Source organism: Ischnura elegans, chromosome 12, assembly GCF_921293095.1.
Source record: "Ischnura elegans chromosome 12, ioIscEleg1.1, whole genome shotgun sequence".
Lineage (NCBI taxonomy): Eukaryota > Metazoa > Arthropoda > Insecta > Odonata > Coenagrionidae > Ischnura > Ischnura elegans.
This window is the reverse complement of record NC_060257.1, coordinates 84,644,530-84,932,887: the sequence shown is the minus strand read 5'-3', so window position 1 is coordinate 84,932,887 and position 288,358 is coordinate 84,644,530. Positions and strand designations below refer to the sequence as shown.

The 288,358-nt window shown below is 38.6% G+C and overlaps 1 protein-coding gene across 1 annotated transcript; it reads left to right on the top strand.

The window, feature by feature from the left end:
• The first annotated feature begins 123,850 nt into the window (after positions 1-123,850).
• On the top strand, positions 123,851-249,530 carry LOC124168743 (barH-like 1 homeobox protein). The gene is made up of 3 exons (XM_046547011.1): positions 123,851-126,501; positions 213,884-214,265; positions 248,906-249,530. The coding sequence occupies exons 1-3, from the start codon at positions 125,871-125,873 to the stop codon at positions 249,528-249,530; spliced, it is 1,638 nt and encodes a 545-aa protein (XP_046402967.1). The 5' UTR covers positions 123,851-125,870.
• Positions 249,531-288,358: the final 38,828 nt, after the last annotated feature.

Genomic DNA, 288,358 nt, shown 5'->3' with positions numbered 1-288,358 from the left:
ATTCAGGTATTGAGAACTATATATTTTGGCTATGTACAGTCACTTCTCAATTATGGTATTCCCTTTTAGGGCTCCTCTATCTTCCGTCCAAAATTATTTAAAATGCAAAAAAAAAAAGATTATTCGCATAATAACTAACTCTAATAAAGTGCTCCCTGCATACCTACATTTGAAAAACTAGAAATCTTACCTCTTCCTTGCATGTATATTCTTGAAACAGTGTCTCTTACTAACAAAAACAAGACATGTTTATTGAAAATTGTGACCTTCATAGTTATAATACGAGAAGCCAAAATGCATTCCATGTAAGTCAGCACAGAGTAAATAAAACGATTTAAGGGATAGATCATCAGGGAATACTTATGTACAGTAAATTGCCTACTTATATTAAAAATTTCAAAAGTTTCTTTAAATTCAAGTGTGCCGTGAAAAAACTACTTTTATGTAAATAATTCTATGGTGTAGATTATTATATAAAGCAAACTAATTTAAATGTATAATTGAAATGTGTTAATCCAAACAAATTGTAAATTGCATGTATTTGTATTTTTCATATTGTTTTGATATTGTGGATAATGTTTTTCTTTATTCATATGAATCGTAAAACATGAAATATATTGACAAGGTCATGCATAATTCATATGCTTATGGTGATTGAAGAAATTGAATTGAATTGAATATGAGCTGCATTTGGTGGTTTGGGTTTGAAATAAATAAATAAAAATCGGGCTAACACTGTTGAGCTCCTACGCACCTCTGTCTGCCACGCAGACGTTCTGATTCCTACCTTTTTTTCCGCTTCTGCGCTTTTTCCATGGCCCTTGTGCTAACATCCCCTGCCCTTATCCTCATGGCATCCAGTAGCATAGGAGGAGGGTGGTAAGGGGAAGGGGTGGGGGTGGAGGGTGCCTGAACAAAAGAGGAAGTCCTTCTTCCCCCCGCCCCCTCTCCGTTAATTGGGAGCACGGGGCGTGTATTCACATGCGGCAATGTATATGCGTATAAATACATTGTGAGCGTTCGCGTGACTGCGTGATCTAGATACTGCGCGGCTAGGAAGTGGGTAAGCGGAAGTTATGTGGGAGGGGATGAAGAAAAAAAAGAGGCGCGTAAAGCGGGAGAGGAGAGGTATGGACGAGAAAAGAGCCCGTCGCTCGCCGCTCGCGGGAAAATACATGATGATAATAAAAAAATCCACTCATTTCATTTATACGTCCGCGGAGGTTTCGAAAGGTGAGTTTGCGATTCGTTCATGTTATGAGTGGGGCGAATTTATTTCAGCCGTGGTTTGAATGAGTTCTGAGAGCGCTTGGTTAAAACTAGAATGACGAGAAATTTTCTATGACGTCGGTACGCAAAAGCTTGTTGCTCGATATAATACGTGCCTTGATATTAAGGGAAATTGAGTTGAAAAGTAGTTTTAAAATGTCGACTTAAAATATAAATAAAATCATTAAAAAATTTTACTGTTTTTTTAATAAATATATAGGTTGACTGTTTGAGGCGTAACTTGGTGAAAGCGATTCATAATTAACATTAAAATGAAGAACTTTGTGCTTAAACATTGATAAATATATAGGTATTTTAAAACGGTAATTACTTAAAATTAAAAGGACCCGGCATTATGACGGGTAACCTCTACTCTCTTAAAGATATTTCTTTGAATGTTTTAATAAATTTACAAATAATACAACACAATTATGCCAGAAATATTAAAACACATTTATTTTCCTTCACAAAAAAATATTGATAGATCATAAATTTGCAAAATACTTCTTAAAAATAAATTTAATTTAATTTAATTTCTTTAAATAAATTTTTCGATTAGGAAAATAGTTAAATTAGTTAAAAACCTATTCTTAGACCTCTGTTTTTCAAAAATTTTCTCCACAGGTTTCGGACGAAATTCTTGGCTACGCCACCGACAGGAAGTGTTTGGGATGTGAGTGTGGAGAAGGGTGGAGAAAGTGAAGTGAAAGGAGAGGAAGAGGAACGACGAAGTGCTGGACATGGTGGGTGAGGAGAGGCAGCTTCTAGATGAGATACGGAGGAGACAGAAGGTATGGATGGAGCGTGGAGGGCATAAATCAGAGTGAAAACTTGAAAAACGTAACGCATATCGTTCTCACTATCGCCTTCGAGGTGTTACAGATCATGAAATATCACACCAGCTATGATTGAGATCGAAGTTGGACGTCGCGTCATAGCAGTTATGAAGTTGTTCCAGCATTCTGTCATTGTTATGATCCGGAGGTAGGCTTTAAATGCGATTCGATCTAGATCAGGAAATTGATCGGTGCTATTTATTACCCAAATAAGAGAGAAATTCTTTACTCTTGACCTACGATGATTTTTCACAGTCATAAAATTAAGCATCAAGGTCATTAAGCTGAGTGGCTTCACATGGTTTCAAACCCAATGCAACTCTAAGGAGCTTAGGAGAGGCCCGTTATGTAGTAATGTATATAAAAGGTAAGCAGAGTGTCTGATCTAGAGATAACGATCTGATCGTTGGATTATTCTTCCTCATAGAATGATCCTCCAAGTTCGTTAGAACATTAATGGCTTGCCGGGTTTCGCTTATAGTAGTAGGGCCCTCTTCGCTTCCATATCGTTGAGGTGTTTTTCCCCGTCCCTTCCGAACCTATCCCTTCCCAGATGCTTCGTCGGGTTCCTATCGCGGCGGCGCCTCTTTCCTTTTCCCTTCCTTTCCAAACCCCTCCCCGGGTGATCGGGCGTATGAGCCACTGGCTTGGTTCCCGGCCCCGGTGCGTTGTATCCTCGAAGGGCTCCCCTGAGCCCTCACACGTTGTCTGATGTAGAGTACAGCTCTTCACAATGCGAAAACGTGGACACTTAGGAAGGAGGACGAGAGAAGACCGGAGGTGTTCGAGATGTGGGTGTGGAGAAGAATGGAGAAGGTGAAATGGACGAAGAGGAAAAGGAACGACGAAATGCTAGGCATGGTGGGTGAGTAGAGGTGCTTTTAGATGATATACGGAATAGACATAAGATATGGATGGACCGAGTACTGTACGGGAGGGGATGTTGAAAACTGTTAGAGGGTAGAATGACAGTTTAACGAGGAATAGGAAGGAAAATAATAGGATTTTTTAGGATAATATATTTGTAATATGATAGAATTATAGAGATTAGGTTGTACAGTCTACAGTGACTTAAAGACGGAAGTTCAATTTGAGGAGGGTGAACAGGCAGATTTGTAAGCAATATTCTCCATGTAAACCTCCATAAGTCGGTAAATTATTCTTCCACAAAATAGAAAAAATATCATGTGGATGTTTTTTTCCCTGGCATCACACGGCGAGTCACGACCACTAATTATCTATATCGCACTTACTCAGTGATTCAACCCGAAGTTGGTTTCGCTAGGTGAGGGTAGAGCTCACCACGGACAAGCTCGCAAGCGTGTGAATAGCACGTATGCAGGATATGGGGGCCAGTCCTTTCCCTAGACTTCGAAGATTTTTGTATAGGAGAGTCCGACAGCTAAACCCCACTTTTGAACCAGGGAATGTGAAATAAGCAGCGAAGTACTTTACCCACTAGGTTGTCATGCCCATATTCAATATACCTACGTCAATTGTAAATAGTTAAACATTATACTATCATCTTAACCTTATGTATGATATTAGGTTTTCCCGGCGTATCAGGTGCATAAATGTTTCTCGGGTTTTCCACCAGTTGATGTTTTCCATGTATTCGTTTTGAAGAACGGAATTCAGAAGATCCCCTGAGGATGATCAGCAAGTCGCTGCTCGAAACGTCGGGAGACATGGAGAAAATCAACCGGTGGAAACCTGAGAAACTTTTCTGCACCTTAACCTTAGGTTATCATATTAATCGTAACCTTTGGTTATCTTCTAAATGCTAGACAACCTTTAGATCTCGAAAGTATTCACTAAATCATTGATTTTATTTATAATTAGTGTTTTACCAGACCTATTAAACACACATAAATATACTGCATGTAAATAAAGCATGGCATCCGATTTTGTGGAGCTACATCATCTAAAAGAAGCAATCGATTTCAATGCAGCAAATAGCATACTAAAGTGAATGTATTTCTACGTTGGATAATTTAGTTTAAAAAATCTACGGCACCATAGTATTTCCTGTACTTATTTTTTCTCAGAAAAGTAACCTTTTTTTGCGCGTAGAATCAAGTTGCCCAAACTTGAGCGCTTGGCATTCCGGTAGTTATTGTTCCATTAACTTGCGATTATGATATAAGAAAGACATATCTAATATTAACAGTTTGCCGAAAACAAACGTCACATAATCTTCAACGTAATTCCTTCCTTGAATGAAAGTCATTCCATAATTCGCTCATGTCACGCGGTAAAGCAGCTAATTTAAGTGTCGGATCTAATCGGCCCAGGGAGCGCTTGGGTAAGCGATATGACTGTATCCTTCCTGTTAGTTCTCTCCTTTTAAAGAGTCCGAATACGTTTATCTGATCGCCAAATCTTTGGCAGTAGAGCCGCCGAAAGCGATCAAGATTCAGCAAATTCCTTTTCGACCCCTTAATCAGAAAATAATTTGTACAATTCTGGGTTCGTTTACTTAATCGCGTTTATCAAGAACGAAAACTTCTGAGCTACCATTCTGATGGAGCCCAGGAGATTATTTCGAGTTGCTGGTGGATTGTGTGGATAACGAGTAGAGAAAACGAATTCCAGGAAAATACATCTGGTATGTATTTCTATTAAAAGCGTTTTAACTTTAAAAACATTCTTTCTCGCAATAATTGAAATATTTTTTGCCAAATAACTATAAATTTTCAAAAGTATTATGCTTGTCCAATTCAATAATTAATTAAATGTGGAGAACACATTTACGTCATATCTGCATCTAATCTTGAACAATATATCCTGGGTTTTTAAAAATCATCGAAGAGTATACCTATTAAATATGTATCCCTCCTAGTTTCACCGACACTAATAAGCAATGAGAAATTCATTGGCATTTCTGATGGGTAGAGGTCTTCAAAATGCAGTGCTACAAAAGAATAATGTGGATTAAATCTATTGACCGAGTTAGTAATGAGGAAGTCCTAAGAAGAGCAAGAGAGAAGATAAACCTCATGGAAACCTTGACAAGAAGTAGGTACAGCCTTATTGGCAACATCTTGATACTTGATGGCTTGATGAAGACAATCGTCGAGGGACAAGTGGATGGCAAGAACGGAAAAGTAAGGCCTGGAATGAAGTAAATAGAATAGATGAAGAAGGATGAGAAAGAGAAGAAATACGTAGGTGTGAAAAGATTAGATGATAGGAGAATTGCGTGAAAACCTATGTCAAACCAATACTAGGATTGCTTGCCAGTGATCATTATTTCTGATATTTATGCACATATTAAGTGATATTCAGATTATTATACCCGACTTTAGATCTCTCAATATCTATGTAACATTGAGTAATTTAAATTACAGATCACGTTACAAAGCCTTGCGCATATATAACTTCAACGATGTGAAAAAATTCCATCATTCACCCATAGGAATCAATAATATTTTTAAGCTATGTTTTAAATGGACGTTGGGCCACTTGATTAAGCACCTTTGATTCAATTTTGTTGATAATCTGTTTAGTTTCGTCACTCAGGAGCGCATGAAAAACGGTCAACAATCGATAAAGCCCGTTTAAATTCCGAGTTCTAAAAATATAATATATTCTATACTTCTGAGTTAACCTAAACGTCGTTATCGGAAAATAAAAATTCCAAGCCGTAGCCCACGAAGTAATTTTACACACATATACGGGGACATATTGGATTAAAAAAGAGGGAGAGATACTAAATCTAAAAGGGAATATACTACCTAAGTGTAACTTCATTAGCACGCTTTTAATCATTAAATAAAAGGCATACCTTTAGAATCTCGAAATGAATCATTTATCCAAAACACACAAGTTAAAATTAACGTACCTTAAAATCAAGAATTTATTCATCATGGAGAGCAGCCGTCCACTAAACTAATTAATTTGGAAAAGTATTAGGAGCTTGTTTTAGCAAATGTAAAAAAAACTGCCCATAGGATTCACAACGTGTGCTGTCGAGGTATTTCTGATAGATGATCACCTAAATATTACATTCAATTGCTATTTTCTAATCTGGGAGCAGCCAGAAAGCAATTCAGTTTCGGAAAATTCCTTTTATTTCCATTATTCTAATAATATAAAGGAGGAGTTCGCACAATATGTTAAGGGGTTTTATAGCACATAGATACTCTTAAATTCTGAGAGTTCAGCTTTTAACGCGAATATCAAGAAAGAGAGCCTGTAAGCAAACATCCAGATTTAGCCCATGAATGTAGAAAGCGCTATCAGTTAAGTAGTAAGATGATATAAATTTTGGAACGAAAGTTCTAATTTCACGATAAATCTGTTTGAACGCAATTCTACTACTATCGCTTCCATTTGTAGAAAAAAATCTATTTTATGGGGAGTAATAAAACATTTTATCCTTCTATATCGCCAAGTTATTTATAGATTACTAAAATATTATATATCGGATTCTAGTTCAAGAATAACATATAGGGGTAAATATTTCTTTAAATATGAAACTACTATTGAACTTTCACTATTTTTGTGAATAAATATGATTTCTAAACTTTAGTTAGTTTACAGTTATTTTTTTGAATTACTTGTGCTTAAAAAATATATCAAATGACATAAATTTGTGAGTAAACCAGCATTTAACTTGTCGTATTAAAACTGCGACAAGACATCTTAATACAATAACTACGTCATCGTCGGTAACATCATTGCATGATGGAATATATCCAATGCCATAACTTTGTGAGTAAATCAGCAATTAACTCGTCGTATTAAAACTGCGACAGTATATCTTAATACAATACCTACGTCACCGTCGGTAACATCATTGCATGATGGTGGCAGTACCTATTAACATACCAAACAAAATCAAGGATAGGTTATCCAGCGGCTGTCTCTTCTTTGACATTAAATGTTTCTAGAATTCTAAGTTTGCTACTTTGAATACGATTAGCAGAAACGAGAACTTCCTGTATAATATTCAGATGTGGTTCACGAGATAATGGCCAGCTCAGAATGGTGGGCGTTACGCATTCATAACGAGGAGAGATTATTTAGACTTTAATTTTCAGAACGGAACTGCCTGGATGTCATTTTAATCACATCTTGTCAGCTTATGAAATGAGAGCCCTCTGCATCACATGCGACGAAAATACCTCTCTGGGATATAAAGATATGTTCTAAGAGTTTAAAAATGGAATCAGCAAATGAGTGCTTTACTTCAACTGCAGCATAACATCTACTCGCGTTATCGCATTAATGGCGTTCCCGGAACCAACGAATTATATTTTACGAATGAATTACTTTATAATTTAATGATTTTAAACGAAGCATTTTCCATGCAAATAGAGTAAGTACTACTAAATACGAGTGCACTTAAATTATTCAGACTGTGAAATTATTGCGCATGAATCAGATATGCACTTAAATTATGTAATGTATAATAAACAATATATTGTGGTATTATTTAATACCACAATATGTTGTTATTGACTCCATTATCGGAGTCAATTGCAGTGACCAAGCAATACTGAGAGAAGTATTATCCTTATAGATTGTAAGTGGCCAACTGCTATTAATACTACTTCAATTGTTTTGTAGAACGTATAAACAAGTTATTGGATGAAATACAATGGTTGTAGTAAAAAATACGAATAGAAATATTTCTCCTTTTCGGCGTTCGTGAACTTACTGACGCGGAAGATCATCAAAGGCCATTTGGGTAGGGAAAATTTGGAGAATCGTATCATATCACGTGCCCAGTATGAACACGAAGGAAATTCAATTTAAATGTCGTGATTCCTTTCGCAAAAGATGACCAAATTCGAAATGAAAACACAGCACACGATCAGGATGTTGTCCCTATAGGTTGCACAGTTATATTATAGCAAATTAGAATTCAAGAATAATATATATCGCGAATTTTTTTAATTCATTAAAATATCATTGAAATTTTGCTATTGTTGAGAAGATATATGAATAATTAACTTGTAAATAGGTTATCATTCCTTTTATTCCTGCAAACTTGGAAATATTTTTTATTAATTTTCCGTAAAACTACGTCCTATCACATAACTTTGTGCAGTCAGCAGCAATTAACATGTCTTTTTCAAACTCCGACATGATATCTAAAGACAATTCCAACGTCAGTGTCGGTAATATCATTGCATGACTTCAACAGTATTAGCAAACGTAATCTATGTATAGCACTAAATATAATATATAGGGGTATAAAAGAGGATATGACTCTTTGAATTGAAATACATTCATTGAGGCGGCCAAAATTTGGACAATATATTCGTGGATTTCGGCGCTGCAAGAAGTGTTTTAGAATGTTCACATTCCTGGGTAAACTCTAGGGATTAATATAAACATGGCTCGTCCAAATGCTCCTCCGTAAGCTAATTCTCAACACATTTGCTGAGGAGCCTCTTTTAATTTATAGAAAATTGCATCTTATTTCAACACTATAAATTCAATTAACTCAGATCACCTTGCATTCCTTGCGATTGGAAACAGATAAAATTCATTTGACCGATTTAAACCATCCCTACAGCTTTCAGAAATGAATTGATTTAGCCTAAAGTCATCAATTTTGTAGAAATATTCCCTTTGAAATGTAAACGGGCTTCATAAGATCAAGGCACGGTGTGCAGTAAAAGATAAACGAAAGACTTCAAAGCCATTAAAAACAGCATTCTTTTGCGCTTAACTTAAAGGTCATCCAGTCATTATTGTTGAACCGACCATACCTTTTATGTCAATCACGGAGATTAATTGATGTATTTAGCCCACATTGTGTAAACTTCCTTTTAATTTTAATGACCGAGTGCTACACCTCAAGATGGTCACGATGAAAGTAGCAGATTTCGAGTGGGTTCAAGCACGTAAAGATATTTCATTGTTTGCAGATAATTAAGGCACGATTTTTGTACTGCAATTAATTTCAACGAAATTGATTTTTTTAGCTACAATTAATGCAAGAAGCCGAAAATTCGATTTTTCTTAAAACTTGGATCATTGGAAAATTCAAGCAGCTTTCATGAGTCGCATACATCACAAGATTCCCCGATATATTGGCTTCATCAGGAGATTCCATAAAATGCTTAACGTTCATTTTATATATAAAACGAACTTCTGTTACGGTTTACTTTTGTGCACTGAATGTCAGAGAGAAAAGGTACATGATTGGCAGGGGTAGGCAAAATACAAGCCGAGAAGTATTTGAAATACAAAATGCCGCTACGAACGTACTTGAAATGCAAAATAACTTTGACTTTGGTATTCGAAAAAAAAACTACAAAATAGTATTTTAAATACCTTTTAAAATCCAAAATAAAATTGTATGGCAGTTAAGAAAACTGAAAAAATATAGCAGGAATAGAAGGATCAACAACTTTGCTATTTCCACATAGTAATTTGTTGACACCAACCATGGTTTTGTTACAGGGTAACATTATCAAGGTGAAAAATGCAGGTAAATTGACAGTAAATATAGCTGAAGCATAATGCTACAGAAGTGTTATCAGAGATAGGTACTTCAGATGTATTTACTAATGTCAATTTACCTGCATTTTTCACCTTGATAATGTTACTCTGTAACGAAACCGCGGTCGGTGTCAATAAATTACTACGTGGAAATAGCAAAGTTGTTGATCCTACTATTCCTGTTATTATGGATTTCCACCAAGTTACGCCCGCTACTATTAATTATGAAAAAATATAGCCTGCCTCGGCACATTACGAGTAGTTGCAAAAATGAAGGAAACGATTCTAACGAAAACAAAGCATCTCTAAAGCATAATGTTTCAGAAGTGTTATCAGGCATACTTCAGATGTATTTACAAATGCATTTATTAATTTTATAATGGGAAAACACCAGCTATCTGTATTTGAAAGGCAAAATAAAAGATACATTCAGGTTATGTATTTCAAATACCAAATGAAAATTACAAATATATTTTAAATAGGTACGTATTATATAATGCTTGTTTTTGAAATACTGCCGAACCCCGATCACTGGCCAATCAAAGAGTCTTGCTCGCAATCGAAAACTGTAATAGCAGGAAAGTTTTTAAAGACCATTTAGCGTCATTGAATTGTGCCATTTTATAAGAATGCTGTTTTTGATTGCTTTGTAGTCTTCCCTTTATCTTTTACCGTAATCTTATGAGGCTCAGTTACATTTTGAAGAAAATATTTCTGCAAAACGGATGACTTTAGGATAAATTAATTCACTGTTCCAACCTGAAGGGATGGTTTGAATCGATTTAATGAATTTTTCCCGTGTCCAAGGAAGGTAAGAGGATATGACTTGATTGAATTTATAGTGCAAAAATAAGAAACTGTTTTCCTTTAATTTAAATAGATTCCATCGCCAAATGTATTGAAAATTAGCTTAATAAGTAGCAGTTTGATGGGTCATGTTTATAATAATGCCTAAAGTTTACCCAAGATTGTGAACATTCTAAAAATGATTACAGCTTTGAAATCCAGGAGAATATTGTCCGAATTTTTGCTACATCAATGTATCTATATCAAGGTTTATGGGCGTAGAGGAGAGATATTACAGAACTTGAAATGAAATGTCGTTCGGAAATTAGAAAGACCCACTGGACAGGACGCAAGGTATCCCTGCTTCCTTCCCTCTAATGTACGTAAGTACCTTCACCTCAACCTCCTTTATGTGAGATAAAATTTTAAGCTTGGGATAAAAATATAAAATATAACTAGTTTTTGATGCATAAATAAATTATTTAACGGAAATAATTCTAAGATCATATTGGACGAATCTCAAGATCGAATTTTTTTTGCTGATAGACTCTTTATTTGTGGAAATACACGGACGTGAAAAAACATGCGTACCCAGCAGTCCCTCGTGAAAGGGTTCATCTACAAATACATATTACCCCGCGAGCCACCTCAAAAATACGTATGGCAGGGGCTGTTAGGACTCCGGCCGTCCACATATAAAAAGCAAATGCTCAAACAAAATTTCGACTACATTTATTAAAGTCCTCTATGGTTCAGGGCCAGAACGAATTCCCATATATATCCGTTCGGCAAAACATCTCTCTTAACTTATCGCTTCTGTCGGACCTGGAAATATAGTGGGGGGATCAAATATTTTGTTCTCTGTGTCGCTCTTAAAGATATCCATTCTCAATCGTTCAAGAAATCTAAGCCTAGCGTGCATTCTTCAAGTCTATAGCGGATAATCTATAATCGGTAGTATCGTACCTTTGGCGGAAAGAGATCAGGTTGGTGTCGTGGCTAGAGTGTTGGCTTCCCATTCTGTGGGCTCGGTTCAAATCCCGGCGGTGGCAGAGAATTTTCATGTCCAATCCCCGCTTGAATGCTGCATGGAGGAAAATTCATGCGCAACACTCGGGTCATCAGATTAGGGGCGTTAAGTCGTGGTCCCTTTGGAGCCTTTCGTCAAGATCAGACTAATGCCAACGCCGGGTTTCTATCCACCCTTCCTTGCCTATCCTTCCTTCATGACGCAAATGACCTCAGCTGTCGGTCGACTCCTCCAAATACCATACCATCTTCTGTTTTCCGATTTACAGTAGGCGGGCTGTTTCCTCTCTCTTGCCAGCATGAATTTCATCATCCCATTAGCTTGCCTTTTCGTGAATTACATTTTCTATAAACATATTTCTCTCCAAGCACATATCTTGCCAGCCTAGTTTCATCGTTTGTCCCATGAGCTTGACTAAACGAGAGCTTTGAGTAGGTAAATACAATATGATTGTGCAATCTCACTCATTTTTAGATTATTCCAGGCAATTATAAACGCACATTTTCGTCCACCCTTAATTATTTTATGTGATTACAAATCCAGAGTATTGATCGAAATGTTGAAATGGGTATCCAAGAAAAGCCGTGTCCCTGGGAACTGCTAAGTTCATCCGAAAAATGTTTGCGTTACCGTAAGTCAGTAGCTAAGGCGTTGAGACCACAAGTTTATGGACAGCAATGCTTAAAATTGTCTCCCCTACCACCTATCGCAGATTCCTGACATCTAAAGACGAGCCCTGATAAGTGACGGTTCAAGGGACCTGAATTTTTTACTCTTTTTACAAAGATTCACTTATAGGGATAGGTACAAATGAAGAGGTGAAGGGAACTTGCATTAAGTCCCAATCATAGAGATATCTCTATCATCCAGTGTTTACTTATAGAGGTTTGACTGTAAACTTATATGTATGTAAAGTAGGATGTCTCTTTGTCTGTACGCTGCGCATTTCCATATGACTCTACGGATTACAACCAAAGTTAGTACTTACATGCATCTCATACTCTCAAACCCCCGTACTGCTACTTTCTTTTGCGTCCAACGCAACCTTCGCGTCGTTTTCTCGTTACCATTCGTTACGTCACATCATACAACTTCTGTGATTGGAAATCCTGCGAAGTAGGATTGCCTCCTGATACGTTCAAAGGGACAACATAACTCAAGAGATTCTACACTCGCCAGTTAATTCTCTCTGTGCAAACCTTCTTACTAGATTATGCCTTCACACGAAGTTTTGGCCTACGAATGTACCCGCACATAATGATGAATGTTGTGGAGTGGGGTATAAGCTGATCCCATGCGCGGTTTATTTAGGGAAATCATTTTTATTTTTCATTGTTTGTTGTTCAGCGCCTTCCGCTCACCGAAGCACTTCAATTTTGTGTACGTATTATAATAAAACAATAATAGTAATATAACAGTAGCAATATAATAATAATACTAATAATTGATGTCTTTATTCGGGCGAAGTTGAGACTAATAAGTTCCCTCTTCCACCGAACTCCTAGATATCGCCAATGCAAACATATAAAAAAAGGTAAATAAACGTTTAAAATGCAAAAAATATACAACATACACTATAAGTGAAATTTAAAATAAGATAAGCAAGTATATGTGAAAATTTTGTATAAGAAAAATGATTTCTGTTTGTGGGAAAAAACATGAGGATAAGGGTAAAGTATCATTCAGAGAAAAAAAACCCACTGCAGGGAAACGCCCGCACAAGAAGGGGGGCGTGAAAAACCTGCGAAAACCTACTGATTGTGAGTGGAAACTAAAGTCCTGTTACATGCAAGATACAAGATAGAGGGGGTGGGTTTCAAGTTTCCCACTTTTCTGGGTACTATACTTCCCGAGCAAAGCCGAGTGACCTGCTAGTTATCTAAATTCGCGGCTAAAAAAAGAAAAATATACAACCAATCCTAGACATTCAGGCTCATGGAAGACATAGGAATCACTCGAGTAACAGGCTTCAGAAATGCAGATTACTGTATCGAAATATTTTTCATTGTATGAGCGAACATTATTTTCTTCAATATAAACTCCTCCCCCTTCTATTAATGGAATATCACACTTATAGCGGACGATTGGGGTCGGAAAATTAACTTCATGGGCCGACGCCCCCGGAAATTTGACCTTCGTCTCCGTCGGGGGAAATGAAATTGATTACATGAATATTCTGTCGTAATCAATCATCCGGGGACAAATTCATCCGGGGAGGCGGTTGTTAAGTGTCGCGCGCCCAAACTTTCCTTGCAGAGCATCTAAAGGCGGGATATTGAGTTTCAAAAGCCCTTGCTCCGAAAATGTCGGAATATCAATGCCGAATCCTTCTTTATACTCGCCGACTCGGAGATTTCGACTTCCAACGCGTCAATTTTGAATTTAAAGGGTGATTACTTCATTCAATGAGTAAGTTAATCGCTACTACGCTGAGGGCCTAAACTCGGTAACTTTCTTTCGACACGTTCTTTTTAATGGAATGGGGGTGTTGTGAGAACCCTTTAGCAAAAAACATATCACAAAAAGTTTCCAATGACGATTGAAGTAAATATAAAACCTATGTAAATACGAGGGAGCTGATAACTTCAGGCTTTACTTTGTGAAACCTCTCCATAATGGGTACGAACGTGGTTACGAAACCTGACGATGTAACCACGTTAAAAAACCCGGGTCGTACCCATATTACAATAATAGTGAACCTTCCAAAGTTTTATTTCTTTTTTTCCAATACGAGGGAGGTTTTCTTTCGACCACCGATAGCTTAGCTAAAACACCATACAAGCGACAGGCGCGTACTGCGCAGGTAGGGCAACTGCACGTCCTCCGTACCACATGCTGGGGTCGTATCTAACCATATGTTGTCATTTTAAGGTAATTTAATAATTTTGCCTCAATTGATTCTCCCGCCAGGTGTGCACTTCGGAGAGACAGCCAGAAAACTCGCCGAATAACCTCAACATTGAAATGTCTTGACATTTATGCTGATAAAAGAGAAGTTTTCTTTAATGCAATGTGGGTAGATTGCGAAACAGTGTGAAACATTAAGTGCATTCCCATTCATAACAAAAGAAGAGACATGCTGACTTCTGAAAGTGTTCTGATCCATGACAACGCCCGTCATCACAGCGCTGGTGCAGCCCAACTGCTCCTTGAGCATTTTCAGTGGAACATTTTCGATCATCTGCTGTGCAATGCCAACCTAATGCCGGGGGACTTCCATCTTTACGCTGTGATGAAAATGTGGCTAGAAGGGAAGCAATTTTCAAACGGGCTATGAGCTTCAGGGCTAAGACAAAATTCATTGGAAGTCATTGGCGGCAACATCATATGAAGAAGGTACAGTAATGACTGCACATATGCACGATCAACTTCTCATTCACCGAGGCGATTCTGCCAAAAGAACACTGCAAGTGTGCTCAACGTTTAGTGATGAAATAATTTTTAATCAATGACTTCGTCATCTGATCATGACCCATCGGACGTTGAAAAAAATTTCTAATTTTTATATAGGATCGTGAAGAACATTGGGTCATTTTGGTTTTTGTAGAATATCATTGACCAAACCTCCATACCAAATGAGGGACTAAAAGATACTCATATTTCTCCTCCCCCGAGCATTTCCACGAAAAAAGTCTAGAAGCAAAAAAAAACATTGGCGTGGTCCAATGTGTTCTTAAAATTGTTCTTTAAAAATATAATCATTCATCGAAAAACAGTGAAACTGTTTTAATACTTTATGCAAATACAAATGCTTCCCTTTTACGAAGGAAGGTGAGATGCGGGAAAAATGAACTACGCAGAGTTTTTGCTCCAACTGAAACAGACTTTGAGTGTAATTTTAAAACATTTTTTCTTCAATTTATTTAAGTATGTCTATTATTATCCGCTTATGTTTCCTTTGAAATTTAATAATTCCATTATGACTTCCGCACACATTACACAGCGGTTTTGGTGAAAGGTTTAAAATTCATAGTAACGCTTACTTGCGGTCTTATTGGTGACAAAAACTGTCCTCTAACATGTGAGTAAACGATCATTTGTAATTAACAACTGACAGAGTTTATTGGAAGCATTTATAGAACAGAAATATAATCCTAGGATTTTGAAATATGTATTTATGTGGAGTAGGTAAATATCAAATGTATGCGTATATTGCGTTAGGGTTCAACCGATGAAAATGTAAAATTGAACAATGGATTAAAACAAGACCATATGCTGAAGACAAAAGGTAAAAGCATTGTTAACAGCAAAAAGAATTCCAATAGAGATGAGGAAGAGGTTTATGAAATGTTTTGTGTGGAGTGTAGTGTTGTACGGATGTGAATCATGGACTGTTAAAAAGAAGGAGGAGAGGTATTTAGAAAGTTTTGAAATGTGGGTATGGAGACGAATGTTGAAAGTGAAGTGGACTGACAGAGTGAAGAATGAGGAAGTTCTAAGAAGAATAGGCGAGGAAAGAAAATTAATACATATGATTCATAAGAGGAAGGCAAGTTGGTTAGGGCATATATTAAGAAGGAATTGTTTGGAACGGAGAATAATAGAAGGGAAGATAGAAGGAAAGAGAGGAAGAGGAAGAAGGAGGATGGGAATGTTGGATGATATAAGAAGAGGAAGAAAATACAAAGACCTAAAGGAGGATGCTCAGGATAGAGAAAGATGGAGAGAAGTCCAGTGGAAACCTGTCTAAGGACAGTAATCACTAATGATGATGATGCTGAAGACATGGCTATTGAGGAGAATTGATAATGTCATTTATAATTTTAACTAATGTTTGACAGATATTACTGGAAGTATTTATGAGCATAAATATAATGCTGACATTTTGAAATAATTAGTTTTTTAAAATAGTCAATAGCTGAGTTAATTAACTCAGGGTTCTACCAATGAAAATGCAAAGTTAAACCGCGGATAAAAGAATATCAAGTGCTCAAGATGTGGGTATTGAGAATGATAGGGAAAGATATGAGAAAGATGAGGTGAGAAATGAACGATGAAAAATGAACTTGATAAAAAAATCGTGCCCCTGTGTATGGAGAGTGCCTTCTAAAACGCTTCTTCTTGCTGTCTCACCTTCGCTCGTCCTCCTTCAACTGTTTCCTCCCGGCATGCCCCGCTCCGTCACCGCGTCCAACCTCGGCATTTAAGATGGCGCCGCCGCGTCCGTCGCTCTCAATTATCTCCGCAGCCACGGCCGTCATCATCTCCGCGTCCGTCAGGCGCGAATCAAAAGGTTTTTACGCCCCGCGAGGATTTTAATGCTTCAGAAATTTTCATTTATTGCCACCACATAATTGCTACCGGACCACTAAAAGTTTCCGACTATAATGGTGATATGGCGTCCCTCTAAATGCTCGGGTATTCATACCCGATTGCCCCTTCTGTTAGCATTAAATTAACTCATTGGGTTCTTTCGAAAATACACCCGTCATTAACAAACACTTTTTTAAAAGCGTTAACATTCTTCCTTCCTCCCTTCCTTCCTCGTATCTGGCATCGCGCGTGCTGACAACGAATATGGTGCTGCATGTGTTACAATGTTTCAACTTTTCCCATTGTCACTATTGTGATCCGGCGATATTTTTTATTGCTTTTTTGTTCGCTTTTCTAACTTGAATATTTGTAAGCTCGCTCATTGAATGAAGGAAATGATGTTCCTTTCATCTGTGGAGTAGTTTCACCTACATATCAAGATGGGATGATAATTAAAGACAGTGGTATATTTTCCACAGAATTTGTAAGGGCGAAAATTCCTGTTTTGGACACTTTGTGTCATTGTCAGGGCACAAAGTGTCTAAACCTGGCCGGTCATCTTTAAAATTGTCAGATAAATTTAATACTGTATTTCATTCCCATCCTATAGTTATTCAAATACGCCTTTAGTCAGGGGTGGTCGGCTGGTCGGCGATCGCCAAGGGCCCGGACCTTATTAAAATAAACGTTGGGGCCCCCCACAACACTTGCGTTTATCTTGAAGCATGTATGAAATGTGAAATAAAGAAGATTCAGATAACTGGAACCAAAGTTATTTTGCGATTTTAATTCAAAGTTTTCATCAATAATTAATTAACCCAAATAAATTAAATGAAGGAGTCAGAAGAATAAAGAGAACCTGATGTTTTTTTTTACAGGGTTATTCGAAAAGCTAAGAGAAAAGCCTTTAGAGTTTTTTTTTTTACTTTAATAAACTGTGAATTCCTCACTTTTCACAGTATTTATTCTGGCGAAATAGGTATTTCCATTAACTCTTACCTAATGTTTAAGTGCCAGGATAGTGTCAAAATCCATTTTCGGGCATACAATTTCAAATGCGAAAAACCCACAGGGAAAAAGTCATTCGCCTTGACCAGGATTCGAACCCGATTTCCGGTCAAGTGCTTCAGCCAGTTAAGCTACCGAGGCGTGATTAATCCCTGTGGGTATTTGAGGGCTATACCGGACAATATGAGGAATATATGCTCTTGTATAAAAATCGAGGTTGGCTCAATAAAATTTAGCTCAGAACTAGAGGCGTAGCCAGAAATTTCGTTCGGGGGAGGGTACAAAGCCAAGGGGGGAAAATTTTTGAAAAACAGGGTACTAAGTAGAGGGTTTTAAACTAATTTTAACTCTTTTCATAATAAAAAAACTTCATATTTAAAGTTATAATTTTTAAATTCATGATTTTTCAATATTTTGTTTTCTTTTACGAAGGAAAATAATTGTGTTTTTATATTTCGGAGGGGGAGTTCGGAACCCCAGGATCCCCCGCTGCAGCGCGCTGTCTACGCCACTGCTCAGCACCATTTGTGCTTACTGCTGTGCATGCATTTTTCGCTCGCAACTTCTCCTCGTAAAAAATTCCACTCACCTCCTATGAATAAGTTAAGTATATTAAGTTATTTATTAATTTTGTAGAAGACAATGGCATGACTATCCGGCAATTTTTAAATTTTAATTGGATGTATTGATTTCTTTTCAGGGGTACGGGTGGAGCAATACTGGAGGCCAAGGGAGAGACGAGGGGCGGTCTGGCAGGGCCGGCTGGTCGGCAATCGCCGAGCTTAGGGGACCCCCTAAACGGTCGTGCCTATCCCGAAGCGTATTCGAAAGGTGTAATTAATAAAGAATCAGATCACTTCAACCAAAGGTTTTTTTTGTTGCAATTATAGAGTTTACGCTTTCGTTAGCTACTTTTTTACAACAGTCTCAGTCTAAAAATATTGTATAAAAAACTAAAATAAAGTCATCAAAAAATGAAAAAGAACCTAATGGTTTTATGAAAGGGTTATTAGAAAACGTTATTTCAGAGGTTTTTTTATTTCTGTACAATTTGAAAGTACAAACTCACTAAATAGGTAATAGAAGCATAATGCAGTATTAAATTTTATAAGCTGTAAAACTCTCTCTTTAAATAGTTTATTATTAAAAAATTGCTATTTCTTTTAATTTTTACCTGATACCAAACAAATTAAACGACACTCAGCAGCCATAAGGATGAGCCCCGAGTCGGAGCTTGAAACGTTGGCCGATGTGGAGAAATTAACCCGGTGGAAATCCCAAAAAGAGTTAACCAAATTTTTATCTAGTTCTTAAGAGTCAGAATAGCGTCAAAATCTATTCACGGGCAAGCAATTTCCTGCAATTTTCCGAAAGAGGAACCCCGAATCCGCCGGTAAAGAGGGCTCCATCATAAGTCCCAGCCGAGGGCGGGAGATACCGAAAGATACCGAAGATACCAAAAAGCAGGGAAACATTTTCAAAATTCAGGCATTTTCTCCTAAGTATAAACCAAAATTTCATTCACTTTGGATTTATTTAAAATAAATTGTGCATTGATGAGCAAATGGTTCCATATTTCGGGCTACACTCAGCTAAAATATTCATCCATGAGAAAAAATTATAATACTTGGTTATAAATTGTAGTGTCTAGCCTCATCTACAGACTATCTCCATCAGTTTTTGCCATAAGGAGGCGCCGAGCCAGGAAGAGATAGTTCATTACCACTTGGAGAAAGGGTTGCTCTAAATCTGAATTTTTGTAAATGTCCGAAACACCATGCCGTGTATTTTGATAATTTCTTCACCAGTTTGTCTATTAGCCACTCAAAGTAGCAATGGTGTTTTTGCGATGGGAACAGATAAAGAAAATGGAACCGGACACTCCACACTCAAGTCTCCGAGGGATTTGAGAAAAACCTAAAGGATTTAGACTATTTCTTTGACAAGTCAAAAAATATTATATTAGTGCGATGGTGTGATAATTCTGTAGACACCTTTGCTTCAACTTACGAGAATATTGAACCCATAGTAAGGACGAAAAGGTACAAACGGAGGCTGAATAAGAGTGATCTGATTCCGCAATTAAATGTCATCAACGATTACATTTAAGGAATGGTCGGGGTACACGATAACTCTGTAGCATGTTACCTTATCCAGATTAGGGGCAATGGTTTTGGACTCTATTCATAAATGGGCTAGATAGAGCAATGGTGAATGCGTCACGATTTTACACATTAGTCGCGGGTAAAGCAATTCCTTAGTTAGACTTCCGATCTGAGATCGTAAGAATTTTACTGGGGCAGAAAGAGGTCTCCAAAATAAAGACTGATGAAGTTTGGCATAAAAATCGGTGCGCACATGCGGGACGCCCTATTACAAAGGACAAACACCAGCATGTTCGTCAAGACAGAATAAAGCATTTTACTAAAGGAATACTGATAACTCCCGGCGAAGATGTTGAGTATGCAAATCAAGATAAAAAATAAAAGATAAAACGTAAGTTTTAAAAACCTGTTTTTTAATTTTTTTACCGGAGTTTTCCCAGCGTTGCGTAAACGCAACATTATGAAAATCATATATTACGGTGAAAATAATTTTTTTAAATGAAAACATATCTTAATTAGGCCAAAATAAACTGGAAAATACGAAAAAACCAAAGTTAAAACCGCTACATACAGTCTAGGGAATAATGGGTTAAACTTTAGAGGAGTATACAACTCAGTGTATCTTTTATTGTGTATTCTGTCACCAAGTTCCAGCAAATATCGCCATCCAGCCTTAAGTTGATCATACTTCACAACCATACCTTCAGGGTGGATTTTTAATATGAGTGGAAGGAATAAGATGAGTAAAGGATTGAATGGATCGACCGAATAAATGTTGAGGAAATCTTAAGAAGTTTTGGAGAGAAGATAAGACTCATAAAAACCACCATGAGAGCACGGAATAAACTTATCAGACATTTCTCGAGTTTCACGTTACATCACGCGTACGTAACATTTTAATAGAGGTACTCAACATCAGAATAGACTGTGATTTAGAGAAAAAGAAAAAAAAAGAAAATGGAACTTGTACTTACATTAGTGTTGAGGCACATACTGGTGACATCATATCTGGTCCACACACGAGATGACAAGAAAGATTTGCTGCCAGCTCACTGTAGTCGGTGGTTTAGTACTCAGGATAATCTGCAAAATGAATGTTAAAAGTACTAATGATCAAATCATTTAAATGTATGGCATGTTTATATTATTTATATCATGATGCCATGGCGGAGAGTATTAAGTAAATATTTCAGCTGCGAAGTAAATCCGAGTCGCTTGGTAGGATGATTTAACTAATCAAGCTACCTCAAACTATAGACAAAAGACTTAAGATTGAAAAATAACGAGATTTTATCACTTAATTCTTGATCACGGCCAGAACTGCGGAGTGTTTTAAATTCTCTTTCATTCGTATTGCTGCACTGTGTGAGAAAATTACCGTAAGAAGTCCCATAATTTTCAAAATCATAATGTCTCAACTTGTAACTAACCATGTTAAGAGTTAATATACTATAGCTTCATAAAATGCAAAAAAAAGAAACTTGTATTCTGTTTTTGATCACAAACTGGCATAAATAAAGTGGTCCTTATGTGTGTGTATATACATATAGTCCACATATCGATGGCTAAGTTCTGACAACTATCTCAAATTCGGCCGGTTTGAGACAGGTATCTTAAAAAAGTGTAATGACATTTTAAAAATGAAATACAAGCGAAAAACAACTCTTTGTTTTCAAAGGAATGATTCTTTTTCAGTTTTGTGAACTTTTGGTTTTTTTATTTCAGTTTACAAGTAAAAAAATCATCGTTTTTTTGCACTCCTGAAAAGTTGCTATTTTTGAAATACGTGTTTTTAGAACTTATGTGAGTCCGAACTTTGTTGTTAGAACTCGATATGTAAGTTGCATTTCTGTTGGTAAATTATCAGATTTTGTATGACAACACCAGCAAAGGCATGTAATTAATTTTAAAAGGCACTCTCGATACAAATGCTTGGTCCTATAAGGCTACCTAAAGTTCCGAGTTATTTGTACTTAAATAATGTATTGTTGAATTAAAACTTTTGGGCTATGTCGCCGCGTCAGATTTTGGGTGGCCCCAACGTTTCCCGACCGATGCTGGTCGCTTTCTCAAGGGAATCTGAAGAGGTGGGATTTAAAATTGGTATATATAGGTATACGTGTCAGGTGGTGGGGGGAGGGGAGTGAGAGGTTGGAGGAGCAGGTTGTCGATTGTTTTTGCCGATTACGGGTTGCCAAGTACGGCTGATTTTAAGGCCAGTGTCTCTGTTAAAGTTGTTTTTCTCCTCTTTAGATATTTCTATTGCTTCTCTTACGAGTCTCTGTTTAAAGCCTTTCACTCTCGCCACAATTTTTGCTTCCTTAAGGTCGATTGTGTGGCCCAGCGCTGCGTGTTCGGCTACTGCGGACTTCGTTGACTGCCCCAGTCGAATTGCTCTCTCGTGCTCCTCTAGACGTGTTTTAACCGATCTGCCTGTTTCGCCGATGTAGTTCTTCCCACAGGTCTGGCAAGGAATTCGGTATACCCCTTCGACTTGTAATGGAGTTCTATCCTTGACGGTTTTCAATAGATGCTTTATCTGTACGTGAGGCGAGAATATTGTCCTTATCTGGAATTTGCGTAGGATATTTCCTATTCTGTCAGTCGTCCCCTTAATGTATGGCAGGAAGGCTTTCTTCTGGTCGCTGAGGTCATTAACAGAGGAGTTCGCTGCTTCTGCGGTGTTGATTTTGATCTCGTTGTTCTTTCTGATAACTTTATTAAATGTTCGAGAGATAACTCTGTCGTCGAATCCATTTGCCCGTAGAATGGCCTCTAGCTTCTTCCTCTCTTCGGCAAAGTTGTTCTGGTCGCTTATTTTGTAGGAGCGGTGAATTAACGTGTTGACCACTCCATTTATTTGCGCTGGATGATGGTGAGATAAGGCGTGCAGGTACCGATTTGTTGCTGTAGGTTTTCGATACACTGCATGCCCCAATGTTCCGTCCTTCTTCTTTTCCGTCTTTCTGAGGCATGGACAATGACAGCAGCGGAGATATCAAGGATTGAGGCTATCGAAACGAGGTATAACAAGAGAATGATGAAAAAATCAAATGGGTCGACCGAATAACTAATGAGGAGGTCCTAAGATAAGTAGGTGAGAAGAGAAGCCACGTGAAAACCTTAATGAGAATATAGAATAACCTTATTGGCGATATCTTGAGACATGACGGCCTGATGAAGGCAATCGTCGATGGACAAGTAGACGAAAAGAGCGAAAAAGGAAGACCTCAAAGGAAATGTATAAAACAGGCAAAGAAAGACGTGAAAGAGAAGAAATGCGTAGGTGTGAAAAGATTAGCTGATAGGAGAATTGAGTGGAGAGCTTCATTGAAAGAATCTTAGGATTATTCACCAATTATGATGGGAAAAGTTAAGACTCCATGGTTCATTTTTTGAGAATAAAAGCAAAAATGCGCATTTAAGGCTCGTTTTTCGACTGTTTTCGAATAGTAGAGTAAACGAGGATCTCCATAAAAAGTTAAATAACCTCTACTATTAACTGATACAAATTGTGTCATAACATTAGAGTCAGAATAAAAATAAAACCATGCAACCTCACCGTATCACTTTCTGTGCAATTTATTGCTCTCTCAAGAGTCAAAATGTCTACTTTAACTGAATAATTATCTCTGCAATCAGCTTATAGAAGTAGTTGTGTGTTTATTTCAAAATTAGCATTGTTAAAATATCTAATGATAATTTCTTTCATGCACATCAAAGAATCTATTCAACGAAAGTAGTATGTCAGATGATGTTATGAAAATTCTATGAATTTCATTTCAATTTATCTTTAAAATACCTGCTATAAAAAAGGGTAGAATGTATAGAAAGTGAAAATTTGTCTCGCTTTTTTCTAAGAAGATGCTGAAATGGCTGAAAAAAATTAAAAAGGTCGCAAAAGTAAATTCCATGGGGAAAATGGAAACGGCTAAATTTTCATTATTCGGATCACATTAACCGCAGAATTTACATGCTACAGCTGATAGTTTTTTTCGTGCCAGACTAAATGTAACCCGTTTCGACTTTAATAATTTAATTCGGGGACATTTTTTATTTCATTTACCTTCATCAAGTTCGAAAGTTATTCCGCATCTAGTAGAGGTAGCAATTATCTGATGACTAAATTATAACAATACCTAAAACTAAATGAACACTTACTACGGCAAGAGGTGCAATTAAAAAGTAAGTAAGACACTAATATATCATCGTCTTGGCCATAATCAATATTCCAATCCCAAAAATACATTGCCCAAAAGAAGTAATAAACCTTAAGATTAACAAATGTGGCTTTGTTGTGACGTAAAGAAGCAGAGTGGCTCCTTGACCTGAAGAACCTTCTACTTCCTTAGTCAAGAACAGTCAGAAACCCCCTCAGGTAACATCGTCAAACAGCCCAGATCATTGCTATACAACAGAACGATGTGTGACCGAAAAGCGCTCCTCATTGCACAATAATAGCCGAAACATTTTGATTAATATACCTGGAATCATAAACAATATCAAAATTAACTTGTTAATCCATTGGAAGAAAGCACTGACGACCTACTACGTGAAATAGAGAAAAAAAATAAGTAAAATAATTGAAATATTTTTAATTCAGTTAATTAAAAACGTTATTGAAAATGTAATTTGTCTAGAAATGTATGTGAATTGAAATTAATAATAATTTATTGGAAAATTATATTAACGTAGTACAGACATTGTAAAACAATAGGATCCCCTTTTTATAATACATAATAAACACGATATAGGCATTAAAATCCATTGCTTTCTCCACCACCGCTTACAACTTCTCGTGAAGAGTAAAATAAGCGTTCAAAAGAGGTAGGAGATCTCACATAGCGGTATTCCGATAACACCTCTACAATTCAAGGGTAGATCCGCACATAATCATCCGCGATTTGTGTGTACATCTACATACTATCCCGCCAGCTACCTCCATAGACGTATGGCAGATGGTGTCAGGAAATGCTCAAAAGAAGTTCCGCCTCGCCTTTATGTCTATCTAGTCATAAGTCCTTTATGTATCCATAAAATTTTTTGCCATTATTGGGCACTAATTTTGACATTTTTGTTATAATGAACAATTTTCTGTGCATAAAATTGCCTTGATGTTTTTTTCGTCCTTGCTGTCACACGTATCAAATTGAAATGCCCCCACCAAAATAATACTCTTCTGGAGTATCTAATTCCATTCTATTATACTTAATGATTATTGTAAGCTACCAATTATGTGCGTGAATAATAAAAAGCCACATTTTATAGCTATTAAAGTATTCCACTTTTTTTCAATAATTTCATTGATGTTTGTTTTCGTTCATATAATATTTTGCGTTTCCAAAACTGAGTTATATACCTACTGTTGTTTTCCTTGGACCGTTGAATAAAAATGTTTAAACCAGGAAAATAAGGTATGATGATTAAAAATTACCTCAAAGTGGCAAAAAATAAAGTATTTTGGGTAAATGCAAATATATATATGCCGTATCAAGCAATAAAAATAAGAATTATGACGGTATAAGCGATTTTTCTGCTGATTGCAGACCGGCGCGCCGGCTGCGGCGGCTGGAACGGCTAGCGTTCCCATATGGGCACACCCCCTCAAGCAAAACGAAGCAACAGAGTTTTAAAACTAAGCGTTTATTTGAAAGCTAAGGCAGTAATTAAATACTTATTTGTTAAAGAAAAAATGAAAAAACTCCGCTGACCTAGAGTTAAGGTTGGTATCCATGTAAGTATTCAAGAAGCATTCTTGAAGTCTCTCCTTCCTCCATGTACTTCCCTTAATATAAACATGAGTGGAGGAAAAGAGAAACATATTTTGATCTTCGCACCACCTCGAACTCAATGACCTAGTGGAAAAGTTGTAAAACACCCTCTGCCAAACACCTGATAGAGGGCATCAAAGTGGAGAGGACTGAATAGCCTTCGAGGGAGGGATTCCCTAATCGGGGTTTGCTTTTGACGCAGGCCCCTGGCTGAAAGGACTTCGTAATTTATTACTGCCTAGTTTTCAATGTTACTACATCGTAATCTTGAATAACATGTAGTAAAATCTCCGGCCGTGGTGACGGCGGGGTATAGTCCTCGCCTGCCAAAGCAAGGGTCGCGGGTTCGAGTCAGAGTTAGTTACCATGCCCTGCATAAGGGGAAGTTACCCTTAACCAGGGCATGGATGTTTGTGAACGCCTGATTGTTACATGTTATCAACCCCGATGTAAAGACCGAACAGTGCTGTTTTCGGTGTTGCGTGGAATAAACAAATTTGGTAATAATTTTTATAATCGTGAAGAATTCTCGTTGGCCTACCTCTGAACTTAAATACCGAATGTGATATCAGCAATCAACATACGTAAAGAAAAAGAGGAACATGCCACCACTTTCGCCGCCTCAATGGTCTTGTGGCGGAGTTGTAAAACAACCTCTGCCACACATCTGAAAGAGGGCATCAAAGACGAGAAATGAATAGTCTTCCGTGATCGGGGTTTCCCTTTTTCCTCAGACCATTGCCATCTCCGGAGGCCGAAAGGTCTTCGGAAGTCAGAACTTCCCAACCGGTGACTTCACCACACACAATGAGATCCCCTTTTCTCAACAATAACCACCACCTCCCTAAAACCATTACCACTCCTCCTTCAGGTCCCTCGCCCCCAGCAGAAAAAAGAGTGGCCAAAAGAGGCCCCCCCTATCTCTCTGCGGAGCCCCCCCCCCCCCACTCTTTAACACTGAGTGTGTCCCACCCCCCCTTCCTCCCCCTTGAGCGCCCCCTCCAGCGGCGGGGGCCAATTTCCCCTTAAGCGACTCCTGATGACCGCCAACTAAAACTAATGAAACGGCATTTTCAAAGGAGCATGGCGCCAGGCGGCTGAGTGCCGAGGGGCCAAAGGAGACCGCCGAAGAGAGCCCAGGCCAACACCAACGCACCCGCCGACACCACCACCCCAACCTTCAACCGCTCCTCCACTTCGCCAACACCGATTACCACCGCCAACACACCGAGGGGGAGGAGGAGGCGGTTTGTGGAGGCGAGCTCTTTTGAGTCACAATCCGCTTCGAGGAACGCCAGGCGTGCGTACGCAAAGTTACACCAAGTGACGAATGAATGTCGTTTTCGTGAAAACTTTTAACGCAACCAAGCGGGCATGTATGACAACTAGGGATGGTCGGAGCGGATACCTCAGATCCAAATTATTATTATTATTATAGTATTCTACCGATTAAGGTAGGTTGCCATGGAGTGTTCAAGAAGAGATCTGGAAGCCACCCTTTCCTTCCAGCACTGCCTTCTTTAATTCACTGTAAGACCCTTTCAATCTATCTAAAAAGCCTATTCTTTTCCTTCCCCTCCCTCGTTTCCCTAACATTCTACCCCCTAACTCCATTTTCAACATCCCCTCCCCGCTAAGCACTAACTCCATCCATACCTTCTGTCTCCTGCGTATCTCATCTAAAAGCTGCCTCTCCTCACCCACCATGTCCAGCACTTCGTCGTTCCTTTTCCTCACCGTCCATTTCACCCTCTCCATTCTTCTACATACCCACATCTCGAATGCCTTCAATCTTCTCTAGTCTTCTTTCCTCAGTGTCCACGTTTCCGCACCGTAGAGAGCTGCACTCCAAATCAAACTCTTCACTAACCTTTTCTTTAAACTCTTACATAACGATCCTCTCAGAAGCTCCTTCCTGTTCATGAACGCCTCCTTTGCTAGTGCAATTCGCTTCCCGATGTCCTTGCTACTGTGTCCATTTTACTCTAATGTGCTGCCCTAATAGTTAAACTGCTATACATGTTCAAGTTTTACCCCACCTACTTTTATCTTGAGTCTCACTATCCTCGCTCGCGATACTTACCATTCCGCGGATATTGCCCTTCATCGGATCCAAAGTCGCGGAAGACATTGGATTTGGATCCGAATTTTTTAATCATAGCTTCAGTGAATGCAATAAGGGTGGAAAGAGTTCCGATTCTCTCTTCCAATACGCCGTCGCATGCGATTCTTGTCCTACGCTACTGGTCAATGGTTTATCTGAAGATTTTTCCTATTTTCATTTTCACACCCGAGCGTAACAGTTAAGGTCCAGATCATGTACAAGTCTTTAAAAAAACAACATGAAAGCTTATAAAAATGATTTTTAATTTATAAAAATATTAAAATGTGTATGAAAATCTGAAAAGCATTCCTTCGATTGCATGTACCCAGAATAAATCGAATAATTGCTTAGTTTAATGGCAGGAATTTGAAAATGCATTTGTATCCGAAAATATCCGATCCGGCTCCGAAAATCAAGGATCCTATCCGAATCCGGATCCGAACAAAATCCTGGATTCGTCCATCCCTTATGAGAACGAAAAAATTGTCCACTATTTCGGGTGTGAATTAAAATTGAGGAAGAGATTGGTGAAATGCTATGTGTGGAGTGTGCTTATGTATGGATGTGAGAGTTGGACGATGAGAAAGAGAGACAGGGACAGGATTGGGGCGTTTGAGATGTGGGTTTGGAGGAAGATGGAGGGAATACGGTGGACGGATCGAGTTAGGAATGAGCAAGTGTTAAATAGGATAGGTGAGAAAAGAACGTTGATGGGCAAAATAAATCATAGGAAGGGTAACTGGCTTCTGTAACTAGTAATTTCTGGTAACTGTCCAACCGGCGGAAATTTATTGCCAGGAAAAATTTTACGCTATAAGATGGGCCCATTACTCGGAGAGGACTTTTGACCGAGCAAATTTCAGTACAGTCAAACCTCCAAGTAGCGGATATGCATGGGACCGGAAAAAGTTTCCACTACTATAGGTGTCCGCTATTCAGAGGCGGCTGCTGTCCGAGCAAACTTTTAATGTTTAACTTTAACCGCAAGCGTGGATGGGACCGGAAAAAATTTTCCACTATAATAGGTATCCCCTATTTCCTGGACAAAAAACATTTGATAAACTCAAACCTCCATATAGCGGGTGTGCGTGGGGCCAAAAAAATGCCCGCTGTCACAAGTTTCCTCAATTCGGAGGTTCTGTTGGCCGAGAAAACTATTAATACAGCAAAACCTCCATATAGTGGACATGCAATTGCCGGTAAAACTGTCCGCCATTACAAATGTCCGCTTCAAAGGATGCTGTTATGCGGGAAATATCCAGCCAATTTCGTTGGCTGTAACTTCGTATTTAAACAATAATATAAGATTTAACATAATTTCCATTACGTTTTTCATTTTATTTGAACTGAAATAATAATAAATACCCTTCAAGAATATATATTCTTAATGGAAAAAATGTTCCATTTTTCCAGGGTAAGTACTTTGCCAGCATTGGGCTGTTAAAATATGGCTCTTCTTGGCCTTTGAGGAAATCAGAATTTTGAGTGGAGTCGGGTAGTTTCCATCATCAAAGAAAACGAAAGGCATTGATAGCGATTCGTTACCCATCATTAATATATATTCATAATTTACGAATTATTTGGTTTTAGAATCCCCAGTTTAGACGAATTTCAATGGTCAATTTTAACCTCATTCGAAAAAGGCCAGATTGGCGCCCATGCAATGCCACTCCACGTGACGTCACAGGGACCTAGTTTCTATACGAATAGATAGGAGTCTGCCTATGGTCGGAAAGTTTCCTTCGTTTGATAAGGTATTAATAATCCTTATTTTAGGCAAGCGCTACCTGCTAGCAGGGTACTCTGTCACCTGCTAGTAGCCTGCATCGTATCAGCGCTAAAAGCCTCGCCCAAGGTCACCTCACTTGGGTGCAGCGGGAACCAGAATGACGTCACAAGGGGTTTTCCCAGCATTCATACTTAGCCGTCGCGTTTTCGCGCGCTTGAAAATTTTCACTTTTGATTCGATCGCAAAAAATAGATATCGTCATTAAAAAATCTAAAAGCGTGAAATACCTACTCCAGGAGTAATAATCTTTCGATTTAGGCAATAAAAAAAAGGAAACAACCCTGTTAGAAGAATTTCACAAGCTGCTTATTTTATAGGGAACGAATGCTCACATAGTATTTTTTTACAAAGCCTCCCTTTCTTCTATGTTCCTGCTACACTCCACATTTCAGACCACCATGGCTTAGTGCCCACGATGACCGCAGGGTACTGTAGTGGCGCAGCTGTCTGCACGATGAGTATCCTGCCCCTCTACCCTGGGGCCAAATTGAGGGCCCTTGACGTGAGGCTGGCAAAAGAAGGGGCTCTTTCCCCCGCAGGGAAGCTTCAATGAATCTAACTCCACTCTCCCCATTGACTCCGGCCTCACGAACTGAAGAGTCCACTCACACAAGGTACTCAAGTGGTCGCCAGCGGAAGAATCGCCACACTTAGCACTGTCTCATTTGCCCGGACCGTTTTCGAGTACTTTCCATGAAATCGTATCCGTTACAATACGCACGCAACAATGTGGGGCTTTTAAAACTCATTTCATCAAATTAGTTTTCAGAATTTTATGCGAGAGAAAAAAATATAATTTACTTCCCCAAATTCTCAAACCACACGCATTACACACATGGTTTAACGTAATCATTGGGAACAAAATGGAATTTTAAAAATATTCAGAATGTGCGCAACGCTGAAGTGCATTTAAAACTTATTTCACCACATTTGTATTAAAAATTTGATTCAAGAAAAAAAAAACGTTCGGAAAAATTTTTCAGCCTTCACTTAGTCGCGAAAAATAATTATCGTCGTTTTAAAATCTAAAAGCGTGAAATGCGTACTCCGGGAGTAATAATCTTTCGATTTAAGCAATGAAAAAATAGGAAATCACCCTATTCCTGAACCTTAGATTTGTTGATTAATGATGATGATGAATACTTGGATAAGAAAACAGGGAAAGTTTATCTCTTCAATGGTAACACCACGCGGGTTAGATGGATAGAGGGATTTACAAACAATTACATTTCTACCGCGGACTCAACCGAAAAGGAGAGGTTATATCGGTCGGTGTTTAAAAGCGCCGCTGGGGTCGTTCGGTTTCCCCCACCCCACCAAACACCATCCGCCGGGTCCTTCCCCCCCCTACTCGCAACAACCTTTCAAACCCTCCCACCCTTAATATCCTCACGAGTAACTCCAGGAGCCATGTCGTTTTTTTCCCACACTCAATTTCCTTCCCGTGCAACCGGTTGAGTGTGTTGGAAAGTGTTTTTCGGATTAAAAAGGGGACCCCCTCTGCTTGAATTCCGCGATTTACTCCCTTCATGGCGTATCTCCGAATCTTTTTTATTAACTGACCCATCTAAGTAGAACGAACACGAATCTTCGTCATCGACTGATAATGCGACTACAATGGACTCATTGGATACCATTGATTATTATGTATCAGTATAATTTAATCATAGAGTACAGAACTCGGAAGCTAAGCGCTAGCCTTAGATAGTTCGAGGCAGTGGCGGATCTAAGGGGGCTATAGAACCGCCCCTTGGGTACACAATTTACACTAGATAGAATAGTAATTTTTTCTGACCCCCACTACTGCTGGAATTTTAACCCTCACTTAGCCCCCTGTCGCTATCCTGGATCCGCCATCGGTTCGAGGAATTGAGAATCATTATATTTATAGAAACATCTTTCAAATCAACACGGAGAACATCATAATAGAACCCGACTATATTTCAAAGTCCGGCAGAAACGATAAACTAAGAGAGATTTTTATCCGAAAAGATCGGTTTAGGAATTCTATTTTCCCCCGAACGAGAAAGGACTTTTTATTAATTCTATGCAAAACTTCGTTAAGTAGATAGTTTCCGTTTCATTTTTAAAAGCCGGTGTCCTAAAACCCTCTGCCACACGCCTATTTAGGCGGATTGCGGGATATTATGTAGATGTGGATGTAGAACTAAACTCACGTCTGATTAGCAGGATCCCTTGAAACACAATTTTTTCACTTGGACAATTAAAGCAATTCTTTGGTGATAATTTGACGTGAGGCAGGCCAAAAGAAGGGGCTCTTTACCCAGAGCGGACCGTATTTGGCTTTGGTGGGGAGAAATAACTTCGAATATATTATTTACAAATAATGTAAATTCTTAGTAGGACCAAGGACAATAAAAATATTTCCTTGATTCTACTACGAATTCCTACTCTGTAAACTAATCGTCTAGAGTAAACTCAAAGACCCGATGAAATACCTTAGAATGGTGCAGTCAATCTTTCCTGAATATTTTTTTCGATGGGCCATTGTAAATAGGAAATATTGCTATATGAAATAGAATGTAAATGATGAAACATTTTCCGTAAAAAAAATAAAATGAAAATGATTGTGAGTCATTAGTAATGAAAGGAAGAATAACACTAAATTTCCTCTGATATGTAGAATTTAATTACACTTGATTTGATAACGGCGCTATACTTTGACAACATTTTGGTTACAAATGGAGGGATAGCGCAGGAGGTTGTGTGCCCCATACTCCCTGCCCCTTGTGCCGGAAAAAGCACCCTCTTGACACCCTGCCCCACTCCACGCCAGGGTCCCATTTCCGTGGACACTCAAGAGTGCGGAAATAATCAAGGGTCGCACGGTTCCGGAGACACGCCAGCGCAGCGGGTCCCCCCTTCACCCCTCCCCCTACTCCATCCGTCAGACATCACGCAAAAGCTAAAAGCTAAAACGCTTACCATGGAGTACGCGCCCCAGTTCAGACATAAAAATGGGTAAAATACGAAAGAAGGTACATTTAAAAAAAATACTTTTACTCATCATTAGAGATACGTGAAAATCGCACTTCCATTTTTATTTTATCGCACTTTCAATAACATTTTATCGCATTTTGTAGCGTCTATTTTTTTTATTTTCATAATTTGATAGATGACGATAAAATGTAGTGAAATACAGTTATAGGACAAAATACAGAATATTTTAAATAATTATGTTGTGGTACAATAATAAATCAAGGAATAAGACATATAGTGGAGGAGGTGTAGCTTGCCCGTGCCCACTTGTAGTTCGCGGCCACGTAGAGTTCCAACCTACTAGCAGCTGGCCAGTTGCTCACATGCTTTAAGCGGTAAGTGTCGACGGAGCATTGTTTTATCGGGGCACATTTTTGACAACTCATAAGCTCCTTCCTATTCATGAACTCCTTTGCTAACGCAATTTTCTTCCTGATGTCCCTACTTCTGTATACGTTTGCCTCTAATAGGCTTTCTAAATAGTTGAATTGATCTACCACTGCAATTGCTAAGTTTTTCCAGTCTACTTTTACATTGAGTGTCGCATGCCTAGCTCGCGATGTTGCGCAAAACCGCATAACATTGGTCTTCTTGTGAATTATAATCATGCAATACTCATGATATAGTGTAACGCTTTAGGCTGTGGAAACGTGGACACTTGGGAAGGAGGACGAGAGAAGACTGGAGGCGTTCGAGATTTGGGTGTGGCGAAGAATGGAGAAGGTGAAGTGGACGGAGAGGAGGAGAAACGACGAAGTGCTGGATATGGTTGGCGAGGAGAGGCAGCTTCTAGATGAGTTACGAAGGAGATGGAAGGTTTGGATAGAGCGGGTACTTATCGGGGAGCAGGGGCGCCGACTTATAAAAAATATTGGGGGGGCCCATATCGGAGGTCTTGCCCCGGGAAAAGGTTAAATTCAAAGTGTGTCGCAGCACCGAAACACTATCATGATTCACACCACTTGATTCAGTTTTGCTTAACCTTATAATTATTTGTTTTAACACATTGTTGAATTTATTTTAAAAGGTAACTATCGTCAAACATGGGAAATAAAAATTACCAATATATTTTTGTGATTTCACAAAGCATAATATAACTTAATTATTTTATTGAATCTTTGAGGGGGCTCGGGCCCCCTCAGGCCCCATGGAGTCGGCGCCACTGTCGGGGAGGGGATGTTGAAGACAGTGTTGGAGGGTATGTTAGGTTCACAAGGGAGACGAAGGAAGAGAATAGGATTTTTAGATAGAATGAAATAGAGTTGGCCTTATTGTAAATTGAAGAGGGAAGTGCATGAAGGAAGGGGAGGCTCACAGAATACTTCATAAACACTCCATGGAAACATACCTTAATCGGTAGAATACTTAAATAATAAAAAAATAACTGATTACTCGGAAATAGGTCATTTTTTCGAAAGCAATTTCAACCGTTCAGCAAAGGCGTTGTAACAATCACCGTTTCAGTCGCTAGGCATCTGACACATAATGTACTATTTAATCGATTCCACGTTCATTTATAAGTTTCCTAAGGATAGCTTGCATATGATTTGCTAATTCATTTTACTCACAACTAACTAACGAAAATTTTTAAACATTATCTAGAGCTACAGTTTACCCCGAAATAAAAAAATAAAACTGATGGAAACACTTTTTAATTAGTAATAGTAGTGATAATAGTGGTAGTGTAGCGGCGGGGAGTATCATATCTGACACACTGTGCGTTAGGAAGAATTTTTCCCTTCAGAAAGACACCGCACTGACAATCAGATAACCATAATTATTCGCATTATTATTAAAAATTATCATTGCACTCATATCAATCATCCGAATAAATATGATATGTCCAGTATAATACGGAAATTACCGTATTGCCTCGATAAAAAGACAAATTAAATAACTAAAAGTGAATGTAATGAAGGAAAATTATCGGAACATTTAAAAATTAGATATATCGTACAAAATATGGAGAAAACCGCTACGTACTTCTATGGCAACAATAATTTTGAGGATCATTATCAAATCAGACGCACATAATCGCGAAGCCATGAAATGGATCACTTCAAAACATACTATTGTATTATGTATTATGTCTTCGGACCTGTGTAACAAATGAGCATCGAATTACTCCGCCGCCAATGTGATGGACGGGATGAAAATTTTTCCTTGGTCCCATTTCCGAACGTCTAACACGCCCACCAAAGGATCAAGGGGACCGCTGTGAAAGAAGATCATCTCATATTTTCCCTCGTTACCAACGGACACCCGGACAGCCTCACTCATGGACAATGACGGTCCATCATCTTCCCGCTTTCCTTTCGGCGTCCACCCTTCCAACACCATATCATAAATTATTATTGAAGCGTCCTAGACTAGAGAAAAGATAGACCATGATGAGAGTTACTTTGATGCATGTAGTATTAAAAACTGTTTCCACCATTGTAAAAATGTTACATGATAGCACCTTCAGTTGGCAGATTTCTGAACTTCCTGGCCTAGACAGTCTGTCCGAAACTACTCGACTGGACATTCGTAATGCTACTTGAATACTTCGAGTAGAGTACCTACTACTCAACTCGACTCGAATATTCTAGTACTCGCATATCCGTAGCCCGTATTTGCATCAGCGATGTAGGTTTAAAATTTCGTGAAAGAATTTTAATGCACTGTATAATGGACTAAGGTCTACACTTGATAAATCAGCGCAATTCTTGACAAAAAAAAACTGAAATTTGAAGATAAGAGTATCACTCCCACTGAAAACAGTCACATTTCATTGCAGGGAATAACTACTTCAATAGCTATATTGTTACTTTATTTATCTGGTGTGTACATGGAAGACCTTATATCTCAAGGAAATACACGTGTAATACCTACATTGCCATCAATGATCTTAGGTTCTTGGAGTTTAAGCCAAATAATTCAAAGTGATTTGCCTACGTTTCGGTTTATTTTTAACCAACCTCAGGGCTCATGAAAAAATGATTGTAAAATATTGATACATAAATAAAACGTTACAAGCGATATATTTTTTTTATATTGCCATCTTGATTTATCAAGTGTAGACCTTTGTCCATTATACAGTGCAGGGAAAAATTCTTTCACGAAATTTTAAACCTACATCGCTGATGCAAATACGGGCTACGGATATGCGAGTACTAGGATATTCGAGTCGAGTTGAGTAGTAGGTACTCTACTTGAAGTATTCAAGTAGCATTACGAATGTCGAGTCGAGTAGTTTCGGATACAGACTGTCTAGGCCAGTAAGTTCATAAATCTGCCGACTGGAGGTGCTATCATGAAACATTTTTACAATGATGCAAATGGTATTACTCAGGACTCTTTCCATCAATATATATTAGTTAAATTTATCACATATTACTAAAGAATAATTAATTTCAATTTTCCTTATGGAACTGTTCAAGACACATTGATTTTCATTCATCATCTAATTTTGACAGAGTGACCATCAAAATTGCTCATTATTTCCAACTTTTTAAATCAAGCTAAGCACTCAGAATGGAGAATTGGCAAGGGAATTGGAAAAATGAGAATATGTTGGTGTAAACATTATCACCATGTCACATTTCGAAATGAACAAACTCGAATCGACTAGATACTAGCGAGTAATTTTCAACTCGACTCGATACTCGATACTCGTATCGAGATCAAAGAGCACTACTTGCACATCCCTGATATGAACCATAATCACTAATGGTGTTTACGTCGAAACTCATAATTTTTAAACTAGAGTAACCATCAGCAAAGTGCTCCGATAGGCCGCGAGTTTGCCCTGTTGTCGGATGGTCTGGACAACTCATGACTTCGAATGCTCTGCCTACCTTAGATTGCGATGCATCCAAGACCTCCGGTTACAGGGCAGCTCATAGCCAATTGGATCGCTTGGTCTAAAGCTTCTTAGCTTAAAAATGGTGCATTTTCGGCCTACACATCATTGGTAATTTCTGTTCTTACTGGCATCAGCTATCCATCTAACGATTTGATCGTTGAATTATTCTTCCTCATAGGATAATCCTCCAAAATTGTTAGCAATAGCAATGGCTGTTGCCTGGTTTCGCTAGTGGTAGGATCCGCCCGCCTTTGTGACGGTGCGAGATTCCTCGTTCCATCCCTTCCTTCCCTATCCCGTCCCAGGAGGCGTCGTCGGGCTCCTATCGCGGCGGCGCCTCCTTCCTTTCTCCTTCCTGCCCTCCCCCTTCCGCGGTGCAGAAGTAAAAAGCTTCGGCTTATAGGCCCTGGCCCAGGAGTATATCCTTGCGAGCCCGCCCTAGCAGTTTCGTTCCAACTGGCATCAGCTATCCAGGGTTAAAATTTCGTGTCACATATTTTCTCCATCCTGTATACACCGCTGTGAAATTCGCCGTAAAAAATTATTTCACCAAGCCGGAATTCGATCCCTAATCTCAAAATTTCTGGTTTGGTATGTTATCAGATACATAGCCAAGCCATCGTCTTTCAAGACGAATCTCCGGCTGTGTTTTACCGAACAAGGTGCTGACCTTTATCATCATTTGCCTGCATCTCAAATATGAAGTATTCCAGCTGAGAAAAAAACGAGGGAAATTTCCAAATTTAAGGTGAAGGCAATTTTGAGAAAGATTCCAATCTATATATTCAAAAAATCGTGTTAAACGAGTGATAATTCATGAAAAAATACGATTGAGAAGGAACGATGCATTCTCTTATCTCTGAAATGCCGACACCCTGACCCACTTTTGGGACTTTATAAGCTCTTTAGTCATTTAAAATTTCTTCATCAAAACTCGCAGATACACTTTTCAATATCTTTTATTACAATAACATATGGAATGGTATTAAACACAGGCCTTCAAATACTAATATTCATTTCACACAACTGTCTGTATCAGATATTAAATTGAGCTGTATTTCTAACTTAAGGAAATTATTAATGTATTAATTATTAATGTGTGAGAAAGATAGATTGGGGATATCGTCCCACTAGGATAGGATGGGATAGCTTTTTTTCTGGAGCAATTTGGAAGATTGAATATAGTATCCTAGTTGAAGAAGTAGACATTTTACTTTTGGGTGCCTTATCTCCTTAACAGACAGCAGTTTTGGTATATCAAAACTTATTCACTAGAATATCCACAAAATTCACCCTTATGTTTTTAGCACTTAAATGAAACGAAATTGGATAGTTTCCTTCACCAAAGAAAACGAAAGGCATTGATTGCGATTCGTTACCCACCAATAGTGTATTCATAATATATTTTTTTAAATATTTTAGAAATCCCAGTTTAGACGAATGTTAATGGTCAATTTTAACCGCATTTGAAAAAGGCCAGATTGGCGCCCATACGATTCCACTCCCCGTGACAGGGACACAGGGGCCTATTTTCTATACGAGTAGATAGGAGTTTTACATCGTCTGAGATTACCAATGCATGCATGAGGCACAGAGCTCAGGGGAACGTCTCTTAAGAATCACCTATTAACACTGCTTAAGATCGGAAAGTTTCCTTCGTTTGATAAGTATTAAAAATCCTTATTTTAGGCAAGCGCTACCTGCTAGCAGGGTACTCTACTACCTGCTGTCAGCATGCATCGCAGTGGCGCTCATAGTTTCGCTCCAAGTTGGCCTCACACAGGGGCAGCCGGTACCAGAATGGCGTCACACGGGCTTTTCCCAGCATTCAAACTTAGCCGTCGCGTTTTCGCGCGCTTGAAAATGTTCACTTTTCGTTTAATCGCGAAAAATAGATATCGTCATTTAAAAATCTGAAAGCGTTAAATGCGTACTCCAGGAGTAATAATCTTTCGATTTAGGTAGCAAAAAAATAATAGGAAACCACCCTATTGTTCAAGAGATCTAACCCGGTTGATCATTCACGGTGTTTATGGAGGAGCATTCTCAATATTGTCCGCCACGCCGTCCGATTAGTCACCTGCACGATTGAGTGCGTCTTGTAACAAGCCTTCACGGTCACTTGGGCTTGCGTCTCGTCATCTCTTCAAAAGGAGCCGCTACTTCCGAGTGTTCGTGATGTGAATGAGCATTGTTGGTGGTGTTGATGGTGACGCCTGCCAAGAGCTGGGAACGAGGAGATATGTGCTTGAGCTGATGGAATAAGAGATGTGGTAACTAGGCAAGTCTGGGCGTCCGTTCGCAATTACTTTAACTTATAGCGATTGCTGTTAGCTATATATTGCCGATGGCGATTAAGGAGGCATTCATTAAATATATGAGGCATTTAGGGGGGGGGGGTGAGGGGTCAAGGCGATTCTCACCCAATCTCTCGTTGGGGAGAGAATTAGGGATCCTGGCAAGCATCACGTAATTTTTGTCCGCAAGAAACCATGTCATTACGAGAAAACTGGGTTGAATTGAGCAAAACGTGCTTCTCTATTAAAATATGAATAAAGTTCACACCATAAAATCCTACAAATTATTTTCTTTTCAATAAATCCAGGGCAGTGAAACTTAGATTAATATATTTACACTGAAAATACGCATTTTGAATAATCTCACGTGGGATTACCATAATAATGAATATAATGAATCGACTTCAATTGGCGAGATTGGGACTGGAATGAACCCATCTTCCGTCGAACCCCTGAAGAGGGTGAGGGAGGGGGTCCAGCCAAATCTCACGAAGTAGGGAGGGGGCGTCCAAAAATCGCGAAAAGCACCTCATTTAATTAATTCACCCCCTTATTTACAACTTAGCACCCGTGCACATGGCTCCGAATAACTTTACTTGTTCTTTGCAGTGATTTACGATTAATTTTTTAATATAATATAGCGAACAATTTGAACTATAGGGTGGTTTCCTATTTTTATTGCCTAAATCGAAAGATTATTATTCCTGGTGTACGTATTTCTCGCTTTTAGATTTTTTTATGACGATATTTTTCGCGATTAAATTAAAAGTGAAAATTTTCAAGCGCGCGAAAACGCGACGGCTAAGTATGAATCCTGGGAAAAGCCCGAGTGACGTCATTCTGGTTCCCGCTGCCGCCGTGTGAGGCCACCTTGGAGTGAGGCTATGAGCACCGATACGATGCAGGCTGCTAGCAGGTAGCAGAGTACCCTACTAGCATGTAGCGCTTGGCTTAAATGAGGATTATTAATACCCTATCATACGAAGGAAACTTGGTCAGTGCTGATTTTCGGGTTCCTCAGCCGCGTTGGTTGTTTTTGGATGACAACAGTTTCGGGAGCCATCCTGCTCCCGTCTTCAGGTCGAAGGTGAGAAGTTCTCGTTTTTGGCCGCCTTATATGGCTCTGTCCCGCTGCCTGCCGGACGCTGATTGGTCTTACTTATTGGTCGGGAAGGAAACTTACCGACCACAGGAAATTTTAATACGTGATTTACGGGTTTCCCTCTTCTAAAAACTTACCACTTACAGACGGCCGGATAAATGAAGAAAATGAAAGCGGGAATCGCTTCGGGTCCCTTCAATTCTTCCATTTCCCATTTTTTTGAATGCCGTCAGATTTTCGACTCATGAATCTGGGCCCGGGTTTCCATCCTTGAAACCCCTACCATTTACAGGTGGATGGGGGAAATGAAAAAAAGAAACGAGAGCGGAACTTGCTTCTCGTCTCTCCAATTCACTCATTTCCAATCATCGACGAATGCCGTCAAGTTTTCACTTCATGAAATGGGCACCGGGTTTCCCCAGAATATTTAATCTCCATTAAATGTGGACGGAAAATAGGAGAGGAAAACGTAAGCGGGATTAGCCTCATATCCCGCCATATTTCCGGAAAAAACAGAGCCAACAGATTTTCACGTCATGAACCTAGTTTTCTAGGTTCTAGCGCCGGGTTTCCCTCCTTTAAATCCTTACCTCTGATATGTGGTCAGGGAAATTAAAAGAATATGAGAGCGGGACTCGCTTCGGGATCCTCCAATTCACCCATTTCCCATTAGAGACGAGTCCCGTCACATTTTCACTTCATCATTTCCCACGGGCTGTGGGCCGAAAAACACATTAAGAAAAGTCTCCTCACCCCCCACCCTTCCCTCTGTCCCATACCTCCCCTTACACCTCCCCTCCTTTTGTCTACCCCACCCCCCATCTACCCTCTCCTCCTTATCCCCCCTCCTCCCAGCCTATCTCGTCTCCATCAAAACGCCATCTGTTTTTTTACACGCCTTCATCTCCTGCTTCCATAATTGTTTCGAATCCTTCCCTTTATGCCCTCCCCTACCTTCCCCCACCCCTCCTCCATCCTCTCCCCCTTACCTCCCCTCACTTCCCCCAACCCACTTACCCACACACTGATGATGAGAGCATAATGAGACCACTTTTACCGCTCCGACGCCGCCAATGTACGACCCCCTCCATTCTCCTCCTCCCCTTCCCCTGCCTACCCCTTCAACCCCCGACCTCTCCACCAGAGCACCCCTCCACCCCCTTCTCGCCCCACCCATCCCCCCGAAAATTCACCGATATCGTTTTGATACACGTATCCACATTGAGAAACGACAATAATGTTTTTCGCGCTACTCATACAAAATGTCTCCATGCTTCTCAGTTTCACCGTGTGGATTTTCTTTGCCCACCGACTTCGTCAACCTGCAGACGCCGGTTGGAATACCGGAGAAACTGTCGTCGCAAAGAAAATCCACGCGGTGAAACCCAGAAGCATGGAGACATCATCTAGACAACGCCGCGGAAAACTCCGCATCAACTCACACAAAATCTTTTTCGCGTTAGACATTATTATTTCAGCCACTCAAAGCTTAAACCCAAAGGCTAGTTAAATGAGGGTAGCATTAGGTGAGTGTAGAGCTCACCGCGGAATAATTCACACTGTCTCCTCTCTCTATCCGCACCCTTTCCGGAAATAAAATTTTGATACACGTATGTACGTTGAGATGCAGCGATAACAGTTATAGCGTTGAAATGCGCAGTTTATTTGATTATTATTATTCAGCACCAGTGGTCTATAAGTTTAGTTTTATAGTTTGGGGTGCGTTAAGACAGGGTTATTACTCCTTCGCTGTGCGGGCAGCCGAAATGTGACAACGATCGGAGCCCAAGAATAGGGTGGTTTCCTATTATTTTTTATTGCCTAAATCGGAAGATTATTACTCCTCAGGTACGTATTTCACGCTTTTAGATTTTTAAATGAAGATATCTATCTTTCGCGATTAAATTAAAAGTGAAAAATTTTAAGCGCGCGAAAACGCGACGGCTAAGTATGAACGCTGCGAAAACCCCGTGTGACGTCGTTCTGATTCCCGCTGTCGCCGTGTGAGGTGACCATGGGGCGAGGCTTCGAGCGCTGCGGTTAAAATTGACCATTGCCATTCGTCTAAACCGGTATTTTGAAAACCAAATAATTTGTATATTATGAATACACTAACGGTGGGTAACGAATCGCAATCAATGCCTTTCGTATTCTTTGATGGAGGAAATTACCCTATTCGAGTGAGAACGGTTGGAGAAGCGGTGAACGAGAGTTGAGGGGAAGGACAAAAACTTCTCCATAGGCAACACGTGAGGATGGGGACGAAATGAAGTGGAGGTGGTGTCCTTTAATCTCAATGTCCCCCAAACTTCAACCTCATCCTTCCCAAACCCCACCAGACAGACAACAACCCCTACACTCTTCCGAGCCGGTGAAATCGTCGCCGGGGATAATACACTTTAAAAACATTTGGCCGAAGGAGAAAAAAACCGGAGACAAACTCGTAATTGCTTTTTATAAAAGACGGGGTAATTCGTGCTTTGCTATGGCTATTCATTTTTTTCCCAGAGCTGGTTCTGTTGGCCTCCCATTCCACCCTTACCTCACACACAATTCCAGACCTCTTCCTCCAACTCCAACTCCTTTCTACTTCTCTCACAGGGCGTGTAATGACACCTAATTTAATGGGAGTCAACCCGACTGTCTCTCTTCCCCTATTCCTACCTTTACCCCCACCTCCAAAGCCCCCCGCCTATCCCTCCCCTATTCTTCCCCTCTCCAACAGAGAGACCTCAACCTCCGTAACAACCCACCTCAAGTCCACAAAGGCCGACAAAACGACGACCATTTCCCCTCCGTTCCCCGCCCCTTTTTGCTTTCCTCCGCCGATTATCATTTATACTCCCATTCCTTACTCCCCCCGCCCCTCCCCTCTCCTCACAATCTCCCCCGCTCAATCTCATTCCCTCCCCTCAAACACCTCCACCTCCTACTCTCCCTCGCCTCATCCCCTGGAGGGTCTCCTCTTTTGCGTTGATGTCGGTGTATGGCAGGGGTCTCCAAATGTTTCAATAATAATTTTTCCCTGGGAAAATATATCTGAGGCATAGCTTCACGAAGCCTACCAATGAAGTAAGAAAAAAAGGTTTACATTTTGCGTTCCATAGTTAATTTTAATTTATTAACGAGTTATGGCCAAAAATTTCACTAAATAGTAAGCATCGGCCCTCATGGGATTGTCAATGTTTTGGTCAAAGTGGGCGTGGCTTTTCCTACCCAAGCACCCCCATTTCGGCCACACTGCGCTCAACGCTCGAAACCAGTAGTGCCCCCCCCCCCCAGATATTTACAACCTCCTTGATAGCGCCCGACGGAAGGTTAAAAAAATAACCAATGACAACTACGAAACGTCGAGCGACAAACGGAATAAGTACGCAGGGCACAACCGGAAGAACATCACCAACGGCTACAATGATCCGTGAGACCTTCAAACGAGAATAATATACCTCGCTTATACCAGCGTCGATATTACCGGATCATCATTAATACCGGATTATGGTTAAATGCTCAATATTTTTCCTATAGCTAACACAGAGGCTTCTCCAAAGGAAAAGTTATAAATCCGAGCTATAGATGAGCATCATACATAATTGTAAACGTAAACAGTATAAAATAAATTACTTGGTTCTATTACACACTTAATACTTTTATCTTATGCTATCATCACCTGATTATAACAAAAGATGCTGAAACCCGGGTCGTGCTATTTAAAATAAAGTGTGAAATAGAACCAAGTAATTTTTTTATTTTATTTTATGAAGGAGCAGTTCCACAAAGTAACGCCTGAGACCGTGTCTTATAGTAAACAGTATGCTTTTTTCATGGTTAGCAAACAGTTTTGTTTCAATGAAAATTTGTAAAGGCAAGACATAGACGAATATCTAGCCCAATTTTAAAACGTGAACAGCATGAAGAATAATCACAGGTTTTCCCGGTGTATAGATTTGTGGAAGGTTATTCGGGAATTCCTCCGGGTCAGGTTTTCCAACTCCTACTCGGCCAACGTTTCGATGTAAGAGTTTTCCATCTATTGTTGCATCATGTCCTGATGACGGTTGATAACTCGTTCATCGAAACGTCGGCCGAGATTTAGTTGGAGGACCTGACCCGTTGGGATTCCCGAATAACCTTCCACGTAAACAGAATGAATTGCCGACAAAATTCTCAAATAATTTGTGAAAAATGTTTTCCGCCAAATATATAAGTCAATATGCTCTGTTTCACTTGATTTTCTCCATTATGGAAAAATAAACATGAGTAAATTTACAAATTTCCACGCTAAATAACATCTTAAAATAATTTCACAGATAAAACTCAATTCTGATGGAAGTCGCTTATAATATCTCCGCAGATTGTGTCTCAAAATAAAACACGTACTAATGTGAATACAGCTCATAAAATTTTTATTTCTCATTAATTTAAGGTTTCTTTTAAAATCTTTTCAGGCTTAATTTTGTGGATGATTAAAATACAAATGGTAATTTCCACACGATTCCATTTAACACTTAACAACCGACCATGGTGTCGAGACTTCGTGTCATTTTCAAGGATTGAGCAAGGATAAGGTTCTTTTACTACAAAGATCGTTTTCATTCATCGTCTTTTAACCCTGTTAAATTATGTGTGAATGCATCCCTTGGTAGATTTTAAATGACAAGCTTCGGTTACAAGCATTACAAGCATGAGTCATGCAAATCACGTTCACGCGACCAAAACTATGTGATTAAATCGAAAGCCATATCACACACATATTAGGTCTGCTCCACCAGTTCACTAATATCACCAGCACAAAGGCACTCCAATCATAGTTTAAGTATATTCATTGCTCTTACGATAATCACCTATTGCTCCACAATGCGGCCAACCTCTGCTTCCACTAATATTGCCACCCTCAATAGTATTACGACTTTTTTCGCGAATGTTGAGAAACACAAAAATCTCCGCGAAGCAACTACATTTGCAGATTTATCCTCTTTACCCGTCTCTAGTCTCTCCCGTCTCCGGCTTCAATCGCAGATAAAACTCATTTACATTGCCCTCCACTCCCGCTTCGACACTCCTGATATTGCTTCCTTCATCAAAATTCTTAGTACCTTCCCGCCACAATCGTTCGAATTTCCAAATGCCAATACCCAGGATATTAATAATTAAACGTCTTGTTTTCTACCCTATTTCCGCCCTAATAAATGCCCTTCCGACTAATATTGAGCCCCATTCTCTATCAACTTAAAATTTTACTCCCTTAGGATCATTTCAGTCAATGCAAAATAACTGAATAACTTGTTAAATACGCTAAATATAATTAAAACTGAAGATGTAGCCAACGCATAGGTTTGCTGTTTTGTTTTGTTACTTTTAGATTTTTGACGCTGTTAGCTTCTTTGTTTCAGTTTTAGTACACTTTAAATTGGCAATGTTGCTGTGTGTGCACCGTATTCTTGAAAACAAAAATTAAAACTCCGATAGATCGGTCTCGTGTTTAATCCCAAGTAAAAATGTTCGCTTATTTTGAGAAAGTTTCACTTTTAGCTGGAGATCGTACGAATGTTTATTTTTCCTCATAAAATGGCATAACTTCTGCAGCATTTAGTGTTCCATAAAAATTATTATATTACATAATATTATCAAATACACAATTATAAGCGTACATAGCCTTTAACTTTGTGAGAGTGACAAGGAAAATGGCCGTAAGAGCGTAAGGGTTAAGAATATCATAGTAGTATTTAGTAAATAAACTTGAAGTACCTAATTAAATAAAGTATGATACTCTAGAAACAGGCAAACGTTCAATGAAAAATATTTCGATGAACTAGTCTGCCGAATATGAGCAATAACTTTGATTTTTATCGCAGGGTTATTCATCCGAACTCCGTACCGGATGGCTTTGGGTTTCAATTCAGATGAAAAAAAGCGGATACGCCCATATTCTCATCCTTTCTTTCCGTTCATCTTAGCTTAACCTTCTTTCCGTAAGCGTATATATTTATTAATTAATTTATTTATTTAATCCAGTCCAAAAACAGCACGAGGCCAATTACAGAGGACTACAATAACAGGAGAAACAATTTGATAATATTAAGCAACGTAACCAATGATGAAAAAAATATTCAACAGTATTCACAAATAAAGGACAAAGAATAGTAAATTTCATCGGGTGGTGCGGGGAATAGGGGGGAAATAACGATGGTGATAGTGCAAGATGGATTAGGGATGAAAAAAAGGATCAAAATCTGGAACACATTTGGCATAGGAGTTAATGGAAGAAGGAAGTCTAAATGGAAAAGAACGTTTAGAGACAGAAAGGCGGGGGGTGAAACAATGAAATAGGTCACTCGACCTCGTCGTCCGCGAAGGAACACGAAGCGGAAAAAAAGAAAGGTCAGATGATCTGTATTTGCCATTAATGACATTTAAGAAGAGTCTCCGGTCATTTAGGATACGGCGATCAGCTAAAGTAGCAATCTAATCCTGCAATGACCTTCTAGAAATACACAGCTCATCTCGTTTATTTTAAACTGACGTTAAATACTGTGGACTTGTGAACTCCCAATTCGTCTGTTGCCTCTATGTAAATACCACCCTCAGTATAATCAGGATAGTAGTCGAGCGACTTCCGCAAGGAATGTACCTCGGTGAATTTACTTGGATTAAGTTTTTTTATTTCAGTATTCCTGCGCTAACATATCGTTTACAACTGGGATGAATTACTTCAAATTTGAATGATTTTCGCATCACCGCAAACACATAACTTTTAGCCCCGTGATTTCAGGAGAATTCAGGGAACCGCAGGCAGCATAAAGACGTGAGATTGAGCTCTTTTTACGTGAAGTTTACACCCCGTTGATCACGCTGGTAGTCCTGTTCCCTCACCCAGCAAACCGAACCTCCTCGGCTCGAGGGTGCGGTTATTTTTTACGCATCAGCCGCATTGTGTTCTTCACCTCAAGTAAATCATAGACGTGTGTAAACTATGAATACCAAAGATGCCACACAGACAATAGGAGGGCGTTGATCCGAGGAAGAAAACCTCCACCATGGAATCCCAGAGAACGGCCTGCATCGGGCTGCATTCTTACTCATGCCGGTCATAATTAATGGATTTACGCAATACTCTAATGTATCTACTTATAGACAACAAACGTGAAATTCGCCATGAAGCAATATTTAAGACTAGATTTAAGATTAGAAATTTAGAAAAAATAAACAAACGTTAAGCTTTAAAAATATTTACATTCGAACCCAGATCTTGTGTGATTAATCCATGATTAAAGCACAAATGGTAATATCCACACGATATTATTACTTAACCGACCATGGTTACATTGTATTGACAAAGGGCTTAAATTAGATTTTATGGAAAAATTTGTAATTGCCAACAGCCCGGACGGACTTCGTTATGATGTTTTATTTTGTACTGACTCACCTTTGTTAAAGTTAAGCTTCCCGATGGCGTCAAAACCCTGACCTTCACTCACGCTCCTCTTGTTGTATGTCTTGAGGTTTCGGCCTTCACTCATTTGTTCACCTAAACTGTTTACCCCTCCCACTCCCCTCACTCCAATTCCACATTCCCCCCACCTCCTAACTTGACCTGGGTATATATACCTAGAGTTTTTTGCTGGATTACCTTGAAAATAACACCATGTGTCGAAACCATGGTCGGTTAGTGATAAATAAAATAGTGTGGATATTACCATTTGTGATTTAATAATGGATATATCATTATTCCACAAAATTAAGCCGCAAACGATTTTATACGTCCAGATCTTCCGATCCAAGCCGTAAGTTACTCGATGAAGCCAAGGCGAATATCAGGCTGGCTTCAGCCAAACAATACATTAAAGAATATGGTTTGGTGGTGCTAGTGATTAGCATACCTGACCAGCAATCGGGAGCTCTAAGTTCGAATTCCTGGTAAGAAAAATATTTTTTCATGGTAAACTTTGGTGTACATAACTTTGCATCTGTGCGCGTGACTGCGTACAAAGTCACTTGTTTCATGCTTTGTATCTACTGATAGATTTAGGGATGCATCTACTCAATTTCTTGATGTTCACTCATTAAAGGCAATGCCATTTAACGAATGAGTCAGAAAAAATTGAGTTGAAGAGACATTGTTATCATTAATGCAATAGCTAAACTAAAAGTCCATGATACGAAAAACACATATGAAAAACCATACGGCAGGAAATTTAACACTAGATCATTTAAAAAGTACTATCAAATCACGAGTAGAATTGTGAGTACCATTTACAAGAATCGCCCTCGATGTATGGACCTAATTAATATTATAGTTTTCTCATCGCCCTCAACAACTCTATATATAATGGTGGCCGAAAATGCGAAATTTATTGCCTGTACTATTACCTGATTATACCATTAGGTCCTTAAAAAATCATTGCCTATCTGTGACGCTGCAGTCAAAACAAACGGCTGCAATAAGTGTGAATTTAACCTATAATTCATATATTTGAATCATATTTCATACAGCCGAATGCCAATTGAAAGTGAAAATTTGAACAAAAATAATTAAATTAGACAAAATAAAAATATAAAAACTGACAAAGATTAAACGAGATGGGAGAGGAAAACAATATAGATTTTAATTATGATTTTATCTTCTAATCCGCAATAATTAGCATATCCTAATTTACACTTTCAAAACTGTAAGTATGCTGTCTGTGAAAGCATTATTATTTCTAAAATAGTTGCATACGAAGAGTGGAAATTTTGTTTCTTTTAGAATATCGAAGTCACAGCGGAACTTTTTGAAGGAAGAAACCATCAACAAAATAAAACTAGAATTTTCCAAAAAAATCGTCGTCCTCTACAAAATTTCGCACTCACAGTATCACTTAAACGTATTAACTCCCACAAACATGGACCGGAAGAGAGAAGTTAAGGGATCCAGATAACAGGAAAAGTGAACGAAAGGCTCCGAAAAGCCCAAAACTCTTCGCTAATGTCTCGTTCAAAATAGGTCTGGGTCCCTTTCCCCGAGGCTGTCAATGGCAGACCCCATCATCAGGACCGCTTCGCCATTCTGAACCGAGAAGTCGCAAAAGCGAGCGTTTCATTTTCTCAATGGGCTCTCCCCCCTATAGGAGCAACGCAAGCAACCGATGACCTTGCATTGGCTACGCCCCTTGTGCCGGAACCATTCATGTTCACTCGAAGACAGGCGCCGTTTCTCAGCCAATTACGAGTAAAGATTTGAAATAACTACGTATTGGAGCACGGAAAGGTTGAGCCTGAATATGAGTAAGCTCTTCTTGGGATTCCCACCGGGTTAAATTCTCCATATTAGCCAACGTTTCAAGCTCCGACTAAAGCCTGAATCACACGATCATTTTTTTTCGTCGCGAAAGTGATCACTATCGCGATCACTTTTCCCGTCGCGAAAAGCGATCGCTCTAGTGATCATTTTTCTGAATCACACGGTCCCTCCCCCACCGTCGCTTTTCGCATCATTTCCGATATCACAGGTCGTTCTCATAGGACCCGCATCACGAAAATATATAGCGTGTTTGTTTATCTATTTCGTTCCCACAATTGTCAAACGTTGCGCTGCAATCGCTCCATACGGGCATGCGTTCCGATTGGCTGGTATGGGGTTTTAGTGACAGTTTTAGCGACGGAAAAAGCGACCGGACTAGTGCTGAAAAATCGCGATGGGAATCCTCATCGCGAACGCGAGAAACAATTGCCGGCGACGATCATTTCGCCTAGTGATCGCGATAGTGATCACTTTCGCGACGAAAAAAAAATTATCGTGTGATTCAGGCTTAAGGGCTCATCTTCAAGGCTGCTTAAACAATAAATTTAGTTTATAGACCCATAGAGAAAAACAAATAAAAAGTATGTTGCCAGTTCCTCCATTGCAGCTATATGCATTTTATAAAAACAGATCTATTTCCCTATGCGACCTTTCGTAAAATTACGTTCTTTACCTGTAACGACGTGGAAATTCGTTCAAATGCATAATGATTGCCTAGCTCTGTGACGCTAGATGGAGTTAGTTCCGGATTTTCGTACGCGGGCCTCTTTTTTTCAACCTCCGATGGATCACTAGCATCAGACGAAGTGATTGATTAAAAATTATTTCATGGTTACACATTAAGCACATTTGTGGTGTCCTTTCGACATAATCGCCTCGGCGATTCAGGAATTGGTCGTGCCTGTGGACAAGCTGTAGTATACCTTCCTCATGGAATGTTGCTCCCAAGGACTTTCAATGAATTATGCGTTTGTCCTGAAGATCATCGACCGTTTGAAACCGCCTCCCTTCCTAGCCACTTCTTCATTTCAGCGTAAAGATGGAAGTCCCCCGGTATTAAGGTGACGTTGCAGAGCGGATGATCGAAAATGTCCGTTTGAAATTGCTCAGACAGCAGTTGGGCTGCATCAGCGCTGAGATGATGGGCGTTGTCATGGATCAGAATACTTCCAGAATTCAGCATGTCTTTTCTTTTGTTTTGAAAGGGAATGGACATAATTTTTCACACTGTTTCACATTCCAGCCACATTGCATCTAAGAAAAATTCTCTTTTACCGGCATAAATGTCAAGACATTTCAATGTTGAAGCCATTCGGTGAATTTTCTGGCTGTCGCTCCGCAGTGCACACATGGTGGGAGAATCAGTTGAGGCAGATTAGTCAATGAAATTGCTACTAGTCAAACTTCGGTAGCTTTCTTCGTTAAAACTACACGGGATTAAATGAACACGCCATGACTTCTTGAGGCCACAAGAAGAACCGCTTCACTTTCAACACCGTTTGGATCTACATACACGTACGTTCCAAAACCTTGAACTGCCTCCCAACATCCCATCTTCATTAAGAGAGCTTCCATACGAACGGCCCATACCTCGTAATTATCGGTGTTTAATGTTGGAAGATACTTCTTCTCTACCGCCATTTCCACTCACGAACAAGTACTTGGATTCAACGTTTTTTACCCCACGCACAGTCAAAAAAAAACTTCCTTTTTTCTTAAGCGTATATACTTCTCTATCTCCCGTAGCGTTTTTTCAGTGATTAAGTCTCATAATATGTCAAACTCCGGTAACTTTCTCCGTTAAAACTACTCGGGATTAAATGAACACGCCAAGACTTCGTGAGGCCACAAGAAGAACCGCTTCACTTTATTCATAGGCGGCAGCACAATACATAAAGCGAAATACTCACTGAATGCCATTTGAACTGAATATTTGAATTACTAACACTGCTAACCTTAAACAAACAACTTAAGGTCAGAAATGACTTGAGCGTGTGGTGCGGAGGGCGCGCAATTGCCCTACCTGCGCAGTAGATGCCCGCCTGTCGCTTGTATGGTGTAATTGCTGAGCTGTCGGAGGTTGAAAAAAACCTCCCTCGGTTTCCAGATATTACTGACCGATTACCAAGAATCTCGATTGATATGTTCACTCTTGCCGCTTTCTTGTCGAGCGGTAGAGTAACGAGAAAGACCACAGAAAGGGAATCAGGAAATTACGGCAGCATTGATTAGCACAAATACTTTTTGCGTACATATTAGAAGTGCTTTGATTTCTCAGATAGCAAGAGTTTATAGGAGAAAGGAAGATACTATGCCTAACCAGGGTGGGTAGTGATATCCATTTTTAAATTTTGTGGAATTTAAAAAAATAGTCGCAGCTTTCTGTAATAATTACCATATTTTTCGATTCGAGTAAGTCATTTATGGTAGCAAACAGACCTAAGTTCATATTATATAAACGCTGTTTTCTTTACATGGGGCCAAAGTTATTTCATTTACCCCCGCTAGAATAAAAAAAATAAATTTAATAAATAAAAAAATATAAAAAAATAAATGTAATGTTAAGACTGGCTTTTCTCGCAAGAAATAATTGAGAATTTATTTTGATGTTAGCTATTTAAAACACTATTATTATTAGTATTTACTTAACTTTTCGGCAATTACTATTATTTTCTTTATATTTAATCTTTTTATCACATCTTTATAATCTGTATTTACATTGCTGTATTAGTATTTTCCACTATTAGTAACCCTTTTATATCAATATGTAGAACTTAAACTTTATCACGCCTAAATAGGTTATTTTCTCTGATTATTCTCATAAGTTTTCCTGAAAAATTACCATGTCCATGACCAATCACCAAAAAAATCACCTATGGTGAAATATTTTATTTTCCCTTAATAAAATTTTCGTCAAATTCAGAACATGTTGGAATGGATTTCGGTTCTTAGAGCTATCTTTCTCTGCGTCTAGGTTCCATATTTCCCCCCCCCCCTGTAATGAAGAGTTTAATAGCTTCTTATTGGTGGTACGTTTAAATGCCGAGATACGCAATTATAATAGTCATGATTAACATAAGATTTTTTCACAAATTGATGAGTATTATTTCACATATTCCATTTATGGAAGCGAAGAAAACTAGTGTTAACTGTAGGAATAAAGATAGAACAAGACTGATACTTTAATTCTTCGGAATTTCAACAAGGATGATTCCTTATCCAAGTTTCTCCCTGGCTTTTCCAGATTTTCTAAATTCCCTGATAATTCCAGGTTTTCACTGACGCTCGAGAACATACGCACTCATTGATAAATTATCTATCATCTTAATAGAAAGGTATTTCACATTGGAATTTAGTTTTCGTTTGGGGAAAGAGTGGTGTAGTATTTTGCTAACGCTCATCAAAAAACGGATGAATGCTCTTTAAGTTTCTGACTCAATCAAAATCATAAGAAATACAAATATTGTGCTAGCCCATTGTTTGCGCACTGAGCTTACTTCAATTATTTTGGAGTAAAATACCCTCTGAAAGGCTGGGCTTTGTTGGGGTTAGGTCCAGTTCATGGCATAGAGGCAAGATAACGGAACCCCCTAGTATGAGTGGTATCAAAATCTTTCAACGCCGTTTCTGTGAGGCGAAAAGAGCTGTAAGTATTTTCTACCAAAAAGTCTAGTCCAGAAAAGATTTAAATATCATGATTGCGGAGAGAAATGTTTTTGGGGCATCACGGTTTTTAGAATGTTCGATAAATTGGGCTTGTGCCGGGTCTACACTAGTAACTTAAGTGACTACTTAAGTCGGCTCTCTATTTAAGGTGGTAGTGTAGGTGTCACCAGCTTCCTTCAAATACACCTCCACTTAAGTCACTTAGCACCCATACTTAAATTGCGTAGGGAACTGTTTCCGCACGGTTGAAGATCTTCGAGTGTTGTAAATGGCACATGATAATACCCATCCCACCCCTGAATCATCCCGTTGATTATGGTCTAAGTTGTGCTGTATTCCATGATGTGGTTATTGAGGGTTCTATTTCGTTAGTTCACTTCTAGTGTTGGAGTTATGAAAGAGACGAATTTATTTTGTGGAGTTTCTCTTCTTGTTGTTGGTTTTATTTCCATGAAAAGTAATTGCTATGCCTGTTGCTCACGGTGAAACCCTTTTTATAAAACTTTTGAGGAATTTTAAGACTGACTATGAGACGACGGCAGAGGATCCGGTGAAACAGTTAATTTTCCATGGTGTCATAATCGAAAATAGCGTAAACGAATGCAATCAGTAACATCCCACACACTGCTATTGAAACAATTGCATAGGGCTTCAATTTTAGTCCTAGGGATGCCGAGAGGATAAGATATGGTGATTTTATTGGACATGGGAGGAATTAAATGTTAAAATTTAATATCAACGGTTTTAATAAAGGAGTGGAATTTGACTAACAATAAGTGTTTTCGTTTACGTTATGAGTATGTCATTCCACGAAGTCAAGCTTAGTAATTTTTAAATTCCTCTGGCTCTATCACCTCTCGCCAAATAGCGTTTCCTCAGGGACCAAAATCGGTCTTTTCTTTTAACCTTGTAAATCCAAAATGGTTAATTCACGGAGTTTGGAAGTTTATTTCAAATAACCGTGGCTTTGGAACACAGAGTCACTAATTGCTCTCCCAGATCTTCATCTGTCAACATAACTGTTTCCCGATATAGACAATCACGGTGCTGAAGTCGACTTAAATCTCAAGTGTAGCTACCGCACTACATTCAAGATAATATTTATGTGAAATCACTTAAGTTAAGTCTGTAGTGTAGACAAGGCATTGGACCAAATGTTACCCTATCGGTTGGGGTTCAAAGGAAAATTTTATCCATATATTAGACGTAAAAATGCGAATATTTCAAAATACCGTTTTAGTGACCTCGTTGGAGCACTACGTTTTCCAATTTAATGAGGCGTGAGGTAACCTCCACTTATTATGTTATGTTCCAGCACTAGCTGTCATCATATCTGCTTAAAAAATTTAAAAATTATTATCCCCTATATCCCAATTCCCCTATAATTGATCATTGTCTTAATATAAATCAATAGAATGTTATATCACAGTCCAATTTCGTCTCCATTAGGGGAAAATTAGTTTTGTATCTTGCTAGTGCTTAGCAAAAAATTTGTATCTTTCTGACTTCACCACAAACATCGCAGAAACAAATATTGTGTAATTGATAATTTCAGGCCTAACTTTGTGAAATCCTTCCATTGTAGAAAATGAAAGAATTATGTTTCTAAGGTTAACAAATATGCTTGAAAAAGCACGACCCGGGTTTTGTAACATTTTTACATCTTCAGGTGCACCGATCATGAATGTATCTCCTTAACCGTGCTTGATATTTAAGGAGATGCATGCATTACCGATGCTCCTGAAGATGTAGCCATGCTTTTTAAAAACGAGACGTTTTTTTAAATATAAAAGTACCGTTTTTAAATATAAAATAAAACAGCAAACTTTATTTAAGAAATTTTAACAACCACTATACCACATAATTTCCGTTCATATTAAGACACTCACCATATCGAACAACAAGCATTTATATTCCGTCGTCATAGACAATTCCCGTCTCAGTTGGTAGCCACTGCAAAACTGTCGATTTTACGCTTTCATCGTCATCATGGCGTTGATCTACTAGATTTTTCTTCGGGTGAAAAAAAAACGCGGCAGTCATTATGCGTCAGGTTGATGTATGAAGGATGATCCAATTGTTCCTAGCCAAATGATTCAATGAGATCTTGAGTTCCATTGGCTACTTATAGATGGGCATTGCCATGCATGTTTTGACATTCATCCAACGTTATAATGCTGACGGCCAGGATTTTTTAAAAAGCCAAATTGTCACAGGCAGTGAAATATTGGTAGCCTACGTTACAGCCAAGACATTGCGCAAGAGAGTTTAAAAACGACTGTTTTGCAGTGGTTGTCAACTCACGCGGGTATTGTCTAATACGAGGTATACGAAAGCTTGTTGTCCGATACGATAAGTGCCTTAATATTGACGGGAATTATGTGGAAAATAAGCTTAAAGTGTAGACTTTTATGTAAATATAACATTGTCACAAGATGTTTGCTAGGTTTTTAAATTTTTCAAAACGTTACTTATTTTAGAAAACGCGCCTAGTGCGGTAAGTGGTATTAGTGAACCTTACAAAGTTTTTTCTTTCGTTTTCTACAAATACTGTGTTTGCCCATCATATTAAAGTCTATCAACAAGGTGGTCATCATGAGGAAGAAAAACTACGTCAATAAACCCACTATGCGGTGGAATAAAGGCGTGTTTTAGAGTTAGGGAAGCCAGTCTCACGATGAAAATTCTCACGCATAAAAAGAGCAAAAACTATTCAGGAACGAGAAGAGTAGTTTTGGTGAGTTTCGGTGAGTGGCAATAAGAGAGAGCCACCCAACTACGGGATGCGGTTAAGGGGTTTGAGGTGAGCTGAGGAGAGGAGGATTGTGGGTAGACAGAGGAGGCAGGGTGCGTGTCTAGGAGTAGGATAAAAGGCAAGCAGCGGACCACAGAATAGACGTGGGCGCCACACTGCCGTGAAGTCCCGAATGTCAATGTCGACCTGATGTAGCCCTAGCAGCCACAAATTTGATACATTCGCTTGTAAGCAATACTCGTCACGCACTGCGAGAAAATAGATAAGTCTTAATAGATTACCAACTCATATAACCAAGCATTGATAAATGTATTTCTGGAGTAAGCATCTCATTATCAGTGCAGTAGGTTGTGATTTCATGTTTTGCTGCCAGTAGAATCCTTGAACTACAGCCTAAGTCTGAGATAACAATAAAATTAGTTAAAAATTTATCTCTGCCGCAAATGCATAGAGAATATTATTCATAATCCGGTTACTTACGGGTGCCTAGTGAATAAACAGTAACAAATTGCCTGGAGCTGTTTAACACCCTGATATTTGTAACTCAGGAAATTAGGAAATTAGGAGAGTTTGATGGCGTTGTGAAAGAGGCTTTTATGACAAAGGATGATTCGAGGAATGGATAATTGCGGGATGTGTACAGAAAAGGCTAGGGAAGAGTCTGGTGTGGAGCATGGCGAAAAAGGCTTATGCAATACATACGTAGACATTGATCGTGTAATCTATGGCAGAAAATCTAATATCGTGTGAGTGTGAATTATTATGGTGGACATATATCTTCCTCATATAAATTTCACATCGGGCGTTTAAGTCTCCAACTCTACCTACATATCATATGTGTGTGAAACTCATGGTAGAAATGTATTATCTATTCTTCCTAATATGAACACGGCGCCATAAATTACTGCCTGCATCACGCGTTGAAGTCTCCCGTTCTAAATGCATTAATGCATTAAGTATCCGGGGATAGAATTGAAAACTTAAAATATTTATTTGCAGGAATCTTTAAAACCCAGTATACCTAATCAAATAAATTAGTATTTTTTTGGAAATCAATTGCCGAAAATGGTTTTTTCTCGATAAACAAGTCTATTCATCACTGTTATATAATATATTGACGTCCAGACTAGGATTTTATCCAAATTCACATTCCTAAATTCCCTTTGTTACATTAAATAAGCTCTACAGCAACATCGAATGACAGTTAGTATAGTTTCAAATAAATTTATAATTTTTCAATTATTCAATAAAATAATTCAAAATGTTTCAACATCAACGCTGTTTGAATTTTTATTTCTTTGAAATTTGGATAGTTGGTGAAAAGGGCAACTAAAGCTGGATTGCACACAATGTTGTTTGATAAATAGAGCGCGCTCTTGAAACTTCCATGCAAAATGCCATATGTAGGTACCTACGGGTGGAGACAAGTCTTGCAGGAAATATTTCAACCAATATTATTCACCTTATACGTCTCCGTATGTTCAGGTCTTTAACGAGACCGAGGTGTGGGGATTGTGGAAGGAAGATGATAAAATTCTCGAGGCGTTCGAGATGTGGGTAAATTAGAGATTGAAAAGAACACAGTGCACAGTGAGCAGACGAATGAAGTCGTCCAAAACATAGTATCATCATCATCATCATTACTGGTCAACAATCCTAGGATGGGTTTGACGAAGCTCTCTCCTCAGTTCTCATATCAGCTCCTAGGAAACCATGTATGTGAAAACAGTATGGGAGGGAAAAAATCTTCAAGATGAGATAGAAAGACAGCAAGAGTGGTTGAAGCGTATGGCTATTAAGGAAGAGGAGATGCCGAGAAATATGGAAAGGATTTTGGTCAAGCAAAGATTTGAGATAAACGAATAAGGCTTCATGAGAATTAAGGACTGTTTACCGATTGAAAAAGGGGAAAATAAACCTTAGGACGGGAAAAATCTTTAATAATTGGTAATACGTTCCATTAAAACCTAAGGTTAATTAATGCATGACTTTATCACCCTTAAAAAATGGCTGTTTACGCAGAAAACTACACCCTCAACCAAACTAAACTACACAACTACACCCTGGATCGTGGATCAAAATCACGCAAAATGAACGGTTTGTTGTATTAGGAACATCTCTATGAATCTGACTATTGAAGGGAGATAAGTAGTTTGGCTCGGAGTGGAAACAGATAAAAGACTATATAACGAATTTAAGTAAAATAATTTCACACGAAAAACATCTCTTGTGAATAAATAATCAAGACCTTGTAGCGAAGGGTGGCTTACTCCAGTAGGTGGAACAAATTTGCCAAAAAATATTAGTCTTGAATTTTTAATCCTAACATTTTATTCCTAGAAAATGCAAATAATACTTGAATTACATCTAAAAAATTAGGAATTACACACCTTTTGAGAATTTTGCCTCGCTTTAGGTTTGCCGACTATAAATAATACCGGTCAATTGTAAATTTACATATAAATTTAAAATTGGCCTGTGCTGCATTCATTTTATTTCCCTTGGACTTAACTGCTGGAGTTTAAAATCATGTAAGAAAAAAAATAAGAAAAATGAGTACGACATTGGGCTCTCAGAAATGACACGCTGATTTAGTAGTGATCAACCCTTACACCATTTTTCCGTTAGTTTTTTCACGCTAGGCGCGGACATTAACATGAATTTATCCATCATTCACCTTGGAGCAATATAATGTCATTCCAGCTGCTCCGTACGGTGAATGCAGCGTAATAATGTTAAAATACGAGTTGGTTAAAATTCACCGCACAAGTTTTAATTATTTTATGGCGTTTGGATTATTTGATCGCGTCTTCATTTGCACCGCTCATCAAAATACTATTACAAAACATACAATTTTCTACTTGCGAGAACTTGTTGCTATTATAAATTTTTAAGTCAAATTTTATCAGGTTTGTGTAATTGTTGATCTTGATAGGCTTCCAAGTTGTTTTTTTTATATCTTTTCGTAACCAGGGCCTAGACTGTTACGCTTGGGTTTGGAAATGAAAATAGGAAAAAATCTTCGGATAAACTACTGACCAGTGGCGTAGGACAAGAATAGGATGCGACGGCGCATTAGAAGATAGAATCGGAACTCTTTCCACCCTTATTGGGGCGTTGCATTCACTGAAGCTATTATTTAAAATTTCGGATCCAGATCCGATGTCTTCCGCGACTTTGGATCCGATGTATCCGATGAAGGGCAATATCCGCCGATATTTGGATCCGAGGTATCCCATCCGACCATTCCTAATAAAAACTAATAAAGATTAAACGAGATGGGAGGGGAAAGCAATATAGATTTTAAGTATGCTTTTATATTTTAATCCGCATTAAGGAGTATATCCTTATTTACGCTTTCAAAACTGTAAGTATGCTGTCTGCGAAAGCATTATTATTAATGATTCCTCTGCTGCTTAATGATTTTTTTCTGTCCATTCGTCAAATTTTGAACCAGCAAATTGATATAAGTACCTACGAATTAAAAATATATTTTTATCGGTGACGAAATAAATTACTATTAATCGCTACCTTTCTATAAACCTGCCTTATTGTATTATCGTATCCATGAATTTGACGATCGAAAGGTGCATGGCAGGGGCTGGGAGAGAAGGGAAAGGGGATTGACCATCAGGCAGGCCGAGCGGTAGGCACGAATTCTGAATCGTTCGAGAGCGGCGGGCCAATTTGCTCTCCCCGGTCCCAAAAGCAAACATCCCCAATTTTCATACCGACTCTCGATGATATTCTCCCCTCTTGCGAGGCAAGCACTTCCCCCCTCTCCCACACTCCCTGGCTGGGATAGTCGGGACAAGAGAGAGAGAGGTAACCGACCCACCCCCTACCCCGTCCCTAAACCTCCATTTCATCTCCAATCTCCGAGATTATACGTGGCGAGGAAAGATCGCCTAGAGGGGTCGCTACACCCCCCCCAAACCCCCTCCGCAGCACGCCAATCTAAAATCTCTCTTTCTCTCATTCCGATTACCACCCCCTCAACCCTCTCCTGCCCCGTCGTCGATTCCATATTATAACTTCGATTTGATTCCACCCTATCCATCTCCTCATTCCTATTCCTCTCCGGCGAACAATCTGGCAAACCATTCCTCCCACCACCACCTTAACGCCACCCCATCGAACATTTCGATGACATCTATAACGGAGTGGTGGATACCTCGTCGGGAACGATCGAGGTGTCGTCTAGATGCCAACAATGATAATAAAGTGGATTTTTTTTGCTGTCTATATCGAAAGATTATTGCTCTTCGAGTACGTATTTCACGCTTTTAGATTTTTTAATGGCGATATCTATTTTTCGCGATTAAATGAAAAGTGAAAATTTTCAAGCGCGCGAAAACGCGGCGGCTGAGTACGAATGCTGGGAAAAGCCCGTGTGACGTCATTCCGGTTCCCGCTGTCGCAGTGTGAGGTGACCTTGGGGCGAGGCTTTGAGCACTGATACGATGCAGGCTGCTAGCAGGTAGCAGAGTACCCTAAACTGAAGTATTTGAATGTGTTTTTGGTTATTTTTCGTTTAAAGATAAAGATGTTGTGTATACTGTGTGAGCATATACACCTCCTAAACTAAGAGTGAAAGATTTTATGGAAAAGGTGGTCAGTGGCAAAAAAAAGTGTGAGTTTTTTTATTGGGTACATCAACATAAATACGATGGATAAATGAAACCCTGATGTTATCTACTATAAAGATAAATTGGCTAAAAATGGGCTTTGCATTATAATAAATGGTGGAACTAGAGAATGTTTAAATAATGACGTTGTGTAAAACTTGAATTAATCATACTTTCTATCAAGTTTAAAACTAAGTAGAAGATCTAATTATTATATGAATCAACATATCTGACCACTTTATTACATTTGGAGGGATAGATATTAATGATAATAATATCGAATCTAAGGGAGGAAGGAATTCTTCTGAATATAAGACGATCACTGTATCGGCATCAATAGGGTTATTAAGTTTATCAATAGATACAACTGGAGAAAATCTATTAAGAGATCTCTCCTAATTTATCCCATGGCACTAATCACATAAACTATTGGTGGTATTCATGAATCCATATCATATTTCTTGCTGTACGACTGCATAAAGATCACTCAAAAGCAGCCAATATTCTGTAAAACTAATCTATGAAGCGTGTTTGTAAAATACATTTTTCACACCATTTGATCTCCCGCTATAGGCGACGTCCTCTATTTGCAACCGTCACATGCTCTATTTCTTCCTTCCACAGTTAGATATTTGACATTTTTATAAGACGAAGGAATAAAAAATCTTCTTTATCGGTGAGAGAAAATCATCGCTTTTGAGCTGATCAGATATTCTCCAAGTGATACGACACTGCCACCACGAGGAACCAATCTAGATTCGAACCATAGCACTTGATATTCTTTGAGGCCGCTAATGCTCTCTCCGAGCCCAATTTTTTTTCTGAAGCGTTTCCGAAATCAAAAATTGGGAGAAAAAATAACTTCATCGGTATGAGAAGCCTCCAGAAGTAGAGAGAAACGAGAAATTCCAGCAGCGTATTCCGCTTTCAAATCTTCTCTTCTTTCATCACATTGAGTTCGTAGTCAGTTCGAAAAATGGATGACGTTTTGATGGGTTGAACTACAGTGATAATGTGGGTAGATTTTAGCAACGATGATCTACATCGGTCAAGCGCCTGAAAAAATAAGACTACTCACTAAAACATTTTGAGTACTACTATAAAAACACATGAAAATCCCATAAAATACTAATAAACTTAAGGAAAACAAAATCGACACAATTGGTGTTTAAGTAAATGCTGATATTTTTCAAACACGCAACTGCTCCTGTCATTTCCTCATTGGTTTGAAAATATAAGCGTTGTACCTATGCTCAAACAGTTGAAAATAATTACTTTGAAATATTTCAATTACATTTTCACAAATATCCCAGTTTTTACTACCCAAAAATCCTGTGAAAATCCACTCGAAACATCCATGCCCTTCAAAGAAAATTTATCGGAATAAAAAAATATTCTGTAGCCGTAAATGTACTAATAATTTATCCACCAAATGAGTATGAGAAGTAATTACTTACGATTAAAATTTATCGCTTACGTACGCATATATTTACTATTCTAAAAAACAATTAGCTGCTTGATGATGAGTTGCCGGTCCATAAAGTATAAACTGTGTTGCTGCATACAAGTACGAATTTTACTCTCCTGGCTAAGTTTAGTGTCGGGTTTGAGGATAAAGAGTAGGGATTTGCGAGTCCATTTTCTCTAATACTACGAAGGATATTTCGCCAAGATTGTAGAATTCAATATTTTAATCCCTGATGGCTTAAAAAATGTACGTTGTCAAATATTACGTTACATTTTCCTTTGCAGCATCGGAGGCTAGTGAGGCAAACTGTGTCGTCGGGATCCCTCAAATAATATAAACTTCCTTGAAATCTCAATTTCACATTGGACCTCCTTATTATACGTCTTCTCTCTGAATCTTCTTATTAACAATCCCTTTCTTTTAAAAAAAAAATAAATAGTTACCATAAACATTCCATTAAACAAAGAAAAAATAATTAATCAAAAACATCAACGTAGCAAAATTACATCAACATGTAAATTAATACAATCAAAAATCCAAATTACGAACGAAATTAAATAAATAGAGTTAAATTAAATAAACAAATATGGATTTGGACAAGGCACTACATTACAAACATATTATACATTCATTGAAAATAACTAATTGAAAATTCATAGTAAAAAAGTTTTAAACATTTACTTTATACCTACCCCCATTTCTAGGCGAGATATAGTCAATTTTTGGTACAAAAAATATCATGATTCCCCATTATAGAAAAAGTAAAAATGACGCCCTCTACATTTCGACAGTTTATAAATGCCCTCCGCTGATCTTCCATCGCGTGGAGTGCCAAGCTTTCCTTTTCATTTCCATCTATCGAAGTCAGTTCACTTTGTCATGGAGTCCTCAGTTTCAAATACGTGATCACAAATTTAATCCCTCCGAGAGAGAAATATAAGGTCTCTGAGCTGATAAGAAATTCTTGGAGCGTCATCCGAGTGTCAACTCGAAGACACCATCTTGATTTGAACCGCCACCGCTCTTGATACCCTCCTATTGGCAGTTAATGCTTCGATGCCCATTTTTTTCGAATCGTTCCCCAAATCGAAAGAGAGAAGAGAAAATAACTTTGCTCGCCGTGGGAAAATTCCAGCAGTCAAAAAAATTAGAAAATTTTGAAGATATGCTACGAAAAAAGGGAATCCTGCAACGATTCAACGGCATAGTGGCGTAACTATAGGGGTGGATGAGAGGATAGATGCCCCCCAAAGACTCAGAGAAATTAAAAAAATAATGTAAAACTTTTGTCTAGTTTTGACACATGAGTGGGTTGGAAACCAATGGGTACAAATGATTTCTTTTTTCTATACACAGTTAGGTATAGAAATTAAGTATAGATTAAAATTTCGTGAAACAAGTTTTCTCCACCAACTCCAGGGCATAAGGTAATGGTATACACTGCTCTAATAAGACCGCTCCGGAAGAGGTATACAAAACAGCAAAGTTTTAGCTAGGTTGCTAATAGGTTATAGTATCTGCAGACAAGAATGGTAACAGAAGGGTCTCTCCGTTGTCTGGCTGGGTCTACATCACCTTTCACTTAGCAACATAAGCACTAGCTTTCCTGATTCATGGTTCTTTGGCGTACATCCCCGTTTCAAATCGATCCTTGAGACACATAAATAAAGTCAATTCGTTTCGGGGGTCCGGCCTTCTTTTCAAATTTCCACTAGCCTCCTCCCCTTACAGCCCACCCCCTCAACCCCTATTATGCCACCCTCTCACAAATCGCCTTTCCCCCCCATGGAACCCTGGGATGCACCCCTCCACGATGACATTTCTGACTGATTGAGACTTTCAATTCGACCCCCCCCCCCCTACTTCTTGCCAAAGGAACCCCTTAAAATCGATTCCTGCGATAGAGTCGGCCACCCTCTTCCCCTGTATAGTATCACTTCAGCACGTGCAACATTCTTCAAAACGGAGAATCCTTTAATTGCCTGCAGCATGACTAGAAAAGTGTTTGCGCAGCTAAAACATTATCGTAGAAGAAGCTGGCTCTAAAGCATCGAAAAATTGAAAATATTTAACTGAAAACAGTAAAAACTATTAATTTTTGGTTAATGGTTCTGCAAGAGAGGAGATAAAGTTCAACAAATACATTAATGCGTCAGAACTCAGTTGCCATGCAACATCCTCTGGACCTCCAGATAGGTTTTGCGAAGTTTAAAGATCAGAAAAATATCCACAATGTGTGTGTAGCATCAGTGGCGCCAAATCCATGGGGCCTGAGGGGGGGCCCGAGCCCCCTCAAAAATGGCCCCCGTTATGGGCGTGAGGAAAAAATGTGTCAGGTTTGTCGATTTTCCCCGGAGCGTCCAGATATCGAGATTCGAGTTATCAGGGTTCTAATTTTGATCATATGACTCTTATAGAATGCTTAATAAACTTAAAACTCACTACTTATAAAATTTCTCGGGGCAAGATCCCCGGTTTTAGCCCCCCGATATTTTTTGCAAGTCGGCATCCCTGTGTAGCATCAAATCATCCGTCACTGAGACTTGATCAGTGGAACCTCTGATTCGTAGCATTATATACTATATTCACTATACAACTGGAACGTTTTGTGTCCTAAGGCAGGTTAAATACCCAATATGTTGGCTGTATTTATAGATGTCCCGAAAAAGGAAACTCCATTCTAAGTAAGTCGTGGGCGAAGCATGCTTCGGAGAATATGGGAAATAATTCGCAGCTAGATATTTTGCGTGTTGTCATAATGAAATGGATATGATTACTTCCCCGGTATAAGGTGTATATTGCTTTTAAAATTTTTTGAGTATTGCGACGCCAAAATTTTGGAAGAGAAGTAGTTCCTGAACTGGCCGCTTTCAGACGCCAATGGGCTGTGCGTTAATTTTCTTAACTTAAACTCTTAAGCATCGAAAAATTAGGGTGTTTGAAAATATCTGAATGTATTCTTAATGATTAACTTATAATTTTTCCTTTTCAAATTCCAACATCATTCAGCACACGCCAAAATTCCACCAAACGTATGAGTAATTCGAGACGACGACTTAAGTTATTTCTGAAGGATTATCGAAATCTTTCAAATAAAATTTTAATTCTAGGATACATGTTAATATGAAACAAACTGAGGCCCACTTATGTGAGCAAAATAAGAAGGCATGGCGTGTAATCACTGTTCCCAGTCCCCCTCTGATAATCCAAATACGTCAAATAATATTTCTCCGATTTAAAAGAAGGATGTACAATTTCTGAGGTTCATCTCCGGCGTTCGTTACCTTTAAAAATGTATGCTACTAATTATGATTTCTACGAAAGTATTATACGAACCTATTTTTCACTAAATACGACTATGACTAGAATTTTGGTGAGTGGGATAAAAATGTTATGACATTTTATGCCAATTCCGTTCGCACTCATAGCGATGAGTGAAAGATGTTAAAATGGATTACATAATAATATTCTAACTTCTATTTATCGGAGAGAAAATTAAATTCGATTCTGTTTTACTATGAGTTTACCGGAATTAGCCACGGTGATAACTTTACGGAGTTACCCGCAGTGCCACTTAGTTCGCTATAGCCCTCAAATTTCCACAAAGGAGAATGACCAATTGGTAGCCTGACTGGCTAAAGCACTTGGCCAAAAATCGAGGGATCCGAGTTCTAATCCAGGTCAAGCAAATGACTTTATGGATTTTTTGCTTCTGATCATGGCCATAAATGCTTTTATAACATTTGAGTAGTGTACCTGCCTACCTACAGAGCAAAATACTTATAATACCATGGTCAGAATTTATATGAAGAAACTTATCGTTGAACTGTGCAGTTCTGTCTGCATCTGAATTGCGTTTTGATCGCCCTGAGTAACAAAGATAACGCCCTGAGTAACAATCTTCACCTCGAAAGCTTGACTGAATAAAGCACCAGGCCGAAAAATAAGGGATCCGGGTTCGAATCCCGGTCGAAACTATTTCGGAAGATCCCCTGATGATGAACAGCAAGTCGCTGCTCGAAAATTCGGGAGACATGGAAAACATCAACCGGTGGAAAACTCGAGAAATTTTTCTGCACAAAAAATAACTATTCTTCATATACTCAGGTAAGTAAATAAACATATACTGGAAGGACAACTTCTGCCTGGTTTTGCAAGTAAAATATATTCATGAATTAAAATAAGGTCTTGAAATATGTCATCACATTTCCGCTCCACTGATTACATAACCGAAAAATAGTTATCTTTTCTTTTCCGGCTGTTCTTCCAATTCAAACAGTGGCGCTGCGAGTAGGGGGATTGGGGGATAAATCTCCCCCCACCCAGAGCTCAGAGAAAGTTTAATCCATTTTAGTTAGATGATGTCTCCATGCTTCTGGGTTTCACCGCGTGGATTTTCTTTGCGACGACAGTTTATCCGGTATTCCAACCGGCGTCTTCAGGTCGATGCCGGGATTCAATTTTTGGTGACTTAAATAGTGCATTATTGGCGCCAATTATTCATGCTGGAGGTTGATTGGTCCACCTCTTTTTTTCTCGTATGACCCTCTTCCACGAGTTGTGGAGAGGGTAGCCGTCTTTTCTACTCATGTTTTCAGGTGTCTTGAATATTTCGATAGCCTCCTTTATTAGCCTGGGATAATATCTATTTTCCTTTGTAACAACTGCTGCTTCATCAAACAGTATCTGGTGTCCGGGTTCACTCCAAGCATGCAGGCATGAAATGGCGGAGAGCTGAAATTGCTTATTTCTTGTGGCTCTTCTGTGCCCCTGCTGTGACGGCTACCCTCTCCACAACTCGTGGAAGAGGGTCATACGAGAAAAAAGGAGGTGGACCAATCAGCCTCCAGGGTTTGAAATGGGGTTTTTTAAATATTAGGTTCGGTAGTAGGATGTTTGAACTGCACAACGGTGTACATATTTCACAGGTTGGTAAGTGTGGACCTGCACGTAGAAATGAGTGTCGAAGTGAGAGAAAAGCGAGGTACTGGTCTCGTTGACGCAGACACCAAAATAGACGGTCGATTTTAAACTATAATTACAGTACACTGGTCCTTTTGATTTTATTTTTTTAACTTCCAATCAATTGGAATAAGTATATAAAATATAAATTTACTTTTCATATTCATATTTTGGAGAAAATATATGTGGAGAAATTAATTATCATGAATGGAACGTCATTGGTTTTTCGCCATGAAAAGTTTTATTTAATTAGAGAAAAGTTATATAATCGGACGGAATCGTAAGGTGATTTTTAGATATATTATTCATTGAAGAATGAGGTAAATAATGTAAAAGAAATCAACTGCCATCGAGTTGCAAAAAGAGTTCTACGATGAAAGATTAGCTATGCATGGCGAGCCGAAAGGGAATCCATCCGGCCGCTATGGCCGCATAGCAACGGGTAAACCGTAATATAAACCGTGTCCATTAAAATATTATTATTTTGTAATGAATCAAATTTGCATGCATTATATATTTTGTCTGCTCATAGATACAAGTGACGAAGTTTTCTACACAAGGGCTGAGATTTTTGAAATGTAGAGAGGCCATTCCCGAGGCTCAAACCCTGTCGTGCATGAAGTGCTCGAAAAGGTTATTTCCGTTCAATTTAGGTGTACTTAATCGATTCCGGAATGCCAATATAGTACTTTTTCACTCTCTACGCGCAATGCACCATATTCTTTGCATTTTATTTTTGAAAGTTAAAAATACCTACTCAATGCGGTACTCAATGCTCAATGCGGTATAAATGGTACATGCAAACTTAAGAGAAAATCTTTATTTTTCTATTTAGCATGAAGGTTTTTGCAAAGATATTGCTAAAGTAATTTTTCAAATTTTATATCAGATTTTTTCCGACCAATAGAATTATTGAAAAGAATTTTCTACTTTTATTAATTCAACTTTTTATATCATATCTATTTTTATAACTAATCGAGTTACTTTTACAATTATAAAAGTAATAAAATTGAAAAAAAAAATCAAAAACTCAAAACTATTGAAAACTTAATGCTGGATTTCATTAAAGCGGTCTCTAAAACATATATGTGAATATATTAGGGCTGTTAGTAAAAGTTTTGGACTTTTGTTCGTCTAAAGTGGGGTTTGGCCCCACTGTGCGCCGGTTGGAATATCGGAGAAACTGTCATCGCAAAGAAAATACACGCGGAGAAAACCCAGAAGCATGGAGACATCATCTAGACAACGAAAGCTACGCATAAACTCCATTTTACTTAGTTGGATTAATATAACTTATAGAATAGTGTGCGGATTAATAGAACATCCCTCAGTAAGCCGTGTGACTCACCATTTACCTCAAACATTCTGGGGGAGAGCCCTAGCACCTCCTGATTACCCAGGTGGGCATTCCATACCCACCAGACACCCAGAGTTAATTGCGCCTAAAACTCTCCCTATCCTTAACTGCGCCCCTGAATTCAAACGCACACAAAATTACCGTTAAACGATACATTTCTTAATACCTTAGGATCAAAGGACATAAGAGACACCTTAGGCTCTGAAAAACGAAAAAATTCGCGTTTGTAGAACACGCCATTGAATCCGACCATAGGATGAAGTGGGACCACGTGAAAATTCTATGCCGTGAGACTAAATTCTGGGAAAGACTGGTTAAGGTATCCATCAAGATCCGGCTGACAAGTAACACCCTCAACCGTGACGCCGGGTATTCACAAAGTAATGCATGGAAACCGGCACTGAGTAAAATAAGATTGGCTACCTCCCGGCCAATCACGGAGCCCTTACGGAGCCCGGTAGACCTTACAACCAATTGAAGACTATATAAGCTGGCAAACTTCATCCACTCACCATTAGCCCTGAGGATGGAACCCGACTCGAGTTCCGAAACGTCGGCAGAATGGAGGGAGACCACCCGGCTGGAAGCCCGAATAGCCTTTTTTGGATACATTTCTTCATTTAACTTGTGGTTATGGCAATAAATTCTACTCTCGAGTGTGTACTCTACTTAAATATAATAAAATCATCGATTGACATGAACAGAAGCGAGTTAAATATTCTCCGTAACTTAACGACGAAAATTATTAAAAGCGATTAAGCATGTTTTTGCAAGGTGCTGAAATCAATTTGGCAATTTCTGATAAGTAATCCTAATATTCGAGGGTATATTATTATACTTAATTCTCCTTATGATTAAAAGTTCGTATCAAACGTTTGGTTCAATAAAACAATCTTGCGGGAAGGAAACCACTAAAAGGTGAAACATGCCCTAAAATATTTTTTGCTCAAATTAAGCCACATGATTTGTATATAAATGGGGCGATATAATTGCTTTGATTGATATCCCATCTTGCCATCTTTATCTATCCATACTTCTTAATCGCCTTGGTTGGATATTTCCTCGAACGCGCCATTTACTCGAGCCGGATGAAGAAGAAATGTTTGGAAACCATTTCTTCTTCATAAATTGCTCCATTAGAAATAATGCGGCTAAAGTTGAAACAGTTGTTGGTATTCACACAGGAAAATTAAAAACCAACAAACAGAGAATCTATGATGGAGAGGAATAGAGAAAAATACAATAAAATGAAGGCTGTGAATGTGTAGTATAATTATGTACTCTATGTAATATTTAATGATGTAGTATAAGCCGAAAAATTCTTCAACGGCATAATATTTACGTAATTTCCTGACAACACTATTATAAAACGAATTTTTTACTCGTAATATGATTATTTCTCCGACACCAGGCTGATTGAAACGCCCAGGGTTGAATTGGAGGGTAAAGTCTGATCGACTTACAGTTATCTCAAGTTACTATAGAAAAATACCCATTGATTACAGCACAGACCCTTTTGGGAAGTGTCAGACGTCTATGTAAGTATACAATGAATTTTATACAGTGACAAGATCATAGTGGAATGTATATCAGGTAAAATATTACGTAGAATATGATGTTATTCTTTTACAGCGAATTATTTGCGTGAAGTCTTCTCAATATTTCCACCGAACAAAGGAAGTTTGACTGACAAAAATGACAGAACTCCTTTTAATCCGAATTACGTATATCTTTCCGGCCGATGAGAAGTAACATTATTGTTCTGACTATTTATACTTATATTTCAGCGTTATTTTTTCATTCAAAATTATTCATTCACCTTGATGAAGACGAAGTAATCGTCTGCTGAAACGTTGGTGAGTTTTAGATAGATTGAAATGGAGTAGGCCTTACAGTGAATTGAAGAAAGTAGTACTGGAAGGAAAGGGAGGCTGCCAGATTACTTCTTTATGACTCCATGGAAACCTACATTAATCGGTAGAATACTATAATAATGATTATTCACAAGTGGATGCACAAACTTATCCCAAAAAGGCTATCTGCACCGACACAATCAAATACCTATGCAGTACCATCCACCAGAAATCAGCTCTTGTATAAAGTCATAGAATTTGCAATTCCTTGTTATAAATACACACCTAAAACCATCCTTGAAAACCTCTGTGCTATTATGACCGATCAATTATCACCGATAAAACAGTCCATAGCAATAGACCTGATCTAGTAATGCAAGATAAAATTCACAATGAAACGTACTTGATAGACATTGCCGTACCTGATTCGCATAACATCACGACAGCCTACACCAACAAAATAGAAAAGTATGAAGAACTTAAAGATGAAATTAAGAGATTATGGAAATCAGATAAAGTACACATAATACCGATCGTTATCTCTGCCACAGGAATAGTGCCTCATTCAATCCATCAAGGTCTTCAAACTATTGTACTGCCGAAAAACTTGTTCATTACAATACAAAAAGCAGCAATTTTAAATATATGTCTGACTGTCAGAAAATTTTTAACACAGAGTAAAAGACGAGAGTGCTTGGTGATAACCGTACCTCGCCTAAAATCAGTAAAAATGCTGTGAAAAAAATTAAAAACAAACAATAATAATTCCTGTGCGCTTCTTTACAGCTGTTAGGAGGCGTCCGAAACTTTCCAGAAGAGTCACTGCTGTATTCAAAGCGTATTCTACTTTAGAAACTAAAGACAACTATGATTAGAGCGGTCATTTTCCTGAAATATTTTTCATATTATCCATGACTTGACCAAAAAATAAAATAATTTGGACTTTTAATAACAGGGGCGAGTCATTCAGCCTGGTTTCGGCGAAATAACTATATTGCAAGCACAACATTCGTTTAAGAACGATGTCGCCAGGAAATCTTTACAAAGGATTTGTGGGCGATAGAAGCAAGTAAATAATTTGAGAGTGAAATCAGAAATGAGGGACTTTACTGTATTTTTTTCATCATTCCATCACTTAGATGACAATCAGAAAAGAGTATTTTCTAAAGAAGCCACTAAAATCTCTAAAATTTTCGCCAGACATATTATGATCGAAAGTTTGGTAAAAGACGTAAAACGGCATGAGTTTTTTTTTATTTAATTTCTTTCACCGCCTTAACAAGAACCGGCAATCTTGAGCCAAATAAACTATGAGAAGCATCTAGCAATTGGAACAAAGGGACTTATAAGTGAATTTCTATTTTCAATTAAATTTTATAGTTTAAAAATCCGTTTTCCACTATATGTTCCAATCCCTTTCTTTCCTTACCTCTGAATTTATTTTTATATTAAAAAAAAACTATATTTCAGCCAAAATATATTAGCAATATTAAATATCCATTATAAAAATGTGGCGATGACTAAATATTTATCTCCCATTACAGCTAGACGCCATTTTATCTTATACGTTTCGCGAAGAGAGCCGATAGACACGCCACAGCGAGCCTCTGTGGTAAAATTTTGAAATTGGAGAACTTAGGAATGCAATTCGCAGAGCACAAATGAACCGCACACAAATATTTAAGTGATGATAGAGATTGGAATCCCTCGTGATATTGATGAGAAAAAATCGGCGCTCACCTTTGGAATTCGGCAAGTTCCTCAGACTCTTCAAAATGGCCTGGTCCTGGAACCGCTTCGTACGGCAGGCAATGCATCCGGTTTTTTCGTCTGCTTCTGGTTAAGGAGGGCTCAAAACCGCAGGATCTCCTCCACTCCATCAACCGCAAAAGCACCGAGACCCCTTCGAGTTGCTTCAAGGTAATCTCGGGAGCCGCCATCTAAGAGGAACAAATGGAGGAACATAGGGACTCCTTTAGCGCCACCAACCATGAAAATTGAATATGGACGATCATCGTAGCTGCCGAAAAGCTCCACGAATTTCATCCTAAACTCAATATTTTACGCCACGTGGTGATCACTATTGGCAACGGAGCACATAATTACAGTAAATTCAGTATTATATTCATGTACAGTGGTTTCCAAAAGTTTCTTGGCAAATTGAGCGGCGCCAATTCTGCTTCACAGAGAAATTGAGCTTCACTTAAAGAAGAACGCACGCACGCGTTCACGCACAGAAGTAATCATATGCTTAAATTTACAAATGGCATCCATACATATGAGGTTACATTGAAACAATAATCGTAATTGTAGGTTCGAAGATTTTCGCGGCGTTGATCAGATGATCTCTGCATTCTCTTCGGGTTTTCACCGCGTCCGTTGGGTTTTGGCGACAACAGTTTCGCTGACATTGCATTCAGCGTCTTTGGGTCGAACAAAACCATAGCCTCCTTAAATACAGGCCGGAACATGGAATTTTGGCACGCTGTGCCGGGGTGCTATCGTGTTTGTTTGAGAGTATGGCGACTTATGCGTGAAGAGTATCCGTGTAACCAAAGAAGCATTAAATCTCTTGTTAAAAAGGCAGAACTGGACTTCTTTTGTGGATATCATATTGACTAAAGGTACGTACAATAGTTTAAAGATAATTTTTGGGAGCTGAAGGAAGAAAATCACGTTTATTACTTCAAAAGTGTTGCGATCACATGCCGGCCGGCCATTAATGGAGGGGAATTGAGAGTGCAACATTACTGGTTTAAAATGGGGAACAAGAATTATTTTTCTGCACTGTGTTTTGCCTTACGGTAAGTAAAATAGTTTGAAGATATTCTCAGTGTATTGTGAGTGGATATTCAGCAGTATTTCATCCAAACCATTGCGTCTCTTGGCGGCCGGTCACGAAGGAACATTAAGAGTACACAAATGAAACGAAGTGTATTTGTCGGGTATTTAAATGCTGCGTTGTTTTTTATAATATTATTATTCTTGGGTTAACAGTGATTGCTATATTTGGTTGCCTTATGAATAACTATGTGTAGTTGTGTTTATAATAACGTCGTATATTATTTAAGGAAGAATGGCTACTCATTAACTCTATTAATGTTTTTAGGTACTAATGTTATCCATATTTTCCAAACTAATCATGAATGCACTACTTTTTTTCTGTGATCAGCGAAACTATTTTTATTCATGCAACGTTCCATTGTTTTCATTTTAGGTGCCCAAGCGCTGTTGTGTGCCATATTGCAGAAGCAACTACCTATCCACCAAGAACAAGGGGTATGTGACTGTGTTCTAGTTCACCAAAGATGAACGCAGAAGACGGAAGTGGCTGAAGAATATCTCTCGGAAGAATTGGAATCCTTCTTCAAGCGCAATAGTTTGCGTCAAGCATTTTGCTGAGCGGGATATCCTACACCGTGTAACTTACATGAATAAGAACGTTGAAGTGAGAAGTTACGAGTTAGATCGCCCAAAGTTGTCCCCTGGTGCTACTCCCACAGTGTTTCAGGCCCTCTCCTCCTCTTAAAACTTCTCATTGTGATCAGTGAACCATGAAAATCTGTGAGCATAAGTAGATGAGTTGTACTTCTAAGAAATGAAATCAGGAAATATTGTATGAATCAGTGGGACATGAAAATATTGCTGATGAAATGATAATATATATCTTTATTTCCGAAAGACATGCTAATTTGACATCTGGCCGCCTTCTAATACTGAAGGTACATTGCAAAATCAATTGCTACTAAGTGATATGGAATATATAAGTGGTATTTTGAACTAATTCATCTTTCCCTTCCAGGTAAAACTTCTTGTTGTGATCAGTGAACTATGAAAACCTGTGAACATAAGTAGATGTAAATCTTGGAAATGAGATCAACAAATATTTTATGAATCAGTGGAACATGAAAGAACATCTGATGAAATGTCAATATTTGTTCTCGTATCGATAAGGGCACCTTAATTCATAATTATCCGCCTTACAATACTCCAGGTATATTGAAAATCCAAGGGTACTGAGTGATATCATATCTATACGTGGTATTTTTGAACAAATCCATCTTTCTCTTGCAGGTTAAACTCCTTAATGTGATCAATGAAGCATTAAAATCAGTGGAAATAATTAAAGATGAAATGAACGAATATTGTATGAATTAGTGGAACATGAAAGAACTACTGAGGAAATGACGATATAAGTTCTCATATTGAAAATACTTAGTAAATTGACGTCTAGCCGCCTTCCAATACAGTAGGTATATTGGAAAATCCATGAGTGCTGAGTGAAATTACATATATGTATGTGGTATTTAGAACAATATAATAATTTTCTCTGCAGCTAAAACTCCCTTTTGAGTGAACGTTTGTTAGTGAACCTTGAAAATTTGGCCATATAATCAATTATGAAGAACCTGTGTTGGCTACCATTATCGAGATTAATTCAATAATTTCCTCTCGTTTGTAAAATTTGATTTTCTTTTAATATGTATTGAGTTATATGTATATAATATTATTTGTTGAGACATTTCTCCAATTCGGAAGTCGTTAATATTTCATTATACTGATCTTGGTGTTTAGAAGTATTAGATTGAATATACATATATTTATCTTCCTTGTGGCTTCATATTTTTTAAACGTTGTTGTCCAATTTATATAATGCCAAGACTAGTTTTTTTTTAATATCACATAAAGTTTTCTAATTAGCCCTTACATTTGTACTGATCATGTTTTTTTCCATCAAAATTTTCCATCAGGTAATGTGGTGCATGTGAAACTGATAGCTGTTGCTGGTGATGGTTCATCGGTGAACTTCATATGGCAAGATCTATGGAAGTTGTTTCCGGCTGAAATTTAAATTAAAAACCTGTGGCAACTTTTATTTATTCCACTTTCTGGAGTAATATTTATGCTTTGATGGCCATGTCTTGTGACATTGTGAGGTTGTTTGACCTCTTCAATATGAAATGTTTACCGGAAAATGTATATATATCTGATTTTTATTTTAAATAAATGCTGTTAAACTTCATAATTTTTTTCTCCCCTGAAATACCGCGACGAAAGGTGCTAGAAAATAACGCATTACTTTTTAACATGTTAATTTTTTTAGGTTATTCAAAGAGGTGCATTCAGGGAGGTGAAATGATGTTTATTTAAAAGCCGCTCTTTATTTCTAAGTCAATAAATTTTATAGGGTGTGTTTCCATATAAACAACCAATGGGTTAAGTAGTAAACTAAACGGTATTTCCTTCTTGGTCTGAACTTCTGGGTCGTCGATCGCAGTACTTAAATATATTTCCGTGCATAATCTCTCGTACCCCTTGGCTTGTTATTAGTTCTCACGATTACTTTTAATAAATAGCTGTTAAAATACGAAATATAACTACTCAAATAACTCAACCCTACCGTAGTTTTTAGCTTAACTTTAGGGAAGGTGAACGGAGGTCCAACCGCATTAACGTCAACAGCTGAGAGGGCGATCCACCGGACCCCAGGCGATGTGCAGAGTAGCACCCCTGACGTCACGAAAAGCGCTGTCGCCAAATTGCATGTTCCGGCCTGTATTAAAGTTGGCCATGGCAAAACACAACGGACGCGGTGAAAACCCGAATAGAATGCAGAGATCAATAATCGTAATTATTAAACACGAATATTTCCATGCAGTGCAAGGCTTAAAATTCCCAAAATACAAACCGAAAGGAACTCTGGGAGTCAGAAAGTTCTTAGAGCTCACGAAAAATCATTGTCAACATAAATAATCAATGTAAGAAAGATAAATATGCCATAACACGGTATACTCTACGCTCTTACCTTCGAGAACAACATATATTTACAAGCAAACTAAATATTTGTGGCGCGTAACCAAGGATAATATTAGCAGTAAGTGAAGCTCAATTTCGAGCAGCAGAAGTGGCGCGGCTCAATTTGTCAAGAAACTTTTGGAAACCACTGTACCTACATATATCAGGGATAGTCGATTAAACTTCTTTTCTATTCCAATTCCACTGATTTTTATTCATACTAACAGCTAGGATATTGATTTTTCAGAAGCATTGCTGTCATTAACTTAAAAAATTGAAAGGAATAAAATAACAAAGGCAGTATCCCACCATGAAAATTGAATATTGGCAATCATGAAGCAGCTGAAAACCTACGCGAACATCAAGCAAAACTCCATTTTTCGACACTGCTTGCCACGGACCACTATAAGGAGGATGGACCACTGCGGGACGGTTTTATCATATCTAGTTAGCGTTAACCGGAACATGTTACTGTCGCTACCTTACTGAATGAGCCGATAGTGACCCGTTACCGATGTTTGTACGACTGTTGTAAATTTACACCCTTCTAAGTGTAGCTACTCGGAAAACTTTTTCCGGCTCCTACCTGGTCACGACGGTTTTGTTTGCATTACTTGCCTAAGACGAAATTCCCTCCAAAGGTTCCAACTGTTTCACGAAGCGGTAGGAAAAGCGTGAACGATACGATTTTTTTCTCCAAAAGTGGCTTCCAAAGCAAATTGCGCTCATCAGCAGTGCGCGCCCATATGGTTTACAGCCAGGCGCCATGTGGGTGAAATGGTGTAAGAACCACCTGCCACCAGAGCAATTATGGTTAGGGGAATAAACATGAAATAAATGCATTAGGCACTGCAAAGCGAATCAGGCACGAGTCATCCGGCTAAATCCTTAGCTTTGCAACATTTGTAGATGATGCATGGTATGCTAATGGTGCTTGGTATGGTATGTTAGTGGAGCTTTTTCTACCTAAACATCATTGGTAATTTTGGTTCCTACTGGAATCAGCTATTCAGGATTAAAATTTCGTATCACAATCTATTCTGAATTGCTCAAGTGGTCTAAAACTAGCCAGCAATCTCGGAGTTCTTAGCGACTTTCATCCGTCTCCAAGGTTACTAGTAATGTTATCCATCGCAATATCTTAGATCTGTGTGTGCACCGTACTATGCATCGATATGTCAATGAATAATACTCCAATGTTGTTTCTAACATACAAGAAGATATCGATGAGGAGGAAGTTTTATATCAGGCAAGAGGCGAAGAATGTGTGAACATAAGCCAAGAGTTGCTGAGAAGTTTTGAGAACCCGGAAAACCTGCAAGCGATACTTTTGATATGCTCAAAGGAGAGGATTACGCTGACAAATTATATGAAGAGTGCAAGAGATTGGGATATGAATTGGGTCATGCCAAGAAATTTTGACGGAAAAATCAAAGATACACCGCGTTGCTGCGAAATTTGCTCCACATCAGACGACGGGAGACTAGAAGGCCCATCGCGTTCACGCAACTAGTAACTCAGGACAATTCCACAACGGAGAATGACCCCTTGGTAGCTAAACTGGCTAAAGCACTCGGCCAGATATCGAGGGATCTGGGCTCGAATCCCGGTCAAGGTGAATGATTTTTCCTTTGTGAATTTTTCGCACAATTTGTGCATTGCAGGTGACTCCGTAAAAGTTGTCACCGTGGCTACTCTCGGTATACTTAAACAATTAACTCAAGAGTTGATGGAATGTTCAGAGGAAGACGAAACTTTCTTATCAAGAATCATAATTTGTGATAAATCTTGGGAGTCACTTCTTCTTGCTATCCCAAATGAAAACCCATTAATAAGGATGAAAATCTGAGAAGATTCCAGAGATGTAGGCAAATGCGACGACACGGCTGAAGAGTATCACAAAAGAAGCCTTCCACGATTGTTTACAAAAGTTTAAAACCTGTTGGGATTAAGTGCGTCCATCGGGGAGGGGATCGCTTTGAAGGAGACAGAGTGGTTTAACTTGTAAATTGACAAAATAAACCATCAATTACTGCTCTTCAAATTAGAGAATCGGTATAATTCCCATGGCAGTTTTCTTTCTATCTTATCATATTTCCCTCGGAACCGGCAACAACACACTATTGTAAATGGGTCGCGTTCTTTAATGGCACCGGTTACATCTGGAGTTCCACAAGGGAGTGTCCTCGGACCTTTACTGTATGTTTTATACATAGATGATCTGGTTAACATCAACTCCTCCACCAATTGTGAAATATTATTATACGCAGATGACTGCAAAATTTTTAAACAGATTGATTCCCCGAGAGACTGCCTTGCTCTGTAAAAGGCTCTTGATTCCATAGACCAATGGTCTGAGATTTGGAGTCTGAAAATTAATCCAGCCAAGTCTACCATCCAACGATTCACCCTACCCAAGTCTATCCTGAGTAAATATTACCGATTATCCGGACATCATATTCCTTCAGTCACCTCTCAGAAGGATTTAGGGGCTATTTTTGACTCCAAACTGCTCTTTCGTGAGCAAATTAAATCCATTTCCACCCGCGCTATGTCTTTGGTGGGTATGATGTATCGCCACAGTGAGGTGTTGTATTTCATTGCTCTACGCACCTGCTTCCTTTCGTGTGTCTCTCCGGTCCTAGAATACTGCAGCCAAATCTAGTATACGGCCCCACCTTCTTCATTAAAGCTCCTAGAACGCCCATTGAATTTTTTTCCTTTCTATTGTGCGCTACCGCCACTTGCCTTTCCGTAACTTCTCCCTCAATAAGATTAGATCCTCTTTTGGCATTGCTACTTTAGTTGATCACCGTATCCTCAATGACCGGAGACTCTTCCTTAATATTATTAATGGCAAATACAGATCATCTGACCTTCTTTATTTTTTCCGCTTCGTGTTCCTTCGCGCACGACGAGGTCGAGTGACCTATTTCATTGTTTCACCCCCCGCCTTTCTGTCTCTAAACGTTCTTTTCTATTCATACTTCCTTCTTCCATTAACTCCTACGCCAAATGTGTCCCAAATTTTGATCCATTTTTCAACCCTCTTCCATCTTGCACTATCACCATCGTAATTTCCCCCCTATTCCCTGCACCACCCGATGAAATTTACTATTTTTAGTTATTTATTTGTAAATACTGTTGAATATTTTTTGTTCATTATTGGTTACGTCGATTAGTGATTGCGTCGATTGGTTACGTTATTATATTGCTTCTCCTGTTATTGTATTCCTCTGTAATTGGCCTCGTGCTGTTTTTGGACAGGATTAAATTAATAAAGTAATTATATTTAGTTTTATGATATCAGTCTACGGAGTTTTTAACAGATCTCGTATTAGATAAAATCAGTCCTTTCAGGGGCTTTGTCTTGCGTTTCAAGGGGAGCCACTGAAGACTCTCAAATGCAGATGGGGCAGCGAACGATACGGCTGCTGGGTCGGGAACCTAATATGCCTAACTCACCACAGGAATGCCGAGAGTCAACAGAAGGGCTTCCTGCGGGCAGTTCGCAAATTGACCTTGCGGGTAATTGCCGAATGATCATGCGAATGGATGGAGGTTAGGGTCCACGGAGAAGACAACGCGCTAAAAGGAAATGCATGTATCCTGGACCGGATCTTCAACAGAAAGAGGCAGTGGCGTAACAATGATTTTCCATTTGTCGCATCCGCCAATGCTGCAGGATACTGCAATACGTTTTTAATCGCGTCCAATCTTCCGGTAAGCGCATTGGATCAAGAGCGTACCCAGGATTCAAACTAGAGGGGGTAAGTCGTGGTCGTTCAATTTGTAACAAAGAAAAGGTCAAAGAAAATAAAATTTCTAGAGAATTATAATAGCGCTACATAACTTTGTAATAAGAATTTCTCAAAAATGAAATATTTTTATTTTAAATACATGTTTTATACTAATATCAATTTTCTTGGTTTTAAAGAAAAAATGTACAAGGTTTACGTCATGAACTACATTTACTTTTGCTTCTAGGGGGGGGGGGGAACTGCCTTCCTCCTGCCCCCCGCTGGGTACGCCCATGTATTCGAGGCTGCGATGATTGGCCCCCGGCGAGAACTCTCTTTTGCAAGCAGATAAAAGAAAACCCCTCAGCCCTATCAACTTGTTACGTTACATAGGACAGGTTATGGGGGGTGTAAAAGAGAAGACATACGTCATTGTTGCTGTTGACTTATGATAATAATTAGGGATGGTCGGATCGGATACCTCGGATCCAAATATCCGCGAATATTGCCCTTCATTGGATACATCGGATCCAAACTCGCGGAAGACATCGAATCTGGATCCGAAATTTTAAATAATAGCTTCAGTGAATGCAACGCCACGAATGCAAAAAACCTGGATCCGTCCATCCCTAATAATAATGAATAGCTGACTTTACCAATATACCCCAAATCCACCAAATTAACCTTGCCTTAAGCCTGAAACCACTTTTACACTCAGGTTACCCCTTCAATATTCTGTATACTTGTTTATTACTTTATTTAATTATTCAAAAGAGCCGATGTGGTCTTTAAATTCCTAATATGATTCATTCCTGTAGTCGAATAAACCATGAGTAAAACGATACGACGACACGACCCTATGGAGCTTCGTCAGAATTTCATACAAATGCTTAAAGTTCTGGGTTCTAACTTTTTTTGCGTCGATATTGTTTGTCGGCGATCCGTTTGAAATCGCGTCCAATCATCCGGTGAGCGCATTGGAGGCTGCGCTGATTGGCCCCCTGCGAGAAGGGACTCCTCTCTTTTGCGGCATGGCACCCCCCTCCACCCACCCCTCCACCCCCGGGGGCTTGAGTCGGAGGCGATTTTCAATCGGTCGAATTCCTCAACGCACGTCTCCCGTCCCTAACCAAACCAAATCACTCATGCCACCGCCTTCATCTCCCCGTTTCCAAGTAAATTATATTTCCGCCTCCAATCCCTTGATTGTGGTTTTCTCAATTTGCAACAGCAGTAAAAAAAATGTGTTCGTGTAATAGGATTGGGAGATTGGAGAGAGGAAAAAATCTAATTATTCCTCCTCTCTCCTGTATGTATTTTCTCTGTCCCCTGATCGTTTCTGAGATTGTTTTTCCTCACCCGAATGTTGTACTGATTGGAATTACCCTCCTTCAGAGACAAAATGGTTCTATTTATCCATTTTTATAAACTTAACACTTTGCGTGCCATGGACGTAATATTGCGTCTATCTATTTTATTGACTTTGTTTGCGAGAAGATGTAATATTTCGCCCATTGTGCTTTTCCAGTTTACTGGTTACTGATTCCGTTATTTCAAAAATGGATTTTCAATTCAATTTTCAATGGAAAAAGAGTTCTTTTAATGTCTTGAGGACGAAAAGTCCTCTGTAGATACCGGCACCCTTATCTCAGACTACTTTGTGTGAAAATTCTTTGGAGGAAAGAACCGTTCGTTGACGGTGCAGTGACCCTTTTTGTCATCCGGTATTTTGAATAATTTGCTTGGAACAAAGCTTTTGCATGATTTCCATGGTTTAAATAGTTAAAAAATATTATGCATTTTATGGCGGTACATCATTTGTTGCAACTTTTTTATTTAAAAATAATAGTAGTAGTAACAAGATGGAAGTCCCTCGGCATTTGGTCGACATTGCACGGCGGGTGATCGAAAATGTCCCAATGAAATTGCTCAAGGAGCAGATGGGCTGCATCAGCGCTGAGATGATGGGCGTTGTCATAGATCAGTACACTCCAGAAGTCAGCATAGCTCTTCTTTTGTTTTGAATGGAAATGGGCATAACGTTTCACACTTTTTTACACTCTGGCCAAAGCGCATTTTAAAAAATTCTCTTTTATCGGCATAAAGGTCAAGACATGTCAATGCTGAAGACGTTCGCTAGTTTAGTGGCTGTCGCTCCGCAAAGCACGCTGGGCGGGAGAATCACTTGAGGCAGTGTAGTTACTGACATTGCCACTAACCTTAAACAAACAACTTACGGTCAGAAATTACTTGAGCGTGTGGTGCGGAGGACGCGCAGTTGCCCAATCTGTGCAGTACCCTCCTGTCGCTTTTATGGTGTTTTTGCTTAGGTATCTGAGATTGAAAAAAACGTCCCTCGTACGTAATGAAATATGAATGAAAGGTATCTGTGATACTTCACACAGTCGTTCGCGTAAGCTTTCTGGGAACAGTCACGGAGGGGTTAGGGGCTCTGCTGATGGAATCTGCCGTTGAGTGGGAGCCTTTAATGGGACTCATCGCTAGGAGACAAAGGAACGACGGATCTGGTGAAGCGGTGTTTATCCTAACTGCAGAGGAAGAAAGCAAAGGGATGGTTTCCACTAAAACGAGACTTATTTCAAGATCGCGTGAGGGTCGTCTTTCCCCTGAGGGTGTCCCTTCAAAGTCCTTAAGGATGGGCTCGCCCCCAGACTTGACTGTCGCGCCCAGAAGACGATTTCAAAAGTTCGGAGATGATACTCTAATGTCTGAGAGTAGAATGAGGCCTTTTTTATTTGAGTGCGAGGAATAAGGATGAGGAAATCGTTGAGGGTTGGGAAAAATGATGATAATCGTTCAGAAGTAGCCAGAATACGAGTTTTTATGTGTATACATGACAACCCGCGAGCCAGCTCAAGATAAATCAGCCGCTGATGATTTTCATCATCAGAATATGAACTAAGAATGAAAGATTTAAACTATGAGTTCTTTTGTGATGTAAAGCTTAGTGAAAAATTATGTAGCTACCGATATTATTATGATTGAGTGAAAATTTTTGCATTTTTAAAATGAGAATTCTTGAAATTTAGTATCTCCCAGAAGCAGCTCTAGGTTAGAAAGGGCTAATTGCGATATTCATAACAGTGTATTGCTTCCAAACGAATTCACGTATATGGCAGTAGCATGAAAGCTCGCTTAGTAGGAATCGTGACATGCACGACCTAAGAGTCACAAGACAAGCACACTACTGAGAAAGAGATTATATAGATCACTAAAACGCTTATAAATAAAAATGATTTGGTTGCGTCAATGTAACTGAAGTACTATTTTTTATTAGATAAAGAAAACTTGATCTTGATTAAATAGGCAATGAAAAAGGAAAATATATTGTCAAACGTCCTAGAGAGAGCAGCGAGTTCTTCTATTATTTTGCATCTTCTATTGTTCCATTTTAGTTCAGCCAGCAATTTTCTTGTTTCGTTGAGGGTTAAGTTTTGCACCTTCAGCATTACGGTCAAGCAACAATTGTCGCAAATTACTGAATACGGCTATGGGGTCTGTGCAAGCAACTAAAAGTTAAATTTTATTTGCTTTACCTAAAAGTTATCTTTGTTGTAACAATGAAAAGGTTTTAAAATATGATAATTGAATGTATTATTTCATAATTTTTACATTTATTAAGTATATTGAAGGAAGTTAGATAGATTCAGATATGAAAAACCTTAGCTTAGATTTACTTTAACCAAATATTTTATAGAAACGACAATGAACGAAGTCTCTCGTATTTCAATAAAAAATTAAAATCAGTGTGAACGCGTTTTAAATTACTTGTCTAGACTATTACCTATTAACTACTAATACTAACTTTATAATAATAACTAGGCCTTGTTTCGCTCTCAGACCGAGTATCATATATTTATTGAGTAGACAATTATCTGTTAACTACGAATGAAAAAAGCCATCATCTCTGAAGTGATCCAGGACAGTACGGGACGGTTTCAACACATTGTGCCATTTTCAAGGTAAATATTTTCACATTGACAATGATACAATGTGTTGAAACCATGGTTGGTTGTTGAGTTTTGGAAAAAAATGTGGAAATTACCATTTGTGTCCTTACATCATGGATACATCGAACTTCCACCAAATCAAGCCAGAAACGATTTCATAGGTTTATTCTGACTGGCTCGCGCTGATTTTTTTGCCTTTTTTCCTTAATTTGTTGTAGTTCCAGGTGGCGCCTAAAGTGTAGCCTGTGTCACGGTTGACGATTTTTACTTTCATTCTGATCCTGATCGCCTCTTTCGTTATCCGGACAAAGAAGCCTCCTCTACTAGATAGCATGCAACTCTAGATTGTGTGTTGGAAACTGCACCAAGTCGCATCTTCCTGTTCACAATAGTTTCCGTTGTCCCAGCGATAAACGAAGTGACTGCCATTTTCATTAAACTTCAAAAATACTATCCTAAATACCTCTAGCAACTAAGTAAACATAAATTTATAGTAAGATGGTAACAACTTAAACTAAAAATAATTATGATCAGCAAACAAACGCGATATCCTCAGGACGTAGCAATTAAAATACTCGCAATGCATTGCTTCACAACTTATGAGAAGGAAAAAACGTAAACTAGAATTAAAAATGCAACTTCCGTTTCGAAAAATAACTTTTATGAGGCGCCATTTAGCACAAAGTTGCGTAAAAAATATAATGATCAAAAGTTCCTATAGTTTAGGCGAAACAAACTGGTATTTATTTATCTTATCTTATTTATAATCTTGGTATTCATTTGGCCTAAACTCCAAAAACATTGGATCATTACATAATGGAGGTCAAGATAAGAAGAAAAAAAGTAAAAATATAATTTCGATGACAATTAAATGGTGGTTTCATACCAGTCAAAGAACTAGTAACATAAAGGTAGGATAAAACCGAATGTGTGCAACTAGTCATAAACAATGGTAAAAAAAACGAAATAGCTGTTTGCTTACATCAATTCCAATGCTTTAGGATTAAATCTTTAATAAAATCCTTGTTAATAAAGAGATAGTCCACCATTTAAGCATTTTATCTCTTACCTATAATATTATCAATGAGCATAGCACCTAAAATAAAGTATTTGACAAATACTACGGTGAGATGATACCATATTTAACGAGTATAAAAAAATATCAATGCAACCATAAAATATTCAAGATTTGTCGATAGCCATTCAATAGGGCCAACCAAGTTGTGTAAAAGAGGTACGCAAATATGACAGACAATTACCTTGAAACAAGATGTAAATTAACGATGAATGACGACCAAAAGAGTAATTCCCCACATTCATTTCACCATAAACGGGTTATTTGAAACAATCCCTCCGGTACCGTTACATATATTTCTTTTAACGATCGTCACAAATTGGAATATTTCAGCTTCATAGCATTGCAGATGTGCGTTTTTCCCCCGTATCGTGTCCGAAAACCATATTTCCATTCCGGTGGTATAAATTTCACCGCAAATTATTCGGGTGATAAGGGATAAATGACGCATTGATGGGGTCTGCTTAGGAAATCACTCTCCGAAAATTCTCCGCCCCCGGCCCCCGCATTTAAAAAAATCCATACGGTGCACGAAACACGTAATGGTCCGCATGGGAAACAGATTTAAACGGGAAGTGAGTGGTTTGTTGGTTTTTCCTAAATAGGCGGAGGTAGCGTGGGAACCAGAAGGGACGGAAGCCCAATCTCTCCATCAACGATGAAATTTTCGCGTCATTGGACTCCGGACTGAAAAAAAATTTCGAGTATCACGGATTTGAGTAAAAATGTCCCAGTATAAAAAAAATGTTCACTGCGTTGGCCTCACCTGTCAGCTTAAATTTATTTATTTTATGTCTTTATTTATTGCATATTGCTACAAGTAGGATATTTCCTGGTGGCGGCATGAGATTTGGATAAATGAATGAAAGGTGTACCTATCTAAGAACAGCATTTAAGATTAACGGCTTTAAACAACCTTCATACATGGAGCCAAGAGTGGGGACTCGAACTTAATCTGAGCAAATGCACGGCGGTACATTTCTTACGGAGTTTGTCCAACTAAATCCATGTACAAGTTGTAGATGGTGTTAACATAAAGGCAACAGAAGGAGTAAAGTACCCATGAGTTTCGATAACTTCGAACTTATCGTGAGGAACATATATATATGGAATATTTGCGGCATAGCCCTGAAGAAGTAAGGGTTCCTCAATTGTATTGGGGGAAGATTTTTCGGTTGAGAAATTAAAAGAACTGCGCTATTTCACACTCGTCCGATCTAACCTTGAATATACAGCAAGCATGTGTATAACGGTGCAGAAAGACTTAATCTGCGAACTGAATAAAATACAAAGGAAGGCTGCGCGGTTTGTCAAAAACTGCTACGGGCGTACTGACAGTGTTGCATAGATGTTAAGCGAATTAGGCTGGGAGCAGATGGAGACTCAGAGGCTGCGTACTACTGTCGGCGTCAAAATGATGTGCCGCTGTACTTTGCAAATTTATATCTGGACTTAATTTTGTGCGATAATAATGCATAATACGTCATTTAAAAGGAATTTTTATCGTCATTTTGATATTTTTTTTCTTTGAAAAATTTAAAAATGCGAGTCCAATAAATTTTAAATTTTTAAAAACTTTAAATTTAACACGCGAGTCCAATAAATGACTCCGCGCACCATAAAATTAGCCGTTTTGTCAACTTCATGAACTTTGTAACTCAACCTAGGAAAAAATACTACGCCTGCAACATTCGTCTTCCACAATAAGTTGCAAACATTAATGTCGGTCAATTACATTGCTTTTGCGTATTTTTAGAACCCATATTTTGTTGTAAATAACGAAAATGTTTAAGCGCTACCTCGTCCTAGAGTTTACACCAAAGGAATAAATAAAATTGATAGAATCATTTCTTAATTTATTTGCAATTTCTCTGTGATCCATAATCTATAAAAATGCTGATATTTGTGAATGTTAATAACTTCTATTAACGTCATGTTGACAAACGTGGCCGCGCTGGATCAGTAGCGGCTTTCTTTAACTCGTTCACGAATTGTTGTTAACGGGTTGTTAACGGAAGTCTTGTAAACAGATATGGGAAATCGTTTCTCCCCCAAACCATAAAGTACTTTAATAAATACAATTCGTGATCTTGTTCGAGTATTTGCTTTCTATATGTAGACGGCTGGTGTCCTAACACACCCTGCCACACGCGATTTGCGGGGTAGATTGTAGATGCAGATGGAGAACGAAGTAAAGGGACAGAAAATACGCCAGTAGTATACAAAATACATTAATTCGAACACCATATAACTAAAAAAATGAAGTTGAAAACTGGGCATTACCCCAACTGGTGCACGGCATTGCTCCGGCACTCGGGATAATACCGAGAAGTGTTAGGGTTTGGTAAAATAGGTACAACACTCAAAGTAAGTTAAATTTTTAAAAAATGAAGCGACAAATTGGTGGGAAATCGAATTTTACTTCAAAATAATATGATTGAATCTTTCGTCGAAGTTTACCATCGAAGGATATGAAATAAAAATGCTTAAGTGTACGCTATTACCCCGCTCTCCACTACTATTTAAAGAGTTGACTTCGCGAAGAGCTCGAAGCCCATTTATTTATCACCTTATTGCTAGGAATTCGAATGTATTTTTTCATTCTTTCAGCAGATTTTCAATTGAAAATTTTGTCATTTTCCACAAAAGCTGCTCTTCACAAGAACATGAATTTTAAAGAAAATTAACAGTTTATTGCGGTATCGTTTAAATTTTTTGGAAAATGGTGCTGACCTAAAGAGAGAAAAGTTTAGAATTCAGCAATGAAAAGAAGAATTCAAGAAAGCATGCTTGTAATGAGGCAGCGACATTGAAAATAATATCAACAAACCCCATTTTCAAGATACTTAAACGTTATTGCTCACAGCACCAAAAAATGGGGTTTTGTTATTTCCCAGTACAAATCACACATAAAACAATCATAATGACGATGGTTAAACGGTCATATCTCCACCATTATTACTGGTGCTATAGCTCGGAAAGGACCAAAAAAAAAAACAGAGTGATTCAGGCTTTATGACAGAAATAGTGTGTGCAAATGTATCAAAAATTACATTTCTTTAAACTGGTGAACAGTGAGGCCATTCGTAAAAATTTATTTCCTTGGATTGATAATGCTTTTTAAAGGTATTATTAGGTATGGACGGATCCAGGATTTTTTTCGGACCCGAATTCGGATCGGATCCTTGATTTTTGGAGCCGGATCTTTCGGATCGGATATTTTCGGATTCAAACGCATTTCCAAATTCCTGGCCCTGAGATTCCCCCAATGATTGTTCAATCTCTTGGGAAGAGTCACACTATGCACAAGTCGTATTTTGCCTTTTTTATTTTCCATGGCTGAAATTCTCCTACGTAACCTCTGCGAGAGCTTTAAAACGAAACGGTTCATGAGTAGGACAAGAATGGAATGCGACGGCGCATTCGAAGAATCGGAACTCTTTCCTCCCTTATTGCGCGTTGCATTCACTGAAGCTATTATTTAAAATTTCGGATCCAGATCCGATGCCTTCCGCAACTTTAGATCCGATGTATCCGATGAAGGGCAATATCCGCGGGTATTTGGATCCGAGGTATCCGATCCGATCATCCCTACTGATAACCATTCTTTATTTGTTATTTGGTGTTGCTATTGGATATGATTTTGGTCAACTTTGCTAATTGTTTGATGCTTTCTTTCTTTGACCATCCCTAGGTAAAATATGTGTAGGAGGTGTGTCATATTTTGATCCCTCAAATATCGCATTTGGCACACACTCCCAGTTTTTTGTCTGGCAGAAATACTTCGAACGAATTTCACTCCCGTTATTCACTTTACCGTTAACGAGAAAGGCGGAAAGAACCGAACAGCAGCCTTTGAAATGCCGAAGAAACCACACGCAGCCACCTGTAAGCCATACAAGGCAAGCATTCCGTTTTTGAGATGAAAATTCCTCGCGTTGAGGTAAATGATTTAAAGGAGAACAAGAAATTACGTCACTTAGCTCCACACGTATTACAGAATGAATCCCTTCCGCTAGACTAATTCTATTTACGCTATTCTTTTTGGGGACGTACTATGCATAAAAAATATCCATCATTGGTATGATATTTTGAGGAGGCTACAGGCAGCAAATGGCATCTACATAATACCCTGCGAGCTAGGGTGTTAGGCTAGGGGTGATCAATCTCCAGCATGCAGCATGTAATTGGACTCCCACATGCACAACACGGTCATAAAAATATTACCTTGCATAAAATTATGGTTACAAATCAAAGTTAAAAATATAGCTCGTGAGAAAAAAAACTATTTATCGATTCAACCAAGGAAGAAATAAATCATCACTTTAATACCGTCATCATGTCATTCAGCAATAAGTAATTCAAAGGTAAAGAATCAGAGGAAGTAAGTATAACAACATTAAAGAGAAATGAAATTTTGTAGCACCAGGAATGGAAAAAATAAGCAATTATTATCTTAGCGGACCCTTAGCGCATATTAAAGCCCTTGTGAAGATGCATGCATATACCGAAAAGTAGGCAAAAATTTGCGTTCAAAATTACTCAAGGCTTATACTCCAAGACACTTATGAATTCAAAAAATATCCTAGTAAAATCCCATCTTCCATCTTTTACATTCTTCTCGTCCCCTTTGCATTCCACATTCCTCCCTCCCACCAGCCCTCATTCCTTCCAAGTTGATCGCCAAAAAAAAGCAAATCCCTCATTCTCCACTCCTCCCAGATTCGAACAATCGTAAAATCTTTTTGTTCGATGTGATAAGTGCCTTAATATAAACGGAAATTATGTGGAAAAGCAATTTATAGTGTGAAATTTCATGTAAAAACTAAGTTGTTTAAAAAAATTTACTGTTTTTGATATATTTCAAAACGGTACTTACTTTAAAAAACACGCCTCTCACAATTAACATATCGGTATCACGTCAATACGTGAAGGGCTATTTCGTAACCTACAACTCGTAATTGGACAGTTCGTACCCCCGACAATTGGTAACCAGAAAACTCGTAACTGACTATTTGCCAAGTGCGATAGTTGGTGTAAAGGTTTCTCATACCCTACACAAGATGATTTCATCACTTCAGGTTACGAAACGTCTTTATACCAATTGTCACATTTGCGGAACAGTCAGTTAGGAATTGTCTGGTTACTAGGGATGGACGGATCCAGGATATTTTCGGATCCGGATTCGGATCGGATCCTTGATTTTCGGAGCCGGATATTTTCGGATCCAAATGCATTTTCAAATTCCTGACGCTGATATTCCCCCGATCATTGTTCAATCTCATGGGAAGAGTCACAATATGTCCCAGTCGTATTTTACCTTTTTTTTCCACGACAGAAATTCTCCTACGTAATCTCTGCGAGAGCTCTCAAACAAAACTGTTAATGAGTAGGACAAGAATCGCATGCGACGGCGCATTCAAAGATAGAATCGGAACTCTTTCCACCCTTATTGGAATTGGGGCGTTGCATTCACTGAAGATATTATTTAAAATTTCGGATCCAGATCCGACGTCTTCCGCGACTTTGGATCCGATGTATCCGATGAAGGTACCCACGGATACTTGGATACCCACGGATATTTGGATCCGATCCCACCATCCCTACTGGTTACCCATTGTCGTGGTTACGAACTGCCAGTATACGAGATGTCGGTTACGAAATAGTCGTTCGCGTATTGACGTGGAACCAAATGCATCCGTCTAAAATACTGCTCTCCTCTCCTACATTCTTCCCCTCCACAGTCCACGTTCCCCCTCCCATCAGCCCTCATTTCTCCAGGTTGATCGCCAAGACAGAGTGTATCCCCCACACTCACTCCGCCCCTCCCGGCGTCGTACAATCGATAAATCAAATCGAGTGTGTTCTTCGCATCCTCCCTCCCCCCCCCTTTAGTTCCAGCATCTCCCGTTCGTCTCGTCCGGCGCCTCCATCTCCTTCATTACACTGCGCCGTCCTGCGAATCAAAGCTCTCCTGGGGGGGAGAAATGCTGCCGACGCTTCAGCGACCCTATCAACCAATCAGAGACGACATCCTTGATTCGGATTGGCACGGCCAACCTCCCCCCCTTGGGTTAACTACCACTGCGTCTCAGGGAGATGAACCTGCACGCTTGGCCTTTACACCCACGCCGTCCAGCGATAGCCGCCGCTGTCTGCATCTACATACTGCCTCGCAAGCCCTCTGTAGATATGCATCGATTCATTTACAGAGAAAATTAAATATCAATCTTTTTTAGGATGGGAAATATAAAATATTGAAATGTGAATAAAAGAATGAAAATAGGCCAGCAAAGAGAGCCATTACGAGCAATTTTGACGAAAAAAAAACAGAAAATGACAATTCGTTTCCTTATGAACTCCTACGGACGCATAAATAACAAAGAATTTCAAGTGCCATAATTAAAAAAATAATTTTGATAATTAGTGGACAGCTGGAACAAGTAGATGGGACAGAACTTGAAAAAGACTAATTATTTAGAGGGAGAAGTATTGGAAAGGTCAGGGAAGTAGAGAGGTTTTGAAGTAAATAACAAATATTTTCAAGAGCGAGCAGTAAAAAATTATTCTAGATCACTCTGAACTCAAATGAATACAAAAAAATAATAAACTAAATGAATTCTATCATATCAGTCAATCACATCGCAAACAATTTTCCACAAATGCTTTAATTTTACCTCACCAAGTGTTTCGATAACTTAAGTATGATATTCAGTTGATAATAAGACTGGCACTGAAGGTGGCAATAACAATATAATGAGAGTAAGAGGACCTGAATGTGATACAAATTATATAAAAAAAGGTCGTGAATGGAAAACTGAATTATTTGAGAAAAATTTCCATTGAAAAAGAAAATTCATATTTATTAATGGAAGAGTTTCGGGGGATGCATGCATATCTTGCTTTTTATGAGACTTCAATATTAAAGATGAAAAGGTAATTTCACGAGTGAAATTATTAGGACATTGTAAAAATTCAAGTATTGATTCAAATAACCATGGTTTCAATGATTTCTGTTTGCACAAAATCTGGAATAAAATTTGAATCAAAATAACTAGGCGTTTGAACAGTTTTCTAGAATTGTAAGCGGAAGTTTATATATATGGTTTTCCTTGAATTCGTGGATGAATAAAAGTGAGAAAATTCTGATTCTCTCATTTTTCTTGCATAAAACTCCGGAGTATAAGCATTTGCTCATATTTCAAGCAGTTAGTATAGATAAAGGGGAGCAAAGGTTTCAGATGATGAGAAAACGCTCATAAATACATGAATTCCCTTCGGACTAGACTCATCAAGAAAATGTTTCATGATATAGGGCATTATAAATATATATAGGTTCTATATCTACATCTACATAATAACCCGCAAGACGCCTAAAAGGCGTTTGGCACGGGGTGTTAGGACTACAGCTGTTTACACATAAAAAGGAAGTCCTTTATGGTTTCGGGGAATGATAAATTCTCATTTTTATCCGTTCGGCAAAACATTTTTCTTAATTTATCGCTTCTATCGGACCTGGAAATATAGTGTAGCTCTAATATTATGTTCTCTGTGTCGCTCTTAAAAATATCCATTCTCAATAGGGTAGTTTCCTTCATCAAAGAAAACGAAAGGCATTGATTGCAATTCGTTACCCACCATTAGTGTATTCATAATACACAAATTATTTGGTTTTTGAAATACCGGTTTAGACGAATGGCGAGGGTCAAATTTTATCCTCATTTGAAAAAGGCCAGATTGGCGCCCATGCGATTCCACTCCACGTGACGTCACAGGGACCTAGTTTCTACACGAGAGGATAGGAGTTATACACCGTCTGAGGTTACCAATGCATGCATGAGGCACAGAGTTCAGGGAAACATGTCTTAATAATCACCTATTAAAACTGGCTAAGGTCGGAAAGTTTTCTCCGTTTGATAAGGTATTAATAAACCTTTTTTAAGCCAAGCGCTACCAGCCAGCAAGGTACTCAGCTACCCGCTAGCATCCTGCGTCCTATCAGCGCTCAGAGCCTCGATCAAGGTCACCTCACAAGGCGGGAGGGGGAACCAGAAATGCGTCGCACGGACTTTTTCCCATCATTCCTACTTACGCGTCGCGTTTTCGCGCGCTTGAAATTTTTCACTTTTCATTTAATCGCGAAAAATAGATATCGTCATTTAAAAATCTGAAATCGTGAAATACGTACTCCAGGAGTAATAATCTTTCGATTTAGGCAATAAAAAAATAATAGGAAACCACCCTATTCTTCAAGCAATCTAAGCCTAGCGCGCAGCCTCCGAGTCTCCAGCGGCTCCCAGCCCAATTCGCTAAACATCTAGGTAACACTGTCTGTACGCCCGTAGCAGTTTTTGACGAACCGCGCGGCCTTCCTTTGTATTTTATTCAGTTTACGGATTAAGTCTTTATGCACTGGATCCCATACGCTCGCTGCATATTCAAAGTGCGGTCGGACGAGTGCGAAATAGCACCTTTCTTTTACTTTCTCATCCGAAAATCTTCCCACAATACGCTTAACAAAACCTAATTTCCTCAGGGCTAAGCCGCAAATATTACTTATATCTGTTCCTCACGAGAGGTTCGAGGTTATCGCAACTCCTAGGTACTTCACTTCGTCTGCTACCTTTATGTTCATATAACTCACAACATAAACATAATTAAAGTTGGACGAACTCTGCAAAAAATTTACCGACATGCAATTGCTCAGATTAAGATTATAACCAGTGACGTCATAGCAAAATTAGCAGTGCCGGAACGCACTTTATTTAGCACTTTTTAGAAGTGACACTTTGCTCTGTGCTTCTTTTGCTACATTATTGGCATAGAATTTTTTTTATCGAAACAAACCTTCGTGTTGCCCCACTGAGTGATGTACATAACATTTTATTAATATCATTAATAAATAAGATCCTTTTGCAAACACTTGAACCCGTGGGCACGAGACATTTCCGACATGAAATGCAGTCGAGGGCGAGGGCTTGAAGTCGGCAGCCCTCTCCCCCTCATAGTAACAACCCCTGATACTTCCCCTTGCTGTCCCCGTAATGTCCAAATCTCCCCCTCCCCTAGCCCCCATTCCCCGTTTCCAACCCTCGCCAAACTGTGACGTTTCCACCCCTCTGTACACACACTGGCCAATTCCGAAAATCCACCCTCGCCCAATACACAAAAGCGATAAAATTTTTCATCCCTTCATGACTTGCTACTTTGCCTTAGTTTGGCTCAGGGGATCATCTTAACCCTTTCCATTACACAACATAACTAATGAAGCACAGTGTAAGTGGAGGTTTCTTCATCATGGTGCCAGATATTTCTCAATTTATACACTAGGAATAAATTTCTTTTGAAGGAATTCCTTGATTTTTTTATTTTTCCACTAATAAAAAATGGATCACTTAAGCCTTAAAATTGATTCTGATCGATGCATTTTACAGAATTTCTTCACATTCATGTTTTCGAGGTCAAAATTTCTATGCTTTTTTTAACTTGGCATATCAATCTAAACCTTTTCCCTAAACTTTACACTTTTATTTTAACGATCTGAAAAGTCACAGATATATACTACAGAAATGAAGCATAACAAATTCTAGTATGACAGAATATTCTTCTTCTAAATGATTGAGCCAAAACATATTATGACATGCGGAATGTTAAAATGCGAAAAATCAGTGGTAATTTCATTGACAGCCTAACATAACGTTCGATAGCCAAATTCCATAAAAATGGAAATGTAAATAGAAGTAGTCAATGGATTAAATGGTGCGGTTAGTGGAAGTGGAGGTTACTTCAACATAGTGCCAGATATTTCTCAATTTATACAAGAGGAATAAGTTTCTTTGGAATAAAATCCTTGATCTTCATAATTTTACCGAATAGAAAATGGATACTTAAGTCTTATAATTGATTCTGATCGATGCTTTTGCAGAAATTCTTCACATTCATGTCAAAATTAAAACAATAGAGGCGTAATTTTGCACTTTATCAATAAAGTTAAAGACAGCCGAAATTCCCTCTGTCGTAGAATAGTTACACATTAGTCAAAAGCTACTATTTTCTAATTTTGACAGGGTAAAAACCCATTCTATAAGTGCAATACACTGGAATAAAATTGAGGACTTTTTTGGCGTCTGAAGTTACGGCAAAATTTACAATTAAATAATGGCAAAAAAAAGAATAAAAATCCAGAAAACAAGGCAGGTAATTGGGCTAATCTTTCCAAATTTCAATTTTTTTAAATTCCCCTATTATAAACTAGACTATTTTAGCTTTAAAATTCATTCGATAAGTATTGTGCAAACCATTCACATTTTTCAAAATTGAAACAATAGCAGCATAATTTCACCACATTTCTTAATTAGTTGAAAATATTGCATTAATGGTCTCTGTTATGGCGTAGCAGTTAAACATTCAGTCAAAAGCTACCATTGTCGAATTTTGGCACGTTAAAAATTAGCTGTACACGTGCAATGCAAGACGATGAAATAGAGGAAAATTTTGGCGTATGAATTAAAGGCAAAATTTCGAATACAAAATGGAAAAAATAACAATAAAAATCCTGGAAATAACGCGAGCAATTGGCCCAATCATTCCAAATTTCCGTCCCGCAAAGCGTTTTATTCATATGGGCACTCTTCGTTTCAGATGTCACTGCGTAATTTGTCATCAATCATTAAAAAGGGCTGCGAGTAATTTCCGACTTTTGGATCGCGCTGAATATTTATGACCACCACCACGTGCCTCGCAATCAATGGGCGAGGCATCGAAGCCTTTCGATGGCTTTGTGAAAGTTGGAAAAGTGTGAAATATGTAGGGACATTAATTATTGAGCGCTGATGCATGAAAAACTTGATTCTGAACACAAACAAATCCATGTATATTGCCTGGAAAAGATCGCTTCAAATGCTTCCTCGATTCATGCTCTTTATGTGCTCCGATAATGAACAAAAAAATAACGAATCGCATAAGCTCATTCGGAGTTCAATTTTTTCTCAATAATGGCGTGAATTACTCACTCAAAAGTCATTACTTCCACTTTTCATTGTACACATTTTTTTCTAATATGTGGTTGTCGTGACTGAAAGAAGCTATGTCAACTTTTAGGTAGGAATACAGCAAAGCGGATTATTGAAAAGGTACACACATATATCGTAATACCTACTAATTTTAATTTTAAAACTCTGCAACACGTGTTTCAACTGTTATCGAAATAAAACGCCACATACGTTATATATTCTAAGATTATGCTTCAGCAGAAATTTTCACTTTAATGTCACAGTTACTTTGGGAGTATTTAATTAACTATATCTGTTATTTATACACCTTTTATTATTTATTAGTTATGTTTTTACTTAATATAAATTCACAACGTCATGTAAATATACTTTTGCTGCTTGGAACTGGACTGCACAGTGGAAACCACAAGTAGAAATTTTATAGTTACCTGTGATAGCAGTAACCAAACCATCCATTATTTTTAAATCTGTCCATCCATCTTGTGGGATTTGGATTGTTTATTGATAATGATGATATTATTACTTATTAACTTAATCTCTACGGCTTGCTTTCTTCATATAACCGGATGAGAGTTGCTTTAGCCCTGCATATTTGACGCTACCTTTACCTTTTCACCATAATGTTCTATTGCATCTCTTCCTAAAAAGTAGACTTCGTTTTTTTACAGTCATGTCCACCATATATTAAAAAAATAGGTCACATAAGGAAATAGATTCTTTCATAAGTTACACATACTGGCGATAAAAGAACTGACATTATACTTTTTAGTTTTTTATACAATTTAGTGTAACAATGAGACTTAGCGATCACAAAAAATAAAACAACAATCAGCCCTGAGGATGAGCCCCGAGTCGGAGCTTGTAACGTTCGTTGCCCATTTTGGATAAATTAACCCGACGGGAATCCCGAGAAGTGTATACCCACGCTACGAAAACTGCTAAAGGGATTTTCTACCTCATAGAATATAATCATGTATGTTCTTTGGAAATTTACTTGGCTTTAGCTTTCACCGTAGAGTAGCAATGATCGAACGACCCCTACATTTAAAATTTAGGACAAATAGTTGAAGGGAATGAGCCCTCGCGTATATATTAGAATTACTTCATGATCATATTAAGAATTGAACTGTCGAATGTAAGCATAGATGTAATGGTAGAGTACGTGGGGATTTTAAATTATTGTTTGATAAAGTGGGGATTCATTCACAAATCGATTATTTTCAGCTAAACACTGAGAAATGTCATTGGAATATTGCAAAATATCTATATTATATAATGCAACTATTTGCAGTCAAACGTCAACGCAACCTAAAAAAATATTCTGTGCCATTATTTCCCTCCAAAATCATAGTTATTATTTTGGTAGTCATGTCATAAATTATATACTTCGGTATAAAACTGCTTTTGAAGAATGGCTTCCGAGTACTTATTTTGTAATGGAGAGACGCCGACATATTTCACAGAAAACTTGCATCGATTCGGATCGGATCCTTGATTTTCGGAGCCGGATGTTTCGGATCGGATATTTTCGGATCCGAATGCATTTTCAAATTCCTGACGCTGGGATTCCCCCGATGATTGATCAATCTCTTGGGAAGAGTCACACTATCTGCCAGTCGTATTTTGCCTTTTTTATTTTCCACGGCTGAAATTCTCCTATGTAACCTCTGCGAGAGCTTTCAACCAAAACGGTTCCTGAGTTGGACAAGAATCGCATGAGACGGCGCATTCGAAGATAGAATCGGAACTCATTCCACCATTATTGCATTGCAGTTGCATTCACTGAAACTATTATTTAAAATTTCGGATCCAGATCCGATGTCTTCCGCGACTTTGGATCCGATGTATCCGATCCGACCATCCCTAGCAATAATAGAAATTTATAATGCAATTTCAATGTTAATTTCTATGTGTTACCATGTGCATTGGTGTTTTGTTGATTTTTTAAATATTAGTTTCAGTGTGTGTGAATCTTTACAACGGAGAACACATGTTCTTTTAAGACTGTAGTAACAGATTAATTTCCATCCGTCCTGGAAATAAACCCAGTACAACAAGATGTGTCTAGTCAATTTTCCTTATTGATTTGTTGAAGCTCTATCTTACGCGTAACTATTGTCTTTATTCGTCATTCCCATCATCTATTTACTTTAGCTCCCATTTTTTCTATTTCAAAAATTTCCCTTTAATAACGGTAAAACATTGAAGTTTTGATTTCTTGTCGGCGGAAACTCTTGCATATTTTTATTCACGAGTTAGAGAATAAGTGTATCAGAGTAAGTGTACGAAGTCATTAATTTGCTGGCGATTCCTAGACAATTAACATCAAGCAGTGGCGTAACTAGGAATGTGCTTTGGGGGGATGGGATCCTCTGGGGTGGCGACTCCCCCCCCCCCCCAGGCAAATGGGGTCGGGGAAACATTTTTTAAAATGACATGCCTGGATAAACATTTAACATCATTTTGGCACCAAAATATTAACTTTAAGCAGGTGTAGTTATTAATTTTCAAAACTAGACAATAGTTTTAAATAATTTTTTATTTCTCTGAGACTTCGGGGCGGCCTTCCTGTACATCCCACATACATTTACGCCTCATTTACATCCCACATGTATTTACGCCTGTAGAGGCCTGTTTACACGGTACATTGACACGTAAGGGTTAATGTCCTAATGTATGAACGCGAGAATGAACGCCAAAATGCACCGAGTAACCACCCAAGTTGTGCGAATGCATGAACATAAAATAGAACCAGTTCTAATTTGGTTCGTGCATTCGAACATGTTCCGTTCCGGTCCACCAAAATCATTCACGCAAACGTACATTAACTCGTACGCGTTAATGTATAGTGTTAAGTCCTTAACACAAGTCGTCTCACGAAACGTCGGTTTATACGATAGAAATTACCTGGATGAGAACCCGAGAATAATTCATCAATAGCATCCGAATTGCCAACGATGGACGAAGCAAGAAAGAAATAGTCAGTAGAATAGCGCAGTCGAAGATGGAAAGAAGAGATTCTTGCAGCTGAGAATACAAGCACAGAAGTAAGGAGAGAATTCATCATATTCCGTGCATGTTCCGTTCCGGTCCACAAAAATCATCCGCGGAAACAGAAATTAACTCGTACGTGTTAATGTATCGTGTAAACAGGCCTTTATATCAAGAAAAGCCTGGTAGGCTAGAAACTAAGCAGCCGTGGGACCATGTAGACCGGATGCCCGGATGTAGATGGTAGACCTTGCTGTCCCGCCAAAATAACTCGACTGAGTAGTCCCCTCTCCTTACGAGATCGGAGCTCTTTGTTTTCGTAATCCTGGTCGTTCGACGCCGCGTCGGTGAGGTAGTTAACCGTCTTTTGATGGGCTTCGTGCGCCCCAGGGTAAAAATCCTCCACGGAGGAGAGATGGGATAAACGTTACCTGGGGGTCTATTCTCTAACTCGAAGCGCGGTAGCTTTCTGGTGGAAAGATGCTTAATTAAGCTACTTGCTCCCACTTGTATTCTCTAACGCTGAAGCTCCGGCGAAGGGAGCTTGCAGAAGCTACCGGTAACTTATTAGGCTCCAACCCTTATTCTCTATGGGATTTGAAGCTACTTCCGTAGCTTCAAATCCCATAGAGAAGCCCATTTGAAGCTACTTCCGTAGCTTCAAACTAGCTACCACGGTAGCTTCGCGAAGCGCGCCCTCGAACCCCGCGCTTCAGCTAGCTACCATCAAAATACATAGGGAATTCCCATAGGGCCATGGGAATTCCTATGAACCGCCGTGAACCAAGTGGCGCGTGTCGTTAATCTTTTGTTCTATCCCATCAGCACCCATCAGTCTTTCTTGACACGGCTAGCGATTGTGTGGTAAACAAGAAAAGTGTTGACTATTTTTGTTGTTTTGCGTAATTATTTTCTTTAATGAGGTCGGGAATGCTGCGTAAATTATTTGAAGCCTTCAATTATTGTATTCTTAACAAAGTAGTGGGCATGAGTGACAAATTTCGTGGCTAAACATATATGTTTCGGCACAGTCTAAACATAAGATAACATGTTTAGACTGTGGTTTCGGAGTGAACTATCGATCGCGTTAACTAGTTGATTTCATTATTTGGAGAAGAAAAATGTTGCTTTCAATCATTTTATATCACGTGAAATCTTATTTTGCATGAAGTCATTACTAGTGAGAAGAAAAACCCCGAAAAGAGTGATTATTATTGATGTTGCGAGAGACTGTTGTAGTGACGGTACAAATTGATGCGTTGAAATCATTACCAATGCCAATGTATCCACTGCACAGAGATGGATGTCTTATTTTTGCAAGTGTTTATACATTTATGATTAACTTTACCGTGCATTATTAGCAACGATCTTTGTTGTGAAGTGATTGTGTGAAGAGAGTTTAGTGTTACATAGATGCAGACCGTAGAGAGGTGGATATATTATTGTGTTATAATGCAATGTAAGGTGTTTCATGATAGTTATTAATAAATTTTTTGCTCTTCCAATGAATAAATGTGTTCATGATATCATTCTGCTTTCATTTGTGTGTCTTTGGCCGTATATACGCATTTAATTTCAGTGCCGGTAGTTAAGTTGGTGTATTTGTTTTGAATGTTGAGAAAGTGTAGCCATGGATATTCCAGAAGCCCACGGAGGAAGTCATCACAAAAACAATAATATAATATGACTTTAATATTGGGAGAAGGAACTACGTTTAATAGGTTGTTTTTTCATAATGATGGTCAAGTTCTAATGAATCGCCCTCGCTTGCAATAGTGCAAGCTTGGCGGTTGGCATATAATACTTATTCATAAAACCATTTAAATATTAATTTAGCCGTCGTGAGAACGGCACGACAGTAGAGTTTTGTGTAAATATCGTTTGAAGCATATTGTGAGCCTAAAATGATTGCTTAGGCCAATCTGAGTGAAATGACGTAACTTTCAAACATAATTTTCTCCACCTTCCCATTAACTTTGTTTAAGATATTCCCGAAATATACACTTATCGTATGCACATGTTATTGCGATATTCTCTCGCAGTGCAAGAAGGAACAATCTCTGCACAGAAACAGTTGGTCGTCAAAATTTTTGCATCAAACAGGCAAAAGCATAAGGAGCGCTGAGTGTAAAGTTCTCGGGAATTAGAACGACAATGTGATAGCATTGGTTTAATGTGTTGGTAGTTTACTAACATTTTCTCTTCATTATATTTACATGGCCTACATGATTATCAATCGTGACATAAACTGCTGCATCGATCGAAACTATTGAATTGATATAAAAGCCGCTTAGCCAAATATAATTATTTCTACGTATTTCTATTATTATTCGTATTTCTATTATTATGAAAGCTGAAGGCACTCAGCATTTCGTAATTTACAAAGCACATTAATTTCAACTAGAAGAAAAAGTCAGCCGAGAACGACTACATTGATTTTCCCGCAGGTTACGAAATGAAACGAGCGATTTCATTGGTTCTAAGAGTAAAAACTGAGTTCGCACGAAATATTTCTCATACCCCATATCCGGTCTGAGAAAGCTACCAGAAATTCTCGGTCTGAGAAAGCTACTCCCTGTTAGAGAATAAGGTTGGTAGCCAATTCTGGTAGCTAGTTCGAAGCTACCACGACGGGAGCTTCGAGTTAGAGAATAGACCCCCATGGCACTCGATTTAAAACTGAAACCTCTGTTGCCGCCCCGCGCTCCTAACAATTTCTTTGCCGCGGCGCACGCTTTGATCTGAACTCGCCGACAGAGAGCAACTCTGTTCCACCCACTCATCATTTCTTATGCCCTGCTTGACCGGGAGAAAATACGCAACAACAGAGGACCTCCAAGAGGTACGCATCCATCGTCTTAGCCCTTAACCAGTAACGTGCAATTCTTGTTACACTCACTACCAGTGACGTGCGGTCTAGGAGACTGCAATATCACAGATATGCATAATACGATGCAAAGTCATTCTTATTGCTTAGTTTAATGTTTCTTTGACTTCTCAACTGTTACAAAACTTATATTTAATACTATGCATTCCCAATACGAACCAACTTTTTCAGTAAAAATGTTATTGGAACAGGATTAAAAAAACTGATATAAAAAAAGCTTGAGTTGTTATTACTATCGGACATTTTTTAACTAAGTACTTCATTATCCACGTCATGCAACTAAAAATGCTTCCTTTCAAATTATTAATTATTATTATTCTTTAAAAATCACCAGGAATTGTTTTAACAACTTTTTGAATTATTTCCACCAGCATTACGTTTATTGGTTTTCCTATGCCCTAACTATACAAAACTAAAACGCTCACGAGGATTATAGATATTTTGAAATAGCAATTTTGGAAATATTCATAATTTTATAAACGCAGCGGTCTCTCAGACCGCACGTTAATGGTTAAACAGCCCCTGAAGAGACGGTAACTGTTTACATTCGCTTAACATCTTTGCAACACTGTCTGTACGCCCGTAAAAGCAAGAGTAAGAAGAGCTACCGGGTACGTGAAAAATCGTTACGATAGCCTTGTTAGCGTAAGTGACCACTTACATAAACTCGGATGAGAATCTCTGTCAGACCGTAGATTGAAAAAAAAATAGACTAAACATTTTAGATAAATTCAAGATCAGTGTCTTCACTGACAAAGTTAACAATATCTTACGAACGCCAACTTACTACGATAGATCAGATATTGTAAATAAAATAAGAGAGATAGATCGCAGAGCAGACAGATTACAAATGTCTTTTTTCCGCGATCAATAGGATATTATAACCTCAGCGTAAGAACTCACAAATAGATTAGATGAGTTTGTAGTGTAGCCTACTAACTTATGTATGCTTTAATGCATGTTTCTGAATTTTATTATTATTTCTAACAGCATGTGGTAGTAAATTTTTAAGTATGCGTAACGTTTTTTGTACGGTGTGGTGTGCATGCGGAAATCCAATTGCATGCTGCATGCTGGTGATTGATCACCCCCTGCTAAACACCCTAGAGATGGCTCGCAGGGTATCATATAGATGCAGATGAACAGTTTTGTACGAATCGTGCAGCCTTCCTTTGTATCTTATCCAGTTCGCGGATTAACTCTTTGTGCACCGGATCCTATATGCTCGCTACATATTCAAGATGTGGTCGGACAAGTGCGGAATAGCACCTTTCTTATGTTTTTTTTCCGAAAATCTTCCCACAATGCGCTTGACGAATCATTGCTTCTTCAGGGGACCGTCTCAAATATTCCTTATGTACGTTCCCCATGATAAGTTCGAAGTTATCGTGCCAAATATCCAACATTTTCGTTGACGGTCGCTAGAAATTTTGTGAGTTTTAGCGAATCGACTAATCATTTAGCTTATATTATAGAAATGAACAAAATAATTACAGGCAGAAAAATTTTTCTTTACCAAAAAATAATGCATTTCAGAGGTTGAGGAGTTCTGTTCAACGAAAGAGGATGTGGAAATAAATTTAAGAATGTTCGTGAATAATTTTTCTTTCAGTTCGTATTTTGTGTATTATGGTATTTTAATGCAACTAATGAATTGCTAATAATCAAGAAATGTCACGTTCCTGCCATAAATTTATGGCATTCACCATACGGGAAAATTAATTTGATATAAATACAAAATGGATATCATGTAGATGAGAAAAGAATTTTTAAAGAACAATTTTTTTCTAAAATCAAGCACTGGAATGTTTATATTAATGTGGCTTAACATAATATCTGGCGCTCTAAAAAGGAAAGTAATAACGATGAGAATCGTTCATACTTTTTGTGATCATAATCGTAACAGCTGTAAAGTTAAATGTACCAACTAATCTTCAGCTCAGATTTTCAGTTTATGCCTCACGAAAATTTATTCAATGGCATTTCTTTCTATTTCATATTTCCGCCATTATTACAGTGTCTAAAATGTAAATCGTAAATTTTATAATGTGCAATGATATTGACAATGTCGTCATCAAAAGAACAGCACACGTGACGGTATTCTGAAAATTTTTCAATAAATCAATATCAAGAAATATCGTAAAGTTGATTTAAAGTTACTCATTATGTCATACGTGGTTTGCTATTTAATATCGCTAAAATTTCTGTATAAATATGTATTGAAAATTTTGTAAATTCAGCGCAACTTTATTTCGTTAAAACTCGACCGGTTTAAACCCCCTGGAGTTTCCTCTATACCCTGTGTGAAATAAGACGGTAGTGTTGAAACCAATTGGGTTTTTAGCGAATAAAGCTGTTCGGAATTGACCAAGTTTTCTTGTCAATAGCTTTAGTAAAGTGTAATATTAAAAATAAGCTAAAAGTTGTTATTCTGCCACAATAATGTCATTATGCGTAAGATAAATGGGAATTTAACCAGTTTAATTCATAAAAAATATAAAAAATGAACTATACCCATACCACGCGAATGATTTTCATACATTGGTCTCTTAGTGATAATTTTGACGTGATGATATTCCTAAGCAAACATTCAGATCAAAATCTGTGACCCTGGTGGGGGGGTTACCATTTTTTTTCAAATTGAGGACGAACGACCCATTTGTTTGAGAGACCATTTGAATGTCTGGCTTGATTAATTATCTCAGCGACATTTATTAACAAATTTTTCGGGATCTCCGTGCTTACGGCCCCAGCTCTGTTTTATCTCAGGCTACGGTTTCGAAACATCACGATAGATAACCCTAGCCCGCCTCCATTTCGGAGACAATCATATTTTCTCCCACCTAAACGAAAGCAGAGTGACATTTAATGTTGGACATTAGAACGAGGGGTTATGGGTGGAACAAGCGACGCTTATGTGGTACCGTAAATCGCCCATAATGCTGGCATTAGAGGCAGTTGAAGGAAAGCAGTGGCGGACGAAGTAAGGCCTCCCTACAGTAATCTCATCCGATTAGGGGTATACACTGTTCTGCTCCGAAGGCGGTGGAAAAAAAGTCAAGTTCCTCATCCAAGGGAGCTCGACTCTATAATTTGTATCCCTCGTCGGCGTAAGTGACACAGATGTCAGCTCTCATTATCTTACCCTCATAGACCAAAGAACGAATACTTACATTAGCGTGAATTCTTCTCGGGATTCCCACAGATTTAAATTATTGTATATCTGATGGTTTCAGGATTAACTTCGTGAAACGTTTCCATTTTATAGAAAATAAAGGAATAAACTTTCTGAGGTTAATATATTGGTTGACCTTTATGCCGGTAACAGAGATGTTTTCTTTAATGCAATGTGGCTTGATAGAATAAAATAAAATTACTTAGTTCTATTCCACACATTATTTTAAATAGCACGACCCGGGTTCCAGCATCTAATGCTATCATCAGGCCATCATCATATAATTTAAAATAAAGTGTAGAATAGAACAAAATAAATTTATTTTATTCTATGATGAAGCAATTCCACAAAGCAACGCCTGAGACCGTGTTTTATATCAATGGGGCTAGAGTTTGAAACAGTGTGAAACATACCGTCAGTTCCCATTCAAAACAAAAGGGGACACTTGCTGACTTTTGGAAGTGTTCTGATGGCAGTGGAAAACTCCTATGGCAGTTACATGTTTAGCGTTTAGCAAAATTACTTATAATATCTTTGTTATTTGTGTAATCACTTTAATGTTCTTTCTTCCCGATTCTGAAGCTGGTTCCGTGTGGTAACTAGGTTACAATAATAAGATAAATAGATAATAATTTACACCTGATAACAATATTTATCGAAAGCCGGGTGGCTTTATTAGATAAAAGAAGGTAAGCAACTGTTATCTAATAAAGAAACCTTAAAATGGAATACCACACAGTTAAAAACGAGTTAGTGAATTTTAATAAATAATAGCACCTTAGATTATTGGCCTGGGAATTTAACGCAATAAAAATCGACGTTTCGATACATTTCTTATATCGTCTTAAGGGGTTTATAAGAATCATAGTGGTTGCAATAAATTGATACATGCAGGCATGAAAGATTTTCACAAAGTTTTTTTTTCAATAATAAAATAAAAAAATACAAAAATAATTCAATTGCACATACTTGTACGTTGTCTATTATATTGTCTTTATGCCGTTTTTTTTAACATCCGATAACTCAGAAAAAACACCATACAAGCGACAGACGGGTACTGCGCGGATAAGACAGCTGCGCGTACTCCGCACCACATGCCCAAGCCATTTCCGACCCTACTATACAGACTGTCCCAAGGGTCGTGTGTCATTTTTGACCTCTAATTTTAGTAACTTCCCCTCGAGCAGTACCCTTGAAAATTGGCATACTTATGGGGAATGGTCCTAAGTTTTGTTGAGTACAAGGACCTTTTGACCTCACCATGTGGGCCCAAACCAAAATTTTGAATTTGACTCATGGGGCTTCAATGCTGAAAAAATCGAGATAGAAAAAAAGTCGGAATTTAATTGATCAAGATGTCAATCCTTAGGTTTTCGGACACGAGAAAACCTAAAATAACACTTTAACTCACGAAAATTCAACCGTTGACCCAGTAAGGTCACAGCCAAGGTCATAAGGGTGGCAAAAAGAATAGGATACCATCAAAGGTGTCGATCCATGGGTTTTCAAGGGGGTCCAAGTCATTGGTATTGTCCAAATACTCGTCTACCCAATACTTGACCTCCAAGTCTAATACTGAGGTCAAAGGTCATAGAGGTAAACTTTGGGCCATCGTGACAACCAACGTGTCAAACCATAGGTTTTAAAGGGTGCTGAAGTCAGTTTTGTAGTTAATTTATCAATATTTTTTAAACTTCGAACAACAAAACTTAGGACCTTTCCCCATAAGTATGCCAATTTTCAGGAATATTGCTCGAGGGGAAGTTACTAAAATTACACGTCAAAAATGACACACGACCCTTGGGACAGTCTGTTTGCCTGTATACGTTTAAGGCTAGTGGAAATCTTAATAGCAACACTGCAGCAATTTATTCTCCCGCCAAGTGTGCTCTGTGGAACTACAGGCAGAAAACTCGCCGAATGGCTTCAGCATTGATATGTCATGACCTTTATGCTAATAAAAAAGATTTTTTTAATGTACTGAGGCGAAAGATGTGAAACATTACGCCCATTCCCATGCTAAACGTAAGAAGAGAAATACTGACTTCTGGAAGTGTTACAATCCATGATAACGCCCGTCATCTCAGCGATGATGCAGACCAACTACTAGTTGAGTAATTCCAATGGGACATTTTCAATCACCCGCCGTGCAATGTCGACATATTGCAGTGTGACTTCCGTCTTTACGCTGAAATGAAGAAGTGGCCAGTACGCTAATTGCCGAGACAATTTTGTCGAAAGGACACCACTAGTATGCTCAACATATTGCAATGAAATGATTTTTAACCAATCACTACGTCCTCTGTTTATGATCCATCTGAGACGGGAAAAAACAACCCTCGTATACATTCACGCAAAAACTGCAGTATGGAAATAACATTTTAATAATATGTGGCGAAATATGTGAAACATTACGCCCATTCCCATTCAAAACAGAAGAAGAGACATACTGACTTCTGGAAGTGCTCTGATCCATGACAACGCCCGTCGTCTCAGCGCTGATGCAGTGAAACTGCTCCTTGAGCAATTTCAATTGGAAATTTTCGATCACCCGCCGTGCAATATCGACGTAGAGCCATGCGACTTCTATCAGTGCGCTGAAACGAAGAAGTGGCTAGGAGGAAAGCGTTATATTTTAGGAAATTCCCTTGAAAATTTCTCCCCTATCGCAAGCATCTGGCTCCAGTGGCATAACTAGGAATATGCTTTGGAGGGGCTTCGGGGGGGATGAGGGGGGTTACTACAAGCCTCCCTCCCAGAAAACGAGGATTTCAGGATAAAAATCATGCCTGAAAATGCATTTTACATCATTTTGGCGCTTAAATTTTAACTTTAAGCACATGCAGTTATTATGTATCAAATCCAGACAAGATATTTGAACAATATTTTGATTTTTCTGAGGCTTTGGGGGGGTTCTATCCCCTCATCCCCCAAAAGTTACGCCACTTTATGGCTTCGTGCATCACAGTGGCGCCGACTCCATGGGGCCCGAGCCCCCTCAAAAATTCGTTATGAGTGTAAGGAAAAAATGTGTCAGGCTTGTCAATTTTCCCCGGAGTGTCCAGATATTGACATTCGAGTTATCAGGGTTTTAATATTGATCATATGACTCTTTTAAAATGCTTAAAAAAACTTAAAATTCACCACTTATAAAATTTCCTGGGGCAAGAATCCCCGGTTTGGGGCCCCCCAATATTTTTTATAAGACGGCATCCCTGGTGCATCAAACCTAGGCATTTCTACTACTCTATCCTCCGATTACCAAGGAGGGCATGCGGAAGTTTAAGGGGTTATTAACATTTTCATAGCCCTTTATACTGCTTGAGATACTCTTTTAAAAGGAAGACGCACCGTCATGTTCATTTTGAATGCTGGGGAAGCAGGGAGCGAAACAAAAAGGTTGATGAATTGCTTGCCGATCAAGGGGAGCGGTTGCATTTTCGTATCGTTCCATAAAAAATGAAAATATAAGTTTTTGTCAACATTTCGCTGTAAGTGCTGTGAAAAATGAAGTAAAAGATTAAGGCGTGCCCTTCGTTTTTTCTTGTATACCTACCTGATTGTTTTCTTCTCATAATGTGATGACAGTTGCTTTCGTTTACTTGCGCTGCGTAGAATACTGGTACAGGAATTATCTGCCACTTATGTAGACTCAAGCAGCTATACACAGTGTCATTTGGATTCCTTGGGATTTTAATTGCGTTCAAAATTTTGTTAAACATGAAAAATCATAGAATATGCATTAATAATCTCGTGCAATCTCATGCTGTTTACAAACGAATCCACTGCCGCAATGCCTTATTTCATACAAGGCAGCATTTCTATGCAAATGGCTGTTGTTGCTTATTTTTGTTAGCATCATTGAGTAATTTGGATGATGACAGCTTACGAGAAGTAAGTACCTTATTAATTTTTTATTTTTTTCGGAATTATAAGTCATTAATTAACACCCTTGAAATAAGTAGATACTAAGGGGATTCCTTAAAAAGTTATTGGTGCAGCAATGCATCCAGCTCATTTTCTTATTTAATGGTTATATTCGGTGGCATTATTCGGGAACGAATTTTGTGGCAATATTACTGAATGTGTTTGATTCCTTAAGTATGCTTGCCTCTGCAATTATTTCATGGTGAAATTAATTAAAGACGACTTATAATGAAAGCTGTTTTTTTTTAACAACAATAGATATCACTCTAAGCACTCACGTTGTTTACATCATGGTAGCCAACCTAAAAAATTACAAAAAGTCCCCTAATGTCCTAAGTTAGAACCCTGTCCTAAAGTATGGACTACTGACTGTATTATTTTGGGAACTTATTTTACGGAAATATTAATGAATGCTAAACGATTTTAATTTTTTCATGGTGAATACTTCTGACGAATATTTCTCGGGTTCTCAGCCAGGTTGATGCTTTTATGTAAGCCGACGTTTCGGGAGACGATCGGCCTGAAGATGCCGGGGGTTTATGGAATACCTTGTGAATATGGTAAAATATGTGTGGGGGAGACATACCGGACGATTGAGACGAGGCTAAAAGAACACCGAAGATTTTTCAGATTAGCGCAACCAGAAAATTCGGCCGTGGCGGAACACAGCGTCAATGAAGACCATGCTATTAGATGGGAAGATACAAAAATCCCTTGCCACGCACAACGCTACTGGGACCGCATAATTCAGGAAGCAATAGAGATCCGCCTCAATACCAAAAATTTCAATCGGGACACCGGCTTTCATCTTAGCAATGCATGGAGACCTGTAATCAGCTGTATAAAAAACATAAGGGTTGAAGGTGAAGAATTTCAAAAAACCTACAGCCAATCGGACGACACCTGAGCCGCATTGTTGTCCTCGGTAAACGGTCGATCCAGTTCAGTGTGAAATTGGACATGCATAAAGTAACACGGCCTTGAGGATGGGAGACAAGTCGTCTCCCGAAACGTCGGCTTATATAAAAGCATTAACCTGGCTGAGAACCCGAGAAATATTCGTCATTACTGAATGCGTTCGGCTCATTAAATATATGCTTGCTTCTGCAATTATCTCATGGTCAAATTAATCAACAACGCCTGATAATGGAAGCTTCTTTCTTTCTTTTTTTCAACACGGCCGCTTGAGTTGCTCAAGCAACGAGGTCGTAAATAACATTTACGGTGCACTGACGTCCTTTTTTACGCCACATCCATTCGCCAAAGCGATAGGAATCGCTTATTCTGTTATTTCAAAGCGGCTGCTACAGCTCGCGACGCCCCGATCGGACCCCGTCATGCCTCGATGAGCATGTTGCATCGCAATGAGAGTGTCCGGCACCCCACTCCCTTACCTCTCCTCCGTAATACCCCCCTCCCACCCGCTGCAAAGCGCTTTTACGAGCCGATCGCTGCCAACAGATTTCCGCTACAAATACCACCGTGCACAACCGAAAATATAACGCTCTATTAAGGTAGTTATGCCTCGTTCACATTACGATTGTTCCAGCAATCGTAGGAACTATCGCGCATTCACACAACGATTGTTAAAACCTGTGCAGCCCCCTAGCGCTGATATCTTAAGTGAAAATTACGAAGACTACACTAAACTAAAAAGAAATTGACGGTTAGCAAAGCTGTTGAGGTATGCAGGGTTAAGATGTTACTGTGCTCAACGTGCATTTACCGAATAATTTTTCTTCCGCCCATATTCTTCGTTCCTAGGACAAATCCATGAAAAAAATAGATCTTCACGAGCTTTTCGTCTTTCTCTTGTCACTTCCGTTTCCGGTCTCCCAGCGCCTAACCATAGTAAAGTTGCAATGTTCGGAACTACGGTAATTATTGTGAGGACATGCATTCACACGGCTAGTTCGGCCAAATATCGTTAGGACGATCGCTCAGACAATCGTAATGTGAACGATGCATCACCACCTACCTCGACTCATTCGATTAATCAATTCCATTTCTTTCACGTCTATTTTTCCAAACTCTCCAACAGTTAGCCCCTTAGACACTCCCCAATTCATTGGTCCATCCATTGGATATTGGATTGTGGTCCAACTAACACACACCAATATATAGTACAATATCCTTTTCACAATATTGGACACAATTTCTCGCCCAATTTTGAATTTTGAACAGGCTCTATTTTCTCGCGGCAAATCTCCAATCAGGAGTCACTTTTGTTGACTCCTAGTGGTCAAAGCAAAAGGCTCTTCGCAAACCTTCCGGTTTGTCTACAAAAACATTTGTTTTGTTCCGAAAATTTGATTGAAATTTCTAGAATGGGAACGAAAGAAGTTGTATCACTACTGCTTGAAGTGTACAAATCATACAAATGCTTATACAACGTAAAATCATCTAACTACAATGGCGTTCTCTAGCGGGAAATTAGAACACTATTATGCCCAATATTGATGTAAATATTGACACGTGTCATACAGTATGCCCAATATTTTAAACAATATTTCGCGCCTATTTATTGGCCAATAAATTGGAAAGTGCCATACGGGCTTTGGAAAAGCTGTTGAGGTACGCAGGGACAAGATATTACTGTGTTCAACGTGTATTTAACGAATAATTTTTCTTCCGCCCATATTCTTCCTTCCTAGGATATGATCCATGAAAAAAATTGAGCGAGGGGGTTTTCGTCTTTCCGGTTTCACAGCGCCTAACCATCGTAAAGTGGCAACGTTAGGAACTACGTGAACTATTGTGTGTGATTTACGGCGAGATGAACACATTACCCCTTATTTTAAACAGATGTCCTGGTTTGATCTTAAATCAAGGAGAAAATATAACATGGCTTGTTCACTTGTATATGTAGGGGAATTCGTTTTTCCCCCGAACTTTAAAGGGCTTAAATAAATGCTAATCGTAATTTCGTATTTACTTTTACGTATAAACGACTAGTGTCTTAGAACTCCCTGCCACACGCCTTATTAGGAGGTTTGCGGTGTACTATGTAGATGTAGATGTACAATCAAAATGGCAGCGCTTAACTCTTTATTTTGAGGCAGACCGATCATATGACTCCATCCCTATGAGAAAAATTATATTATATTTTAATGGAATACATACCATAATAACAAATAAAATCAGAAAAAATAAGACGATATAAAAACAATTGCTGGAAAAATGATTATGTAAGTTGTGGCCAGCTGACGGGTTCCACTTTTATTTATCGATTACCTTTCATTTTCACTGGTCTGGCATAGTGTTAGTAATTGGTGTCCTAGCATTTCCCGCCAAACGAAAATTGAGGCGGTTTGCGACGAAGTACTTAGATAATTGTAGACGAAGGGTATTAACTAGACCTATTTGCGATTTCCGTTTGTATCTGGCACTTCAGAGAAGATTGCTAGGATTCTACGACAGCACAACGTCGTAACAAGATTCACTTGTGTCACCAAGACTGGAGATGTCCTACCGGGTCCAAAAGACGTTTTGCCGCACGACATTCAAGAAGGTGTCTATAAGGTGCCATGTTCATGTGGCAAAGACTACGTAGGAGAGACGTGTAGATCAATGAAAGTGCGCATCCAGGAACACAGAAGAGCCACAAGAAGTAAGCAATTTCAGCTCTCCGCCATTGCGGAGCATGCTTGGAGTGAACCCGGACACCAGATACTGTTTGACGAAGCAACAGTTGTTGCGAAAGAAGATAGATATTATCACAGGCTAATAAAGGAGGCCATCGAAATATTCAAGACACCTGAAAACATGAATAGAAAAGATGGCTACCCTCTCCCCAACTCGTGGAAGAGGGTCATACGAGGAAAAAGTAGGTTGACCAATCAGCCTCCAGCATGAAAAATTGGCGCCAAGAATGCACTAAATAAGTCACCAAAAATTGAGTCCCGACATCGACCTAAAGACGCCGCACAGTGGGCTGAAATCGAAAAAAGATGGACAAAACCTCGAAAATGGTTTTTTTGAGTATGGAAGTTGAAACTTTGCACAGTTGTTGCCAACACATTAGTGCATTTTTTGACGCAAAACATTTTTCATAGGTTAATTTTTTATATAAAATACATAGCCTCAAAGTTGAACAAATTTGGCGCAAATTGCCCGCTTTGAATTTTTTTCGAAATTCAGCATGTTTAAACTAATGTCACACCTTTAGTAATAATTCAATAGCAACAAAAATTTACAAAATTGTTAAACGGTTTATTAGCATTGATTACCATCAAATTTCACTACTTAGTTGTTGTATTTGTGACCAATACGATACAAAATGGCGGACCCTGTTTTTCGTCGAACTTTTGTGTTTATGTAGGATTTTAAAAAAAGGATCACCGAGTTACCTCGAGATATTTACACCACATATACTACAAAGTATATAGATTACGATAATCGGAAGTACAGCTGCGACCACCTGCGACGCCGAAATTAAGATCGATTTTTCGAACGTGCGGCACCGCCCGGAGCTGGCAGCTGGCCACGGGAATTGCCGTACTCGACGGATGTTGGATAGTGAATCATTTTAAGCAAATATATTGTGTAAAAGCTATGATATATTATTACTACATTTATTTTCCTTTTTTTATAACCTGATTTCTTTACTGTCTTGTAATATTTATCGTCGATGCAGTACAAAATGGCGGACGCTAATTTCAGTGATATTTTTGCCCGTGTGTGGCTGTATAAAAAGAAGGACACCGAGATGCTCTCTGATATTTACATCGTAATTGCATCAAGTCTTTTAGAGTCTCCATCTACAGAAATAATCTGCGACCGTTCGCAACAAACAAAATAAAATCGATGTTTTTACCGTGCCGCGCAGTCCGCGGCTGCTCCCTGGGCGCATGGAATGTCGTGACGCAGCGTACATTATAAAGCGCTATGAATGCATAGTCTTTGATGAGGATGTATTTAATGTTATTATTAACTGTATAGGCTTTTAGGCTTTTTTCTCAGTCCTTTCATTTTGATAAAAGGTTATCAATGAATATCTAAATAACTGTTGAACTTTCCCCATGTACGTGCTATAGTACTAGGTATCACTCCGAGTCGGTTGAAGAGCTGTCGATTTCACTTCCAGGCTGCAGGATTTCTGGGTCATCGTCATTTAGTAACAGTAAATTCCTCACTTCTATCGGCATTCTTCGGGATATCTTCGTAATTAGGGGTGCGGCGTTGGATATTACTGTATCCGAGGTCAGGAGGAGCCGGCGAAATGAGTCATCGTTGGTAGATAAGGTTCTTAAGTGCTTCCTGCTGAAGCTTTCTCGATATTTTCTGGTATCTTTATTGCGTGCTTCAATTTCTTCTTCAGATAATTGCCCTAGAGGAAGAATCATCTCTGAAGCTATATCTGCTCCGTGTATTAGGACCTTATGAACGGTCGGAGGCATGTAAAAGCATGGGTACAGAGTGACAAAGAGCACAGCGGTTTCCAAACAATAATCTTTGAATTTATATTCTTTTATGGGTGTATCGCTGGAAATAGCCTTCAAAACCGTTGAAAATCTGTTTATAAGCTCCTAATCAATTTCTGCAAATTAAGCATAAGAGATTTAGCTAAAATTATAAGGCAGCTGTTGACAGAAATGCCAATCGAGGCTGTAAAGTCAGACCTGCTTTTTCATCATAATATGAATTAAAATGTTTTTACCTAATATTTCAGATGACAGAGTGGGATTTTCAAAGAAACGACGAGCTGTCGTTTGTTGTTCAGCACCTTGTTTCGTCACATCAACAATCAAACCTATTTCTTCTTTAAACTTATTTTGTATTAATCCTCATCGGTTTAATAGCTGTTGCTTTGGTCTCCGCGGGCCTGATTGAGAAAGTTATATTGAATGATATGATAAGTAATTTTCATAGGGTAAAAGAAAAAGTTCTCTTTCAGTGAAATTACAACCTACCTGCCACTGCTTAAAATCCAATATGTATGAAATATGTAGAATACGTTAAAAAAATCTAATATAGCAGTGCAATGTGGAAATGCCAAATTTCAGATTTTTCCTTTTTACAGGTCGGCTTTTCAATTCTTGAATTCGATTCATTTCCGAAATTTTTGCACCACGAACAAAGCATGTCATGCTTCCCGTCTCAGTCAATGCATTGCAGACCTAAAGTAATTAATTCATGCTATCAAGAATGAAAGAGTAGTTCGTTTCAGTTATATGGCAGTTATGCTCACCTTTCCATTAACCATTGTGAGAAGCATGGAGAACCCGATGGTGTAATCTCCCACATGAATGGGCCTCAATTTTTTTATTTGCTGCTTAAGGTGCATCTCTTCTGCCTTGGCTATTTCCTTTGTTTCTTTTTGCTCTGGTTGGAGTGGTCGTTGTAATTTCCTTCACTAATTTGGAGGTCGCCTCATCTCCCTCCTCTCTTAATGTCATCGATGCTGCGAATGATAAAGTTGCCGCTAGCCGCGAGAAGATCTAAGACTTTCAGTCTTCCTCCTCTTAGTTCTTTCGCTAACTTTGTCAATTTTTTTCCGCGTGTTCACCTGCTTTTAATGGGATCAAAATGAGTAAAAAATCGCCCTTAAATCCATTGAGATAATGCAACAACTCAGGTCACTTATTAATCGAATATACTTACCCGAAGAATTAGAAGCTCTTGTCAATTCTAGAACGTTTTCTGGTACATATATAGGTGCTTTCAGCCACTTAATATTTCTCCTCAAAAATCTTTCATTATTTCTACAGCAGGATTCCCATTTAATTTGGTAGAGAATCAAAAAATATCGTTTAAGACAGTCACTAAGGCTCTTCGTAGCTTCAATATAACCTTGCGCGTGAAATTTTTTCGTCAGATATTTCATTAAAATTTCATATCTCTCAACAAAGGATTTACATCCGGATTTGACAACTTTGTTTTATGAAGCAATAGACGAGTTACCTCGTGACCAGATATTTTTATAATTGCTCCAAATTTGTTGTTCAATACAACACTGGTTCTATTTCAGGTCTACAAGTTACCAATAACAAGTAACATACATGAAAATTAAAGAAAGGGTCAATTCTTGAGGTGTTCATGGTAAATAAAAAAAGGGAAAAGGGACCGCACACGAGCAACGTGGGGTCATAAAAATACCATTTTCGCGACTACCGTAGGGGGTGGACGGGCAAATACCAACCAGCTGTGGGCTGGTCGGCTGGTTTTAAAATCTATTTCGTCTTTGAGGTTAGAAGCAGGCTAATAGAGCCGTTTTACCCATCGAAGGGGTACAATGCACGTGCGGAATTGTCAGAGTTTCAAGTCAGCTGGTATGCATTCGGGAATTTGGTAAATAAACACTACTCAGTAAAAATGGATAGAGGAGCGAATTCATTTACCTAAAGTGACAACAAGCAAACTTGATGAAATAGTAATAATTATGTTGGAATCAAACATAACCACAGCAAAGACTTCATAGCGCTTTATCATGTACGCTGCGTCACGACATTCCATGCGCCCAGGGAGCAGCCGCGGACTGCGCGGCACGGTAAAAACATCGATTTTATTTTGTTTGTTGCGAACGGTCGCAGATTATTTCTGTAGATGGAGACTCTAAAAGACTTGATGCAATTACGATGTAAATATCAGAGAGCATCTCGGTGTCCTTCTTTTTATACAGCCACACACGGGCAAAAATATCACTGAAATTAGCGTCCGCCATTTTGTACTGCATCGACGATAAATATTACAAGACAGTAAAGAAATCAGGTTATAAAAAAAGGAAAATAAATGTAGTAATAATATATCATAGCTTTTACACAATATATTTGCTTAAAATGATTCACTATCCAACATCCGTCGAGTACGGCAATTCCCGTGGCCAGCTGCCAGCTCCGGGCGGTGCCGCACGTTCGAAAAATCGATCTTAATTTCGGCGTCGCAGGTGGTCGCAGCTGTACTTCCGATTATCGTAATCTATATACTTTGTAGTATATGTGGTGTAAATATCTCGAGGTAACTCGGTGATCCTTTTTTTAAAATCCTACATAAACACAAAAGTTCGACGAAAAACAGGGTCCGCCATTTTGTATCGTATTGGTCACAAATACAACAACTAAGTAGTGAAATTTGATGGTAATCAATGCTAATAAACCGTTTAACAATTTTGTAAATTTTTGTTGCTATTGAATTATTACTAAAGGTGTGACATTAGTTTAAACATGCTGAATTTCGAAAAAAATTCAAAGCGGGCAATTTGCGCCAAATTTGTTCAACTTTGAGGCTATGTATTTTATATAAAAAATTAACCTATGAAAAATGTTTTGCGTCAAAAAATGCACTAATGTGTTGGCAACAACTGTGCAAAGTTTCAACTTCCATATTCAAAAAAACCATTTTCGAGGTTTTGTCCAGCTTTTTTCGATTTCAGCCCACTGTGCGCCGGTTGGAATACCGGAGAAACTGTCGTCGCAAAGAAAATCCACGCGGTGAAACCCAGAAGTTTGGGGACGACATAAAAGTAAAATAACAAAAAAAAAACTTATAATGGAATAACACACAGTGAAGAATCAGTAAGAGAATTTTGTTCGATAAGCAAGTACGGCTACTCAGGTAAAGTTACACATGAAGTTATCCATCAAGAAACAGATCGCCTTCCTCAGTACCTACTTCAACAGCATGCGTCTCCGGCAGAATCACAACACAACAACTTACGTGAACATCACAACAACTTCAAGATCACCAGCTGCCATCCATGCAGTTAGAAAGGCTTCAAATGAATGGATTCGGAAAAACATTTGGTATTATTCCCTCAGTTTACAACGCGTTCGCACACATTTCCAGGTCCGACAGAAGTGATAAATTAAGAAAGATATGGGAATACGTATAAGACGGATAGATATGGAAATTCGTTTTTCTATAAAGGCCTTCACTAAATGCTAGCCGAAATTTAGCATTTCCTTTTTATGTGTAAACGGCTGGTGTCCTACCACCCCATGCCTCACGCCTGTTAAGGCGGTTTGCGGGGTATTATGTAGATGTAGATGAACACGCTAAATACCCCACTCGTGCCACTACGCACGGTTATTATTCTTCCACTCTCTTTAGTCAGTGTTAATTCGCTTTCATTTTTCGTTCGGCGCGTCATAAGAGGAAGGGCGAAGTGTGACGCCTCGTCGACGCGAGCGCCTGTCCCCACGACGCGGCGGACGGGCGAAACTGCTCTTATCGCCACTGATTTATCGACTCGCCAGTGCACCGCGCTGGCGCCTTAGGGGGTGGTCCAAAGAGGGTGGGGGTAGTGGAGTGGGGGTGGGGGGGAATTGAGTTGGAATAATGGAGCTGGATGAAAGGGGGAGGGTTGTGGATCACACGAGGGGAACAGGCAGAGGGTGTGTGGGGTAGAATCCGAGGGGGAAGAATTGTACGGCAGAGGAAAGCATAGCGGACCATTGCGAGCTGTTTTGACGAAAAAAACAAAGAAATGTCACTAACTCTTTATTTACTTCGTGGTATTCCATTATCAGTCTTCCTGGATATCAGAAAATTACTTATACCACTTATTTTATATCAGAGGGCGACCCGGGTTTCAATGAATTATTTGAATTATAATATTAATTATAATAAGAAATAATAAAATAGAAATTATAAAATTATTATTATTAAATAGAAATTATTCTGGAAAAAATGTCAGTTTTTTTATCTTTTCATTGACAAACTTATAGTACCACATCATCCAGACATATAAGCAGCCACCTTAACTGTTAACCCCGAATATACCTTCAAATACCTATCAAATGTTTTTTATAATTAATTATTATAATTCATTGAAAACCGGGTCGCGCTCTGATAAAAAAGAAGTGGTATAAGTAATTGTCTGATATCCAGAAAAACTTCAAGAGTCAACAACGAAAAAATATTTTATATCGCTCTATACTTAAATAAAAATAAATTACAATGATAAGATTCGTAAAACGTGGATAACGTTAGTTTTGCCATGGTAAAAACATTGCCAAAATACATCAATATATTTCTTTAAATATCTTAGTACCAAGAACCGCCATACATGAGAATGTGATTGCTTATAGGTTAAACTTTTTCATCTGATTTTGACATGAGTTTGAGTCAGTTTCTATGTTAACAAAAATCTGCCATTGTTGAAGCGATTCACAGAGAGAACTACAATATGACTATATAAAAAATGGCGGTCGGTCCCATCTTACGCTGAAAATTCACAAAAGTTCATTGACATTATCATTTCAGCTGAGTATAAAACTGATCACCCAAAGTCCAGAAATCCGATAATATCGGAACCATTGAAACTTATTTATTCCGGATTACGAGAAGAGTCACTCAACATAAAAACATTCAGCTTTATCAAATAGTTTACAGATTCATCTCAGCATAAAAGAAAGCGATGGAGTAGTTTAGTTTGGATACCTACCTTCAATCATCACTTACTGAGTTTTCGTGTTTCTATCGAATACAAGACGCTATTAGGCGCAATATTCTCTTAACTGAGGATTGGTACCATTAAAATTATTTTGGAAAAAATGCCAATTTTTTTATCTTTTCATCGACAATCTTACAGTAGGTACTACATCATCCAGACACATAAGCAGCCACATTAAGTGTTAACGCCGAATATACCTTCAAATACCTATCAAATGCTTTGTGTTTTCTAATAAGCCCAAGGTTATGTAGCAGTTACCCATTGGAGTATAAAAACTATGCACAAATTAGCAGGTAAAACTTCCGCTCAAGAATATTTACAAATTATAATGGGAATAATCCATCCAATAACAACTACATTCCTACCAATTTATTACCAGACTTTGAAGCGCATTCAAGAAATACGTTTGTTGGGGATTTTCATTTTAGAGGTAAACGTATATGAAAATGATGCTACATCAAAGAATCTACGCTTCAGTGCCAAAAAAATATTATGTTTATAATAATTTAATAAAGATGCCTAATTTCAATCATCAGTTAAAGAAATATATGTGATGATTTCAGGCTTAACTATGTGAATCTTTTCCATTACTATGGAAAGTGAACGAATGAATTATTTTCGGCTCACTAATATGTTTGAAAGAGAGTGAAGATGTAAATATGTTATGAAACCTCGTTCCAGCGTCTTCAAGTATATGAATAAACCTAACCAATGACCTAAGTTTATTCTTTTAGTTTTCCATATGCATTTACTGAGAATTTGTGTTTCCACAGAATAAAATGATTCAGCCAATTAGTGCATAGCGTCTGATATACCGGACACACGTATTTAATTTTTTTCTGGGCTACAGTTGAATTGCGCTACATTTTGATACTATACTAAGTTCAAATGCAAGTCTGTCTTCACCGCCCCGCTAATATTTTATTTGACTCCTTGAATTTATTGACTCGAGAAGCATTTATGTGTGACATGGAATTAAAAGAATTTTCAGTCACCCGCACGGGGTTAGTATATTAATTTTTTATCGCAGTATTTTCCTCAATCTTTTGATAACTTTTATCTCATTCTAAAGGTATATCTTTTTATTTTCTATATTATCAAGTTTTTCTATACTATTTGAATATGTAATCAGCACTGGAAAATGACCTTCCGATACATCGGACGGGCTGTATTATTTAAAATATTGATTGTAAGAATTTAAAAATTGCATAAAAAAGTAAAAATGAACCTTATTAGGCAGAATAATTACTTTCTAAATGAATATTCCACTAAAATAACTTAATGCACTAATGGGTTAACATTGAAATGTAAATGCTTCAGCGCCGAAAAAATATTTTGTTTTGATATCATGACGAACAAAACTGCGGGTTAACATATAAATATATCCGTGATACTTCACAAAACCCTATAAAAAGTTGTTACGCGCGGCCATTTTAGCATCCCATGCAGCGGGTGAAGCTGTCTTTAGCGTTTGATAAAAGCTAAAGCGAGCTTGAGGAAACCGACGTGAATTGCAAATGGCTTTGGCGCTAGGTCACCCCATTCCCTTCCCACATCATTCGTGAAATGCGCACGTTAACCTCGCTCTCGGCCTGGTGGAAAAGCGCGGAAAGGCATCCGAATTTATGGCCGCTTATGATATAACTTAAGCGCATTCCGCCAGAAATGACACCTTAAAGCTATTATCTTCAATGCAGAGCTTATTCGCTATACGCTCCCGTCTGCGCTTTGAAAGCGGTTCACAAAATGGAAAGATAGGCGCCAACATGACGGAGAGGAAGGGTATATTCATAAATTATGCGATATAAGACTGTCTCCTCGCACAGAGAATAAATGGGACGAAAAATAAATGCATTTTATTTACATCTGATCGGAGTACAAGTAAATAAAATAACACTTGTCGTCGTCTTCCACGTGAATGAGATTCCGAATATTTCGTGAGTTAGTGGAATTTGTTCATATTGAAATAAACGCTTGCAATTTTGAATCTTTCAAACTTGAAAATGATGTATTTACTACAATTGGAACTTAGATCGTAATGAATTTTATAGTCGTGGAAAATTGCGAGTATTTATGTCAATATAGTCTTCCAAATGGCCTTTAAAAAGGATTTTGGAACAGAATAAGGTTGTTATACATATTACTAGTAGGTGTGTGAAAAAAGGATCTTAAATATGAAAGATAAAGTTTGTATAATATTAAGTTTGAATCGAAGATATTCCTTAAAGTTATGCATCCGTCGTGAAAACATGGAAAAATATTATCGAGGAAAAGAAGCAAAATGATTGCGTGGAAATCTGATGCATTTATTTCTCATTCCTTGCTAATAACAACCTTCGATAATTTAATTGCGTTGCAATCATACTAACGGAACCCGGTGACAGGGCATGGACCAAAATTATATTACATACATTTAAAACCCATTTCTCCAGCATACAATAATTTGGAGTAACTTGGTTGGAAACATTTGGACTGCTTTTAAGATTTATGACTTGAATACAGTTTGAATGCTAAAATAAACATTTGAAAATAAATTAAATAGGTAATTTAAGTGTAACGGATGCGTAATTTTGTTAGCAAATAAATTTACTTACTCACAAAGGATAAGTATCCCTCCGTTTTATGAGCTCTGAGCTTACAATACTTGATCGGAAAATGAAAATTTTACCTTGAAAATTTCAAACGATTTCAACAAGTGGTCGTCATCATCATTTCGTTGTTTATTATTAAAAAAAATAATTTTGACTTGTCTAATCCAGGGTAAAGCCATCGGACGCACTCAAACAATCATATCCTGGAAGTGCACGGCATCCCAGAGAAACGAACTCTTCCTTCTACTTACCCGGAATGTGTGATAAAATCACGCCTGAGGCTTAGTTCGTGACGAGCCCTACCCTCACCTATTTTAACCAACCTTCGGGTTGAATAACTGAGTGAGTATTGCCTTTGAAAACCTATTCCTTGCCGATTGAAAGTGAATAATATTTCCCGGCTTATACAAAAGTCTTACATACCTTATGTTTAAAGTATTTACAACTATTGTCTATTTTTGACATACCTAATATGATAACTGCATCTGCTTCAAGTTTAATTTTTAGCGCCAAAATGATGTAAAATGTATTTCCAAGCATGTAACTTTTCCAAATTTTTACCAGATTTTTCCTGGGGAAGGGCCGCCACCCCTAGGCCACCCCAAATCCCGCCCCAGCCCCCCCCCCCCCCCCCCAAAGGCATATTTCTAGTTACGGCACTGCAAAGGTTGGAAGCAGTGTTGAAACCAGTCGAGTTGGCTACTGTAAATACCTTCGAAAAATCATTTTTGTCGCTTGCGTAGTGCTGAGATACAAAATTTCACTAAAATTTCATTCCTAATAATGTTTTCTTTCGTTTTTATTTTGGCGACTCTTTTGTGTAAATAATAGCTAGTCCGCGTAGATCACTTGACTTCGGCAGATGGCGCTCTAACTCAATGCAGTGCAAAATAGTATGAGTCGAATTACAAAGGGCTCACAATAACAAAGAAAGCAACAAACAAATAGCAACGTTGACCAAAATCATATCCAACAGCAACACCAAATAACAAATAAATAATGGTTATTAGTAGGGATGGTCGGATCGGATACCTCTGATCCAAATATCCGCGAATATTGCCCTTCATCGGATACACCGGATCCAAAGTCGCGGAAGACATCGGATCTGGATCCGAAATTGTAAATAATAGCTTCAGTGAATGCAATAAGGGTGGAAAGAGTTCCGATTCTATCTTAGAATGCGCCGTCGCATGCGATTCTTGTCCTACTCATGAACCGTTTTGTTTGAAAGCTCTCGCAGAGGTTACGTTGGAGAATTTCAGCCGTGGAAAATAAAAAAGGCAAAATACGACTGGCACATAGTGTGACTCTTCCCAAGAGATTGAACAATCATCGGGGGAATCTCAGCGTCAGGAATTTGAAAATGCATTTGGATCCGAAAATATCCGATCCGAATACGGATCCGATAAAAATCCTGGATCCGTCCATCCCTAGTGGAAAGAGTTCTGATTCTCTCTTCGAATGTGCCGTCGCATGCGATTTTTGTCCTACGCCACTGGTCAGTGGTTTATCCGAAGATTTTTCCTATTTTCATTTCCAAACCCGAGCGTAACAGTTTAGGTCCTGAGCAGGTATAGATGTTAAAAAAAACAACTTGAAAGCCTATTAAAATGATTTTTAAATTATAGCAATATTAAAGTGTGTATGAAAATCTAAAAAGCATTCATTCGATTGTACATACCCAATTACTTCGCTCCATCCCTAGTTATGAACGTAGGAAACGTATATATTTCATGATAGGACCTCGCGTGGTTCATCTCCACGTCCTGCCCGAGATTAAATTTACTTTTGGAGGGTAAACACGTCATGTGGAGCGCTCAATTTGTCCGCTGCAACCTATCTCTCGTAAAGGGAGACGGCTGGCGCCTGGGAAGCGAGCTGGGTTGCTGCACAATTAAGCCTCGTCTGGGATAAATGAGCCTCTCAACTTGCGTCCATCGAATACTCGTCTTCACAACCTTTTTCCCTCGATTCCATATTCAACGTTCGCATTAATCGCCGCATGCGGCGCTGATTGCCTTCCGTTCCCTTATACGGGAGCCGACGCAAGGCTTTTTCTCTCCTCTTAAGCCTCTCCTTACGCTTAACTCCCTTGGGGGGAGGGAGAGGAAAACGAGGGGAAATATATGGGCGTCCTAAATGGGAGATTCTTCCTCAATGCATGTGCGAAGTCGCGCATTTATGGAGTCGTAAGAGCAGTCCTTAAAGGCAACGGAAAAAGCCGCCGCTTTCCTCCACTCTAAAAAAGAAAAGGGGTGGGTTAAGCTGGAGATGTAGGGGTCTGGGAGGGAGTTTATAAGAGAATCCGGGGTGGGGGTAGATGAGCAAAGTGATGGGATGGGTGGAAGGGGGTTTGCCGTTCGCATTACGCCGCTATTTCCCTCGCAATGGGCGTGGTTAATTTCAAGCCGCGCCCACCGCCTCCCTCGCTGGCCGCCCACGCGTCGCCGGGCTTCCCATTGGTGGAGCGACTCCAGAGTGGGCGTGGCATAAAAGATGGCAGCTACATCGGCGAGGGAGGGTGGGGATAATTGATCTACCCTCTTTCCAGTCGACCCCCCCTACTCCACCCCCTCCGAGTTTCCCCCCCACTCCGGTTCCCCCCACCCCGCCCCTTACCCAAGGAAAGCGGGCAGTTCGCGTCTGCGCCTCAGCGAGTGAGGTTCTTTTACGTGATTAAGCGCCCTTGCCGAGCGGTGGCATTGTTGAGGACAGCACTGCGCAGACGCCACGTAAAGTTCCCCTTCCCCTCTGAGCATCCAGCGACCTCTCCCCGCCCCCCCCCCCCCCTTCCAACATCATCTGGAGAGGCACAACATCCGAAAGAGTGTATGGATGCAGAAGGAAGTTTGCCGACGAATGAGGAGAAGAGATTGACGGGATAGCAAGCAGTGCGTCGTCGATAAAGTGTCGATAGACAGCCAGCCCAGCGCCGTATTCGGGAAAAGATTTCTCTCCCGAAGTTCGCTCCGTGCTGTGCGTGAGTTTGTGACTGCGGGTCCCGCTGTCGTGAGGATTGGCTGAAGACACGACGCTCCCGGCGTGTTCATTTGTTTTTTTTCCATACCACCACCTCCCCTTCCGCAAGTTGAACTGGAGCGCTTCCCCCGAAGCTCGCCATAAAGGTGCGACAATATTGATTCAGTGTTCGCCACTTTTTTACCTCCAACAAGGACGGCGATTTTTTTTGTCATCAAGTCGGAGGGAATCAGTCGTGCGGTCTGTTCAGACGCTCCAATAGTATCGAGGCATCTGTGTCTAGGTTTTAGTGCTTCGGTCTGTCGGCATCGTACCAACTGTGACCGCGGACTTTCCCGCGAAAGTTGACAATAAGAAGAAGTAAAAGCAACTTTCGGTGTCTATCTTACCACCGTCACGGCGACCGTAGTGTGAGGGAAATATGAGACAGCCAGCCAACCCTTTGGGTTGTTTCCTTTCGAGACGGTCATAAAAAAAGAGTCCTTCCCGTATTAAGGTATGCTCGTTGAGTTCAACGGAGCTTAAGAATGTAACCGTGAAGGTCCCTTTTATTAGCTTTAAATGCTCTCAGCCGGAAACTCCTAATTCAGTGGGTAATTACTGCATCCGGGGTGTTTTTTCAAGCGACTAAGTGGCTCTAAGCTCTTCATAAAAGACTGAAGCAATTTCCCGAAGGAAAAACTCTGAAGCACTCATCCACATTATCACTCGCGAAATTGCTCTGGCATTATCATAATACTCTGGTGGACTGCAGTTCAGTTTCTCAGTCACAGTGACCGACTTACAACCCAACAAAATATACCACGGATCTAAAGCTTTGGATTTGAGTGCTTTAATGGTATGAGTGAAGACTGTGACTGTCAACGAAGTGAGTGGAATAAAAGTTTAAGTCAGCAGCCAACTCCAAGCAACTCAAAAGAACACCCATGCCAGATTTAGATTTATAGAAACACTTGGTAACTAGTTTCAAGCTGATATAGAAAACATTTATTGTTAAAGACCATCTAGAGATAGTAATTAGGTCTTGAAGATAATCACGGGCTGTGTTGAAGGCGGTGAGTCAAGTTCGTACCACAAGAATATATCGTTGTGCAAGAGAAAACGAGTGCAAGTTATCACGGGACTGTGCCAGTAGGTAAATGCTGAAACAACTCGAACCTGAAGAGCACTGCGTATCCATTTATAGTTAAATAATTCCCAATAGTGCAAAAAAGTGAGCTCAGATATATCTTAAGGTCTGTGTGCCGGAGGAAAATACCGCCATACCATACAAAGAAAAAGCGTGGGGTCCCTGTGATGGGACACTGCTGAATTATAAGATCTCCCCACTGCGACAAAAAAGTGAGCTGAGATATATCTTAAGGACTGTGTTCGGAGGGAAATACTGCATTAACATAAAAAGGAAAAGCGTGTGATGGGACACTGCTGAACCAATAGGTCTACCACTGCGGCATGATCACACGTCCGCCTTCCAACCTTACCCCAATCCCCTGCACCTCCCGGTCACTGCTTCAGCCGAACTGAGGGGCCCGGAGACCACTGGGGACCCTCTCAGGGGCCCCACAGTCCACCGGCACACCTTCTCCGTGGCCTCTGTTCTCGGCGGCGGGGAGTGGACCCAGGAGCCGCCGCCCACGACCCAGCAGTTGAGCCCGGGAGGCCGGGGGCCCGTTGGCGTGCCTTGGGGGGGCGGTGGCGGCCGAGGCGGGATGACAGTGGTGGTGATGGGATCGGAAACGGAGGAAGAGGAGGAGGGGGGCGTGGGGGAGGAGGAGCACAGCCCCCAGGAGCCGCGGAAGAGGACCAGGGGGGCGAACTGCCGGGGGCGGAGGAATAACACGGCCGCCAACCGCGGAAGGACCAACGGAGACGACGGGGGCAGCGGGGGCGAGGAGGACGGCGACGAGGAGGAGGCGGACGGAGGCGGGGGCGGCGGCGGAGGCGACAGCCCCCGCATGGGGGCCGTGGACGACGAGCCCGAGAGACCCTTCCAGCCCCCGCTGCATCCCACCCCTCTGAGGCCCCTCTCGCCAAAGGGCCCTTACACGCTCCCACCGCCCCCGCCGCCCCCGGTCCCGCCCCCGACCCTCCCGCGCCCCCAGCCCCGCTCCCGGTTCATGATCACGGACATTCTTTCCTCGCCGTCGTCCGCCGGGGGCCCGGAGGCGCGGTTCGGACCCGCCTCCACTTCTCCCGCTCCCTCGCCCGCCCCGTCGCCCTCGTCGGGGGCCTCCTCAGAGGACGAGGGGGACGTTGTGTCGCCGAGGGACCTCTCGCTGCCCAGGGGACACCCGGGAAACGTGGACGCGGCGAGAGGGGTCGCCGCCGCGCTCAGAGCCGGTGAGTTGAACGCCCGAACGCGGCGGAAAAGTCGGTGTTGTCATGGCGATGAGCGAAGAGGAAAGAAATTCATTAGTGAGCATCGCTAATCTTTTTGCGTCCAATGTTGGCCGCTTCCAAGGATTGTTGAGGAAAAAGTAATCACAACGTCAAGCTGGATTTACTCTAGCCACGATAGTGAATGAGTTACTTTCGTTAGAACTAGCGGAAAATGTAGAAAATGTTTCGGAATCAAGAATAGAGTGGTGGTTGATATTAATGGAAATTATATTACTGAATTAACTGCCCATTGCTTGTGTGGCACACACTTACGCAGGCAACTACAAAACTTTGCTGCGCGATACATTTATTTTCATGTCAACAGATATATTTGACGTAGACACGTTCTTAATTGAAGAAACGAGAGTTAAATGAACTGTTGCAAAATTTAAAAAAGGAAAGAGATCATAAAAGGTACCATATAAGATGATGAATAACATTTCTACCAAACATAAGTTTATCGCAAAACGAGTTTCTCGAATACGCACGGATTAATATTACCACAAAATTACTTCATAATCATACAGTTCGATCTAGGATACAGCCTGAGTCTGTAAATGTGAGGATGAACAAGGTATCAGGAGGAATGAAAAGACAAGGCGCCACATGATTACATTAGCATTATTGTTTCCCATGAACCTTACTCGTGGCAACACAGTCGCTTGGCTACCTACTCCTCGTGTTGCTAACCCTTAACGACTTGTGCTCTTCGAGTGTGAAATATATTCATATTTTGTGAACGCTTCGTTGAGTCTGTTAAGGTACTTCTTCTGCGTCACGATGTAAAGATAGTGGAGCATATCCACATTCCACCGCCAGGTGATAGTCATTAGGGGCAGCTGGGTCACTCGTAATGGCACCTCCAACTCTTTAAACGAACGGCGGTAAGTGATTGCATATGTCACGATTGCATTAACCACTACACTTCGATTGAAGGAATAGTGCAGATATTAGCGCTTCCACCCACGTGATACGTTTTCAATAATAGTTACTATAAAGAGATGATTATGGGTATATTATGTGATGATATCAATGCGAATCTGAGCAAGCTAACAGTGTGTAAAGTAGCTTGTCGTACGTACAAATATCTGAATTTTTACCAGCCCTTAACGAGAGGGAAATGAGGTGCAAATAATATATTATTTATTTTTTTAGGGATGATAATTTTATTGTTAGAACAAAATTGCTGTCACCAGCTTGTAGAAATAAAATGTGTTGTTGATTTTTACTCGTTGGCTGGTATTATTTATAATTTCATAGTGGATGAATTGCCAATTATTTGATTTATCATCCAAAACATACCTCGAAAACCTTCGGTCTTGTTGCAAGTAACGAAAAAAAGAAATAACAATTATGAGCAAGAAAATAAACACTATACAAATTTAAAATACCCAACAATACCCATTTTATATATTATATTTATTTGTTTCTGGGGGTAATATCGAGTGAGATGCAATAATGTAAAATTACAAGGCGTATTGAATACTCTTAATTACATATCAAGTATTTTTTTCTCTTCCTAATAGAAGAAAGAAATCTTGCTGTCACCATAGAAACTAGCTAATACATGGTATACAGAACCCTAAAACGTAAGGAAAATACGGAGAAGTTACTTAGAAAACAAATACTTGAGTACAAATGTTAAGCATGCCAACAACATTACATAGCACAATTTAATGCTAATATTCGGACATTCGAATTTAGTTAAACATTAACGGATTTACATAGTTGAAAAAGCCATCGCTAATTAAGTGAAGGAGAATTTCTCTATTCAATGAAACGCATGTGCAATTTTTTCTCGAGTTTCAAATAACAAAATGAGTTACTGGATCAGTTCATGTATTTATACGTTCTCGAATTGCTTCTCAAAGAGCATTGATGTTCAGATGCTCACATTGTCGAACGAACGACTGATCACGAACTGATTTTGCCTACGTGGATGTCGAATTAAAATAACCAAACTTCACTTTGATTAGATATTTTTCAATAATTAGCTTTGCTATTTGCCTTTTCCCTTTTGATGACGGGAAAAAATGCGTATTGAAAATTAATACACCAGCCAAAGCGGAGAAAGTATGATTTTCTTGGGAGTTTGGATTGGAAATTACGGGTTTTGCCTTCGATAAAGACCCTGTGCGCCTTTTCTTCATATTGTAATATTTGAAAACTGCATTCACAACCTTCCAGAAGCACTAAAATATTCCTTGAATAGGATCTGAATTGAAGTGGACATATAAGTAGTCAGCTGGCTTTACATGGAAATGCGTCATGATGTTTTCAAGGCGGGTTGTAGAGTTTCTTAAAGGAATTGCTGGGATAATTACACTATAGAATAGAAAAAACATATTATCATATATATACATTGAGATTAATTAGATTTTCGTAACTAGATTTAAACTTTCATTAAGCAGGGGAATCCAAACAAGCATTTGGATGGTAAACGCTTCATTTAGGAAGTTGACAACCCCCGTTTTACGGACATATCTGATCGTGTTTCCTTCAACGTTTTGGTTTGGCAGCATTGTTTTCGCACAAATAGCTTTTGAAGGACAGCATTTAGATGAACGGCCAAGAGAACAATAGTCGCTTCTTGCCGTATTCTTCCAAGATTTTTTCACTTCCGCCCTCATTTAATTTTTATCATTTTTACTACCATCAACAAAATAACAACTCATAGTTTACGGAGCGTTTTCCGAGTTCATTTACCTGAGAAAATAATAAATGTATTTTTAGTAGTTTACTCACTTATAATTATGCGGAGAAATTTCAATCACTCAACTTGAATTCTAATTGTCATAAAATATTATTAAATCTACGAAGGCATAAATTCGTGGTAAAGATTATCGCCGAACTTTCATCATTCAATTCGATATGAAATCAACGTCGCTTAACCTAATTGAAGATTGCTAAACAGCTACATTGATGGCGTGAGAGAAAAATTATTCATATCCGGCGTTATCATCCACAGAATAACTTTTTAGTGTTACATTTCTGAAGTTTGAATGGAAAATGGATTCAAAACTCACTCGTCACAGTCTTTACAGATGAGAATACTACTTTGCTAAAAAAAACATGGCTAAATTGCTCGTTTCATTGTATTCATATTAATTTTATTTTAGGCTCAATAGCGTATGGAACCTTTTATTCAGCAATAAGGTGACGGGAAAGTACTCGGGATAAATTGAACAGTACCAACACACCATGTTACACACACATTCACCATCAACCCAGAAAAACTTGCCATTCTGAACCATGTAAAATGAAGCAATTTCTGGCCAATGACGATACTTACATCATCTTATATCTTAAAACTTTGCCATCACCGCAATTGGTGCCATAAAAGCCATACGAAGTGAACGAAAAATGCAGATTTTCTTACAAATAAACCATTCATTTCACCTCAAGGAATAACTAAAATAGGAAGAAATTTCGCTGCCATACATAGTTATGTATTTGTTTTTCTCAACTGTTTTTCTCTCTGAAGAAAAGTTTTCCTAGCATGCCGAAGTGAATCCAAACCTCATCGAGATTGAATATGAACTACTAAACATTGAATTATTCACCATAAACGAGATTTACAAAATGGCCGATTTTTCCAGACTGTTTTCCCATCATTCTGTTAGTATCTCGACTCTCTCGACTTTAAATCCCAGGATGATGAATTGATCACGATTTAGAAACTGAAATTTCAATCTTTAACCTACTTCTACTCATTTAATATTTTATAGCTAAAACAGTCTTAAAAATTAACAGTAAAATCAGTCTTAAAAATTATCAGTAAAATATATTTTAATTGCACTTTTTGAGGGGTAAAAATAAAGAATATGTATTCTAACGGGTACACAGCAGAGTAAAACTTATCATAATCTAATCTTCCACATTAACCATAGTCACTCTAGCCACGTTTGAATTAAAAGCTTGCAATTCATTGTGATACCTGCTATGTTATGATTGGTTTTACGTCAAAAAACGACAGGAATCAATTAAGATACCAAGAAATCAATCAGCTCTTCACTAATAACTGCTAGCGTCTTCAATTGATAATCGAGGAAACACTTAGGGAATTGAAATTTCACATCCAAAGATCAAAGGAAAGAATTACCGAGGGAGATCTTGGAGTGGCATCAAAACTAAGCGTAATGGCGTCAGGGGTTGAATTCAGCAGCCAAGTAATATAATTAATTACACGTGGACAGGGCTGGGCTAAATATGGCCACAAGGTATTTGAAATGCAAAAAAAATACACTTGTATGGAACTTAAGGGATCTTTAAAAAAATATTACCTGCCATGGTACGTTATGGACAGTTGCAAACATAAAGAAAAAGATTCTATCGAAAATGAAGTAACCTATGAAGCGTAATGAAGGTACAGAAGTTTTATCAGAGCTACTTCAAAAGTATTTTACGAATGTATTTTTTATTTTAGAATGGGAAAATACCGAAAATCGGTATTTGAAATATAAGATGCGTTCAGGCCGTGTATTTTAAATACCATATACATATTACAAATGCATTTCAAATGCGTATTATATAATACTCTTATTTAAAATACCGCAAAGCCTTTCACGTGGATGTATTGAAACAGTTGTGCGAAATAATTCAAGTTGTGAGATCATTATTCTTATTGTCAGTTCACACAATTCACAACCATAAAATGATTGGACTACCATAAAATTGTGAATCATTAAAGCTGTTTAATCCCCGGTTTGAAAATATTGTATGACGAACATCTTTTTCGCGGTGGTTAATACAGTTTACTAGTGTTCGGACGTAAAAACAACGGAAAGTCAATGCTCTATCTCGAATTGTCCTGGTTCGTTATTCGATTGATTTTAAGAAAATATTACTTGTATTATGCGTGTGGGAGTTAATACAAGTTAAGCTAGACATTGCGATATTCCTATTGAATGTATTATTATTTAAAATGCGTTTCGCAGTTACAACAATGCTGTACTAAAAAATGCTGCAAAAACCATGAAACTCGTCGTGTTCGAATAAATCATATGGAAATATTGGAATGCCTCACCTGACTAACGATAAAAATAACTTTATCTTCAGTCCCCATACATGTTTCGTTCCAAAAAATCTTGACGGCTAGTTTAATGTAAAAATCAATTTCTGCACAATTTCAGTACAAAGAAAATGGTAATTCCGGATATATTGACAAAATTCACATTTTCCGTTCTTTTTATTTTAGCAAACAGCTTTGGGGTTAATATGAAAATAATCCTGAGAGAATTACTATGATTTAAATCACTTATTTCGGACGGATGAACTATTTTAAAATATAATAGATGACTTTGGCCTGAAACGTATACTTGAGACTCAAAATTTTGTTCGGCTTCTACTGCCTAGCCCTTTCAGGATGTTTCCAAGAATCGCTTTCCTATTCAGGCACGTGGAGGGAATCATTATGGTTCCGAAAATAGTAAGGTATCCAACATTGAAGAGGAGTTTTCAATCACAAGGGTATCTCGGAAGCACCCCTGGGGGAAACATCTTATTTAACATTATTTTTTCATACCCTTTACCCTTATTAGAGAACATCGAGGCTCAAATTTCATGTTATTAACCGACGGTTTGATGCAAAGGGTCATCCATAAATTGTAGAAGGTGATCACGCCATATATCTCGGAAATTTGACACAAGCGGTCATCTAGGGGGCTACCGGTTTACGCTCAGGGCATCCATCTACCTGCTCTAAGAGGTCTGCTTCCTTTTCGGCCTAAACAGCTCATTATGGAAAAGGTAAAAGAGTTTGAAGATTCAGTCGAACCATGTTTACTTTTTAGATTCGATCATCATCATTTCTCACCAATCCTAAGAATATTTGACGCAGCTCTCCAATTCTCTCTTATATACGCTAACCTTTTCATAGCGAAGTATTTCTTCGACGTATTTAGGGTTGTAAATACAACAGCCTGTAACAAAAGAACGAAGATAAGGAAATGTGCGAACTGAGTTCCACCTTCACTACCCGCGTAAGTCAACAATCATTAGATGGGTTTGACGCAGCTTTCCTATCCGCTAGACTCTCCATAGCGACGTATTTCGTCTATTTTAAACCTCCTGTCCTTTGCAACTCATTCGTGGCCGTCCCTTGCCCTTTTTCCTTTCCACCTATCCGTATGCTATTGTTTTCATCATGTCACATAATGTGGCTAACTAAATTGTCCCGTGTTCTCCTTAAGGTTGAACGTTGTATTGAATATTGTTTTTAATATTTTAATGAATATTGTAATAAATATCGTTTGAAAAGTATGTTGAATGAAGGCTAATAGCCTCGTGCTCACAAATTGTTGGACATAGGAACGGACTGAAAATTATTCCGTAAGCACTGATTGATTCATGATACATATACATAAATACCGCTGGTAATTGTGAGTCGTCCGCTTTGAATTCAAGCGGACTCAATTTTGATTGAGAGATTTCCAAGGAATGAGGATTCTTGAGAGTTCCATCAATTGTAGCGGCGACATGTGAGCGTGGTGAACGAAGGTCATCCGTAAGAGGGGCCAACTTTCCCACTGCTTAAACATTTCCTTGTCGGCTGGGAGACGTTGCCATTTTCCTCTGGAATGCACGAATTAAGAATGGGAGGAAAAAAGAGATGAATGTCGCGTAACAGCGTGACGCGGCAGGAAAACAAAGGAGGTCGTAAAAGACCGCTTTTTGAGGAGAGGGATAAGGATTCACACAACCGAGAAGTCCAAGTCGCTTTCCGTCGCTTTCAGCCGTCTCCCTGGCGGGTTCTCCGGCGGCTTACAGGCCTGCCGCCTGGCGGTCAGACGCTATCCATCCTCATAACCAAGGCTTGTAGCAAGTGTACTGAATATACGTTTATTTACGAGTAAAATACGTTTATTTTCTGACGACGCTGTCATCTATCGCGAAATTAGTGATCACTCTGACTTTGAAGTTCTATCATCGGACTTAAGCAACGTCCATTTGTGGAGCCAAGAGAGCCAAGACTCGAACTCAATCTGAGCAAATGCATTACGGTACATTTCTTGCGGAATTCTTCAAACTCTAACCATGTTTATGCAGTGGATGGTATTAACATAAAGGCAACAAACGAAGTGAAGTACCTGGGAGTTACGATAACCTCGAACCTCACGTGGGGAACACACATAAAGAATATTTGCGGCATAGCCCTGAAGAAATTAGGATTCGTCAAGCGTATTGTGGGAAGATTTTCGGATGAGAAAGTAAAAGAAAGGTGCTATTTCACACTCGTCCGACCGCACCTTGAATATGCAGCGAGCGTATGGGATCCGGTGCGGAAATACTTAATCCACGAACTGAATAAAATACAAAGGAAGGCTGCGCGCTTCGTCAAAAACTGCTACGGGCGCACAGACAGTGTTACCCAGATGTTAAGCGAATTAGGCTGGGAGCCGCTGGAGACTCGGAGGCTGCGCGCTAGGCTTAGATTGCTTGAACAATTGAGAATGGATATCTTTAAGAATGACACGGAGAAAGTAATATTAAAAGAGCCACACTATATTTCCAGGTCCGATAGAAGCGATAAATTAAGAGAGATGTTTTGCCGAACGGATAGGTATGGGAATTCGTTTTTCCCCCGAACCATATAGGACTTTAATAAACGCTAGTCCCAACTTTGCTGGAGCACTTCATTTTTTTAGCTGTAAACGGCCGGTATCCTAACACCCCCTCCCCTGCCACACGCCTTTTAGGCGGGCTGCGGGGTATTGTGTTGATGTAGATGAATATAGGAGGCCCAATTCCATCCCATTGAAGGCTGATTTCCGTTGCCACCTCGGTCGCATTTTAATCTTCAAAAATTCTGGAGATAAGTGGAATGCGATCCAATTTTTTTTCCAATATTTTGCACAAGAATATTACAAATGCGGATCCTCAAGTAGACCTCTATATGTGTTGTCGACCTCCGCGCATTTAAATGGGTTTACAAATAATGTAACTCAATTATTCTTCTTAACTATACACGAAGTTGTTGTCTCTTTTAACTTATTTATTCATCTGCTCTTGTAACTTGTCAACAACTTTTTACCCTTGACAACCTTTTGCTTATTTACAAACTTAAACAACAAAAGCCGCCAGTCGTGTCGCTAACTGAAAAATACATTCGAGTTTACGGGAAAATAAGTTATAATCAGATATATTATCCGATATTTAAACCTTGATGATATGGCCTATAATATTCATAACTTTTCAAGTTGACTGGTATTTTTCATTATTATTATTATTATTATTATTATCATAATGCAATTTTAATTATTTTGTTTTACGTAATGTTTTTGTAATTATGCTTCCTCAATATCCAAGGTGAATTTTGTCACGAGATAAATAAAGAAAATATTCAGGTAAATTAAGGTAAGGTAATTCAATATCTACCACAAAATAAAATTTTTGTGGTACAAGATTTTAACGAAAATACCTTAAAAGGGAATATCAAGTAGTAAAAAGAAAAATAGTTGCGAAAATTCAACAGAGAAAATTCATTCGCGGTGACCGGGATTCGAACTTGAAATCCACGATTTCCCGGTGCATTGTTTTAGCCAGTCAAACTACCAAGATACCATGCAACTCAATTAATGCACTCCATAAAAAATAGAAAAAAAATCCAGGTTCGAATCCGGTTTAGGCGAATGACTTTTTTCTCTGTTGAATCTTCGCACATTTTGTACATTGCGGGCGACTCCGTAAAGTTATCACCGCGGCTAGACCCGATATATGTACTTAAATTAAGAAATAGTGGATTTAGTTTGCCATTTCAAGCTTGGTCACTTGCGAAAAAGCCAAAAAGCTCCTTTTTTACGATGTATTTACTCTGTGCTTCAGGGATGACGACTTACAAAAATATTGGGGGGCCCAAACCGGGGATCTTGCCCCGAGAAATTGTATAAGTAGTGAGTTTTAAGTTTTTAAGAATTTTAGAAGAGTCATATGATCAACATTAGAACCCTGATAACTCGAATCTCGATATCTGGACACTCCGGGGAAAATCGACAAGCCTGAAACATTTTTTCCTCACACTCATAACGAATTTTTGGGGGGACTCGGGCCCCCTCAGGCCCCATGGAGTCGGCGCCACTGCTGAGCTTCCATCATTCGAAGTTGCGTGTATATTTTATGCTCCCGTCTTCCTTGTTGCGGCAAAAGTTAGGGGCTTGTTCCTCGATAGCACTGGGGCGAAACGGGTGGTCCCCTTTTACATTGCGGAGTAATACGTAAGTGGAGGGAAACCCCAATATGATCAAAATAAAAGGGACTTAGAAAAGGGATTCTCAAATATTGCATTTATCCCATTTGTGATGGGGTATTTCCAAGAATCTTTTAGAAAGGGATGAAGAATTATTTTTTCAGAACTGGAAATACAGTTTGCGAGTAGGGATGGGCCCTTGGAATCAGTGGCTTAGCGAGGAATTCTGTGATATTTTCTCTGTTAAAAGAAAGGTCCAGGGGTTCCGGACCTCCCCCGAAATATTAAAACACAATCAATTCGCGTCATGAAAATGAAATACTGAAAAAACGAAAATGAAAACAAAATACTGAAAAAATCGCGAAATTACGAAATATTTCTTTGTAAAATGAAGTTTTTTTCGATTACGAAAATTGTTAAAATTAGTTTAAATCTCTACTTAGTACCCTGTTTTATAAAAATGTTCCCTTTTGGGTTTTGGGTCACTAAAATACAAATGTAAGAATATATCGCTACACGATTCGATAGTCACTTTAGCCATTCACTATTGGGTCTCCTCCGAACAAAATTTCTGGCTACCCCAATGCCTGGAATATATCCAATAGAACAGGGTTCATAGTGTAATTGGATCTCTCCAGCTAATTAATATCCATTTATTTATATTTATTTGATTTGTTGGCTCAGATATTGCATTTAATGAAACAATAGAATCTTACTTTTACATTATTAAGTTGCCTCGCAGTTTTCCGTGGCGTTAGAGATTCGTGGATCACTCCATTTCCCGGGTTTTCGCCGCGTTGTTCATCAGAGGTTGACGACAGTATCACTGCGATTCCACCAGGCGTACGTCTTTAGGTCGAAGAGCCGATATCGGCTACGTTGGTACGGCCCATTTTTCTCGCTGCTGCAGGCTTTATAAACACAGCCAAAATACTGATATCGGCACTTCGACCTGAAGACACCTGGTGGAATCCCTGCTAAACTCTCGTCAACCTATGACAACCAACGTAGTGTAAAACCCAGAAGATGTAGAGATCAACGAATCTATAATTCCAAGGAAAACTACGAATCAATATCATTATGTAAGAGAAAGATTCCACTGTTTCATCAAATTTAACACCAGAACCATACACTCAAGTTTAGTGAATGGCTATCGAATCGTGTAGCGACATATTCTTACATTTGCATTTTAGTGATCAGTATTGGGCCCAAAAGGATTTTATGTTATTCATGATTTTCTTCGAAAGGACTGAATTCTCCAAGAATTTCTCTGTTGTGCAATCTACGTACTATACTTCTATTATTCGTACAATAGAAATGATGCAATTACGGTTCATCGCCACCGCTATTCTTATTTACCGGGTTATTAATTAACAGAGAAAATATCAAAGAGTTGTGAATACTCATGTTTATATATAACGTCTAAGTTCAACAGATTCAGGCTTCAATTGGTAGAATTTATACATGTTTAAATAAATAAAAGATCGTAGCACTTTTTCACAAGATTTTTTATTGCGTACAAAGCGTTTCGGCTCACTGAGCCATCATCTGGTCCAAGACCTCTGGTACAAGAGCCATCGTCCTATACCAGATGATGGCTCAGTGAGCCGAAACACGTTGTACGCATTAAAATATCTAGTGGAAAAGTGCTACGATCTTTTATTTATTTAAATACATAACGTCACTAAAAACGACTCTCGGATGAATTAGTCTATATGGTTAACAGACGGATTCCTGGACAAACAGTAGTAGTAAAAATCTCATGGAGAAAAATAAAATTGTATGTAAAATGTATTTATTAAATTTTAATGGCATGATCACCTATGATTTATAAAACCTTCACTACACAGTGATTTAGGTTTTACGCAGTAAGAAAGCAAAGAATTTAAACAAAGCCACCTCAGATACTAAAACCCGCACCACAGTATCCAATTCCGCGTTCGATTCGTTTCAGGAATGCTGTGTCGAGTCCAATCAAATCAAAATGGCTCAGATACAAAAACCCGCATCACAGAATACAATTCCGTATTAAAGTCCATTCAGAAATGATGTTTTAAGGTTAAATCGAATAAAAATGGCATCATTCAAACATCGCGATGGAGGAAATTTTGGCTATGAAGGCTCTTTAAACCTTCATCAACTTCCTCTACTTTTGAAAGGTTTTTACCGATAACTGCAAAGGTTTTATGATTCACAAGTATACGCAAGATCCTGAGTGTAAGTCAAGATGAATGCAAGTACCAAAAATTGCACGTAAAGTCATTAAAGAAGTGCTCATTCACGTATCCACGAAATCATAACAGCTTCTGTTTCAAAGAGGCTCATTGTATGTTGTAAAAAAATATTATCTACTCGCAGTTTGAAAGTTTTAGATTGTAAAAGTGCTTATCCAACACTTGCACTGCAGGAAAGATAGAAACGAGTATGAAAGAAACTGTTAAAATGTGATACAATCTATGGATGCGAAAATGCGTAGGAATAATAATGGTGTAGAATGACCTACATGAAGAAAATTTTCACATCTTCCCAGTAAAATATTGATATTTTTAGGAGTTCCTTGATTCTTGATCAACGACAGTGTGGTTCATTAGAAAGCGTTGGAAATTGGATATTTTTGTTCAAATTTCATTATACAGTTAAATGGTGTTCTTATTAGTGTATTTTATTTATACTACATGTGTATTTTCTGTTTCTTTACTTTACTCTTAGGTATGTAGGCCTTTATTTAATATATGTTAACTTAAATGCATGAATTAAGATGACGATACTAAAGAAAACTGATGAGAAGACTACAAGAAAGTAGGGAACTCAGGAGAGAGATACAGAATACAAGAGTAAAGCTCTAAGAGCCTATTTGCGTCACAATGATTTTAACTAGCTAAAAGAAGACGGTTTTAATGAGCAACTCGTAGAGGACAACCAAGATTAGGCTGCTGCATTCAATAGATCATCAATGAAATTGGAAGCCACATATACGTGGAAATGAAATGGACACACACCAAAGGGCTTAATATGAGCTGCTACAAATCAGCCGATGGACTCGTAAACAAAAAGAATAAAGTAATTACAGAGAGAGAGAGAGAGATGTTTGGTTTAAGTTGTACATTATTTATTAATAAAAATAACTCGTGAAAGTACGAATATTTTCGAACCACTAAAAACACTGGCCACATTCGCGTTAAAAAAAAGGTTGCCGGCCCAATATTTTTAGGGAACATCCACATATTGTACTGCAAGTCATCTCTATTTGTGTGTAGCAGGAAGTGAGATATCACAAACTCTCACTAAAATACACCCCGATTTGTTCACTTCTTATTTAACGTTGATTATTGCTAAGAAAAAAATACGCCTACCCCAGATAGGCGAAAAAATGATCTCTACTTAACGATGGCTTGCTTTGTACCTACGCAAACAAAAGCCCCTCGTTTTTCTGTATGGATTTCAAGGGTATTTGAAAGCTGGATAGATTCAAATGAAATTGTTAACGGAAACAAATACGGTCAAGATTTTATTTGACTCAATTCTGATATGGTTGAACCTTGCCTACTGGCAGTTAAGAAAACCTATGCAGCATTTTTCCACAAACACCGTTCGATAATCATGAAAATTTCATATATGTGCCTCGAATAGTAAACTCATAAGTTTTTCCTGGATATACACAATTACTTATACCACTTATTTTATCAGAGGGACACCCGGGTTTACAATAAGATAAACAAATCATAATTAGCGCCTGAAGATGATGATAAGTCATAGAAACCCGGGACACGCTCTGATAAAAAATAAGTGGTATAAGTAATTGTCTGATATCCAGGAAAAACTCATAATGGAATATTACAAAGTAAACCAAGAGTTAGTGAATTTTGTTAGTAAACTCACACCGTCGGATGCTGATGTGAGTCTTTAATAAGGGAAAATTTATTTAGAAAAATATGGTATCAAATTGTGTTTAAATCTTGATGGAATAGTTTTTATATTTTTTTACTATAGCACAGGAATCTAATGCAGAGCGTGGTGCATTCGACAATCTTCAATAAATGATTACATTTACTCTGCTCCCGATTGTGAGATGATAGCGGCACTAGGAAGAGATCCCTCCTATGAAGGTGTCATCGAACTCCTCACGTGTGGAGAGGGCTTAAACGTCGATTTTCTGGCCCGTGAACAGCACTGAGAGTGACGAGTTATATTTAGACATGCGGTCACAGAGAAATACTCAGAAAGCGGTTATTGCCTCGGATCGTGACGACACCCAAGAGTCCAAAAGGATGCCTCATTCACTCTGCCCAATATAATCCGCCCTCGCAAAGTGATCGTAATCATATTCGATACTTTCTTTGAAGGGATAAAACAGCAAACAACGGCACAGTTGGAGAATGGAAGATATGAAAAGAGCTAGCTAGATTTTAACATGGAGATCATGAGCTGTAACACCGTTCCAAAACTCACGTGGTGCCCAAGGGAGGTCGCTACTTTCTCATGACTCATTGTTAATTTCTATACAAATTTATGACCAGAGAATGGACAAAAACAGAATTGTCTATATCGTTGGATCTAACCGATGGTTCTTCACTTACGAGAGTAGACTAAGGTCTAATTCTCTGAGACTAATTGACAAACGTTCCCTTCCTGAAGTCTGAAAATCAAGTTAACCTTTTTAGCCAAGAAATATTTTAATTCTAATTCAATTGATACTGATTCCCCAGACCCAACTTTTAGCAAATATTCGTTATCCTAGGCGTGAGACAGGGACACGGCAAGTATATTTTTCCATGTCGAAGAGTTAAAGGGTCAATATTTTTCATTTTTTTAAATAATAATTTCCACTGCTTGGTTCACACAAACGGCTAATTTAACTCTCTTTGTTCAAAGTGGACCTTTCTCCTAATTACGTAAAAAAAATATTATTTTGGAGCATATTCCTTTCAATTTTCAAGAATTTCGTGGATATCAATTTTATCTTTGCATAATTGAATGATAAACACATATAAATCACCAAAAACAAACGTAGATGCAACAAAATTGTGAAATGAAGACATAATGAAAAAACTAAGGCACTTTTAATGAAACAGCGGCTGACTTTTGCTCCTAAGCATAGAGAATGGAAATAAGTGGAAAAATTCACCTACCTTAGTAGCACCATGCTGGACGGACGGAGCACAGAAAGCATCGAACGAATTCTCGTGTCCACGACAAACATGGAAGAATGGTTGTCAACAAACTCTCATCACCTAAGAATGGAAATGAACAGAATTTCAAAACAAAATTGATTAACTCTTGCTTTACTTTATGGTATCCCATTATAAGTTTCCTGGATATCAGACAATTACTTATCCCACTTATTTTTTACCACTTATTTGCGCTCTGATAAAAAATAAGTGGTATAAGTAATTGTCTGATATCCAGGAAACTTAGAATTTCAAAAAATTAATCCATTAATCAGTACAGAGGCCATTTAGGCATCATAAAATGCCTAATTGAAAACGACTGGTCAATTAGTAATAGAAAACTTCGAAACGTGGAGTTGGTGAAGGCACATAAAGACTCTATGGACGAATAAAGTGTAGGGTTTATGTAAATATATGAGTAGTATGTGGTTCATTTCAAACCTGCAGCGTGAACGGCGGTAAAAATTAAAATTAATTGCCATGAGAAATAATTTCCCCCGGACCTGAAAGTCGAATCAGAAACCTTTGGATATCCCTGACCTGTACATGGGACGAATATTCGAAAGACCTGAAGCCAATGAAGATTACGGTTTGTTGACCATTGCTTGAGAACGAAAAATAAACAGAAAACATAAGGCAAAGAAAAAACTCGATGTGAAAGACTCTGAAGATGGTTAAGAAAAAGAATTACATTGGGTGTAAAGAATTGAAATGAGTCAGATGATATAACAATATCCATACAAAATTGAAGAAAATTCCAGATTATTATGAGGAAGAAATTATTACACACATTTAGAGTAAGGCGAATGAGAAAAATAAAAGTGGTACCTAAAGCAAATAGAAGGAGATGGAGAAGTAGAAATGTTGGAACGAGGTGCAATTCTATATTTCAATGGTTATAATTACCTTACATAAACGTACCTATACTTTTGTTTTGAGCGAAATTTCCTAAAAACGTTAATATCCTCACTTATAACTAACATAAAGCAGAAGGAAACACAATGTATGACATTTAAGGAGTCAAAGAAAATTGAAATTTAACTCGCACATGCACAGCTGAGAAGTCCTTGGGGCACAAATTAGTCATTAATAAAATTTTGTTCTTAAAAAAAGCCTTTTGAAGACAATTTATGACTATCTTAAAGTCCAATTGAGCCCGAAGAATAATCCAATTTATTTTGGGTACAAATAATATTCTTGAATCACAACGCTATATCAAAGAGGTTACTTAAAAATGGTTCAATTGTACAGTGCCGTTTGAATGAAAGCCACGAGGAGAAACCGTTGACAAATTTAATGAAACTAACCGGCAATGGGATGAAAAAATATCAAACTTGCATTTACATTGCGAATTGAGTCAGAGATATTATACTAACATGGGCGTACCAAGCGAGGGGCAGGAGGAAGTCTTCAACGAAGATCAGGAGTGGATTGAAACGAAAGGTTTCAACAAATTTACTCCAACCCCATGAAAAATGATATTATTATAAGATATGCAACTAAAATATTTTTTCTTCAAGCACATAATTTTAAAAAGTAATGATGAGCTGTAATACTTTTCTTAAAATGTTGGTTTCATTCACCTTTTTCATGCCAAAAAGTTACAACTGGAACGACTACGGCTTGCTCCTCCTCTACCCCTTTGTTTTGATCCTGGGTACGCCCTTGCATACCCACTAATATCAGAGATAGTGGCATTCAGGCCATTGCGCACAATTTAAGCGGCGTCCTAGGTGCATGCGACGTTTCTGTCCGTAAATACCCGACAGCTGTGCGAAGAGGGGAACCGCGGTGAGTCGGCACCCAGTAAGACCCTGCGCCTACAGCGCCAACTGAAGGGCGCGGTCGACGGTGTTGAAGGCTCCTATGCCGAGGTGTGGAGAGGCGGGTCGTCATGGGAAGAGCGTATGGCTCTCGTCAACAGGGCATCGTTTGTACCAAGAAAATTGCATATAGAAGCCTCAACTCCACCCCATAGAAGGCTGATTCCTGTTGCCACTTCGGTTGCATTTTAACTAGGGATGGACGGATCCAGGATTATTTTCGGATTCGGATCGGATCGTTGATTTTCGGAGCCGGATCTTTCGGATCGGATATTTTCGGATCCAAATGCATTTTCAAATTCCTGACATTGAGATTTCCCCGATGATTGTTCACTCTCTTGGGAAGAGTTACACTATGTGCCAGTCGTATTTTGCCTTTTTTTATTTTCCACGGCTGAAATTCTCCTATGTAACCTCTGCGAGAGCTTTCAAACAAAACGGTTCATGAGTAGGATAAGAATCGCAATGCGACGGCGCATTCGAAGAGGGAATCGGAACTCTCTCCACCCTTATTGGTCGCTGCATTCACTGAAGCTATTATTAAAAATTTTGGATCCAGATCCGATGTCTTCCGCAACTTTGGATCCGATGTATCCGATGAAGGACAATATCCTCGGATATTTAGATCCGAGATATCCGATCCGACCATCCCTAATTTTAACCTGTTTTCAAAAATGTCTGCGGCACGGTGGTGAGTGAAATGCGATCCACTTTTTTTCCAATACTTCGCAGGGTAACGTTTGCAATTGCGAGGTATATCATTGAAAATTAATGTGTTTAATGTATCACATTCATCATGTAGGTATATAAATTTTGGTTAGCGCCTCTAATTATACCAAATTTCCCCATGAAACTCGGATCACTTTGTCCGTCAGCGACGCGAGTGGCGACTTTTGTAAACTCATTTAAATGCGCCGTGGGTGACAACATGTTTAAAGGCCAACTAGACGATTCCATTTTTTTAATAGTCGTGTTTTTTTTACCAGGATGTGCATAATGAAATAGAATATTAAGTATCAGTGATAGGTAAAGGGCGATGATCAGTTACGGGTTATTTTGACCCTTAGCCGTCCTTAACGGTGTAATACCTGTTATAAAAATGTTTATGAGTTTTTACGAAACTTCCTTTTTACAATATCATAGTATGTATCTCTGTTCAATATGTATGTTGAAGATATGATAAGTGTAACATTGGATGAAAGAGATCAGGGAATAAGTAAAAATAAGATGCATTAGATTTGCTGATGATATGGTGGTTTTAGCCGAGGACACAGAGTCATTGCAGATATTGGTAACAGCGTTGGAGGAAGGAATGGAAACATATGGAATGAAAGTAAACGTTAAGAAGATTAAAGTAATATAAGTGAGAAATGTAGATGGTATGAGGGTGAAGACAAAAGAAGGTGAAATACAGAATGTGAGAAACTACAGCTACTTGGGAAATTTGTTAACTGAAGACTGGAAAAGTGTAGGAGAAATAAAAAGAAGGATAGGAATGGCGAAAGAAGTTTTCGAGAAGAAGAAAAGAGCCTTGTGTAACAAGGCACTGGAATTAAAATTGAGGAAGATATTGGTAAAATGCTATCTATGTGTGGAGTGTGCTTATGTATGGATGTGAGACTTGGACGATGGGGAAGAGAGACGGGGACAGGATTGGGGCGTTTGAGATGTGGGTTTGGAGGAAGATGGAGGGAATACGGTGGACGGATCGAGTTAGGAATGAGCTAGTGTTAAATAGGATAGAGGAGAAAAGAACACTGATGGACAAAATAAATCAAAGGAAGGGTAACTGGCTGGGACATTTGATGAGAGGGAATGGAATTTTGAAAGTAGCTTTGGAGGGATCGGTGGAAGGGGTCAGAAGAAGGGGGAGGAGAAGGCTGAAGTTCATTGACAACGTAAAAATTGGAAGATATAGAGACTTCAAGGAGATGGCCGGAGACAGGAGGGAATGGAGACAGCATTGGCGCGGGGGACCTGCCGACGGGCAGAACACCACAAGATGAAGATGAGCAATCATACACGAAGTCACAAAATTTCGGAGGATTAGGATAGAAAATGAGAGTCATATTTCATTTTGAACTTGTTATGAAGTTGATGTTTGGTAAAATTAACTTTGTGGAGGTTATAGATGATAAAATAAAATCACTTTGCACTTTCCACACAATTTTTAATGTGTTTGTCGTGTTTGGCAGTCTAGCTTGGAAATGACTTAGAACATGTCGAAACCGGTCGCAAAACATTAAAAATCGTGTGGAGTGTGAAAATATAAAAAGTGATTTTATTTTATTTTATCTTGAACTTGTTAGATGGGTCAAAATGATACATCCCGTCCTCTTAGTGTTTATAAATAACAAATAGTGATTTTTCGTTTATAAGATGTAATGGAAAGATGTGATTGGTGAAGAAAGTGACTTAAATACTAAACCTCGCTGGTGCTAATCCGACTTTTAGGAAGAGAATTCAATACAAATATACATTACAATCTATAGTAACAACAGGAAAATAAATCCTATCTTCACAGTCAGTCAATCAGGACCATCACAAAATCCAGGATTTTGCCGATTCCATCTTGGGCGCATGCGCGGAATATCTTTAGTCCATTTGTGAATATTTAAGTTTGGGACACAATAAACGTGAACTTGTGACATGATCCGTTAACGGGAAATTAACACACTATTTGCGGTGATGTTAAACGTATCCACATACAAAAGCGAATCCAAGCTACCTGTATAAAAAGGGAACAGTACATCGACCAGGGAAAATAAACATGTCAACGAAAGCACTTCCATGCAACAAATCGAAATTGAGTGGACGAAGAGGAAGAGTTTGATTTATTTTCTTTTATTTTTTTACCCAAAACTCAATCAATTACGTGATTAAGAGGCCCACTTTTTGTTTATGTACCATTTCTGGTGACACGAGTTGGGAAAAGAACCACCGCTTTTTATTGGATATCGATTCACTAGGAAAAACCCTGTCGACCTTTTTTTTCTTGGCTTTACGCTGGCGTGAAATTGTGCGATGACTCTTGAAAAACAGGAATTTCAAGGTTTTACACGTGAATTAAGGAGACACGGGCATGAATCTTCGGAACGTCTCACTTAGGGACCTGCACCCTCCATTTCACGCTTATGCAGGCCGAGTTTAACTTCTCGATGCCATTGTATAAATCAACAAAATACATCACGATTCAATACACAATTTGAAAAGTTAACCTCAAAGCTCTCAAATGGACAATGTTACCAAAGAGCCAATATTTTTAAATTCGGTTTTAGTTAAAAAAATGTTGTTTAGTTAAAAAGGTGTAAAACAATATGGCATAATATGAATTAATGATAAAGGTGTTATTTTTATCTACATTTGCTTTCAATGTTTTTGGCTCAAATTAAAAATGACTACTAAGATTTGAAAACCATATGGCAAAATATAAATTCATAATGAAGGTGGTGTTTTATCCATTCTCGCTTTAAATTTATTTCGGCATTTAATTAGGCATTTTAATGGAATGTGAATGATCGTAAGTAGATTAATTCCAGAAGCAATGAGACACAGAGCTGGACAATTCGATATCTTTATATAATTGTATACCAATAGTTAAGATATATCTGCTGTCATTTTGTGACCTTGGTGATAGAATGCCATGATCGGCTATTACAATATAGGCAACATATCTCAGCACCATAATTAATAAGTACGCATTTCCAAGCCGACTCAAATTCCTTTGATTGATGAGTTCCTTCAGAAGTTTTTTTTCCAATTAGTAAAACATTTTCTCAACTATAAAATAGAATACCGATATTAGGTCACTGAAATAATGCAGGTAACTAGCTAGAGTATTTATCTCTTTCATCACATTTCATACTCGTGTATCAGGCATGAAGTCGCAGTGTCTTTTCTTAGACCGAGTATCCGCTAAGATTATGTAACTCAGACCACATTAATATCCATAAAAATATGGAATATGAGGCCTCAAGGATTTATTAATTTCAGATGCTGGCAGACAGCGATGCGTGAGTAAATTAAACCCAACTCGAAGTTACTTCGTTCATTCTTTCAGGTTGCACTCGCGTTTTATAATTGACCCCACCGCAACTAAATGCCACACGGTCTTGCGGCTTCGGGAGTTCAAGCTGACCTATTAAGCTCCGTTACCGTGATTAATACCTTCTACACTTCTATCCGCTAAGCGCAATTGATAACGAAAAAAGAGGATAGAAATCCAATAGTTAAATAACGTAGTAGTCACGGGACTAGCTGACTGAAGTGAATTAAATAATGGAGGTGGATTTTTATCTGTACTTTAAATGTAATCGGTTCAAATTAAAAAGTAGTTAGTAGTTAAAAAAATAAGGCATTATATGAATTGATAATAAAGGTGGTTTTTATCTCTACATGCTTTCAATATTATTAGTTCAAATTAAAAAGTGCTACTTAAATTTGAAAAAAATGGCATAACATGAATAAATAACAAAGGTAGTTTATATTCGCTTTAACTATTATTTGTTTGAAATTCAGAAGTACTATTAAAAATTGAAAAAACTAAAGTATCATTGCACTATGTAGTCTTAACCCTTTAATGGCCGAACTAACTTACCGATTTTTATTTTTTTATGCATATTCAATTAATTTTACCACTAATTAAGAGATAATATGAAAGAAAACACGAACAAAAATTTTTAATGCGCTTTCAAGCATGTTCCCAAATTGGAACACGCAGCAAAATGTTACTTTTGCTAGGAAAATAATTATAAACTTGACCAAAAACTAAGTCTAACAGCGAAATTTGTACTAATATTTTCAAAAAAATAAGCTTTTTTTATGTAGAGCGAGTTCAGGGAAAAATATCGAATAAACCGCATAGTCACTACAGAGGCGATGAAAATAACCAGAGTTGAAAAGGTATAATTAACGACCAATTTATACAAATATTATGCGGTTCACTTTAAAAAAAATACTGCTATACTTAATTTTCATAACAAGAGTGGTGAAAGTAATCTGAGATGCGAAATGTAATTCTCATGATATTTTATAAACCTGTTCACGAATGCGAACATTGGAATGTAAACGATTAAAATATACTAAAGGGAGGCGATTGAAATTGTGCAGGCCTAAAAATCCATAATTCCCACTTTAAATTGAAAGTTGAAAATAATGAGTGTGAAAAAAATATCAATTGTTGAAAATCATTAAATATGATGGAAAGTGATTTTCGGATAAAACGAATCGTAAATAGGATTCAAGGGAAATTTAAAATGCAGAGGAAAACATTGATTTTTCCAAAATTTTGCATTTCGATCCGGTATTTTGGGTGAAAATAAAATTAAAAACACAATAGAAGGATGATCTTCACCAGGAGGGAAATAAATAATGGATAGCGGGATTATAATCCCAAAATATTTCTATTGAATATCCACTCTAAAGGCACCTTAAGTCTAGAAAACAGATGCTCCTCAAATTTTCACTCCCTATAGGTTTTTTATTTCAATAGTTATCGTCTATTAGAAAAAAGATCATCAGTGGAGGATGGACTGGTTACGAACAATTGTCACTCGATTATTAAATATATATAAATGCCAATTATGTATTTGAGAGCATCAAGATAGCGACTGAGCTGATGCTTAACGCATCGGATGATTTCCCATTTTGCAAAATTAAGCAGACTATTTAATAAAGACTGCCCTCCAATGTTCTATGATTATGGCAATAAAATTTTGCGAAAGCGACAAAAGGCGGGACGCTATAAAAAAAAACCTAGACTTGAGAAAGTAGGTATCACATTAAAATTCCGACGGATATTCATCACTCGATAAACGTGAATTCGGGGTCCGGGACGATCATTTGCCGAATGACAAAAATTTTCCAGAGGAAGAGAGAGAGAGAAGAATAAAAAAGAGAGTGTTGTTTTCGATGGAATGGGACGAAATTTATCAAAGTCATAATTATATCGTGGGTTACGGAGGAGGAAGTTCCAGTAAGGCGGGGACACACCAGCCGCGCACCTGTCAACGTGGATGGGAGACGGCCAAAAAAGCATTTAATTCTGAGTCAGTCTGTGGGACCCAGGCTCATCGCTACTGACACCTGCTGTCTGCTTCGACTACTACCATCTTCGTATCGGCGCCATGCGTCGCCGAAAAGGTCCCAGGTCGAGATGCGAAAATCCATTGTTACCCATGAATACGAGTCTCACTCTCGCTACTCCTGGCCCAGGATGCGGTATTTCTCACAAGCCGTATATATTTTCAAAATATCGCACCCCTCTATTTAGAGAGATATGGCAATTTATATTCGTTTTGTGTTCTTACGAGCGTGCTGCGCCCGCTCCCAGCGGGCTTCCCCCGCTCTTTTCAATGCAGGTCCACAGAGGGATATACGAGTTTCTAATTTTAAAATGTAGAAAAAAAGGCAGGATCTTATGTACAAATTTAATTGGAATGTTCATGTACAAATTGAGGTCAGAGGACCTCTTTAAACACAACATTGGAAGTAATTACACTATCCTCTGTTAAACGCAAATGATGACTCATACTTACGTATCAACAGGACACTTGAATGTGGAATCAGCCGCATTTTGATAAAAGTTATTTGAAGAATGCGAGATATTGTTGCAACTGAACAAATATATCAGTTTGTGCGCCGTTAACGTCAGGAATATTTACCGGTTTTTGTTTTTTTTTATTATTTAAAAACCAATTTTAGGAGGCAATAGCAATATTTAGGAAGTGCCGTCACATGTTCTCTGATAAATTCTGCGAATTTTGGTACCTCATTTGTAGAGTTTGGTTGCGTATAAGTTGAGAAAAAGGTGTCTATACAGTAGAAATAATATAGGAGATTAATTGTGCCTGTACGCATATTGTTGCTAGCCGCGGGCATTTAATGGTGTGTGCTCTCGCAAGAGTGGTTTTCATTCTTAATGTGGAAGATGATAAGTAAAAGCAAAGAAAAATCAACATTTTAGCGCACACCAACTTAGCCTTTGCTAGTGCAGTCGTTGTATCTCCGCGTTTGAAATGACACTGCTTAAATACCTAAACGCCATAATGATGATAAAAAATGGTCTCGTGTCTATATTTGCTGCAATGAGAATTAATGAAAAACTTGACACCGTATGATCACAATGAAGACAGCAAAATATACTGCCATGACGAAGCCCCGAACCCTGGACCCCTAGGTGAGAGTCATATGCGCTAACACTACACCACCTAACCCGTCCAGTCAATGGGGCGATATTTTGAAAACAGATACGGCTAGTGAAAAGTACCGCATGAAAATTAATTAATTGCAGCCAAACTAAGGCCCATTCAACGGAACCACTACTAGTTCAGAGATGTGTTCACCATTCCTAAGACCATAAAAAATACGGCATTGAAAAAGGTACAAGGTACGTGGTCTCCCCTTGTAAGTCATTTCTATGCATCCACTGCATTCATTTTGGCAACCCTAATATCATTATAAATTATCATTTACGTCACAGCGCCAATGAGAGTATAATGTTAGGAATATGGCAAACCTTTGTACTTGTTCATTTTCACTCCTCACACATCATTCTCGATTTCTCCGGCAATTAACCCTCTACTTGCCGCATCAGCTCAAGATACGGTGATGGTAACTACCAATAATGACAGCAATAAACAAAAGTGAGAATTAAATATCGGCGGATAGCGACCTCCAGCAAGCGGTGGAAGTTACGCGATATGGCGTATATTTCAGCGGCAGATTATCATGACATTTGCATAAAGTGATAACAAGGCAAGTGAAACGACCTATGTCATCAATTACATTTTCTGAGAAGAAAAAAATATCACGGTCGCAAAAGCGGTTGCGTGTAAATGGAGATTAAACGGACAATTACACATTTTGCATATTGTTACATATTTTCTTCTCTTTACAACATCTCAAAACCTCACCCCAGTGAAAAATGTCGACGTGAGTTCTCAATTCTTTCTCTCGCCACTCATTTCATTGGATCTAGCTACTGACTTTGCTTCCGGCGCAATTTTGTCTAAACATGATGATTTTTGCGTATTACAGCTATCTATTATGGGGATCACGGCCCAATGGCGCGCGAGCATAAATAGGTACGCAAAGTAAGGAGCTGCTTTAAAGTAGACGTAGATTTTAGGATTGAACTGAAACTAATTTGGCATATATAAGTAAAAGGGGAAAAAAAGGCTCAATTCACTATTGACTTCTCTGCTGCTGCCGTCGCACAAAAAGCTTCGCTTAAACACACTCCAGAAACATGTTCCAAATGTATCATCTGATGAATTTTTTCTTTACTTTCATGCTTTTATACTCAGCCATAAGAGGATTCTTCTTTTTGTGTAATACCACATTTTGAATATCCATAAAAATGCCATAATCTCTTGACTCATGCTCCAACTCATCAACGAAGGCAGAAATTCATCACCTTCATTCGCGTTTTTCATCATCATCTTAAGTAAATAATACTAAGATAGATTTTACACAGCTTTTCATTCCGCTAGCCTTTTCAAAGCGACGTATTTCTTCTCTTTTACATCCTTTATAACCCTTTGACCTATGTAACTCATTCGAGGTTGTCCTTTGCCCTTCTTCCCTTCCACCTGTCCTTCTACGTTTGTCTTCATCAGGCCATCATGCCTCATAATGTGGCCAACTAAGTTGTCCCGTCTTCTGCTTAAGGTTTTTAGAAAATTTCTCTTTTCCCCACTTTCCCTGGCACTAGTTACTTACACGGTCTATCCATTTTATCTTCATCATTCTTCGATAACACAACATATCGAATACTTCCACTCTTGACTTCTCTGCTGCTGTCAACGCCGATGCCTAACTCTCATTTTTTCGTTTAAATGCAGTATTAGTCCATGTAATATTACTGTACATCATAAAACATGTATAAATAAAAAGTATATGAAACACTCACATTTAATTAATCAATATCTATCACAGTCAATTGGCATTGGACTCGATAGAGTCCTTCATCTGTAATTCATAAACTTTTGCACTTAATAATTTTGGCCTCAACCTTTAATAAAGCGCATTAAAAATGGGATGTAATTTTCACAATGCAATTCCTCTTACCAGCACAAATAATGATAATAGCGTCTATTGTCGCGGACCCTTAGGGTCCTACAGACTCTACAGAAATAAAAATTTCACTACGGTTACAAATAATACAACTGCACGAAATAATAATAATAATTTCAAAAGACCTTTAATAGATACATTAAGTTCAACATAGAATAAATAGTACCTTGCGCATCTCAACAATAACTTCCAGGGAATAAATAAACCCAAAATTATATGACTCAAAATAATACCTATTGCAACAATAACTTCAACTCAACAAATAACCAGACATCAGCAAATGAATGAAATTTGAGAAAAATAAAATGTATAAAGTCCACAAAATATAAAAAAAGCGACTGATCTTCCAATAAAATAGGACTCGTCATGATCGTAGCAGTTCGCTGATAGCTTAGTCTAGGTTCAGCTGCTGCGGATCTCGTCAGTTAATTCAACGTATCCAATTACTTCCCCAACCCGCAATCATTAATTCTGGAAATTAGCTTTGTAAAAGAGCTTTCACATTGACCAAGCATCGAACACGGATGTGCACCAATCCTTCTCATTTCGTGCACACGAGGCCGTGACTGAGGTTGCCACCGCTGCATTATCTACACCTTCCTGGAATGTTTCACCCTTCCACGCTGCGCCATTTCATGCTCGGGGGATAGCTCGCTGACACGTGCCCATTGAGGAGAACTCATAAACTTTCGAAGCGACTCAACACATGAGGAGATTCAAGCCGAATTGCGCGATGAGAGATCGATTATGAGGAACAGGGGCGAAGCTAGGAATTAATGCTGGGGGGTTTATGTGCAAATATCACCGGAGTGTGTGAAGGTATGGTGAACCCACCAGGATTAGCGGTAGGCGCGAGATTAATAAATTGCGGAATTTTAAAGATGAATGGTTCAAAACGGTGGGTTTTACGGTTTTCTGAGGGATATTTTATCAATCCTTAGAATATTGTATTAGTAATATCAATCCAATTAAGTAAAATGGATTATACTAAAAAATTTCTCTGAGCTCTAGGGGGGTTTTATCCCCCAGAACCCCCCTCGCTATTGAGAAAAGGTAATTTTCAATACTAATAAAAGTCATTACTAGAGTCCTCCTTTCACCCCTGACATTAATGTATTCAACATACCGTCAACGTGTATATTAGATAGAATAGGTCATTTTCAATACTAATAAAAGCCATTACTTTTGCCGGGGTATTTTGTAGATGTAGATTAAATAAGATAAATGTGTCCTTTTTTGTTTTACGAAGGCATTTGGATGAGCTCGATGTTGAATTTATTTCATCTAACATTCCTTTTGAATGACAAGGATTCGATGAGCCGAGACAAAATCACTTCCATTTTATCCCAAAGCTCCTCATGTTGGATTCGCTCGAATGGTAACTTGATGTGTCGGGTGAAATTTCTATCGGGAGCCGCTTGTCTCACGAGCCAAATTAGATTTTTTCGCGGAACGACCCGAGAGGGAATGCGAGACTGAGCCTTCCGAATCCAGCCAACAATCCAATTCCGAACTCGAGAAGTGGGGCAAACGGGAGCGATTGTTAGGTGCGAGCCATTTCGCCTGGTAACCTGTGATCAGTAGCCGACGAACGAGGATGCAAGGTGCCGGGAAGTCAGAAGAAGACCACCGAAGAATTCGCGGAAGAAGGCGCTGTTAAGACAACAAACACCTAGGGTCAGGGGTGGCAAGAGAAACGAAACGAAAATGTTTCGTTTCGACGCGGAAGGAAACGAAAATAAGAGGCCTAGGTTTATGGCAAAATAGTTCTCGGAGTACAGGTCAATGTATGTGATGCAATAAAAGTTTAAGCCAACGTTTCAGTTTATTTTAAACTATCATCAGGGCTATGAAAGAAAACATGAGAACAATATAGAATACAAAGATATATACAATATTTTTACATAAATAAATGTTACGATTAATTTTTTTTACGATAATTTAATTTTAATAATAAAATTTAAACCACAGAAACCTTTAGCCAATCACTGTGATTGACCGCGAGTTTCCCCTGTTGCCAGATCTCTTGGATGCATCGCGATCTCCGGCAGACAAATCATTTGAAGTCATGAGTTGCCCAGAACATCCAGCAACAGGGCAAACTGATTATAGTTCCATACTTTGTGATCCAAGGCTCTTTACATGTTTTTTTTTCTTTGGCGTACATGTATTTTTGTTAAGTGAAGTAATTTTCCACACTCCACGCCGCTTAAGGCTTTAGGAAAAGTATCCATGTGGGAAAACGTCGGTAATTACAATCGCAAACTATCACAAACGAATTCAAATAAATACATTTGCAAGAGTAGTACATCCGTGAATTGTGCTCTTTGATGATCAAATCGAATAAAAACCTTTTCAAGTTTTTCCATGAACTTGAGAAATTAGGCGCCCTACCTCAAGCGAAATTATTGGTTATCCGACACATTTAGCTTTTTCATCGCCGCTGTACTTCCAGGAACTTGGGAACCGCAAACCGTCACTTAAAACAGGAATTCCATCCCTGGAAATGCCAATCTTGGTCAAGTGAGAACACGTCAGCATCCGATTGTTAGCAAATAAACCGTTTTTCTCCTCGTTATGATCCTACGATTCCAACGTTAGGTTTCCTCGGCTCGAAGATCTTAGAATTGGACTTATGGGGCATAGGAAGTCCGGGTTGAATCGCTCACTGGTATGATTCAAACCTTCTATGAGTTATCTATTGTCCCATATTTTCATAAAATTCGTCTTCCTAGCCGTTTGATTCTGAAATAAGCCTGATTTTTCACAAAAGTTTAAACTTTAGAGCCTGGGCGGCAGTTTTAATATCAACCGATTTGAAAAAAAAATTGTGTGCGAGATCCTTATATCATTTCGCAACTTTCCCGCACAGGGCAAATTTGATAAGGAAAAAAAAACTTTTTTCGGCCCACCCTACTATATAGTTTTGTTCCCACAAAGTTTAGTCGCCATTATGCGTTGGAACAGTGAGAAGCGTGTGTTTGCCGTTGAGGCCTATGTTTCGAGATGATGCTCCGTGATCGCAACCCACCTCGCCTCTCGGAATCGTTTTCATTTAACGCATGGACGAGTCGAAAGCTTGAGAGTCGCGACACATTTATCCTCTTTGCATTAACGCCCGTTACTTTCATTATCGATGAAAACGCCTCATTACCTTCTGAAATATCTCCCAGGACTCGTAAAGATAAGCATTAATGTTGCTGCTGGCGTAATTAGCAGCTATATGCTTGGATAAGAGGAAAAAATCCTGGAATTGAGGTAGCGTGCAGTATCTGGAGCATGTCATGCGAATGACTAGATACTTTATGACATGAAAACTAGGAGACAGAATTAATCGCCTCATTATATTAGGGATTATTTGGTGGCATAAATTCACCATAGGAATTTGATGGTTAATATCTACGGATTAGTTCAAAGTCGCTGATGGTCTTGGAAAAAATCAAGTACCGATAGTCTATAATACCCGATTTAACATGGATTCCATAATTTTTGGCGTTTTTTGCGAGGTGAAGGTAGTTTTGGTTAGGTTCGATGAAGGGTGTAGACAAGAATCGGCCACCTTATCCGGAATTTATGAATTAAAAAAGCCTTAGAATGGGGTGAGCTCTAAGCTTACCCATCAAACAAGCTTTAGAAGAAAGATCTGGTACATTCCCGACGAAATAGACTAATGAAGAATAGATGAATATCTAGGAACCATTGGGTGAATTTTTGGTGGGGCATGGTGAGCCTTGCCCCCCGAGCTTTAATGATAATATGACAGAAAAAAGTACGAAACCAGTACATTTAAGTACATTGAAAATAAAAACATCAAAACCTTAAATAAATTATAGTCATAGGTAGTGCTTACAATATTATTTTCAGAGGCTAATTCAACCGTTCAAATTCCAATGTTCCCATTTGGGAACAGATTTATTTAAAAAATCTTGAAAATTATGTTTCGTATCAGTGATTACTTTTATAGCTTTTGTTATGTTATTAAAGTATAGAAGTATTTTTTAAAGTTAATCGCATGACTTGTGTATACATTGGTCGTCTATTATACCGTTTCAAAATTGGTTATTTTCTTCACCTCTGTAGTGAGCATGCGGTTTATTCGATATTTTTCTCTACACTCGCTCTCCAGTAACAAATGCTCATTAATTAAAAAAGATCAATTTGTTAATATCACGTTGTTACGCTTAGTTTTTTTGTCAAGTGCATGTTTATTTTTCAAGCAATAGCAATATTTTGTGGGGGTTTCCATTTCGGGACATGCTTGAAAATACATTTAAAAATTTTTGTTCGGATTTTCTTTCATAATAACTCTTAATTAATTATTTGTAAAATAAATGGGATATAGAGAAAAATAATAAAAATCAGTTGGTAAGGAATTTCGGTCTTTAAAGGGTTAAAAAATTTCCAAGAACACCAAAGGATTAAGCGAAGTGGCGCGTGGAAAATTTACGTTATTTTCGTGGAAATACACGTTATTTTCGTTTAAAGTATAAATATACTCTTATATTAACACCTTATCGACTATCCCTAGGAAATGTTGGCAACATCACAGTGAAAATTATTTTCATTCCGTCTACTTTAATGTAACGTATAAGTATTACCTAATAAATAAAATGAGTCACATACCTAAGTTACCTTTTGTGTCTTTCCTGATTACATAATTGAAGTCAAAATACGCTAATGAAAGGAAAATGGGGTTATAGATGGCGTAATGAGTAGTATAACTTGATACATGTACTTCGAATGACCGACAGTACTTTCATATATGTTTTCATATACTTTTGCATTCTTTTTGTGCGTTTCATTTTCTGTAGTTCATTTGTTGTTTTTTTGTATTTGCTTTTTTATTTGTGTTTTTTGTTGGGTTGGTGCCTTGGTTACAGAGAAAAAAAACAAGGGATTGTTGTAGGAGAAGTCATATTGATGTGTTAGCGATAAAGAGAGATAAAACAGTGTCAAATGATAGAGAATTTTTTCTTTTATATAAGAGATTTGAAACATTAAACTATTCTCTAAACAATTGACGATTTGAAATATCCATACTTTTTAACGCGCTAATTTTGTTTTTCAATATTACCGGAAGCAATCTCCGAAATAAATAATTTTATCACTACAAAATGAAGCGTTAGATTTGAGTATATTTTGCTACGAATTGCTTGTTCACGGTATAAAACCTTCCCAAATCGACCGTTAAAATTCCCGACACAGCCTCAACAATGGACCGAACGTCGACGTTTGACGGCCGACGTATTTTTGCCCATTCTAAAACGGGAGGCACCATTGTGATGCAAAATTTCCGCACGGACAGAAATTCCCGCCGCGGGAATGGTTGAACGCACACTGCGAACACTCGCTGAACGAGCATTTCCCGACTCCCATCCCGCGCTGTGATTCATCCATTCCAAATCTCCATCTCAATTATGCCGGCAACGATGAAAACGTCAAATGCGTCACCATATTGACAAGGGGGTATCGATCGATCGATCGATCTGCGGGGCAAATCAATGGCTCGTGACCACTCTGCGAGTCAAATGGGTTTTTACGTTGCGCGCGGCGGTATTTGCGTTCAAATTAATCTCATCCCCACCGGTCCATGGAGTTGCTTCTTCTTTAAACTCCTAGCGTCTATACGGGTTCAAGCATGTTCGCGGCCGTTGTATCCGCCTCCCACGGAGATGACGTTCTCAGAAAGGCGGGAAAAACGCAGAGTCATCCTAAACGTCTGGGGCGTCTGGTGTCGATCAATTAGAAAAGGAAAGAAAACCCTTTCAGAGAAGAAGCGGAGGAGATCCCCACATGCAGACTAATGGAACAAGGGGACTAGATTAGTGATGCATAATGATGCGGATCTTGGAATAAATGTTTTTAACGTGGAAGAATTGAGTATCTTTACCCTATAGTAAAAAAAAATAAAAAAGTATACAGTAAGCTACATCAAGCTGCGAGTTTATGGAAACCAATATATTGTTTACTAAAAAAACAAAAGTACAACTTATAATTCCCCACGGCTACGAAGTTCGGTCACTAGCCCTTAGAATGAAAACTCATAAGTTTCCCTGGATTACACAATTACTCATACCACTTATTTTTTACCAGAGTGCCAATTAAATGACCGCCGTGAACTGGACTCTAGGGAGCAGTTAGAAATTTCAAAAATTATTGAAAGTCAGGACAGTACTCTTATAAATGAATATCTCTACACATGCTTTTCCCCTATTCTGGCGTCCGTTTTAAAATTCATCAAGTAACTAGGTAACAATGATAAGATAAACAAATCACAATTTGCGCCTGAAGATGATGATTATTCATTGGAACCTGGATTATTCTCTGATAAAAAAAATAAGTGGTATAAGTAATTGTGTGTATCCAGGAAAACTTATAATGGAATACCACAAAGCAAGAGGTAGTGAATTTTGAAAACTCATAACCTTTGAAAACACAGCACTGAGCATTTGGACATATCAATGAAGCAGGACTGTGAAAGATTTATAGTGAACCGAATTTCAACAGTAAAAATCAAAAGTTTAAGATGGCTGGGGCGGCCATACTGAGAAAGGACAACACCAGCATGATAATACCGGTTTCTAATGGATAAAATTTGAAGATCCTAGCAAATTTTTCCATATTGAAACAAACACTTGCAATTTTCCACGGTTATAAAGTTTGTTCCCGACTTAGGTTTCGTCCTTACTACATCATCTTCAAGGTATAATATGCGTACTTTGAAGGCATTCTACCTCAATGGTTTTTAATGTGAAAGTGTTCAAAACCATTTTGTACCTTGAAGATGATGTAGTGTTTAGTCAAAAATAGGTCTTTAATGGTTGTCCCAACAGTAAAAGACCAAAACTGCCAAGTACCTAATGATGGATGTAAGAAGAGTTACGGACAAATATAAATGGCGGATGACAGAGAATAGTGGTCGCCAGTGAGTGGTCGCCAGTGAGGCCAAAAAATCTAGGGTTTACATGACCACAGGAGTAAAAGCGAGTAAGAAATCTCCTCAAACAAAAGTACAAATTTGCTGGTGAACACCGCTGTTTAATAAACACTGTACTGTTTTTCTATGGCATTGAGGTCATTTAGCGGCCTGAAGCTGTTCATTTATTCACAACATATTAAAACACAATTCAATGATGTTATTAAATAAAAAATACTGTAAATATTACGTTTTAAAGAAATATATATACAGAAGATATAAATATAACTCGTGAAAATGTGAAATTTTCAACATTTTTGACCTATGCACGACTGTAACATATCAACTGATCTACACTAAATCAAAACACAATTTCTTACGGCTCTATTTAAAGAAGTTACAAACTATTACATAACGCAAACATCTAATTCAAAAACTAAAAAAAAATCGCAAATATGAGGTTTTTTCATATTTTTTCAAACTTAAGGGTCTATGCTCGACCGGAAGATGCCAACCGATTTTCATAATTACTTTTTTTCGTTTTTCCTATACAATTCGCAACTTTTCCGCAATATATTATCATTTCGAAATGAAAAAAAATTTCGGACCATCCCACTTGTCAGTAAAGAGTTCCACTTGTTAATCTGAACAGTAATTAAGACCTTCCAGTCACAGCATAGGTGGACTGGTATCTGAATAAAATTATTGCGTACTATTGACAACTTCATTTGTCTCTTCCTCCAAAGTGTAAGATACTTCAGTTGCCCTCGTCATAGCATATTCAGTTGCCCAACTATTGCAGAGGTACGATTGCTACGGCATTTGGGGATAATTACGCAGCACATCATATTTTGACGGTGTGATGAAATTTATGTACCACAATCCTGCAAAATATATGCTAGGGACACACATGATAATATCCCCTGATATCTCAGTTGCATAAACCGGAGAGGGACCCCCTGCCACCCGCCACTTGACTCCGAGCATTTTGTGAATGCAGACTCGGCCACACCGCAGGCTTCGAGAGCCCGCTGCCCAGTGGGGCGCGGTGCATCCTCTCGGCCGGAAGTGACGCCGCTTCCGCCGCCTGCCGTTTTCCGCGATCCCCCCTGCGGCTCACAAAAGGGAGGAGGGAGAGGTCTGGCGCCTGGTGGCGCTGGCGCCCGCCGACGGGTTCATTCAACCGCCGGACGACCCGCCCGCGGCGGCCGGGGACCGGATCGGCGCCACCGTCCGACACACGCCAGCGATCTCCGACGAGGCGACCGGCCGTCGCGGCTCCTCCTGCCGGGAACCGTGGACGGAGCTCCCCGCGGGCGGATGACAGACCTCCTGCGGTCGTGGCTGCGGTTGTATCGATTGTATTGTATTGTACTCAGTCCAGTGCGCCTCGACTGGTTCACGGTCCGAGTTTTCGTCGAGACAGAACCTCTTAGTGTCGCCTACTTGGAGTGGCACCGGTTAGATATCCCGAAAGTACAGTAAAACTCGCTTATAACGATAACGAATGTAATGAAATCCCGACGAAAACAAGGTGAGTTTGCGAGAATCTAAAGGTGCGCTTACATTCATGGGCCTACCCAGCGAGGGGCAAGGGGGCCTCTACTACCCCTGTGCTACCCTTGTGCTACCCTTAGAAGCAAAAATCGCAAAAATCTTTATGCAAAATCAGTGCTGAATTGAAATGAAAGTATTACTCAAATTTTCTTTAAACTCACGAAAAATGATATGCATTAGTATAAGATATGTAACTAAAATAAAACTATTTTTTCAAATGTCACAACTTGGCTCGCCCCCCCTAGACTATGGCTTGCCTGAAAAGTCTTCTTATTCACGGAGCTTACGTTGTTAGCCTGAAATTATCTAGAAAAGCTCCTCTAGTGTTAAGACATTTAATTTTATGGTTTTACACACCAAGAATCGGTGTTAGTCATGGCTAAAATACTGCGATCGAATAAAATTTGACGTGTAGGTCGATGTTCCATTTATTTCAGAGAAAGAAATACATATGTGGATAACTTTGACTTTTCGTGACTTATTTGAGTAAATAAATATCCTCTATAGCAATAATTATAACACTTGTCTCGAACTCACAGTTTTTTAAAAGTAGCGTCAAGTGATGAGAAAACAATAAAGAAACTAAGGAAGGAAGATACATCTTAATAATTAAGAAGCAAAATTAATTTGGTCTTCTTTTGGTAGTGCACATTGGTTGTATGTAAAAAAAAACGAAAAACGGATGAACGTTGTTAATGCATTAAGAAAGTTGATGACTATTTTAAACAAGCTTAGTCTGTATCATGATAAAATCGCTATTTTTCAGTCTCTTCCTACGTTGATCAACTGTATCAGTGCTTATACCATCAGTTTAAATTAAAATAAACTAATGGTATTATCTTTAGTGTGCTTAAATACAAGTTGTGGACTTATTTCATAAGTCTGCATCTACATTTTCTTGTCTCTTGTTATGATTTCTTGAGAAATATCTTTGGAATAAATTAAATAAACACTTCTTGCTGAAAGCCATTGTGAATTGGTGTTTATTTCTTAGAAATGGCCAAGGAGGTTGTAAATACATAGTATGTTTACAGCCTCCTTGGAAATGGCCTACTTCGCTTGATATATTATCAACACTCAATTGTTTAAGTAGCTGGGTACGCTGGGTAGGTAGTTAATTGATAACACATAAGATGGCAGCGCCGTCGAAGTATCGGTATTTCTGTTACAGATAAGTACTCCGGTAGTACCGCTAAAAAAATACTGGCCGGTACTACCGAAGTAGAAAAAAATAGTACTCGGTACTATCGAATACCGGTATTGTTTGCCCATGCCTAGTTCCACCGTCCGTTGGCTCATTCAGACGGCGGAGACCGCGAAGCAAGTAGGAGACCTGCGAGAGACAAGGCACGCGCCGGGAGAGCCCACGTCTCCGGTCGCATCGATCTCAAATCCGCATCGGGCGGAAGAAAGTTCGGACGGCACAAACGTAAGCGCCAATTAGCCGGATTCCAGAGCGTACCTCATGAAGTTACTCTTTTATGAGTCTCTCCTATGTTTTTACTTCCTCTGGTTTTTTATGTTTACTATTGAGGAATATGTTTACATGAATATGTATAGGGATGTGCGAGTACTCGAAAATTCGAGTCGAGTCGAGTAGTTGGTAATCGACTCGAGAGATTCGAGTAGCATTACGAATGTCGAGTCGAATAGGGTAGTTTCATTCATCAAAGATGACAAAAGGCATTGATTGCGATTCGTTACCCACCATTAGTGCATTCATAATATACGTTTTATTTGGTTTTAAAAATCCCAGTTTAGACGAATGGCAACGGTCAATTTTATCCTCATCTGAAAAAGGCCAGATTGGCGCCCATGCGATGCCACTCCACGTGACGTCACAGGGACCTAGTTTCTGTACGAGTAGATAGGAGTTTTACATCGTCTGAGATTAACAATGCATGCATGAGGCACAGATCTCAGGGAAACGTCTCTTAATAATCACCTATTAAAACTGCCTATGGTCGGAAAGTTTTCTTCGTTTGATAAGGTATAACTCCAGGTTAGGGATTGATTTGATAATCAATTTTAGCATTTCTAAAATTTTTGTAAAAGTGATTTCTAGTTTGTGGTCACTGTGCGCTTTGATTTTGGTAATAATGAGCAATTTTCTGTGCATAAACTTGTTTTTATGGTTAAATACTTTTGTTTATCTGAGCTGCCGTATGAATCGGAAGGCAGCCCAACCGAAAGAGTAGTGCCCTGCTAGGGAGCTTAATTTAATTCTATGAAACATGATGCTTATTGAATGCTTTGAATTATTTGAGTTAACAATACAAGATCATGCATCATCACTTTATTATTATCAAGAAGCAAATGTTTGGGAAAAGTGATATCTTACTTAGCTTTCCGGGGAAGACGATCTCAACATAGATAATAAATGGGCACATTTAGCAGAAGAATAATATGAATTAGGGTTGAAGAACGTAAATCTACAACGGACTTAACCACTAAAAAAGGCAATCTACCAGAACATAATCAGTCCTATGATGCAGGGTCAGGCAATGGTGCAAATCAATGCTGGCAGCGAAAGATGCCAAAGCAATTCTCCTCAAAAGGTGGCCGTGTGCCAAGAATCCTTCCTCGTGAGTTAACGCCACAGGGAAATCACATAAAAACTCCGGTTATTTCCAGTCCAATTGATCACGAACAACATGGAAGAGCAGGGTTGAAAAGACTTCGGAAATGGAGACGCTGGAGCGATTTACGACGCAAATGAATTTATACTGTGAATTCAGTCCATTTTGCCGTTTCGTTTTGAACTAATCTCCCGTACAGCTTCAATAAAACGTAAAAAACCGTTATGAGCTTTGAGGTACAAGTTATTCGTGTGCAATGCATTTTAGCGATGCACATGTTGAAAAGCGGACGAGTACCGAAGTGACATTCACAAAAAGAGATTTATAGAATACTGTCAAATCGATTGGTACCGCTGCCTTGGATTAGCTGCCTCTCCTCACCCACCATGACCAGCACTTCGTCATGTACAGTGTCACAAGTGTAAGCCTCCAACATCAATTCAACCCAAGGAAAAAAAACACATTCATAAATACTCTATCCGCTGGGTATTTACCCGCAGCATATCCTGACGCTAATCCCGCTCCCCCGTGGAGATGGGCTTGTTAATTGAGCGGTGATGAGGCGACCGTGGACACAATGTGCGCTTCGCTGCAGCCATTTCATGGCTCACGGGCGCGAACGTTGATTACACCCTCTGCCGCCAGGGGAAGCAGGTGGCGGCGCTGCACACGGGAAACAAGAGACTGACGACGGCCGAAACGGAGTCGAGCAATGAAACCGCTTCGCCGGTGCGAGTATCTCGCGTATTTGAATGAACGCGAAGCATGGAAGGAAGCTCTCTTGAATGAAAAATCCACAAGAAGCAGCTTGGATACCGAAGCCCATTGTTTGTTGCCTAGATGCTGCACCTGCTTCATGATTCATAATCCTGGGATTTATCGCAAACTGAGTGAATTGCTCGCCAGTTAAGACGAAAAGGAGGAAGTTCCTCTTCCCTCGCGTAAGAAAAAGGAAGCGAATTCTTGAAAGGCATTCTTTTGATTCAAGAATTAAAGCCTTTCATCTGATAAGATGCAATTTCACGCGATTCCATGTGAGTCAATGCCCCAATTATTATTTCCCTATTCTCTGAGCATAAATTTGTGACGTTGTCACTGAGTTTTGTTACTGTGACCGAGTTACTGAGTATCGTTACGTTATTACTGACTTGGCTAGTTGATTTATTTGTTTAATTATATTTTTAATGTTAATTTTTGCGTTAGAAGAAGCATTATATCACTATTTTTTCATATCACTATTTACCAGATGCTCTGTAAGTAGAAACACGTCATCATCATCATTGGTCAACAATCCTAGGATTGGTTTGACGCAGCTCTCCACTCTATTCTCCTATCAGCTAATCTTTTCACACCTACGTATTTCTTCTCTTTCACATCTCTCTTTACTTGTTCCATATATTTTGTTCGAGGTCTTCCTTTTCCATTCTTGCCGTCCACTTGCCCTTCGACGATTGTCTTCATCAGGCCATCATGTCTCAAGATGTGGCCTATAAGGTTGTTCCGTCTTCTTATTAAGGTTTTCATGAGGCTTCTCTTCTCTCCTACCCTTCTTAGGACTTCCTCGTTACTAACTCGGTCGATCCATTTGATTTTCATCATTCTTCTGTAGCACCACATTTCGAAGGCCTCTATCCTTGCTTTCTCCGCTGCGGTCATTGTCCATGCCTCACTTCCGTATAGGAGCATACTCCAGATGTAGGTTCTTATAAATTGTTTCTTTACTTCCATATTTAAGTTTCCCGCTGTAAGCAGATCTCTCTTTTGGTGGAATGCTCTCTTCGCCTGGGCTATTCTGCTGATAATTTCTCTTTAATAGAAACGCGTCATACGCATTGAAATAATTGTGAAAAAGACCAATTAAAATTTGGTTTAATATTGTTCACCACCATTAAAACTAATCAAAATTCAAAGAAGTTAGCTAAGTCAGAAAGATTATGAAAAATCTCTATAAAAGCCCAAGAATAATACATTAGTGCTACTCGGCCTTCTAAGTTATCCCATAATTCACTGATAACAAAACTCGCAGCCTAATAGTTAATTATATGCTTGCAAGTAAAATTGGGGAGACATTGAATATTTAAGTTCAGCATTAAAACTTTATCTATTCCATTACCTGCAAGTAGAAGTGCAGAGGGATTTAAATTTGTGATAAAAGGTTTAAGATCCTTAAGTAACCTAAATCCCATTGGTTCATTCAAGTTCAACTCTAACGAAACGAGGTGTTATGTTATAGAGTTATTGAAAAAGGATAGGGGGCAATTGAGAATATATTAAAGTTACTTGAAGAGGTTATACAATATAAAAACTCTAATTTGAAGAAGATGAAGTGGTATTTTTTTAACAATCGTCTGACGTTACAGAGGCAATTCAATAGTAAGTGGTCACGAGTACGTTTTCGCGAAGTCCTGCTTAAAAAGCCACGCTAATAAGTGATTTCGAATGCTCCAAAAAATCAGTGGGGGCAATCGGTCTCATGCTTATTTTTCAGGCCTTTCCCGAATTTATTGGGAAGAATAATATTTTGCTAGGCATGGCCATTAATTTAGGGATATTTCCAGTCAAATTTATTCATTCCATGATCCCATTACATTACCACGCATAAGCACATTTTAGGAGCACAGAGAGCATATTTAATGTATTTCGCAGCTATCGATGACAATTAATTGTAGCTAACCAATTTCCATCGCGTTCAGCGGTCTCGTATTTCCATGGAGCATACTGGGTGCAAACGCATTTTAAAAAATTACGCCGACTTGACGATCGCCGGAAAAACAAATGAGCCGACAAGTGTAATTGGATAAATGTAATTCCGATTAATCCATGCACACGGCGAATGCTCAGTTTGTTCGTGCCGAATAATAAAAAGATGGGATCGAGTTAAGTCATTTATTTGTCGGAATATATATCAAAGCTCATTCGAATGAAGGAATGTTCCACGACAATTATTCAAATTAGTGTTTCCGAAAAATAAATACGTTTCCATAACGACCTGATTTACGTGGTGGTTAGGGTACGTCACGGGGAAGTGTTCGTCCAGTAAATGACAATAAAAGTAACATATACATTCAAAGCATGGGAAAATGGATTGAGAGAGAACGCATTGTTTTTTTTTTATTAATTGATAACACAGTGTAACGAATTCCACACTAAGGATAATTCCATTAAATGCTGAATTTCACGCATTTATAGTAAATTAAAAGAGAGAAATATTATTCGTGCAATTCAGGAAATAGCTAATACTTTAGGGCAGGGAAAATGATGTGTATGTACCATGAGTTTCCGAAAATAAATATGCTGCCGTTCGCATCCATAACGACCTAATTTACCCCGTGGTTAGTATATGTCGCTCTCAATTGTTCGTCCAATAAATGACCACAAAAGTACCAGATTCATGCAACGCCTGCTAAAATGGAATGCATGAGAAAATATACCGTTTTTTTCAATTGATCGGTAAGACAGCAAAACGAATTCCTCACTGGGGATAATTCTTTAAATTCTGGATTTCATGGAAAAACGCTAGCGTTTAACATCGAGCGCCCATAAATTTATGATAAATTGATGGAAAGAAATATATTATTCATGCAATTCAGGCATTAGCTAGAACTTTAGTGAAGGGAAAATTTAGGTGTAATAGATATCGAGCGGGGAGTTAATCCATGCAGAATGAATAAATACCGGAAATTACCATTTTTCCCTTGTAAATGGGAACGGCGAAGCAAAAAATATAATATACTGAGGTCGAGTATCCTCCTACGTTTATCATGGACAAATTAATATGGTTCTAATCATATTTTCCCGAAAAGTTTTGCAAGATCTGGGCGATATTATTCGACTATGTCAGTGTAAATGAAAATTACCGGAGGGAAATTTAGAATTATGTTTTACCAAATGATTCAACTAAGCACTATTGCAAGCATTAACTTCATTAACTGAACAGGAAGTTTACCATCTCACTGCACACTAGCCAATATTCACACAATCGCAGAAAGAGTAAATGCCATATCCAAATAGATTGACTTACACGTAGGAAAGTTCTTGAATAACGATTTGAACAGCAATATGCAATGAAATTCCTCAATATGGTGGTAAAAAAGCTATCTTCCAAGAACACGTCATCAAAGCCAAGCGCCTACAAACGCAATAGCATGTAATCCGATATGGAAAAAACCAAATTGTTTCCGTATTCCTTAGTTAAAATATCCCTCCTTATTTACTCTCATTATTGCTATTAATGCTTTCGTAAAATCATTGCTCATTTTCCAACCAAATGTTGGAGAATTTGACGAATCGTACTGAATGGCATTATTAATCCCAATTTATTTAGTACAAGTACACAGCTTTTTTACCGAGAAAACAGAGCAAAATTCTCAGAAATTATGCTTTTTAAGTACTGTGTCAGTAATTGATACCATTTTCTTTTTGTATTACATCATTCAATTTTAGAATATCACCGATGAAAGATAGAAAAAAGTATCAAATATACATCGCCATCATTTTATAAGCTTCATCGATCATTTCAAACCCTATTCCTTCAGAAAAATGATTAAGTCAAGAATTAATGTGCTAAATTGGTCAGTTAAAGGGTAACAGGGATGCATTTCATGCTTGAAAGGCCTTGGAGCAGATCATAGAATGAAAAAATGTCTCCAAATCCTAATGAAAGTAAACTTCCCTTTAAGATTCCATTGGGTTCAGCAATATGCATTCACAATTCAGGGCGTGATCCATAAAGAATGAAAAAATACCGGAAGCAGCCTTTTTCCTCGTAAATGGGTATGACGAAGCAAAAAAACATACGAAACACTGGTATCATGCTTTAGTTACCATGGATAAATTAATATGGTTCTGTAGTAAGGCCAATTCAAATGTTTTGTTTGGACCCACATTGTGAGGTCAAAAGGTCAAAATTGTCAAATTTTGCTTACACTCAGCAAAACTTAGAAACTTCTCCCATAAGTATGCCAATTTTCATGAATATTGATCGATGCAAAGTTACTAAAATTAGATGTCAAAAATGACACAGTGGTACAGTCTGTATAATTTGTCATGAAAAAATAATTTTGATTGGCCAGGATTCGATCCCGAATTTCCAGATTGGTGTAACTGCTAACATGCCTATCGTGGTTGTGTAACTGCTAACATGCATGAACGGCAATCGGGAGACCCGGGTTCAAATTCAGGCAAATAAAAATGATTTTTTCGTGTTTTCGACTTTTATCCTTGGTGTATATATATAAAATGGCTCGCGTGCGCGTGAGTGCGAACAATGCTACTTGTTTCATGCAGCGTTTTCCCAAATAAAGCCATTTTCCCCTCAACTTTGCACCCACTTTTGCATCATTTACAACGGGCGAAAAGTTGCTGGTAACGCAATACACTTCATCGAGGGGATCAGATATTTTATCGTAATACGTGCACCTTTATTACCGCATGGCTGAAAATTTTCATGACAGCGAAGTCGAAGAAAAAAATCATGCATACGCCCCCAAAATTACGTTTCGATGGCTGGCGAGCGAATCTAGATGAATGCGACCTCTTTCGTCCGTAATTGCACCCGATAAATTCGTAATTTTACGGATGAAAGATGGAAATATGTTATTACCTTCAGTCCAAACGCTTTGGTAAAGTATATTTTCGCTTTTACCCCATGGCACTCACGAAGTCAATATAAAGGTTGCCGAAATAAGTGAACGGCTAAGTGCGTAAGAGTAGGTTGTATCTTGAGGACCCTGGAGCTTTTCATCGACGAAGTCTGCATAACAACAAGCGTTTGCTCATCCCCATGGTTACATTGATATCGAAACCACGATTGCAAGCACATAATCCTGTCACACGTGATAGGAAGAATAATCGTCCCTAAAGTAAATTCAAAAAGATTTTAATCCATGAATACCCAACAAGACTCAAGTCCAATCTCCTAATTTTGAAGCCGCTTTCTCAACAAAGCTATCTATCTGTTCGATATTTTTCCATAGGTAAATATATATAATTCTATACGCGCAAGTCCATTCATAGAAAAAAAAACTTGAACAAAGCTGTAGCAAACCCAAGGTCAAAAAAAACATACGCATAGAAATAATTGTGAAAAAGTTCCATCAAATTGCATCGAACTTCCACAATATCACGCCTGAATCGGTTGATTTTATTTTTTAAAAACTTTCATCTCAAATTCGAGGCAAAAGGACTTCCTTTTGGAAATTGATGGCATTTTGTAAATCATGGAAATTCTCTGCTCTTTATTTACCTAAATACAAATATACGTCAAGGGTATCGCCATTTTGACTCACAATGTCCGCGTATTTCATCCCACTAATCACTGATCAGAGAAATTTTACGGCCGTAATAACTCAGTAAAACAGTGTATGTGCCACTACGATTAACCGCTTCATTGACGGGCAAGGAATTCAGATAACTGCCACTGCTTCCTTTGAACATTTCAAATCGACAAATCTTCCTAATTTCATGGATGAAATCTCGAGAGATGGAAATATGTTAAGAGGGAAAGATTACCGTCACCAATAATCAGGAAAAATGCTCAATCCATTAAACTAGTGTTTTTCGCTCCCAGCTGTCACGATGCCAATATTCTATGGCTTCCCGAGAAACGCGGTCGGTGTATCGCCATAGTAACATGTGATTGAAGGTTTCGGAAAAGACCAGCCCTAATCCCAAGGCTAAAAATGATATCATTCCATCAATTATAGAAATGAATCACGACAAATCTTGAGGTGAGCGAGATTTTCCATATATTTTGGGTCATTTTTATCAAAATTAGTGCTGGCTACATTTCAATATTTCTCATTTGATGGAATGATGAATTTATACTGTATTTTTCCGTTATTGTTATCGTCGGCAGGGGCAATTTGGTATTTATTTTTGCCTATAAATTTCTACGTAGGTGAAATTTCTTGTTCTCGCATTTTAGAATAATTTTACAAAAATATTAACCGACCCCACAACCCTATAATGATTCATTCCGCCGTCAAGAACGAGAAGCGATATATACTTATGAGGCAATAAGAGTTATGCGGGTTTGAGGGGTTCTTTATGGAGTTATTTGTTCAAGTTAATAAAGTAGTCATCGTAATATATATGGCCCAATTGCCAGGGAGGGTATTTCATTCTTTTACTTCAAAAATTGAAAAGAAATAAAATAAGGGTAAGCAGATTTGGTTAAATGCTTTGCCATTTATGAATCCGTTTTCCCCCTGATTTTCATTTGCATTCACTAAGCAAATTGCTCCATGAAAATACAGTCTACATATTTCCCGAGAATTGTAATATAAACTGCTTTTATCGTAGAAACATTCCTGTTCCCGTAGAGTGTCAACAATAACTAAGACGGCCAGCATACCATAAAAAATACCAGATTATTTCCTGCGACGAGTAGAGCAATGTCATTATTTTTAAATTTCGTTTAGACAGGTTTTCAATACCTTTTAGCAACTTACTTTTATTTCAATTACTGCCATCATTATCATAAACGTTTCCTCATTTCGGTTATTTCCTGTGACGAGGAGAGAAATATCGTTAGTTTCAAATTTCGTAAAAACAGGTTTTCAATACCTCAAAGTCACTTACTTATATTGCAATGGGGAACTTGCATGAATTTTTTTTATTTCATAGGCGGACAGAAAATTATTTTCTGAATACAACAAAGAAAACCGCATGTAAATCTGAGTTTTCCTTCGCGAGATATTTAATGATAAATATAACGAATTTTAAAGCGCGGGAAAAACTCCCTCACCCCCCAAGCCACTGCCGACGAAGCCTCGATGACGTCAAAGGTGCCTAAACATCACGCGAAGCTATTGTTGTGATTGTTTGTAATAGTTGCCAGCAGTTGTGGGAGCTTCGTTTGTTAGACGTGTTGATTATTTTATATTTAAAGATAAATATCCGACGATAGAGGCTTGGAAGCCCTCGTATTTTGCATTATTTATAATATTAATATCTGAGTAAGGGCATAAAATATAAAACTGTAGCAGTTAAACCAAAAATTTTATAATACCTAAATAACATCGTTGTAGGAGTCTGAGCCACGGCCATTGGAAGGGGGATACGTTAATTGTAAGTTGATGTTATCGACGGCATATTATTCATTTAAGTATGTAATTAGAACGATTTTGATGTTTACTAATGTCCGCTTAGCTTTTATATACAATAACTTCATCCGTTTATTCGTAGGTACCGTAGAATTCGTCGTTTAGGACTGTCTGTGCTTGTATTATGGGGTGAAATCCAGTCAATGCAACTTTTGCTCGCTGATTGGAGACATCTAGGAACATTTTTGTGCCAAAATAGTGTTATTTTCAACGTGACATCTCCCGTTAAGCTACTGCTAATAATCACAGTGCCAGTGGTTGTAATTCACAAAGTTTGACAAGGTTGAAAAATATCGGCCAAGAGTTATCAGTGTTCCATCGTGATTGAATTGTAAAAAGTGCTATTACGCTATCGATAAATGTCTAACAGTAGTGTAAAAATTGTCAATGGCGTGCTAATCTCCGTTGTTCACCGTAGATATGACATTTCACGATCACGCTATTGAAATAAAAACTGTGTGTGAAGTTTGTTAGTCCATTATTTCAACGAATAGTAGTGATAAATGTCACCTGTGTCACTTGTGTGGGCTAATTTAAGGGTTTAAATCAGTGAATAAATAGTTGTATTCATCATAACGAGTTCTGTTATTGTAAGTTGGACGTGATGAATATAAGAATGTGATAGTGACATCCAGTTTTTGATAAGAGTATTTGCCTATTTCCCACTATATTTTTATGGTATATGCTAGTATATTGTTTATGGATTTACCTATATTATTGAAATAGGTTGTAGCTTGTGTGTGTGTATTGGCAGCGGAACCGATTCGCGATCTCACATGTGGATTGTGTGCAGACTGTTTTGCTGTGAATTCGTACCGTAGGACGGATAGGACTACCTTCTCCGTTAATCCGGCGTTGCCAAATTCAACAGCACAGCTTACTCTAATGTCAACAGCACAGCTTACGATCGTTATCCTCCAGTACTACAAGTTTCTTTTACAACTCGATTTGCCGCCGACGTATAGCAATAATTTGTCTTAACAAATTCCATGAGGGTCGTGGCATCAATTTTTGGTGTCCTAAAAAAGGCTGGTGTCCTAACACCCCATGCCACACGCCTTTTAGGCGGCTTGCGAGGTATTATGTAGACGTAGATGAATTTCAGGTGTACTATTCGAACGAGTGGCAACGTTATCATCCATTTTTCTGATAACCAAAACACACGAAGTGAAACGCTTGTACTTCATCATCCCGATGCCGCATTATTAATATCCCAAGTAATAATCTAGGCACAATAGCAATAGGAAAACTTGCCCAAGAATAACAGAACAAAATAAAGTGACGATGAGCGGCTAAATACTCCCTCAAAACAAATTTTACACCATACGCTCAGCGTATTTCCCTACTCCGTACGGTTGTTTAGGCACCTATGACGTCACGCCTGGCCTCGGCAACGCTCGGGTGTCTTCGCGCAGTGGTCGGCTCAGAGAAAATTTTCTCGATTTTAAATGCAATTTTTTTATTTCTTTTGATGTTGAATGGAGAAACTGAAGGTATTTTTGCGAGCTAATGTATCCATTTGACTTATTCAAAATAGTTTTTAGAGCAATCTACGACCCATGCAAGTTCCTCATTACTACCATCATTATCATAAACGGTTTCTCTTTTTGCGAATAATGGACGCAGCGAAGTGAGCGTAATACCTAGTAGATATTGCTATCATCACTTCTTACACATTTGAATAAGTTTATTACTGAAAACTAAATGTTTATGACTCATTGAGGGAAACGCATACATTGGAAACAAAAGCATTCATCCAGTCAATGACGCAAATAGTAGAAACCAGATAAAGATACAGCGACCACTGTCGAGAAATTTCCAGTTCAATAATTTAGTTATTTTACAGCCGAACGAAAGAGATTATTATTATTATTAAAATTGTTACAAGTAGGCATTTAGCCTGGTGGTAACATGTACATATGATGAAAAAAAAAACCACTAGAAAACATTGAAAAAAACAATAGAAAAATTGAAAAAAAAACAATAGAAAACATTTGAAAGAACAATAAAAAACATTATACAAAGCCCTTGGTCCCTACTTTTTCAGCCGGTTTTTAAAACTATGTAAATTTTTCGGGAAGGACTCAAATAGTTCTGCTGGTAGGTCGTTCCAGTCCCTTATGGTCCTATTTAAGAAGGAGAACTGCTTCGCATTTGTCCTTTGTGAACGGCACTTTATCTTGAACTGGTGATCGTTTTTACCAACAAAGCTGGGTTTTGATATGTCCTTCCCAAATTCTTTCCATGCTTTTTCCCCACTTATAATTTTAAACATGCCACATAGCCTGCTTCTTTTCCTCCTGTCTTGTAAACTCTCCCACCTTAGACGACGACATCAATGATGAAAATAAATGAATAGATTGCCCATTGTCAAAATATCTGGCCAATAATACACAAGTCCTTTATTTCACAATTTTCTTTCTTTTGATTAATTTTTAGCCCCAATTAGCATTTCTGATATTATAATCTATCAAAATTTATGTAAAATCACGCGTGGTACACATCATTCTCTCCTCTATTCCCTCCTATATATAAGAAATAACTTTGTATTCATGATAATTAGTAACAAAAACGCTCACATTCTCTGCTGTTAGTCACTTCCATTACACTGCAGACTCTTCGACAGGGTACGTATTTCTTCCAAAAACTTTCAAATTTTCTAGGATAAAAGATGAAAAATATGTAGAAATGGAGACATTTCTCCGAGTTATCATGTCTCTTTAGGTGTAGCAGGAGGTGGAATTCACGGAAAATCATCATAAGACCCATTTATCTTGACCACCCGAAATAACTTTTTGTCCAGATGTAAATTCAAAAATGTGTCAAGCAAATGTCCATTAGCCATCAGGGGGACATTAATTAGCATGATTTCCTTCCTTGTGGCTTTGGTATTTACAAAGATATGAACAGATGTAGCACAGTGGGCCGTTAATATAAGCACAGTGTAATGAAAAATGACTGACTCAATAGCGCTTAGTGCAGGTACGCGGGTATTGGAACAACTCCACTTGCTGACGCTGACAGTGAACAAATGAAAACATAGTATAATGCACACCAGTCATTCAGTCAACCATCGTCCGTTCAATTGCCGAATAAAATGTATAGGGTGCCATTTAAAAAAGATATACCGCTGTTCATATCTTTGTAAATAACAAAGCTACAAGGAATGCAGTCATGCTGATTGATGTCCCCGTGACGGATAATGAACATTTGCTTGAAACATTTTTGAATTTGCATCTGGACAAAAAGTTATTTAGGGTGGTCAAGATAAATGGGACACCCAGTATATCTCTTATCCCACGCATCAGGCAGTAATATCTGCACATGATAATTGGTCAAAAAATCCAGCATACAACTCTAAAATCAATCGTCTCTATGGCGAGAACGGAAAGAGATAAATATGGTCACTAATGCTTGGAATTTCATCTGTTTGTTTCAAAATTTCACGGCTTAAAGATGAAAAAATATGTTAAAATGGATATACTACCAAAAGTTAGATTTCTTGATCAATATTAATCCTGTAGTTCACTTCGAGCACTCACGAAGTCAATACATAGATTTACAACAAAACACCTCTCGGTTTATAGCTAAAATTAGGCGGACTTTGTTTTGGAGGACCAGGTATCACATCTTGGAGGAACGGGCACTTCATAGACCACATTCTAACGAACTCGCATTTCTATTGATATTTACGCTGACGATGGAACTTAAATAATAATCATATTTTGGCAGTCAATTGGCTACTTATTGATTAAACCATGAAGGTACAATCGGGTTGGTGAGGTGAGGTTGGAGCTCACTTCGGACTAAACCAGGGGTATGCGAATATTATACCACACTTTGAGAAAAGAAGGAGCACTTCCTTTCCCTGGGTTACTTAGCACTTCGAGGATTTTATTAAAGACGTCCAAGGGCTTCGATCAGAACCCAGGACCATTAATTCGATCGCTAGCTAAACGCTACACCAAATAATCAGATTTTTTTGGAAGAGACATAAGATAGGTTGTCAATTCTATATTCAGTCAGAGTATTTTTATTATTATTAGTACTTTCATTATTATCGAAATATTAATAGTAATATCGATTTAAGGGCTTTAGGAATGTATGAGATTCCGCGATGTTATACGCATAAGGGTTGTAGGCAATTGAAAGTTGTTGTACCTAAACTGTTTAATGATTTGAAGAGCGAATTTAAAGAGTTAAAATCTTTGAGTGAAGTAAAAAGAAAAATTAAGGCATGGATATTGTCTGGTTGTTGATAATGGAATGTAACAGTATTTTATATATTGATATGCTTAATTGCTATTAAGAATGTTTTTTTTTATGCATAATTTGTTTGTTAGTGAAATTGTTAATTTAGTAATTTTTACAAGACACAAATTGTAAAGCTTAAATTGGCACCTGCTGACAAGCCAATTTCGGCTTAGCGGGACCAGAATGTTTGTTTTCATTTGAAAATTTACACAGTTGTATAAACATTATTTCTTGTTTATTTCTTGTTTATCATGAGAATGATATTTCCTTCATTTACAATGCCTTAAATGGCATGTTCCGATCCTCAGATATACTGCCTTTCTTTTCACTCCACATTCCCACCCACTCCTTCCGTAATAACCACCTACTACACCAACCTAAATTTCGTCTTTCTCTCTCTCAGAGATCACTTTTTTACAGACTCCCTACCTCCTTCAATGCCATTTCGACTACTCACCCTTCCCTGGATCTTTCAATGTCCATTAGATCATTCAAGAGGCAGCTTCGAAAAGCCATCTTCTGAATCCCTTTTTTTATATATCCTTTTTATAGTTTTTTTATAGTTTATATTTGTTAAAGCTGCAGATTTTATGTTGTCTATTCAATGTAGAGGCCGTTTTGGCTGTTTTTTAATACTACAATAAATTAGGGATGGTTGGATCGGATACCTCGGATCCAAATATCCGCGGATATTGCCCTTCATCGGATACATCGGATCCAAAGTCGCGGAAGAAGTCGGATCTGGATCCGAATTTTAAATAATAGCTTCAGTGAATGTAACTGCAATGTAATAAGGGTGGAAAGAGTTCCGATTCTATCTTCGAATGCGCCGTCGCATGCGATGCTTGTCTTTCTCATGAACCGTTTTGTTTGAAATCTCTCGCAGAGGTTACGTAGGATAATTTCATCCGTGGAAAATAAAAAAGGCAAAATACGACTTGCACATAGTGAGACTCTTCCCAAGAGATTGATCAATCATCGGGGGAATATAAGCGTCAGGAATTTGAAAATGCATTTGGATCCGAAAGTATCCGATCCGAAAGATATCCGGCTCCGAAAATCAAGGATCCGATCCGAATCCGGATCCGAAAACAATCCTGGTTCCGTCCATCCCAACAAAAAATTAATGAAAATAAAATATTATCCTTCCTTTTCATTAACTTCTGTCGCCTTGAGCGTTGAGGGAGTTGAAACTCATCCAAGGTTATCACAGGGCCTAGTGTGGTAAGCGTCATATTTTCATCTTTTCCCACACATCCGACGTTAATGTATGCGTATGATAATTGGTCCAAAAAACCCAGCACACACCCCTGCAATCATTCCTTCCAATGATGAGAACGGAAATCGAGATAAATATGGCCACTTATGCAGGGAATTTCATCCGTTTGTTTCATAGTTTCACGGTTTAAAGATGAAAAATATGTTAAAAACTGAGAGATTACCGCGAGTTAAAACGCTTCATAAATTATAAGTCCGTATTTCCCTTCGAGCACTCACGATATTAGTACGTTGATTTACAAAAAAAAGCTGTCGCACGAAAGGTTTAAGAGGGCGGAAACTGTTCGAAGGACCCTCCAGGCGCTCTTAAAAGGGTAGGACCAGTACATCAAACCCGCACCATCACGAAGTTATATTTCCCATTGCAATCAAATCGACGCTACGGCGGTGTCTCCGGCAAATACCCAATCCCTAGCATCTTCGCCAGAGTAATGCGTAAAATGATCCAGTCTATCGATCCACTATCCTAGGGGTCTCCAAAATACGGCCCGCGGAGGGCTTTCATCCGGCCCGCACACTTGCTTCAAGTAGCGCGCGATTCTCGCTCGTCTAACTCTGTGAGATGCCGCTAGGAGCATTGCAGCGCTGTACTGTACGTCAAAGTCGCCTTCAACTGTTCGTAAATTAGAAATACGCCCCCGGATACTACAGTAGACGCTGGTATCGAAGACTTCAGTCATCGGCAAATTTGCTATCCGGCTCGCGGGGCGATTCGGAACTTGGAATGTGGACCTCGTGGCCTAGTAAATGGGAGACCCCAGCACTATCCTGATAATATCATCAGTATAGTGTTTTCAGCCAATACTGACTGTGTGCCGTGATATAAAATGGGAAAAATAAAGAGTTCAAAGGGATACAGTGTTTTTCATTCCATAGAAATCATACCAACGCATGATCATCTGCTAAAATTCGAAAAGTTTTTCGAAAAAAATCGACATCGCGCGTACTATTGAAATATTAGTCATGTTTTCGCAGTGTACCTCAGTAGCAGGTTATATTGATGAAAATGGTGTATGAATCCATAACAGATATTATTTATAAGCATTCACGCTAAGTTTTAAGTCTCTATCTCACAAGAAAGCCATTTTGGACTTTTGTCCTGCTTTTTTTCGATTAAAGACCACTGTGCGCTTTAGCAACAATAATAATGGTGCTATTTCAGATATAATAGACAGTGAATCGGCTCCGAAATCAATACATGGCGCAAATTTTCCCTTCTTTTTAGTTACTTGCCATTACCGATGCTGGTTTGTCAGCTCATCAAAGAGTATTTTGAATCTGGCGCATAACGAGGAATAGTATCTTCCATTCCCACAATCATGAATAAAAGCATGAATACCTTCATAACAATTGGTAAGAAACAAAGCGGTCACCATTAAGTTATTCCTATAGTTGAATAAAACGTGAATCAAAATCTCTCAGAGCGAGTAGGAATCTCTCCAAAGTTTATTTAAAAATTTTACGGACAAAAGATGAAAATATAAAATATATTGGAACAGAGAAATAAAACAGATCATGAAAAATATTAATTTACAATGCAAAAAATACATTTGAGTCCCGCTTATACGAACATTTTTAATCCAAACATCCACTTAATACGAAGATCGACGAGACGAAAACTTTTCAAAGAAACCTTTCGTTATTTACAGGAGTGTTCTTTTCTTAAATATTTAGGCATTAAATGCAGTACTATAATTCCTTTATGCAAAAAGTGTAAAATGTGGTACATAGTAAACTATGTGTAATATTCAATACTGCATTTAAACTAAATAACAGCTATGGGACGACTGCCGAATGTGCGAGACTTTACCTATGAATAGTCAGCGTGAGGATTGTACTTTGTAGAAGGTGTAGGCTGAGCATTGGCGGATTTAGGGGGGCACGTACCTCCACCACCCCCAGACCCCTTAAAAATAGACAAGATTTTTAATACTTACGATCATCATTACCTTCGTTTTATTTTGTGAATTTCGGATCATTTCATTTAATATTAATAACTTTCATATCAAAATAAAGAGAATACGTCCGACAGTAATTGCTTTATTTAGTTTTTAATCTCAAATACTATGAAAAGATCTGTGAGAAAAAATTCCTGGATCCGCCCCTGAAGCCGAGTGCTCTTGTCCAGTTACGCGGTCCTATCCACTACGAATGCTTGTGATTAATAATTTCCTTTTCAAACCTTTTTTTTTACTATTATTACGGTTTAATCGAAACAATCAAGTCATTATAAGATGGTTCGAACCCGGATTAACGGGACTACACAACATTAAATAAGCATCAAAAATAATAAAATATAGCATGTATCTAATATTGCATATATATCTAGTAATTAGAGATGCGTGAAAATCGAAAATGCGACATAGATGCGATGAAAGGACTTTTATGATATTTTTACGCAAATTTACCTTTTCGACGGCAAAATCCTTACACATTAAGCCGAGCGCAGCTTAAATACTCCGCAGACACTTACCGCATGTGAGCGACCGGCCAGCCGCTAGTTGGCTGGGACTCTACGTAGCCGCGAACTACAAGTGGGCGCGGGCAAGCTACACCTAAACCACTATATGTCTTATTCCTTAATTTATTATTGTACTACAACATAAGTATTTAAAATACTCTGTATTTTGTCACATAACAATGTTTCAATAAATTTTATCGTCATCTACCTCATTATGAAAATAAAAATAGAGACGCTAAAAAATGCGATAAACTGTTATGGAAAGTGCGATAAAATAAGAATGAAAGTGCGATTTTCACTTATTTCTAATAGTAATACATAAGTTATCTATTAAAAGGTATATAAAATAATAAAGAGAAATGAGAAAAACAGGGAGATTGTCCGCTATATTTTCGTTTTTCCCTTCGAGCGCTCACGAAGTCAATAGATTGCTTCACGGAGGAACACGGCCGGTTGAAAGAAGCTTGAAAGAGGGCGGAATCTGTTTTCGGAGGACCCTGGAGCAGTTCCTGGAGGGAAGGACCGAGCAAGAAACCTCACCCTCAACAGCTTATGCTCCTCCCATCGCCCCATTCCCCCCCAACCCGAAATTTACATCGGAAATAAGTCTCCTCCGGGTTGGGAGAAAATGGGGAGGGGCCCGAAATAAATTAAAAAAAAAAAGTCGAAGCTCCGCCCCCTACACGAACGCCTGGGAAGTAGTGAGAGAGGAAGGGTGGGGGAAGGAGGGGTGGTAATGGAGGGAGAGACACAGAAAAGGGAAGTTTTGGAGGGGAGGGGAAAAGCTTTTACCCCGGGGGTGCTTATTTATTCAGGGAGGAAACACATCTTAACAGCCTCCCGCGTAAAATCTTTGAAATCGGGAAACGTCGCCATTGGGATTTTCGCGTTAATGACTGGCTGTTTCTTTGTAGGAGGCAGAGAGGGTAGGGGAAGGACTTAGCTGTTCAAAATGTTTGGATGCTAATACGTCGATCAAACTGCATTTACTAAGATTCATAATTCATGTCCCACGCCTCTCTTCGCCGCCGCCTCCCAACCGTCTGGAATTGGAAATTCAGCTGCTCTCGCAACCCGGCCCAGGGGTGTGTTTGTATGAAACGAGCAAGATGTTTCGCAATCGCGTGGATAGACACCCAGCTGCATTCAAATACGGATTTTATCTTCAAAATGGAGCTGTATATGTGAGAATCTCTCCGAAATCAACGAGCTAATACTCTTCCCAAAGTCTTCCTCTATTCAAAAGCCTCACTGATGCATAATCTTGTGGATGCATCTCTGATTAAACACCTTTCAGCATCTATAATTCAACTGCATTAGATAACTCTCTATAAAGAAATGAAGAAAATGCGAGAACTCTAAAAACACCATCTGCACCCTTACATGACATGAATATTTAGCATCAATTTCTTTCTCGCTTAGTAAGCAATTCAAAAGTTGACTCATAAGTGCCATTTGCCAGATTTCTAACTTTTAAATTCCACCATGCCTGTAGTTTTTTTAATTGCACGTCTCACAAATGACAGTACCAATCGAGTTCTCGCGAGGGAAAACGAACTTCTTGGTCCCAGAAATTTTAAGGTTACAAAGAACTCTGGTTCAGTTTAAAACTTCCCTTGGTATTAAAAATATGCTCTCTTATCAAGTTCCCTTCTAGGAATACTTAATTATCATCGTAAGTGAACAATCCTACGATAGGTTTGACGCAGCTCTCCATTCCGCTATTCAGTCCTCTAATCTTTTCGGAGGGATGTATTTGTTCTATATTACATCTAAAACTGATCCGATGGTACACATTAAGATATACAGGTGTTAAACGAATTTAACTGGGAGCTGCTTGTGACTCGGAGGCTACCTTAAGCAGTGGCACAGCGAGAGGGGGTTTTGGGGGGGCTAAACCCCCCTCCAGAGCTGAGAGAAACTTTTAAGTTTAATCCATTTGACTTCATTTGATTAATTTACTTTATAGAAGAGTGTAAGGAATAATAAAATATCCCTCAGAAAGCCATAAAACTCACTATTTTGAACCATGTATCTTTTTAAAAATCTGGGGGAGGGCCCCCGTACCCCCGCTTATCCTGGCAGGTATACCACACACTTCAGGTCTATTTGCGCCTAACCCCCCCTAGCCTTCATAAGCACTTACTTCCTATATCCACCTGAAAAATGTTAATTTCTACCCTGGTATTCCCTTCCTTTCGTTATTGTAGTCTTGTTTATAATGACATGCCTAAAGAGCTGGATAAAAACTTACAAAGGCTACTTAATTCACGTGTAAGATATGTATTCAATTTAAGAAAGGATGTTCATGTATCACAGTACAGAATCAGCCTTGGTTGGCTAAATTTTTGTAACCGAAGAAAATATCTACTCGGTGCTCTTCTTTTTTGAGATTTTCAGAGAGAGAATCCTTAATCACCTACGGGAAATCTTTATGAACAGATCAGACACCACTCACATGTAAACTCGCAAAAAGGACTATTTACGTTATCCTACTTCACGTACAATTACCTACCAGAAATCATTTCTAGTAGCGGCATCTAAATTTTGGAATTCTCTCCCTGAGGATCTGAAGCAGAAGGGCTCCAACCATGCATTAAATATAAACTATACATGGCTTTACTCAATGGAGAGCGAAAATAAACTCTTACATAAAATACAGCCAACATATTCCGTATGTTGTCAAATTTCAATCCTTATTTACGCGTCATTTCTTTATAATTTGTGTATCAAACAACTTTATTGTTATTACTTGATATTTTCATGAACGTTGTGCTTTTGATGAGCCAATTATTGAAAATTGTGTTTTGCTCCAAGGGTATACACAGAGCATGAATAAATGTCTTAATTCCTAGCAGCGCCCGTGACCTTAAGGGCTATAAACTCTTGAGGAATTAAGAACAGATGTCTTTCAGGCGAAAGGATAAAATAAAAGTGACATTATACCGAAAGGATAGGTATGAGAATTTTTTTGCACGAACGATGACGGATTTTTAGTAATGTGAAGCGAAATTTCGTTAGAGCTTCTCCTTTTCATGTCTTCACGGCTGGTGTTCTAGCACCTCCTGCTTCACGCCCGTTGAGACAGCTTGCGGGGTAATACGTAGATGAAGTCTGGGTATGATATAGTTGGTATTAGCAATTATTCAACCGTTTCATGAACTAGCACCAAGAATATTTCTCTTCTGCTGGACAAGATCTAAAGTGCACGCTCTAATTCGTTGAAAAAATTTGAGGAAAATGAATCCGTAAATACAAAAAATGAAAACATACTTCAAATGCGACATTTTCGCAATTACTAGTCGGGTTTGTGCATTCATTTGTTCTTCCGCTTTCATATCTAAAGGTATCACATAGGTATCTGGATATCAACAAAATGAAAAAAATACCATTTGATATAAGGCTTTGTAGAAACAATTTCCGAATTAACGATACTTTGGTTTTTTCCGGGGTAAAAATGATAAGTGGAGCCTTACGCTGAATATTTCGAAACAAAAATGAAGACTGTCCGCCATGAAGCATCAAATTTTGACCTATAAAGCGTTTCAATAGCATTGTAATAAGAGTGGAAATATTTCATGAACAAAATTTCGTGTATGCCTCAATATTTTAATAGTCCACAGAATGTAAAGAATTAAAAAAATTAATAGACATCGAGATCCCAAAACGAAAAATAAATAATTGGTCGATATACGGAATAATTTTTAGAGATACAGGTTTGTGAACTGGCACTCTGATACACGATTATATGTAGGAAATTTCAGATAAGATTCAAATTTTACTGTTAGTTTCTCAACGTGATCTTATATTTCCGCTGGTAAACAAATGAATAATAACACTTCAACTGAGATCGATTGAAATTCATTTGAAGAAGGTATTGTTTGCCGGGAGCACATAAATACATTTGGTAACCAACCAACGAGGCAAAAACATAAACGACAAAGAAGTAAACATAGAACACAGCTGAAAATTACAAATAACAACACCCCCAACTGTAATCGATAATATTTTTAAATATTTACGATTTTACAGACACGATTTTCTGGACTAGAATTTAGAGATAACTAATAGAGATACGCCCTATTGGAATTATTTTTAGAGATATTACTTTGCGGCTATGAACGGTCGCTATCTACATCCAGTGACGCAGCGTGGGGGGGTTTTGGGGGATAAAATCCCCCAGACCTCAGAGAAATTTTAAAATGTAATCTATTTTTATAACATTAGATAAATATTACACATAGAACATTGTAAGGATCAACAAAATATCCCCCAGAAAGGCGTAAAACTCACCATTTTGAACCATTTGTCTCAAAAATTGTGTGGGGGACGGCACCTGCGACTTCCGTATTCCATACCCAACAGTATTAGTTCCTCCTAAAACTCTCCCTAGCCTTAAATCCTAGCTGCACCCCTGTCAACATCTATTTACTACCAATTAAGCCGCCTAAAAAGGCGTGTGGCAGGGGGTGTTAGGACAACACCCATCTAAATTTAATAAGCAAATGCTCAAACAATAGTAAGACTAGCTTTTATTGAATTCCTTTATGGTTCGGGGGAAAAACGGATTCTCATTTCTATCCGTTCGGCAAAATATCTTTCTTAATTTATCGCTTCTGTCGGAGCTGTAAATAAAGTGCGGGTTCTGGTATTATGTTCTCTGAGCTCCTCTGAAAGATATCCGTTCTCAAAAGCTCAAGCCATCTAAGCCTCGTATATGATAATAATAAATACTTCAAGACGTTCCTCGATGAGGTATTTAACACAAATACAACACAGGTTGGGTGCACACAGTATAGGGCACAATGAAAGCAGTAACGGAAACAGAAAAAAAAAAACTCATAAGAGATATTTGGAGCTACCTATATTATCTAAGATTATGTTTTATGTGCTCCTCTGAAAGATATCTTTTCACAATTTCTCAAGCAGTCCAAGCCTATCGCGCAGCCTCCGAGACTCTAGCGGCTCCCACCCTAATTAATTTAATAGCTATGTTACGCTTTCCGTGCGCCTGTAGAAGTGTTTGACGAATCGCGTACATAGATGTAACCCCGTTCGGTGGCCGCATGAGGCAGGTTTCACAATAGTTTTGTAAACCGACAAATACTGGAATAATGCCATTGAATGTTAACCGCATGGAAGGCGTCTTTTAGACGGGCCTGTAGCAGTTTTAGACAAATAGCGTACATAGATGTAACCCCGTTCGGTGGCCGCATGAGGCAGGTTTCACAATAGTTTTGTAAACCGACAAATACTGGAATAATGCCATTGAATGTTAACCGCATGGAAGGCGTCTTTTAGACGGGCCTGTAGCAGTTTTAGACAAATAGCGTACATAGATGTAACCCTTTCGGTGGCCGCATGAGGCAGGTTTCACAATAGTTTTGTAAACCGACAAATACTGGAATAATGCCATTGAATGTTAACCGCATGGAAGGCGTCTTTTAGACGGGCCTGTAGCAGTTTTAGACAAATAGCGTACATAGATGTAACCCTTTCGGTGGCCGCATGAGGCAGGTTTCATAATAGTTTTGTAAACCGCCAAATACTGGAATCATGCCATTGAATGTAAACCGCATGGAAGGCGTCTTTTAGACGGGCAGGTGTGCGCTAGGCGGCAAGAAGTCAGGCGCCGGGTGCCTTTCTGTTCCGGTCTAAAGAGTTTTGGTGGGAAATTAGGGCCAGCAGCAGCAGTGGCGGATGATCGGATACCGTGAGATAGCCATCGCACTCGGCAGAGGTCGCTTTGGTAATGGACGCCGAACCCTCAAGCATCCTGCAATGTGAAAAAAAAATGTGAGGAGTATTATCTTCACTCCGAATATTGCCTGCCCTTTCATTATCGCCATTCGCTAATGCTCCAAAAGAAAATGAAATTAGGCGAATGGAAACCCGATTTGACTCGGAAAAGACAATTTACGAGTCTCTTGGTGTTTTTTTTGTCAAAACTCAGAGATAGAGAGGTAGAGAGACGCACGAATATACTCGCGTGTTTAGAATTTAACGTTTACAGGTAATACCAAGGTAAAATTACTCGAATCCGAACAAAATTCACTAACTCTTGATTTACTTTGTGGTACTCTGGCGTCCGTTTTAAAATTAATCAAGTAACTAGGTAACAATAATAAGATAAACAAATCATAATTTGCGCCTGAAGATGATGATAATTCATTGAAACCCGGGTCGCGCTCTGATAAAAAATAAGTGGTATAAGTATTTGTCTGATATCCAGGGAAACTCACTCGAATCTGCTGACGGAAAATGTGCTTTCGATATGCTAAAAACATTACTTTCCTAAGTAACTAGTGAAATTTTTTAAGATAAGACGGAGGTTGAAGAAAATATTCGGGGAATTCTTTACTTCTGCAGCTGTTTAAAACGGTGTTCAGCGAAATTATTGATTAAATCGTATTCTACCAAATAATCAAAGAGTCAAAACTGATAATTTCTCCAGCTGAAATGCTCAAATGCTTAAGTGAAGGTGACAGCTGCGAACACAGCTATAAAAAACAAAATTATTTTTTAGATACACTAATATTTATTATCCTACAAGGTCCGATTTCCATTGATGATACCGAATGGTAAAATAGTATTTTTAAAGAGTAAAGAAAGAAGAGTAAAAAAGTATTTGCCCATAATCATTTAATAGCGAACAAGGATGCCGACACTTGCGTGATAATTTCAGCTTTTATTGACAAACAATTTTATTAATTTTTTTAAATTAACAATTACGGTGTACAAAAAAATAACTTAGTTCAGCGAATACCACATACGGAACGTCTTTATACCAACTGTCGCGTTTACGAAATAGTTTCGAATTGTCTGATTACCAATTGTCGCTGTTACGACATGTCGTGGTTACGAACTGTCTGTGCACGAGATGTTACGAATTACCCGTTTACGTATTGACGTGATACCCCACGTACTTCGCATAAAGTAGTGATGAGCGATATGTCACTACCTGTGATTGCATCACCGTTAGTGAAAAATAAGAGTCACTGCCGGTGACTTAATACTCAAATAACTGAGACTGTGGATTAAGTGAAGATAGCTCAGGCTGCAGCAATGTGTCGGGCAATGTATCGCTGCCTGAGATTGAAGAAAAGCAGCCGTCACTGACAGTCACTAAATCCGAATTTACCGAGATTGAATGCGATCTCTACCTCGTCCAGTGAGCGCGTGAGCATAATCCTTGCGATTTGACAATTTCGGAAGTGGGTACAAACTGAAAAAAGAAATTCAGAGGATTTTTTCCGTGATAAATTGAGAAATTGCATTTGCAACTTATGTAAACATCACGTCTCAATCACATGTAAGAATCACCATTAATCACGAGTCGCAGTCAAAGGCAAAGAAGTGAACGGAATATCATAGTACCGCTCAGTAGCGTAGCCAGGAATTTCGTTCGGGGGTTGGGGTCCAAAATCAGGGGGGGGGGGGGATTTATGAAAAACAGGGTACTAAGTAGAGGGTTTTAAAATAATTTTAATGCTTTCCAGAATTGAAAAAACTTCATTTGTTAAAAAATATTTTGTAAATTCATAATGTTTCAATATTTTGTATCTTTTATGGAGAAAAATAATTGTGTTATTATAATCCGGGGGGGGGGTGCAGACCCCCCGGACCTCCCCCCTGGCTACGCCACTGGTTCCGCTCATAACTGGCATTGAGGTCAAAAGGTCGATCATACTGCAAAACTTGTGCCATAGTCCGGTATTGAAGTCAGCATTAGTGTACCTTGTCGCAAAACTTGCCAATGGAGAGGGCGGAGACTGAGTTAATAGGTTGAGAAACATGTATCAATATGAAGAAAAATAGGAAAAAAATTTGTGAATCAAAATCTTCAATCGTGACCGAATAGATTTTCTTTGATTAAAAAAAATGATAATGAAACCACAGAAATTGTATGCCGTCTGTTTCGATTTGATCCTTTCATATCAAACAGCTGTATCACGTCAAAACGAAAATTGCCCGCCGTTATTGTTAAATTCAGAATAGTATCGCAGTGTTCAAAAGCCTCGCGTTTCTATTTCGCGCCATCTCTTGGAAGCTAAGAAAGTTATGAATACGTTTATCGGCAACGAAAGGATATTCACGAGACATTAAAACCGTATCAACATATTTCTCAGAATTTCAGAGCCAGGGAGCATTTGATAAAGGAAATAGCTAGTTTAGTACGATGGAATTCAATACAACTGTTCGCCTTTTGAATTTTCCCAATCAGACGTTCTACCTCAGTAGGAATTTCTTGGCACAATAGTAAGTAATTACATATTATATGTCCGATCCTATTTCACAATAATAATCAATATTCAATATCTTGTATGATGTTGGGCAAGATCTTGTATGATGGTGGAAGTTCTTAATATTATTAAAATAAGACATTGAAATATTTCCACTAACTCAATGGAAATATTGCAATGCCTTATTTTAATAATATTCAGACCAATTTTCTCGTCGGCGCTTCACATGACATTTTGCAATTGAATCCATCAAGCCAGTTTTAGCACTTCAAATGTATACAAGAGTCGCATTTTCAGGTTTCCTTACTGATCACTGTTCACGTCTACGAGTTGAATTTGAATTCACTGCCGGCATTATTTTAAACACTCTGAATATCAGGTACACATATCTCATCATAATCATAAGTCAACAAGCCTAAAGGCCGCTGTACACGGTGAATTATCTTGCTAATGAAATCATTCGCACTACCATCATTCACGGGATCTTGCGATAGAAAAAGAACATGTTCCAATTTTCAATGAATGATTCATTCGCGAATTTTTTCGTTAAACACGGCGAATGATTTCATTCTCAAGATCATTCAGTATGATCATTCACATTCCATGATCATTTAATAGCGGCCTTAAGATTGGTTTGACGCAGCTCTCCATTCCTCTCTCCTATCCGATAGCCTTCTCAAAGCGACGTATTTCTTATCTTTTAGATCCTTCGTCACCTGTCCTATGTAACTTATTCGGGGCCGTCCGTTGCCTTTCTTCCCTTCATCACCATCTTGTGGGCTACCGGTTTACGCTCAGGGTATCCATCTACCTGCTCTAAGAGGTCCGCTTCCTTTTCGACCTAAACAGCTCATTATGGAAAAGGTAAAAGAGTTTGAAGATTCAGTCGAATCATGTTTACTTTTAAGATTCGATCATCATCATCATCATCAGTCAACAATCCTAAGATTAGGTCAACGAAGCTCTCCAATTCTCTCTCCCATCCGCCAGCCTTTTCATAGCGACGTACTTCTTCTCTTCCATATTTTACAACCTGTCCTATGTAACTCATTCTGTGCCGTCCCTTGCCCTTTTTCCCTTCCACTTGTCCTTCCACGAGTTTCTTCATCAGGCCATCATGCCTCATAATGTTGCTTACTAACTTTTCACATCTTCTACGTAAGGTTTTTAGAAGACTTCTCTTTTTTCCCACTCTTCTTAGCACTTTCTCGTTATGTACGTGGTCGATCCGTTCTATCTTCGCCGATCTATTTCAGCCAAATTTGAACAGCTTCAACCGATTCAGGCTTGATAAGATGGAAGTTCGGCATATTGAAATAAAAGGTAGTTGCTCTTTTCCACAGTTTAGCCTATGCGTACGACGCCTTTCGGCTCACAGAGCCATCATATGATACCAGTGGCGTAACCATGGGGGGATGTATCCCCCCTCCAAACCCTCAGAGAAATCAAAAAATTATTTCAAAATCTTGTCTGGGTGTGATACATAATAACTGCATCTACTTAAAGTTAAATTTTAAGAGCCAAAATGATGCAAAATGCATTGTCAGGCATGTTGTTTTTCATTTTGTTTTCAATTCTACCCCCCCCCCCCCCCCCTCTCCCCATTTCCTCGGTTAAATTTATTCGGAATACTAGCACAGCATATAAGGCAAAATCTACCTGGATTTGTCAGGGTTATTACGTCAAGCGGTATTACACTTCGCCTTCAATCATAGTTTTCTCAACTTGAACTTAGCTCCGAATTATGTGGACTTAGTGACTAGATGTTCACATGTGCTGTGATTTCATATACCAGATGATGGCTCTGTATGGCGGAACTCGTTACACGCATTAAATAATAGTGGAGAAGTGCATCTACCTTTTATTTCAATTAATTTGATCAGTATATTCATAATATTAGCTCCTCTAACGCAAACTCCTCGAATTCTTGACATGACATGAAGTTAGCAGAAATGGATTGAGACCAGCCAAATGCGTCGGAAATGGTCATTGCAATTTTAAAAGTGCAGCAAGGTGCCACCAAATGTGGACCAAACATATATCGTTCAGGAAATCAAGAATCCAGGGAACGGTAGGGAAACATCGACAGACCCCTAGTAAAGGGGATGGATCATGATTTCGTTTCCAGCAAGATCTATATAGAGAGAGGAAAGATTTGTAGGGTTCGAAGGACAATGGGAAGCTGACCTGCGTCCTTTGCTCCGGTCATAGAGGGCGCTTGCGACATCATGTCATGTCAAACGATCGCTGAGGTCAGCCGGGAAAGGTTTCCCTATGGGGACCCGCGCCCAAAATGTACTTCATATTCTGTGAGCGTATACCCATCTTCTCCATTCCTTAGATACAACTGGGGGACTTTCCGAGGACATTGTTGTATACGGTACCTTCTTTCCTGCCCTCTTCAATTAGGCAAGAACTAGCTGCCGCGGTGAAATTCGTACCGCCTATTAATCAGTGAGCAGTTTAGTTACACCATTCATTAATCAAGAACGGCTGCACTGATTTTAATAACTTTTGACTTCTTATAATAATGCGAAAAATCCACAGAGGAAAAATCATTCGCCTTGACCGGGATTCGAACCCGGATCCCTCGATTTCCGGCCGAGTGCTTTAGCCAGTTAAGCTACCGAGGCGTCATTCTCCCCTGTGGAAATTTGTGGACTTTACCGGTAAATTGTCCGGTAAAGTCCTCAAATTTCCACAGGGGAGAATGACGCCTCGGTAGCTTAACTGGCTAAAGCACTCGGCCGGAAATCGAGGGATCCGGGTTCGAATCCCGGTCAAGGCAAATGATTTTTCCTCTGTGGATTTTTCGCACTATTCGTGCATTGCGGGTGACTCCGTAAAAAGTTATCACCGTGGCTAGTCCCGGTATACTTTCATAAATTCTTATAATAAAATAAGAAAAACATTCGATTTAACTACAAAAAAGTATTACAATGGCTTGTTTTAAAGGCACTTTCTTTATTCAATACACATAAGGTCGTCCGAGGGAACGTGTTCGCGGATTCTTTACCTGTGAGTTTATAATTTTTATGTTTTAACTTAGGAAATTTTAGACTTTGTGGTCTTAAGAAGGAGTTAATAATGTCAAACATGACAGCTTTTGCTGTGCTACCTTAACTCTTACCCTAACGTTAAAACTCCTAAAAATGAACACCTAAGATCAAAATTCATTTTTTTAGTGAACTTTTACTATTTTTTAAATATTTATTGCTATCCGGGGCAAAGAGAAATACAAAAAAAATCAAATATCATTAAAATCGGTACAGCCGTTCTCGAGTTATAAGTGGTGTAATTATCATGATTTTCGATTTTGTTTTATGCATATAGATTTTTTTTATCCAGTGTGTCGTCAGTTAGGGTGACTTGAAAAATCATTCTTTGCCAAGATTTGGAATTGAATGAATTCCATCTTCACGGCCACAAAAACAGAATCATTTGAAGTCACATACAAAAACTACATCTCATAGCTTATTTAAGAAAATCGATACAATTTTTATTTTACAACCTTTGAATTTGTTATATTAGTTCACCATTACTGCTACATCATATTTGGATGGATCCTCCCACACTTACGTTTGTGTGTGTTTATGGACATCAACTCATTAAAAGGGAAAATATGATGGCCATAAATTCACTTGTGAAATAAATACGATATTAATAGATAGAAAAGACATCGTAGATGCCTTTATATCTTAGATATATTATTCTCCGCTCGTGTACCACAAATTCTAGACGGTACTAAGCATACATTTTATGAAGTTCCGCTAAAGTTCGCATATTTGCCACATATTCACTTATACCAAAAGGTTTTTCCTTAATAATCGTAAGCAATAAAGGCGATAAACATAAATTTTGCGCTCATTACCTTTAGCCTATGTGCTCAAATTGAACTCTATATTATGTATGCGACCAGCTTCTTATCAATCGCACCCATTGAAAACCAACTTGCGAACTCTATTTAAAAAAATATCCATTCTCCGGACATTTTATGAAATGTGATATGAAAATTACTCTTTTCACTTCATACAACGGTGTTCATGAATATGAATGCGTTCCTCCATGGCCTCGTCTATCTAGCACACACTCATTGTGGGTCTCTATAGCAACAGGGTAATGTCTTAAATTGCAAACATAAAAGGTCGCAGACTCCAATCCTGCCTGGATGGATCTTTCAATGCTTAGGACATGAATATGTGTGTTTATCCACATATAAATTCATTATGAAAGGATACACTATTGAAAGATATAAATGGAATTTTGAATAAATATGATATTGATACACAGAGAATACATCGCTGAGGCTTGTAAACTTAAACGACACCATTCTCTGAACTTACACGACAAAACTTTAACCGCTACTACATTAGTTTCAAGGAAAATGAGTTTGACCGCTTTTGTTTTATTTAATAAAAATTCAGTGATACTATGTAATATAAGATCAGCCTGAGATAGTAAGTTTTTATTATTACTGTAGTACTTAAAATAGAGTTTCACCATAAAGCCGCTTTTTAGACTAAAATTTGGTTAGAGCCTTGTCATACTAGCAGAGTGATAAACCTGGGGCCAACAGATCCATGGTTTACGATCCAAACGTTATTTTTTTTGCATTAAATATATCCAGTACTTGTTTTAAATATTTACATTAAACATGTACCAATACCCGGGAAAATTACCGGCTACAAAAATGCGTACAATGGGCGTCACTAGTTTGACTTTCCCTGAAGTTTATCAAGGGTCTTCAGGGAAGTATGGATTCTCTCCAAGAAAATCGTATCCGATCAGCAATCGATTTGATCATATGCCTCCAGCAGGAGAGATGTACCACATGATGCTCGCACAAGTTACCCGACACCCAACAGCTCATTTTATCGACAAATCTGATGTTCGTTTCCAAGAATAAGTTTCGAAAACTTGACTTTCGTCAATAAGTCCCGTCGATATCGGCGGTGTAGCTATCAATCAAACCACAGATTCAGGAGTCGAGAGGTACCCTTTTCCAATATCGGGGCATTGCATCGACGTTTAGCCTTAAGCCCGTATGACACTTTCCAATTTATTGGCCAATAAATCGGCGTGCAATATTGTTTCAAATATTGGGCGCTACGTACAGTATGTCAAGTATCAATATTCACACCAATATAGTCCGAAGTAGTGTTGTAATGTCCCGCTAGAGAACGCCATTGTATTCCGATGATTTTACGCTGTGTTCGCGTGATTTTCATGCTTCAATCAATAGTGAAACAACTCCTTTTGTCCACATTTTAGAAACTTCAAGCGAATTTTCGGGAAAAAAAACAAATTTTCACAGCCAAATCGAATGTTTTTCGAATAGCTTCTTGTTTTGGCCACTAGGAGTCAACAAAACTGACTTCTGATTGGAGATTGGCCGCGAGAAAATAGAACCTGTTCTAAATTCCAAATTGGGCGAGAAATATTGTCCAATATTGTGAAAAGGAAATTGGACTAGAAATTGGTGTGTATCAGTTGGACCACAATCCAATATCCAATGAATTGGCCAATGAATTGGGAAGTGTCATACGGGCTTTAGCTCCCGGGGTTAGAAATATCTCCCACAACTTAGGACAGGAATGACAGGAATCAAGCAAAATATAGATAGCCTCTCTTGAGCAGCAGGAGGATCCAATAAGACGATTGGAAATGTAAAGCTTTTATTGAAGAACCAGGTGTAAATAATAACGGAGTATTTTTTTCACGGAGATTCAAAGAACTAGTGAATTGCATTACAATTTTCTATCATTTATTACAGTTATTTCAAATATATCTCGACAAATAAGACAAAAATGTATAATTTCATGGGAAAAACAAAACTTCGAAATATAAGTAAAGATTTCTTATTTTAATTCACTATAAACGTAACGAGAATGGTTGCGGGAACACTGAAGAAAATATTAGGCAGAAAGCATAAAAGTGGCGAACCATCAGGCTAGCGCCCAAATTTGTCCAAAAATAAAAATACCCTCACCTTCAATAAGTTAGCGGTATAACTTGTTGGTAGGTAGAGAACATATGTGAAACTTGCAGGTAACCCAGAAATATAAACTGACTACCTTCATTAAACGTGTTCAAAATATGAGCTCTATCCTCGCCATTATTGCAAACCGGCGGGTTGTAGTTTTAGCAGTCTGAAACATTCATAAGAAATTGAAGCCATGAATTTCAAACCACCTTCAGTCACAATTCCACTTGACAGTAATCTGGAATTTACAGTTTTATTTTTTGCTTATCTATTTCTATCATAGCTGTTGGTTCGACACTTTCTTCTTAAATTAATTGTAAAGTAATGCATCTATTGATGGGAAAATTTCGTTGGCTTCAAGAGCTATGAATATGCACGGAAGAAGTTGTTACTACAAATAAAAAACCTTTTAATTTTACCTCTGCTGTTTTGAATTTTACAACTCAATCGGTGCACGCTACCTAATAAAAAAGTATACAGCCTGATCGTTTACTTAAAAATGGTTTCACTAATTTCATAACAATGCTAAAGTTACATCCGCAGCATTTCTTAAACAATGGAGAGAGATTATGAGTGAAAATATATGAGCGAAAAAACCTCAACATTCCATGGGTTCTTAGTCGACTGGAATGCCGTGGTTTCTTAAAAGAAATGCATATTCAGAAGGCAGGGAAAAACGTCACGACAGTAGGTACTTTAACGCAGCCACGCGCAAATGTTAGCATACCCGAAGAAGCTCAGCTGAGGAAAGAATTAACCATCTCAACCGAGACCTGTTTGGTCTTATGATTTTTTCTCATGCAAATCTCTAAAAATGCATATTCAAGAACAGTTAAAAGCTCAAAGAAAGGCAACTCACTTGATTAACATATCTTAAACGTGAAGACAAAATCTGTGAGAGAAGTTGTCCAGATAAAAGCCCCTGAATAGGCTACAAAAGCGATGCGGGCAGTCAGAACTCCCACCATTGACAACTGACGCGGAACAGAGAGACATTCACGTTACACGGCGTTTAACAGTGTTAACTGAAGATTCTCTGATCGCTAAGCTTGGCTGACATCATGGTCAGAGGAAGTCTTATTCAGGAATTCATTTTTACCTCCTCCGCCTTGTTTGATCTAAAATTGCAGCAAGAATTTCATGCAGTTTATTTTCATATAGTAATTTTCAAGTTTACTAAATATCTAAAATAATCTTAATTACAAACCTTTGACTTCGAAAATACCGAAATTTTAGATTCTGAAAGTAATTTAAAAACGGATTATTTAAAGGATTTATGCATACTTCCAAAAACATCTTTATAAAAGATCTGACATCGTTAATTTAAGCAACATTTATCTTTATTCCAAAAATCAAAATTGATAGGTAACTATGACCTGTATTAGCTTAGCTACCATCAATAAACAAAATCATATTTATTTCAAAACTGGATGTCCGAAATCTTGTCTATTCTTTTTAATTAATTTACAATTGAATTCTTTTTTCTTTGTCATTATTATAAAAGCCATTACCTTTCATACCTTTATGCATCAAATATATGTTATAATATTCATCCATAGCCCTGACGAAGATTAAAAATATATACCGAAATTTGGAGAAAAATTTGCATTTAATTCTCAAAGACCTATACTCCGAGACATTAATCAAAGTTGATACTGAAGACACGAAAAATAAATAAAACTATACATCTACTTTCGCGTAATCTCCTCAGGATTTTTACCAGTTGGAAGAGCTGAATATCACCAACATTTCAACGGACGACTCGTCCATTGCCATCCATGTGAATTAGTTTCATCCTGCTGGAGATAGCGTCTGCTGAAACGCGGGTGATGTATAACGTTTTAAACCATTGGAAATCCCGATAAGACCTCACGCAAATAATTCGCCGGAAAAGAATTGCATCATATTTTAAATATCTAATTTTCTCGTTTTCACGTATAAATACTAACTAAATATTGTAACTGAAAATACTTTTTGCCTTCCTTTCAAATCTCCTCTAAAGAAAAATATAGGATGTGAAGTATATAGTGAGGGAAGTAGTGAAAATATTTAATATTTTTTTTACAATTGTATTTCCGCTAATTTTCTAGATTACAATAAATTTATGCACTCGGAACTTATTATTTTTTAGACCTTACTCTCCCTTTTCCGAAATATGGTTTATAACAATTACGCACGTATTGTGACAGATATACTGTTAATGTGCAATGATTTTAGATTTCATAAGTGAGATTACATTGTGTGATCAATATACCGAAGCGCAAGAAAGGCTGCCAAAGTTTCAATATTTGGTTTTAATTGGCTGCGTAAAACTTTTTAGTCACTTGTTTATAACATATAGAATATGACATAATCAAAAAGATAATCTGAAAGACTGCCCACTGAATAGAATAGGCATAAGAATTGATCGGCCCAAACATATAAGTTACTTGGAATGTAGGTCAACGACCTACACTCCAAGAAATTTTTTAACATGTATTAAACGAAGTCAAGATAAGGAAAAAAATAATTATACAAGTTCCTTACATTACGATTCCGATCAACTTTTAAAAATAAAACCGTTCATACTATTTCACTTATAAGCTGCAGTATCAGCTTTCCGTTATTTGAAGCATAAATACGTAACAAGGATAAAAAGTCTACGATGATAAAAAAAGCTTAAAATATTTTAAAGCATAAGTAAATAACAAGGATAAAAAGTATACGATGATCCAAAGAACTTAAGACATTTCAAAGCATACGTACGTTACAAGAATAAAAAGTAAATGATGATCTAAAAAGCTCCAGGTATTTCAAAGCATAAGTAAGTAACAAGGATAAAGAGTATATGATGATCCAAAGAGCTTAAGATATTTCAAAGCGTAAGTAAATAACTAGGATAAAAAGTATATGATGTTCCAAACAGGTTTGCATAAATTTGTCTTTCACAGCGGTGGAAAAATCGCTAAATGAGAATTTCCAGCTTCCACTTAAAACTGAATAGCAAAAATTCGTACGCACGGTTGGATATTCTTTCTTTACTTTGAAGCAACGTGAAAGTTTTTGATAAGTGGAGCGAGAATGGAATTTCAGACTAATGCTTGGATGAGAGTAATTAAAGGATTGGAAGAAGAAAACACTTAGCTCATAATTTCCTCCAGTTTAAAGCATTATAACCGGCAACTGCAATTAAGGACCCAATCTTAATTTTGCTTTTTCCCAGGAAATCTAATTAGCTGCGCGAACGCTTTGTATTGGCTATCTGATTGAATCATAAGACATTCAAATTATGAAAGAACAAACCACCGGAAGAAAAAGTAAAAGCCGTTGTGCATAAAATTCCTATTAATGAACATATTTCAATAATCATTTGCGAAAAGCGATCGAATATGTTAAAGGCACCTTAATGAAGCCTTTCATATTTTGTTGTGAGGAAGAACAGGACGTCTTATGAGAGTTAATTATCTCATCGAAAAATTTGTTGATTGAGGAATAAAGTTAAAATCCATTCTTTAAGTAATTAGTCTTGTGAAACCAGTAAAACTAAATGACTTTCACAAATCCGCAATCATTAGAAGATAAACACAGATTATTAAAATATTTACGTAGAAAGATATTTTGTGTCAAAATGAATATCGAATATCCAAATTTTACTTTTAGGTGTACCTACTGGTAACTTGGTCTTGCACATCCCATCAGGAAGTACAAGACGTCCTGTGAAACTGAACTGCTTCAACAAAAAATTATTCATTAATGAATAAATTTTAGCATTATTCTTTCAATGATGAGTCTTGTGAAAGCAGTAAAATTAAATAATTTTCATGAAACCACAATTTCTAGAAAAATTAGCAGAGATACCACGTTTTCAGTGATTTTTATTATTTAGAAAAAATATGGAATTTCCTAAATTTGACTTGTTCTTTAACTTATACTCTTACAATTTCTACTTGTAATAAGGATATACAGAATGTGCTCTGAAACTTCACTACTTTAACGAAAAATGTTTTTCATTGAGAATCAAATTTAAAATATACTTTCAGTAATGCGTCAAGTAAATGCAGTATAATGAATTAACTTCCACAAATCCGCGAGTAATTTTTAAAATAAACAGGAATATGAAGTAAGATTTAACACTTTCCCGGCGAAAAACATGTAAAAACTCGGATACCGCGCGGGTAAGATTATATGAGAGCGCCGACGTTTCGGGTACCGACTCGCTACCCAAATAGCCGTAGCCGAGGTAGCCGTGAGAATGGGTAGGAATATGATGTTTACTTTGAAAGTCATTTTAATACAATAAATATCGAATATCCGAAATTTTACTTGGTCTTGGGTATTTAGGTTCGCATGAAAGAGCTCCAATCATTTTAAGATCCACTCCTGAATCAGGAGTTACGGGAGCCCTCCTCCAGAAAAATTTTAAGTTTAATGGTTCAAAATGGCAAGTTTTACGGCTTTCTGAGGGATATTTGATTGATCCTTACACTATGCTGTAAGTAATACCAATCCAATTAAGTAAAATGGATTAAACTTTAAAATTTCTCTGAGCTCTGTTTATCCCCAAAATCCCCCCCTCGCTGCGCCACTGGCCGTAGGGTATTGGTAAATCCGGAGAAGTGCACGAAAGTCTGATTTCCCCGTTTGAGTTTACTCTCGTAAATTTTCTGTGGACACTGCTTCCGTGCAAGGCACTCAAGCGAGCAAGTATATCCGGTTGGCGGGAAGAATATTTATTCACTGCCTCTTACCGCACAGTTCGTCCGAATTTCAAGCAGTGGATCCATTATAACGGATCCTCGGTGTTTCTTTTGTTAAACTTAAGCAAAAAAATCACGCATAGTAGGTAATCCTTGCTTAACAGATACATCAAATTTGCTGAGAAACCAGTTTCAAAATAATATAGGCCTTAAGATCGGTATCTGCTTTAAACCAAAATCAGAGCCTCATGAGCGTCAGTTCACATTTACTCATTGCTGTAATGTCTTCTAGTTCCTGCGGTTCGCATATTAAAATTTGGTATGCCTTCATTGCACGCAAATACCCATATTTCGTGGACTTCTTTATGAAAAAGTAAACCTTTATGTAAACACCAAATTTAGAAAATAAATTTAATCCATTAGGATTTATTACCAATTGAAATTTTGAATTTCTGATGGCAAATATTTATACCGGCTTCATTAAATTCATTTGAGGCCTTTTGCTTGTTGCGCCCTAAAAACAACAGACTATCCGCTTGAAACAGCAGCTTCGCGTTTTCCGAAATTTCAGACGCGATAGGGGGTTTGAACCATAGTCTGCATTAAAGTATTAGTTTGTATTAAAGTCCAACATATACACTAAAAAAAAGTACGATTCATTTTCACACATTATTAGGATTCTGGATCCGATGCTTTTCATCAGGCATTATATGGCCACAAAAATGGGGGATACAACTTCATTATTTTATACACTGTATTGGTGATGTCTTGAGCGTTGTAGAGCTCCATTTTGAAGCTAGAAACTTCATTATTTCTTACGGATTTTTATTTAAAGCTAATACTTATATGTTTTGCTACAGACATTAAAGTACCAGAGAAGTAATCAACTTCGTAGGTACATAAATTACGCTTGCAGATTAATATGTTCTTAATTTAGTATTTAAGAAACTAATAATGCAGAAATGAGGACCTCTTTGTTTCATCATCTACGCTGTGAGCAGCTTTCTTAATAAACATTTACTAATAAGACTTCAAGTGAAGCCTACTGAATGAATTAAATTCTTTTTTATCTTTCCTCTGTGAAATTTTCAAGCACGGAGCCAATTCATTGGTGGCTCTCAGGGAAAAATCAAAATGTCCAATCGTTAAATAATCTGTGTAAATTTTAGTTATGGGAAAGCTGTGATCCTGGTTAAAACACCTTTCTCCCTGGCTAACTGGAATCTTTAATTTCGACATGGGTTGCTGCTCACAGAGATTATGATGGGCGACGTTTAATGCGAGAAAATTCTCCGCGTTGCCTTCATTCCATAAGGAAATTTCCTATTGAAATACGGTAAAGTGTATCTTTAAAATATTGCACAAGTCCAGTCCCCTCTCATCAAAGCATGGTGATCACAGGAACCCGCAAAGAACTAGCTATTCTACCCGTCTCCTACGCTTGCTTGCCTCATAGATTATGATTGTGAGTATAACAACTGCAATGTTGTGGAGCAAAATTAAAAAAAAAAAGCTTCATGCCTCAGAAGAACCTAACGAATTAAAATGAAATTGTAAAAGAAGTGCGAAAAATGGTACCTCAATAAGCAGGAAAGCAAGTTAGTTAGAATAAATTAATATCATCCCCATTCTAAATAACTCAAGTTCATATCCAAATACGAACTACAAACCCAAATCAGGTAAAAAAATAAAGCGAATCCTTTCTTTCGGAGATAGCCCCGCCTGGAGAATTTTCTGACTGATAGCCACTCATGTAAGTCTCATTCAGGCAGCTTTCATGTGATTTAATGAGCGAATTTTAGCCATTATTTCTACCATATTCTTACATTAATTTGACCATCGCCTTAATTTCTGAAACGGAAGCTAAAATCCAAGAGAGAACCCAGTAGTGATCTAATCAACGAGAAAAATATTGGTAGTTTTCCCTCTCAGAACTCTTTATCAACTCTATTGGACGATTATGGACTCTCGGTTATCGTTTTTAAATGAAAAAATTCATAGAGCCAACTCACAATTGTTATTCTCTTGCGCAATACTGATTTATTGACACCGACGCCTATTTCAAACATCAGGATACAACTCTTTTCAGGCTATCCTCATTCAAACCAATGGAATACGTAAGTGCATCTTACAGTCCACTATTCGAATTAAGGTACAGTAGATCCTCGCTTTACCATGGGTTCGTCTTACAATTTATCCAGCATACGAACCGAGCTGATTTTTGAAGCGCTCTTTAAAATTTCAAATGTCGCCCATTTTCTCCACTCAAAATGTGTCATCAAATATGTAACTTCCCGCCTATTTTTTAAACGAAGCGCATTTTTTAACGAGGTGACATTCACATACGCTGGTGCTCTCAAAGGTGATACCTCGTCCAAAAAGTGCGCCAATTGAACACACGATGGAATTCGCACAACTATCGGTACTGCGGAACAAATTAATATTTAAAAACGAGTATCTACTTCATTTCCTCCGTTTCGATGAATATTTATTTCAAATCTATTTACCTCATGAAATTCTTCGATGTTTCACCTCTCGTAAATTGTAGTCGTTCCTATTAATGAAATCAGAACCATTGGTGACGAGGGGAAATATCTTCACCTGCCAAGGCTTATTCATGTTGCCAGTATAACTTTTAGCTAATGTGGGGTTGGCTTTTCGGTGATGTGCTCAGTTAGTGCGAAATCGAGGTAATTAAACTCTTCCAAACCTTTATTTCACAACTATTCAGAAAATGTTAAGTGCATTACGTCGTTAGTGAAAAGTCGAACTCAGCAGTTTCGCAATCAAGAGCTTCAATTTGTTATCCCAGTAATCATCCATGAAGGTACTGCAGTTGAGCAAGATTAAAAGTTGAAAGCAGTTTTCAGCAGAAAAACGCTTATTTAGAATGATAGCTTAACTTCTAAATGGACGATATCATGGAGGACGTAAAGACAATAAAAATCTCACAACACTTAATTTCACAAAATCTTCATAAAATTTTAAGTACCTACTCAATAGTAAAGAAGTGCTTGGAAACAGTTCTCAGCTGTAAAAGCCGTAATTATAATAACAGCTTCTAAATAATCGATATGCAGTAATAAGACGGACGTAAAGACTATAAAAATCTGACGACTCTTTATTTCACAAAATCTTCATAAAATGTTAAGTACTCGACAGTAAAGAAGTGCTTGGAAACAGTTTTCAGCAGGAAAAGGCGTGAGTGTAATGAGAGCTTAACTTCTAAATAATCGATATGCAGTATTAGAACGGACGTAAAAACTATAAAAATAGCTCACAGCTCTTAATTTCACAAAATCTTCAGAAAGTGTTGAGTACCCTACATCACAGATTTGCTTGGAAACAAAAGTCGAGTATCAAATAAGTGCTTGAAGTTTTTAGCTCAAAAAAACGTTATTATAATGGCAGCTTAACTCCTAAATTGTCAACATGCAGTATTAAGACGGAAGAAAAGACCTTAAAAAAACTCTCACAAGTCTTCGTTACACAAAATCTCCAAAAAAACATTAAGTACTCGACATCAAAGAAGTGCTTAGAGGATTGAAATCCGGAGAAAAAGGCCTGACTTGGCGACTCGGAGAGTTCAGAGAAGAAAAAAATAACTTCCGTCTACGAAAACGCTGATGTTGGAGAAGGGATGATGGTTGCTTGAGTGGGAAGTTTTTGGAGATGGGCTGAATAGGGTGTCGCTTTACTCCCGGAGCCCACTTCGTTCCTTTTCACTTCGTCCGGAAGCGTCTCCGAAGTGGCTTTATGCGCGAGAAGAGGAGGAGGAAGAAGTGTGGAGTCTCTCCTCCAAACTCCTCCGGCCGCCTCTCAAAAACTCCGACGATAAAGGGTGCCAAACTCGGGGCGCCACCGTCGGCCGAGGAACCAGCGAATATTTATTGCCTCCCCACTTCACTTCGTCAGTTCACCGCACGGGAGCCTCCTCGCCCAGGGCGGATATATTCCATTTAGAACTCGCTTTTACATTTCTCCACCAATATGCTCCGAGCGATATACTTCTAGTTTCATGGCAGCGAAATAATGTCACGGCTCATCCATTGCATTAGCGTGAGAAAAGTATTAGAAAACAAAGTAATCCTCTATCGCCTAAGGCTCAGCTTTTATACCTGAACAACCATTTTAGAAATTTTGACATACATATTTTACATTGTATTGACAAAGGGCTTAAATCAGATTTTATGGAAAAATTTGAAATTGCCAACAGCCCGGATGGACTTTGTAATGATGTTTTATTTTGTACTGAGTCACCTTTGTTAAAGTTAAGCTTCCCAATGACGTCAAAACCCTGACCTTCACTCACGCTCCTCTTGTTGTATGTCTTCTGGTTTCGGCCTTCACTCATTTGTTCACCTAAACTGTTCCCCCCTCCCACTCCCCTCACTCCAATTCCATACGCCCCCCACCTCCTACCTTGGCCTTGGTATATATATACCAAGAGAGTTTTTTGTTAGATTACCTTGAAAATGATACCAAAAGTCGAAACCATGGTCGGTTAAGTGATAAATAAAATAGTGTGGATATTACCATTTGTGATTTAACAATGGATATATCATTATTCCACAAAATTAAGCCGGAAACGATTTTATACCATTAATTGATTTTTAGGTACAACTAGTTTACACGTAGCGTCTTCGTCCTCACGTACAAAGAATAAAATCCATTCTATGATCCTAGTACATGTTCCAGGTCAGGGGGTGAATATCCCCTTAATATACAGGGTGGTCTGAAATTCACTGATATGCTGCCGTGGACGTTATAGAGTACGTTATTCTTAACAATAAGTTACCCAAACATTTTTTGGAATGTGGAACCTTTTCCGAGGTATTCCCGATTGAAGTTAGCACTTATGAGCGCAGCGTGGTCGATGTCCTTAGACGGTGTAGTGTAACCGAAAGTGATTTCGAAGAACCAGCCAGGCAAAGCGAAAAGATAAAATTTTACTCTCGAACCAATTCGAGCATCTAGCACCATTCAAACCGAAAATCTCCGGACTGGGAGCCTCGCTTCTTGCCGCTTGCGCTACTGAAACACCTGCGTTGTTTCGCTACTGAAACACCGATTTTAACGTTGATTACTGTCTGATAGTATATGTCTTTAAGAAATAAATACAAAATTATTTGGTCAACGTTTCGGTGTATTTTAATACCTTCTTCAGGGCTTTTTTTGCCATGAATATGGTTTTTTTATTTACTTTATGTTTACTTAAGAATATTCTTTTGAATTCTGTAAGCTGGAATTCTTCCTAAATATTTATTATTTTATTTACCATTTTTTATCGCTCTTATGCTATAATTTCTCTCAAATATCAGAATTCTGATAACTACTTAGTCCATCTAATAAATAAATCATATTAGTTGCAAAAAAGCCCTGATGAGGGTATAAAAATATGCCAAAACGTTGGGCAAACAATTTTGAATTTGATTCTTAAAGACCTACTCTCAAAGACATTAGTCAACGTTAAAACACATCCGCAGAACATTCCCACGAAAATAAATTCGTCGCGGTAATTTTGACGAATCCGTCTCCTATATACGCCCATGATTGTCTCATTTAATTGCGGCTTTTGCGTCCTTTTCCAAGAAACTCAACCCATTCGCTTCGGATGGCTTTTCTGCGTATTTCCCCGGAGACTATTTGGGGGCTCGTTATTAAAGTGATTGGCGTCTTTATCCCCCCGAAAATACAGGAAGAAGCCTAATCGAGCGCCGAACCGTGATAACTTCCAAAAACACACACGGGACCGTTCCCTTTGGTTATATCTCAATGCAAATTCTCCTCACCCACGCGCGACCTTTCGTACAGCATTTCACCAAGTAGGTACCTTATATATAAACTCTCCGGTAACATTAAATTTACAATACACCTCACCCCGATAAAAGGGCGGATTCCTCAATCGAAAAATATTGCCCCTGAATTACGTATTCCACGCTTTTAGATTTTTGAATGCCGATATCTATTTTTCGCGATTAAATGAAAAGTGAAAAATTTCAAGCGCGCGAAAACGCGACGGCTAAGTATGAATGCTGGGAAAACCCCGTGTGACGTAATTCTGGTTCCCTCTGTCGCCGTGTGAGCTGACTTTGTGGTGAGGCTTTGAGCGCTGATACGATGCAGGCTACTAGCAGGTAGCGCTTGGCATAAATAAGGATTATTAATACCCTATCATACGAAGGAAACTTTCCGACCATAGGCAGTTTTAATAGGTATTTATTAAGACATGTTTCCCTGAGCTCTGTGCCTCATGCATGCATTGGTAATCTCAGACGATGTAAAACTCCTATCTACTCGTATAGAAACTAGGTCCCTGTGACGTCACGTAGAGTGTCATGGGCGCCAATCTGGCCTTTTTCATATGTGGCAAAAATTGACCATTGCCATTCGTCTAAACTGGAATTTCTAAAACCAAATAATTTGTATATTATGAATACACTAATGATGGGTAACGAATCGCAATCAATCCCTTTCGTTTTCTTTGATAAAGGAAACTACCCTAATGCTTTCAGTGGGCATATGGCGATATATTTGTGAAAACAGGTCTGTTTTTTGGACAAGAACATGATTTAAATTTCGGGAAAGTTGCAGAATTTTGTGATTTTGGCTAAATGTTTATTATCTTCCCTTATTTTCATCTGGTAATCGCCTTCCTGTATATGCTAATTTTCAACTGTGCACCGCTATTAAGTTATGATATGTCTCTTGTAAGGGAATTCTCTTAATTTCTAAGTTAATCCAAGACTTGTAGAAAACCCTTATTGCTCCCAACCTAATCTGTCCATTTCCCGAAGAAGGGTGTAATGAATTTTGCAGCTTTCCTTTATATTTTATGTAGTTCACAGATAACATCTCTTATTATAGACAAGAGATTTCATAGCATTGTATCGAAAATTCTTTCGACTTTCAGCATCTAATTTGAAGAATATCAGTGTAAATGCGATAAAATATATTAACAATAATACCCTTTAGGAAGAATTTACAGAATTTAATCCTTGAAACTGTTTCCATTTGACTTCAATGCCTGTAATTACAATAGCATTCTCGTCAGTTTAACATGGAAGTTAATTAATTTATATCCAAGTATTTATGACTACTATAACGATACTATGTCTTCTGTGTCTCTAAAATTTTATGACTTCTGTGACTCTAATTCAAAGTTCACAATGGATGACAGCGTGCGGTAGTATAATTATACCACAAATTGTATATGTAATTAAATGAAACAATCCTCGACTGTCAACTCTTTCCAAGCTCGAGCTCAGTGCATATCAGTAAATAAATCCAATGGATAAGTAAACTATTTCTTCACGTGGCTACTCCAAAGATTTCCTCCGTTCTTCATCTTAATAATCATTAAAAGTAAGTAAAGTAAATATAAAACTGAAAACTTAATGTAGCTGTATACCAACAAAGTTAATTATTTGTGCGGTACTTAAATTTTGATGCCGCTCATGTATTGGATCTAAATTTACGCATGAAAACATGATCACAAATTACAATTTACGCATCAAAACATTATAGGTACTATCCATTATCGACGCATGGTCAGTATCCCGTTGAAAGAGAAATGCGCGGTTAAACTGTGCTATGTGATTTCTGTCTTCGAACTTTCCAAATTAATGTCGACGTCTTCCGTCTGCGAGGCATCGAAATCGATTTCATTCACGTCTCCCGGGGTTCTATGGTCTCGTTCGAAGCGGAATTCGCCCCGCTAAAATGCTAATGATGCCCGCATTCCCCGCGGTGCCCAAACGTCGAGTAATGTTTTGCACACCATCCACTTGTCCCCCGGGGAAAACGTATCGTTTCGGGGAAACGCTAAACATGGCCAGACGCTGGACGTAATGACCGCAATGCTGTCATCGTGGGTCATCGCTATACAATCTCCGGAATGGCCGGAGGACACCTGAAACTGCAAAACCACCCGCGAGGAAGGCGCGGTGCCTGATATATCCCGGGAGTGCTCATTAATATTCATCGGAGCGCATCAAGCGGTCATAATTCTCTCCTCTCTCCTTCCCCCACGCTTATCTCCAGCGCCACGGATTTATTCCAGAGCTATCGGACGCCCTTAGCGGCGATGGGCGGGGGACACATCTCATGCCAGCCAGGGGGGTGCGAATTATGCGTTTCCTCTGCACCCCCATGTGCGAGCTTCTCTTGGGGAGGGGGGCGTTGCCCGTTCATTCGCTAGTTCACGCCTTTCTTCGCTGTCGGTGCGATGTCTGCTGCAAGAATACTTCAATAGATGATTATCCACTTCGCTTCCAGAAGTGTTGTCACCCAACCAGTGATGGAAAAGTTAGATCAAAATGAAAATACCTAAAACCCAGGGCTTGGAAGTATTTCAAAATACATATTTGAAACACATTTGTAATTTACGTTTGGTGTTTTAAATACGCGACCTGAATGCATCACGATTTTCATAACAAATGAAAGAAAACTATGTACTCATACACCGATTTATTTTCTCTCGGTACAACTAGTTTCAGCCCAGCGGCGTCGTAATCAGCTACAAGGGTTACAAGCATAAAATAAGTCCTTGCATACCATAAAAATAATGTGATTTCAGTGGGGGAGGAAGATGGTAGGTGGAAGGTGTGGTTCACCTGCGCGTCTTCCAATTGATGATGTCGTGTTAGTAGATATTTTGGCGTATTCTGGAATAACTCCCAAAGCTAGACATCTACTGTTAAAGTAGATATTTGTACCCCGTGTGTAGTTGTACCGCGAGAAAAAATTGTTTGATAAGTACACAGTTTTCTTTCATTTGTTAGAATGAACGCCCACAAAGTTCAGCTGGAGGCTATAGATTTCATTGAATTTTGCATTTCAAATAAAGATTTTTGGTATTTTTCCATTCTAAGATTAAAAATATATTCGCAAAACACTTTTGATATAACTTCTGATAACTCCTCGGTCAGATTGTGCTTCAGATATTACTTTGTTTTCGTTAGAGTCATTTCTTCATCTTTGCGAATATCCATAACGTGCTAAGGCCTGTAATATTTTGTTTAAGATCTCTTAGTTTAAATGCTTTCAGTATTTTAAAATACTATTTTGTGGATTTTTTCAAATACCAAAGTCAAAAGTATTTTATATTTACCATATTAAATACACATACAGCCGTATTTTGTATTCAAAACACTCCTCGGGTTGTATTTTTCCCGGCCTTGCTAAAACCAAATGGAGGAATATTTTTTCTGCGTTTACTTTGTTAATGTTAGAGTTTTGGGTTATCTTTTTGAATTGCGTAATGAATCATGTTGGATTTTGTCGGTGATATACCCATTTTTCTCGTGAAGTAAACAGGGGACTTGAAGCGCGTGAAATGGAGGATGCAGGTCCCAAAGTGAGACGTTCCGAAGATTCATGCCCGTGTCTCCTTAATTCACGCGTAAAACCTTGAAATTCCTGTTTTTCAAGAGTCATCGCACAATTTCACGCTAGCGTAAAGCCAAGAAAAAAAGGTCGACAGGGTTTTTCCTAGTGAATCGATATCCAATACAACACAGCGGTTTTTTCCCAACACGTGTCACCGAAAAGAAATCCTACATGAACAAAAAGCGGGCCTCTTAATCAAATATTGCATTAAGTTTTGGGTAAAAAATAAGGAAAAATAATGAAAGCTTTCTCTCTTTCTCTATCCAATCCCGATTGTTGCATGGAAGCGCTTTCGTTGACATATTTACTTTCCACCTTTCGTTGTACCTGGTGATGGAAAAATGTCAATCAAAATCGATTCTTCGAGCAATCGATTTTGAATCGAAATAAAAAGCTTGATTTTTCAACTGAAACTGACATTTCAACCTAAATATCAATTAATCGAAAGAATCGACGGTTGTTTCCTTAATATATAGCTTGTACAAAAATATATTGATTAGATAAATACATTTAAAAAATACTCAAAATACACATTTAACATGCAGAAAAAAAATCCAAAAAACCTACATAATATACATAGATTAATTATTAATAGTAAAAATTAAAGGATGCACATGCATTTAAATTTTGGTATCACCGCTAGAAATCAATTGGATTCTCTAAACGTTTCAGAAAGCTCAACTGATCGCGATGTTTTCTTGATGATCGAGAGCATACCTTTCCATTTTACGGGCCTTAAAGAAAGGTTTGTCACATGTAACGGATGAATTAATCATTGGCCGGTAGACACGTTAAGGCCATTTTACACGGGGCACGGAATTGCGCAGGTTAAAGCTGCATTTATTTATAAAATGGCATGGAATTGCGCGAATGCATGAACGAAATTAGAACAGGGGCTATTTTGCCGTCCCGCATCCACGCATTCTCGCATGTGTTCTAGCAATTCACCGCTTTACACGATATAATTTCGATTGCGCCTTCGCACGTACGTCAGATTGCGCATTCCATTTACCGTGTAAAACGGCCTTTACTCAGATCAAACGACATGGTCAATATCGAAGTCGAAAAATCGAGTTTTGATCGAAACTATAATATAAAGGCTCGATTTTGATTTCTCCGATGTTTGCCATTTAGAACTCGATTGTCGATTTCATTCTAAATCGATTTTTCCGACAAAACACAAATTTTTGCACTGTCGGTGGGTGCCAAGTATTTTGAAGGAATCACTCCCTTTTCTTGATTACCTCTTTCTCATCTTCCCTCATCCGTGTGCGAAGCGAAGGACTTCTCTTACAACCTTCTCGTGCTTGCTCCGAAAAATTCCTCCTTATTATCTCTACTTTACCCACTTTACCCGTTTACCCACGTCCCATAGTGGGCGGAAATCGAAAAAAGCTTGACAAAACTAGTATCTCCGTTATTATTCATCGTAGATCCACCATTTTTTCGATTTTCAATTATTTTTACCTCCTTCATCCGAATCTAATGTTATTTTTGCACTAGAGCAATCAGGGGCCTCTCTAAAACAAAATGGCATAAACAGTAAAAAATTCCCTAATTTTAATATTAAAAGCGCTGCATGTAAGATACTTATTATATTCACACAAGTACTATCAATGACTTAGAAACTTCGATACAACCTAAGCAACTTTACCGTGATGTATCGATACGTCTCTTTAAACTGGAGCAAAAACCAAATCAGCATATTCCGCGGCCGAGCCGGGCGGCTGCGTCGACTTTTTATGCATATCCAATCTTTTAAAGAAAGGTAGCAAGTTGGAGCAAGATTTTTCTTTTGGATCATATAGTTAAGATTCAGGTCTTTCTTTCCATATGAATTTTACGATCGAGTCTCGTCGCCATCATAAAGTTATTTTCCACTTTATGTAAAAAATAGTCTAAAAACAATTCACTTTTGAATGTTTAATTATTATATGAAAACTTGATAAAAGTAAATAAATTATCCAGTATAATTCTTAGAAAAGGTTTACTCTTTCAGAAAATATGCTTTGAATATTATGGAAAAACCATATTAACGGCTCCAGAGTGAAAGTAAATAATCGACTTTTGCGGAAATTCAGACTTGAAATTTTTTAATAATTTTTTCTCGTCTTTAACGGCTTCTAATGATTTAATATGAGAACCAAATATTTAAATAGCCATATTTCCTTGATCCTTGTACATTATTATATCGGTCTGTACCATTTTTGCTTACCAAAAAAATAGTGAAAATTTAGGGTTTTGTCGAGCTTTTGTCGAGCTTTCCGCCCACTGTGCGTCCAAGGGTAGCCTTCGGAGGCGATACCGTCACACTACCAACTCTTTCAAGGAACGAAACTTTCCTCCTTTATTTTCGGAGAGAACCATATAACCACGCAATTTATGCATCACTTGCAGCGCCTCACTTCCTCATTCTCCACAACTCGCCGCGACCGCGAGTCGTGGCCCCGACCCGCGTGGGGAACCGTATTGCCGGAGTTCTTCTCGTCAAGAGTTTCCACGTTTATGGCGAACTCATCCGCGATGAGAATCCTCATTTCCCGTGAGACATAACCGCCGTGGTGTGCTGGAGGAGAAAGCCGAACGAGTTGCCCACGAATATCACATTATAGGATTCTCAAGTCCGTTCTAGAATTGTTGTCGCTCCGCGCGCAGTAAAATCAGATTTCAAAATCGCCACTCGCGGCGCTAGCAGTCATCTATATCCACTTTTCACGAAGGAATTCACGGCAGTAATGTGTAACCGAGGCAAATTAATCATATAAACCACACATTTAAAGCAAGGGAGACGATTTGTCAACTTAATAAGACCACTTCTATTTAAGTTAATGGCGAAAGTCACTCTGAACGAGATGCAGCTGCCTTGTGGCGCCGCCGAATAAAATGTGCGCGAAATGGCAACATATATAAAGCTTAATCGGCATGTACTTGGGCCTCCATAAATTCCTAATATTTGCCTTCATAAAACAACTGCGCAACGGTTCATATCGGTTGAAATTTTCTCCATTGAGTGTGAAACAACACGGATGAAATTAAGGTACCTCCATCAAAAATGAAGTATATATATGTATTCCTTCATTTTGAGTCTACGTGCCACTTTTTTCCAAAGGTCAATTTTTTTATCTTCACCGCCCCAAAAACATAGCGCATTTAAAAATAAACACTATCAAATGGTTGGCGGAGAATTATTGGTGGATGAAACCTTTTCACTGTTAAATAGAGCCGTTACAGGCCTATTTTGGCCTCTTGTTTTACTTATATATTTTCTCCGCCCCGAAAACAGCGAGTTTAAGGTCAGTTACAGAGGGGAATCTAAAGTAAAACAGTTTAGCATGAAGAAAACCACCCACATTTAGCTTTACATGACCATAGTAACATATAGCTAGATTTCCACTGGTGACCAAATATGCAGAGACTCGATCTCGACATCTACCTCAGCACTTTGTCCATAGAGGCCAATAACAGCCGCAAAGAGAAGCCTCTGACTCCGATTTGAGTCTCAGAGACCTCTCAATAATCAACAATGATCTCAAAAATGTGTCAACTGAAGGAAAATTACTGAAATGTATGCCGATATTTGTATTATGAGGCCAGAGACTTAAAAGAACTAATTTTTTTCGAATTTGTCTCCAAGAGCTGGGTAATATGCGTGTTCACTGGCAACGATTGAAGTCTCCAAGACATTGCTTGATGCCTCGAATTAAGTGGTCTCATTCACATTACTATATGTGACTAGACCATCGAGACTCAGTTTCGAAACTCAATCTCGAGACTTTTAGTCTCCATTGGACACATAGCTTTCAGCAGGGTATATTTCCGGGTTCCGTCGGTGCTGTCATTTTGATAGCGATGTTTCACCGACTGTTTTTAAAAACAAATGCTATCAAATAGCTGAATTCTTGGAGAAGGAATTCATTTGACCATCGCCTTCAAAATGATTACGCGGGCGTAACCCGGAAATCTACCCTACTGAGAACGTGAACGCCGCAAAAACTTACCATGTAGCTTTAAGGTTGGATCATATAGTTATTGTAAAGGTCTTATCTATTAAAGTTGGTGAGCTAAACTGTGACCAACGACAATGGGGAACTTGCATGAATTTTTTTTATTTCACAGGCGGACAGAAAATTATTTTCTGAATACAACAAAGAAAACCGCATGTAAATCTGAGTTTTCCTTCGCGAGATATTTAAAGATAAATATAACGAATTTTAAAGCGCGGGAAAAACTCCCTCACCCCCCAAGCCACTGCCGACGAAGCCTCGATGACGTCAAAGGTGCCTAAACATCACGCGAAGCTATTGTTGTGATTGTTTGTAATAGTTGCCAGCAGTTGTGAGAGCTTCGTTTGTTAGACGTGTTGATTATTTTATATTTAAAGATAAATATCCGACGATAGAGGCTTGGAAGCCCTCATATTTTGCATTATTTATAATATTAATATCTGAGTAAGGGCATAAAATATAAAACTGGAGCAGTTAAACCAAAAATTTTATAATACCTAAATAACATCGTTGTAGGAGTCTGAGCCACGGCCATTGGAAGGGGGATACGTTAATTGTAAGTTGATGTTATCGACGGCATATCATTCATTTAAGTATGTAATTAGAACGATTTTGATGTTTACTAATGTCCGCTTAGCTTTTATATGCAATAACTTCATCCGTTTATTCGTAGGTACCGGAGAATTCGTCGTTTAGGACTGCATGTGCTGGTATTATGGGGTGAATTCCAGTCAATGCAACTTTTGCTCGCTGATTGGAGACATCTAGGAACATTTTTGTGCCAAAATAGTGTTATTTTCAACGTGACATCTCCCGTTAAGCTACTACTAATAATCACAGTGCCAGTGGTTGTAATGCACAAAGTTTGACAAGGTTGAAAAATATCGGCCAAGAGTTATCAGTGTTCCATCGTGATTGAATTGTAAAAAGTGCTATTACGCTATCGATAAATGTCTAACAGTAGTGTAAAAATTGTCAGTGGCGTGCTAATCTCCGTTGTTCACCGTAGATATGAAATTTCACGATCACGCTATTGAAATAAAAACTGTGAGTGAAGTTTGTTATTCCATTATTTCAACGAATAGTAGTGAGAAAAGTCACCTGTGTCACTTGTGTGGGCTAATTTAAGGGTTTAAATCAGTGAATAAATAGTTGTTTTCATCATAACGAGTTCTGTTATTGTAAGTTGTACGTGATGAATATAAGAATGTGACAGTGACCTCCAGTTTTTAATAAGAGTATTTGCCTATTTCCCGCTATATTTTTATGGTATATGCTAGTATATTGTTTATGGATTTACCTATATTATTGAAATAGGTTATAGCTTGTGTGTGTGTTGGCAGCGGAACCGATTCGCGATCTCACATGTGGATTGTGTGCAGACTGTTTTTGCTGTGAATTCGTACCGTAGGACGGATAGGACTACCTTCTCCGTTAATTCGGTGTTGCCAAATTCAACAGCACAGCTTACTCTAATTTCAACAGCACAGCTACGGGTCGTTATCCTCCAGTATTAAAAGTTTCTTTTACATCTCGATTTGCCGCCGACGTATAGCAATAATTTGTCTTAACAAATTCCATGAGGGTCGTGGCATCAATTTTTGGTGTCCTAAAAAAAGGCTGGTGTCCTAACACCCCATGCCTAACGCCTTTTAGGCGGCTTGCGGGGTATTATGTAGATGTAGATGAATTTCAGGTGTACTATTCAAACGAGTGGCAACTTCATCATCCATTTTTCTGATAACTAAAACATACGAAGTGAAACGCTTGTACTTCATCATCCCGATGCCGCATTATTAATATCCCAAGTAATAATCTAGGCACAATAGCAATAGGAAAACTTGCCCAAGAATAACAGAACAAAATAAAGTGACGATGAGCGGCTAAATACTCCCTCAAAACAAATTTTACACCACGCGCTCAGCGTATTTCCCTACTCCCTACGGTTGTTTAGGCACCTATGACGTCACGCCTGGCCTCGGCAACGCTCGGGTGTCTCCGCGCAGTGGTCGGCTCAGAGAAATTTTTCTCGATTTTAAATGCAATTTTTTTATTTCTTTTGATGTTGAATGGAGAAACTGAAGGTATTTTTGCGAGCTAATGTATCCATTTGACCTATTCAAAATAGTTTTTAGAGCAATCTACGACCCATGCAAGTTCCTCATTGTGTCGTTTTTCACTAGTTTCTTATTTTAACGGTATGTTAACGGCTGGTGTCCTAACCCCAACACTTGCCTATTGAGGCGGCTTTCAGGGTAGTATATATCTACATCTACATCTATGTACTACACCGCAAACTGCGTAAAAAGCGTGTGGCAGGGGGTGTTAGGACACCAGCCATTTACTCATGAAATGGAAATGCTCCTACGAAATCATGGCCAGCATTTATAAATGTCCATTATGGCTTGGGGGAAATAGGAATTCCCATATCTAGCCGTTCGGAAAAATATCTCTCTAAGTTTATCGCTTCTGTCGGACCTGGAAATATAGTGGGGCTCTAGTATTATGTTCTCCTTGTCGCAGTTAAAGATATCCATTCTCAATTGTTCAAGCAATCTAAGCCTTAACTTAGTAATATAGATGTAGACGAACTCCTCCAGACTCTTTCTCTGATGGCATTTTGGTTTTTCTTTGTCTTTCTTACCAGGCCTCAAGGACCTCTCCGACTCGCCCGTGTCCCGAAACTACTCGACGGGCGGCAGCGAGGGTGTCAAGTCACCCGGCCTGCCCTACCACCACACGGGACACCACACGCACCACCACCACCACTCCGGCACCAACGGACACTGTCCAAGCGGGGCCGGAGGCGGGAACGGGGGCGGCGGAGGTGGCGGCGGCGGCGGCGGTGGAGGCGGGAACCTCACCAAGAAGCAGCGGAAGGCGCGGACGGCGTTCACCGACTCGCAACTGCAAACCTTGGAGAGGAGCTTCGAGCGACAAAAGTACTTGAGCGTGCAAGACAGACTGGAGTTGGCGGCAAAACTCTCGCTGACCGACACGCAAGTGAAGACGTGGTACCAGAACAGAAGGTTTGTCCTCACACCTATTTTATTACCACGTTTTATTATGCTCGCTCTCTCGTTTGTACGTCCGGGAAATTCTTGCAACTCAAATTTCGACCACTTTGCGATTACCTAGAGTAGGGGTCTCCAATTTACTAGGACACGAGGGCCTCATTCCAAGTTCCGAATCGCCCCGCGGCGCGGGCCGGATAGTAAATTTGCCGATGACTGAAGTATTCGATACCAACGTCTCATATTTTCACCAAATACAGGAGAACGGTGAACGCAAACTGGCCATTCGATTTTTAGCTCAATGTTTTAACCTCTCCACACGTATGTCAAACGTAATGGGTCGAAACTATTCCCTCTCATCCCCCTCCACTCTACTTTTGAGATCGAAACTTAACTATTCTGCAGCGGATTTTCGATTAATTTAGTTTCGTTCCCGGGAGTAAAGTTTCGTGCCGGGTCGAAACTAAACTCCTTGGTGATTTTAATTCCGTGCGGCAACGAAACTAAGCCTAGGCCTCGTGTTTTAGTTTCTCTAGTATTTTCTCTAGTATTTTAGTTTCCCTCCGGGTCAATACGAAATATTTTCGTTTCACTTGCCATCCCTGATCGTAACAACCAGATACTTCTCTCCATCCCTAACCTTCCACGTTGACAATAAAATCGCTCTAAATTCCGCACTCTTGAGACACTGTCCGAAAGCTTTCGACCGAGCTTCCCTGAAGAGAAAGAAATTTGGACTCAAGGGTGATCATGGTTTGTGTTGGGAGGGGTGGGGGAGGGAAGAAGTCGGAGGTCTGCCCGGGGGGTGGTCTGAATTTCATTAGGGGGAAACTCAGCAGGGAATATTGGGGGGGTTGCGGGGAAGGCGACTCCAAATATTAGTCTGGCAACCCTCCCTGTTGTTCATGCTTGTCTTCCGAGAGGTAAATCAAGGCCCCACGTTCCCTCAAACCGGCCGTAATTTACTTCGTTTAATCATAACAGGCTCCTTTATTCCAGAAGAAAAAAAAGCAAGCTTTCTTTTTTTAAGTCTTTTGAGGCACGAAGTCAACTTGTCTTTTGAGAAAGCGGTAGGATATGTTAAACATTGCTAATTCCTTTGATTGCATCATTATGTTTTCATTACGTATTCTTTAATTCCAAAAGGTCTTTCTCTCGCTGGTGTCCGGCGTTGAGAAGTGGAAGTGATTTTTCACCATCTCGCAGGCTCGGCGTTAGTCATAAATACCAGTGGCGGTAATTAAATGATTGTTTTGTCATGCGAGGCGAGGGTGAATTAGAGTTTAATTAATCGGAATGGCTATTTTTCATGCCAGCTAAAGGAATTGATGTCTTCAGCACGGATAATGACCTTCTCCGTCGATAAAATATAATGAGGTCGGGTGACAAATCTTTTGCGGTGTGCTTGGAAAAGGTCTTTATAATGGAGAAGTGTTATGGCCAGTCGCTAGGGAACGCTTGCGTTTTGCTGTGTAGCTGCATATTTCTTTTTCTTTGAATGTTTAATTTCAAAATGTTCATCAAAGTTTATTGCGGTGAAAGAAAACAAGATAACTTGTTTAGTTACGTACGAAACGGTGTACGTAATGATTTTTATAAGTGAAAAATGAATGAACATGATTTAGTTTGGAATAAAGACAAGCAAATCTTTTTATGGATTCACTTACTCTTGGAAATCGTTAGCGGACAGCCTCCAAGTAGCCTATTCAAATAATACTGGTGGTATATTTTTGTATTTTCCTCGTATCTAGAGAGATCGCAATAAGTGAAGTCAAGATCATTAGATAGTGCTTTATAGAAATTATAATTGAAGTATGTACATACAAAATCCGTAGTTTGAGGTGTCACTAGGGGAAATTTCCTCATTTTTAATAAAATACTTTGTACATTTTAAACATATATTTTTCACCGCGACGAAACAGGTCGTCCAAAATTATATGTATTTGAAATTCACAAAGTTTTTCTTTATTTAGTAAGGAAGATCTTTACTCCTTATCCGCCCCGTTATTCCTACTGCTCCCCTGATTTTCTGTGCAATCGTTTCCCTTTCATACCATGAAGTACTATTCGAATGTGGAGAGTAAATTGTAGTTTCACTTGGAAATGTAATTGGCAACTTTGCTCGTCATAGAAAGGTCATTTCGCGGTTTTTCATGAAAATAGTCAGCTACTTGTTAACTGAAAGCGAATTATTTGAAAAGAATGATATTGTCAAGTCGATAAGGATTACAAATGAAAAAACAGGAAAAAGTGATGGTTCTTTTTCGTAGAAAACCCCTCCGATGGGTCATAAAACTCTCCTCGCTATTTTCACTAGGTGGCAGTAAAAATATTGATTTAATGGTTATGAATGGGATAAGATTTGGGACTATTTAGCCCCTTTCATCAGAGACCCATTTCCGTAGCCAAGATAGTCCGATGATAGAGGTCGTGAAATTACAGAAAAATAATTAAGTTTTATTGTGCTATAAGCGGTTTAGGGCGACTCGAATTCAGCCAGAAGGTCACCGATTCACGGCCGCTAGATATCGTATTATATGCCCTTGAAGCAGGCATATACGAAGGCCCTATCGTTTTCTGATTGTAGCAGTTTCAGGGAAAAACACCCAGAGCTGTAAAATGTAAGTAATTGAAGTCAAAGAAACGTAAGAAGGCCGTTTGGACAACTTTGATGAGAATCTGACAATTGGCGTTGTATAAGCAGTGGAATTTTTCATAAATCAAGTGGATGACGTCGGTATTAATAATACAAAATAAAATCATCAGAGTAAGAATGGGGGACATAATAATGGTATGTAGCATATAAAATGAATACTTGAGTAATTGGATATGAAATGGTGCCGAATATTTGGAAATATTACATATTTGGAAACATAGGCGGATCCAGGGGGGGGGGCACGGGGGCACGTGCCCCCCCCAGACCCTCAAAAATATGCAAGATTTTTAATACGGTCTCATTATCATTGCCTTCGTTTTGTATTAGGAGGTACCCTTGTGCCCCACCCAGAACAAAATCCTGGATACGGCCTTGCTTGTGCCCCTCCCAGAAAAAAATCCTGGATCCGCCCCTGTTTGGAAACTTATCATTACTATTAGTTTTGCCATCCGAGGGTTCTTACGAGTTCTTTTCCTTTGTAATATATGTTTAAATATTTCTTTTATTCTTGGCCTATTGCTTGTATTTAAATTTGAACTCTCGAGTTTCATGTAAATTATAAAAACATATTGTATTTTCCTAAGTTTCTTTTAGATTTTCAAGGCTTTTTTATGAAAATATGAAGAGTACAATGAATGCAAATGTGGTCAGGTATTATAAAAATTTACCTCACAGTCCAGAAAAAAGCTAATAAATCATTTTAACAAATAGATTTAGATAAATTATATTTCATAAATAGATGTGACACACTTTTCACGTAGTTGTTTAGCTTGTTTGATAGTAGCAAATATTTTTATGTTAAAAATGACCTTAGCCTCAACAGCTCACCATTAACTAAAATGTTATCTATATATATGACATGCCTCATTATGCTTTTCCGTGGCAAACTCAGCTTGTTCTTCTTTTGTATATGATGCCCCCTAGGGAGAATTCCCTGCTCCTATTCTTCGGGATATAATCTTGTTTTACTCCTCTTCTGGCCATTTATTTGATCTCGAGCCTCTATCTCCTACATATAGGTTACTTTTTTATCAGATTTCTCAGGGGGGCCTTGTGAGCTTTAAATATGAAACTTATCGTCTTTTGTAGAACTGAGATAGCGAAGCAGAAAAGCGTTCGAGTTAGGTACGAGAGGTGAATTCCTAAATATTTGACCTTCGACAGCCCAGGAAGTTAGGGAGCTCGGAAATTCAAAATTTCCACCACAAACTAATGGTTTTCGTGCGTTTAAAAGAGTTGGCACACAATTCAAGAAAAAAATCAAATTTAAAGAAAATTAGCGGACTTTATTTTGAAGGGCAAATAAATTTTACAAGTTAACTCGGCAAAGGTACATGAGAACCTGCAACAGTCTGCACCCTCTGGTTACCATCAACAAGAGACAAACAAAACACAAGCGAAATATTCGCTCCATCCAATGGCAGCCAAAGGAACGCAATAAGAACATATTATTGGGCGCCAACATTAACTTATTCAAGTGATGTCTAACGTTCTGCAGAATACTATTCCTCTCATTTTTTTACTCAAAATAGAACAATGATATTCACACAGAGAATTCATGCGAGCGTGCGTACGTTAAAGAACTCGACTGGTTAACGTCCTTACTTCTTGAATTGGAAGTGAGTGAAGACGCTTCCCTAGGTTTATTCTGACCTCCGGGTTGCCTTATCATTCACTGAAAAAATGATTTGATGAAAACTATCAAACTGGTGTGATATGGAGTATATTTATTAAATATAAGTTACTTAAAATTTTATGTAAATTGCTAAGCATTTAATTTATTTTATCAAACGCCCTTGATAAATTTCATCTAACATTTCGACATTTCATAATTTGGTCAACTGTGCGAAAGAGTTTGGTAGAAATAACTGCATAAATTCGATACGCATCAGAGTTTGGTAACTTTCATGGAAGTTATGATTAATTTTACGAATGTTCTTGCTTATTTGGTAACAATTATCAAACTCTATATTGTTAACCAAACTGGGTTTGATATAACTTTCTAATCGTGTTTCGTAATTCATCGTAAGACCTGTCGTTCTTGTTTTGTTTAAACCAATACATAATTACAGTTGAGAGATGCCTTGCTTAAAATATAGGTTGGTAGAAATTATTTTATTTTCATTTATTGTTATGGTGGTAACGTTTTAATTTTTATTACGTTCATTTTTATGTTTATTCCTGCTTCAATGTGAAATGTTATCCGTAAGATGGTGCATCAAAGAGAATCAACACTATCACAGTGATGACAATAGCGACACTCTTTAGTGTGTGGATGAATCACGGCGTATACTCAGGGCGACGGACGGCGCGGCGATGCGCAGAGAACGCAACTCACGAGTTATGGTGTTAACTTCGATTCCAGGGGAATCTCATGCATGTCCGCCTGTCCATCGCGATAATGCGGCGGCTGCATATTCAGGAAGCAAATTCACCACAATCTATCACGTAGCCGTCTCGCCAACCTCGTGAAAGAATAAGCGATTTCTCTTCTTACCTCTGGCTTTTCAAGAAGCAAGCACGCTAACTAGTCGCTCTCGAATCCTCTGTGCGAATATCATAATTCTATTTTGAGCGGAATCGATGATAGGAAGCGAATTCTGTTGGAAAGAGCGTGAAAAATCACTTGAAGAAATTAGTTTGTGGTGTTTTATTTTGATTTTCCGATCAATTAAACTTTGAGCTTCATTAAACTAGAGCTTTGAGCGATAATCAAAAATATCATAGCGCAATAATTAATAGTAAATAATATAATTAATAGTAGCGGGCATAACTTGGTGGAAATCCATAATCGCAGGAATAGAATAATCAACAACTTTGCTATTTCCACATAGCAATTTATTAACACCGACCATGGTTTCGTTATAGAGTAACATTATCAAGGTGATATCATATATATCAAGGTGGTCCACCTTGATAATGTTACTCTGTAACGAAACCATGGTCGGTGTCATAAAATTACTATGTGGAAATAGCAAAGTTGTTGATCCTTCTATTCATAGCGCAATATCACTCATTTTGAGATTAATTGTTTCAGACAATAATTATAATCGCACATTACGACCTTAATCATTTAATATCCTTATAAAAGCAAAGTGTGAAATGTCAAAAAGGTTGGATACTCGTTGTCAGGGTAACTGCAAAGTGAATCCAAACAAATAGTTTCGTTGCCATAGCTCAGTAACTAAGTAGTTGCTACCCCATGTTTATGGGACAAAATTTACTTAAAATTGTCTCCCCAATCCTCTCCTGAAGTAATGCAGATTCCTCCTGAAAACCCCTGTACATTGGTAACGGCTCTCGCTAGAGCCTTTTTCGAACCATCACACTTAATATGCGACCCTCCAAGTCCATTGTTGGTGAAAGTACTGAAAAAAATTAACTGGACTCAATTACAGTTACCTCGTAAAAGTAATCTATTGCGTGTGAAAATTAATGCCTAAATAACGCAGTTATATAAAATTACAGTTAAAATTATAATTACTTCTTCTAAGATTGTCCACTTAAGAGATCACCAGGCAATTGTCTGACACCGCAGTAAAATGTGGATTAATTGAGTCGTATAAATTACTAATCGCAATTTCTCTATTTTTGTGTGCATTACATATTTTGTACCCATCATGAGTCAGCTACAGCATGAGAGTGGCCCATCATTAAAACAAGCAAATTATGGCACTAAGGACCCGAAGTTATGAGTAGGCCTAGGTACCCAAATCGTTAAAATCAGCAAAGTACTCGTTGATTACGATCAAGTAATGATAATGAAAGTAACGATTCCTCTTACACCGAGAAAATTACAAATAGAAATTACATTTCGTAACAAGTAATCGTTACAAGTAAAAATTACTGCAAAATTAATCAGTGCGGTTACAACTAAAGTAACGATTCCAAGTAAAAATTACTTCAAAATTAACCGTTACAATTACAACTATAGTAACGATTCTTCTTCCACCGTAGGTAGTAAATTACAATTTAAATTTACATTTCGTAAAAAATAATCGTTATAAGTAATAATTTACTACAAAACTAATCGTTACATGTAATCCGATTACTTTGACTCGATTATACTTACCAGCCCTGTCCAAATGAAGGTAGGTAGTGCGCATTTACAGTACAAGAGCATTCAATCAAGATAGACATCGAAAGGAGTTTTTCAATAACACCCTTACAGCCGTCGCTCGGCCCTTTACAACCCCTTACCTTTTGTGTGGGTCACGTGATGTCCGGGGGGGCCGCCCCGTGGCGGAACAATTTCTCAATCCATCGCCCTCCGTCGGACATCTAGACGATTCCAATTTCCTCACTCGCTCACTATTCACATTTCTCGGAGTCACGTCATCACGGAATGAAAAGATATGTCCCAGCGTCTGAAAGGACGACAAAAAATAAAGAAAATGTTGGCGAGAATTAGATCTGTCGGCTTCGTTTCACTCCGTCAACATTTCCCGGCATTTCTCATTCAAGGTTCGCCGAGAAAAGTAGCGACAATATATACCCAATCATAAAAGTTCTCTCATAAAAGAGACTTCAGTATTGTTGGACTTGAGTTAATTTGGTTTATCCATGGAGTTTAAAACTAAAAAAAATAGCGTGCTGATAAGCAAAAAATAAAAATGAATTTAATCGGCTTAGGTTTGTGATTTCACATTTCCTATGGAATGAACCAGTTGTAAGGAAGATAAATTTCCTTATCGAGAGACATAAAAATTATCGTACAACCTCTATAATCAATATCAATATTGATGTGCGGTCTGTGCTGTATTTGAAGGAAGATTTCATTAATTAGATTACCAATTAAATTCACGATCAATTGAATTGCTTCTCCTTATACCTGATATATTTTTTTCTCCCTGAACAGGTTGCCTTTAGAATGGCGAAACGTACTAAAAACCCTTACCTTATGAAACCCCAGGCCATAAATTCTTAGTCATAATAATAATAATAATAAACGTCTTTATTGGGCAATATTGGGACTAGAAAGTCCCATCTTCCATCTAACCCCTCGTCAAACATGAAATGTATGCAGTTAAATGCATTGTCAAGTTGCTCATGAAATTACATGCAGAGAAATTACATAAAAAGAAATAGAAGTTCCATTTTCAATCAACAAATGAAATTATAAGTTAACGAAGTTACCATTGACCAAGTGTAAAAAGATGTTAGTGAACGTGGGAAAAACCTAAGGACACTGACTGTCATCCTTATTGGAAAAAACCCACCAAAGGAAAACGCCCACACATGAAGGTGGGCGTGAAAAACCTGCGAAAACCAACTGAGAGAGCTAATGTAAACCTGGGTATCTACAAATGCAATAAATTACATGGAAAATTTCATTGGTTTCTGCCAAAAGTAACCTTTTCAGTAACATCTCTCTAATGATTTTAGGGCAAAATTTATCCTTCTAAAGTTCTTAAATATAGAGCTGTGCTTTATAGCGCTTGAATTCTGTCGCTAGATACATTTAGTAAGAATAGATCTCTTGCACAATGAATTTCAGTTTCTCGCTCAACTATAATTCTTTCAGGTACTTCCTTCACGGTTCCACTGCAGGAAAATTTCATACATTTTTTACGTCTTTCCCGAGTGTATGGAAACAGTGGATATTCTCCGCCATATTTACGCCAACACGAATAGTTGTGCCCCACAGTCATTTATTCACAGTGATCTTTTAGCACAAAAAAGTCCTTATGTTTGCTCCTTAAAATCTTTGCTCTTCACATCTTCACTCAACATACAGCCGAAATTCCATGCAGAATACAACTAATAGCAACATTTTGAGCAATGGCAACTACCTACTATATGTCGTCATAAACTACATCAATCTTCATCATCATAATGAGCCAACAATCCTAATGATGTAAAATTTATCGGGATTCCCACCGGGTGTGGTATAGGGTTAATTCTCCCAACGTTTCAATGGCTGAGTCTGCCATCGTCTTCAGGGTAATGGTAACTCTTAATGGTACTTTTGAACGGTACTTATTTATTTATTCATATCCCTGGTTTCCCTAATTATTGTGTGCGGATGTGGCGATTAATTATGGCATTCCAGGTACTGCTCAGTTGGAAGCCTTAAGTACCGTAACACATGCTCAGAGAAACATGCTCCATTAGTAGCATATGATGACTCTTTCCCTCACTTCTGCACCTCCATTTCCAACTGTAGGTAGATTCTTTTAGTATGAAGTAGGGATGGTCGGATCGGATACCTCGAATCCAAATATCCGCGGATATTGCGCTTCATCGGATGCGTCGGATCCAAAGTCGCGGAAGACATCGGATCTGGATCCGAAATTTCAAATAATAGCCTCAGTGAATAAGGGTGGAAAGAGTTCCGATTCTGTCTTCGAATGCTCCGTCGCATGCGATTCTTGTCCTACGCCACTGGTCAGCGGTTTATCTGAAGATTTTTCCTATTTTCATTTCCAAACCGGAGCGCAGTTAAGGTCCTGAGCATGTAAAGATGTATAAAGAAAACACAACTTGAAAGCTTATAAAAATGATTTTTAATTTATAAAAATTTTAAAATGTATATGAAAATCTAAAAAGCATTCCTTCGATTATAATTACCCAGAATAAACTTGAATAATTACTTCGTTTAATAGCAGGAATCGCAGGAAAATGCATTTGGATAAAAAAATATCGGATCTGAAAGATCCGGCTCCGAAAATCAGGATCCGATCCGAATCCAAAAAAAAACCTGGATCCAACCATCCCTAGTATAAAGCCTTCCACGCCTGTGCTATTCTACTGACTATTTCCTTCAATCAAAACTAGATCATTTTGTGATCCATATTCGAGTGCTCCCAACATACAAATGAAATGACAAACACGTAAGAAAAAAAAACATTTTGTGAGCAAAATCTCAAGAGGCATTCTTCATGAATGTTCCCTGCAGGGAGCCAAACCATATTGTCGCCCTGCAAAAGCATAATGCACTGTTATCTATTCTTGAATGGCCTTTATATGGGTCTATGTCCCAGTTTTGAACGAGCGGCTATATCCTTTTTATCAGTTAGCGTTGTTTCCCGCCGAGAATGCAAAATTAATGGCACGGTAGCGAGTGGGGCGTTCCCATTAATCGTTCCATGTGTCTCTGAGCGCCACGCGAAATCCTATTCCTCCCGTTTGATAGCATTTGCATCGCCAATTTGGTCGCGTCCGGAATGATTTTCCTGCCTTCGCTACTGAGCGCTGAATTCTGACGGTGGATACCTTAAGCACGGATACATTTCTTTATTCATTTACAGCGAATTCAAGCTTCTCACTCAACTGAGGTCAATTACACTATAGTAGCAGAAGAAAAACCTTTTCACCCGTGAAAACATCTTACTTAACGAAAACGAAACACTCCAAGAAAGCGAGAAAGAATTCCAATTCAAAAATTTGAGCCATTTTAAATCTTTATCTCCATAATTTTTCCAGGATATCAGACAATTATTTACACCACTTATATTTTACAGAGCGCGACCCGGGTTTTAATGAATTATCATTATATTCAGGCGCAAATTATGATTTGTATATCTTATTATTGTTACCTAGTTACTTGATGAATTGTAAAACGGACGCCAGAATAGGGGTAAAGGATGGGTGGAGATATTCATTTATAAGAGTACTGTCCTGACTTTCAATAATTTTTTAAATTTTTAACTGTTCCAATTCACGGCGGTCATTACAACATTTTAAAATATTCATTTTAAAACCGCTCCTATGGCAGTTGCATATTAAATGTCTAACAAAATTACTTTTTTCATCTTTGTTATATTATTAGCACTTAAAAGTTCTTTCTTCCTGATTTCAAAACATTTCCCCTATTCTGGCGTCCGTTTTAAAATTTATCAAGTAACTAGGTCACAATAATAAGATAAACAAATCATAATTTGCGCCTGAAGATGATGATACTTCATTAAAACCCGGGTCGCGCTCTGATAAAAAATAAGTGATATCAGTAATTGTCTTATATCCAGGAAAATTTATAATGGAATACCACAAAGTAAATCAAGAATTAGTGAATTTTACTTTCTCTCCATACCATAATCTCTCATAAAGTAAGAGTGGTATTTATACTTATTAATTATTTATTTATATTATTGCTCAAAAACAGCCGATACGGCCTTTACATTGAATATAAAAATTATAACCTGAAGCTTGAACAGATGTAAACTATAAAAAAGGATAAAAAAGATACAGGAGAAGATGGCTTTTCGAAGGCTGCCTCTTGAATGATTCGGGGGGCGTTGGGATACCCATGGTAGGGTAGGTAGACGAAATGGAGTTGAAAAAGGTAGAAAGTGTAAAATATTAAAAAGTATTGATGCCTTAAAAAAAATATTACGAAAAAAGGATTAATATATATCCTCGGTGTAACCTTGTTATCATCATCACTGGTCAACAATCCTAGGATTGGTTTGACGCAGCTCTCCACTCAGTTCTCCTATCAGCTAATCTTTTCACTCCTACGTATTTCTTCTCTTTCACATCTCTCTTTACTTGTTCCATATATTTTGTTCGAGGTCTTCCTTTTCCATTCTTGCCTTCCATCTGTCCTTCGACGATTGTCTTCATCAGGCCATAATGTCTCAAGATGTGGCCTATAAGGTTGTTCCGTCTTCTTGTTAAGGTTTTCATGAGGCTTCTCTTCTCTCCTACCCTTCTTAGGACTTCCTCGTTACTAACTCGGTCGATCCATTTGATTTTCATCATTCTTCTGTAGCACCACATTTCAAAGGCCTCTATCCTTGCTTTCTCCGCTGCGGTCATTGTCCATGCCTCACTTCCGTATAGGAGCATACTCCAGATGTAGGTTCTTATAAATTGTTTCTTTACATCCATATTTAAGTTTCCCGCTGTTAGCAGGTCTCTCTTTTGGTGGAATGCTCTCTTCGCCTGGGCTATTCTGCTGATAATTTCTTTCTTGCTTCTCCCGTCACTAGTTATCTTGCTTCCCAAATAACAGAATTCATCCACTTCTATCAGTTTTTGCCTCCCTATTTTAATGTTGGTCTTGACTTCTTCTCTTCTGCTGCATACTAAGATCTTGGTTTTCTTCGTGCTTATTTTCAGTTGATATCTACTCATTACCCTACCCATATTAACCAGAATATTTTTCAAATCCTTCTCTGTTTCTGCTATAACGGCTATGTCATCGGCAAATCTTAGCCTCTACTTTTCCATGTTTAAGATTGTTTTGCACGTCTTCGCAAATGCTTTTCATCCACGTTTCTCTAGCCTTCCGCGCTTTACGACATATTTCGTTCTTTATCCTCTTGTAACGATTCTGTCCTTCTTCTGTTTTCGCAGCCTTGTATTTTCTTCTTTCTTCAATGAGATCTAATACTTCCTGCGTGATCCATGGTTTTTTCATAACAACTCTTCTTTTACCAAGAACTTCCTCAGCTGCCGCCTGCAGACCACTTATAATGGTTTTCCAACTCTCTTCCATTGGTTTGTTGGCCGGATCCTCCCCTATTTTATTTTCTACAGCCTCTTTAAAAGCCAGTTGATGCTGAACCTCCCTCAATTTTTCAACCTGCCATATGTTTTTCACGGCTTTCTTCAACTTTTTAAATTTAAGGTGGCATTTCATCATAACTAAATTATGGTCACTATCGATATCTGCCCCTGGATAGCTTTTGCAGTCCTTCACCTGGTTCCTGAATCTTTGTTTCACTAGAATGTAGTCGATTTGGAATCTTCTACGGTCTCCTGGCATCTTCCACGTGTATCTTCTTCGCAGGGGATTTTTGAATAAAGTGTTGGCAACCACTAGCCTGTGCTCCGTGCAGAATTCAAGTAGCCTTTCTCCTCTTTCATTTCGGTTACCCAACCCATATTTCCCAGTTATTATTCCGTCTTGACCTTCGCCGACGACAGCGTTCCAGTCCCCTAAAATAATAAGATTTTCTTCCCCTCTTACCTGCTTGATAACTTCCGCTATATCTTGGTAGACATCTTCTACTTCTTCGTCTTCATAATCTGACGTAGGCATGTAAACCTGTACCACTACAGTAGCTACGGGTTTAGTATTTATCTTCACCATTACTATCCTTTCATTAAACTGCAGGTAGCTTTTAATACGCATCCCGGCGCTCTTTCTAAGCATTATGCCTACTCCAGCATTACCATTTAGCGATCCCGTGTGTATCATTCTGTAGCTTCCACTCCAAAAGTCTCCTTCCTGGGGCCTCTTCATTTCGCTGATGCCTAATACATCGAGGTTCATTCTTCGCATCTCCACCTTCAAGTTCTCTAGCTTACCGCAGGTACGAAGTGATCTGACGTTCCATGTTCCTATCCGTAACATTCTATCTCGTTTGACCGATGTACCCTCTCGAGTAGTCCCCGCCCGGAGATCAGAATGGGGGACTAGTTTACCTCCGGAATATTTTACCCGAGAGAATTCCATCATGTCATTATATATATTGAGTGGAGTAGCTGTGACTCCTCGGGATGATAATGTGGTGGTTTCCCCTTGCCTTCCACATCGCAGTACTACAGCCGTTAAAGTAAATGTTACCACGCCCGTAGTGGAATGTGTGTCGCTGTACCGACCAGTATGGTCTCCACCTTCGCACATGTGAAGAAGAGCTGCTGCCCTCTCCCCCGGGTGATGAGAGGCATAATTATTGGCGGCCCTGAGTCGCCAAGTCACGGTATCTTCACAGGTTTTGGTATCTTTTAAATGGCCTACCTTACCCAAGGGTAGCCCAATACCCCATCAGAATACCGCCGCTTTTTGTCCACGACTGCTTATTCGACGAGAGAACTCGCTTATCTCGCAGCTAACTTCTATATCTAAAGGTCGACCCACCATCCGCAACCCGGTGGACGCACTCTGTGGCTTTAAGCTCAGCCACGAGAACCTTGTTATGCTCAATAAATATTTAAGAATGCTATAGTAACAATATGGAAATTCGTCAGCCCATTTTAAAAATAATAATAAAATGCCTTTATTCGGGCGAGGTTGAGACTATGAAGTCCCCTCTTCCACCTAACCCCTCGATAGCGTCAATGCAAACAAATTAAAAAATGGTAGATAAACGTTTACAATACAAAATATATAGAATATACACTATTTGTGAAATGTCAAAAATATAAACAACTATATGTGAAAATTTTGTGTAAAAAGATTTCTGTTTGTGGAAAAAAAACATGAGGATAAGGGTATCGTATCCTTCAGCGAAAAAACCCACTGCAGGAAAACTCCCACACAAGAAGGGGGGCGTGAAAAACCTGCGAAAACCTAGATTCCATTTTAGATGATATTGTTACGTAATCCGCGTATGATGGGCACATATTAGAGCTTCCATCAATTTAAATTACGCAGAAGAGAGTAGAGTAGAAGGTAGGTAGCTAGCATTTCAGGGGGGGTCCGGACCCCCCTCTCGCTACGTCACTGGTAGCTGGGTATACTTGAATAGAAAAATTTAAATCCAATTACTAAATTAAAACTGTACCTGTCATCAGTTCTTTTAATTAACCCTCCAGTTACATCACAGTAGCGCTCAATCGAGCCAAAAATTGCTAATATTTCGGATTCTCCCTCACCTAAGAGGAAGGAAAAAAGTTAGAATTGAGGATGGTTAACGAGATGAAACGCAAAGTGTAAAATAATATAATTATAGTGAAAAAATCCTTAAAAATAGGTGGACGAAATTGCACACGCTCCGGTCGTTTCCAGGCACTTGTGGTCACTTCATACATCTCTGATGACAATAATGATGCTTGTTCTCCACTCATGAAGATATAAGATATGAAATATTTCCATACTTCGCATTTCCCATTGGTAATAGAGTAATAAATCTTCCACTCTTTTTTAAATCTGAAGACGTGATGTCATGTCTTGGGGAAAGTGGCAGGAGTAATGTGAAAAGGACATGAACTTTTTTTTTACCTGCACTCACTCATTTTCGGAAGGTCTTAAAGACGACCTTTTTTCTATGGAATTGTTTCATTCCGAAACTAATGAAAAGCTCTCTGTAAGAGCCACTTACTGTGACAGAGCGGTAACAAAAAAAAACGTGAGACTGTAACAAATGAATTGCCTTGGGATATTACTCTTTTCATTTGTTTCGCTTGGAACATATGAACAGAAAAAAATACAATATTCAGCAGGGGAAACTACATCTTGCTTCCATAATGACGTCTCGGAAAGTATCTTTTTAGAGCACTTTATTGTGGGAAAGACACTCGTAATTTAAAAATAAATAGCTTGCCCGTAAGTCAGAGTAAAATGGAAAAGTTAAATGTTGTGTCGGTCAATTACGTCGCCGCGTCGTAAGCTATTCAACTTAAAACACACAAATAACACTAGTAAACTTCAGTCTATATTTATGTAGCTACTTCGCTTGTGAGGAATTTTTCTCAGGTATCAACCGGCACAACGTTTTGAGAGAGTAGTTCACTATTTTCTCGAGGTTAGCCTGATTTAAACCCAAAGATTACAACAAGATAGGCCTTAATTTGGTGGCCCTCAATAATCACGCCTGGTTAGAGTCCCAAGATCATTTCATTTGCCAGGATAGCTTATGACATGTCGACACTAGTACTTCAGTTCCATTTTGAGCACTATCGTGTTACTCCTTAAAAGTGCGTCTTCGGCCAGTCCGCAATGATTTCCCTCCATTAATTTTCCTTCTGTGAATCTTTCCGCGTATATCTACATCTACATCTACACAATACCCCGCAAGCCGCCTTAAAGGTGTGTGGCAGAGGGTGTTAGGACACCAGCCGTTTACAGCTAAAAAAACGAAGTGGTCTAACGAAGTTGAGACTAGCGTTTATTAAAGTCCTTTATGGTTCGGGGGAAAAACAAATTCCCATATCTATCCGTTCGGAAAAACATCTCTTAATTTATCGCTTCTGTCGGCCCTGGTAATATAGTGTGGCTCTAATAATGTGTTCTTTGTGTCGCTCTTAAAGATATCCATTCTCATTTGTTCAAGCAATCTAAGCCTAGCGCGCAGCCTCCGAGTCGCCAGCGGCTCCCAGCCTAATTCGCTTAACATCTGAGTAACGCTGTCTGTACGCCCGTAGCAGTTTTTGACGAAACGCGCAGCCTTCCTTTGTATTTTATTCAGTTCGCGGATTAAGTATTTCTGCACCGGATCCCATACGCTCGCTGAATATTCAAGGTGCGGTGAATATCGTATCACCTAAACTTTTAAAAATACGGTGCAGTACTTAAGCTCAGTTAAATCTCTCAAAATAATAAACAACCAAACGCATTTCATACCCTGATCCAAATATTCGTTCTTAAATTAAGGCTACGACATCAATGAGGTCCGAAACAGTATTTTTGGCGTTAGGTAGTATTAGTGAGATAAATGCATTGCAATAAACACTTCCTTTTTTATTACTAGAAAAAACCGTTTCCATTAACTATAATACGCTATTCCTTCATGTCATTAAAATTAGCATGAGTATTTAAATACAAATCCATATTTGCACCATTACAGACCATTTACGTAAGCCAGTTTCATCTAAAAAATTATTTCCTTCCAGTGGTTTGCTCACCATTATTTGTGTTGAACACGTGTCATCATTACCTAACAGAAAAATCTTGGGATGCATTGCTAAATTTTTAAATATGATTCGGGAATTTCAAAACTCGGTCATTTCGTCGCACATTATCAACCTAAACTTTCAATTCACTTTGAAATACTCTGGCAGATATAAAGTAATCTAATAATCACTTTGTCACTCTGTGATTCAGCCCGAGGAATGGTTTGGTTAGATGGGGGTACATCTCACCCCTGACTAAGCTACAGGGGTATGAATTTCACATATTCAGGGCTGGAGACCACTGGACCAGCTACAACACTCTCCTATTGAATGGGCGCAACAATTCTAGGCCTGAAAACGTAGAACACTTAGATGCCTTCGCGCACACGGACAAGAAATGAGGAATTTTATTAAGGCATAAGCCTTTCCCCACTCCTTTACGAAAGGCGGACTTGGTTTCGCCGTGCGTGATAAGGAGCAGTATTTGAACGGAGAATTGCCTTGCTGGAGAAGAAGTTCCATTTGGAAAGACTTTATTGCTTTTCCGGCGCATAGACTGGGTAAAGAGTTCTCGGGATCGCCACTGGGACAGGAACTGCTTTGCTGCCGACGTTTCGATGCACGACTCGGCCGTCGTCCTCAGGGCTATTAGTGCCACATTTGTACGTTAAGAAAGGCATTTGATAAGGTTCCGCTTCTAAAGCTGATTCAAAAGTTGGAAGCATACAGTACATGTTGATGGAGACTTTCGCGGGGTGGTGCAGCATGCGTAGCAAGGTTTTCGGGTTGACCTCCGCGTCGTTTCATCTTCATGACGACAGTTTCGCCGGCGTTGCAGCTGGCGTCTTCAGGTTCGAAGTGTTTGATGCAGGATTTTGCCCGTCTTATATAGGGCTTGGTTTGGGCTAGGTGCGTTCTGATAGGTCCGTTAGGGTAAGAGTCTCTTCCAGGTGTTTGAGAGCGAATAGCTGTCCTCCCTGTTAAAAGTGGATGTTTTCGCTATTTCGATAGCCTATCGGGGGAAAGTAATACTTTTCTCTAGCGATGATTTATGCATTTTTAAAGTCCACATTGTGTGTTGGTCCTTCCCATACATGCTCGGCGATGGCGAATAACCGAAACTGTCTTGGTGGCCCTTAGCTATTCGCTATAACGCTTCGAAACTGAAGACGCCAGCTGCAACGCCGGCGAAACTTTCGTCATGAAGATGAAACGACGCGGAGGTCAACCCGAAAACATTGCTACGCAGCATACAGTACAGCTAAGCATGTAGGAGGTTGGATTGTCATGGATGAAACTCACAGCCCTGAGGACGATGACCGAGTCGGACGACAAAACATCGGCAATAATGCATCTTCTGACCCAGTGGCGATCCCGAGAAATCTTCACGCCAAGAAGTTCCATGTCAATAGGATGCGACTATGCAACCATTTGTGGAAATGGTTAAACAAAAGAAGAAGAATTTTATCTACAGAAATTTTACGACAGGAGATAGACGCTTTGAAGTGTAGAACAAAGTAGAGGTAATAGAGGCTCTCAAAAAGACGATTTTGAGGCGATTGTAATCATTAAAGTATTTTACCGATTAAGGAAGGTTTCCATGGAGTACATAAGAAGAATTCTGGGAGACTCCCCTTCCTTCAAGCCCTTCCCTCTTCAATTCTTAATTAGGCCTACTCCTCTTCATTCTATCTAAAAATCCTTTTCTTTTCCTTCCTCTCCCTCGTTTACACAACGTTCTACCCTCTAGCACTTTTTTCAACATCCCATCCCCGCTAAGTACTCCCTCCATCCATACTTTCTGTCTCCTCCGTATCTCATCTAAAAGCTGCCTCCCCTCACCCACCATCTCCAGCACTTCGTCGTTCTAATTCCTCTCAGTCCGCCTCACCTTTTCTATTCTTTTTCACACCCACAAGGGATGCGTTCTCCTTTCCTCTAACCATCTACAGAGCTGATTAGAGGAAAGGAGAATTATTTGATCTGCAGAAATTCACGACAGGACACGTTGAAGTGTGGAGGAAATCAGAGGTTATATTAAAACGCTCACAGAAACGACTTTAAGACGATAATACTAAAATATTTTATTTCACGCCAAGGAAAATTATTCTTCTACCATTTACTACGTTCTCTAGAGTAAATCATTCTGAATTATCGGCTCTGCAGTTATCTAAAGCAAGGTATTGTAATGCAGGAAGGGATCCTTCCTCAAGTTATAATTGTGCAGTCGGAAAACCAGCTATTTTCCATACCCAGGGGTTATAAATCAATCAGCTCCGTTTTGCGCCAACTCGCGCTAATCACGACTGTTTCCTCAATTAATCTAAGGTAAGGGAATGGAATCGCTACTATAGTGCAGAAGATAAGAAGAATAAAAAAATTTTAAGAAAACCCAAAACTGTTGGTCAATTTTTAAGGTTTCACTAGAAAACTGATTCATCAATTATCGCGTATGTAAATATATATATATGAAATTCGTAGACGCAAGCGTGATGGAGTGGAATATTTCTATATTGAAATAAGTACTTACAATTTTCCACGATTATAAAATGTATTACGACAGAGGTTTCAATGTTTCTACATCATCTTCATAATTTCTTGTACCTTGAATTATATGTACTAACAGCGGAGTTTAGATCGTAATAAATTTTATAATTGTGGAGAATTGTAAGTATTTATTTCAATAAACTCGTATAAAAAGAATAAATGGCGAAATTATATTTATAATGGCATAATTCGCAACGAAATTCTTATGGAAGCCCTTTAAAAGACCATTTTTCGATACCAAAAGATTAAATTCAAGATTGAAAAGCAAAACTCGGATGTTATCCTGAATGATTCCTGGTTAACATCAGTGATCAGACGCATTATTTAAATTAGGCTTCTTAGTGTATTATAAATATTAAATGGCCACGATATGTGAAAACATATAAAGGAATGATACGAAATTTTTTAAATGTTGATAATCTTTAACGACCTAAAAACAGCGCTTTAAATTCTCTTCAGAGCATTAAAAATAGACATTTTAAAAGATGAAACACTTAACATTTCAAAGCACATTACGGGCATTTTTTCAATAGGAATTGTGTATTCAGTTGAAGCGCTTTCTTGCTCATATTTACTGTTTCAATGCTTGTCGGAGCTGGGAACTGAACGTATGGATATCAAGAATTTTCTTTTGCCATTTTTCTCAAATTGCATTAGGTTTTCCACACCCGGATACGAGAGAATATCTCCATGTGTTAAAAGCATAAAATAGATTATGTGGACATCGTTAAGCCCCAAAACTTTTAAAATACTTTTGTTAATATCAAAGAATATATTTGACCAAATACAATTAAAATTCCAAACTCTGAAAATGACCCACTTCGCCTTCCTAAGGATGAACGGATCAACAGGGCAAGAACCACCCCTCAATATTCATTTTCTCTATCATGTGAAATAACATATTCATTCCTTCGAAGTAGGAAGGAACAAAAGGTACGATGATCAAAAATATATAAGGAAATAAATTATAAATCAAAGATGGAGAATTGTCTTTCCGCCACATCTATCGAACATTGTGAATCAATTTTCTTTTTTGGCAAATTTTATTTTAATCTCTTAAAGAGTCAATTTACATTTTTCCATTTTGTTTCAAATTTTGGCGAATTATCCTTACCACTTGCCTTTTAATTTTGAAACTGTTTGGGACCACTCTTTTGGAAGATACCTGTTGCAAATTTTTATTCCTTCAGACTGATTGGACGCCACCAGAAATCAAGAGTCTTTCGATTAATTGACCAAATTAAAGCATTGAGCTTTTGTTTTTCAGAATCCAATCCAAGGATTAAAAATCGCAACAGGTATCAACCGAAAGAACACTTTCACAGATTTCAACATGGATCGTCACTCTCTGATTGACGCATTCGATATTAAGAGAAGGCGAACTTTAGAATGGAAAAGAGTGCACCAGTATCGCTTTGTCTAATCGGAAAAATTAAGCGGCTATTTATTCGCGTGCGGGCCTCTCAAGAGTGTTCTTTTCATTCCATCGACCGGGCGAAGAACCAGAGTCGACTCCGTCGGAGCGAATATAACACGCCAAGCCGAGAAGCCATGTGTCTTTTCCTCCCCCACACGCTCAGAATGTAACACAGGCCAAAGCGCCGAGATTGCCGGCGGCCAGATAAGGAAAGATTAATCGGAAACGGAAACCGAGTCCCAGGAACACCTTGGGGGAGAGGAAATTACCCAGAATACACCTCTGCCGATCCATTCATTCCGCTATTTTATTCATCGCGGAGGTGAATAGGTTGTGGGGGCGGGGGACAGGGGGGGTTGAGGGGGTGGTAACTGATAAAAACGGTAATATCGCCACCTTCGGCTCTTGTTCCGAATAATTAGCTGTGCATACAAACGAAACGAAAATGGCCACCCCTGTCCCACAACCCCCCCCTCTTCGGCTGCCACCTAAATCACCCCCTACCCTTCAACCCCCCTCCTTCACCCCTATTTCCACCCCCACAAGAAGCGTGCCTTTCCGAACCGCATCAATTTTCTTCTTCCCCTCCGAACACAAACACTCGCATCATGAATTTATTCCCTATTTCCAGACCCGAAGAGCGTTTCTTTTCGGAAACGATTTTTCACCCGACCGCGATGTATTTATAAGCGCTAATGCACGTATTTTTGCGCCTTTAATAAAAGCGGAACGAGTGCGTTTTTTTTTGTTCGTAACTCGTCCATAAATCCCCCTATTATCATCTGTGTACGTAGCACGTGTGTTATATGGAGTGAATGTTCACCGCTTACTAAGTGATGACATGGGGTATTTTTTAGTCAAGACTCGGAAACGTGATTTTTTACTCGTGGATTCGGTAATTGGATGGGAAAACAGATTTTCGGTAATAATAAAAACCCAGTCCCACATTCAGCAGTGATGGAAGTTAAAAGAGTTGTGAAACCTGCCGGAAAAAAATACCGAGGATAAGAACCAATTTGAATGACTCTTCTCGGGTTCCCAATCGGGTAATGGTCTGCATGATGTTCGCCGACGTTTCGTCGGAAGACTTTCCCAACATCTCAAGGGCTGATGATGATGTTGGGAAAGTCCCCCATCGAAACGTCGGTCACCATCATGCAGATCCTGACCAGGTTGGATACCCGAGAACTCTTAGCGAAAAACTGTTGAAATTTCAACAGTAAATTGAGACCACTGTTAAAACTAACAGTAACTATAATATTCGAGGAATCAAGCGAGATGGAGTGGAACTGATTCATAATGAAAGATGATTTGCAATTTTCCACAAAAATAAATTTAATCCGACCCGAGTTTCGATGTTAATACATCATTTTCAAGATACAAATGGTGGTAAGTGCAGTTAATTAATACATATTTAGGAGGCGGGAGTGGGAGAACAGAGGGGAGAGAAAGGAGAAATGGGACGAAAAATCCTCAAAGAGGTGGCTGGAATGGATAGAAGTGGAAAGCAGTAAATGTTAAAACTAACAATGACTGTTGACTCTAACAGTAACTAATAAATCAAACAGTTATTGATGAATTCAGCAGTTACTCTTGAATTCAACAGTGCTCCAATTAAATGTTCGAATTCCAACAGTTTTTTCGCTAAGGGAAGAGTTAGTTCAAGTTATTCACAGGGAAAAGCTGAGATTCTTCGATATGTACCAAGGTTAATATCCAAATTTCGAAAATACCGGCGTATTTTCAAGGACTAACCATCTAAAGGTGTTTGGTGAAGTCGTTAAGGTTAGGTTGCCATATGCCGTAGGTCGAAACTCTCCCTCATCGTTTTTTCCAGCCTCGGTAGCGTCGGGGTAAAGTCCTCACCACCTAATCCGAGAGTTGCGAGTTCGAGTCCCGCCTGCGTAAGTTACCTCTATCTAGAGCATTGGTTTTCGTACTTGTACAATAGTAACTCGAGATAAAGTTAATAGAGAGCAGTTTTCGGAGAATGCGGAAATGAATAAATATAATAAAAGTAGCCGCAAGGGGTAAAGAATTACGTGATGCTTAATTCAGGATATCTATACGTCCGGTTGTCTTTCTTTATTTACATTTATTGTTCAAACCGAGTTCTCTTACCTGGGAAGCCGAATTACCAGCGATGGACGGAGCAAGAAAGAAATACACAGTAGAATAGCGCAGGCGAAGAGGGCGTTCTAAAAAAAGAAGAATCTTCTTACAGCTGAAAATACCAGCATAGAAGTAAGGAAACAATTCATCAGATGCTACATATGGAGTATGTTTCTCTATGGAAGCGAGGCTTGGACGTTGACAGCAGCAGAGAAGTCAAGAGTGGAAGCATTCGAAATGTGGTGCTACCGAAGAATGATGAAGATAAAATGGATTGACCGTGTGAGTAACCATGAAGTGCTAAGGAGAGTAGGAGAAAAGAGAAGCCACCTAAAAACATTAAGCAGAAGAAGGTACAACTTAGTTGGCCACATTTTGAGGCAAGATGGTCTGATGAAGACAATCGTTGAAGGACAAGTGGAAGGGAAAAAGGGCAAGGGACGGCCCCGAATGAGTTATATCGGACAGGTTATAAAGGATGTAAAAGAGAATAAATATGTAGCTATGAAGAGATTAGCGGATAGGAGAGAGAAATGGAGAGCTGCGTCAAACCAATCTTAGGATTGTTGACTAATGATGATGATGATTGTTCAAACAAACAATTTAAAACCCTTCCGTGAATATCTTATGACCTATTTATGAAATAAAAAATCAGTACCTTAACTCATCTAAAGCTCTCATTAAAATATAATGCCGAACGAATTTTCTAACCCAATTCAAATAATCGGTTTCAAATAAGGCTACATCATCAATAGTATTCGTAACATAATTTTCATCATGTAATTGATAACTCCAGGCTAAACTGTTAAAAAAAATTCCATCATATAAAATAAAAGAATGATTTGTAAGGTTCTTCAGTGTTTTTTAGCGTTACTTTAAGTGAGATAAATCCATTTCGATGCACATTTTTCATTTATAAAATTAGTGAAAACGGAGTATTATTATACTCCTTCAAGACATTGAAATTAATTTGAGTATTCGAATAAAGAATTCATAACTGCATTTAATTCAAGTTGCGTGCAAATGAGGGGGGCCTTATGCAAATTACTTTGGATTCGCTTTCATCTCGTGGCGTACCGCGTTGTTGGAGTGTATAATGCGATTAAATTAATCCTAACTCCCTCTTACCCACAATTTCTTGGAAAATGAGTGTATTTAAGAAAAACACGCACATCCGACAGCGTCGCGTGGACCAATTAAAGTCATGGAATCGTGATTGGCGAAAGTAATTTTTCCACATTATCCCCACTTTTCATATCTTCCGTTTCGTCTTTGATGCTCACCAACCTTCACTACCAATAAAAAGACCAGGAAGAAAGAAGCGTGCTTCAAATTTCATTCATTATCCTAAAATATCGCTTATTACGGAAGGATTTAGCCTTTTTCCGATTTTTTTCCAGAAATTAACGATCCTATTCATATTATCAGGCAGACGAGTACCTTTGAATAATAAACAGGATGAGTTAATCCAGCAAAATATAAATTCTCAACGCAGGTCACCTCATACTGGGTCACGGAATATATGTCCAGATACAAGGCACACGAAATATGTGGCGGCGTCAGTCAATTGATCTCAAAATGGGTGATATTGCGCCATTGCATTGATAATACTTGCTTAAAGGTCTCGTTTAATTAAGCTGAAAGATTAATTGGTGAATCGGTGAATCAAACAGGGTTCTCAAATAGCAGTAAAAGGATCTAGCAGGTTAATATGGTGAAAAGTGCCCCAGGCAGTTTGAAAAATAAAAAATATACACTTAAAAATCATCCAAAATTATGTTTCCTCAAAGTTTCAGGCCTCAACAATGGACTATAACCCAAAAAAATTGAAATACGATTTTCAGTCTTTTAACCACATCTCCAGTTTTTATTTTGTAAAATCGTTTTCTTGATTTTAAAATGTAAATACTATTACGTTCCACCATCCTCATTTTTTTCAAAATTTTTTGACTGAAAACTAAACTTTTACAATATTTTGAAAATTTCAAAATTAAATTGAAAATTTTAGGAAACTTTGCAATTTTGGATGCACTTTCAGTGCATATTTTTTATTTTTCAAAATGTTTGGGGGCACTTTTCACCATCTTAACTTGGTAGACCCTTTGACACCACTCGTCAAAAACAAAAAAAAAACAAAAAACAAAAAAAACTTAACCATAATACCCTCCTGTGGCAGTTTACGGGAATTACTTCCACGCCAGGGACTACCGCAGACACAAGCACACACCTCCGAATGGACACCTTCACAAGGCTGTCGAACCTCGCCAAGGTGACCTTGGGTTGTAACCTGGGACCCTCCGTACAGATGGATGGTCTCTACTAAGGATGGCAGGTTATTACGCACACACACTTCTGTGGTGGTTTACGGAAATGTTACTTCCACGCCAGGGACCACCACAGACCATACACACTACCCAGAAGTATCCTTTGCGGGGCTGTAGTGACCTCGCTAAGGTAATCTGGGTTGTAACTTGTCCTCCTTTGCGGAGCTGTAGGGACTCTGCTTAAGGATGCCAAGTTCGGCCACAATCACACTCATAAGCACTCAATACAATCACCCAAACAAGCACTACGGCACGGATTTCTGGTAAACCGCTCATTCGGGGGTGTGCTTGTGTCTGTGGTAGTCCCTGGCGTGGAGCCCACTCAACTGGGAGGTGCACCCGCGATCACTTTGCACGTGGGCTGTCTGTGAGATAGAGAGGAAGAAGGAAGAGAGGAGTGTCTCTCCACAGAAGCGGCTCTATAAAGAGTTGTGGGGCAGGGGAAGGGCAGGATTGGGATGGGGGTAGATAGTAGCACGCACATCTGCAGCGATGTCAAATTGAGCCGGAGCACGCGATCCCACCGCTGTTGGATGTCCCATTTGACTCGTCGCTGGGAAGAGGAAATTGGCGCGGAGAGAGAGAGAGAGGAGGAAGTGGAAGCGAGCGCTCTAGTGGTGGCGATACGAAACAGCGGCGCGTGTCCTGATTGGACGGAAAGGCCAGGACGAGGGGTTTATAAGGGCAGGAAACGGTCAGGAGAGGTGGGGGTTGAAAAGGTGAACGTAATTTGAGTAAAATAGGCAGCGTGGACAACGCATGTGTGCATGAATCGGTTTGAGCGAGGTGAGGATGGCGCTGTTGATGGGAAGGAAGAAGAACTGAAGTCACGCTTTTCGCCCTGCGATGTATACGTCAGATGGTGATGTGTTGGAGAAAGGAAATAGGTTCACCCCACCCTTGAATATTCACTTTCTCTCCATCATCTAAAATAAAATATTCATTCATCTTTCGAAGGAGAAATAAACAAATGGATACGACGCTGTAAATAGAAAAAAATTGATATTACAACCCAGTGGCGTAACTGTGGGGGGGGGACGAGGGGATAGATAAATCCCCTCCCCCCAAAGCCTTAGAGAATAAAAAATTATTTAAAACTACCTTCTAGTTATGACGCATAATAACTGCATATGCTAAAAGTTAAATTTAGGTGTCAAAATGATTTTAAATGTATTTCCAGGCATGTCATTTTTCAAAAATTTTCCTGGGTCCCTGTGACCTGGGAGTTGGGGGCTAACCCCTAGGCCCCTAGTCCCCCCAAATCATATTCCTAGATACGCCATTGTTACAACCATTAATTATAATTGAAAGATGGAGAATATTATTTCTACCCCATTCATAATCAATTTTTTCAAGCAATAATCTTTGGAATTGGGGCCCAGCCGAGGGCCTTCAATAACCCCACACCGCCCATGGACAGTTCCTTTCCAGGGTCAGGGTCCTATCCTTGCCGTGGACATCGCACTCGCACGTTTAGTTATCACAAACATTAGCAAAGAGTAACATTTCCAAATCACGTCGTCCGTCTTGCACCAAAAATCAATTTGTAATGAGAATGCAAGAGCCAATTCCTCCCATTCACTTATTTTTCCTACTCTGACAGTGAAATTACTTCATTAGTGTCTTGCAGTGTAAATCTTTAAGAATGCCATGCAAAATTTTGTCCTAAGTTTCGACATACTTATGCCTTCATCAGGACTTTTTTTTATGAATATGATTCGTTTATAAATAAATAAATTACGAATAAATAAATGTTATTTATTTATACATAATAAATAAATATATTATATTAATAATAAATAAATTATAATTATGCAATAAATGTAAAATATTTATTCATTATATATTTAATATGTTCATTCGAATTAACAAATCGTATCATTGCAAAAAAATCCCTGATGAAGGCATGAATATATACCAAAATGTTGGTCAAAATTTTTGAATTTAATTCTTTATGACCTACAATCTAAGGCGATTATCAACGTAAATAAATTTAGGACGGGAAGAATAACTCAAGTAAATCTCTATTATGTGATGGGAAAAGAGATTTTTGCTCATTTATTTATTTCCATTCCACCGTAAACAGCAGCTATTGGCCTGTTACCTTGGAGTTGATTCAACAATCAAACGTGTACGGAGTCGAATCCGCGATCCCTTGCTTTACAGTCGAGGACCTAACTTCGTCGCCACCGACAATTTCGCGGATTATTCGGCCCCTATCCCCCTGGCCAGGGGTTGAGTCAAGCTTCTCCCCCATTGCGTTTGGGAAGGGGGACGAGGTGGTTTCAGCTTTGGAGTGCCTGGCAGCAGGTACAGATAGGGGTTGCAGGAAGTGAGGAAGCGTGCGGTCGGATTGAAGCCAAGGGTGGTCGGAGAGGCGGAAGTGTTTTGCGGCGTGGAAGAGGCCCCTGACTATTTGTCGGAGGGGTCCCGCGCCGCCCCTGATTGATTGGCCAAGTGTGTGAGTGTTGGAAAGGAGAGAATGAGTCCACGTCCATCTCGTCGGGTTAATGTAGGCGGCGCAATTAATTTGGGGGCGTTTGCCACCCATTAGTGGCACCTGGAGTGAGGAGTAGGGGTCGTGATTGCGGCGCATTTGACCGCCACTAAGGAAGTGGCTTCCGAGGGTGATAATTAGCTCCCTAGCAACAAGACAGTAGGGGGAGTTTATCGCATCGGAAGTAATGCCGAAAGTCAATGCGGATGATATGCAATCCTATTTAGCACTATTTAGTACTTCGTAAGGAACGAGTTGGTTTTATTTCCAGTCTCCTACCCAAGGCAGTGCTACTATTGGTACGCACAATTACCCCTTTTCAACCCAGAGCTGTTTCTGGGGGAAATATAATTTCAAGATTCCTCGTTTTTAAAACTTAAAACCAAAATTTATATGCATGGTGATTGTGATCTATCAAATTCATTACTTTACAATGCTACACCTCGCAAAGGCAAACATTATACCGCAAAATATTGAAAAAAAAAGTGAATCGCATTGCACTCATCACCGCGCCGCGGACATTTTTGAAAACCGATTAAAATGTGACCGAAGTGACAACAGAAATCAGCCCTCTGTGGGATGTAATTAGAGCTTATATATGCAGTGCCATTGGTAGAGTTTCCACAACCATATTTTCTACTATTCACCAGTATACCACCTTGATCCTCCCTCATTATGCGACCATTTGGTTTTCATTATCGATTCGGCAGTAACTTCCATCAAAGAAGCCTCGATTGAAGCAGTTAAGCCGCTCTCCAGGACCTCACGTGAGGTGGTAACATAAAGGATATCTCACCGCGGAAAGAACATTAAGCAATTATGGGGCCACTTCATCCACGTCCTGTACAACGGCGTCATTTCCCAAGCAAACTTTTCTCCTTTCGCGGAACAAATGAAGGAGGATAGAGTGATTAGCGTGAAGTCTTGAAGATAAGAACAGCTGCAGCCCCTAGCCCCATTGAGGGTTTTTCAGGGGGGTTTCATCCCGGAAGAAGTAACTCATTCCGTTCCCAGGGACCTCTGCGTGTTTATTGATTCTATTTAACTTTCTTTATTCTATATATTATACTGATTTGTGAATGAAAAACTTTGCTGTTTCTACAATTTGGAACTTTATTTTCATGACTAGTTTCCATACACTGTATCATATTCATAGGACTAGCCATATATGGTACAGTGTATCGAATAGCCTAATATGATACAGTGTATCGAAACTAGTCAGGAAAATAAAGTTCCAAATTGTAGAAACAGCAAAGTTTTTCATTCACAAATCAGTAAGATGGATTTCTACAACATGAAGGCCTCTACTATTCAGTGCATCTATATATTATATTCTATTTATGTGAACTCTTGGTCAATTACAAAAAAAAACATTTCGTTTTGGAAATTTATTTTCCATTTTAAAGGCTTATCAAATGAAAATATGAGAGTTATAATAGATGCAAAAGTGGTCGATATAAAATTTAATTTTACCAACAAAAAATGCCAATAAAACATTTTAAGAAATAGGTAAAAAAATTAAAAAAAAACAGATATTAAAATTAATGTTACATACCTTATATGAAGATGCTTAGTTTGTTTATCAGGTGCTATGTTACAATTTTACATTCATAATTTTTATATTTTTATTTTCTAAAAACGTTCATGGTGTGAGAAAAATATATTGTTAACATTAAATTGATCAATTTTGATTAATAAGGCAGCAATATATTGTGCTTAAATCACCTAAGTCACCACTTTCATTGAATGAAAATATAAATATAAAATTGTTAGATAGCAACCAATAAACAAACTGAACGACTAACTAAAGATGCGTCACAAAAACTATCTCCATTAGTTTTAAAATTTTGAGTCTTGTTTTTGAACGATTTATCGGATATTTTTCCACGGAAAAATTAATTTTTAATACATAATCAATTTCGTGTGCATTGTACCTCTCATATTTTCGTAAATTGTCTTGAAAATGGAAAATACTTATTCGAAACGCCGGCACATATGTTTTTTTATGAATGAACTAAGCCTCAAAAGTTCATATTTAAAAATAACATTAGAGAGATTCTTTCTGAGCTATGTACTACCACATGGGCTATATCCTGGGGCTATGCAACCGGCCTAAGATTCCTGGAAATGGACTCTCTTCTCTATTACTAAATGGATTAGCTCTTCGTGCCGTTGCATTGAATGCATTATTCCCTTTCAGTGCTGCGGGCCGGTATATCGGCTTCTGCCGCTCGGGCGAAAAGTGCGTCGGGCCGATATATCGGCTCTTACGTAGTCCATTATTTAATTTGCTATAGCTTATTACATTGGTATAACTCATTTCAGTAAACGCAAACATATTTCGTCAATATTATCCAGTTTATATTCATCAATTTAAAAAAAACCGCATACGGATATGTAATAAAATAGCTTTGATTTGTTTTATTCCCTAGTTGCTACATTTTATAAAAATACCTCCGTATTTCTCGGGTGTACCCCAGGAAGAAGGATAGCAGTAAAGGGCTAAATTCCGAATGAACTGTAGTACATAAGTCACTGTTAGTTGTTCCCTATATTATTAAGCTTGAGTTGATGAGTTGAGCATTGGGTCGGAAGATAAAGCTAAGGCAGTTAAGTGTTTGATTCGAATTGTAGCAAGGCTTGGAGCTGAAACATAAGTGTGAGGGAGGAGCATAACAATAGCCTCGATGCTATAGATTTATGCTTAACAATGCAACCCGCTATTTAATCCTAATTTCACGCTAACTTTTTCACCCACTATTTTCATCGCAGCATCAGTCGTAAGAACGTAGCTAATAATTCTTAAATATTTGTTGCAGATATGAATTATGATGCATGCACATTTCTTTTTAAACACTCTTGGCTCTTTCACCATCGACACTGTGTTAGTTTTAACATGTGATCTTTGTAGAGTGTACAAGTCTGTTATACTATCATCAAGCATAAATTATTATTTTTTTGGTAATCGATATATAGAATACAAGACAGTGGTATTAAAATTAGCAATTATCATTGCATGAAACAAATGAATTTGTATGCAGTCACCCGCACGGTGTAATGTAACGTACAACAAGGATGACATTTTCACAATGAAAGAATCAATTGGTTTAGCCGGTATTCGAACTCGAATATCTCGACTACGGGTCAAATATTCTACCAGCATACCCAGTCTTAAGGCTTGGTTACAGGATACATTAACCCATGAAAGTTAATATCTACATTTATGAATGCATAAATTAACACGAAAATGCACCGTGTAACCACCCAACTGGTGTGAATGCATGAACTGAAAATACCACCTGCTCTAATTTGGTTCATGCATTCGCACGTGTTCCGTTCCGGTCCACAAATATCATTCACGCAAACAGACAGGCCGCAGAGTGTAACCAGACCTTTATATTCGCCTTTGAAGAAGGTGGTATAATTGGTAGCATATCTGATTGGCATATGGGAGATCCGCGTTCGACTCCCGGTAAAGCCAAATGATAACTTAATGGCGAATTTCATATTTGTATTATACTACAAATAACATTGTCTAATTAGATAAAAAATGAATGTCTACAATTTTATTAGTTTCCAATTAATTGATGTTCATTTTTGCTGTATAAAATTTCCATCTGACCTATTCATTTCTTAATCAATTACTTATTTCATTCTGCAAATATTTTCGACTTCTTTTTAAGATAGAGATTATTCAAATGGAATGTGTCTACACTGCGTATAACTCGCACCCTTTCCAGTTCGGTAGCTCATAGCAACGCAACGCACGCTTTCGCCCCTGTAAGATGAGAGGTTATTCAGGGCCGGGGGTCAGAGGTGACGAGTGGATAAGGGGCCGAAGCTGTGTTCTGCTCTTTCTCAAACCGTTGTCGGCGACCTCCATGCCTAATCTGGAATTTTTTCCATTATCCATGCACCTTACGACGTAAGGTCCTTACGTGGTCCCCGAGAGGAAGAAAGTTGGTCGGAGTTGTTACCTATCGATCAGTTTATCTTCTTAACCTCTCCGTGACTGTGCGGGGTAACTCAAGTTACCTACGCCAATTTTTTTAAATGTTGCGTAATTTTGTACTTTGTCCCTTTGATATTTTTTTGTATTTCAGCTCAACCACTTTTTCGTTATACATGATTTTAATAACGAATCGCTTTCACAAAGTTACGCCTCAAAAAATCAATTTTTCCTAAAAAGAAATAGTTTTATTTTAGTTAAATATCTCACGGTAATTCATATAATTTTTCGTGCGTTTAAAGAAAATTTGTTGAATACTTTCGTTTCAATTCAGTACATGATGGCCTGATGAAGACAATCGTCGAAGGACAGGTGGAAGGCAAGAATGGAAAAGGAAGACCTCGAACAAAATATATGGAACAAGTAAAGAGAGATGTGAAAGAGAAGAAATACGTAGGTGTGAAAAGATTAGCTGATAGGAGAACTGAGTGGAGAGCTGCGTCAAACCAATCCAAGGATTGTTGACCAGTGATGATGATGATGACTGATTTTTCCTAAAGACTTTTGCAATTTTTGCTTCTAGGGGGGTGGGCAGCTGCCCCTCGCTGGGTACGCTCATGCCCTCAGCGTAGAGGTCGAGAGAGAAGAGGCATTCTCCATTGTCGGAAAAGGGGAGATGCGACGCCTTCTACGTCGACGCGCTGGCGCCGCGAGGCGTCCTTTTTCTCCTCGTAGGAGGGGTGGGGGGAGTGTTGCGGGAGGTTGCAGTCGCTTGTCTGACAGTTGGTGTGCGCGCGGTGGCGCGTCGGCGCAGTTGGCGAGAATCGGGAAGGAAAGCGAGAATGGACGCTTAGAGATAATGGAGCATTGGTAGGGAGGCAAGGGGAACTGGAGCGATAGGGGTTGGAGCAGAGAGATTTGTCGCGTGGGCCGAGGTGCCGTATAACAGGACGTTGCCGTGGATTTAAAGCTGTTGCGAAGGCTTTTAACGCGTCTCTAATGCCTGGTTCACATTACGATTGTCCGAGCGATCGTCCCAACGATAGTTGGCCGAACTAGCCGTGTGAATGCATCTCCTGACAATAGTTGACGTAGTTCCGAACGTTGCCAATTTACGATGGATAGGCGCTGGGAGACCGGAAGAGGAAGCGACAAGAAAAAGACGAAAAGCTCGCGAAGCTCAATTTTTTTCATGGATTTTTCGTAGAAATGAAGGATATAGGCGGAAGAAAAATTATTCGGCAAATACACGTTGAACACAGTAATATCTTGTCCTTGCATACCTCAACAGCTTTGCTAACCGTCAATTTCCCGTTCACTATAGATATCAGCCCTAGAGGGCAGCACAGGTTTTAACAACCGTCGAGTGAATGCACGATAGTTACGACAATCGATGGAACAATCGTAATGTGAATGAGGCATAAGCATGCGTAATTTTCATGAATATTTCAAAATGTGTCGCAGCTTATACCTATTGCTTAAAAATAGTCGCCATTCCAAAATAAAAAGAGCTGGAGTTTTATACAAATATCACAAAAATGCTATTCAAGATCCAGAAATGTTAATAAGTTCTTATGGTAAGCATTTAATGACTTAAAAATTGTCAATTTAAAACAAACTGGAAGAGAACAATAAAACTTGTTTCAATTAGGTTCTTGCATTCTTAAAGGTTCCGTTCCGGTCCATAGAAATCGTTCAAGTATTCATACGTTAACAATTACTTACGTATTGGCGGAGTTTTAGGGGGGTATGCGAAGCTTGGCCCCCCAACTTAAATGATAATTTGTTTGAAAAAATTTCGAAACCTGTACATTCAAGTACAATGAAAACACTTAAACGAAGGTTTTACGTAAATTTTACGTCATAAGTCTTACGTAGCACTTAAAACCTTTTTCAGAAGCTAATTTAAACAAATTCTAAATAACACTTACGGGCTACAGAATGACTGAGGGGTGTTCCTTATCCCCTAAGCCCCTGGCAGGAATGCTGGCCGTCACAATATAAACTTCTTCTTAACTTCGCCCAAGCTCGTACGTTAGGGGCGGTCATCATTCGAAATTCAACTTTTTTCGAAATTCAAAGTTCGACATATCTCAAATGTAGCCCGAGGTAACAAATTAACTGAGAAAAAATTTTGTTCCTGTAGGTTGACATCCTACGGTTGCACCAGGGCCATTTACGTTTAGCGTAGGCAACCCGCAACACACGTCCTTTTTTTTTAAACGCTATTTCAGCGATAAATGTCGTGATTTAAATGTTTTTTTCAGCCAATTATCCACCAGTCATGCCTAAAATCGTCGAGGTAAGCAACATAGATCGAATAATTACGTTTTTTATATAATCACCGGTATTAAAATGCAAAGAAACCAGTTTTTGACGAAACGCGCAGCCTTCCTTTGCATTTTGTTAAGTTCGCGGATAAATTCTATCTGCACCGGATCCCATACGCTTGCTAATTTATCGCTTAAGGGGGAAAAGGCATGCGGAGAACTACGGAAGAAGATTGAATAACCCAGCCATATTGGTAGGAACGATCGCCAATACAAGATGGAATTCCGGCCACAAAAGACTAACGTAAAAAAATTCTCGTACCTCAACAGGACGATTACTGGATGGAATAAACTCCCTGCAGAACTGTTTAAGCCCTACCCTAATAACATAAAGATTTTCAAGAGGTGTAAAGGTTTTTTATTGGAACATTAACATCATTGTATTTTAATCCCTTGCGCTGTAGTGATGAGAGTCTAGCCCGTCATGAACTTCGATGCCAAACCGCGCAACGACGAGTGCATCTCGTCTTCGGATTTTCATAATTTTAGCACTATTTAGAGGAACAATATAATTACTTTGAAAGCTTAACAATGTCAAAACATTCATGGTATATATATAAATATTTCATATTACATGAAACATGATGCATTGGAAGGATTAAAATGATTTTATTCGAGGAGCGATAGCTATGTTCTCCATGTTTAATAATCACATTTTATTTCACGATTCTTCGTTGAATACGAATCACAAAATTTCATTTAACTACCTACCATTTAAAAGAAAACCACAGAAAAATAGAATAGGGAGAATAGGAGCGCGATATTCGGAAAAAAATCGAAGTGGAACGGGTTAATTATTCAGTATATAGTTTCATTTTGGTGATATATTTTTCAAAATTCACTTTCACTTCACTACCTCTTGCTTTACTTGTGGTATTCCATTATAAGTATTCCTGGAAAACAGACAATTACTCATACCACTTATTTTTACAGAGCGCGACCCGGGTTTCAATGAATTATCATTATCTTCAGGCGCAAATTATGATTTGTTTGTCTTATTATTGTTACCTAGTTACTTGATTAATTTTAAAACGGACGCCAGAATAGGGGAAAAAGATGAGTAGAGATACAGGAATACTGTCCTGGCTTTCAATAAAAGTCTTTTTATAGATGATGATAATTCTATGAAACCCGGGTCGCGCTCTGATAAAAAATAAGTGATACAAGTAATTGTCTGATATCCAGGAAACTTATGATGTATTTTTCATTTACTATATTTTTAATGTCTTTATTTTATGTAAACTGTTACCATCTGGCAAAAAAGCCAACTTGTAACTTTTACAATAGTAATAATAATAATTTCTTCTCGATTGCCGACAGGACCAAGTGGAAGCGGCAGACCGCAGTGGGACTTGAGCTGTTGGCCGAGGCGGGCAACTACGTGGCCTTCCAGAGGATGTATGGCACTTCCCACCCGCCGCCGCCGCCCCCGCCCCACCACCACCACCACCACCCCCCGCCCCCTCCGCCCCCGGGGGCTTACGCCGCCGCCTGGCCCTACCACGCCCCCTCCTCCTCCTCCTCCTCCCCCGCCGTCGACCTCTACTACCGCCAGGTGGCGGCCGTGGCGGCCGTCACCCTGCAGAAGCCCCTGCCCTACCGCCTCTACCCCCCGCCCCCGCCGCCCCCGCCGTCCACTGCCGCCCCCGGGGGACCTTTGGCCGCCTCCTCCGGCCTCTCGGCGCTCGCCGCTGCGTCCTCCGCCGCCTCCGCATCCGCGGCTCCGCTCTCCGCCCTCTCCGGCTACTACCTGCAGCATCTCGGACGGACGCTGCCCCCGGTGGCCTCCCCTTCTGGGGGGCGGGACTCCACGCCGTCGCCCCCACCTCCCCCCTCTGGACCTCCTCCGCCTCCGATCATGGACGGGAGGCGGGGCTCGGAATCTCCGCCCCCATGCCACCGGTCCCCGGCATCTCCGTCCGGCCTGGCCGGGGGCAGGGCGTGATTATCGGAGGCCCTCACGATGTGCTCCTCCCGGGGCGGTCTGGACTTGTGGTGGCGCTCCTGCTACAGCTACTGTGTTGTTCTCCTCTATTGCGTGACGGGTGGTGCTTCCTCCGTAGGGATATTAAAGCTGGAGTGGTAAATCTAAGCGGCACATGGTAGACTTGCAGAGGGGACAAAAGGAGTTTGACCGAGAATATACAGGGTGGAGGAAAAATCCGTCACGAAGTTTTATCCAGGAAAAAGGAATCAGTTTAAATAATGGCAATTATAAATAAAGAAAGGTGGTTGCTTGAGATTTTGCTATCTAGAAAGCCAAATTTTGGTTTATAGTACAGTAGATTCTGGTTAATTGAGACATATGTGAGACTCTTGTGCACTTTGCCCCAACTAAGCGGCTGCCACAATTAGGCTATAAAACTATCCTGTATATGGGCAGAAACAAACGTTGAAATGTTAGAAAGAAGACTAAAGAATGTTTATAATGCAGCATAAGTTTATTAAACTATTAATTTGATTGATAAATAGGCGAGTTTATTTAATTTCTTATCATTTTTAAGAATTATAACAATTTAGTTAAAAATATTTTTCACGGCCTCGGGCGACGCTGAATGAATGTCTTTTGCAAAGTCCTAATAAAGATAAATTCTATCCTCTTGCGGATAATATAACAACAAGAGCTTTCAAAATAGGGCAAGAATAGGAAAATTTGTGAAAAATAAGAGAATAATCTATCCCAATTAAGCGGAGAATACTCTGGGATATTCCTCTATTTGGTTCTGTTCTTCAAGGACTGCCCCAGTTAAGCGGCCGCCCCAAGTAACCGGTGGACCGATTAAACGGAATCTACTGTATTTTTTTTGTTTATGGTAATCGGCCGGATGCCTAGGATACATCGCGATCCCCGGTAGGCAAACTATTCGAAGTCATTCGTTGTCTAGAGCATCCGAAAACAGCGCAAACTCGCTGCCAATCAATGCGCTTGGCTAAAAGTTTCTGCGGTTTAAAAATGGTGCGTTTTCGACCTAAATATTATAACTAATTTTGGCTCCTACTGGTATCAGCTATCCAGGCTTAAAATTTCGTTAAATAATTTTCCTCCGCCCTTAATTTTGTTCTAGGTTTTGCCAGTGGGTAATTTTATTTCAGCCAACGAAGCTAAAGTTTAGAAATGATTAACTTTCCAATGAAAAAATTTTATTAACCAACCTATGATAAGCGTTCTTTTCTAGAAAGCAAATTTTCAAACTATCACCTTTCCTCAGTTAGGTATAATTTTCCCAGTACTTTAAGAAATGGTCTATTTCAAGTAATTTAAAGTAAAGTTTTATCTCTGCCGACATAGCAAAAGTGTAAACTTGATTGGAATTTCAATCAAAAATTACTGTAACCATGAAATTATAATTACCTGTGTTATGCATTCCCATCTAGACAGCAAAACTTCAACTAAAGTCCCTCCATAGTTATAACTCCTGGTATTAACTGATTCCTTTTTACTGAACAGACTGTATGAAATTTTAAAAATGGTCTGTTTTAAGTGAAAGAAATTTCTGTTACTGAAACATCTATGATCACGATCGTGGATCTTCACTTAAGAGCAATCAAGATTCATAAATTCCAAACATGGAGAGTAGGTTTTTTAATGATAGACTTGCAACGCCTTTTGTCCTTTCTGAATATACCCTTATTACGTGCCCGAAGTAACTAGCTAGTTACAGTGGTCAGTATTCCTTGGCATTAAAAACTGTTGATTAAGTGCTGAAGGAAGGGGCGGTTTGAAAATTTATAATTGTTTCGTTAAACGTCGAGGTTACTCTTCTGTTGTGCATTGATGCCTTATCGATTCTCTATTATCGATATTCTTGATAACTATTTGTTTTTGAAGTAGATCATGGTTTGCAGAGCATGGTTCAACTGTTCTAGAGACCGATGAGGGCAGCACAATCTCCTTCCAGCCAAACCCAGGTCGAATGCCCTCCCCAAGGTCAAGTATTTGATGGCTTCTCAGCTTACCACTTCCGCAACGGTGTTTTTTATCGAAAATATCGGGGAAAACACCATTTTTTGAGATGCTCACTCTATGCTTGAGTTATCATTGCGCTTTCCACTTCAAATTTCAAGAAGGAAATCAATGTTTGTTTTTCTCTGGACTTCCAAAATATTTTGGACCTATTTAATTAGGTCTGATGATATGAATATGGATTTAATTGAGATATTCCCATTATAAACGGTTAAAAAGATCTCCAGATGCACATATTCGCCTGGGTAATAAAACAACGCCTTTTAAGAATCCGATTACTCCAGTAACATACAAGTGAGTATAGTAATCAAATTACTAATTAAACATAGTTACAGTGACCGTAAGTCAACCAATCTTGAAGAAAGCCGGAATAAACCTCAGACAAAGACTATAGTGAAATCGGAATATTGGGATGCCGTTTCACGAAATTACCAGGTGTTCAACATCTCGGGAAACTTCATTGCGATGGAAATGAAAATTTTGTATAAAAAAAGAGCATCGCACTATGAAAGATGTTTGTACATTACGTGTAAATATTCAGCAAAAATTAACCAATATATAATCAAACGATATATTGAAAATGGATTTTTTCCGCAAATTTTACTTGTTATTGGCTATTGTGAAAAAGGTCTTTAATCCGTTTGCAACTGAAAGTTGGTATCAAAGTACCTTATAAATTAAGACGAATTTTCAGAATCACACAACGTGCCATAATTGAACTGGAATTTTATACACGCGAAAAAAAATCTCGCTGTTTTTTGATTCGTCTCAGTGCAGCGCATAGCACTTTTCCTGTTCAAAAGTGTTGACTTGTGTGCAATAATGATGACGCAACAGTTCACGCGTTGGGTGGCCGAAGGCTTCCCAAAGGATTGAGCAAAGTATTCTTCCCATCGCTATTAAAGCTACATACTCTCATTTTCCATATGTTCCCTGAGTGATTCTCCAAGTTAAGACTCGTCTACGGGAAAATGGCATAGTTAATAGATATATTAGTTCAAAATAGCCCACGGGTGCCGACGAAAATGGCAAAAAAGTGTTATTTCATGAACAAAAATGGAATAAACCCTGAAGAGCTTGTGTTTTGTTTTCGGAAAAATGTGTATTATGTTAATGAGGACGAAATCTTCGTGGGAAGAATGAATGTGAATAAATGGATAATTTTCGCGTCCATTAATACAATTTCAGCAAAGCTGTGTGACAAGGGAGTGATTTCTTTGTGTGTACCGTCTGCTTCAAATATGTGCGTGACAAAAAAATTGACGTTGACGATTGCATAACCAACGAAGACTCCATGCAGGCGTTTCCGAATGTGTACATAGAATAATAATAACGCGTGCAAAGTCACGCATGCATATTGATGTGTAACAAGGTTGCATGCATTATCCATGTGCGTGAATGAGAATGACTGAGTAAATGTTATCAGTGTATGTTTTAAAAAAGAAACCAATGTTATTGGTTGACTCCAATAATAAAATAATGACAAACTAATTGTACTGTGCAGTGGATATTACTCGTCCAGTCTTTTACCGAGACAGCAAAATTGCCTGTTCAAGCTCTGGTTTGGCCCGAAACATTTTTAGATTAAGGCCTAAATCAAAACATTCTGAAAATAAACATGCAGTCAGAAGCTTCATAACCTTGTAATTTTATTTACAAAAAAATGGAAGAATGTTTGGGAACCTGTAATTGTTTTTTTTATTAAGGTAAGTAGTATAACCCACGCCTTATTTTAATCAATGATATCGTCTAATGCTACATACCACACGAAAGGAGTTGTTATAAAATAAAAGTCTTGAGTGTCATAAAAGGAGCTAAGTAATTACGGGATGTGATGACCTACATCACTATAAGTGCCTCTATCAGACCGTGATGAGCAGGGATTTAAAAAAAATAGTGTTCAAAGGTGGATTAATTATCATTCAATTTAATGGCAAGCCACTCCATATCTCAGTAAGTCAGTCATAAAAATACATGTACTGTGATACACAACTTAAACGGTAATTTTAAGAACTGCTCACAGCTCAGTCACAGTAATATTCTAGATAATAGCAAATAAAAATAATAAAAAGTGATATTAAATAGATAGAGTTCCATATTAATATAATTTATTATATATTATTCATAAAGACCATAATATAATATAATATTATGGTATTTGTCGGTTACTTTACTACTCAGAGTACATGGTATGGTATATGACAGAGGCGACCGGCAGCTGAGGTCATCCAAAACAAAACATGGTAAAATAGTTCTCGGAGTATAGGTCAAATGTATGTGATACAAAAAAGTTGTAGCCAACGTTTCAGTTTATGTTACACTATCACCAGGGCTATGAAAGAAAACATGAAAACAATATAACATACAATGATATACAGTATTTTTACGTAAATAAATATTACGATAGAGTTTATAGTTTATAGTTTTTTCTTATATATACTTTTTAAAAATTATATTATTGTAAAAAACTCTATCGTAACATTTATTTATGTAAAAATACTGTATATCATTGTATTTTATATTGTTCTCATGTTTTCTTTCATAGCCCTGATGATAGTTTAAAATAAACTGAAACGTTGGCTAAAATTTTATGCATCACATACATTTGACCTATACTCCGAGAACTATTTTACCATTAATTAAACGAGGTCGAGATAAGAAGGAAAGAAATTTTTAAAAACACATTTCAAAAACTCTTTGTAGTCTGATCATCACTGAGATATTTATGAAAAATATGTTAATATAAAATATTTCATGACGAATTTTCAAAATAAAATTCATTTCCTAATACTACCGACATCTGTAAATTCTTTTGTAAAATACAATTAAAACAATAGTGGCATGTCTCACTCCACTGAAACTCTTTGAGGTGAAACTGTTATCATTTGTCCCTAAACACACTCCTTAATAGCCTAATTACGCCTAACACCTACTTCTACCAATCGTACAGGATTCGAAACTAATGATGTTTTATTATTCTATTAAATCTCATGCTTCCCATAAATACCGCAATGTATGTCCCGGTGGTAGCTTTCAAAACATACAAGCTTTCTAGCAAATATTTCTTGAAAAGACAAATGATTTGGACAACATTGTCATTGTCAACACTATGGCGTGGTAATTAGGTGAAAGATACTAATTATGAGGAAGAAATTTCAAATTTACGGTCACAAAAATTAAGCATAAGGGTTCGTTGCACCATCCAAGTGCAAAAAAAATACTTCTCATAAGTATGAGCGAATATATTGCTTGATAACGTCAAACCATAGAGTAAGTATATTCTAGAGGGCTCACGGCATAGGGGGAAATCGTATCGACAGTTTTAATTCTCAAAAAGCGGGAAGATGGCACGACAGTAGCTAGCCAGAGGCGAGAGAGATCGCTTCAAGGTCAACTCGCCTATCCCCTTCCCTTCCCGCTCCCCCTCTTCCTGACTCAGTCCCCCGAGCCCCAAGCATCGAAGGAAGGGAACAAGATGTTTATACCGGCCTGGTTGAGCATAGGAGGACAGGCGGCGCACAATGGCCCAGATCGCGAAAAAGTTGGACAAAAATCAGATTTTCGTTGGATGTCTTTGAAAATTGCTCTTTACACGTTTTTTGGCATGCTATTTTCATTTCTGCAGTTATTTTCACGAAAAAATATTATTTTAGGCAATACGTGGAACTTTAACTTATTAACTGGCCAATTGTAACGCTGACTGCATAGACGAACCCAAATCATGATAAAACATGAAAATAAATGATAATTAGTTATAAAGTATGAGTTAATGATCTTTGAAATTAGTCAATAAACAAAAAAGGCTAAAAGTAGGGTTTTTGGGTTCATTGACTTACGTTAAAGAGGTGCGATTTCCAGATTTCGAGAGGTTCTTCTGTATGGACTAAAAGTAATTTTTAAATAAATGTCAAAATAGTATTTAAGTGACTCTTTCATTCTCATATAAGCATGGTTAATGATTTATAACTTTACGAATTATGTATTATAATTATTCATCATCAGATTCTTCTCAATCCCACCCATCCCTCTCCTCTTCGCATTCGCTCGCAGAATTTTGAGACTCATGCAAGACCAAGAGATCACGGACCTCCTGCGAAAGATCTTTAAGGCCGCGACATTTGTTCAGTCAGTTCCTCATGTGCTAATAAAAGGGTCCGATGTCAGGATCAGTCACCGGAAAATATTCTCATTCGTATGAATTCGAGATATTTTTATCGCGTAATGCTCGCGGTATTTTCTCATATCTTTATGGCGAGATTCCTAGGCTTCCTCTGACAGTTCTCCATTAGGAAGAAGAGCCAACTCGATAACATCTGCACCATGTAGAAATACTTCGTGCTCCATGGGTGGCATGTAAAACCATCCATAATGTCTCACAAAATTATCCGCTGTATCTTAGCAGAACTTCTTAAATTTTACCGGATCAATCAAAAATCCGCAAGACAGAGATCTCAAACTAGTTGAGAATTAAAAGATTAACTCTTCTTCTACTCCTGCAAATTAATTGACTTCAAGCAGCTTCGTTTTCCTAATTTTGGAGCGCGTAGTAACATCAGTGAATTGGTTACTTGGCCTACCCCCTTGTATATCGGAAGTACCTGTTAAAAAATAAGACTACTAGAACAATATCCCAGGGGACCCCATGTCACCATTAAAATACTAGGAAAATACGAACCCGAGGTGCTTGGAAGGTTGCGAAATACATCAGGGAAATCAACAATTTTGTCCAACCATTTGCCATTCCTCTAAAAAACAAAAGAGATTGATCGTGAACTAGCTCACCATCTTCTCTCGTCGCAATAAAGAAATTTCATGTTCAAAAAATTAATAAGCTCAAGTTTTGCCTTTCATCTCCGTGTAATCTGAAACAACCCCCTAGATATGCATTCAAATTCCTTTTTCGAGCAACTATGGTTTTCTCTTTTTTCTCCAGCATTTTTCCGTGCAGTTCTCGCCGCGTAAAAGTCCATGAAATTTTTGACAGTCAACAATAATTACACAGATTTGTAAAAAGCTACACAACAGTCTTCTTCCTACAAAGTTTAAATATAAAATAGAAGGGAAAATATGAAAAATAGTGCTGTGCCTCGTCTCAGACCAATTTAAAAAAACGGAAACTAGAAACGGAAATAAATGAAACATAGTATGCCTACTCGTATGTGGTTGTCAGGAACTAATAAATCACTGAATCACATTTCTTTAGTTATCACAACACTATAACTTCTGTGTGAGATCACTGTTAAACACAAAAACTGTGGCCAAAAAAGGACTTCTCAATTAGTAATGGGTATGTGTTCACATCGGCAGAAAAGGAGAAACTGAAGGGTAACAAAATGTTTTGACCGCTATTTGGACGGGGTTAAAAAGAAGAGCCATGAAAATGTGGCTATTCCCCCAGATAACTTGTAGGGGTAGGGTTGGACCCGTAAAGAGAATGTGAAATGTTTAGATTTTGTGCGAAAATGCAATGCCATGAAATAGCGGCGGACCTGCAATACAACCCGTCCAAAAGGAGGCGGGTGGAGGGTAAAGACCTCATCTATTAACAAGTGTAGCTTCAATTGCAAGTCAGACCACCTCTAGGAAATTAACTGAAGTTGGGTGGTGCTGAGAAGCGATCGAATACAATACAATTAACGCTAAAGACCTGAAAAGGAGGAAACCGGTTGGATTTTTAATGCATACTGTGTGGAATACAACAAAGTTTATTTTTGTGTCCATAATATATATTTTATTAATTAAAATGCTCATTTGCAAACTTTATTGTATTCCACACAGTATGCATTAAAAACCCAACCGGTTTCCTTCTTTTAAGGTCATTAGCGTTATCGTAAACCTCTAGATAAATACCTGAAAATATCGAAACCGGTTGAGTTTTTTCATTAATACTGTATTGAATACTAAATGGCTTAGTTTTGAATTTATAATGTCACCATACCGCGAAGTGAGTTCACAAAACATTATTTCAAATGTATATATACGTTCGTGATCGTCTATTTCATCGACTGGTGTGGTCCTAAAAGTAAAAATGAGCAGAAATTGGTCTCGATAGGCGATGGAAACTCTCAACCAGGAAATCCGTAATAATGAGTTGATCTTTAATAAGAAGGAAGCTATCTTTAGAATCGCAATACTAGGAGGGGAGTTTTGGAAATAATAAAAGATTTACTTAAGGTATCGAGACCGAATTCTACAGGTTATCTTTGTGGCGGGCATGCAATCCGAGCGAGCGAGCAGCTGGAGAAATGACTAATATGAAATGACGATTATACCTGTGAAACACTACAGCTGCCCGTTTCTATCACTATTATTTTAGGATAAGGGCCTTATTTTAGCAACTGCTAGATTAGGAGAGGAAAAATGTGATTTAAATGCACGTTTACGGCACTAATCATAACATCTTCTCAACCACAATATCCATCTAATTATTAATAATATATTCACCACGGGAATAAACTGCGTCACGTTTGTATCCTGCCGTTTCATTCTGCCCCCAACCTTGCTGATAAGGGACATGCAAATATCCTCACTTATCGTCAATTATTATCGATAATACACGGGAACATCGGCGACCAACTCCTTCTCCATCATGTTTAGCATGCTTATTCCAACCATTCATACCCCCTTTTCCAGCCAATGCCAAGCTCAGCATTTCTTCTGTTTTCTTTTTTTCGCCTCTTCAATATTCAAGAGGCCTGTTCAGACAATTTCGCTTGCTAAAAAAGACAGAATCCTTCACTTCCATAAGCTTCCAAATTTGTTTACATAAATATCGTCTTTTTCCTTTTTCGTCCAAATGATATGCATCGTGGGATACCCCCGTCCAGTTGCACCAAAATATTTGCACCGTTTGACCGTGGGACACCGGCTTAACCTATGTGGCCTCTGTTTCAGCGCTAGGCGATGCTTTTTGTCAAGGGCCCTGTGAATTGTTGGTTTCATCCTATTGGATGAAAATTTAGAATCTGCCCTATCCATTTGGACAAAACGGTGTTTTGTACAAATGATAGTACCAAAAGCCAGTTGGATGAAATTTTGACGGTGGGACAGGGTGCGCGTTAGTTGCATTAAATTTTGATGCAAATTTGACCGTGGGATATCGCACAGTGGGCGGAAATCGGAAAAAGCCGGACAAAATTACAAAATGACTTTTTTTGAGTTATAAACTTAAAACTTCGCAGGTATACTCAAAACTGATTGAAATTTAAGGATATGCAATTCATTTGACAAAGATCCTACCCGATTCTGAGATACACAGGCTTAAACGTGAGCAACGTTCCATGAAAACGCCCGTCTTCAATTTTCTCTGAAAATCTTCCAAAGTATGTAGAAGGTGAAGTTGTAGGTGGATTCTTGCGGAATAAAAAACCACATAATCTATTGGCATGGTGTTCTTTCTTTAATCTGCGCACGTCGGGAGTTGGATTAGCCGCGACGTGGTAATGTTATTGAAACTGTATGGGTTTTAACGCACAGCATTCACCGTTTTTATGCTTTTATTCAAGACACCGATTCTCAAATGGTCTGTGGTGAAGACAGTGGAAGTATTTTAGCCGAGGTGAGTGCACGTTTCATTGCAGTTCATTTCGTTTTCACTGGATACGATCGAAGACTATGCTTCTTTTAAAAGCGTTCACACTTCGAAAAAGTGACTTGTTTTCCCGGGAATCATACAAAAGACCTACCAGAAAGATACCAGCTGAGACTGTTATACCTTCTGTACTCTCCGATCCCTCACCCCCAGGGTTTTACTGCGAAAACGGACGTTTTATGACACCGCGGAGCTGTGCCTAAGACCGTCTTAACAGGGTATGTCTACGGGAACATCTATTAAGAATATTTGTATAAATTTGTACTATTTCAAATTTCTCTAAAACATCAAGCCTTGTGCCATTACTAAAGGGGTGAAGAAAATTATGGTTGAAAATGACAAGAATGAAAAGTCTGTACCAAATGTTTGGCGAGAAGTGATGTTTCATCCCAATTTCCTGCACTTTCTATGTTCTTTCATTCTGATAATAAAACTTCTGCCTGTTTGACCAATGAAACTCAAGTTGCATGATTCACAATTAACTTTGTAAATGCCGGATTGATGGATGGGTTCTATTTTGTCTTTGTCACGACACAGAACTTCACCGAGAGTGCAAGGGTTGTAGAAAGAAACATAGAATTTATTTTTGGGGAATTTGTTTGCAAGCCTGTGGGAAAGGTCTCCCACAAAAAATGACCGGCACCAATTTTTAGAATTCTCTGTGATGGCGGAAGGGAGCAAAGCTGAGAAATAGCTCGCGTTTTCATCTTTCTCTGAAGGATTTTAGTTTAAGTATTTAAGCTGTAGCCATTTGAAATTGCAATTGATTTCATTGTGGAAAGTTCACACTGAAATTGACTGCATTTAAAGGTAGATTGACCTATCTATGTAACATTAAATTGAATGTAACATTTTGCGATGCATGAGATCTTATTACGGATTAGCACACTGTTCTTTTCTCCTGCTTTGGAAATAATCAAATCTCCTTCGTTTATCTTCTAATTGATTGATCAAAATCAACTTGTTTGTGATTAATTTTCATACGGTGAGATTTACTTGGATTAGCAAAAGTAATATAATTATATATATCGCACAATTTTGTTTTCCTACATTCTCGCGCCGGAGGGTTACTTTCACGTCGACTCCGTCGAAATTTTTTTACATCAGATGGAAACCTTCTAAAAACACATCACTAGTTTTTACTCGTCAGGACATGAGTCCCCAACAATGGAGGAAAATGAGGATTACACCTCGGGAAAATCATTGCTAGGTGACATTTCAGCCACTCAGAGGAAGTATATCCGGAAAGGCTCGTCAATAGGTCTGTTACAGTTCGAAGTTTGGACTTAAAACTTTATGTTGCATGATCTCTGCCTTCTCTTCGGGTTTCCACCGCGTCCGTTGCCTTTTGGCGAGAACAGTTTCGACAAAAGCCATCGGACGCGGTGGAAACCCGAAGAGAATGCAGAGATAATCTGATCAACGCCGCGAAAATCTTCGAACCTACTTTATGTTGCAAGATTATAATAAATCCTGTATTAGTGTTGAAAATCTGTATTTAAATGAATAACTCGTCATCAAAGACAAAAAAATAGGTTTTGGTTTGTTAAATTGTGTACGAAAAGCAATCAATATCTAATATACATAGAATCAAATGTTTTATAACAATTAATGAATGGACAACTCAAGATTCTAACGCGATAACATATTTTAGCCTACGGATTAGGATTCCCCATGAGGCCTACGAAGCAAATTTTGCTTGCAGTTTCGATTCACAAAACTGCATAATAAGAGGTTTAATTCCGAAAAAGGGGAGGGCGTATAATTTTGAATCGCCATATTTTTCTAGTGCCGCAACAACTTACAATCGGAATATGCCAAAAATACTCCATTCGATATTCCTGTATAAATGCTCACCGCGTAAAATGTATCTTTGGATATTTAGTTTTTCGGCCCCTGGGAGAAGGGATTCATTCATATAATGAGGCAAGAATTTAAGCAATGAGTGAACCCGGGCTCAATTGCAGCCGCTATTTGTTTTACTTTTAAGAACCTCAACTAAATGCTAACGCTTAAAATAAAACTTTCCTCAAACGACAATGCGTCTTGTTATTGACGAGACGACGATTATCACAACTATGATCAGAATAAGGTCTCAAGGAAAGACAAAAACATGCATTAGATGATCCTCTGCCTCATACGTAAGACCCGAAGTAGAAAAATGGTAGAGCCGAAAGAAACCTTTCCATTTTCGACGTGGTAACAGAATGGGCCATTACTCATCCCGCTATCGAGCAAACAAATCAAGATCACCGACCACCCCTATTCCCAAAAATGCTACTGCTGATCCATACCTCTTTGTGTTCGTTTGAAGCTGCGCGCTTAAGAATTCATTACCAAATACTTTTAAGCTTTAGTTACCAACTGTGGTGAAGAGGCTATGACCGTTAGCGAAAGGCAAACAGTGCATTGTTTTTCAGTGTAGGGATCCTATCTCGCATTCCTATTTTATTGTAATATTCCGGCACTTGGTGTTGTAAATAACATTTACACTTCACCAAAGTGAGGTATTTCATAACTGAAGTTCTGAAGCACACCACTCGAAATGTATTTCATCCTATATGTTGATTGTTCAATGAAGCGATGAACATCAATAAGATTTGTAAGTCTCTTGAAGGGAAAAAATCTTCCCTCACGGAAAATCTCTTCCTCGTCAAAACAACAGCTCACCTCGCCAACCTATCTGATGGCAAAACGATATCCTTGGGAGGCGGAAGCTTTCAGCGTGGACCCAGGCCAGAAAGGAAAGCCTGACGAGGTGCGTTCATTAAAAATTCATAACTCCCCTTGTAATCGAGATAAAGTTACAATTCTTTCACCAAAAATAAATTTATAGTTTTGTTCAAATTTCATACGCAGCATATATGGACCAATATCGTAAGATACGAAAGTTAGCAGGCGATTGATTTTTACCCTGCAAAATTCCATATTTTTCGTCCGAAAGATATATAAACACACATAACAACGTTGAAACTGAGTTATGAACAAATTAAAGTTTACCAGTATGGAAAAAAATGTACTATAAACATTTCCTGCAAGTTTCAACTTTATACTAACAACAGTCTGCCGGAAAATGGATTAGGAATATAAACTCGGAAAAGTCAAGTAACTAGCCGAAATTCGATAAAATATTTTTTATAACAATTGTTATAAACAAAATCGAATAATTAATGTCTCCACTTAACGTAGCAACCCTTTCTGCTTCAGAATATATTTTTAGACTTGTGGAACGAGCAAATTAAAAAAATTGCCAAAATTCTTCTAGTGACATCTGGTTAATCGCTCTAGAACTACACCAAAAACGTATACGATTTTTGTACGTGTGGTGAGCTCTCTATATATACTTACTCTATGGTCAAACTAATATCTAATTCAATAACTCAAACCCATAAAATTTTAACTTTGAACCGCTTCCTTTCTTTTTGCATTAGAAATAATTGAGTTTTCAGCCATGCATTCCTCGATCTTCGAATAATTATCTGTCATCGTCAAGAAATTTAGAAAAGAAGTAAGTGACATATGGCAACATTGCTACCTATGAACGGTCCATTCACTACCTTTGACTGATTGATTAATTTCAAATTGTGAGAAATTTATTTATTTATCAAAATTATAAAAATATTTATTAACATTTACAACAATTAGTCGTACCATGCAACCCGTGGCAAGAAAGAACTATCAACAATCCACCCCTCCAACCTCCCGCTCCCCTTCCCCCACCACCTGACACAGATACCTACATACAGGGTGTCCCAGTTATCTTGACCACCCGAAATAACTTTTTGTCCAGATGTAAATTCAAAAATGTGTCAAGCAAGTATCCATTACCCGTCAGGAGGACATAAATCAGCGTGATTGCCTTCCTTGTAGCTTTGTTATTTACAAAGATATGAACAGCGGTATGTCTTCTTTAAATGGCACCCTACATTTTTTATTCGGCAATTCATTTCCTCTCCTAAAGACTTATTAAAAAATGTAGCACATTGGGCCATTAACACATTTAAATTTCATAAACACAGTGTTATGAAAAATGACTGACTCAATAGCGCTTAGTGCAAGTACGCGGGTATTGGAACTACTCCACTTGCTGACGTTGACAGTGAACAAATGAAAACATAGTAAAATGCACACCAGTCATTCAGTCAAATATCGTCCGTTGAATTGCCGAATAAAAAATATAGGGTGCCATTTAAAAAAGACATTCCGCTGTTCATATCTTTGTAAATAACAAAGCTACAAGGAAGGCAGTCATGCTGATTGATGTCCCCCTGACGGCTAATGAACATTTGCTTGACACATTTTTGAATTTAAATCTAGACAAAAAGTTATTTCGGGTCGTCAAGATAAATGGGACACCCTGTATAAGAATTAAAATTCCCACCTCTTCAGAATCCCTTGAGAAAGTGACCAGCATCGGTCGGGAAACGTTGGGACCACCCAGGAATTGACGCGGCGACATAGCCCAAAATCTTATATTCATAATAGCGTAGGATATTTTACCAACCAATCAGAACCGACCTCCGATGCCCAAAGTACCTATGTAAGACGGCCAAATTTATGCATTGCTACTTCTGACCTGAAGACACCAGTAGGATCGCTGGAGAAACTGTCGTCACCTATGGACATCTCAACGCGGAGGAATGCCCGAATGCCGTGACTGCGTAATATATTTAATAATTATTTAATTTGAAGAGAGTTTGAAGATCTGCTTTAAACAATAGCTTTCTAAGACACCAGTCTCGTCGTCATACCCTACCATTCCATTTAATGCATCTGATAGTAACAATAAAAAATTCTACATTAAAAAAAGAAAAAATGGAATAGCAGTTAACAAAAATAAATTAAATATTAAGACAATTTTTAAAAAATAATTAAAAAATAATAATTATATTTGCATACTGTGGACTCAACGGTTATTCATTTCAATGTATTCTCGCAAGAAGTATATTCATCAATTTTTTAGTATGTAAGTTTCTGCTTTCACATACACCACACTGCCCTGACCAGGGGCGCAGCCAGGAATTAAGGCTGGGGGGGTTAGGTGCAACTAATACCGGGGTGTGTGGGGGTATGGAACCCACCCACTAGGATAAGCGGTAGGTGCGAGATTAATAAATTGCGAAATTTTAAGATAAATGGTTCAGAATGGTGAGTTTTTCGGCTTTCTGAGGGATATTTTGCTAATCCTTACACTATTCTATTAGTAATATCAATCCAATTAAGTAAAAAGGATTAAACTTAAAATTTCTCTGAGCTCTTGGGGTGTTTTATCCCCCAAAATCCCCCCCTCGCTGCGCCACTGGCCCTGACAACACAAACATATGCGCACAAAATATTGTTTTGTGATCTGGCTGCTTGTGGTAAGCATGACTTACCGGTGCAGCGGAAACACACGATGTAATGTAAATGAAATAATAACTTCGACGAGGCAGAGGATCGCTATGTAACGGCACAGGATAAAGCTTTGACATTCCATTTCACAGGGAGACATTATTAAGAGCCCCGTCAAGCATTTTGAACATGATGGGAGTTAATGTGATCGCCATAAAAGGCCACTATGCAACCACTAATTGGATACAACTGAAGTCGGAGATATCCTATGGCAAGAGATTGTCTCATCGACCATCATTACTTTTCCTCTTTGAGAAAAGCACCTCGCAAATGATTCAATTGGATAGAATGACTTTAAATTTTCAAGCTTAATGTATATCCAAGCGGAGTTATGCATTTTAACGGCAGTAAAACAAAAAACAAAAGGTTTGAAGAGTCACCGGGTGCAGGGAAAATAAATTAGGGAAGTAGATGCGAATCTCGTGGGAATAAGGTGTGAATGATGTAGCGAGACCAACCCACTTAAGACAGCTCGGTCGGATTTAATGAAAGGCGAGAAAAATCCTCAAAGGAGCCTGTGAGAAGGAGATTATGAACTGACAATAAGGGCATGAAAATAGCAACACAAGGAGACGGAAACGACGACGTCCATCACGGAGATAAGTTGGAAATCCTGAACGCTTAGATTAGATTAGAAGTTCCCATTTATCAGTGTAAAAAATGGCACATAATTCAGAAAACACGGCGGAGAATAATGAATGACACTGAACGATGAGATTAGAGATTCCTTACGGCTGCTTAATAAAGTTCAAAAGAAATTTTCCCTATTTCGACGCGTTTAGAACAAAGCGGACGAAACGATGAACACTGCATCGTGTTCTTTAATCAGTGAACTTCTACGCAACAGTTTGATAGATGATATTAAAGTTAAGGTCCGTATTTGTCGACCCTATAGGGCCAACCGACCCTGGATACGTCATCAGCCGCGACATAAACCGATCTCGCCCTACATATGGCCGTTTTTGGGACTAAACGGGCCCTACTTCGACACTTCGATAGTATCGATATGTATCGAAATCCAGTAGGTTTCCAGTAGATACTCTACTATCAATGACAGAGCTCGTAGAACAATGCTTTACCGCAAAACCTGATGTTTTGCAAAGAGCATATTATTTTGGCCTCAAGGAGTCAATAAAACTGACTTCTGATTGGAGATTGGCCGCGAGAAGATAGAGCCTGTTCTAAATTCCAAATTGGGCGAGAAATTGTGTCCAATATTGTGAAAAGGATGTGTGGTGTTGTGGTGGAAAAAATTGGTGTGTGTCCGTTTGACCAAAATCCAATATCCAATATAATGGCCAATAAATTGGGAAGTGTCATACGGGCTTTACTCAGATAGCCAATGTCTGATTTTTTATTGCAGCTCTTTTTGTTTTTAGACAGAAATATGAATCATTTCTTCAAAGACGGAGAAACCCGCTCATTACGATCACACATGTGACAAAATCTCGTCAATTAGAGACTCAAATCACCGATGGCGGCGCTGAGAGCAGTGACGTAATTTGCCAATATGGCTGACGCATCGAGGATATTGTTGTAATGATAGCATAGGTGTAATAGGATGAGTCGTCGAGCCACTGAGAATATTAAAGTAGAAAATATCTAAGAAAGTTTTCTTGGCTTTGAGGAGGTATTTCAATTCCCACGGGCAACGACAAATAGCAGTTAAGATTAAGGAATTAATAAATTTCAGATGAAATATCCTCTACTATCTCACGGACATTATTCAAAGGGTTCCTAGTGACAGTAAATGAGTGACTGTGATAAAAATAACGTTATTCTCAGCCGGCTAGAAAAGAAAAATTGCAATACGTCGGTTACCCCATGTGCATGAAACAGACAAACCACCGTCCCAGTAAATGATGAATTGTAGCAAAAAATGGCAACTGAAAAGGAATTTTACATGAATATGAATGCTTAAAATATATTACATGGGACGTTATGATGGCTTAATACCAAAAATATAATTAGAAAATCAGTAAATTCCCAGAAAAACCAATGATTTGTCAACGTGGTTTCCTTAGGTATCCTCGGATCTCTACTTCCGAATTCGGCCAATAGTTGTCGTATTGCTTGTATGGATTCTCGAATAACGAGGTGAGTTTCCCTTTGATCTTCCTATGATAGCAAATGTTAATTTCTCCACATGTAACGAGTTCGGATGATACGAAATCCCCGCTATTGCGACTATTCTTTGGTTCCTTGGAGAATTATTTCCACTTTTATAAAGAAATTATGGCCATCTTGGCTACTTAGCCATGTTGATGGTTACCATGTTCTGGGGACACTTTATGGAATTTAATCATTTCGTATGAAATATTATACTTTTTTCCACAGAATATTTTATTAGCACATACAAATGACTACACACTACTGTCGACGTCAAAATGATGTGCCGCTGTGCTTTGCAAATTTATATCTGGACTTCAGTGCATGCCATAATAATAAATAATTCGTCATTTTGAAAGAAATTTTATCCTCAATTCTGATTTATTTTCGCGTGTGCAATGTACGACTACGCGCACCATAAAATTAGCCGTTTTGTCAACTTCATGAACTTTGTAACTCAACCCAGGGAAAACTACTGCTTCTACAACATTCGTCTTTCACAATAAGTTGCAAATATTAAAAATAGATTAATAAAATGGCTATTGAGTATTTTTAGAACGCATATTTTGTTTAAAAATATTGGAAATGTTTAAACACTACCTAGTCCTACAGTTTATCCCTAAAGAAAAAACAAAATTGACAGAAAAACTTCTTAATTTACTTGCAATTTTTCTATGATCCGAAAATTACTTATTATTATGTAGTGTAAATTATATATGGGCATTAAAAAAATACTCCGGAACGAAGGAATGCTGCGTTGCCACGTCTTGCGCGGGAAAGTTTGCTACCTGGTAACCGGCACTAGCCCCGCGCATCCCCGTTTGGCAGCATGGCATTAATAGAAGTTATTAGAATTCACAAATATAAATATTTTTATAGATTATGGATCATAGAAAAATTGCAAATAAATTGAGAAGAGTTTCTATTAAAAGTACCCACTACACCACCGGAACGATTGTGCCCTGAGACAGTCTCACAGCCTAATATGTCGGCTGTGTCACAGCCACCTAGAGAGAAGGCCTGTTCACAGGCGTGTGACGTCACTCATTGTAGTGCTACCGCCAGAGAGAGCATGGCAGAATGGAAGTAGTCGTGGTTCTGTCTGCGACGGTGGTTTAGCCGCCGTAATGAAAGGATAATTGATACCTAATTTACTCAGTCAATAAGAAAATAGTCAGCGGGTTCCGAGAAAATACTGACACGCATTAAAAAAATATTTTTCCATCTGAAATTAATCGTTAATATTGCGTCTAATCCACGTACCATATAACTTCGCCGCTCTCCAGAAAAAAAATTATTTATAACCGATTCATAAATTGTCATTGTGAACTAGAAGTACTACATAACAAGATTAAAATCTGAAATAACTATCTAGAAAAGGCTCTTTGCATCCAAAGAGAATTTATTCTTCTACACAAAAGCGTCTCGAAATTCGATAGCATTAAGTGGTGATGTCAAGTATTTGATTAAACCTGGTTGCAGTCCATATACTTTCCTTGGATAAATAATTTCTTTCTGGCAGAGTAAAAGGTGTTCACACAAGTTCCCAAATGGATCTATTAATTAAGAGTGAATTCTTATTTATTTTGCCACTGAATTAGATATGCCCATGGGCTATGAAAATCTTACCTTAGAGCCTGACGAAATAAGATTTTCAATGATAGTTACTTGTGAAATATAAGATCGCTGACACATCTGCTATTATTACGTTCGAATACATCAAAATGCCTGCCGAAATTTACGTATAGTCCAGCCTCAGCTAATAAAACGTACTCGTCCTAGGCGCTCAAGTATTTGGGATGAGCAAAAGTTTCAATGTCACTTCAGTAGATGTATCAATCTAATAAAAAATCTGAAAGTCCTGCCAAATCACCAGCATAAACATTTGTATAAATAACACGAAATCTCTTAAATCACACCTCAGATCTTACTTTACATGCATGAAGTAATCACCACAAGGAATTTTGGTGGCAGGAAAGAAAAAACACAGAAATAAAATACAAATATTTTGTATTTTCGTTAGTCAATCACAATAAATACCTGCAATTTTCTCTTATTGCCATGAACTAATTTGATGAAAAAAATACTGGTAATCTCTTTTGAACAAAAATTATTTAAAAGAGCACTGGCAGAAGTCACAATAACTATCTTCAATAGTTTTTCCGACGAATGTCCATTGTCACATCATCCACTTAATATATAAAACAAATCCACCATAGTCCTATATGTCACTTCAACCACTATGTTATTCTGTCTTCTAGATGATAGTTCGGTAATTATGAAGAAATGGCACCCTCCTCACCATCTGGGCACCTTGAATTCAACACGAATTATCTTCCCCATCTTCTCCGGCAAGGCCACAGATTCTTTCCCGATGTCACTCGCTGTGAAGCTCACACCACTAAAATTAATAAATAAGAAAATACCAAATAAATTACTACGCAGTCATTTCATTCCCAATTTTAGGCATTTCTGCATGAAAAATATATCTAATGACGAGGCCAGTGAATATATGAGATCATTATTTGCCTTGACGATTTTTTATTTAAAACTAGACCATAAGTTAAATTTAGATGATGAAAGCCGGGCACAGATAAATTACGGTTCATTGCACCAATTGTAAGAGAAAAACGCATACTTTCATTCACGGTGGTTCATACATACAAATAACATACTATATACGTTTCTGACGAGACTCATGAATTTCTTATGATTAGATGCTTTCCATGAAATTAATCAAGTAAATATCGTTGGTCTTACGAAATGATACATAAGCTGAAATTAATTTGAACTCAAGAATACTAGAAATTTATGTGCTTTCCCCCGTAATATAAGGTACTACGGAAAAAATAAATGACTGGTAGGTGATGGTTTTCCGGGTTTACACCGCGTTGATACAACCGTTGTAAACCCGGAAAACCATCACCAATCAACTAACCGCGGAAGCCTCCGTAATAAATGACTGGTAGTTTTATCGAAAATACCCAAGTACATAACATATCGCGTAAATAATTCAAATTGCTTTTCAATTCTAAGTTACAAAAGTGTAGTTAAATAAGCACTGTTTTACTGAGTTTCAGACGCATAGCACAGCGGAGGGCAAGATAAGGAAGAATATTCGTTACTATAAACTTGGCTGCTATATTATAATTCCCAGAAACTCCTTCAACCTCACGTTTACTGAACGAAATAATACAAAAAATACAGCTAAAATACAAGAATTTCCTATTGAATTGTCGCTTCTATATCACCACTTTCAGTACTGTCAACATCCCCAAGCCACATCTAGCTAGAAATTACATCCAAATAATTACAGTGAGAAAGGGTACATACCTTACTGTTTTTCGTGGAGGTGAAATTGTCTCTTCTCATCCCTCAAATACACTCCTTCTTCAACTCAGGATCTTTTGGAAAGCTAAAAACTTGAACTTCGGGTCCAATCCTGAAGTTTTCTTCGCATCCCGGCACTACACACGCGAAAGGAACTTTTAACAAAAATGCCTAACAAATACACGTTTCTGAAGCCCAGCGAATGAAATTCAAGAATTAAGGAAACTTCACTATCCTCAGAAACTTCAATTTCCACCAACTAACACCACAAAAATCCCTAAAATGTGGTAGAACGTAACGTAAATACACTCGTAAACAAAGTGGTCTCCAACGGCAGCCGGAACAACAGAGCACTTCTCGTGGTGACGTCAGAGCCTCAGCCGTCGCTTGTGATCGGGCCTTCTCTCTAGGTGGCTATGGCTGTGTCCGCAGTTTTCCCGACGAGAGTAAACTCCATTACAGGTGAGTTGTGGGAGAAGCATACTTCGGAGAATATGGGGAAGAATTCGTAGCTGGATCTCATGAGCGTTGTCATGATGCGGCGGATATGTATATTTACCGAGTATAAGGGGAATATAGCTTTTAAAATTCCCGGTTGTATGAGAGCATTACGAGAGCAAAATTTTGGAAGACAAGTGGTTCCTGAACTGGCCGCTCTCAGACGCCAACGAGCTTTGCGTTAATTTTTTCCGCGACTGTACAATCAAAAATATTGATCGCTTTTTTGCTCTCCATAAAAGTTGCTATTTTTGGTATACGTGTTGTTAGAACTTAGCCATTGAAATGGTAATTACCTCACTATTAAATTCACCACTCAACGACCGACCATGATTTCAGCACTTTGTGTCATTTTCAAGGTAATAAAAAAATGATGAAAACGGCACAAAGTGTTGAAACCATGGTCGGTCGTTGAGTGGTGAATTAAATAGTGCGGAAACTACCATTTGTGTTTTTGTAATGGGTATAATTTAAATATGAAATTCGTTATATGGGAGTTCTAATGTAATCTCTTTTTTTAAATAACTTTCATAATCTAAAATTTACATTTTAGTCTTATCGGCATTGAGCTCTTGGCCCGACTACAGTATATATAGTCGCATACTGAGATATGGTCGCCATATTCCGGCGTTAGAGTCTCCGCGGCTCGTATTAGCGCCGCTACGATTATACGAGGTCAGGAGAACCAGGAGCATGGGAAAAAGTCTCAAGAAAGAGAAGGAGTGAGAGAGAGAGAAATTCCAACGACCCGCTTTTAAAATCCTATTCGAAGAAAATATAATCTCTTCCAATTTACGGTTTTTTTTCTCTTCACCTCGGAAAAGTGGCGACCATTGTGGAGACGAAACAGAGTCACGCGAGTTAAGCGTTAAGCTCAGAGCCTCGGGACAAACTTCAAACCGCCGCCCGTATAACTCACCCCACTGCACTTCCTCCCCCTCCCCCTGCTCGTCCCATCATCCCTCTCCCACCCTCCAGTACATCATAATATGTGCTCCCCCCTCCGCTCCCACCCCCGACTCCGACGCGCGCGGAAAGCCATTGTGGCAACAATAGCCTCCTCCTCGGTAATTCATTCTTTAAACCGCCGCGCCGTGCCGCTACTCTCGGCACAGCACGTGGCGAGCGAAGTCACAGCATCGCCCCTCACCCCACCGACAATGAATAATGACCGCAATGAAAAGATCACATTGTCAACTTACGCGCGAATATTATATTGTTGTTGTAATTTTAAAATTTGAAGAATTATATATCAGAGTAAAAAGTGTAATATTTTAGAAAAAAAACACGTTTTAACCAGGGATGAGTCGATTCCACTTTTTTTCGATTGCAACTCCGTATCCGATTCTTTCCAATCGCTTTCCGATTCCATCGATTCTAATTTATACTAACAGGTGGAGTACTGATTTGTTAGTAGAATAGGGTGGTTTCCTTTTGTTTTTTTATTGCCTAAATTGAAAGATTATTACTCCTGGAGTACGAATGTCACCCTTTTTGATTTTTAAATGACGATTTCTATATTTCGCGTTTACACGAAAAGTGAAAATTTTCAAGCGCGCGAAAACGCGACGGCTAAGTAGGAATGCTGGGAAAAGTCCGTGTGACGTCGTTCTGGTTCCCTCTGCCGCAAGTGAGGTCACCTTGGGGCGAGGCTTTGAGCGCTGATACGACGCAGGATGCTAGCAGGTAGCAGAGTACACTGCTAGCAGGTAGCGCTTGGCTTAAATAAGGATTATTATTACCCTATCAAACGAAGGAAACTTTCCGACCACAGGCAGTTTTAATAGGTGATTATTAAGACATGTTTCTCTGAGCTCTGTGCCTCATGCATGCATTGGTAATCTCAGACGATGTAAAACTCCTATCTACTCATACAGAAACTAGGTCCCTGTGGCGTCACGTGGAGTGGCATCGCATGGACGCCAATCTGTCCTTTTTCAAATGCGGTTAAAATTGACCATTAACATTCGTCTGAACTGGGATTTCTAAAACCAAATAATTTGTACATGTATTATGAATACACTAATGGCGGGTAACGAATCGCAATCAATGCCTTTCGTTTTCTTTGATGAAGGTAACTACCCTATTAGCAATTTAGTATTACAGTTATATATCCTCAGCTTTTAATAATAGACACACTAAATGTTTCAGACATAAATTGTGAAATAAACAATGTACAGCGCACTATAGCTCAGGTGTTATTCCATAATCTTACATGCGCATCACTTTATTCATTTTTAAAATCTGACATGTTCTTCAAAAGCTTATTGTAACTTTCTCACCGAACATATTTGAAATTTGCAAGACTTTTTAGGGCCTAAGGACTTTATTCTCCCGTTGGGTATAAACTCAGAGCAATGACCACATGGAGAAATTACGTTGTCAACATACAGGTGCAGATATTATTATTATTATTATTATTATTATTCAATTTTGAAGAATAATATCACAGTATAAAAAATATCATTTTTTATGAAAAAACATGTTTTTATAAAAATAAAAAATATCGACTCATGGCTCCAACTTCTTTGAAATTTTCAAACTTATGTTCGATAAGAAATTTACAGTAAGTTTGACGTTAAGTACACGTTGTTATATAACTCTCAGAAAATAATTTCATCGCGAAGTGTCCATTTTTTCTTTCGACCATGTTTTTTAAGGTAGATATTTAGCCGAGCGGATAGATATGGGAATTCATTTTTACCCAGAACAATAAAAGACTTAAGTAAATACTAGTTGGAATTTTATTTGAGAATTTGCTTTTTACATGTAAACTGGCTGTGTCCTAACATCCCCCACCACACTCCTATTGAAGCGGAATGCGTGGTAATATGTTGATGTAGATTTACTCCTTGAAAATTTCCACCGTAAAATACTAACTCAAACGATTTGTTCACGACTTTGTACGCGCAAGCCGATAGGCAGAAATTAATTGAGCCATTTTAGGTGTTCTTTTGAGGAAAAATTGATTTTTCCCGGCGTAAACTCAACATTGCAGACAAAAGGGTGTTGAGATAAGACTGTGAAAAAGCAGCAATTACAGATGCAGTAATTCTTACCCTACCTAGTATGCTATATATTTCATCCGTTGTGAGAGAGGCTATCTTCTGACCTAAGTAATCGCTGATAACGGTGCTAAATAACGTCTATTAAGTGTGCATTATGCACAGCTCAATTGAATAACGGCACGCAAATAGAACCATGACGTTTGGCCATCATTTCTTGGGGCATTCGAACTCGCATGGATTCCATCGTGGAAAGGATGTTGTGCAGCGTGGCTTATGTTAGACGAGAAGGGGATATTATTGGGTCATTATTCATAATTCGAATACATTCGTACTTTACAACTAAACTTTTATATTTGTATAACATGTTACATTTTGTAAAATTTCTGATAATTTTATCTTATGTTATGTGTTTACATTTTTGTGTATTACATATAATTTATTTTTTAAATATTATTTTCCCAACTATTGATTTTTTAAATATCATACGCTACTACCATCGCCGCAAAAATACAACGTCTATATTTAAAGCATTTGTACGAAATTCTGTCGAAGCTCGATGGGGTCGCGTAATATATCGCCTTACTCATTTTTTATTCGGCTTCAACAATGAATCATTAAACATTGTTTAAACGTAAACGTTTACCTTCTACGGTCGAAAGAGTGAAGGAGAACACGCGAAAAACTATGAAAACGGACTTTTTCGGCAACCGCAGTTTTTCATTAATTCTATATCACAGCGGCTTGCGATCATTGAATATGTCCGTAAAATAAAGAAAAGAAAAACCAACGGAATCTGGGAGGTAACTCGCTTGGTAAATCAGATAAATCGGGAAATTTCATTGTGCTTGAAAATAAAGTTTGTCAGGTGAAGTGATCCGCAAAACTGAAAAAAAATAATAATTTTTATTGTAAACCGTTCTTACAATCCACTTGTTCTTCCAAGATTGTTTTCACGATTTTGTGAAAGTCATGTCTCATGATGTGGCCAATGGAACATCATTATCAAAAGCCAAAAATCCTCAGATTGGTTTGACGCAGCTCTTTATTCCCCTATTTACTTCTCCTCTTCCTCTCTCTCCACGATAACCATGGCGACGCACTGTGGGCGGAAATCGGAAAAAGCCGGACAAAATTACAAAACGGTTATTTTAATAGAAACTCGAAACTTCGCATCTAAACTCAAAAATGTTTTAAATTTATGCTAATGCACTTTATATAACATAGTTCTCACCATTTACTGAGATATAGAGGCTCAAGCGTGAGAAAATATCCATACAAATGCCCGTGTTCAATTTTCACTGAAAATCTTCCAAAGTAAAAGTAAGATGGTGAAGCTAAATGTGGATTCTTACGGAATAAAAAGCTATATAATTCGTTATCATGGTGTTTTATCTTACATTTGCCGTAATCTCAAAGAAAAATTACGCAGTTACAAAATGGCGGACACTGTTTTTCGACAAAATTTTACGTTTTGTAAGTTTCAAACGGGTTTACGACAAATTCACGCAATGTAACTTCCATAAAATCATTATTTGAAGACTTTTAAAGGTTTATCTACAGTTATCTTTGAAATAAATTTGCGACAACCCGAAATAAAATTGATTTTTCGATCGCTCGGCAAGGTTTTCCTGCGCGCGTCGGAAGTTGGATTAGCCGCGACACCGTAAAGTTATTGAAACTGCATGGATTTTTACGCTCATCATTCAACGTTTTTAGCTATGCTTCAACAAACCGATCCTCAAATACTCTATAGTGAAGACAACGTAGGATTTTCAGCCGTGTAAAGTGCACGATTCATTGAATTTGTTTTCCTTGGATACAGTTTGGGACCATGCTTTAATAAAGATTTTCAAACCACGAACATTTTCTGCGTGTGGACCGGCTCACTAAGACAGTTAGACAACTTCGTGTCTTTTTTAAATTCTTTGGACAAAAACATCAAAATCACTAGTGAAGTTGAATGTAAAGGAAGGTTGAATTACTTAGATTTAACCATTCAAAATGTAAACCAAAAATGTGAATTCTCGATTTTCAGAAAAAATTGTTACACTGACCAAATAATACACCGCAATTCACGACACCACTTCTCTCACAAACTATCAGCAATACATTGTATGCTTCACAGACTATGTATGATTCCATTGTCGAATTACAACAGGATGAAGGAGCTAAACACAATCAAACTAATTGCATCCAATAATGGGTACTCCGAAGTTCTCATTGACAAACTGTACCACCAAAAACAAAAACGACTCGCACTCAACCTTATTTACACAGATAGAGGGAAAGATGATGACACGAAATGGCGTAGAATCCCCTATCTCGGTCGTATATCCAACAAAACTGGAAAATTACTACCTAAACATCAAGTGAAGGCTGCCTTCTACAGTAGAAATACACTGGGCAAACTGTTGGGCAGTGCCAAGGACAAAATTAGTGCCGGAGAACACAGCGGAGTATATAAACTCCGTTGCAATGACTGCAATTCCTGTTACATAGGAAAAACTGGACGGAATTTCAACATCCGGGCCAAGGAACATCGTTCATGTTTTATTAACAACAAAGAAACCTCACACTTTGCAAAACACCTCTTGGATTCCGACCACACAAGCGATTTCGAACCGATAATCCTACATAAAGAAAACAACGGCCCAAGGCTTGACGCACTCGAGCAGTTGGAAATTTTAGTGGGCCAAACCTCACCCAACATAACATTAGTTAACGAGCAGTTGTATTCCCACCATTCACCACTTTTCAATGTTTTTTCTGAGAAACCATTACGGATGACACTCACCACTCCATAACACCCCTCCCGGTATTTCGTCATCATACACCAACCCTCGGCTACACCGTGCAGTGACCCATCAGCGACGTACTTCCCAAACCTACCTTCCCTTCCCTTACCCCCTCCACCAAATAATACACCGCAATTCAAGACACCACTTCTCTCACAAACTATCAGCAATACATTGTATGCTTCACAGATTATGATTGATTCCATTGTCGAATTACAACAGGATGAAGGAGCTAAACACAATCAAACTAATTGATGCAATAATGGGTACTCCGAAGTTCCCCCCCTTTCTCCACCTCCACTCTACCACCCCTCTAACGCCTTCAAGGGTATAAATTCTGTGTACTGATACTTGTAATTGCCAGATGATGATACGCTGTATCGAAACCGGTCGCAATATATTTTATTTTGTGAAACAGCTAAGTGTTTTCTTAACCTTTGTGCATCATGAAGGAGTTTCACCATGTTACGCCAACCACCATCGCATTTATCACGATATAGTCCGTTGTTATCCTGAGACTCATACTCATTGATCTCATAGAAAGACACTAGCTGAATTCCTTATACCTTCTTTGCCCTGTTTTATTCACGATTCTACTCCGAAAACGGTCGTTTTATGACACCGTGGAGCGGGTCATTTGACGAACTAATCGGAGTATTTCCTGAGGAACTTCTTCTCACTTTTGAAAACGTACATCATTCTTTCAATTATACTCTCACCCTGGTGATGGTAAGGTGAGTTCTCTTGAGTTCCCAGAATCGGTGAAAGTGGTTTGAATTGAATTTAAAATGATCCGTAAATATGGAAAAATATTTTATTGGAGAAGTCAGTTCAAAAATATTTTCTCACGCTCTTGCGTGATGTACCTTCCATACTTGAACACTTCGCAAACGTAAAAAGGAGTCAATAAAACCTGATGCCTGTGTTGTGAAATAATGGACTGGAATTTAACGTTAACAATTAATTCTTTCATATTATGTTTAACTACTTTTTTTGTTAAAATGAAATCTATGAAATCTATCTTATATTTATCCTCTTCTTCATCATTTGTTGGATAACAAGTGCTGCGAGCCTATAAAATGATCTATTTTCTGACGGCTTCGAAAGGTAAAATTCAAATTATGCAACTTCTATAGTATTAATTTTTTTTTGAGAATGTGCAGGTTATTTCTTAATTTCCCTCTCTATTCACTATTACATTCTAATATTGGCGGCATTCGAGATGTGGGTATTGAGAAGAACAGAGAAGGTAAAATGAACAGAAAGGAGGAGAAAAAACGCCGAAGTGCTGGACGTGGTGGGTGAGGGGAGGCAGCGTTTAGTTGAGATACGGAGGAGACGGAAGGTATGGATGGATAGAAGATACAGTGTCCGGCGTGATGCGGTGGAAGTTGCCGAAACCATGGTCGGTGAAAATAAAATAGTGTGGAAACAGACAAGTTGTTTTAATAAGCTGACTATGGATGGAGTTAGAACTTAGCGGGGAGGGGATGTTGAAAATAGTATTGGAGGGTAGAATGTTAGGTAAACGAGGGAAGGGAAGGAAGAGAATGGGACACGGTCTCAGGCGTTACTTTGTGGAACTGCTTCATCATAAAATAAAATAAATTACTTGGTTCAATTCCACACTTTATTTTAGATAGCATAGCTGATCATAGCACAAGATGCTGAAACCCGGGTCGTGCTATTTAAAATAAAGCGTGGAATAGAACTAAGTAATTTATTTTATTTTATGAAGAGAAAAGGATTTTTAGATGGAATGAAAGTAGCAGGCCTTAGAGTGAATTGAATAAGGCAGTGCTGGAAGGAAAGGGAGGCTCCCAGATTATTTCTTTAGTACGTATTCCATGGAAACCTACATTAATCGGTAGAATACTATGGTAATAATATTTCTCTGTTACTTCTACTTCTCCACACACTTCCGAAATAGCTCCCACGTTTAGCAATAGGTTTCTTCCTTTCCTGATCTATTATTCCCTTCAGTGACTTTCCTCCATCAAATGGCTTTCCTAGTGAAACGGTGTCGTTGACTGTTCTTCACGCTTTGTGGATAAAACTGCCAGTTTAAAATCGTTGTTCCTCCTCATTGAGCCTAACTCGTCCATCAAAAGTTTTTTAACGGATTAGATCGTTGTTAAAAAAAGATTTTTCGCTATTTTCCTTAGTTCAGTTTCCTTTGCGGACACCTGCTTGGTAACAAAGTGTGCTGGCATTAGAACAAAAGAAGATAAATTTGCGTCTCATTAATGGGTCATTCCAGGTTAAAAATGATGAAATCTTCATGACGTTACAGCACTAATTCGGTCTCAATATTTTTTGTGCATAAATATGTCTAACTTATTTTCAATTTTTCGCCGAATTCTTTATCTAAAAAACTGAGGGTTTTATGTACAAATTCTACAAATATTATCCTTCAGTTTCGGTAACGAATACTAAATGTATGCATATTTTTATTCTTATCCTTTAAAAAATTTGGCGACAGTATAATTGGAGTGGAAGCAATTACTTCGTAAACTATCCCAAAAAAATACCCCATTTGTTGCATCATACTTCAAATATTACTTTCTTTATTTGTTTCCAATATATCTACGTAGGTTCATAAGCAAACGGCTGCTGTTTTTTTTATTTTTTGTCGTATGGTGTACCCATGGGCAATTATTACTATTGAGTAGAGATGGTCGGATCGGATAACTCGGATCCAAATATCCGCGGATATTGCCCTTCATCCGATACATCGGATCCAAAGTCGCGGAAGACATCGGATCTGGATCCGAAATTTTAAATAATAGCTTCCGTGAATGCAATTCCAAATAAGGGTGGAAAGAGTTCCGATGCTATCTTCGAATGCGCCGTCGCATCCGATTCTTGTCCTACTTCACTGGTCAGTGGTTTATCCGAAGATTTTTCCTATATTCATTTCCAAACCCAAGCGTAACAGTTTAGGTCCTGAGCATGTAAAGATGTTTGAAAAAACAACTTGAAAGCCTTTCATGGTTAAATAAAAACACAGTACTATTCCACAACCTTATATTTTTGCAGTCTACTAGTTTCAACGTTACAACGTCATTATCAAGACTAACTGAGAAAAGCATACAACATCCAGCCTTATTTATCCAACAATTGCAAGACTGCAAAAATATAAGGTTGTGGAATAGTACTGTGTTTTTATTTAACCATGAATAGCTCATCGTTCCACCAAGTAACGCCTAAATCTGTTGAACTTGAAAGCCTATAAAAATGATTTTTAATTTACAAAATATTAAAATGTGTATGAAAATCTAAAAAGCATTCCTTCGATTGTACGTACCCAGAATAAATATAAATAATTACTTCGTTTAATAGCTGGAATTTGAAAATGCATTTGGATCCGAAAATATCCTATCCGAAGGATCCGGCTTCGAAAATCAAGGATCCGATCCGAATCCGGATCCGAAAAAAATCCTGGATCCGTCCATCCCTAAAAAAGTATATAAGATAATATAAGAAAATAAAATTGTATATCGATATCGATTGAAGGGCTAAATAGATGAGCGGATTTGATTCGGTGCAGTCGCGTTTATGGAGGAGCAGTTTATGCAGTGGATAGGTATCGATATATTAAAAAAAATTACCAAAAGAAAATAAGAAAAAATATCAAAATACTGACAGCTGCTCCTTGCAATGAAGAAAATAAAATTAAATTGTCAAAGAAAAAGAGAAAAGATGACAAAATATCATAAAATATATTTTTTTAGTGTAGGTATTCTCTCTGATAATAATGCGAATTTAATAATTTTCTTAAATTTAGTATTCAAGTGTCGACTCTCTCAAACAAAACGCACAACGCAAACATAGGCGCACAATATTTATTCATTTTAATTTGCTGGTTGTATTAAACTTGGTTTTCCGCGATGGATGTGAGGTATACATATGTAAACATAGAATTATTGAGGATTTTTTTTCAAAATGTTGGAATTTTCTCATTCCTTTTGATTAGCTATGTCGCCAGGAGTCCTCCCTATCCAATGCAGTAATTGTCCGCTTTTCTATAATTATCGAAATGAGCCCGCGTAATAGCACCGTTGGCTTGTATCAAAGTGGCGTCATTTTGGGAAATGTGGTCTGTCCGAGGAAGTATTTGGAAAGGGATGAAAGATCATAAACAAAAAACGACCTCTGGTGGACTGTCGCCACATAATGACAGCCGCCACGATCTGTCATGAGTATGCACTCCACTCCGATTGAACTAATGCGAGCATCAAGAGTGGCCTTTTTCATAAACACAGACCAAAAAATGTTAGCCTAGCGGGCAATAAAAAAAGAAAATATGCCTTAATTATGGCTTTATTACTGTTTATTACCCATGTCAGGCGACGTATTAGATGCATTTATGTGAAACGAAATTGGACCATCTTTTTTTTTTTAAGAACAACTAGAGAACTCTTCCATAATGGACAACTCTTTGTAGATGATGACAAGTGTTTTATTCGTCAAAATATTTGACGGATTGGGAATGCCTTTTCGTTTACAACTCAAATATTAGCTATCAAGGAGGAGTGGTAAGGAACCGAGAAAAACGTCACAGCCAAGGTAGCGTTATTATTCATATTATGATACCATTAGTTATCACCAAAAAAGTGTTGACTTTTTCATCATTTTTTGATGCCCATGTTTTCATTATTTGATAATAATTTTTAAGCTTAGCACTTTACCATTATTATTTATCTCTTATCTCCCACATTAATGTACGGATGTGTAATTTTTCACTTCAAGGCTATTCACATGGAATTGAAAATTCCATAAACTATATAAATTGTATTTTGGTCGCATTCATTTCCGCCACTACGCCCTCAAGTTTAAGAATATTCATGAAAACGTTAAGTCATACTTATCGTGGACGAGCCTAAAAAGGTGCGTTTTCAAAATATCTTAGTCAAATTCCAAATATTACCAGAGACGTTGAAGTTTACAGTTCCAGATCACGAAAGGAGTTTCCGCTGGTTTGGTCCTGACTACGCCATTTATCTCATTGCGCTATGGAGATAGTACCATGCGCATATGATCTGGAATCATACCAATGATGACATAGGTGATGTCGTGGGAGAAAAAGAGTCCTTTTTGATAGGAGGAGTATATCTGTTGTTACGAGTTAAAACAGGAGCAAAATTGGGTCTATTAATTTGAATTTACCTATCAATATCAATATGGGTAACACTTTGTTATTATTTATGAAATAAAATTATTATTTTTATCAAAATCTATCGATAAGGTAGGAGGGGTGATTTATATTAATTAGACCTTAAATAATATATTCTTGATTTTATTTTTTTCGCAGAGAATCACTCGGTGCAAATCCCGAAAACCTCTCCGTCTAATTGAAATATTAATCCCTGCATTCACAAAAACGATTAAATTCACAAATTCATTCTTTCACCACGCGGAGCCTTAAATTACGTTAAGATCGCACAATGCCCTTAGCTGATTTGGGTGGAGAGTTGCGTCATACCTATCCCTAAATTTCTGACTGTCATGATGTAATATCACACATTGATAAAGTTATCATCGCGACCACAAAAAAAAACAACTCAGCATTATTATCTCCACCATGGAGGTGATAATAGGGTGGTTTCCTAATATTTTTTATTGCCTAAATCAAAAGATTATTACTCCTAGAGTACGCAATTCACGCTCTTATATTTTCGAATGACAATATCTATTTTTCGCGATTAAAGGAAAACTTTTCAAGCGCGCGAAAACGCCACGGCTAAGTAGGAATACTGGGAAAAGTCCGTGTGACGTATTTCTGGTTCCAGTTGTCACTTTGAGCGCTGATACGACGCAGGCCGCTAGCAGGTAGCGCTTGGCTTAAATAAGGATTAATATTACCGTATCAAACGAATGAAACTTTCCGAACTTAGGTACTTTTAATGGGTGATTATTAAGAGATGTTTCCGTGAGCTCTGTGCCTCATGCATGCATTGGTAATCTCAGACGATGTAAAACTCCTATCTACTCGTATAGAATCTAGGTCCCTGTGACGTCTCGTGGAGTGGCATCACATGGGCCCCAATCTTGCCTTTTTCAAATGAGGTTAAATTGACCAACAACATTCGTTTAAACTGGGATTTTTAAAACCAAATAATCTGCATGTCACGAATACACTAATGGTGGGTAAGGAATCGCAATCAATGCCTTTCGTTCTCCTTGATGAAGGAAACTACCCTGTAACTCCTATGACTGCTCACCATCTTGTCTCGTTGAGCAGAGGGACCTTGCTCCCCGGCACGCCATCTGAAAACCTATTTTCCATTCCGGAGTCTCTCTCGGAGGTGGAAAGGGTCGGGTGATATGAGAGGGGATTGGTAGAAGGGGGGTGGGGGGTTGCGAATGGGAGGGGGGAGAGGGGAAGGAGAGGCGTCAGAGTGGAGAAGAGGGGTTGAAAGAAGTGGTAGGGGGAGAAAGAAGATAGTAGAGGGATGATGCTGGAGACGATGACGACTAGTAAGTACTACAGAGGGGAGGCATTCAGGGGTTTATTTCTGCACATCATAGGGGATCTTTCCGACTGTAAAATGTTGCCTCGTTGACACTTCAGCTAGCTCGTCCGGCAATCCCTATCGTTAAGGCCGTTTTGCACGGTACACGGAATTGCGCAATCTGACGTACGTGCATAGGCGCAGTCAAAATTGCGTCGTGTAAAGCGGTGAATTGCTAGAACACATGCGAGAATGCGTGGATGCGAGACGGCAAAATATCCCCTGTTCTAATTTCGTTCATGCATTCGCGCGATTCCAAGCCATTTTAGAAATTAATGCAGCTCTAACCTGCGCAATTCCGTACCCCGTGTAAAACGGCCTTTAAAATCAATCCATCAGACTTGACGCATTTAGAAAGTTTAAAATCAAAAATGTAAACGACTAAAATGACTGATAGACTCTATTTATTTATAATATCATTTCAGGATTGTTTTGGTGGAATTTCGATGCAATAAAAACTTCAATTGCTAATTTTAACTTAAATACAACGCTCAACTACCGGCCATGGTTTCAGCATATTATTTCTTTTTCAAGGCGATATAGCAGCCACTCTCTCAGTATTTATAATAAGCATGTTTTGTCCAGTAATCATGGGGTCGCAGCACCTTAGTTACTACTCCGGTAACGCAAACATTTTTTGTTCACGCTTTACAGTTACCATGAAAACAATTTTTCTCAGATATCCAGCCTCTTTGACATTTTATTTAATACTCTGGATTTTTAAGGACATTAAATAATTAAGGTTGGACGAAAATGTGCTATTATACTTGACTGAAATAATTAATCTCAAAATGGGTGAGACAGTGCAATCATATTTCTGATATTCGCTAAAAATTCTCGTTTAATAAAGCTCAAATATTAACTTTTTCAAACAGTTACAGTCGCATATTTTCGTCCAACCTTAATTATTTTATGTCTTTAATTATTTAATGACGCCCCCCCAACACATCGTCCTGGCTGAGCCCCTGTTAAGCCATAATGAAACTCTACAATCATTCCCACAGTAACTTCGCTACAATAATACTTATACAGTCTACGCTTTATGCCTTGTGATTAAAGCCGATGATGTCCAGTGGCTGAGGTAAGTCACGTACACTAGTGACTTCTCTATGAGTAACTCTATCCAGAACAGCGAGCCACGATTCTCGATCGCATATTAAATGACATAAGTAGCCCGTGCTTACCCATGAGTGTCGCCGATAAAGCGATTGGGAACTACGATTTGATTTCGCAAATTTTATTCCAAGGATAAAAGCCAACCAGACTGCTCAGTTTATTGAGGATTTATCTTTCGCGGAGGTGAGAGAAGATGGATAGAAAACGCGAGATTGCGAGTAAATATAGACGTTTCACCGCAAAACGTGATCAAAGGTTGACCACTGCTCTTTACGACATCGACTTGAACATGCTTATGAAGTGAGATAACGCGCGTATCTCGATTTGATTCCCAAGCTCAGCATCTCATGTTTTCACACGAGCGGATTTTCATGTTCAACCTGAGTTAGCTACCGCGCATGCGTAGCAGACTTCACCGCAGGCCAAACGATGTTCACGGCCGCAAAGAGGCTCTAAGAAGGTATATTTTTATCATGGGCAATTGATTAAAAAATATTAATATCTAATATAATTAGCTGTAATACGTATATTTTAATAACAAGTTTGTGAAGAGGTTTATTTTATTCCTTAATGTTTTTGCGTAACATTGGAGTCGTGCCAATGGGGAAACCTTTCTCAAATCTCATCGATGAATATTTGTTTATCTCCATCGCCGGGGAGACAGCGGATTGAAGACCTTTGGAGCGGGGGTATCTAACGAACATCAACGCTGAACGGTCACAAACATCAATTCCCTGGATGTGGGCAATCTACTCAGGTAGGATTCGAACTCGCGACCTTCGGTTATTCAGGCGAGGACTTTACGCGGGGAATACATTGACGAAGTTACCGATTAATCGAACCATCAATATTCCTAATCCGGCCCTATCGCAGATAAGCGATTCCTGAGATACCACGTAGCAATTCCAGAATCAACCACCTTTTTTCTGATCACATGCATCAATTGTTTCGGAGTCATCGATTTTAGAGGAAGACAGAGGGAGATTCAAGCCAAAATTCATCCCCATTCCGCCGTTGCAGTTGCAGATGCCTGATATCAACTTCAACACCCTTCATCGCATTGACGACCTAAACTGACTTCTGCATTTTCTATTTATCGATGAAATTTTCGATATAAATCTGATTAGTTATACAATGTATCGAATACTTCCAGCTAAATAAAATTATTCCAACTATCACCACCAACACTTTTCATCGCAATGACGACCCTAACTAATTTCCACATTTTCGATTAATCGATGAAATTTTCGATATAATTCCGATAATTCCAAACGATTAATCCAAAGAGGAGCCTGTTAAAGGAAACTGCCGTCTAACCAACACCCTTCGTCGCAAAGATGGCAATAACCCACTTCGACTCATTCGATAAATCGATAGAATTATTTCATGTGCATTACTTTCAACAAATCCAGCGATATATGTGGAAATTTTTCCAGGCAATGGATCCAGAAACTGACAGGCCACGCCATATCGTATGGAATCCGACGTGGAACGCTCTGCCGCCCGCTTGGGCATCTAACACTTCATCTCGCATCGCTTTGCTCTCCGGAGTTATCGATTTTGGAGGAAGACAGAGGAAGGAAGTCTAAATTCGACCTCCTTCTGCCGTTGCAATCGACGAAAACAAATAACAATGTATACGATGCATGCTATCACCATCAAAACCCATCGTCGCAATGACGACCCAAACTGACTTGTACATTTTTGATATTATTCCCATTAATTCAACGATGAAGCGAATGAGGTTCAAGCTAAAGGAATTCATGGCTGCTTTCACCACCTACACTCTTCATTGCAATGGCTACCTAAACTGATTTCCACATTTTCGATTAATCGATGTAATTTTCGATATAATTCCGATTACTGCAACGATGTATCGAAAAACCTTCCAGCTAAAGAAAGTTATGGCTGCTATCACCATCAAAACCTTTCATCGCACAGACGATCTAGACTGATTTCCCCATTTTCGTTTAATCGATGTAATTGTCGATATAAATCTCATTAAACCAACAATGCATCGAATTGCTCAAGTTACAGAAAATTATTCCCGCAATCACCAAAAAGACGGCATCATTACACTTCGACTCATTCGATAGATCGATGGCATATTTTCTGTTTATTTTCACCAAGATATGCGTAGAAATGTACAAGGTAGTAGAACCATAAACTGACACACCATGCCTAATCGTATGGAATCCGGCGTATAGCGGTCTGACGTCAGCTCGGGGCATCTACTGCTTCATTCCCCCTTCGCTTCGTCCATTTGCTTTGGAGTTATCAGTTTTGGAGGAAGACAGAGTGAAGTACGAATTCGACTCCCTTCCGCCGTTGCAATCGACGACCAGCATAGAACAAAGCATTCGATGCGTACCATCATCATCAACATCCTCCATCGCAATTACGAGCTAAACCGACTTCTAAATTTTCGATTTTTCGATTAAATTATCGATATAAAACCGAAAAATTCAACGATGTATCGTAAAAGGTTCCAGCTAAAAGAATGTATGGCTTCTATCACCATCAGCATCCTTCTACGCAATGACGAGCTAAAATGACTTCTAAATTTTCGATTGATCGATGAAATTGTCGATGTGATTCCGAAAAATTAAAAAGATGTATCGAATTGTTACGTCTAAAGAATATGTATTCCTGCTATCATGCCTCATTCACATTACGATTGTTCCAGCGATTGTCGGAACTATCGTGCATTCACACAACGATGGTTAAAACCTGTGCTGCCCTCTAGTGCGGACATCTTAAGTGAACGGGAAATTAACAGCAAAGCTATTGAGGTATGCAGGGACAATATATCACTGTATTCAACGTGTATTTACCGAATAATTTTTCTTCCGCCCATATTCTTCGTTCCTAGGACTAATCCATGAAAAATAGAGCTTCACGAGCTTTTCGTCTTTCTCTTGTCGCTTCCTCTTCCGGTCTCCCAGCGCCTAACCATCGTAAAGAGGCAACGTTCGGAAATACGTCAACTATTGTCAGGACATGCATTCACACTGCTAGTTCGGCCAACTATCGTTAGGACGATCGCTCGGACAATCGTAATGTGAACGAGGCATTTGACTATTAATACTCGATTTTTTGTGATATTTGTGTAAAACTCCAGCTCTTTTTATTTTGGAATGGCGACTATTTTTAAGCAATAGGTATAAGCTGCGACACATTTTGAAATATTCATGAAAATTACGCATGCTTATGCCTCATTCACATTACGATTGTTCCAGCGATTGTCGTAACTATCGTGCATTCACTCGACGGTTGTTAAAACCTGTGCTGCCCTCTAGTGCGGACATCTTAAGTGAACGGGAAATTAACAGCAAAGCTATTGAGGTATGCAGGGACAATATATCACTGTATTCAACGTGTATTTACCGAATAATTTTTCTTCCGCCCATATTCTTCGTTCCTAGGACTAATCCATGAAAAATAGAGCTTCACGAGCTTTTCGTCTTTCTCTTGTCGCTTCCTCTTCCGGTCTCTCAGCGCCTAACCATCGTAAAGAGGCAACGTTCGGAAATACGTCAACTATTGTCAGGACATGCATTCACACTGCTAGTTCGGCCAACTATCGTTAGGACGATCGCTCGGACAATCGTAATGTGAACGAGGCATCACCACCTAACTCGACTCATTTGACTACTCGATTCCATTTCGTCTATTTTTTCCAAAATATCCAGCAGTATATCTGGTAATGTTCGCAGTTGATGCAACCAAAAAACAGACAGACCATGCCTAATCGCATGGAATCCGACGAAGAACGGTCTGCCGCCAGCTCGGGCACCTCATCTCCCATCGCTTCGTCCATTTGCTCTCCGGAGTTATCGATTAGGGAGGAAGGTGAGGAAGGGGGTCGGGGAGGGGGGTCGTGAGGGGTATAGTTTACTCGCTGGTGGAGGGGGAAAGAGGGAGAGGGGGGGGGGTAGAGCTCGCCCGGATCGCTGAGAGCGACAGACAAATCCGATTCGATTTGAAATTGAGATTTTAAACGCACGCCCACCGTGAGAGGCATATATATATATAAAGCACTCAAACCTCGTCCACCCCCTCCACCCTCGGTCCAACACACGCGGCCCTCCGGAGTCGGATACTTTCCCGCGCACGCGATTGGCCATCCGCCTGGCGATGCGCCGTAGCATCCCGACCCCTCAAACCCCCCCGCCCCTCGCGTGTGTCTAGTGTCGCCTCTCCCGTCATCGATCCGGACTTCTTCGCGTCTTCGCGCCCCCGAATAGCCGCTCCGTGAACCTTCCCGCATTCAACCCTTTACAGCATCCACTCACTGCCTTTTCATGCAGTGGCGTAGCCAGGAATTTCGTTCGGTGGGGGGGGGGTCCGAAACCAGAGGGGCACATTTTTGAAAAACAGGGTACTAAGTAATGGGTTGTAAACTAATTTTAACGCTTTTCATAATCGAAAAAACTTCATTTGTTAAAGAAATATT

Bases quoted from the DNA above. Each gene is read 5' to 3' on its own strand.
- LOC124168743 (XM_046547011.1), top strand. From the start codon at position 125,871: ATGACAGTGGTGGTGATGGGATCGGAAACGGAGGAAGAGGAGGAGGGG. The intron at 126,502-213,883 runs GTGAGTTGAACG...CTTTCTTACCAG, and splicing joins CGCCGCCGCGCTCAGAGCCG to GCCTCAAGGACCTCTCCGAC. The intron at 214,266-248,905 runs GTTTGTCCTCAC...GATTGCCGACAG, and splicing joins ACGTGGTACCAGAACAGAAG to GACCAAGTGGAAGCGGCAGA.